The sequence below is a fragment of the Psittacula echo genome (genome assembly GCF_963264785.1).
Source record: "Psittacula echo genome assembly, chromosome: Z".
In the NCBI taxonomy this organism is placed as follows: Eukaryota; Metazoa; Chordata; class Aves; order Psittaciformes; family Psittacidae; genus Psittacula; species Psittacula echo.
The window spans coordinates 19,084,173-19,372,530 of NC_137742.1; the positions used below are offsets into that span (position 1 = coordinate 19,084,173).

Consider the following 288,358-nt stretch of genomic DNA (forward strand, 5'->3'; position numbering starts at 1 on the left):
AGGGTGAGGAAAAAAGAACTTATCATCTCTGACACTCAGCCTCTGGTACAGGAGAGCTATCTCTTCTGCTTGGAAGGGGTCTAAAACTGAATACCGTGTGCTGGATGCAGTTTAACAGATGCCAAGTGGAATGACTATTAATATAATGGAGAATTTAATAAATTAAACCACTGAGGATATGGTACTTCAAGTTACAACCACAAGGTAGCAGAATAACTTTAATTTGAGCTATTTATGTGATGTAATGGATGACTGAACAGATAACGAAAGCATATATTAGAAAAAAAGAAACCACCACACATAGCTCTCTCCTCCCACCCTTAAAAAACAACCCCCAGACATTCCTTACTGACATAAATGGTAACATTCAGCTGTGCCTAGGAAGTTCAGTGATGGGAAAATCTGGGTAATGTGTAACACAATCTCATTAATGACAAAGATGTAAAATTTATATTTCACAACCCCTGAACTACAGTTCTTTTTTGCTTTTTAAAACTTTAAGAGGGAAACAAAGATTTTGGAGATGAATATCATTATCAATCAATTCTGCTCCAGACTTCTAAGGAATACTAGCTGCCTTACAGTCTATGCTTGTGCATAGAGTGAAAAATACTTCTGTTTGACTTTTTTTTTCTGTTTTAGCTTGTACTTCACCTCATGTTACTTTTGCACTTCAAAGTTAGGTTTCTTCAAGGGTCTAAGCTCTGAGGAACATTAGATCTTAGGAATCACCTTCTATAAGTATTTAGAAACAGATTTTAGCTGCCATACAGAGCACTTTAAAATCCTTCACTTTCATGGACAGTGGACAGTTCCACAACAGATCTCTTACAATCATAACAGTTGATACAGGATTCTGAACTTTTAACTTGTAAACTTGTTAAACATTTTTTTCCGTATTTTACTAATTTCTTGGAGTCTTCCCCAGTTCCCATGATCTGGAAGTGAACAGGCAATTAGCTTCAGTCTGGTATCAATCTGCATAGGGTCACACAAAACCTTCACCTACAGGAAGCAAGAATTGCTAAGATTATATTACTGATTATTTCTTATCTTCAAATCGTGGACATAGCCAGATGGGCCCATCCAATCTGATCCTTGGGGTGATGATACTTTATATGCATTATATTTAGCATAAAAATCCTTCCATAGTATTTGGGCATGATGGCAAGCAAAGACAGGGGAAGCAGAAGGGCAACAGAATGTAGTTACAAATCTCATGTGAGATTAGCTCAATGAAAAATAATAGGGAATTAATTTTTAATTTATTAACTGCCTAATATAAATTAAACCTGCTGCAGATTTTCATGCAAGAGGTCATTTGAAAAGATATTTTATCCATCTTTGCTTTCAGTATAACCAAACTCATTCATGTCTGGTGCCGGATTACAAAAACAAACACACACAAAAAAAAAAAGGGCAGAAAATTAGGTTTCTACTTTCTAAAGAATTACCTGCATTTGAATGTGATTGACAAATGTTTTTATGGCTATAAACCTTATGCAGGAAAAGGAAGGCTTCTTTTCTTTAAAAAGAGGGGGAAATCTTCTTTCAACTTTATGTAGTTAAATTGTTGTTTCCTCATGTGATTTCCCTTGAACATGAACATGAATTGTTCTTGATCCACTGCTTACATGGAAGAGCAGATTAAACACTTTTGTCCAGAGCAGGGAAGGGAATACTCAAGGCTGAGGATTCCTTAACACAAATTCGTGAGTCGTGATACATGGTAAATGTAATTGATATGCTAGAAACCAGGAAAAGAGTTATTTTTTCACCTTTAATTACAGTAAATTGAAATGAATACTTGAACTTAAATTTAAATGTAGGTAATTATTTAAACTTTTTCATCCTATTCTGTGTTCTTGAGTCACTCCTGCATGGTACTGTACTAAAACTTCAGAAAGAGTGAGTTGGAAAGTTTTGTCATTTACTGTACTTTTGTTATCATTTCTTTACAGAAAATGAGATATCTAAGTTTTATCAAGGCTAGCAAAACAAAACAAAACAAACCCAAAAAAAAAAAAAAATACAAAAAACAAACCAGGAGAAAGTAAGACACCCTTCTTTTATTGCCTGGTTGCCAGGGAAGAGAAGAGAAGTGGTGAAGTGTTACACTAAGCAGTCTAGGAAATGGGGAAATAACTTCTGATTAAATGCAGATGTTGAACTAAAAGTTGCTGCTAATCACACCCATTGGATCCTGTTTAAAGAAGGAAAGAGTAAAGACATGACCTCCATCCACTCACCATTTACTTTTACCATTTACTGCCACATAATTCCTCATGCATAAATACTTCAGTGAAATAACTTCAGTCTTCTACAAATGTTTCTACACATAAGCAGGGTATTATAAGGAAAAAATAGAATGTCTATTTGTAAGAGGAGCATAAATCACAAACAGAGGAATTAGGGTCATGAAGCAGCAGAACTCTAGTAGACATTAGAGATGAATAATTGAAAAAAGGATAAAACGAATCCATTTAAACATGCAGAATGCAGAATAAGCATTAAAATGAAATATATTTTTAAGATATCAATATAATACTAAGTGAAGGGTTGAATAGAAAGTTTTGTGCTATTATAGCCTGACTGTAAAAGAATCTGCCTTTGTTTTGTGATGACCAAAAGACTGATCCAATGTCAACAAAAATCAAGTAAAAGTTCTCCTTAATTTCAAGGAATTTGGACCAAGCTTCAGAAAATAATCAGGTACTGCATTATTTTTTTCTTGTAAATTTTAAATATTAAGACTTGATTTTGTAATGTTTCAGTAAAACAAACCAAAGCGAAGGATACAAGAGCTTTTCTAGAATTTGTTCTTTCATATACTAAATGAACAATTACACATTGCTCCTTTGAAATGCTCATAAATCAAAGAGTTCTCACTTCATAACGCAAGCACTGTTTATCATATCAAGGAAGAAAAACTGCTAAAGGGGTTATGGGATGCTATCAGAAAGGCATCCAAAATTATATATCACTGGCCACGTTTCATGTTTGTGAAACCTTCAGCGTGTTACACCTGGAGCTGGCAGGGTTATATATTTGGAATCCAGTTTCACAGCTGAGTGGGCTGTTTGGTTGGACCCTTTGCCTGCACTGATTTGCACTGTAACACACTTGGGGTTTATCCATATGTATTTCATTTTAGACTGAATAAATGTTTTCTTTTAGAAAAAGCATACATCATGTCACCAAAATTCTCTAATGCTTTTGTTTTAAATATCCCAGTGAAGACATCTGGTATTAAGAGAACTCTGATTGCCTACTCTGGGTAAATGAAACCACTACAAAACAGCACATTCAAATTCCTATACTAAAATCTTACTTCTAAGCACCTTCAGTTTAAGCTTTTATGTGAATTAAATTGTGGTCCACAGGGAGACAGACAGTGATACAATGAAGATCACTATTATTTCATGTAATATTACATCAGAATAAAATTAAAGACTATGCATATTTGTGGTGTAAATTTCTTTTTCAGGTATGGAGTATTTTATGTATTTATATTTTATATATATAATGTATGGTAAATGAAAATTACTTACTGTATTCAATAAATATTAAACTTTGATTCCTAAAACATAAGAACATTCAGAAGCCATCGTGGATGACAGCAAAAGTCTGTCAAGAACAGGGCCTGGTCTCTGTTAGGGATCACAGGCAGATGCGTAAGCATGAATAAAAACAAGGCAAGGATATACATTGTGTCTCCCTAAAACCTTCCAGCCTTCAAGTATTTTCAGTTCTTCATGAGCTAGAAATGGTTTCTGCACATTTAGTAATCTTCAGTAAATTTCTATTTCATTAAATTTTCCATTTTCCTCTTAAACCTATGTAGATTTTTAATATCTGCAACATCCTTGCAGGAAGTTGTATTAATCAGCTACTTATTGCATGAAGAACTACCTCTTTTACTTGTTTTGAAACTGATTCCAACTGGTTTTCACTTGATCTTCTCTCCCTCCTTCCATCATTCCCCCCATATCCTACAGTATTATACAAAATGAATCAATAATACATAACATAGCTGCAGCACAGTATCTTATTACACGTCAGCTGCTAAGGACTGATTGCCCTCATCTTTCAAAAGTAGAAAACAGGATAGTTAAACTTTATGCCAATGTAAATATATGAGTACTATAACAATCTCTAAAATTGGCTGCTTCTTAATTTATGAGTATATACCAATTGGTAAGGTCTCTAATGAAGAAATTACACATCCTCTTTGTCAGTAAACCTTCCAACTCTTTGTCACTTATTTCAACAGAAATACAAGTGAAAATACTAAGAATTCATTCTGCAAAAATAAAAAAAGCATAGGTTCTGTGAATTATTATCTTACTCCTCCACCTCAATCATTCCTATCAATAGCACTACAGCAAACGGAAGCTTGAGAAACGTGAAGTGCAAAAATCTCCAAACCCAAATTACAGAGCTTGATAGCTGTTGCGAAGGTTGGGTTCTACAAACAGTAGGACACTGCCCCAAAGTGTACCAGCATCTACGACCATCTGATTTGCTTACTCATAATTTTGTGTAGCTACTTGAATCAAGGTTTTACAGTATTGTACAACAAATAAATGACCTGAGGCCATTTCAACTACAATATGTGTCGAATATATAATCTTCCTAATGTATGGAAATATTCTCTGTGGTTTTGAAGGCAAACAAGCCCAGGGGATGTTTTTTATAAAGAGAAGAGAACAGCATTAACTATAAGTGGGGAAACGATAACGTTATAGACAAGAACTGAACGGGAAGCAACAAAAAGGACACACCACAAGAGTGAAGAGCTCCTCCCTGTTTGACTGCATTAAAATTCCCCACCTTCAGCCAACAGAAATCAATTTTTATTAACATCTGCTAAAGTGCTATTTTGAAAAACAGCAAGATAGGATTTGAGTCTAGAACTACTTTGGATTGATCCTATTTCACTCTGGTTTTGTCTCTGTTTTACTATATCTTGCTACTTAAAACAGTTTGCCTTGTTCTAGCACATCAAGCTTAGAAATCTCTTAGTTTGAAAGCATTTTTAACAACTGAAATTGCTTGATCTGGCAGTGCTAGAAAACTTATTTTAAAAAACAGCAAAGATGAGTTAGTCTGCTATTACATATATTATAATTATATATAAACATTTATATGTGTGTGTTTATTAGGGGCTACCTTGTTACACATAGCCTGTTCCAGCCCTCCATCTGGAGTCTATGGGAAACTTTCTAATTGCTTTGGCTGAAGATAGATAAGTTTTTCTCTTGAGCAATTCATCAGCTTGGGAATCTGTGTCTAAATATGGAGATCATGATAAGAATGCTTCTGAAGCTGAAATCTGACCAAATTCTCCCCACAGATAGAAACACACAATTCTCAGAAGTTATAAAAAGGCTTCATTTCTGAGACAGAATTACTGTCATTCAAAAGTTTTTGTATTTCTGATGATTGCTTCTGCTACTTTTTCATTAGCACGTAGCAACTTTCACAAAGAGAGTTTTTTCTTGACCTACCCAAACCCACTAAAGCTAATGAAACAAACACCCAAGTTCTCCCTAAAATTCACATTTCACTTTTTAGTTACTTTTGCATTACTAAATTTACTGTATTATTCAGGCTTATATAGTTCTTTCTATTGTCTTGTGGAAACATTTCATTTTGTTTGCTATCTTCATTTATTGCTGAGCAATTTTGAAAATTGTTCTGTGAAAATAATAAATGTGAAGCCACTGCAACAGTGATACCCATTTTCACAATGCATCTATTTCTTTTATAAATGGAAGTCACCCCTCAATTAGTTAGCAGAAATGTTAATGTATCTCCAGAAACTCTCATCTCCAATATAACTTCTACATGTTCCCTGACACACCACAGATCCTTAACCTAAACAGTTTTCAATAAATCATCTTATTACTCATATTCACCTTCTGCATTTGTTTGTCTCCAGCATGCTGTTTTTTCATTTACTTATTTTGCTTTTTCACTAACTGTAGCTGTTCCAACTTCCCTTGCAGAAAACTAATCATAAACTACCATGTGTCATCTCAGTGATACTAATTGTAACAAGTTTTTCTTTATCATCTGCCTTCTGTTGCTTCCTCCAGGATCTTCTGTCTTCTTCAATAATTCATCACACTCAGATGCCACAGTTTTGTTATCCCAAAATGTAATACAATTAGATTATTAACCTCTGCTTTAAGACTACTCTACAGCTCCAAATAATCATATTATTCAAAAAAGAAGGGGCCAACTCAGCCTCAGGCCTATTTGTCTCCTGGCTAATGTTAATTGGGTTGTGTCCCAGCTATAACTGAGGGAAGAATTTGTCCCTTTGCAAATGTACAAATTACCCTGGCTTTATATCTCTATTTTCTTTGTATTTGTAAACATTTTTTCATGTACAATTGACCATGCTAAAGCTTCAGTTGAGCTTTTCAGCTGCAAAATTCAGGGTAAGGGAGCAAAACTCTTTGAAGTATATCCTCCACAGCTGTTTCATAAAGAAAGCAAGAATAGGCACTACACGGTAGACCACAGGAACACTTCACAAACTATATATACTTATTGCGGTCCTATCAGTATTGTGCCACACAAAGTGCACCTTCCACATAATAAGCCCGCTGGATTCACTCCCACTTCTTGACAGCCCTTTGTCACAAAATGACTATTCAAAGGTTTCATAAAAAAAACCACAAAACAAACCACAAAACCAGCCAGGAGTATTCTACAAGGATCTTCTCAAAGCTACTGAAGGAAATAAGAGGAATCCCTATTGGGACTGTTCATTGCCTAATTCTTCCTAAGGGTATCCAGGAAAAAGCAGCTGGCCTTTCAATTACTTGGTCAGAAAAGAGAACTACACATTTAAATTCTCTGAAAAATGTTTATTTAAAGGTTGGCTGAGTCATGAAATAAAATTTTAAAAAAATACAACAAAAACAAAACAGCAACAACAAGCAAATAATAAAAACAAAGTCAGGAAAGATTGAGAGTAAAGGAGAAGCATTATTATGTTAGCGAATAAATGAAAGCTGTATCTATATACAAAAACTATTACTCAGTGCTTGCTTTAGTTAGAATATTCCTGAACTACATGTCTTTGGTGCCCAGATGGAGAAATCTGGGTTATATGGGTCATGGCCTTGACGGAGAGTATCAGTGCTGTCGTAACCATCCCATTACATACTAAATTAAGATCCCCCACAGAAATGCTTGAACAAATCTCAAATAAATGTTTCAAAGGAGGGCATTTGAATAACTGCAGCTTAATACATGTGCCCACAAATTGGATAGTTTTAGAACTTGAAAAATAGCCCTCATGCAACAGTTCCTACTTGTTCAGTGTGCTTTAGCTCTCACCAATACTTTACCATCTTTATATCTTTTAAATTATGTGCTGAAAATGGTTTTCCAGATTACAACACTGTAAAACATTACCAGTTTGCTTCTTTTATTTTCAATATTAAGTTACAGTAATAATGGTTTAAATTTTGGGGGTTTCTGCTTTTTTTTTTTTTTTTGCAAACTCCTTTGACCATTTTGTTAAAAGAAAAAAAAAAAAAAAAGCCTACTCACTTTTTAAGTGACTGTTAAAGTACTCCATGTTCAATTTATTTAATTTTGCAGGTTTTCTTTTGAAAGACATCCATCAGCATCAAACTTATTTTCAAATATTGATGCTCTTAATTGCCTAATACTTGTTTCTACTTTCTGATTGTTCTTAACAGAATCATAGAATCATAGAATGGTTAAGGTGTGAAAGGACCTTAAGATTATCTGGCTCCAACCCCCCTGCCGTAGGCAAGGGCACTTCACACTAGACCATGCTGCCCCAGGGCCTGTCCAACCTGGCCTTGAAAACTGACAGGGATGGCACATTTACCACTTCTCTGGGCAACCTGTGCCAGTGTCTCTCCACCCTCACGGAAGTAAAGAACTCAGAAGTAAAGAACTTCTTCTTTATATATAACATGAATCTTCCCTCTTGAAGTTTAAACCCATTACCCTTTATCCTACTGCTACAGTCCCTAAAAAAAAAAAAAAAAATAAATCAAAACTCATCTTTTTTTCTTTCCTCCTAGATATTTCTGTTTCACTACTTAATATAATTTTCTTTCTGTCAATCATTTGCTTACTTTAGTGAATTCTTCCTTCCTGTATTCACCCATTGTATACATATTACCCCCTTGTGTCTTCACTTTCTTTCCCATTTCATTAAAGACTACCTGCACAAATTCCACCTACAAGTACAAAAAACACAATTTCCATTTAGCTATTTCCCTCAAAATAATTCAAGCAACTCCTGTGATATCAAGTTAGCCATAAATCCTTTAAGTGCAGGTCTTTTGATGTTCTCGTATCGATAGAGCCATTCACTTCATTAAAAAAAAGAAATAAATAAAAGTTAAGAAAAATATTTACTGTGTTCTCCATTAAACATATAGTCATCAACAAAAGTATTTCTACCACAGGCTTTATTTTGTTGTTGCTTGGTGCTGTTGCTGTTTACCAGTGCTCTTAACAGCCCTGCTGGAGTCCCAGATCTATGTTATTTACAAACATAACAGAAAATTATGATCCTGGCTGAAAAATTCTTGCAGTCTACAAAAATCAACAGATGGAAAGAGCCAGATGAAGCAGTACAGCCATCAAAGATACTGTCTTATCATCCTAAGCAACCATCTGCATGTCAGTAATATAACAATTGCAGAAGATTTTGAAGGCATTATCGGGATAAAACATAAGAAGGATTTGGCTGGAAATAGAGGCCTTCCAAACATAAATGGCAGAATTGGGAAAGCTCTAACAGGCTTGTTTGGAAAGTCAACAACAATAGCAGCTGAAATCCTGGGCCAACTTAAGGCAGTGAAAAGCACGGCAACTGCAATACATAAAACAAACGATAAATTGCTGTAATTTACCTTTTTCTTCTTTTTTTTAGTATTTGTAAATTTCCAAATAATTGCTGTGTTGTAGCTGGATCAGTCTACCATTCTAACAGCAGAAATCCAAATACTTATATTTCTATTTTTTTTTTTCTGGAGTATAAAAGTGGTAGCTAAATAAAAAAAGGTAATAATTAGACAGGCTATTGACAGTTCATGTTTCGGATCAACACATTCAAAATTAACAGTCTCACGGCATATACGACAACTTGAAGAACTCAGTTGTCTATAAACAATGTATACATCAGAAAGGCAGAAACAATACTGGCAAATAACACTGGGTTTGGTTTATCACATCTCAAAGCTGCATATTATGAAATGACAAGTCTTCACATTGCAGCCAGCCTTTCCTTTATTCACTTTCACTTGTTGCGCACAGTGTTTGCATGTTTCTCAGGTCTACCCTTTTCAAGCATTTTTATGTTTCCTCTTTCTTTTTGAACTGCCTGCCACGCTGCAGCATTTTTTATTTCATTCTAAACAAAGACATCCAATTTCACCCTGCTAGAGACACACTGTGGTGGGTTGACCCTGGATGGCAGATGTCCATCAAAGCCACTCCATCACTCCTCTCCAAAGCTTTATAGTGGAGAGAAAATACAATGAAAGGCTTGTGGGTCAAGATAAAGACAGGCAGAGATCATTCATAATTACTGTTATGGCCAAACCAGACTCAATTTGGAAACTAGTTTAATTCATTACCAATCAAGTCAGAGAAGGATAATTCTTAGGGAAAAAAATAATTAGGGAAATCAACCTTAAATTTTAAAACACCTTTCTCCCACCCCTCCCTTCTTCCTGGGTTCAACTTTGCTCCCACTTTTCTCTACCTCCTCACCCACAGCAGTGCAAGAAGACAGTGAATGGAGGCTGTGTTCAGTTCATCATATGTTGTCTCTGCCACTTCTTCCAGCTCTGGGGAGGGCTTCTCACACGCTTCCCATTTTCCAGAGTGGAGATCCTCCCACAGGAGACAGTTCTCCATGAAATTCTCCAATGTAAGTCCTTCCCACAGGCTGCAGTTCTTCATGAACTGCTCCAGTGTGGGTCCCTTCCATGGGGTGCAGCCCTTCAGGAACAGACTGCTCCAGTGTGGGTCCCTTCCATGGGGTGCAGCCCTTCAGGAACAGACTGCTTCAGTGTGGGTCCCTTCCATGGGTGCAGCCCTTCAGGAACTGGCTGCTCCACTGCAGGCTCCTTCATGCAGTGCAGTTCTTCAGGAACAGACTGCTCCAGTGTGGGCATCCCCCTGGTCTGCTGTGGGGTTCTCAACATGCTGCAGGTGAATATCCACTCTACCATGGACCTCCATGGGCTGCAGGCAGGTATCTGCTCCACTGTGGACCTCCATGGGCTGCAGGGGCACAGCCTGCCTCACCATGATCTTCACCACAGGCTGAAGGGGAATCTGCTCCAGTGTCTGGAGCACCTCTGCCCCTCCTTCATTGACCATGGTGCTTCTGTCACATACTCTCACTTCTCTCTTCTCACTGCTGCTGCCAGTGTTGCACAGGGGTTTTTCCCTGTCTGAAATGCGTTCTCCCAGAGGTGTTACCACCATCACTGATGGGCTCAGCCACTGCCAGCAGTGGGTCCATCTTGTAGCCAGCACACATTGGCTTTATTAGACATGGGGGAAGCTTCCAGCAGCTTCTCACAGAAGCCACTCCTGTAGCCTATGTGCTACCAAAACTTTGCCATGCAAACCCAATATACACACACCAAACCATAACTGGTTAGGAATACCATGAGTACTCTTCACTCTTGGGAAACCGTGAAGTATTCTCAGTGTAGAGGCATCATATGTACCTGAAACTCTAACAGGTCTCAGGAATATACACACCTCTCATAGTCGAATGCAGAAAAGAAGTTATATTTTTGTGACGCATAGTTCCACAGAGTTCAGTTCATTTGCTCAGTTTTCTGCCTGCAAGCCTATGGTGCTCTTGTCATAGCAATTTTTTTATTTCCCTTCCTCATGTCCCCTGCATAGGCAGTTAGACAGCAGCTTGCTGTGTGTGCAGGTCATTGTCCAGTGAACTGGATCATACAGTTTCTCAGACAGATGTCCTTTAGAATGTTTGAACTGGCAACATTTTTCTGATATTCTAACAATAAGAAACAATTTCCCTGATGATCTGTTTTGTTTTTATTTTGGGAGGGCCTTGATGTCATTTAACCTTTAAAGCTTACAAGGGACTTCTTTTGTAATAGGATTTTGTGTGTGATTACTCCTGAGGCTTCTCCCCAGGGATTATGTTTTGTGCAAGTTTGTTAGATACATCCATGTCTGAATGGTTTTGCTCTACAATTGATTGCCTGGTCTCACTCTGATGTCACACTGTAGCTGGTACCCATAGGAATTTGCTGTGTCCCTTTACAGTAAAACAAAACGTGCCTCCTCACCGTTTAGAACGACTGACAAGAACCCTCTATTAGAGTTTGCAGAGATTTCCTTGCTCACTATGCTGCACTGCAGGTTTTCATGTAGGAGGGGTATTCACACTCACTTCTCTCTGGTTTTAGTCAAACCATCTGTAACAATACAAGAAAGTTGATTAAAAAGATGGGAGTGGGGAATGACTGCTGTTTGTTTAGCTTTCCAGCCTGTCTCAGTATTTCCTGTACAACATTAATCTTGTGTTTTCAAGATGCAGAATACACAGAGCAGCATGATCATGTAAGCACAAATGGTTTTCCCACAAGATGTTCAGCTGGTATCTTCAAAAGGTCCAGTCTGCATGCTTTCAACTTTTGCTCTGTTTGGTTGCAGCTGAAAGAATTCAGCACCTTCTAATTCTGGCCTCTAAAATCTCAAATACAGTAGAGAAAGTATTAAACAAAAATAACCTTGAACCTCACACCAGCTGCTGTTAGGTCTTAGAAATATATATGAGATGGCCATATGGCAGCCGCAAACTAGAACTTATTTGTCTGACCCATAACTGTAAAAGACAGATACACCACAATCCCAAACTCAAGAGGCTCCATTTCATTCATTCCCGCACGTTTATCTGAAGTACAGCCATACCATCCACAAATGTAAATGAAGCTTCTGAGCCTCTCTTTACTTCCTGTGGATTGGGACCTAAAATATAACCTACCATTAAGCCAATACTGGGAATGTCTTTTCTACCACTGTCCACACTTTCAAATCCATCCAACAAATTTAGGTGCTTCACATGGTCTCAGAGCTTTGTTTTCTTGTAAAGTTGTTACCTAAATAGTAAGGTCTTTGGTATCATGTACAGAAGAATGAGAAAGAACATTTCTTTCATTTGCCTTCCCTTTTCCCTGAGATCTCTTATGGCCCACACAGTGGAGCATTCTAGACTAAGAAGTACTTTTCTTTTGAGATTAATTTCATTTCTAACACACTTTTTTCCCATCTTTGTCTTATGACACAGACTTATTAATATTGATCCCTACCCTTACTACAGTAGTTGATGCACTATCAAGAAGAAAAGAGCTGTTGGGCAGCCATGACAAAAATCAATCTCAGTTTTTAAGCCACATTCATTGTCCCAAGTTCTGAAGTTCAAAGAAAATGGCTAGACTAGATTCATGTAAAATCATGATCATAAAGTCTATAGCACAGCCTATGAAGGACAGTATTGTGCCTCCTTATTTTGAAGTAATCACTTTATACTGCCTGCAGAGTTATCTGAAGAACTATTTTGGAGCACCATCTCTTGATGTATTACTACAATAAAATATTTGTTTAGTTTATGAAGTAATACCATTTGTTAGGTTTAGCAGTGTCACACAATCTAAATACAGAGAACTCACAGCATTTCTTAATTTGCCAGGTGCAGTTTGGAAGGAATCTTCTCATGAAAATGAAAGCTGCTTTCATTAAAGTCCTGATTACTAAGATGGGCTGAAATTTTCCTTCAGCAACGTGAAGTATGTGGAGCACACTGACATCTCTACTGAGAAAATAGCTGAGCCAGTTGGAGGCATGTCCTCACTCGCAAAGGTCAGCCAATGTGAAGTGTAACAGCTATTATTTTAGGCTTTCAAAGACTGGGAAGTCTGTACACTGTTTTTTCCCTTCTCTCCCTAGAGAAAGGATAAATACCAAATGGGTTCAGCTGAGATCTGTAAACTTCACAGCTAGAGATGGGGAATAAATGAGCTCAGATCAGTGGTCACCACAGATTTTTGCTTCAAGATTAATTTAAGGGCACCTCTTCATGTGGGCCTGTTTTCCTTTCTCCTTTTCCCCTCAGGAATATTCAGCTATGGGATTGTTTGTGGCCTCTTGCCCTGCATTTGATATCATCTTGCTTTCTTAATTTTTATCAGAGAAGTAGCTCTAAATTCTTTTTATATCTCCATTGCAGCCTTATTTGTAGAAACTTTCTACCTATTATACTGAATTAACACATGTCCTATCCCAGCCAAGCCCAGAATCTGGCCCCAGTCTGGGTTGGTAGCTGTAACTGTTCTTAAGACTTAATGCACATCAGAACACAAGAAGTGAAGTCTTAGACTCACATTGTACTTAATCCCAAAATATGTTGAGCCTTCAAGTGCTCCTGTCATCAAACAAATCTTGAAAGTTATAGTAGAGGCTTTAATTATCCCCTTGGTATTCAAGCAAAATGCTACAGTAGATGGTCCTGAATCATCATTTTGTCATGCCTTGATGCAGATATTCTCATAATGCTTGCAGCAGTAGTTTATTATGGAGTCATTATTTTAGCTGTATGTTTGCTTATAAACTCAGGCAAATATGTGTAATGTTGAAGCAGGTTTGCAGGCAGAGTGGAGAGGTTTTGTGCTTTCTCTATTCAGTAAACAATCCAGATGCAGAAGGTTTAATTTTGTGTCATTACTTAGACACAACTTCCAACAAAATGAACAAGAAATTAAGAGTTTGCTGTATAAACTACACCTGTAAGATCCAACAAAGTGCTCTGAAGAAAAAAAATCAAACTATTCTGTCCAGGTAAGCAAGGTAGCAAGGAATATTCAGTCTAAGAGAATGAGCACATTAATGAGTTTAGCCTGCTGCCAATAGTCCTGTTTAGTTGTGTTCAGAATGCTCCAAATGGGAAACTGACTTGCAGCACTGCTTTCTTTTGTTGAATACCTTTGTTTTGTTCAATACCAACCTTCTTAAGGTCTGACTTTCAAACTTGTCCCTTTGCCAGTACGGAGCTAAATAAAAAACATTTCAAGGAAGGTATTTCCAGGAGAGAAAGAAAATTCATGTTTCAGTCTATAGTGGAAAAAGTGTTACTGATTCAGTGGCTGAACACTATGGTTTTCATTCCATTATTCAGCATTTTGCCTGTATAGCAATACCTGCTTGTGACCTTTAACTGAAAAGTTCTTGTATGACATGAAGATCATTGTTGACTTGGTAGAATTACCAGCAATACTTAACATTAATTCTATCACTGCTGTTTTCGGCAGGGACCTTAATATCTTAGGACTTCAAGACAAGCTTTCAACCAGAAGCCCATAGTAAGAGGTAACCAAAGGCTTAACTGCTACTTGCCTATGATATGGTGTTTCTACCCTATGTCACCACCAAGCTGGTATTTCATTCCATTTCTTTAGGTTTTGCCACGTAGGCCAGTTGGTAACTTTTATTTTCTATGACCTAGAAGAATAAAAGACATTTATTCTGGGAATGTCATCTTATGAAGGGAGCAGATGTTACTGATGGTAGCACAGATAGCTTCCAAAAGAGCAGGAAAGAAAGACAGCTGTGGTTTCCAAGTCCCTCACAACCATCTCTAAAACGGTTTGACATGTTGAGGGAAATAGCACGAACTTTTCAAAGGTACAGAGACACATACTGCAGCAGTGGAAAATTTCTCCCTGCACAGATAGTCATTATGAAGCTAAATACTCACAACAGCTTCATAAAACAATTACATTGTGTACTGTTACCAAATGACTTCAAGGATTGCAAAGAAGAATGAAAAAACTTTACTCAAATGCAAGCCAAATCACTTTTTATACAGAAAGCACCCTCAGGAAGAACACAATTTATATTCATATGTATTTTTTACCTGTCACTCCTTCAGCTTGATGGATGTCAAAATATCACATTTTTAGTAGACTTGCAAATGCTGGAGAACTTAAATACACCCTGTGATTATATGTCGCAGAGCCGACAGCTGAAATGCCAAGTGGCCATTACAATGCTCCTGGAAACACTATTCTTCCTTTGTGGCAAAAATTCAGGTGTTTGTCTTCAGCTGCAATTAGCATTTTATGTTCAGAATAGGTTTTGGTTTCTCTCCCTCACTCCTTCTTTTGCTCTCTTTTTAGGCCTATTGATACAGTCAGAACACTGAATAAGTTATAATTTCAGCCAGGTCAGAAAGCAGGTGTCCTAGTACATTATTTCATGTTATGGAATTTCTAATCCCTTTTCTGTTAAGAAAGGGCATGGTAAACTTTTCAAACTCATAACCTTATAAAGATATTTAGGAAGTACTGGTAATGTATCAATAAGAGAGAATGAAATTAATATTTAATTGAGTAGCGGGGCATCATTATAATTACTGATAATAGAGTGACTAAAATGTTGCAAAATCTTTTAGCCCAGATTAAGCATATATTATAGATAAAAATTATAGATATAGTAAAAGTGACAACTGTTTTCTACTTATGTTTGAAAATTATTACATAGAAAATGCACAGAAAAAACAATTTTTTTTGTTTGTTTCTCATAAGTGAAAAGAGAGCCAGTAGATGGCAAAATAAGGATCTGTATTATCTGTAGCTTTGTCTGTGGAGATATTACATGGACCTTGATGTCTGAAAAAATAAACAATCTTAATTTTATCTTTTAAATCAACTCTCTGGAGATATACTAATTACTGCCAGTCTAGGAAGATCTGACATGCCATTTCAGGGTGACCAAAAATGCCAACTGCAGTTCTGCTACATAAGGTGTTTTGTACTACAGTGGTGTATATATATAACAAGCTATACAATGTACGTGGATTTTAGAGGTGTTCAGTTACCATTTAGGTAGGCACTAACTCTAGAAGTTCCACTTAAAATGTTGTACATCTTCTTGGAAGTTTTGTATCACGCATCAACGTACTCAAACTTTAACAAAATCAATGATGTATCTAATTGTTTGTAAGTCACCTAAAGCACTTTAGCTAGATGACATTTGACTGTAACCAGGAAAGAATATGTCTAATCAGAAACTCAGCACTGTGTTTTATTGTTGACAGGTCTGACAGCATAGTTTAGAATATTTTACTGTTCCTGAGAGTACCCATACTTGATAACTAATGATTTCCTAAGTCTAAGCAAAACACCATAAACTTAATACCATCTTGAGTTCTTCATCACTTCAATTCTCACTTTATTTTTAATGGCTCACATTTTGGAAAAGCTGAAGTAAGAAACCAGTGCTTTATAGAGAGCAAGTGTTTGAAATACAGCTGACAGATGTAAATTAGTTTTAAGTTGTGATCAGACCTAAACAAGAAGATGAGGACAGATTTAATCACCAAACTTCTGTAGGTTTTATGTATCCTACTCTGAATCATTCGGTTTTGGTTAGAGATCAGACAATGACACGGATTCAGTGGAGCAATAGTCTGATTTAGCTTGATGGTTCCTACATCCATTTTCCTGGTTTATTGAAAGGCTGAGAATAAAAATTGTGATAGTTCCTTGGGATCTGTATAAAAGCAAACACAACGATGTATGACATGACAAATCAGAGCCTCCTCTCACATCTCAAAAATAATTGCATTATTGTCATTTCTCTTGCCAAATTGATTCTTGTGTAAAATACAAGAGATCTGACAGAATCTAAGCAATATTAGGGTATTTTTAAAGAAATAATTTTTTAAAAAAGAAAAAAGAAACAATACAGTAATAATAATGGTCTAGCATTGGTATTGGATCAGTAAGAGGTTTTCTGTTACATTCTAAAACTTTCATCAAAAAAAAAAAAAAATCCCTGTTGAAACTGATATCAGTATGAATAAGAACTACTGCAAGGTCACTAGTGATAGTTCTGCTATATTTAGTCTTTTAGATATATACTGTGTATCAGTATGAAACCTAGATATAGTCAATAGTTGCCAAGAGTATTTCTATTCATTTATTATTTCTATTTCCTGTTCAAAGTTGCAAGTATCTAGACAATCATGTAAAGTTTGCTTTGCTCGGTCTGGCTTTTAAGTCTACAACTCAAAAAGTTTCTTGCAAAAGGTAAAGAAGAGGAAGCACAAACTACTGTAACTGCAGGCAGCTTCTCTGATGTAAAATGCGAAAGAAAAGTTAAGAATAAGCATACTGCTGAACATTTTTCTGCTGTAGATTGTAGAGGAACTGACATGAAAAACTAACTGGCTGGCTACTTACAATATAGCTCTCCGTCTTCATATTACACTTTAATACATACTTTCTCAAGCAGATACATTTTCACGTGGCTACAGTGAGGAGAACGTCAAATAATTCCATGAATTTCCAGTTATTTTGATAAGATTTAGAACAGTTACCAAGAACATAGGAGTGATGACAGACTATTGCTTAAAACAAACACACATCATCCCAGACAAACTTTAGACATGTTGCTTTGATTTAGCATCGTGATGCCTGTTAGCACAGCAAAATTAATTGACCTTTTCACATGCAGAATTTTTTTAATTCAGATTGTATATTATTTCCTGCCAACACAGACTTCTGAGAATCAAACTGTTACCTTACCATCAGTCAAGATTCTAGGAAACAATATTATTCAATAGTACTAAGGACAGACAAAATGACTCAGTTTCTCTGGACTAGGGTCATAGCTGAGTCTGTTTCTGAAACAGGACAAATTTACATGCACTAAAACCATAAAACCAATATATTTTCATTAAATATAGGCAAAATATTAATTCAAGTAATTTGAACAGCCTGTTGTTTTCTTCCTCCTCAAATAGAAATGCCCATTAGAATGATGTTCTCTGTTAGCCGACACTTCTCTTCCATTCTTCTTCATGCTGAAGTTCATTCATAGCTCATTATAAGTGACTGGCACAATCCTAAACTTCCATAGCATGCATTGCCTCCCTTATAGTGTTATATTTCTGTCCTTGCTTTCCTTGCCATTTTTTTAAAATGGAAGTGAATAGTCTTTGGATCCATCATGGTGAAAAATTCAGCTTTTGCATCCATCTGTTGAACACTTCAAAGCCCAGATAATACCAAACAATTGTGCCCATATAGACTTCAATAATATAATACATCATGCATTTCAAAAGATAATGGAAGACACTAAATATCTTTGTTTGTCTTGTCTACTTTGGCTGATGTGCAAAGGTGATCGTGTGTGTCAAAGCTGATCATACTTATTTTGGAGTGGTTAGCAGACCATGACTAAATGTTAGGAGCAATCCTGACCTTTTCATGTTAAAATAAAAGTTCTCAATAAACTATTTAAAATAACACCAGCAGCTCAGCAATAAGAATTTGTATTTTGAAGTTCATGCGTACACCACTATTGTAGGTTCATCATAGTTCAAAATGACAATGTAGGAATAGCATGATATGAAGTTCTGGAAATTACATAGGCTAGGATTTTATGTCAGTGTTTTAACATTATCCTTAATTCTAAAATCTGTGGTAACATGCCCTACCTCTCAATTAGCAGGGTATTATGGGTGGAGGAATATATGAAGGACTGATCTCACTCACCACAGAAACACAGCAAACTCTGCTTTTAGCAGCTTTTAAATGACACAGAGGAACACTGTACTATATTGCCTCTTTCAGTTTTTTTCATCTATTCATCTTTTGTAAATGGAAAAGGTTTGCTTTATCCACTGTCAGGGTATAATCTCATGTATGGTTAATATCCAAGCAAGATCTAGTTTTTCAGTCACTCATTTACTGTACTTTTTAGGTTAGGGAGACAACAGAAATAGGAGATGCTGCTGGAGTGTTTTCACATATCTAGAAATATTTTACTCAATACTCTAAATCTGTTTAATTTTTACAATGTTTCATACAACTTTTTAGTTTTAAAACACCTATTCTGCCTGTGCTTCATTATCTCACCTTCTGTTCTTTTATCTTGTTCTCATGCTGGTTTAAATGAAGCCTTTACTATTCCTCTCCTGATCTATCAATCTATTTGACAGTTTAATATTTGGATAACTTTATTAACTACAAATAAAAAATGGCTGAATTTATTACTGGTATGTATCTTGAAGACAGAGAATTTGTATCTTGAAAAAAGAAATAAAATTTCTCTATTAAGGCCAATATTTATATATGTGCTCAAAAGACTTTACTGTCCAGCTGATGAATAGTTTCTGATCACCATTATATTTCTTCCTCTTTTGCCATTCTCTACTGGGTGCAAATGGTTGTCTTCTAAAGAAATTCCATTAGTGTTCTCATATCTGTATTACTACTGCAGTGAGCCAGCGTTCAGCTTGACACAGCACATAACAGAGCCTCAAGGGCTCTCTGACAACCACTATTCTTCCACATAAAGAAGACTGCTCAACTTCTACATTAAAAGAATGCAGTTACTGCAGTTACTTTATGTAGTCATGTCAGGGACTGGAAATCTGACCCAAGTGACTGCTTCTTAAGAAAAGTATTTTGAAGGTTGTATTGCTGGGGTATTGACTTCTATTCCTTAGAATGATTCTGGCTATGAATCCTAAGTCATGCATGGAGTTAAAATATTTAAGTTAAGGAGTCTTTACTGGTGCAGAGAAATGTATATGTTCCATTGGACACTAAAACAAATTCTATTTTTTAGATTTGAGGTATGCCAGTAGCTGTTGTAACTCCTTACAGAATTCCCTTGTCTTGCGCTTTCTAGTTAATGGAAGTCAGACAGCACTTGTAAAAACTGTAGCTTTTCCTGCAGTCTGTGAACTGTTACTGAATCCAAGCTTTACACTGTAGTATACTGCTGTTCAAACCATAGTAATGGTCTACCCTGAACAAAGCCAGTCTCCTTCTCAGCAGCACAGTATTTTTGTACAAGTAGCTGGGAGGGGTCCAGGAAGTTCTGGAGGTGGGAAGGAGCCTGGGAAATGTCAGTGAGAGTTTTAGCTGGTTGCAATAGTTCAGTGGAGGTCAGGATAAAGAAAAGGGCTGGGAAAGCTTGAGGGAGCTTCTAGGTGCTCAAGACACTGACAGAAAAGTAGTCTTTCCGAATGTGCCCCCTGGAAGGATGGGAAAAAGCAGAAAAAAGTGACTTGGAGTTTCAGAGAAAAAAGGGGGCTTTGTTAGGGGTTTCAAAGCATACTGCAGGTATTTTTCATTGTTCAGCACTACTCACCTGTGCTTCAGCCTGTCCTTCAGAGGGACAAAAGGTGTGAATTACGTAAAACATTACTATGAACAATAATGCACTAAAACTAATACTGGTGTTTACAATATATCCTGATTTTTTTGTTGGTTGTACTTGCATTGAACATTATCTGGCAAATGAGCATAGAAACTCACAGATTTTATAATTAAGGCTAAAGGAAAAGAAGCTGTATGTGACAATGAAGACAATTAATGAAAAACATCTTTGTTTATAAAAACCAACTCTCCTGCTAGCAACCTAAACAAGAGTTAGTACAACTCAGCAGGTACTCACAGTTACATTGTATTCCTCTCCTAAGTTTCTCTTACATCCAAAAGCCAGCTGAGGAGGTGGGGGAGAGGAAAGGAACAGATTCTCTATATGTCAGCAATCTTTGTCTCAAGCCTCCTATATTGTATAATTTTTCTGGAAAAATCCTACTGACAACAGAGAGTGAAGAAGAAATACTGAAAGAAAAAGAAGTTTGGCTACTGCGTTGGTTTACCTGAAGATATACTCATATTTTCATATATAGCCCCCATTAATGTTACTGATTATTAAAGCTGTCTGAGAACCTGGTCTAAGAATCTGAGTACACCTAGAAGTGTCAAAAATATGTGACTTGCTATAGACACCATTTTCATTCTAACAGTAATGATAATAGAGCCATTTCCCTCAATTAATTTAATGGATTTTTGTCCCTTAATTCTCTGATTCCTTGGCATCTAAATTTTAAATTACAGTATGTATTATTACACTCAAGTGGTATATATATGTTTTAAACCAGCTAAAAATAAATAGATACTTCTATTGAAGACAAAAACAAAAGCCCAGCATTCAGTACTAAATCCTGATACTCCAGCCTATGTGAGCTGTCATTACTCTTATTAGCATCAGTGGTCCTGCACAGGTTAAAAGATCTTGTCCTTCTGACAGCTTAAAGCAGTTGCTACATTTCTCCTGCTGCACGTTTCACACGTTGGCTTTATTTCCCCTCCTTTTTCTTTCCTGGGCCCAGAAGGAAGCATTACTGTTTTTCCTAGCAGTCTGGCACATGTGCCTTCACAGAGCAGGCACTCCACAGCCCTCAGTCAGTGCTTGCCTCCCCAGTCAGCTGAAACATGCCCTTCATCATGAAGTTCACTATGTTAGCTCTTTGCACTTAGAATGTAATGAGAAGGTGCATAAGGTAAGTATAGAACAAACTTTGTTTAGGATTTTAAAACAAAAGTATATTTATATATCATTTACATTAAATTCACATTTTAAAAATCTCACAGTAACATATTTCTCTGCATTCCACAGCATGCTAAAAACCATCTCCCCAGAAGTCTGCTGGGTCCCCCCTCTTTCTCTCTCTCTCCTCTCACCTTCCCACCCCACCCTTTCCTTTCCCTGTTTCTCATTCCTCATCTCTCCATCTGTCAAACAGGAACTTCTGCACATTTACATCATATAACATCCCCACCTCTTCCTGACCTAAGCATGTACTAGCAATCACTGTCATTGCTGACCCAAACAGTCTCAGGTTCAGAAAGTCTTACATCAGCCCTTTTTGCCTGACTTGGGGATTTTCCATGCTGTAAAACTGCAAAATTGTCTTTGGAGAGAAACATGGTTGGCCTAGTTCACCAAATCTGTAGCCATCTATTGTCCCAAGGCATTTCCTTTAGATTACACAATTATAAGGCTTAATGATTGATTTTTGTAGGCACATATAATAGCCTTGTCATTTCATCGTACATTTAGGCATTGAGGCACTTCTTACTATCTCTGTGTCATAATATCAAATAGAAATTCATGACACAGTTGTTGAACTGTAACAGGTTACTTTAGGCTATAGGACAAAGAACAGAACCACTATTCATCTCTGAGCTGCAGGAGAGACAAGGAAAGGGCACAAACAGCCTTTCTGATAGCTACCCAGAAGTATGGTAAAAATTCTGCAACACAAACTCCACTCAAACCTGGACCTGCACTTCCACCACTATTGATACAACGGCTGTCCTCAGGCTTGGTACCTGTGCAGTTCCTCATGTGAGACAAAACACTCTCTCCTTTATTCAGAATAGTATTTCCTTGACAGATATTTGGCAAAGAAAAGAAGTAGACTAGCTTTAAATTTTTATTTTCTGTTAGAGTTAGCTAAACTAGAAACAGCCTGGTTGTCCTTAAGCTCCTGATCTGTTTCCTTGGCAGATAATTCCTAGATTTATGATTTCTTCTCATTAAAATGACCCTCTGTGTTTTATCAGCATTATCTAGAGCTGTGTATCCAGATCTGAAAAGTTTTACAGTTCTATGAGAAAGCGATTAGGAAGACATGAATTACTACTTTATTTCAAGATACTGCACAGCCTTGGGAAGTAAATATAAATGGCACATGCGATATTTCTTGATTTAATACATGTCTTCTTCAGTAAGATGATGCTGCCTGCCCTTGCAGTGAATTTCAGAAATATTTTTAATTACAGCTGCCATCATTCCAGCTGCTGCTGTTTCTGCCAGTGTCTTGTCAGAAATAAAATTGAGTGTTAAAGCAGCAAACAGCATTACCAACGAAGCAAATCACTCTCAAAAACACCCTAGCAAGTATATTACTCTCAGAATAAACAAAGAGAAATCAGCATCCTGCATTACAAAGCTGTCACATACAGAGAACTCCAACAAGCTTATTTTCTCTATTCTTCTTCCAGCAACCAATTTTTAAACTCAAATTCAAGTTTCATGCAGTTTTGTGGTATGTATCCCTCATGTGGATTTTGTGGTGAACCTGGCTCAGGCAACAATTGTTGTATCAGTTCTGTCCATTACTAGATCATATGTCTATACAAATTTGGTTAGAATTGCACAGCTAGCAAAATCCACCAGTCCTGTCTCTTAGAGGAGTCACTATCTCTCCTGCTACTTAGACAACTCCTTGTTCACAGTGCCTACACCAAGAAGTAGAGCTAAAGGTTCGGAATTGATCTCCCAAATGAAATACCTGCTTCCATTATCTCATCCCTCGCTCTCTAGCTTCTCTGTATACCTGCATCAGGACTAATATATACTTGCCTACATCTTGTACTTGCAGAAGGCAAGGTTTTGGTGGAATTGGAGTAGTCTTATAGCGGTTTACTCTTACTCCATGTCCACAAGCTACTCCAGGTCTGTCTGTGTCTGACAAAGGCTTCACTCAGAGAGAAATTCTGCTTTGTATTAGCCAGGAACATCTGTGCTTCCACTTGCTTCCTCTAACTTGCTACTGTGTGACCTGGACATTATAGCAGAGGTGACTAGGGAGCTCCAGGAAGCAAAATGCAAGAAAATGACTGGCAAAGATCAGCTTCCAAGGAACACAGACTGGAAGTACACTCCCATCAAAAAAGTTTTGTACAAAAAAAAATAGAAGAATGTCCTATTTTACTATATCAGTGTCAGAAAAATCTTTCCACAGCTATACAAGAATGAAAACTGAAGACAATATTGCAATTTTTTCATGTTAAATGAGGAAATTCAAAGAATCACAGAACGGTTTTGGTTGGAAAGGTCCCTAAATTCCATCCAGTTCCAACCCCCTGCCACAGGCAGAGACACCTACCACTAGAGCAGGCTGCTCAAAACCCTGTCCAACCTGGTCTTGAACACTTCCAAGGATGGGGCAGCCAGAGCTTCTCTGGGCAATCTGTTCCAGTGTCTCACCACCCTCACAGTAAAGAATTTCTTCCTAACATCTAATCTGTATCTACCCTCTTTCAATTTAAAACCATTATCCTTTGTTCTATTTCTTTTATTCCAGTTCAGATCTCCTGCTCAGCTGCTTGAAAATCTCTCAGACTCCTATAGTACACCATTCTAGGGCAGTCCAGTTTCTAACCACCCATGGATTAAATTATAGCTGCAGGCAAACCCTTAGCAGATACACTTTTTATGTTGCCTCATCTTTAGTCTATTCGCCCAGCTAAAAACCTGACAGTAAATAAGAACTCTGTTTTTATTTTAGAAATCACTGCAACTCTCCTCCTGGAAGACAAACAGTGAAATGCCTTTTTGCATCCCTAAACATTGAAGCATCTGGGAAAAGGTGTAAAATATTTTTATTCTGAATGCTCAAATATGGAGTTATTCACACAGTGCTTTTTTAAAAGTTAACAGCATGTATTGTATCATTTCAAGAACTTACCACAGTGTTTATTTTGGATGCAGCTTCACTCTCATTGTCTTAAAATCATGTTAGTTTATTCAAGATCTGGCATTGTTTAGCTACTTTCACTTCCAATTTAATTAACTTGAACAAAAAAGAAACACACCCAAACTCATAAACAATTTCCAAGAAAACATCTATCAAATTTTGATACTGAAAAAAGGATTTAATGAGTGAAAAAAAGAAGTACTCCAAAGCTAGGGAACTAGAGGAGGAGGAGACAACGTCCATACATATCAAATCGTGGTCTAGCTGATACTAATGGATATCTTCCTAATAATAACAATGGTAACACCTTCATACTAATGTAGGCATAGAAAGATAAGAGAAGGTAGGCTTCAATTCCCCTAGCTTTAACCATTTCAATATAATACTCTTAGCCTAAAACGGCAGGTAGGCTCCCTCTAGAGTTGATGGAGAAAAGAAGGTACAGGAGAGATACAGTAGCTGCTGGGAAAAGTAGACTAGATATGGCTAGGGGGGTACTTCATTTCACTGACTGTGAAATGAGCCTTGACAAATGGTTTAGATCAGACAGACATATTTTAAATGCAAAAGAGATATCTTACCACAAAATGCAGTGGCATGACTTAGTAAAGAATCCTCTCCAATACCAAATTTCAGGGTCATGGCTGTTTAGAAATGTAAGAGAAATGAAGATCCAAAACCCCTGTATCAGATATATGCTGTACTGGCATTAGATTTCATCCAAGTGTGAATGTAATATATTTGTGACTGGCTTTCAGATTTAATGCCCCTTTTCCAGAATTCAAAGGACCATATTTTAATTTCACTTGTTTGCATATGAGACTTCTGATTTTTGTCCTATAATTTTATCATGTCAAAGCAATTTAACATAGATGCAACTTTATAACATTTGTGCACATTTAGAGATAATTTATTCTTTACAGGTAAAGGATTACTTAAATGTTCAGTAGAATGAGGGTTTTTAAAAGCTAAACTTTCATTTTGAGAAAAAAAAAGATAAAAAATGTTGTCTGACTCAGTAAAAAAGAGATCTGGGGGAAAATCTTTAAACTGATTTTATCTCTTAATTCAGAGAATTTTCACATTCCAAACAGCATGAAAAGCTTAAACTATCCACAATATGAGGAGCTTAAGATGCAAATACAATCATTCAGTGGTCAAAAATTCAAATTCCACCAAACTTCAATGCACTCTCTCCCTTTACATATTCTTTTTAGTCCACCTATCTTTCATGTAAAATTCCTCAGTAATTTTTATTTAAACAAAAAAGACTAAACTTTGACCCTCCATTTGTCTAAGATAACTAAAACCCTTGTAAGTGTTAGACCTGGGATAAAGAACTGTGGTTTCAGAGATATCATACAATGCACTGCCAGGAAAAGGTGTGGACAGCTCACATACGAAATTTCCTGAAAACTATGTTTACAAGGAATTTGCTTTGTTAGAAAGCTTTTAAATCCATTCCACTTCCTACTCCACACTGTTCTTTTGGGAAGATACATCTGCCAGTAGTTTTGCTTCCTATGGCAAAATGCAGTATATGGTTTTCCCTCAGGTAGTTCTGTTCTAGGTAGAACTTAAGCTGGTATGAAAATCTGCATTGCCTTTCACAGGTGGGAAAATATAATCCATTAATTATTACACCATCTGCTTTTATTCTGACCTCTGTAACAGGAAATAGCACAAGTGACCCAATAAAGTTGATGATAAAAAAATATAAATAGCATCTTGCTTTATTGCTATTGTGTTGCCTTTTCTGCAGCTCTGAATTGCCTGTGTCACAATATAACTCGTATAGTCCCACTGCAGAAAGACACTGGAGGAAATCTGTGTGGTTATGTGTAAGTTGCTGAAAAAAAAAAGCTGTTAAGCTGGACCTGAAAATTAACTTCACAAAACTACTTCATCAGCCTGTTTCGGTAAGAAAACAGTACTCAAATATTTTTAGAAATACGATAAAACCCTTCACACTATATGCAACTATGTGACTCTCAACAAAAAATACATATTACAGTTATGCTTCTAATTATAGATGTGGTGCTTCAATAGTAAAAAAATACTTTGAATTCAAATTATGTAAGTATTAAAAAATCCCATACTGTAATCATACTATTGAAGTTATCCTAGTCTTTTAATTCTAGATTCTGCCTTGCATTTTTTTACTTCATATTGTTTCACTCTCATGGTGAAAAGCACCCCACCAACAGACAAAGTGAGAAAAAAAATCGTATCTCATACATCAATTAATGACTGTTATTTCAAAATAGTATCTTTAATTGAGCATTAAAATTAGCAGATTTTTCTTCAGTATCATATGTGTAAAGAACAGGATGCCAATATTTCTTAAAAATTTTACAATATATTCTCGTTTTCCACAATAGTGACTGGAAAGTCACAACACCTTTTTTTCATCAGTCTACCAAACTATTTGGCAACTTTGAACAGATAGCTGTGCCAAATCAATTCACAGATGTTGCCCCAGAATTCCAGAAAATTTATCACAAGTTTCAGTCTTTTAATTTGGTTTCTTGTCAAGGGAACAAAATTCTTTGAGTTTCAATATCTAACTGAAAGTTGATTTAAGCCCAAAAGAGTTTACTAGTTTTGGACTAAATTTTTAAATACAAATCAGGTGAATAATTTGTAATCTAAATAAATAAATAAATAAATAAATAAATCTATGAATAACATAAAGAAAAATAGCTATTTTTTTGTAGGTGTGTCTTGTAAATCTCTTCTCCTATCATGACTACCTCAATTTCTGCTTCCTTCCATTTGCCCACATCTCCCTTTTCCAAGCATGAGACAACCATGATGTTGCTACACTGAACAATTCAGCATCTAAACTAGCTATCTGGTATAATACATACTGCTTGATGAGGCTGTAAGTTACCCCTACTTATGTGACTAATGCCCACACTTTCCCAGACTTATGAGACTATATTCAGTCCTTTGCTTCTCCCTCAAATGGAATCAGCTGAAACTGACTGCTAGGTTCAGAGATTACTCAGGAAAATGGCACGTATGCAATTGAACTGACAGCATAATTGCACAATCTTCAACTCTAGAATGGTGATTAAAATCAGCAAATAAAAAGCTGAAAAAGGAATATGTTTGTCATCTTTTGAAAATACCATTTTCTTGACCAAATGGGGTCGCCGCAGTTACTAAAGATTATTCTCTTGCATTTTAGCAGGGCCCTTGTAAGGAAAAAGAAATGAAAATTAAGAAAATTTTCTTTAAGTGACACAACAAAAGATTAGTTATTATGACCATGAATTCTGTCTGCCATGTATTTCTTCTACCAATACAGACAAATAAACATGTAAGAGAAGCTGAAAGGAAACTCTAATGGATTTCCAATGCCTTTCTTTTCCATGTCTTGACACACTTTATTCCTTTTAATTCCTTTTTTTTTTTTTTTTTTCTCTCTTTCCCTAACAGGAGAGCTCACTGTAAAACATTTAAACACTTAGCCAATACCCATGTATTCCAAACAATGAACACTGATGCTATCAACCATCACAAAGATATGTGAAAACAGTAGTTTTTGTAATTTATCTTGAAGCAAGTGGATTTTTTTTTTCCTCTTTCCTTAATTATGGTGACAATTCTTCCTTTGTCATCAAAATATGCAGGAAAGATTGGTAACTACTATAAATACACATCGAGCACACTTTTAAATTATCTCTCTGAATACGCCCACTGGCATTTTTTGAATAAATCATGTCAGAAGTGGTTTCTCTTTCTTTTCACTACTCTTTAACAAGGAAATCTCCATGCATTTATTGTGTGGGCCACAAAGTAATAGAAAGATTTTATCGCTAGCAATGAATGTATAATGAACATTTGGCAGTTGCATCAATTGTGTGGGTGGAAAATTAGAAGTAGAAAACCAGTCTTTGTAATCCTAGCTATCTTTCATATATGTGTATGCCCCTTTCAGAACGCATGTTGACATTCTCTCCTTAATGAAGGCATCAAAATTTTTGTCATCAATATTTCTAAACATATGATTTCATTCCTAGAATATTCACCTCTTTAGTCTATATGTCTACAGTGCATTCTACATCTCAGCTATCCACCACAGAGCCTTACAGACAGTAAAGAGAAAAAGGGTGTTTCTGATTATAGGCTATCTAATCTTTTTTAGATATCTTAAATGTTACATCTTTCACACACTGTGAAGGCCTGTTTCTCTTCACTGATTATAAGAAAACCTAAATTACTAGTTCAGGTAAAGATACCTCCATGTGCTCAGCTAAATATTACTCACAGGACTTAGTTCAGCTATAAGCAAAGATAGTACTACAAAGTTCTTCATGAACTACAAGTAGCATATATCAATGTAAAGTGTATACTTCTTTGTAACTGGCTTTCCCTTCTTTAGGTAAAATGGTCACAGTTTTCCTCATCACATCTTTTTAACTGTCAATCCTAAGTAAACTTTGTAATTCAAGCAAACCAATAAAAAGAAAAAATAAATGGAATTCTAGTTCACAGGCAATAAGAGGGATCCTTTCTGTTGGATGCCATGACTTTGTCAATGTTCACATTCCATTTTTTAGGAACTCATTTTGAGAAACCATAATAGGAGAAATTGTCAGAACTATTCACTGTCTGTTAGATTCATGTCTGCTAATCTATTTCCTCTGCTGCTTTAATAGAATTCTTTTGCATGTGGAACTGATTAACTCAGGTTAAGTTATTGCTTACAGTTGTGGTTTGTTTTATTTTTTATACTGACAAGTCAATAGAAAACAGTTTGACAACAGGAAACTAGGTTGAGTTCATAATAAACACAGGACTAATGTTGTTACTATTTATAGCTTAACTCTTTACATCCTGCTATGTCAAAGTATATTGCTTTGCTCTTTTTTTTCCACAATAATTCTTATATTTTTAAGATATTCTGAAACTCATCCTTTAAACCCTTCTCAGCTTCCCCCTTGAAATTCCTAGGACCTACTCCAGTCCAATCAATTTACACTTGTAGTCCAAAATATATCGTCTATCCATTATTTCTGTAAATTCTGATTTTGCATCACACCTCATAAAACCAGTCAAAATACAGTCATAACTGAACTCAGTTGTTAATAATAGCATGAAACATGATGAGGTAATTTATGGACTGATTGTAATATTTTCATGCAAAAAGCTGCATTTCAACAAGAACATACCATGTCTTGTTGTACTTTTAAGCACATATTTGCTTTCATAAACTGGCTGCTTGCCTTCTGAAGACCATGAAGAAGTTGCAAAATAGACCTAAATCAAGCTTACCCACTGCTTCCTTAGACAAAGTTTTTGCCAATGTTCAGAGCAAGGATTTTAATGAACGGATAACAGCTCTAATTCTGTTTCTTTGCTGGTTCTCTAACTCTTCTTCAATCCTCCTGGATTGACTTGAAGCCCCATCTGAAAATTCTCAGCTTTGTTGCAAAAAGGAACAGTTACTGAGTTGGGTAGATCTAAGATGAAAGAATTAATTTTTTTTTTATTAAATTGGTACAATTGTATTTTGTCTAATCATACATAAATATATTTAATAATTTTATCTCACCTAAAGGGAATATTAAGCCAGCACTCTATGCTCTACAGTAGGTCATACTAAACAATCACAATAATAACCTTAGCCTTAGGTTCTGTTCACTGGAAAATATATTTTTGGCCATCCACTAGAAATGCAGGTATGATAGGTGTGTCCACTGTGACAGGTTTTCTTATGCATTTTTCAGGCCTACAGATTTGGACAAAGTCCATAAAATATATCTAGAAACATGTACAGTAAATTACTCATGTAATGTAAAATAACAGCATCTCGTGCCTGCAGATAATATGATACGCAAAATATCAAATAAAACTGACTGAATAGCTTGAATCCTCACACAAGTGAAAGAGGAGCCAACAAGGACAGATGCCATTCTGGACCTTGTGCTCACTGATGGGGAGGGGTTGGTGGGGAATGAGATGCTCCAAGGCAGCCTTGGCTGTAGCTATCATGAGATGGTAGAGTTTGAGATTCTCAGGGCAGTGAGAAGGGCACTCAGGAAGCTCACTGCCCGGGACTTCAACAGATCAGACTTGGGCCTCTTCAGGAATTATAGAATCATAGAATAGTTAGGGTTGGAAAGGACATCAAGATCATCAAGTTCCAACCCCCCTGCCATGGGCAGGGACACCTCACACTAAACCATGTCACCCGAGGCTCTGTTCAACCTGGACTTGAACACCGTCAGGGATGGAGCATCCACAGCTTCCCTGGGCAACCCATTCCAGTGCCTCACTGCCCTTACAGTAAAGAATTTCTTCCTTATATCTAATCTAAACTTCCTTTGTTTAAGTTTGAACCCGTTACCCCTTGTCCTATCACTACAGTCCCTGATGAAGAGTCCCTCCCCAGCATCCCTATAGCCCCCCTCCAGATACAGGAAGGCTGCTATGAGGTCTCCACACAGCCTTCTCTTCTCCAGGCTGAACAGTCCCAACTTTCTCAGCCTGTCTTCATACGGGAGGTGCTCCAGTCCCCTGATCATCCTCGTGGCCCTCCTCTGAACTTGTTCCAACAGTTCCATGTCCTTTTTATGTTGAGGACACCAGAATTGTATACAATACTCCAAGTTAGGTCTCATGAGAGCAGAGCAGAGGGGCAGGATCACCTCCTTCGACCTGCTGGTCACGCTCCTTTTGATGCAGCCCAGGATATGGTTGGCTTTCTGGGCTGCCAGCACACACTGCGCACACTGCCGGCTCATGTTCAGTACCTCTTCAGGAACCTGTTCAGCAGGGTCCCGTAGGATACAGCATTAGAGGGCAGGGGTGCTGAGACTGCTGGTTGATATTCAAGAATCACCTCTTCCAAGCTCAGGAGTGTTGTGTCCCAGCAAGAAGAAAATGGAGCAAAAATGCCAAGAGGCCTCCATGGATGGACAAGGAGCTGCTAACAAAATTCAGAGGGGAAAAAAAAGCTTGCAGAAGGTGGAATCAGGGACAAGCTGCCTGGGAGGAATAAAGAGGTATTGTTTGGGAAGCTAAGGATGAGGTCAGGAAAGCTAAGGCCTAGCTAGAATTGAGCCTGGCCAGGGATGTCAAGAACAACAGGAAAGGCTGCTAGAGGTATGGTGGCACTAAACTGAACATTTGCCTGAATTTTAAATCTTTCTTTTTTCCATCAAAATAGTCTCTGAAATCCAAACAGAACTAAAAAAATGTAAAGATTTAATCTAATATAATGTATTGATAAGGGTTAAATCAAATTATAAGAAGCCAGTCTTATTAAATAATGTTATCATTACAGTGCTTGTATCATTATACATCTTACATCATTATACTATTGCTCTAATTTTAATTCAACTAAATGCATAAATTTACTATCAATCTGATTCATAAAACAATCCCTTGCCAATTTGTCAATCAATCTCTGTATACAGACGAATTTTGGAAAAGTCAGTAACAAAAAAGAAAAAACAACCCAAAACAAAGAAAAAAAAAATCACAAAGTTCAGAATGTTCTTGACATTAATTCATGGCTTTATTGGTTCACAAAAAAGAACATACACCTGTACCATGTACAAAATTTCAAACAGCAAACAGGGTTTCATTAACTGGAAAACTCATGCTTTTCAGAAAATCTCCCTGTGTACCTATACTACTACTATGTACTCAGGTGCGTAAAACCATTCGGCATTGTACGTATGACTAATAACAGTAACAAAAAAATTTGATCTCAGAGTTTCTTTTTCTTTTAGTTTGAGCAACTTTGTTCCGACAGCTAGAAATTCTGTGAGTTTTCAAGGCCCTCTTCTCCACAGCTTTGCTATTTCCCACGTGAAACACAGTGCTGAATCAGCATTGTAATCCCTACTCTGAATTTTGTTGCCATAGCTGCAGCTAAGTTGGCCATTTAATGTTAGATATTTTGACTACAAGGCACAGCAGCATGGTGATCACTGTGATCTAAATTGTCGTCTTTCTGTACTCCTTTCTTTAGCTTACCTTTCAGGAGGGTTTCCATGCTGCTCTAAGTACTAGCTGGCTACACAGCTCAAACGCACCAATATACCTAGTTTAAATGCTGTAAAATGATTCCATGTGCTACATGAGTTACACAAATTGTTACAGTATAGACATGCAATCCACTTATCCTGTATAATTTGTTTTTGTTAAAATTCACCACCCAGATCTTATAGTCCTCCATGAAGCTACGTTGTTCAAGAAATTATAAACCTGGAAACTGGAATATACAAAATACAGCTCCTGAAGCTTTGTGATGGCTGGCTCCAAATCAGCTTACAAAGCAGGTTGGACAATCTGGTGAGATACCAACTTTGGCCTGTTTCTGGAAAAAAGTCATTTGCAGAATACTTCAAAGTCTCAGCAAAGATCTACCAAAAATATTTTTCTCTTAGCCTTTTCAATCAGCTTCATAGCAACCATGACTTAGCTGACAGCTGAGGCAACAGATTCCCAGAAGAAATAAAGTTTTTACATCTGTAAAACGTGACATCTGTTCTGCAATGGCTGAGTAAAATACTTTCATGAAAGGCCATGAGACTTTAAACGGGAAAAGAAATGGGAATGAGAACAAACATGGTCAAGGATATAACCATTCGTGTCACTTTATGAGAGTACTCATCTCTTTAATAAGAGCACTCATCAAAGCAAACAAATGCTGTTCTTGCAGTCAAAACTATAGTATGTCCTGGTGACACAAGACCTTACACTAGAGTCATAGACAATTTCCATAGGTAGTAAATGCAAATTAATCTAGGCATAACACTCATATCCACTGACTCACCAATAAGCATACTATTGTTAATAAAATTAACCTGGCCTCAGGCAGATATGTTATCTATTTTAACAACCCCACTGTGATCACTTGATGCTTGGACTCTGCTTTAATAAACTATCTTTGATGAAAGTGACAAAATTTCTTTAAATAGAAAGCATATTCCATAGTATGGAGAAACAGATTGATTTTTTCATGGTTGTTACACTGGAGAATATCTTTAAGAAAAATTATTTTCCTTACACCTTGCAAACGTGTATGAAATAAGATATTAATTTTTAGTTTCATCTATGTACAAAAGCCAGGTCCCACTGAAGCTGCATCTATTAACGTTGTATCATCTGAGTCAACACTAACCTGAAGCAGAACATCTGTCCATGGGATTCCTGGTTTATGACAGTTGTAACCATCCGTTCTGAAAATTTCCACCTAAGAGATAATTTTCCTCTTACCCTTTATGTTTTGAGTTAGTTCTCATCTCTAAAACCTGTTACAGTTTCCTGCAAGCTAGAGGAAATATTTGCATCTTTCTTTTTTTCAGATTATACTTTTACAGCAAACAGAAAATATTTGGATATCACAAATGACATAACAACAGTGCATGTATAGTATAACTTCTATTAACCTCTACCTCTGTTGCTGGTAAGCTACAAAGGGGAACAAGATAGCATGAGCAGCTTTGCTGTATTTCAAAGATGAGTTTTCAGACTAAGAAAAACCTACTCGTCACAAACTCCTATTGTCAAAACAGAACTTCCTCTTTCATTTTGACTATATAAAAAATTTCTAGGAAGTTCTAAAGTTACATTGGTTATACCCATGGATCATTTTACAGAAATGAAACACAGCTTCTTAATGTTTGTATCACCAAATACTGCTACCATTTGATTAAAATATTGTAATAAATCTCTGTTTTTAAATGAAACCCAAAGATATGCTTGCTCCATGACCTAGATCAACTAGTACTAGTGAAGAAAATCCTAAATTAAACTGGGTACTTAAATCCAAAATTCTGATATGAAAATTCTCCTTTCACCTCTTCTTTATATTTGTCCATAGCTACTCTGCTTGAGTGCTAACATGTTTCAGTCCATAACGTTCTCCAGATACTTAGCATTTCGGTCCCAGTTCTTGAGCAGTTTGACAAGATGGCTAAGTTGTCATCATGGTGATAAGACAGTTCCTTGTCCTAGGACCACATGCATTTTCTATGATGCTCAGAACTCTACTATGTAAGTGAACTAACCTAAAATGACTGAGTGGATCCAGAGCACCAGAGCAATTCAGTCACACCTAAAGGCCTCCTTCTGCCTACCTGAAGACTGTTTGGATGTGGTAACAACCTGAGTAGGCAGCATATTAAATGGACTCTAGCCTGCAGATGGCTAGAGATGCCTATATCTGTGTCTTAGACTAAAATACCTAGGATTGAAAATGAGGCTGGATTTCAGACTCATGTATGTTTTATAATCATCTTACTTCTGGAAAACCCAATATGGGATAATAAAACTAATATGGGATTCATATAGAAGGACTGTCTTCTTACCAGAGTGACCTAACCACTCAGATAAAACCATCAAAGGGTTTGAAACCACAAAACCAAATTATCCACATTGACAGGCAGGTGGAGCAGTGGGATCTAGAGTACAGGCTTTAGTAGATAAAAATTACCATAGCACCCCTGAAACAAAAGAGTTATAGTAATCTACAGAAGCTGGAATCCCAGCAGAAGTCTGGTTTGCAACATTCACTAAAAAAGTAGCAATGTGCAGTTTGAGGTTTTTGGGGGGTTGGCTTGGTTTGTTGGGTTTGGGTGTTTTTTTTTTTGTTGTTGCTTTTGTACTAACTGAGCAAAATAATAGAAATGGAAGAGGAATGTGTGCATGCATCAAGGAAAAATGGGAGAGTTAACATTTTTATCTATGTAGAAGAGAAAAAAAAAATAGAATAGACTGAGAGTTTTCACCATGGTTATTGCAGTCACAACTACCTTTTTTCTGTAACCAAACAGCAATAAGTAATTATACTATGCAGACAAGCTGTGAAGGCAATGAATGCAGCACAATGCGATACAATGTAAAACTCCACAGACTATGTAATTATTTTGAGAAATTATTGTCATATACTAGTCTCCCTCCACAGCACGCTCATAGTAAGTTATTCTTTTATACAGTTTCATAGTTTAAATCTATCTGAACAATAAATAATATTGGTTATGCAACATACCAGAAGAAGCATGTTTAAAAAAAGACACTTAATTGTTAAGAAGCTGTAATAAAAAGAAGTGTGGGTGGAGTGCAGAAAGCCCAAGGTAATAATAAGAATCTATGAATCCTCCACCCCTAAATTCTCACTTCATTTAAAATAATTTCAGTTCTATAATGCAGTGGAGCTAATGCATGGACCAATATCCCAAGCTGGGATGTTACGTGTACCTTTAGTCAAAAAGCTTATAAACAGATTTCGATTTCCAGTTTAGCCCTTTGATTTTGTACAATAAAATATTAATTTATTTCTTTCATCTCCCACACTTGCAGTTACTAGTTCCATTCTCCTTAGACTCAATGCCATAGCTCCAACGACTTCAGTGCCGGAGCTATGAAATACTGAAAAAAAAGGCTGAAATACTCAGGACAGAGAGATCAGTATCTCATTCAGGGTGAATAGACTCTGTTTTTTCTAGCCTTATTTATAGCATATACTCTGAAGAAATATATGTTAATGTTAAAGTATGGAAATATACTACAGGGCTCAAAGATGTATTGTTGACATAGCAAATAGACAAACAGGCAAGTAAATAAGCAAGTACACAATCTCCTCATGTTGCAGGAGAAAACTGTTAATCAGGATGTAAATTGCAAGGAGCTGACTCAAATAAATAGAAAGAGCCTAAAAAAATTATTAAAAGAGTAGAGGTATCATCTGCAGGAATCTTAAATTCTATTCTAATATAAAATTCCTTCTACATGAGTATAAAGCAACAATTATAAAATAAAGAGGTTGGTGGAAGAGTTATAACGTAAATTATGCCATACAAATTAATCTCTTCGAGGTCTTCCTGTATTTTTGTGATACAGCTGGTTTTGATCTCTACCAATTTAGGACAAATACTGAAAAAAATGCATTCGGAGAAAATGAGGAAAGAAAAGCAGCATGACTGAGGATGTGAGATACTTGAAATCTGTTAAGAAGGAAAATCAGACTATTTTATTTCAGTAAGAACACAGACTTTATCTTAATTTGGTTCATAACTGCTTTACAATAGTCGGCACATAATCCAAAAAAGACCAACAAAGAAGACACAAAAGATATTGGAGAGAACAAATTTAACACAGAACATAAAGGGCATTTTCCATAACATCTCCTACTAACATTAATTAAATTAACACAGGCTGCAAAACAAATTTTTTATGAAGATTCCATTGTATAGTAAAGAGGATTTTTGGCACATTTGTACCACTGGTTAATACAGATGGAGCAGAAACATGGGCATTCTCCAAGAATATCAAGTATCAGCTAAAAGCTGAGCTGTAAAACATGAAAAGATTTATGCATAGAGTATTACTGGAATCATACCAAATCCTGCTAGGTCTTAGTTCTGGTACTTAAAGAAGGAGCCCTTGAGTATCTCAGACATAATAAAAATAAGACTACAGCCCCACAAGTTCTGCCAAATGAATTCTAGCATGGTGCTAGAATCAGATAGGAAAAAATGGAGACTATGAAAATGAGCAACAGAGTAATCAAGGTGAAAGACATCTTGGAGACTGTGAATAAGCAAGTGTAAGAAAAAATGTAAATTATCACTAATCTACAGTGCAATGTGAACCACCAAAGATGAAAATAAGAGCTTTCACTGATAAATCTTCACTTAGAAGATATATGAACAAACTCTGCAGTATTTTCCATGCAGTGCATAATACAGCGTAATAACAATGAACATTGCAGAAACATGTTATGTCTTTCTTACAATTATTGTTGTCATACTATTCCTTTAATGGAAGTAAGTTAAGCATGCTTCTGGCTATTTGAAGTCAAAGTCTTGCATTACTCATTGCTCTTTTGTACTACAGGTTGGAGAACCTTTTTACCTCACAATCGAATCAAAATTGCTCATATCCTCCATAAGAATAGAGGAAGAATTTCCATGGAAAATGAGTTCTACGTACATTATAGTCATATTATTTAGAAGACTGCCTGTCATTGAAACTACTCACAAAGCTCTGGTTCCTATTCCTTCACCTTCACCTTTGGGACAGAATACATTCCCACAGTTTTTTGTGGCAATCATGCCCTTTGAAGAGAGAACTGGGTCTTCGTGCTATCTTAAATTTTTGTTGTCTTTTCAAAGTCTAATCTTCCAAAGTCTTTAACTTAATCTTTAACCACAAATAGTTCTATCAGATTCCACGGAATTACTAGCGTACTTATTCTACAACGTGTTTTCATCAGTGCCTCACTGAAACTGAATTGGGACGCAAAGTTCAAAATGACAAATCATGTTTAATTTATAGCACTAAGACTTTAACTAATCTGACCTTTTTGTTTTATTTTTCATTATTGCTCATGAGCAGCAAGTCCAGGGGAGGGCTTCAGAGATGAAGACAGGTTGAGAGAGCCTGGAGAGGAGAAGGCTCCAGGGCAGACCTTACACGATCTTGCAATTCCTAAACAGGGACTACAAGGAATCTAGAGAGGGACTTTTTACAAAGGCATATAGGGATAGGGCAAGGGGTAGTGGATTTAAACAGAAAGAGGGCAGATTCTGATTAGGTATCAGGAAGGAATTCTTTACTGTGAGGGTGGTGAGGCACTGGCACAGGTTGCCCAAAGAAGCTGTCCATGGCAGGGGGTTTGGAACTAGGTGAGATTTAAGGTCCATTACAACCCTAACCATTCTAATCATTCTATGATTCAGTGATTTTCTATACTACTACAATCCACTGAAACTAATAATATTTTTTATGTAGATACTGAAATTACCTAACATCTACTTGTGGGCCTAAGATCACCTCATCTAGGGATTCCTGCTTAATATTCACAGGTTCCTTACTACTAATGTATAAAACTTCAAACTTTGAGAAGAGCATTTAGCCATATGTTAGGAATAGTTGCCTGAATGAATGCACACAGAGCAGCAAAGACTTTGAAAAGATGCAGCAGCTATTCTACAAGCAATAGCAGTTGGTTTTTTTCTGAATTAGTTTGGCATTCCAAAATAAATAATGGCCTGTCAGTCTATAACGTATTTTACTTTTCTGAATGTGTGCAAACTAATAAGAAATGCTAGCTCAGTTCAGCAGTTCATCTTTTCTCATGTCTACCATTTGGCACTGCCTGATGCAGGATGCGAAGGACACCATCACAAACAAACAAAAAAGCACAAAAAACCCACAGCAAAACCAAAAAACAAAACACAAACAAACACCACAAAAATCAAAGAAGAACAAAACAAACAAAAACCCAAACAAAAACAATGCACCACAAGAATAATTTGGAAGACATTACAAATAACCCTACATTAGAAATGTTTCTCTTATTCTCAAAAAGTCTTATTCTTCAACACGATGTACATTCTCCACATATGTACTATATATCACATATACTTCAAGCATGTTGGAACTGATTATTTTAATCCATGTGAAAAGTCCTTAGCTTCTGTGTAAAAACTAGTAGGAGTAATACACTCACAAAAAAAAAAAAAAAAAAAAAAAAAAAAAAAAAAAGAAAATACAGCTTTTTCCATAATCTCAGTCTTCTTTTAGTTTGAACACCATTTTGATTTCCTTTCATTTCATGCATAAAATCTTTAACTGGAAAAATGTGTCTAGTCTTTTAAAATGGTACCTCATTCAGGAAAGGTTACACATGTGCTTAATTTCACCAACTTCAGGTAGTCCCAGTGTGGTAATTAAATGTAATTTATAAAGGCAAGCATATATGCATAATTATTATTGAATAAGGACCTTTGCTCTTAAACCTGGCTTTGAAATGTGCACTGTTTTCCAAAATTTCCACAGATCTACAAGTAAAGGTGTACCCAGAATGTTCTCATAAAATTAAGACATAAGTTGGAAGATGTATTGAACTATTATAGTGATGATTAACAGCCGTAGTTTATTAGCCTCAGAGGAATTTACAAAAATTCCACTAACTTCCACTTATTCACCAAATTTTTAGCTCCAATTCAAAGAAAAAATAGGGATTTTCCCAGTAGCACCAAGATCTCCAAATCCTTATATTTTGGCTTCTTTTTAACTTGTTTGATGGACTGTGGGTTCTCTTGTTTTATGAACAACAAAACGATATTTCATTGGTTCAGTGCAAGACCTCATACATTGCTGAAGGGAAGTCACTTCACCTTGAGCATCACTTTGCTAAACACAAAAGGTCCCGCAAGCTGCTCTTTTCCTGGGTGTAATGAATGCTGAAAATCCCTGCTCACAGGCCTGAATCTGGCTGATTATTACCCTTGTGATTTATTCGGTTATTTATTAGTGAAGTCATTCAGGGGCAGCGAAAGAGGGGGGAGAGATGCTATGCAAATGTTCAGTAGATGAGGGCAAAGGCTGGCATTTCCTCTACGCAGCAAAAAACAGGGAGACTCAAAGACGTGAGAAAATCGTCCACTGTCTGAACAGTTACTGCATCCCCAGACCCGTAGAGAATGGGGAGGGGGTGGCTGGCTTCCTCTTGCAGGCAAATGACCGGCCGTAGAGTGCATTTTTAAGGGGTGATGTAAGAGAAATTAAACCTGACCAGCCAAACACGCTCCCTACCTCAACGCTGTGTTTCTTCTGCCGAGAAGGGCGAGAGAGGTAGCCGTGGAGCACGCCCAGCTTTCTCTTGCCCTACTGGGAGTGGGGCTGGGCGGCGGGAAACACGTATTAATTAATTATGAGGAGGCAGATGTCCCTTTAAGGTCTGCTGTGTTCGCCGAGGGTTGCAGCCGGAGGTTGAGGGGAGAGATTTAACTTTATTTGTACATCTTAGCGCTAGGCTAATTCTACGGGGAGGTTTCCAAAGCTCAGAGGTCTTTGGGGGGCGGGTGGGAGGAAGCTAAATTCTTCTTGAAGAGAAGAAGCAACGTAAAGACTTGAATAACAAACAGGAAATGCCTGACTCGGCCGTGAGGCGGGCGGGAGAGCAGAACACTGAAGTCTACTCGCAGCGAGCACCGCCGAGCGCGCAGGCGGCAGGACCGCTCCCGCCACTCCTGCCGGAGCCTCTGGCCGCGGCGCGGGCCCGCAGGAGCCCAGGCATGGCCGTCTCCTACTGGATGCTGACAGGTGAGGAAAGCCCCCTTTCTGTCTTGAAGACTCAGGTCCCAAGAGCGGCTCTGCTCCCTGAGGGAGGGGGGTGAAGCTGTTGGGGGCCGGTATCCGCGGGACCGCGACCACCCTCCCCAGTCCCTCCACCTTCACCTGCCAGGGAATGCACTCCTCGGAGCTGCCTTGCCGCCGGAGCCCGGGAGGGGCTTCGTCGGTTTGCTTCCCTCCGGAAACCTCAATTCCTAAAGCAACCCTAGAACCCATGGGGTAGCGGGAAGGCTGCCAGATGAGGATGAATGGGTGAGAAGAAAAACCGCAGTTGAATCTGGCTTGGGAAAAGAAACTTCTTCTAAACTAAGGTACCTCTTCTGTTTCGCTCCATTCGGCTTTCAGATATACTGAGTGGTAAAAGGAGAAGTGAGGAAGCAGTTAACTGCACCCAAGTAACTTCAGAAAGATGAGTTCATCCGGACTTGCAATATGTAATATTTCCTTTTAGGGTTTCATTTATTGTTAAGGACTTGCTGTTCGGTAAAACAAATACAGTAAATAACAATCCCCCTGGCTAGTCAATCTGCAGTAACAGTTTGGATCTGAAATCAGAGGAATCTGAGAAGTGGGAAAGAGGCTAATGCAATGCTGGGATTCATGTGCTTGAAAACTTGGACACAGGGCCCTCCAGCAGCTCTTGCACTGGCAACTGGGACACAGAGAACCTAAGGCAGTACAGAGGAAGAAATCAGTTTCATAAGAATCGTCAAAATACGGGCGACAGCAAGTGGGGAAAAGGCAAAAGTAGGGTTTTTGTCTCTTCACTCTGTGCTTATTGTGCAAGAAAGAACAAATTCAGGAAAATGTGAAAATCTGAATGTAGTACTTGGTGTGCCACACTTAGCCGTTTTTCACAGATTACTTTATTACTGTTACTACACTGTGATATTCTCCAAAATATGCTTTTGTTTCTGTTCCTCATAAAAGGAGGCTTTGTAAAGTGGCAGCAACTTAGTGTACCACAACTTCCCCTCAGAGTTGCAAAGTTGCCACTGGTACTGCTGACAGATAACTTCATCAGTACTGACAAAAAGGTTTACTATCGGATAGAAAAATGTCTGAAGGGTGGGTTCCATCCAGATCTGTCAGGAGCTTACTAGCTTTTTTGGGTTTTTTTTGTTTGCATACATGTTTTTTTCTTTTTTAAAAAGTTGTTGTGAAATATAATACATTAAGAAGTATGAGGAGGCATTACAGACACCAGGAATAGGATTCAAATTGTCTCAGATAAATAAGAGAAACAGTCCTGCATAAACAAGTCAAAATGTCATAAAAATTACGAGTTTTAGAATTACTATGGAAAAATAAATAAATGTGAATTAATTACATGCTCCTCTTTCTTAAAAAGAAAAAAGGGCAAATAATCTGGCATGTACTAGCAGACAAAAGCAATCTAGAATAAAGGAGGTGCATACAGGTGTATGTTTGTGTATTTATAGAGTTGCGCATTTTTTTAATTCAACTTGGTGAGACCTCTAAGAATCTTGAGTATAGGACGTCTGACAGATGCAGACAAACAGGCAGCCGTGCACAGAGAAGTGACAAGCCTGATAAGGGCTGGTGAAAATGATGTATGAAGAAAGACTGAATGAGTTAGGCTTCTTTATCTACAAGAGAAAAAACTAAGGGCAAAATGTTGAGAATTTAAAATGCACATTTTTACCACAGTATTATTAGTGAGAATATTCTTCCAGTGTCGTTTTCTTTGTTTTGTGAAAGCACTTGATTGTGACTTTTTCTATCGCATATATTAGTTTATGAAGAGATTGATGAATAGTTGGCTCTCCACGTCCAACAAAGGACAAGAGAAAATGCAACTCACTGTGGGGGTAAAAAAAAAAAAAAAAAAAAGGCTAATATTTAGAAGAACTTTATTACTCTTCAGGTCATGAACTGCTAGAACAGGCTACCAAAAAAATCCATCCCTGCATAATCTCCTTCACTGAAAGTTTTGATGAAGTTGGATAAACACCTATGAGGGATGGCTCAGGTTTACTTCACCTGGCCTCAGTGTAAGTGGTTTGACTAGGGATCCAGCCCTCTGTTTCAACAGAAAAGGAAGGAAGAAACCAGTCCAAAGGGTTCCATTAGTTTTTAATGTTTCTTTACTTTTAGTTTTACACATAGCCTGTCCCCTCCTGGAATTTTTTCTTCATTGGTGATGATCACATTGTTGGTACTAATTAAGAGTACTTGTCTTCATAACAGAAAAGACTAGTAATCACAGAAACAGAACTGTATGCAGAAAATGAAGTGGTCTTTGTCCAGAGTCTGCAAAGGCAGAAAAGACGCATAAAGTGATAAAGGGGAAAACCACATTTTCACCAGTTTCTCTCCCCATCTTTATCTCATCTTTTGCTCTTGCAACATTATGCCCAACATTTCTCAGCAAATTTCCACCTATATTTGAGATTCTTTCCCACTAGTCTTTCTGCCTAGGACTTCAGGGTGTTTGCATGAATTCTACCTAAATTGGTTACAATGTGGGGGAGAGAGGGTTTCCTATGAACATGACCTCTCCTTGTTTAAAATCTGTACACAACCCATCTTCATAAAGAAGCTGATTAAGACTGGGAGATGTATGGCAGTCTGTCTCACATGTTTTCAAAATAATCTCACAAAACCAGTGCGGCTCCAAAATCCCTGTGAATGTATGCTATTACCATTTTTGTCTTCTACTGTGCTTAAGAAGGTCAGAAAATGAATGCCAAATTGCTGCAATAATTATACCTATAACACTGTTTTTAAAAAGTGATATATGGCAAGATATCACACATTTAAGACTATGGCACTTAGTCTTAAACTTTTACCAAGACTGGAACAGACAATGCAATTTTGAATTGTCACATTAAAACTATATGTAGAGTTAAAAGTATCCGGTTGTTTTGGCTCTACTGGGGTCAAATTCATCTCTCTTCCTGACTTTAGCAAAATTAGTAGAAACTTACAAACAGTTACATGGTTATTGAAATGTTCTTTTTTGTCTACTGCTCATTCTTTGACATAATCAAAAAAGTACAATATCCACTACTTACTTTTTACCAGAGCAGGCAAAGTATCATCACTAGTAAATGCTTTCCTTTGTAAGTTGACAATGGTCTCGCTAATTGTGGATACATTGTTGAAGTTCACAGTTGCCACTAAATACTTGTGGATCACTGTTCATAACTGGATAAAATCTCATGGTGATTTGTTGGAGAAGGAACTTCTCAAACAAAGCCCAGAAAGCCATCTCAAACTGTCTCCTTCTGTAACAGTCAATATGTTAAGTGGCAACTTGGTTGCAAGGTGGTGGCTCTTTGTTCTGGGTTGCTTTTTTTTTTTTTTTTTTTTTTTTTTTATGGGTGAGTGGTTATTTTTGTAATGCAGCAAGTCACCTGCTTTTATGAACTGAATGTTTATTTCCTACTGGATAGTACTGGATGCCAACTTGCAACCTTTATCTTAAGCATACAGCTTCTTCAGGGTTGTGAGGCTGCTTGTAAAAATTTGACTGGAACCAGCAAGCACAGAACAGTTTGCAAATACATAGCAGCAAAAGGAGCAGGGGGGAGAATAACATGGAAGGTAAATATGCACTACAGCTAATTTTTCTTGAAAGAATAGCATGAGGTCAGCCTTTGTAATAATATATTTGCAAATAAGAAAATTCACCGTAAATTCACCATGCAACATTTACATAGATAAGTGAAAGGAAGTCTTAAAGAAAAGCTGAATGCATGCTCTCTGCCTAAGCCACATGGTACTAATACAAAATTATAAGTATACAAATTAAACAAACAGTTATTTATACATGTGCTTATGTTATATCCCCTTGGGTGGTCCAGCTTCCTTCTGTGAAACTATTCATGCTAACAGAGTTAAGCATGTGTACTCACAGGAAGAAAGTCTGAGGTCTGATATGTAATCCTATTATGTAATATCTGATAAAATTGTTTTTACATCAGTATCAAGCTTAGAAACAAGGAACACACATTACAGTGCCAGATCTGAGTTCAATGTCCTGTCACAAGTGACTAGTGCTACATACATACATTTTTATGTATGCCATAATGGGAAATATGATTTTTGCTCACAATAGCCTTGTATCTCATTAAATCCTTGACTCTGAAGGCTTTCCAATTCAGCAAATTCCATAATCCACAGTGGGGTATTTTTGGTTTTGTTTTGTGGGTTTTGATTTTTTGTTGTTTTTTGTTGGGGTTTCTTTTGGGGTGATGGTTTATTTTTCAGAAAAAAAAGAGAAATAACTAGAAGAAACCAGAAACTTCCTTTTAACAACTCTAAATTTGCCACTTTCTCATCTCTGAGAGGATTTCCTCTTGCTTTTTGGTTATCATACAGTAAGTTTGGAATGTCTACATACTCAGTATCTGTTCCAGTTGCCTTGATAGAGTCAGTCATCACGGCATGTTAGTTTGCCTACTTTCTCAATTTATTTATTTTGTTGTTGTTTTGAATCATTCCTTATTTTTTCTTCCATTCTCCATTATCTTCCTCATTCTTTCTGAATTTGCAACATTCATTCTGAAATGGTGCTTTCAGTGTCATACACAGCTTCAAAATAAGATGCACTATTTGCACAGCGATGTTACATTTATTATTCCTAGGTTGTTAAATTTGTCTAGGCTGTAAATTGAGCTGTGTAGTTATTGGTCACGTTTCTTTTTTGTGCAAGTATCACTGAACTAATCTGTGTGGTTTTTTAAGGCATACTACTTACATTTGTCATCACCAAACTTTGTTTGAAATGTGCCTATCTGCCCCCGAAGCTTCTCAAACTGTCTCATTCTAAGTAACTAGTAGACACAGGAAGCAGGTGAAGTTTCAGTACAGGCTAAAGTGTAACTTGGAAGTTTAACCGGAAACTTTTAAGCCTAAATTCAGTTCAAGAGTAATGTCAAAGTAATAGCTCAGGCGGTGGCTTTGCTCTCCTCGCTGGTCACGCACCAGCCACTGTTCGGTACCACTCCAGCCCTGCCCGGCTCTGAGGCACCACGGCATGCACTGCCGCGCCCTCTTACCTGTCCCGTCGTTCCCGATCTATAACCATGACCTTCCATAACTACTTAGCTTTGGGGATTTTCCTCTCTTCTTCAACGTGAGCGGACGGTGTTGGGAGCCTCTGAACGTCTGAATCGGTGACGTATCACTGCAGGCTCCGACACACCCCCTACCCCCGCCTCCCTCACGGGAGGCCACACCAATGCACAACCCGCCCCGCAACAAACGGGAGCATCTCGACTGCTTATAGTCCCTCCTGCACAAAGTTTCGCGGGGAGCTTGCTGAGCCTGCGCGACCCCGGCTTGCGGCATCCCCCACTTCAGTACGACACAACCGCCTCAGGCCCCACTCCTACTCACAGGAACGAGGGGGAATAGCAGTGCGCATGCGTGCCGAGCGCGAAGGGTATGAGGCTGGGCCGGTACGCGAGCAGCCGGCGCCTGTGAAGACCGACTGTGCGCATGCGCCGTGGGATGGCGACGTGCTGCGCACGCGCGCCGGGAAGCCGCCGGCTGTTCTTGTTCTGGGGGGCCGCTGCATCTCAGGGTCTGGGTAGGCTTTGCGGCGTATGTGTGTCAGGCGGGTGTACCTCGCGGGTTGAGGTAGGCCGGCCGGCCGGGCGTCCGTCCGCCCGCCCGCCAGCCAGCCAGCCAGCCAGCCAGCCAGCCAGCTAGCTAGCGGGAGCGTGCGGCTACGCCAGGTCCCGCCGCCACTCTTCCCGGGACAGGACCGCTGGCCGCTGCCGCTGAGGGAAAGTCGTGGGGACGTGTCGGCGCAAGGAACCGCCAGGATGAAGCTGGTGAGGAAGGACCTGGAAAAGGACAATGCGGGGCAGGTGACGCTGATCCCCGAGGAGCCCGAGGACATGTGGCACACCTACAACCTGCTGCAGGTGGGTGACAGCCTACGGGCCTCCACCATCCGGAAGGTGCAGACCGAGTCGTCAACGGGCAGCGTGGGCAGCAACCGCATCCGCACCACCCTTACGCTCCGTGTGGAGGCTATCGACTTTGACTCTCAGGCCTGCCAGCTGCGGGTCAAAGGCACTAACATCCAAGAGAATGAGTATGTCAAGATGGGGGCCTACCACACCATCGAGCTGGAGCCCAACCGGCAGTTCACTTTGGCGAAGAAGCAGTGGGACAGTGTGGTGCTGGAGCGCATCGAGCAGGCCTGCGACCCAGCGTGGAGCGCTGATGTGGCAGCTGTGGTCATGCAGGAGGGGTTGGCTAACGTCTGCCTGGTCACTCCAAGTATGACGCTTACCCGTGCCAAGGTGGAGGTGAACATCCCTCGCAAGCGGAAAGGGAACTGCAGTCAGCACGACCGAGCCCTGGAGAGGTTTTATGAGCAGGTGGTGCAAGCCATCCAGCGGCATATCAACTTTGAGGTGGTGAAGTGCGTACTGGTAGCTAGCCCAGGCTTCGTGCGGGAGCAGTTTTGTGACTACATGTTCCAGCAGGCAGTCAAGACTGACAACAAGCTTCTGCTGGAGAACAGGTCCAAATTCTTACAGGTAAGGAGCTAAACAGTCTTCAGAGTGGGTAGAAATTAAGAGCTGTCTTTGATAATAGGAGATCATTACAAGGGTGATGGGAAATAATAAACTTGAGAAAATAAATTTATGTCTGAGCATCATAAGGAAATTATTCTCATGCCTCCCAAACTATAAGGTAGTTATGCAAGATACAGGGATGGTTCTAGGATACCTTAGGATATCTTAATGTGAAGTAGAGAAAGTATTAAATATTTTACACGCTGTATAAAGGCATATTTAATTTTCAATTAAGAGTGAAATAAAAGTTGGGAAACAGTTTAACTGTGGTGTTAAACTGTCATACTGTATATCATACATATTTTTTGCTTTTTGACAAAGCAAAATGACAGCTTTTTTTAAAGCTTTTTCTTTAAAAAGTACATGAATGTGGTATAGTTTGGTAGTTCTGTTGTTACTTTAGTATTGCATGGTTAAATGTTCTGCGGACCATAGCAGTTCTTCCTGTTCCTTAGTCATCTCATTGGTTGAGTGGGTTTTTTTGCATTTCACTGGAATAGGCAAACTTGGAGCCTAAAATAAGTTTTCTTTTTCATAAGGATACTTGAATAATTTTTTGAGTTGGCTTGTAATTTACACTTGCAAAAGGCTGGCAGGGGAGCCTGGAGTGAGATGTATCGCAGTGCTCAATGGTTACAGTATGTAGGAGACACATTGCACCAAGAAGCCTCCTTTTGCATTTGTAGCAAAGTGATAATAGTAAGTGTGAAAAGTTTTAATGTACTTCACAGCTTTGCAAGCATAGTAGCTATGCAATTTTGCAAGACTTGATGCTTTTGTACTTTTGCCAGTAGTTAAGAGGTCTTCTCTTGAATGCTTTAAAAAGGAGGTCCTTCAGTCTTAATTTCATAGTAGTTTCAAGTAGCTTGGGGACTGCCTGCAATAGCTTGCATATTTAACCCAGTTTTTGAATAAGAGAAGCAGCTTCCCTGCACTTCTTAAAATATGTTTTAAGGGATTAGACATATGCTTTGGGTTGCAGGAAAGATCCTTTAAGAAAAGAATCAGGTAGGTTTCAAGAAAGAGATATATGGAAGTTGTTGATGATTGGCTAATAAAAATAAATGGTTGTTTATATTAAAAAAAAAGAAAAAACTCAATAAAACAAAACCAAACAACCAAACCTTTGACTTTTTTTTACCTTAGGTCCATTCTTCCTCAGGACACAAATACTCATTGAAGGAAGCCCTCTGCGACCCAGCTGTAACTAGCCGTCTGTCTGACACTAAGGCAGCTGGTGAGGTCAAAGCCTTAGATGACTTCTATAAAATGCTGCAGCATGAGCCTGACCGGGCTTTTTATGGTCTAAAACAAGTGGAGAAGGCCAATGAAGCTATGGCCATCGATACCTTGCTGATCAGTGATGAGCTTTTTCGACACCAGGATGTGGCTACACGTGCTCGATACGTTAAATTGGTAGATAGCGTACGGGAAAACATGGGCACAGTACGCATTTTCTCCAGCCTTCATGTGTCTGGAGAGCAGCTTGGCCAGCTGACAGGGGTGGCAGCCATCCTGCGCTTCCCTGTTGCTGAGCTCTCTGACCAGGAAGATGAATCTAGCTCTGAAGAGGATTGATAACTGTGACTTCATTTCCAAGTCATGTTGAAATGACATTAAAGGCCCTCCCTTCCTAAATATGGTGTGCAGATATGTAATGACATGTAATATAAGTTTTTGATGGTATTTTGTACAGTATGTAGCTCTGCTCAACACACTAGTGGGTAATTATTATTGGTTCTATGGTAATGATTATTGGTATACTGTGCATTAGAGCTGACTATTTTTGCAAGCTACACCTTGGACCTCCAGCAGTACAAGAAACTGATTTGACTCCTCAGAGTTGCTCATTCTGTATGTTGTGGCAGATTGGCAGCTTAATGTTTTGGAATGTGTATGAAAAGATAATAAACTAAGAGGAAGAAAATATGTCAGACTGTCTATTTCTATTCAAGTGCTTGAAAAGAGTATTGCAAAACAAATATATACTTCATTCAAGACCTAGCAAAGCTATGCTTGATCTTCTTGAGAATTCACCATTCTTCCTAAGATGTGGCAAAGGAATGGGATCAACAAAATCTGTAGGGGTTTTGTGGTGTTATGAGTCTAACCACTTAAATATTTCTGTGAAACACTTGAAACAATCTTTCACAAACCAGACCCTTTAAATTAACCACTTCGTTCCTGATACCATAGTAGATGCAAGACAAACTGTGAAGCTCAGTGCACCCATTTTGATTATCTTTCTGAATGTTGTTACCTTTGGAGGTTGTCTTGGAGGCTAGCAAGGTATGGTGTATCTTGTAATTGACTGTATTCTCATAAATTCTCTTCATCAGGGACTGTAGTGACAGGACAAGGGGTAACGGGTTCAAACTTAAACGGGAAGTTTAGATTGGATATAAGGAAGAAATTCTTTACTGAGAGGGTGGTGAGGCACTGGAATGGGTTGCCCAGGGAGGTTGTGAATGCTCCATCCTTGGCGGTGTTCAAGGCCAGGTTGGATGAGGCCTTGGGTGACATGGTTTAGTGTGAGGTGTCCCTACCCATGCAGGGGGGTTGGAACTAGATGATCTCAAGGTACTTTCCAACCCTGACTATTCTATGATTCTATGAAATTTGTATTTTATCACCTAGTTCTGACAAGGTGTATGCAAAGGCTTACAAAATCAGGGCCCTAGTTTACATGAGGAATCTTCTGATAGCAAATAGTTCATAATCTGATATTTTTCTATTTGCGTACCTCTTTAAAAACATACATAAACTGTGATGCAGAGGTAAAGGTTTATACGTTTAACTTCAGCTTAAGGTAATGAGAACTGGAAAAATCAAAATTACTTTTCCAGTTATTTGATCTGCTCAAAGTACTGAGCTACTGTGAGTTCTGTTTCTTTACTGAAGCATAAATTTTAGCCTGAGGAAGCATAATCTACTTTCAGATTCTGAAATATCTTCAGCTTAAACCAATGTTTTATGATGTAGGTTGTGTGTGTGAAAGAAACATCTTTCATATGCTAGCTGAAACATCTGCCTACACTCCTTTGTAGAGAAGTACTTTCTAGTTAAAAGCTGTCGTCCTTTTCCCCATCATACAGAGAGTCTGTAAGGAATGCATGAACAGAACTTAAATTAGAGCTGGACTTTATTACCACTTTGATTCTTCTCTCACCAGAGACAAGCCCACTAAGATGGTTGTTTAGAATCAGCTTGTGCGGATAAATTATATTATTTAGCTTTATGGTTTTTTGTATTGAATGGTGTTGAATGCCAGAAGTCATAAAGTGCTCAGGTAGGCTTCCTTCAGCAGTTAGGACTGGTTAATTTTTTTTTTTTTTTTTTTTTAATTCACCTAAGTAGATTTGCAGCTAGAAATTCCTGATTCCTGCTATGTACAGAGTTAAATGTAAAAAACATGAAACAGGTAAAATCATATGACCTTCAATAAATGCTACTTAGGTGCAGCAAATCATGGCTTCAGTCAGACTCATAATGTTTAAACTATGGGTTTAATTTCTTTAAAATAGACTGGTATGCTAGTATTTCCCTTCTTTTAAGTAATGCACATTTGTTGCAATTGCACACAAATCATACTTACATTCAAAATTGTAGTAAACCAGGAGATTCTTGGTTTTAATCCTCAGTAAACTGAGAGACAAATTGAACTGTTCCTTGGTTGTAGAATGTTTTGCTATTTTATTAGATGATAATTCCAATTTAAACAAAAAATTCTGAAGAGTTTTTGCTGTGCACTATGATAAGGTTACAATGGAAATTCTGCAAGTCTTGTTTTGTACTGGTGGTAGTATCTCTAAGGAAAAAAAGCAGCCATTTTGCTGCTTTTTGGGTTTGATTTATTAAATTTTTTTAGGTGTAATAGCAAACATCTGGAAAAAACTACATTCACAGTGATTCTTTGAATTATTACACTAAGAATTAAAATCCTGCACTGAGTTTACAATTTATTAATTTTCATTTTTTTTTTTTTTTTTTTTAGCTATTGCCACCATGGCATGAAGCTTTTAAAATTAAAAAAACATTTAGTTGCCCATAGTATGGAAGGGTGGGATTTTCTTTTTTGGTAAGCATTTTTGTAGCAAAATAAATACAAAGTCACTAGGTAGACAAATGCTTCCTGTTTCAGGAAAAAGCTTAGAGGCTTGATATTGAAAGTAGGCTGTGTTCAGTAGTTGCCGATGCTTGACCTGGCAAAGTTCCAGGGTTGCTGGTATCTTTTACATTTAAAGGAATTTTGAATAGTTAAGAGAAGTCCATATTGACAAAAATGCTTGCTTAAGACAGCACTTAATATCTGTGTGTAGATAACACCTACACAGAAGATGGATGTTATCTGCAGATTAAATGAGGAAGTACTGAAGCCATGGGAAATTTTTTGTGTGTCTTTGGAAGTAAACATACATGAACTAAAAGCTGTCCACAGTATGAAAATTGTTCACTTGCACCATGAAGTATTTAGTAATTCTGGACAATGTCTCAACATATTTTCTGATTACGTTCTGACAAATTTTGTGAATTAGTGGCATGGTTTACCTTTCAATTTTTCATTTTTCGAAGTAAATTAATACTTCCTGAAGGAAGAAAGTTATGAAATCAGCCTGATCCTCAACCCTGCTGTGCTCTTCAAAGATTCAAATAAATTTATTAATTTAGGTCATAAAGCTCCTCTTGCGAACTCATACTTTGGAGCAGGCCCCAATTGGTTAGTTTTGTCATCTTTTTGATGTAAGTTCAATTACTATATAGTATTTTTGGTGGTTGTTTACCAACTTCATTGCAAAACACGAGGTCAGCTTCAGCAAGAGACCAAAATAATCCTACTAGTTACAAAGCAAAACTAAAAAACCTTTCAGTAAAACTGTGAAGCATTTAACAGTATCTAACGTAGGGAATTCCTCATCTCCCTCCTCCTGTCTTCACCCTCTTACTGGTAATAAATAATTTTTTGGCCACTACCTGGCCACCAGTGTAACAACAGCCCATAGCTCTTCAGCTTAATTGATAGGTAACTAGCATGATGTTTTTGTCTCAAAGGTTAAGTAGCCCTGAGTATTAAACCTGTTTTTCTTGCCCTTTTTAAATTTCTCAGTTTAACTTCTGAGCTGCTGACCTTGGTTTTCTGTTTTCTGTGAAGGTGTGTTATAGCAACATTCTCATTTGATTTGTAGCTTAAACGTCTCTAATTTCTTCTGAGGGTGCCTTATCCATCCAGCAAACGTGCCCAGTTTCGTAAAGACAAAGTGGGAATAAATGGTGCGCTCATGCATGTTATTTTTTCTAGTCACCCAGTCCAGTAATTTTTTTCTCAGATTTTCGTCTCTCTAACTTTGTAAAGAAAACAAGCCTGTTTCGCAAAGGAATAGATGTCTAGTTTTGCAGGAAGCAGCGTTCTTGGAATGTTTACGCTATTGTTTTACTTGAAGCCACATTTGTGCCGTGTGTGGTCCATTGCTTCTATGAAAAATCTAAGAATGCAATTTTTAAAATGTGAAACTGCAATTAGGAATCCTTGTTTATAACTCAAAATTGGAATTCCTGCAAGACACATAATAGCAAAGAAATGAAGGAGGAACTTCAGAAAACTACTTATCTATGTCCTTTTTAGATATGGCAAAACTTCAGACTTGATTTTTTTTTTTCTTGCTCTCTGATATGCCAGTTGCTTTTATCAGCTCCCTTTTTTATTTAAAGGTAAGTTAAAACGTTTATCTTAGAATGAAGTTCTTAAAATGTAGAGGTAGGTGCAACTGAGGTGGTTCAGATTGATGACTATTAAATGTTTCTTCTTCAAGCTGTGCTAATGTGGGTAATGATACAGATCTGGGGTTCTCAGTTGTTCAATATGTTATTATATACTGAACAAGTGAATTATTAAAGTTTGGATGCAGTTAGAGCTTAGGATTTCTCAGTTTTGATTTAGTAGATGGTGGGAACAAAAGAGACATGGGATTATACTAGATTATTTTGTAGTGTTTCTCATATAATGGCCACAACTTGCTGTCAGAGACTGTTGTATTCAGGTTTTGTATAGGAAAATAGTATTTTCAAACTCATTATTTTGCCAGTTTAGAGTTAAGAAAATACGTAACCATTGTTCGAATTCTTAATTTAGGGTCTGACATGGATTGAGCCTGGTCTTTTTCAGAAGTGGAAAGAGTAAACATAGGCTGTGGAGCTTCTTGTGTTACAGTTACCCAAAGACTTGCTTAATAAGTGTAATGTTTAGTCCTGCCACATTTTTTATGCTTGACTCAAGCAGGGCCTTGACACCAATTTGAGGATGAATGCTTGCATGGTGCAGAATATGAAGGAAATAAATGTCTCCAGTCTAAGAATCAAATTCTAGTGCATATTCTCTGTGAACTTCTGAACTTGACTGGTTTATAAATGCCATATAGCTTTTCTGTGAAAAAAGTCTCCTAAGGTGTCTCAGCCTAAAATAGTGTGAGGAAAAGGTCTCTGAAATCATATTTGTTTATTCTGTTGTCTGAAAAGAATTCTTCCTCTTGTCCTACTTGAGGGCTGTACAAGAAACAGAGAAGGGACTGATACCAGAGCAGTTCTTGCTTCCAAGTCAGTGTCTTCTGGGACATGCAACATGAAACAGCAGCTTTCACGCTCTGCCAGGTCTTGTCAAATTTTGCTATATCGATCTCTAATTTATTGCTCTCTTTTTGGGAAATGCTGTGTTCACAGCTAATGTAACTACTGTCATGTTGCTCTAATAATGACTTAGAAGTCAGATTAGAGCTGATCATGAATCCTCTGACAAAATAGTTGTTCCATTACAGAATGTTAAATTAGTTGAAACCAATCCTCCTTTTTAGGAATGTACATACCAGACTTGATGGGAAATTTTTTCTCTGATCCAAAGTGGAATTTCTAATCAAAGCCAAGCCTAGAATAGTGAAAAAAGTCTAGGAGTTTAAGGAGTCATATGGGAGAGAAGATAAAAAGCTTAAGACTATTTTCTGTTTCATTGTTAATACTAGGCTAAAGTTGCTTGCTTTCTGTCAGTGTCTTTGGTAAGTGCAATTCCACATTATATAAGGAAATATATTTGTATTTTGGCTGAGATAGGTAAGCAGCAAATGACTCAGATATGATGTCTCTTGGGATGTGAGAGAGAACTTTCAGATTTCTGATCTGAATGGGACAGCACAGTGATTGAAAGCTGGGACTGTTCCTACCTAACACACTCCAGCTGTATTCTTCATGTTTCAGAAGAAAGCCCTTGAGTAGGGTTCCATGATTCAAAAAGATTTTGGGCCTGGTGGCAGCCAAGCTAATCTACTTCTGAAGAAAGGCAGATTATTTCCCATACAGCCTTAATACAAACCCTTAAGACTTTTACTTTACTTAGAATAAATGTTTTTAGCTGATTTTTTACTGGAAGGACTTCAGAACAAAGAAATTAAACACAAGATGTCTGTAAAGATATATGTGTGTGTGTGTTTGTGTGCGTGTGTGTGTATAAAGGTGCAGTATCCTCAAAGAATATATATTCATGTGAAAAGAAAAAGCTAATTTAACTCCTCTTGTAACTTCTTTGGTAGTTGAGGGAATGACTCAGGATTCAAGCTTATAGGTGTCTTCAGGCCTCAAAAAGGAGGGTCTTGGTAGCAAGTACTACATGTAGGATGCCTAATAGTTGGTTGTTGGATGCTCATGAGAGTCATCTTTAGTGGTTTCTGATAGCTCTAGTAGGTTTCGCAGAAGAGAACTGCCTTTTTGTTGACCTGCAGTGTTCTGCCTGGTGACTTCAAGTCAGCAGGTGTAGGTGACCTATATATAATGGTATAGGTATTTCAGTTCTGGTGTGAGATAAATTAATTAATTGCATTTGTTTATCTTGCCAGAGTAGTTGTCATGAGACCCCTTCCACTCCCTTTGGTAAAGAGTACTGGTTTATTGCATATAATTTATTCCTTTCCTGAATGGAAATCACTGTTCTGTGACAGGGTGCAAAGAGATGCTGAAATGGACTTTCTTCAGATGTGGTGCTGGGAGAACATTAGCTGTCTGCCAGAACAGCCATGCCTCCTGAGGCACCAGCTTTCCTTCCTGGAAGGCTGTACCTAGGAGCAGCTGGGATGGCAGTGATGAGAGGCAGAAAAGGAGCAGCTGCCTTGTGAAGGAGCTTTTCCAAGTTCCAGAGCCATGAGGACAGATGAAAAGCTATGGTTCAATGGAAAACATGAGATGATGTGCTGGGCATGTGACTTTCCACAATAAGAGCTGTGGTGGATGTTTGAAGTATCTGTACTCAGTTCTAACAATTCATCTTCAGTTGAGGGTAAGATGCCAGCTGATGTGATTAAGCTGGTATCCGAGAGGGGGGAGCCCTGAGGCTGTGGCTTGAAATTGAGATACTGAAATCTTGCTAATCTTGTCAATATGGAGAAACTAATTTCTGACAGGCCTGCTACACAAGTGTCGCATGTGGAGTCACTGGTGTGCCTTGAGGCTTGAGAAAGACAATCTTCCTTTTATACCTGTCTGAAAGCTGCCTTATTTTTCAAAAGTATGAAACAAACACCTTGATGTGCTGGGTTGCAGTTAGTGTGATAAGCAAAGGAAAAATTTCTAGTCAGACATTAAAAAAATAAACCCACCAAAACCAACAGAAGCTGTTAGAAATAAACCTTCCAGGTTTTGAGGGGATGTTTGTTAAGAAGAAACAGTAAGAGAAAGCCAGAAAATATTATGTTAAAAGGTTTTGGGGGGGTTTAAGTGTTTCAGATTGTTTCAACTAAAGCATTTTAGGTTGTTTCAACTAAAGCATTGTTTTTTAATATAATCAGATTAGTAAAACAAGTCAGTCACATGGCAAGTTTTTAGACTTTCTCTTGAAGGTCTCAGAAATTGGTTATTAAAACTGATTTCTATTAATACAAATTAATTTTTTGATTTATAATACACAGTCAAGCATTGTGATCATGGTAAGGAAGGTTGATTTATGGTTGCTTAAACAATTGCAAGCCGTCTGCATATGTTTTATCCAAGTCTACTTGCACAGTCCTGTGTACTTTTGTTGTGAGACAAAAGTCCTTTGAAGTGTTCAGGAAGAACAAAATTAATGTTGACAATTAGTACTGACAACTCTAAGTTTAACCTTTCCTAATCTTGAAGACTTGTCTTTCTAGCCTATGCAAATTTATCAGGGGTTTTTTTGTATATGTGGATATGTGTGTGTGTTTTGTTTTGTTTGTTTGTTTGCTTTTGTGCCTGGGGGAGTACTGTAATTGTCACTGAAAAAATGTTTAGGGTTTTAGGCAGTAGTATTGTGAAAATGAAGTTTTCACTTTTACGTCTAGAACACTTTAAAAACTACTTTTCTCTAGCTTAACCACTTTTATTTTGACATAAGAACTGGCACGAAATAAATGTATGTTGGAGAGCAGAAAGTTCCTACTCCTGGAAAAATGAGAAGTTGGAACACACTGCTAGTCAGAAAAATCAGAGCAAAAGGTCGCTTTTATATGGAATTTGTTAACCCTGAGAAATATTATGTAGTTGCCAGCAATATATAGGAATCAATTCAGCAGTCCTGTACCCTGTGCTCTGAACAGAAGCAGAGCGCTTAATGCTCCTACTCTAGTGAAGCATTGTGTTGTCCTATTTATATCAGTCCAATTCTTAGTACATACACTTCTGCCACATCTCCACAGGCACACCAGATTGCACTACAGTACTGACTTTATGTCAAACAGGGATTAGCCAGTGCAGGGGTGCTTAGATTAGGTACCTGATATGGGTTTAACTAATACTTTTCCTTCATTCTCTGCAAGTTTGATATCTTAAAATCATGAGTGTACTTCATATGCTGTGGGTGGGGAATGTTAAGTTATTAGCGTCAGTAATTCATGTAGAAGGCCTTATCTTAAACTGCATCTAAAAAACAGGATGTTTTCCTACCTCTAGAGCCCAGCTTAAATTTGGGGGGGGGAGGAACGACACACCTTCCTTTTATGCTCTTCATGGCTACTTCCAAATTTCCCTGAATTGTTTATTGACCAGTAGGAAAGAACAGTTATAGTAAAAAGACTTGGGATTAATTCCATACTGCTTTCAAGTGATTTACCAGTAAAATCCTTACACTAATGGTGCAGCGAAAGAGGTGCTTATGCTTTTACTGGTACTTAAGTGTCAGGCTTTAAAAATTAGTAGATATGGTTGATGATGCGTATTATTATTATGCTTAAGTTTTCAGTACATTTGTATTCAATATTATAGAATCATAGAATCATAGAATAGTTAGGGTTGGAAAGGACCTTAAGATCATCTAGTTCCAACCCCCCTGTCATGGGTAGGGACACCTCACTCTAAACCATCTCACCCAAGGCTTTGTCAAACCTGGCCTTGAACACCGCCACGGATGGAGCGTTCACAACTTCATTGGGCAACCCATTCCAGTGCCTCACCACCCTAACAATAAAGAATTTCTTCTTTCCCTGCTTAAGTTTTAACCCATTACCCCTTGTCCTATCACTACAGCCCCTAATGGAGAGTCCCTCCCCAGCATCATTATAACCTCCCTTCAGATGTTGGAAGGTTGCTATGAGGTCTCCACACAGCCTTCTCTTCTCCAGGCTGAACAGCCCCAACTCTCTCAGCCTATCTTCATGCGGGAGGTGCTCCAGTCCCCTGATCATCCTCGTGGCCCTCCTCTGAACTTGTTCCAACAGTTCCATGTCCTTTTTATGTTGAGGACACCAGAACTGCACACAATACTCCAAGTGAGGTCTCATGAGAGCAGAGTAGAGGGGCAGGATCACCTCCTTCGACCTGCTGGTCATGCTGCTTTTGATGCAGCCCAGGATATGGTTGGTTTTCTGGGCTGCCAGCACACACTGCTGGCTCATATTACGTTTCTCATTGACCAACACCCCCAAGTCCTTCTCGGCAGGGCTGCTCTGAATCTCTTCTCTGCCCAACCTGTAGCTGTGCCTGGGATTGCTCCGTCCCAAGTGTAGGACCTTGCAGTTGGCATGGTTAAACTTCATGAGGTTGGCATCAGCCCACCTCACAAGTGTGGCAAGGTCCCTCTGGATGGCATCCCTTCCCTCCAGTGTATGAACGGAACCACACAGCTTGGTGTCATTGGCAGACTTGCTGAGGGCACACTCAATCCCACTGTCCATGTCACCAACAAAGATGTTGAACAAGATCGGTCCCACTGAGGGACACCACTCATTATTGGTCTCCAGCTGGACATTGAGAATTGACCACAATTCTTTGTGTGCGGCCATCCAGCCAGTTCTTTATCCACCGAGTGGTCCATCTATCAAACTGGTGTCTCGCCAACTTAGAGACAAGGATGTCATGCGGGACAGTGTTGAACGCTGTTGTCATGGTTTAAGCCAGTTGGGAAGTCAGCCATGCGGTTTCTACTCCCCCACCCCCCCCACCCCGAGGGATGGGGAGGAGAATCGAAAGAATGTAACTCCCACGGGTTGAGATAAGAACAGTCCAGTAACTAAGGTATAACACAAATCACTACTGCTACCACCAATAATAATAATGATAAGAGAAATAACAAGGGAAGAGAATACAATACCACCCGCCGAACAAGCCCAACCAAGCAGAGAGTGCCCTTCTGGGTAACTCCCAGTTACATTCCCGAGCATGACGTGCTGTGATATGGAATACCTCTTTGGTCAGTTTGGGTCAGGTGTCCTGTCCCTGCTTCCTCCTGGCTTCTCCTCCTCCCTGGCAGAGCATGAGACTCACAAAGTCCTTGGTCAGACTAAACATTCTGGCCAGCAACTGAAAACGTCGGTTTTATCAGTACTGTCCCCAGGCCGAAAGTCAAAAACACAGCGCTGCACCAGCTACTAAGAAGGAGAAAAACTGACTGCTGCTGCTGAACCCAGGACAGCTGTGCAGAAGTCCATGTAGATGATGTCAACTGCTCTACCACTGTCCCATTAGTGAAGCCATGCTGGCTGTCACCAAGCACCTTGTTGTTTTTCATGTGCCTTAGCATGCCTTCCAGGAGAATCTGCTCCAAGATTTTTCCAGGCACAGAGGTGAGACTGACTGGTCTGTAGTTCCCTGGGTCATCCATTTTCCCTTTCTTGAAAATGAGGCTTATATTTCCCTTTTTTTTTTTTTTCATATATTGATAATTCATGGTGATATGGCTTTTGGATAATTTATTAATTTTTTTATTAATTTTTTTGATTGAAGAAAAAAACTTTATTATGAAAATATGCAACATAGAAGAAGAATATTAAATCCCCATAAAATTGTACTGCAATTTTAAAAATCAGCTTATTTTCCAAACTGCACTGTCAAATGACAATGGTAGATCATATTCCATATGAAATGCAACACATCTGATTATTTCATGGGTTAAGGTTCTAACATACACTAGAGGGTTATGTTTCATTCTCATTTCAACTGAGTGATGCTGGTGTGAAGCTGGCATTTTAGCTTTGCCAGTTTTTCTGATGATCTTAGGTGAACACTGTCACTTCCTGACTTACTGGTACAGGAGTGCATTTGCAGGAAGTTCAGTTTTAATTGTTGCCTGTAAATTATGTTCACCTCACAGCTAGACTGGAGTTTACCTACTAACGTATAAAATGGCAAGCCTGTGAACGTCCCTGTGATTTTCTTAGACAGTGAAATGAGTAAAGCTGATTAAAGTAAATCAATGCGCATATCAGCAGTCTATGAATTGCCTAGTGCAATATCAGTTGTTCTTGTGGGGTTTTGTTTTCCAAATGAACAAACTTTTGTGTTCCTAATCTCTAGTTTTTCTTCAAGTGCAGTGTCTTTTATGATGTGGATGTGGTGGTAGGTTTTGTAGCCCTTCCTGGTTTAGGCAGCTATTTTATGGTTGTTTATGTTCATGGAAGATTGGATTTAATGACCACTGTGGTCATTTTCAGTCCCTTTCACATTTTTGTCTGCTTGGGTTTCTCAGTTAAGAATGTAAAATATATGTTATCACAAAACTATATTTAAATATTTATTTACTTATATTTAAACTGTCCAGTGCAATAAAACCCCAGATTTCTTAACCACAGTTAACAATTCATCAGTAGAGATGAGTAAGGAGACACGCCAGCTGAGGATTATCTTCTCTTTTAGCAGTGACCACTCATAAATTTCAAACCAGAAAAGCTATGTGTGTCTTGGTAGAGAGCTGATACCATGATTACCCATGCTGGTACATACATGCTTGAGGTTCAGGGTTTTGCTAGTGTGCAGGTCAGAGCTGATCTGTACAAACAAGCAATGTCAGCTCCCCGGTGCTATTGCAGGACAGAGCTGGTGTTCCCTGCAGGCATTTTGCTGCTGTGCAGTTGGGGACGAAGATGCACTTCCTTCTGACCTTGTAGTGTGAGAGCGCTAGCATCTGGGGGCCATTCATGGTGGAATTCGAGCATTTCAACAAATATGTGACTTATTTTCCATTACTGCCTGTGGCAATCTCTTATCAACTATATTCTCATGGGAGGCATATTTCTAGTTACTGGTAGGAGAAAAAAATTTTAAAAACATCTTGAAAAGTATTGTTGGCAATACAATTGATTCATTGCAAAAAATAAACATATGCAGTAGGAAAGAGGAATTGTTAGGACAGTGGTTCTTTTTTTTTTTTTTCAGTCTAAACTCAAGCATTTTTAAACCATTCAAAATTTGCTTTTAACAACAGTAGGTTTCATCCCTTATTCTCCAGTTCTGCTGTCAGAAAACTGCCAGTTTAAACTTTACTAGGATACTTACGTTTGTGAAAGTGTTTTCTATCTTAGACTATTGTAGCATGTCCCTGCGTCATTTAAATGGAGTTCAGTTTTGTAAATATCCTGATTTATATTTTACTGGAACCTGTTAGATTTATATAATGAGTTTGTCTGAAAAATAATGTAGTCTTTGTGCTAAGAAGCAGTTCAAATTTTAAGAGTTTTCAAGTCCCTGCTGCAGTACAGGAGCGCATATTGTAAACAGGGAAATATGGAGTTCTTTATGTAGCCATGACATAAGAAGCTGGAGCAAAATAGTGGTTCCTTTTTTACTCTTCTAAAAGATGGCTCAAGTACAGAAAATAGATGTTCTATTGTGTTCCAGTGAAAATTATCATAGATGCTTGTTTGTTTTGTTTTGTTTTGTTTTTTCCCAAATCACTGGATAGCTGAGTTTGTTTGGGATTAAAGGACAAGCTAGATATTTGTAAGCTTCCATCTTTCCTCTTCTACTGCACTTACTACAGTTTCTTGGATCACAGCTGAATTTATATGCCCGCATTTTATGGACATAAAATATGAGCTATTGGCTTTTAGCATGCATGTTGACTGCATATGTTTTTGATGTGCTACATAAAAACTGGCTCGGATTTAAATTCTGTGGTGTTCTGGCTAGCTGGGTGTGAGAGGGTCATATCAGGATATTTGCACTTCCTTTTGGAGGATTTCATCTCTTCCTGAAGCCTTAAATGGTTCGGTTGAGAGTGAGCCAATGATTATGCTCAGCATAAGGTGATGAAAGACAGCAGTTTATAGCCATTGTGAAGTAAAGAAATGGAAAAAGTTGCTGCTTTTCAGAAAGCCTTTATTGCCACCAAAGCATTTCCACTCTGATACTAGCCTTAAGACTGCTGACCTTTGAGAAAATTGCCCAACAATCCCTGAAAACAATTGGGGGGAAAATTAGTGAACAATGATACCAAGTCAGGAAGGCAAAAAAAAAAAAAAAGTTGTCCTTCATCCTTGTAGGGATATAATAACATGAGTTTTCAGCTGGGCATTTTTTGCATCAGTTCTCAGGTTACTGCATTTCCCAGAATATTCAGGAGTTTCTGTCCTGGGGTGTTTTATAGCTTGTTGATTTTAGTTTTGCTGGGGTAGAGTGAGAAGTCTCAACAGATCAGATAGTCTATTTATTGCTATCAATAGGTTATTGGTGCTATGCTTCACATTCTCTTTAAAGAACCTAGACTATTTTATGTGTAAATAGCAGTATAGTGGCAATATGCCCCCTCAGAAGTACGTTAATTTGCAGTGTTTGGCAGTTTTCTCTGATTTTTAGACAGAATATTTTTATTTTATTCTTTGAAGATAGCTTGTTAGCTGACCAGGAGAAGACAAAGTGCAAAGCATGGATTTAAAAGAAACTTAAAATTATGTAGACAGTGGCATTTGCAATTTATGTTTGAATACTGACAGGTAGTAACTTCCTCCCACTCCCAGGATTTGCCAAAGTGATGAGTATTCGGTGCTTTCTTCTTCCTTAATCCTATATTATTATAGTGAAATTATGAAAGTGTAGGCCATGTTCCATAATGACAAAAGTCACCAGTCTCCCTTTTCTCAAAATAAACCTCCTTTGAATGGAAAGTAGGCATTATACTTACTATTGAACATTACTACATCTCTGCCTCAAAATCTCAGAGCGATTTGTACAAGATTTCACATGCGTTTATCATGAGCTTCAACTCTGATATTGTAAAATACATCTCTGCTTCAAAGATGCATTTAAGTTAACTGATTATTAACCCTGATAGGGTGGCTCTACGTAACAATGGTCATGCCATTTTTTTAAACCAGATATTATTATTGATGGGCTGACCTTTTTAACCAGTTCTACTCCCTATTGCACTATCCAGCTGTTTCTTTGGATTGAACTGTAGGCATAAGGTTAAAGGAACTGTTGCTTGAAGTAGTTTATGTTGGTTACATGTTCTAGAAAAAGTATGGGAGCTACCTGGAACTGTTAAGGAACTGTTAAAGGAACTGTTGCTTGAAGTGGTTTATGTTGGTTACATGTACTAGAAAAAGTATGGGAGCTACTTGCTTAAGAGTTAAAAAATGATTGAGTTTTCTTCCTCCCATTAAGCAAGCGATACATAATTTAATTACTTAGGAAATCTGAAAAGAATACTTAGAAATATTTAGGAATTAATTTGGATTATAAGAATGATAATGCTTTGGATACTCAGCTTCATACTTGTTTAAAAGAAATTGTAAGATTCTTATGGGATCTACTTGGCCTTTCACTTAGCCTAAGAGAAACAAAATTAATTGGAATATGTAAAGTAGGTTAATTAGCATAAGAAAAGCAGTCCAGTTAACAATGTGAAGTCAAATGAAAAATCGGTACTAAAGAAATGGCTTTGGGGCTTTCTAAGGGTTTTAGGGTTTTGATAGGTACAGAGTAGCTGTACAGCTGTACCTGGCTTCCCATGCTGGTTTCACTAAGTCTGTATAGTGGAAAGCTTACAGCGGCAGGATGTCAGCCTGCAAAACTGGCATCCAGTGTATTTGAATAAGTAGAAAACAACTGAAACATACCTGACTTTTCTTATCAACCTAGAGGAATTTTGTGCAGAGTTAAACCTACAGGTCCATGAGCAGTTTTGGAGGGAATTGTGAGGAACTTATTTTTCTTTAGGTTGAAGAGTCCTTGTTTATTCACTTTTTGTGTTAAATTAATCTTGCTCCTTCTTAAGCTTCTGGCTTTTATTTAAGAAAATAACGTACAGGTTCATTTTACCAATGCTTTCTTTGTGGAATCTGAGTTAATTATAGATGACTATAAATATCTTCTGTCTCAAAAAAAAGGTCAAGAGGTGAAACATCCTGGGGGCTTATAGATAAGGCTAGATGGTAGGAAACAACAGTTACAGTGGGATGTTAAGGAGGAAATGGTCTTGGATAGCAAAGGAAGGTGGGCCTAGATGGGAACACAAAGATTGTAGGGACTTGACTGGAGTTAAGTGTTGATGAAAGAACTACATCCAAAATGTGGACTGGAGATCCCTGAAGGCAAGCTGAAACATTTTCTAGGAGTTGTTTCACTTCCATCAAGCTGCTAAATTTGCTAAGCCTCTGTATATCTGTACAAATCAAGTAGCTGACCTCACAGTTTTCTGTATGTGACTGAATATTTCTAAGGCTTTTCTCCCTTCTGTGAGAAACTGCAGAGTGCTAAGAATTGTGCTGATGAGAGGACTACTTTCCAAACTTTGAACAAAATAGTTATATTCTGATGGCTGTGAACTGAAAGGGGCACATATTCTTGGTCTCTGCTATTGTATTTCCAAGTTTGCCTATTGCATTGTGTTACTCATTTGGAACCACATTACAAAGCATTGATTCAGTATATTTTCAGGCTTGACACCGCATTAGAAAGCTATTTTCCAGTACAAATGATTTAGTACAAAACCAGCAAAGAAAGCTTTCTTTAATAGGCTGTACAAAGCACTTAATTGGTTTTGAAAAGCATGCGGCTACTGAATCTGGAACATATTTCTTGGTCTTTTGGGGATATTTATCTACTTTTAATAAGAAGTCTTTTTTTTCCATAGTTATTTGGTCTTGTGCCAGAAAGTCAATCTTTTGCTCTTCAAAGGTTAAAGATTAAGGAAAAAATGCTGGAGGGAAAATTACACAAAGGTTCTTTAGTAGCCCTGAAAAATAAAAGGCTTGATTTAAGTAGTAATGTTTCAGAAGTTGAAACTTTTTTTAATATACAGCTTAACTTCAGATACGCTGATATTTAGCCAAGCAGGACTGAATGCAGTAGCAAACTCCTATCACAGGCTCCATGGCCTTCCACAATAAGGCCAGAGCACTGTGGCCCCCAAGCTCGCAGACGGCAATTGTACCATGCTGTTGTATTTTCTTCCACTGGAGATGTCTTGTGACTAAATCTCTTTCTCGTAAGACAAGACTGTATGATTCTGCAATGACATTATAGCAAATGAAGCAAAAAATAAAATGTGAAGAGAATCCACTTTCACGTGTTTCAGCTGTGATTTCATAAATACCATTTTTAAAGGTACATCTTTGCAACCAAATGCATGTTTAATCTTCCGTTGCTACCATCCAGATGCAGTCCTGAACCTAAATCCATGGTGTTGTGCTGATGCAGCTAAACGATCCGCTTTTCAGGAGGTTTTATTTGCTGAGGCTCAGTGCTGCAATTGGTGGAGGATGTAGTTTGTTCTCTGGTGCAGGCTTGATTCCAACTAGCTGAGAGTAGCAGCAGAGGCTTGCAAGGGCCAGCATGCAGTGGTATCAATTTCCTGAAGTGAAAGAGTTTTCTGATTGGTGAGGATGATACTGTTTGTCACCGCTTTGAAAATACATTTTTGTGGGAAACCAAGCCAATGCTCCCATTCCTGCTCCCCTCAATGAGTAACTGTCACTAGCATCCCAATTGCTTACATTCATGCTGTTTGCTTCCTTCTAGGATCACAACAGAGACAGGTAGTCTTTTACAATATAAATATAAAAGACTTTTAAAGGCAATCAATTATTGCCTTTTAAACTAGGACATCCTTCCCAGTACCACGTAGCTTTCAGTACATTTTGATGAGATTCACTGCTCCATGTTGCTGTATTGCACTCCTTTGTCATTTGCACGTCTTTAAAATATCCTTACAGCATCATTAGTTGTAATATGTGCTGTACAAGACATTTTTTAAAACCTATTTTTGCAAGAGGTCCAGCTATATGGGAACTCCATTTAATAGTTTTATCTTATATTAATCTTCAGCTTCAGTTTCTCTATCCTCTTTTATTTTCCAGGATACAAGCAGGTTTTTTAGAGTTTTCCAATGTTTTCCAGTTGTGCATACTTTTGCAAAACATTTCTGCTTGGTTTGTTGTACTCCTTGATTGCACTTAGCTTCCTTTGTTTCTGTCTCTGTCTTGCAAAATGCAGAGGAAATTGGTAAGGGCACCTGAAATGCTAGAGCAGTAAGTGTGAAATGGAACAAAAAATACCACTTTGACCACATGCTGGTGGGTAAAAGTGGGATGCAGCCAGCACGTGAGCCCTGTTCAATACAAAGTGCAAATTTGTCCTTTCACATTTTTTGCAAAAAACAGCTGTATTTTCAGGATAACCACGATTTGTAAAGTATGCAATTGTTATCTGCTACGGACCATGTACAGATAAAATATCCTAGCTGAATTTACCCTCTTCTCTTGGCTAAATCAATCTTCATGATGTCATTTATTGTCGTGATTTGCAGTGATAAATTTTTAACAGAATCACAGAATATTAGGAATTGGAAGGGACCTCAAAAGATCATCCAGTCCAATCCCCCTGCTGGAGCAGGAACACCTAGATAAGGTTACACAGGAATGTGTCCAGGCGAGTTTTGAATGTCTCCAGAGAAGGAGACTCCACAACCCCCCTGGGCAGCCTGTTCCAGTGTTCTGTTACCAATTTTCCGTCAGTAAAGAGCCAGGTGTTCAGCTTTGTTCTCCATTTTGGGTTATGTTTATACCCGTCTGTTTTAGGAAAGTGAGGGAGTCTATTCTGCAGTTCTCTGTTTGCAAATGTTACAGTAGCCAGGCAATTCACATGGTTGAGTCCCAGGGAAATCTAGTTTTGCATGAAGAATAACAAGGCAGACAGCACGAACGTTTTTTTAAAAGATTTCATTAAATAAAACAGAAAAAAATTTATTGGTGGCTACTGGACAAGTATGAACTACTACTCTGAGTTTGTAATAGAAATATTTGGGTTGTTGTCTTGGTGACTGAGTGTCAACCTTTGACGTATATAGGTACAAACTGTGCTCAACAAAGAGTGCCACATGCGTTATCAGCTAGTGTTCTCCTCAGTTTAAATTGGTAGTGAGAGGGACATTGTCCCAGGTTTTCTACAGTGCCTTGTTTCTTGTATAACATGAAGTTAAAAGCTGGAACTTCAGTTTTATCCTTTATTAAATATATTCTGCGTTTTTGATATGAATTTCAATCACTCTGTTCGTTTTAGTCATTCATGTCTGAAAAAATAGTGTTAATTTATCTACATTAACTGTGATTAAGTATATAGTCAAATACTATGTACCTTACAAAAACCAAAAAAAATAAAAAGTTTTTTTTCTCCTTAATCCCCATAACTCTCAATAGAAACTTCTCTAACTACCTTGTAGTTCTTCTTTTTCCACTGCTTTTGCCAATAGTCTTTAATTCGTATACACAAATTTCCTAGACACATGAGAATGCGTGCATTTTCGGAAGTGGAAGTTTGGAAGAGTGTAAGCTAGATATTGTTATTAATACAAAGTATCATTTTCACAGTCACAAACAGTGATCTTTTTAAATGTTCTAAATCATCAGCTTATGTGTACAGTGTGCTTTGGTGCTGAAGAATGAAACAAAATGTAAAAGCCAGGTTTGCCATAAGCCAGTAAATTATTTTTAGTTACCAGTGTAACGTGCATCACTGTAAACTCCACTCACTCCATTTACCACCTGCAGATCTAAATTTGCAGATTTGACTAGTAACATTTCCTTTTACAGAATCTGTGGAAAATGTAGTATGATACCTTGAAATCTACTACTTGCAAGAAATTGATCTTACACTGCTTATCATGGCCTTTACTTTTATTCAAAAACTTTATGTTCATAATGTTTCATACCACATGGAAGCTATAGAAGGTCATCTAGAAGCTATAAAAAGGTCATTTTCTTATTAAAATATGCCCCACAGTTTGTGTATGAAGTCAAACTTCAAAGCATCTGATTTCCAGCTAAGATAGAATGAGAAGATGAGACAGCAAAAGGATAGCCATACTGGATCAAATCAAAGCTGTTTTTTGTTCAGTATCATGTCTGCAGAAGTACATGTAAGCTGATACCTAGAGACAAAAAATAACTAAGCAAGCATATATAATATTCCTTTCCCAGCTTCCAAATAATTCCAGCTGAGGGGATTTCCTGAACCAGATGTGTGCTCTGCATAGTTTGTAACCTGCAGTGGTTTTGTCTTCCACTAACTTACTCAGTTATCCACTGAATATGTGACATTTAGCATCCAAAACGACCTTGTTGACGAAGGATGTTGACAAGTAGACCTGGTCAACAAGGTCTACTGGTGTGTTCCTTACTGTATGGAGTCACCTCTTCCTTATTTCTGACTAGTCTGGTCCATCTAGCTTCTTTTGATTCCTCTAGCTTTATTTTTTATTACATGTGTTATTATTGCTGGTTCTAATTTGACCTACCTCAGAAGCACAAGGATTTGGGTGGCCAGTAGCAAAGAACTGGCATTTTTTATTTCTCTTCTAGTTTGCTCGTTTTAGCATTTCATATTTTCAAACTTTATTTTATAACTATGAGGATTATCTTTTCAATTTTAATGAAGTGTAGTCATTAAATGGCAAGATTCTAGTATATTGCATAACAGATTAAGGAAACTTCGAGACCATTTAGCGTAGTCAACACCCATGCAAATCACAAGAGTTGTCAATATTGCATCATTGTGACAAAACTTCTTGTCTATGAACAGATGGTGGAATGATGATGAAGGTTATTGTGCTGAAGTGTACAAAACACTAAGTGCATGTCTAACCTTCTGTGGCTTTATGGGAAAATAAATTGAACAGATGAGCTGGAATCTGTGGCCTGTAATATTTCATTTCATAATAATTTACAAATATCATTGTAAGGTGAGAAAAGGGGAAAAATTTGAACCAATGATGAGTGAATTTTTTAAAATTTATTGTATTGATTTTAATTATGCTTTGATGACCAAGAGTAGGGGATGAAAACACCTATTGCAAATGAACAGGGATAGCAGAATTTCTTTAAACATAAATGTTTAAGGAAGACAGAAGATGCATGGATTACTTTTCTGGCAAATTATTTCACATCACACTAACAGCCATGATTTTTTTCTTATCACTTGCAATGAATCTTTTCCGAAGAATAAAAATAAACTCTGTTTTAGTTTGTTCACTTCTTTATATTTCCTGACTCTGTCTGGAGGAAGAAAATCTCCATTTACGTTATTTTTAACACAAAGGAAACTTTTCCTTTTTTGCTGTCCAGTGAAACTGGAAATGCCTACTGAGTGATAAATAGTCTTCTGTGATAATTTTGCTGCATTAAGCAGGAAGTAAGATGCTGAGAGAGACGGATTAGCATTGACCACTTGGGAGCTTAATTATAGTAACAAGCTTTCTGTGAGAATATCATCTCAGTGGTGAATAACACAGATGTATTTTAGTAACTGGACATTATTTAGGGTCTTTGACATGCAGCAAGTACTATGGATTTGGCTATTTTTATGTAACTTTTAAATGTCAGCCAATTATCATAAAATGCTTCTTTGAAATGAAATGGAAGTTGTGTATAATTGTGTTTTTAAGTAGTCTTGGTGTTCTACAAATTTAAATAATTTTTGGCTCTTGTGAATTAAATACAGAGCTCTGCAGCAGCAGTCAGTGGTTGCTTTTGAAACTGACTTCAACAAGACAAAGATGGAAGAGATCACTGTAAGAAAAAAAATAAAGATGATTAGCCTTGTTTTTATGCATAAATAGTAATTTTGGCCTCTTAAGGAGCCTCACAGTGGGTTATGATTATCACTTCAAACTGAAGTTTTCACACCAGATACCTCATTTTCTCTGAAACTTGCTATACAGCCATATTTTTACAGTATTTTCCCTGATGATGGTCACTGAGCTTTAGAGTATGGGAAATCAGTCTGAAGAAGCAACCGCTCTCATGACTGATCTCATCATAGTCCAACACCACTGTTGCAGAGCAACTTTTCGTAAGAGGGTGAATGTTGGATTTATGCAAATAGTCATATACAGGTGTATTTGAGATAACAATATCTGGTTGCTTTAAAAAAATATTCTAATCTTTTCCAAATATGAAAGGTCTACAAGTACTCTAGAATAGAATAAAGAGAAAACTGTATCTTTTTTTTTTGTCCAATATCGATTAAAATTAAATACATCTGAAAGCTTTTCCACATTGTTTTCCTGTGTATGTCTTCTGCAAACAGTTGAAAATTAGTTAATTCTCAAATTCATTAAAATTTGAGAACTATTACCTTGAATGAGGGAAGGAACATTTTGTATATAATTCTTACATTAGAAATGTGTGGAGCTAAAAGGAGTAAAAGTAACAAAAAAAAAAAAAATTACTATTAAAGGTAATAATGTTTTACTTAATATTATCTGAATTGTGATATACAAATGAGTGGTGGACTTTGCAAAATAGGCTTTATGTACAGAAGTCCAGTTGCTAACATTTCTGAATTTAGCTGCATATATATGTATATGCCACTTTCAACCCCTGTCTTGTACCCTCACTTAAGTTATAACTGAACACTGATTTCTGTAAAGTCTGGGGTTTTATGTGTGTTGCTACGTATTACTTTTTTTTTTTTTTTAAAGCTCTCTTTCACCTCGTTGGCTCTTCCAATGTTGATGTGAAAAATGCAATGACCTTCAGTGGGCCTCTGGAAGACATGTTCGGGTACACAGTCCAACAGTATGAAAATGAGGAAGGGAAATGGTAAGCTGTTTTACTTTTCTTAAATGGAAACTCCAAATTATCAGGTATTCACTGACTCAAACATTATATTATTATTTATAAGTATGCCTGACACAAAGGGTCAGATTCTGACAGTCATATTTCTTAAATACACAGTCATAAGGAGGCATAAAAACATTGGGAGGCTGAAAGATCCAAATTTATATCTACATTTATTTCCTGAAAGACATAAATGAGTTCACAAAATGGGTAAATTCCCTCCTTGATGGAGCTGAGAAAGTTCTGTGTTTTGCCTGAGCCCTCTTTTTTCCATTTCCCAAATAAAATCATTATCTTTTCCTTGTGTTAATGTATTGGCAGTGAAATTGCCTTTCTGTTTTACCTAACTAATTCTTCTGTTTTGCCTAACTAATCTGTATGATGTACTTTTTTTTGAAGTTTTCTGTTAGAGGTTGTCTGAACTGAAATTTTAACTGGTGGGAAGATTTCGCTGTCAAAATATTTATTACTACAGTAGTCTACCCTTCATTTTGGAGAGCTAATTATATCTTGCAATTAATAATACATTCATATTTGGGACTTGGAGCCTTCTTAACCTGTCTTTTCCTTCTTCTTGTTCTCCTGAACTATAAGTTACATTTTGGCATGCTTACTAGTATCATTTCTTCTTGGCCTTCTGATAAATACCTGCTTATGCTTTTCTCTTGTAAAAATAAACTTCGCAGGCTAACCACTGGGCTGGAGGACTGAAGTAACAATTTCATGGTGAAAGGTTTGGGAATCCTGAGATCCCCATGGTTATTTGAAGATTGCTCCGTTTTTCACAGAGCTTTGCCAGTAATATGATATTCTTGGTAAATCCAAGGACTCCCATGGGCAGCCTGGGATGACAGGCACTTTGCTGTGTGGCAGCCAGGTTGGACTGTTCTTCAGCACCTGAGCAATTCCTCACACAAGTGCAGGAGCTGCCTGACGCCAAGAGTCTGGCCACGAATGTGACACAGTGTTAACCATTAGCCATAAGGGATGTTCATAGAATTGAAACTGCAGAGCCTGCTTTTGAAAATACTAGCTCTTGTTTGCATCCTTGTTGTAGGATGAGGGTCATGGGAGCATAATAATGACCTTCTTTGAGCTAATTTAGACCTTCAGGAAATGGTATCTGTCCTAGCAGCTGGGATTTTGCAGAATTAGCTATATTGTTGTTAACTGTCCTGAAACTGTTCAAGACCGAAAAATAACATGAGCTGGAAATGGAGCTCTTCCAGTAGCTGAAGGAAGACAGGAATCTAAACTAGTGTACTAGATCTGAACATCTCTGAAATTAACTCCAGAGCTGCTGTTAAATTGTCAGGCTTCCAAGTTGCTTTCAGCATAGCAACATCCAGAGCAGGAAATCTGAAGGTTGATGGTTTAATATGCAAACCAGCTTTGTGGTGCTTTGTGGTGCTGCTGTAATGCTACCTAGATACCACAGATAGGGCTTTTCAGCAACAGAAGTTCTGTGAACATGGCTGCGGTTGTTTCTGTATGTAACTGTGGTCCTCTAAAAAAATGCCCACTGCAAAACGTCAGAATGGCCTTTCAGATCTCTTCTGTCTTTTCATGGCACCCTTTTCTTCTGAGAAAGGAACAGCACAGGGACATGATCCTGTTCAGCACTGACCAACTCTAGTAGGATGTCAAGCTCACTCAGCTTCTCTGCACTTAAATGGAAGGCTGTGGTGCCCAGTTCTAAGTTTGGTGTAAAAAATGAGCACATTACAGCATATAGTTGAAAAAGTAGTAAGATCTAGTATTTACTCAGAGTATGTAATTTTTCTTTAGGGTTAGTAAATTTAGTGTTAGTGAAAAAATCTTAAAGGATCACAATGAACTATTCTGGTATAATTTTTTTAAACCTGGATTGTGTACTGGCTTAAAATTGTCCTGTCTTTCTTTCTATTTTTTTTTCTTTTTTTTTTTTTTTTTTTTTTTTAGGCTACATTTTACATATTATGTCATTCAATTCGAGTATCTTCTGTCTGGACTCATTAATTTATGATTAAATGTTGAAATGGTTCTCTCAATAACTCTTCACCCTTAGGACACTTATGTCCAGGAGCAAAACTTAACCCAACTACTGCTCCTAAAGTACACACTCTTTTCTGTGTATGCTGTGATTTCTAATTTAATCCAAGTTCTTCCTTACACATTTAATGGAGCCAGTTGTTATCTGCTGGGTAATGCTGGACTATTTAGTGTAGCTAATGAAGATTTGGGAACAAAACCAGTGTCCACCTCTAAACAGTGTTTCCTGCTGAAAACTGGATTTAAGAGTGGATGCTAATTTGTGTTGCTTACAAAGTACTATATGAGAATAGTGATGTTTGATCACACCAAATTTTGAAAAAAAATGCACAGGATAAAATTCCTTACCATTTTTAAAAATCGAAATTTCTTTCAATAACACTTTTAATATCATTATTTTTTATTAAGGAGAGTAAAACCAATGTATTTTACTCTCCTGGCTCACCTTACTTTAGACTGAATTCTTCTGGATGCTTGTGAGCCTCTCCTTTTGCATTTGGTTGCTCAGCATTGAAAATACAATTTCTTCTAAAATATATTAAAGATCAAGGAGCTATTAAATGAAAAAGCTCTTTCTTTTTGTATTACTTTTAATACTTGTCATCCACTCACCAATATTGCATTCATTTTCCAGTGGAATTTTTAAAATTGTTACTCTATTATGTAATTTGTTTTATAGACACATTTCTTTCTGTGTCCTAATTAAAGAGAAGAATGTCTGCTTTTGCTTGTATCTGAAGTAACATAATAGATACTTTTCTTGCTTTCCGTCCTGTACTCCTAGTACAGCAGCTTGCTGCAGCTGTGCTCTCTAAGTTTTATTTTCTGACTTTCATGCCTTTCTTAAGAAATAAGAAATTTCAGGTAACTTATTTCATTTCCAGGGTACTTATTGGTTCACCGTTAGTTGGCCAGCCTGAAAAAAGAACAGGAGATGTATACAAATGTCCTGTAGGAAGGGACAACCAATCACCCTGCACAAAACTAAACTTACCAGGTATGAAAAAAAATGAAGCTGTGTTGTGTGGAGGAATAATAGGGGTCAAACCGCAGGGCAACAAAGATGATCGCAGGGCGACAAAGATGATTAAGGGAGTGGAGCATCTCCCTTATCAGGAAAGGCTGAGGGAGCTGGGTCTCTATAGTTTGGAGAAGAGGAGACTGCGGGGGGACCTTATTAGTGTATATAAATATATAAAGGGGGAGTGTCATGAGGATGGAGCCAGGCTCTTCTCAATGGCTAACAATGATAAGACAAGGGGTAATGGGTATAAACTGGAACACAAGAGGTTCCACTTAAACTTGAGAAGAAACTTCTTCTCAGTGAGGGTGACAGAACACTGGAACAGGCTGCCCAGGGAGGTTGTGGAGTCTCCTTCTCTGGAGACATTCAAAACCCGCCTGGACACATTCCTGTGTAACCTTATCTAGGTGTTCCTGCTCTGGCAGGGGGATTGGACTAGATGATCTTTTGAGGTTCCTTCCAATCTCTAACGTACTGTGATACTGTGAAATCTTAGGAGATTTTTAGCTAGTAAATATGCATTAGAATTGTTTCTACAGAGAAAATTTACTTAGGACTCCAGAGCTAAATGTGAAGGAAGTTGTGTTTGCAACATCAAAAATAAATTGTAAAGCTTCTTATTGTCCTATGGAAAACATGGTCATAATTTTAGAATGGGCATTTGGTTGTGGTTTTAAAATTTTATTATGACCAGCATTAATTTACTGTGGTTGGTAGTCCTGGCCATGGAGCCAGAAAGGCCATGGAGCGTAGACTCATGGGTTAACCTTTTCCAAAGAGCCTACGTAATGCTGTCAGTAAGCTTTTAACACGACGCAACCAGGCTGGTGCATCTTACTACGATGCAAGTAAATAGTAATCATTTTCTTGCTCATGTCAAGAGATACACGATGTAGACAGGAATATGCCTAACTAATATGAATTTCACTAACTGTACCTGTTGTGGTATTTTTTGTCTCCTCTTTTCCCTTGAAAGCCTAAATGTCAATAATGTAACATAGCAGTAACAAATATAAAGCTGTTAAATCATTTATAGCAGGACAGGGTAAAAAATGAATGTTTGTTTTCTAATTAACAAAACTGTGGTAACAGTAATCTCTTGCTTTCATTGTGCTGTTATTTTAACTTCTCTCTTTTTTGCAGTTCAAGAAAACTATTTGAGACAGCAACCCAGACAAATTTTCTGGGATAAAAGCCAGAATCAGAATTTTTTCTTGATTGTTGTAATTGAAGAAGGAGGAGGAAGGGTGCTAAAATATTTGATGAAACCAGTGTCAGTCTGGGTTTTATTTTAGAAGCTAGAAGCTCCATGCTAGGGGATATATACTTTAATATTTTGTTTTCATGTTCCCAAATACTTAACATTTTAATCTATTTATAGCTGCTACTTCGGTTCCTAACGTCGTGGAAGTAAAAGAAAACATGACACTTGGAACAACCTTAGTGACTAACCCAAGAGGAGGCTTTCTGGTAAGAAAGGACTTTTTGCCAACTTTAAAAGAAGTCTGTTTTTTCCTCAGGTACCATAACAAAAACCTTTCACCCTTTTTTATCTTTTAAAGGCATGTGGACCACTTTATGCTTACAAATGTGGGCGTCTGCATTACACAACTGGAGTTTGCTCTAATGTCAGTTCAACTTTTGAAACCATAAAAGCAATTGCTCCATCTGTGCAAGGTATGCATGCCGCAGGAATTCTTTTGTGTATCCAGAAATATGAAGTGCCAAACCAGACAAATGTATACACATAGGCATACCAAAAAATATGAACTGTTTAACTTAGCTACCAGCATTACCAAGTTAAGTAAATGTTTTCATTGTCCGTATATAACCTAAATTCTTGCTACTTTTGGAATTTATCTCAGTATAAACAATCATTAGAGCACTGTGTAACATCCAAACACAATTGCTAAAAATAGTTGCTTATGCTTTTTACTTATGGCCAAAGATCTTTTTAAATAATGACAGCATGTTAAGATCTCATACAATCCCAATTTAGTAGTATAGATAAAAAGCTTAAAGACCTGGTCCTTTGGAAAAATCTAAGAGGAACAGATTGATGTTGAAGAAGTTAGGGATCACTGGTGAGTACTTCACTTATGTGATCTTCTAATCCCATTCTTAAATTTCTGCTTACAAGGAAGTGCCTTGCTGGCAAGGGGAACACAAAACATGTAAGTTCAGCCCAGCTGAGAAGGACATGCATTTGTTACTGATCACAAAAGTAACTGAAGCTGTGAGATATAATTGATCTTTGTTAGTATAAATTCTTACATGGCAATTTGCATTGCAGAGTGTAAAAACCAGTTGGACATTGTCATCGTCCTTGATGGGTCCAATAGCATTTATCCATGGGAGAGTGTCACAGCCTTCCTCAACAGCCTCCTGAAAAACATGGATATAGGTCCTCAGCAAACACAGGTACCACTGTAGATATTTTATGGTTGTTTAATTTGCATATTAAAAGGGATATGCATGAAATGGGATGAGAGCATCCTCTATGGAACTCTTCAATTCCAAGAATTTACAGCAATGGGGTCCTAAAACAAAATAGCTGAAACCACAACAAGGTCAGTGTCTGTGGCCAGGTAGCAATGTCAGGGAGGCTCTCCCTCCCCCCACTGTTCAGGCAATCTGGAGAAGCAGACTTTCTAACCTAAAGCCAGAAGTTAAGTACGTTAAGTGAGGCCATTTGAATGCTGTCCTTTCCCACTTCCTTCCTCTCCACAACCACTTCTTGTCTCCTTTTGTACTTCACAGCACAAAGGTCATTTCTGCTCCTCCAAGGCACACATGTATGGTTCAGACAGCCTTTGACTTTAGGCTTTTTGGATTCAATATTTTGTACTGTGGAACATTGAGCATACACCTTTTAAACATTTGAAATCATACTTAATGAGTGGCTGTTAAACCACATGTTGTTAACGGCAGAAGCTGCACTTATATAATGTGGAGAGGGCCAAATTCCCAGCTGCTATAAATCAGCGTGGTTCCACCAGAATTAACGGAGCTACAATCAATTACCGCAGCTGAGGATCTGAGATACGTTTCACAGTCTGCTAAACAAAGTATGTAAATAGCAACATCAGCAGAACTCAGGGAAGTGCGAAACGTGGATGCTGGGATGCGTTTTAACACAGAAAGCTGTATTAACAGCATCAGAAGAAACCAGGTCTTCCTTTCACTTTTCCCTTTTCACCCTTTCAAAATCAAGGATTTTATGGGATCCTGTATAGTATTTGATATGCTACAGGCCAATACTTAGAGGGTTTGCTACTTCAAGTTCCTCACATTCAGTTACTGCATTGACAAAGGAGACTGTGAGAAGGTGTAAAGGATACCTTTGTTTGCAGAAAGTATTCCTGTCATTTCCCAAGTTAATTGGGATTTGTTAGTTAACTACCCAGCTTCCCTGTTGGCTGTACTGAGCAGTGGCTGATAAAATTATTTTTTATAAACTGTCAACTTTACAATCATGTCCTGTTATTTTGAACATGCTGTTCTTCCAGATATTGTGAGGAAGAAGCAAAAACACTTTGTCAAATTTAATAGAAAAGAAAAAAAAATTCTTTCTGGTCCCTCAAGCTGGTCATTACTCAAACGTGCCATCTTGGGAAAATACTGAAACCTGAACTTCCCAGTACAGAGCAATGGCTGCATAGAAATCATCACTGCCTTCTACCCACAGGGCTTCTTGGGAATAGTACACAGGGCAATCAACTGCACTACACCCTCACCCCTCTTTCTCACCCTGCAATTCCTAAATTTTTACCTTGCCACACCTCTGTTAGGTTTGGTTTTGGAATCCTGTCTCATGTGTGGGACTCAGCTTGTGCACAAAAGGTCCCTTGCTGGCTTGCACTCCAGCAGCCTCCCATCTCCACCTACAAAATCTATTCTACCCACAGTTTGGCATAGCTGCCCCTCGTCTCACACGTACACTTATTCATTTGAGAACGTCAGCTTTGGCATCTGATTGCTACAGAACAAAAACACTTCAGAGGGAGATAAGAATGAGATAAGGGGGAGAGAAGCTGAAAAACTGGAAATGGGAGGCAAAAAACTAGGTGGAATTTTCTTGGTTCCTCTTTCCTTCCCCATTTTCTTAGAACACATCCCATTGCTCTCCTCTCCTCTCCTCCAAGCCCTTTGCTTGGGAGCCCTGGCACAGCCCAAGGTAGTAATGAGTTTCTACCGTCTCCTCCACCCACACTGTCTTGTTTCTCAGACACTGTGTTTAAGTGACTGTTGAATGGGGAAGAGGAGAAAGGACAGAATAGGCATATTTCTCCCCTCTCCTCTGGGAGCACAGAAAAGAAATATAGGAAATGCTGTTTTCTTTCTATCTGTTTAAACTGATTTTTCCATGTTCATCTTTTGGGGATTGTCAAGCACGTAGAAATGGGTGGATTTTCACTGACTTCAGATTGTTTTCCTCTTGCACGGGAAAGGACTGAGGTTATTACAGAATAACTCCTTAGCAGCTTGGGTGTGACTTGTTTAAAACCATGTTTTGATTAGAGGCTTGTAAGATTTTTTTTCCCCACTTACCTCTTCCATGAACAATGGTCATTAGATTTGTGGTAAGTCAAGAGTGAAATTTCTCAGTGTCCCATATTTGACAAATTTGAAAGTGAAAGCCAGGAGATTCAAATGCAAACAACCAAAGTTTGTGGTATATTTTTTTCAGTATTTCCTTCCCTTCCTTTTTCCGTTCTCCACAAAATCTCAACACCATACTCATAGTTAAGCTGCATACCCTGAGCTTAAGAATAAAAGAAGTAAACAGAAAGTGATGATAGGAAAGTAGAAATGGAAGAAGGAATTAAATGGAGGGGGGGGAAGTATAAGTGGAAACAAAATATTTCTGCTGGCCTTATTCCACATTTTAATGTAGCTGCATAGAAGATTGGTTTTTTCCTCTTTTTTTTTTTAACATTTGTAGAGGTAATTGTCTTTTTAATACAAGAGTATGGTTTCTGATTCTCTATGAACAACATTCTGTGGTAGGAGAATATCAAAAGAGCAGAATGCTTTCAAATATGTTCAATTCCAGCTCTAAAGCTATGTTGGAATGGCCTTCAGAAATTTTCAGACAGGTTTTATTTTTCCATTAATATAGGACATACGCAGTTATAGGTGTTTGGTCTGTACCTTACTTTATCTCCAAAGGGACTGCATGAGTGGATGAATAAGTCATGCCATGTCATATCTCATGATCAGTTTTATCTTCAGAAGAATAGAAGAGTATTAAAAAGGTATTAAAAATATTCGGGGTTTAGAAAGATGTTTGCAATAGTTTACAAGTGATTTCTGTCGGAGTCCTTGCAAGGAAACAAACTGTAGCAGAATTAATTCAATTTTGCTTTGATTCATGTATCTTTAGCACGGTCTCTGTATGATAAAATGCATTATCCACCAGTGCTTCCCAAGGCATCTATGCTTTTTTCTTAAATACAGCCAAAAATATTTCTTATTTTCCTCCACATCCCAGTGGTGAAAATCCTAGCATATCATTTCCGTGTACTAAATGGTTTTCCTTTTTTTTTTTTTTTTTTTTTTGTGTGTGGTGATGTTTTTTTTTTACCAAGTAGACCAGCTTAGTAATTTATTAAGAAAGCCAGAATGTACTTTCCAAATAAGAGGCAGTATTCACTTATAGAACAAGAATAAATAATTGCCCTCAGAAATGTTTTGTCCAAAGTAGAACAGCCCTTCACTTGCCTGTTCTCTTGTACAACACTTTTTCACAGGAACTGAGGACAATTAAAGAATTATTCCCTTGTGTAATATAAAAGCCATGGAATGCTAGGGAAGGGAACATTAGTTTAGGCATTACAAAGATGTTCAATAGATTATGGTCACAAATGCTGGGAAACATACTGGGTTTTCTGGAGTAGAGCAGAATTATGTCCTTCTGTACAGTACTATTGCATTTTTAAGGTTTAATATAAACAAGCAAATCAAAGCATACAAAGCCTGTAAGCATCACTCTTACAGGCTTGCTGAAGTTACATAGTATGAAGAGGTTTATTGTCCCATAAAAGCACATTTGCATCATGTAGATGCATCATTTATAGTTTTCTATTAGATTAAAAGGCTGCGAAAGCATAGAACTTCATTGCTATCTGATAGAATATAGTTCTAATTTCACAAGGTGGACTTGATTCTGTGATCCTGTAGGAGACTGGAACATGCAGCCTAGTAGTATTTTATCAATTCTGGGAAGTTTTTCATTCTGATTTTTGAGGAATGGCTTATCTTTGATGCCATGAAATATGTAGAACATGATGAGCAGTGTTTTCAAAACTAGTACTAAGGAAGGGTCCCTAAGAACAACAATTGTATCCCATAAGATAACCACATGCCCCTCTTCCTTCCTGATTTACAAGCTATGCAACACAGTGCAGTTTTCCAGACTCAGATGTTCTTCCCATTCACTTCCTGAGAAGGAAATGCTCAAAATGTTTACTTACTGTGATCATGGACAATGTTTCCTTTCAAATAGGAAATGATACAACTCAATATCAGCCTGTAATCTTTTTTAAGATAAAGACAACACCAACATGGGTCTCTAGAATCATGAAAGACTGGCAGGTACTTTTCACACTGGTAGCAGTTAATAGTTGATTTAATCCTTGATACCAATAAAATTCTCTTAGCTGTAGGTAAGGAGTCCAGGAATCCACAGCAGTGGGCTCCCTGGTGTACAATAGTTTATGGCCACACTTGTACATGGTCCTGGAATACTAAGGCACTCCTCCTGCACCAGAAAGTCAAAAATAATGAAAATCCCTTGTTTATCACCAGTTAATGGCAGTCTTTTTAAAGGACTAGCAACATCCTGTTCAGGTTATGCTGTATGTCACTTTTGATGCATGCCACAGAATCATTGCCTTGGAGGGAACGAGTTAAAAATGTCACCTTCAGCTTGTGGTTTAGTCAGTGCCACATGACTGCTCTGAGTGGTAATAAGCATGTGCCCCAGCCTGTTGTGTAAATATTGTGCAGGGCTGATAGGCTGCTGCCTGCGAGAACATGCAGTATCTGGATGCTCTCAGCTGCAGGTGGAAGAGGGCATGCCTTCGAAAGAGAATTAAAATATCTTAAAGGGAGCAACTTGTCATAGCTTTGAACTTAAAGGTACAGAAATTGAGTGGGATAGATTTTGCTGCCGCATACCATTGTGATTATAGTCCCACATTCTTATGTAACTAGCTCTTCATAATGATTGTCATATCGATGTTTAGTATCAAATATTTATTCAACTCTAACCCTTCTAGTACAAGTGAAAAAACATTGTGCAGACTCTGAGGGGCTACGAAAGTAACTGAAAACACACCAATAAAGCAATTGCAAAGCCACTTCTAAAATAATATAATAGCATAAACATCCCAGAGGTTGTATTGATCTCCAGTACCTAAATGCTAGAGTGCTTTTAATAATAGATGAATGAGACATAAATGCCACATAATGCTGCATTATCCTAAATAACACCTATAAATTGCCATGTGTAACATAAAATTGAAATATGCTAATGGAACATTGTGTGGATTCTTCCCAGTAAAAGCTGTCAGGAACCATCCAAAACATTAAAACTGACAGATGAATGAGAGAAATTAATTAATATTTAAGAATATTGCTCATCTTTTTATTTCACACGTGCTTTTGCAGCAGGTACCTTCAGGCATTTGTGGTTGGGTTTCAATCCCATGCATCGATATTTTTCACAAAGACTTGTATTGCTGAGGTCGTCTAAAGTCTTCACATCATCCTACCCCATTCCAAAAACCACAATTTTATTCATTTTCCCCTCTGGCACTTGTCTTACTTTGGCTCTCCTCCTGCTGGGAGAACAGCTGTGTCTTAGATTGCCCTGCTCTCTTCATCAAGAGAAGGATACTTGAGTCTTCCTCTCACCCTAGGGCCTGAATTTGTCATTGCAGTGCTATTTCTAGGCTAGGTTTATGGTAAATAAACTATCAGCTATAGGAATAGTATATTTGGAGGGAATGAAGAGAGTTGTGAGTGAACCATGGCCCCGTAAGCTATAAGGAAAATTATTTTGAGAAGTTGTGGCTGGTGGTTAGGGTATTGGTCTGCCTTGGCCTAGAGTTGAGCAGAGCTGCAGCACAGATTACTTAAATCAGGAAAAGCAAGGAGGTGGGCCTGCTTTTGTCTTTGCTCCTACATTTAATAAAACAATTTAGAGACTTCAAAATGTTCCATGAGATTCAGTTTTCAAGCCAGACTTTGTCAAATGCTTACAGGTGTTTCATACTGAGGAAAACATGCAAATTTAAATTCTTTTGTAGGTACAGAGGAACATTTACCCCAGTGCAGGAGATACAAATGTTTTCTCTAAGGGTAGCTGATTTTTAATATGAACTGTATATTTCAGGTTGGAGTTGTTCAGTATGGACAGACTGTAGTCCATGAATTTTTCCTGAATACATACTCATCAACAGAAGATGTGATGGCTGCAGCCACAAGAATACGCCAGCGGGGTGGTACACAAACTATGACAGCCCTGGGGATAGATACGGCAAGGTACGCTTACAAAATGTTGTCCTGCATATGGCAGAAACAAACATAAGTAGATATGGTGACAATTCTGATTTTATAAATTAAAAATATGATGTGGCTGACATCTGACTTCATTTTAGTTAAGCAAACAAAATTTAAGAGGAGGGTGGATAAACAGACCCTGTGTGGCATCTAGAGCAGTTTTATATGGCACCCTGGAAGGGCAGCTGTTTTTTGAATGGAAGAAATTGAGAAGAAAAGAGACATGGAGCAAGGTTGTAGTCCTAAGCAAAAAGCTCTGACAATCTTTGATGTCCACACAGAACAGGTAGGAACTATATGTGTAGAAGGATGAAGGAAATAAAGTTTTCAGAGAAAATGCGAAAAAATAAAACTTTTTAATGTTGAGTTGTCTTCATTCTAAAGTTAAGATTAGTACAGGCTTTGAGCACTTTTCAGAAAGCCAATAAATTTTATATCTGAAGTCTTTGAAGCTTCTGGATCACTGGCAGTTTGAAGATCTGTTGTAGCAATAGCATTATTTAGAAATGCTTCCTTTATGAGAAAAATTAAGGCTGAATTATGTAAAACAGACAGTAAATGCAAAATCTCTAACACTTTCAAACTGTACAGTGTTGTATATTTTTTGTTTTCTACTGTTTTTTTCTGGCACCACAGCTTTACTTCTGTAAAAGATTGCATTAGCCTTTTCTAAACAACCATTTACTGAAATATGCAGCACCTTTTTCATAAACTATTTGATTATCTGATTATCTGAGTAAAGTTTTGTTGAGATGATGTCTGAAATCCAGTGAAATTCTTACATATTCACCAGTAATGATTTCTATAGAAGCAAGTAGAAGCTTGAGGGAGTCTGAAAAAGTTTGTGAAAACAGAGCCAGTTGAGGATCACCAAATACTCAGAAACCACATGTGGTTCAGAAAGTCCCTGTGCACCACAAACTGCTGCACACTTCTATATACAGAAACTATCAGGAAAAGCTTCTTCTGTTCTTGCCGTCTCTCTATGCATCCACTTTTGGCTATCTTCAGTGAGACATCTCAGCTTTCACTCATTTGGCCAGTCTGATAGTTCTGTGGTACTTTACTAAAAAGAGGAAGGCCTGCTTCCTTCCTTCTCTTCCAGACCCCTAATCCACCCTTGCCTTTTTGGGCCCCTTGCAGAGTCTGGGGACTCAGCAGCTGCCCAAAACTTCAGTGTCTGCTCATCTGAAGCCGTAGAATTCAACCAGTCATCCCAACTTGCCAATGCTCACCTGCAACCTACTTCTACGAACAATGAGTTTTATTGTAAATGTGAAGAGGTGTGCTGGTAGCTGAGTAAATACTTTGACCACCTGAAGTGCTGCTGTAGGGTGGAAATAGGTCTGGGATGAGGGTGTATGTGGAGTTTAAGATGGGGGATCTTCGTTGGGTCTTTTTTTTAAGCTAGCAAAAGCTGGTTTAAGGTGCCAGAAATTTTTTGGAGAAGGGAAGCATTTTTTAGTCCCACATTGTATTTTCTGCTTTCAAACAAATGAATAATGAATGAATGATTGGAAAACTCTTTGGCTGTGAACTGTCCTCTAAGTTCCAACTGTTTGTATTTGTTCATGGTAAACATTAATCTCCTTTTTCTGCTCCTTAATTAATATAGAATGCTTTAGTTAATGATTGACTATGCAAATATGATGCATGTGCTAAATGCTGACATTGCTTTTCCCCAAACGTTTTATGCTCCCTTTAGAAAAGAGGCTTTTACTGAAGCTCATGGCGCAAGAAGAGGAGTACAAAAAGTAATGGTTATTGTGACTGATGGGGAATCACATGACAACTACAGATTAAAAGAAGTGATTGATGATTGTGAAGATGAAAACATTCAGAGATTTGCTATTGCTGTAAGTGAAATTTAATGGGAAAATGCAGAATCTTAAAAGTATGTTTCATCTTCCAAATATAATTTCTGTTTGGAAAGTTCATTTCATAGAATCTTTATGGAAATACAGTCATTTTAGAGAGGAAGAAAAGAGGCTGAAAAAAGAAAAAAGACATTAAAAATTTGCTTTCTGATTTTATAGCACATAAGAAAAAGCAATCTATCTGTCTTCCTGGTGACGACAGGTCTGTATGTGTGTGAAGAAATGCAGAGAGAGTTTGAGGGGCACTATAAAATCAAATCTTTTTTGTTAAGAGCAATACTGAACAGAATGTATTAGTTCAAATCTTCTGAGCAATTTCTAGGAACACTTTACCTACTTTAAAAGAAAAAAGGCAAATGTAAACCATCAACAAAGACTAGGTTTATTACAGCTGTTCTGTGTGCTGGCATTCTGAAGTTGTCATTCCCATGTTGAGCAAATTTAGTAGCTGAATGAGAGGAACATGTCAAAGCTGTTCAGCCTGGAGAAGAGAAGGCTGCGTGGAGACCTCATAGCAGCCTTCAAACATCTGAAGGGGCCTACAAGGATCCTGGAGAGGGACTTTTCATCAGAGATTGTAGTGATATGACAAGGGGTAATGGGTTTAATCTTACACAGGGGAAGTTTAGATTGGACATAAGGAAGAAGTTCTTTACTGTGAGGGTGGTGAGGCACTGGAATGGGTTGCCCAAAGAAGTGATAAATGCTCCGTTCCTGGCAGTGTTCAAGGCCAGGTTAGACGGAGTCTTGGGTGACATGGTTTAGTGTGAGGCGTCCCTGCCCATGACAGGGGGTTGGAACTAGATGACCTTAAGGTCCTTTCCAAACCAAATTATTCTATGATTCAGTGTAAACCCTACATACCCTTCATGCTGTATTTGAGTATTCTATTCTCAATCTGTTTTCTCTAGTTAATTTTGAAGATGTTTGGGATTGTTGCTTCTCTGTTCCTCTCTTTCATTGTTTTGATACAATGAGATGGTGTGAAACCACGCAAATTCAAGAAGATACTGTCTTGAATTTAAGAAAAGACGTAAATAAAAAGTTTAATCCAGCAGCACTCAGATTTCCAATTATTTCCTCCATAAAGCTAGATATCTTTAAATAAAATTGTCCTTGAAACTGCAGTAATTTTTAGCAATAAAAGCCCTGTTTAGAACCAAATTTGAATTGCTCTAGTGTCCAGTTGGACAGCTGTCTAGCTCCAAACATGAGAGGGTTTTTTCTTTTTTTTCCTCTAGGTAACTTAAGTGTGTAGAGTACTTTTTCCTCTTAACAGTACTTCTTGGTCTGGGAATTGAAGAAGTGAGTCATTTTGTTCTGAGGCATCCTGAATTTTTACAGCAGTGGTGTTAAAACTGCAAATCAAATGTAAAGTCTTGTAGTGTGATGGTGTTATTAATACTGAACACAACTGTTACATAGTATTCATAGGAAAAATCTGCGCACCAAAAAAGAATTATTCTGTACCTTATTAACTTGTCATTAGTTGCTTATATACCAAGTTGTGAGAAGAACTGGTGGTATTTATACAGAAGCTAGTGCAGTTGTGTTCAGTTGTGTTTTGTTTTGGGGATTGTTGCGTTGTTTTTTCTAAATTAAGGCCTGCTTCAACAAATTATAGAATTGTAAAATAAATCATTTTAATTTTGTGAAGAACGGAAGGACAGTTGAAAATTGCAGATGTTATACAGTTGGTTTGTTTGCTATTGAGTGTATTTTCAGAAAAACAGCTTAGCCCTCATACAGTTGTGTTCTTATTTTAAAAGAATGGTTTGAAATCAATTTAAGGGAGGTTTTAACAGAGCAAATTAAGATTAGATATGATTTCCCAGTATTCTCTGACAACCTGCCTCAAAGGCATTTACTTTTTAAAAGAGGTTAAAACAGGTTATAAAATATTTCCTTGACTACTTTTTTTATTTTTAATTCTCTTTAGATTCTTGGCAGCTACAGCAGAGGAAATTTAAGTACTGAGAAATTTGTAGAGGAAATAAAATCTATTGCCAGTAAGCCTACAGAAAAGCATTTCTTCAATGTTTCAGATGAATTAGCTCTTGTAACTATTGTTGAAGCACTTGGAGAGAGAATATTTGCCCTAGAAGGTATGCTATTATTTAGAATTTTTACTTCATGGCAGCATTATAACTGCAGCATATAGAAGACCATCTGCTTTTTTCTTCCTTTGCAATGTATTGTGCTGTATAAAAATGTGTTGTGCAGTATCTTTTTCATGCTGATCATAAGCATATTTTACAATTAACATCAACACCATAGATAATGATGTAAAATATATTCAGATGGGTTAAAGCCTATGGAGACAATAGCTTAAAAGGGTAACTAAGCGTCGCTGGTTTTGCTGGGGTAAACATGCTGTTCCCATCTCTTAGATAAAAAAACATTGCCAAACGATATCCTGATTGTAGGTTCATCTGCCTGTACTTTCAGGTTGTCTTTTTGGTTAGTTGTTAGTTACAGCATATTACTTTGCTATATAAACTCATATGGACTTGGTATATATAGCTGATAAGATATATTTTTCTTTTGGAAATATTCATGACACTCAGACTTTAGCACAGCAAAGTCATTCTCTCATAATGTCTACTTACATTCTCCACTGAAATTAGGCAATGCTTTCCAAATCTCTGTTTGATTCAATAGCTCTTTTGGCTATCTCTGAAGGGATTCATAGCATGCAAAGAAGACACCCATCAATTTGGACTTTTTTTTTCAACATCTCAACTCTCCAAGTAGCTGGAATAGTGTAGTTTACAGGTGGAATAAAAAATAACGTTGGCTTAAATTTGAAGAGGTAGTACAAATATGAGAGAGTATTTTGAAGTGTTTTGTTTTTCATTTTTATTGGAGCTATATTTCTCAGACATATTTAGTTATTTTTTTAGTGTATCATTTAGCTTGATCAACTATTACTATTTTCAGCAGATTAGTGCTAGGTATTTCTTTCAGTTTATATGTTTTTGTCTTTTTATTTCTGAAAGGTTTTGTTTCCTCACTTATGAAATAAATTAATTTGAGGAGAATTTAGTATCTCTAAAGCCCAAAGTTTAGCCTACTTAAATTCACTGAGTACTTCAAAGGTCATTGACTAGGGGACTTTTCTGTTAAGTCTTTGTTTACTTCCAGTGGAAAAACAGATGTTCAAACAGAAATCGAAAACTTAGTCTTCAATTCATGCTTTGTACTTCCAGAAAAGTGAAAAAAAAACCATTGTCTTTAATTAGTAAAATAAAATGTTGGTTACACCTATTAAATATAAAGCATATAGAATAGAAAATTAACCAACTGCTAGTCATGACAGCTGAGGAAGTATGTAAGACCTAGCATGACAGTTTATGGACATCTATGTGCCCAAAGTCAAGGTTTCATGCCATAGCTCAACCGTTTGAACACCTGGATGCCAGTGGAAAAAATGGTCTCACTTTGTCAGAATCCACCTTGTCCCTTTTAGCAATCAGTAACCATTAGGTAGAGCCTGCCTGTCACACAAAACCCTAGCCTCCAAATAGTGGAGTAAGTTGTGCTGGTTTGAAATCCCTGGTGGAGGGGAATGCTTTATATCATGACCTCTGATCATTCCATTGACTTTAGTCATTGATTCCTTTAATCATATGAAAAAATTACAAAACCTTTGAACATTAAAGAAGTTCTGAAGCTTAATAAAATATACAAACAAATGTAGTTATGTTGATGGTGGCAAAACTAATGTTAATTGTATAAATGTTTAAGTTGTATGAATGTTATCTGTTTGTATGATAGTCCACTCTTGAGATGACTAATCCTCATCATCACATCCTTCAGTGTTTTGGTACTTTAAGCATATTGTACCTCTTCAAGTATCAACCAGTTTTGCAGTGCTCTCTGAATTCAGCTTCCATTTTCTGCAAAAGATGCGGTAATAAATAGTACTTCTTGGATATTCTAATTTTTTAAAATAAACCTATTATAAACTGGATACTTGCACCTTTATATATTTTACTTATTTTCAATTTTTATTTAATACAGACTTGTTTGTATTACAAAAATTGTATATTTGAAATGAAAAATTTGGAAAATTATTGTTATCCACACTGTAAGAGACAAGCTAGGGAATTTCACCACTCCCAAAAGGCTTCTTGATTTCCAGATTTTCAGTAGGAACTCAGAGATGTGCTAAGATTTCTGTATAAAGACACCTGTGATGTAAGACAAGAAATGTTGCCTCCTCCACCTGTAAAAGTAATCACGTAATCTGGCTGCAAGGGAATCAGAATAGAAATTGAAAATGGAATCTTAGCTTTTTGTCAAAGCACAGCACGTTTGAGTTACTCAAGTTTCTCCTTGATTGCTCCATCTCGATTTCCAAGGTTGAAATGCTAAGTCAATTTCTGGCATGGTTTCCTGTCCCCTCTCTAAGCATTGCGGGAGCTATTCTAGACTGTGTTCATGGATGCATTTTTGTGACAGAGGAGAAAAGCAGATTAGTTGTTACACCCAGCTTCTGGTGACAATCCAGTTTATTGAATGTGTGCCATGTGGGAAAGATTAGCTAAACTCCATACATTGTAGCTGAATTAACTTATGTGCATAACATGGTGATCATAGGAACCTTGATTTTTTAAATTCTGTGTCTAAGTCTGTTTAAATTCTCAATGTAAATAGCTTCCTGCTAATATAGTAGTACATTTGGAATTTTTTCTTGGATTTCTTGTTTTCTTTTTGGTTTTGGCATTTAAAAAATTGCAAAGTAAAATCTAGAGAGAATTGAAAAATTAAATCCAACGAAAACCCATACTTGACAGCCAGTGAATTTTTACACATTAGCTTTCCAATATGCCTCTGTGTTTCATGGCATGGACTTCTGGGTTTAACAGTGTTTTATGTTTTAACCAACCCGTAGGCAGGCACAAATGTTTTTTCACAAAATATCCTTTGTAGGATGCTTGGCAGTTTGAAACTCAATGGAAAGTTAGACTGAGGACCACTATCTAAGCAGCATTCAAAGCTGCACACACCAACAATACTGGCATTGTCCTCTGCCTTAGACTGTGAGAGTCCTGTCTTTCTCAGCTCACTGAGGAACATCCTTTACTGTATGAAAATATTGCTTATCAGCAAATGTGAAACTTAAGAGTTTTATGGTTAAAAGGGACTTTTTCAGACCTTGCAAAGCAACTATGTCTTGTGAAACATGATGGCCCATATTTGTGTGTAAAACATTTTGTGTCTGAGATCATGTCTCCTTCCCATGACTGGCTATAAATCGCAGCAATTAGCAAAGACCAGGGAGCAACCTCTGTGGTTTAGTTGCTGAGTGTCAAAAGTTCAGTGTTATTTAATAGTTCAGATGCCTGAAATTCATGCAGCCATGGTTCTCTATGCCTCAGTTTCATTCACACAATTAGAGGTTCGTCTCAGCATTTACCTGGTAGCAAATTGTGAACTCTTCCTGTACCGTACAGCCTGTTGCCACATCTGGTTCACAAGGAGGAATCAATATGCAGAATATAGTTACCTTACTTGGCCACTTAAAGTGGCAATATAGCGTCCTTGAGTACTGCTTTAAGTAGAGGAAGGGGCAGACCTTTCTCTTTCCTGATGATACTTCAGTGTACCTGGGAGCAAAGCAGCCCATCAGAGTTTAATAACTAGCATGTGAGTAGCTGACAAGACACAAATTGGCACTAAATCAGCTGATAACCCTTTTTATTCAAAGTCTTCAAGAGAATCAGGAAGATTTTCATGTAACTTTCTGTTCAGGATTATAGTTCCCAAGCCATTTCCTGAGCCTTATAAATCTGGAACAGCTGAGATTTTCCTATGTTATTTTTGTGAAGGTTCATACAAACATCAAGTGTTTTTCATTTAAAGTTCCTCCAGCTGCCTACAAATTTTTGGTTGCTTGAATACAAGGCCAGAGCTACATGGCTGTTGTTTTATTGTTCACTTAGCTCAAGTGGAAAATGGCTTAACCATATTAATGAAACATTCCAAATATGTTTGCCATCAGCCTGAGGTCAAATCTGTTCAGTTTTAGCTTAGAAATATTTGTTGGACTAGCTCTGAGACATGATCTTGAAATGGAAACCTTTGTACTTAATGGTAGCAGTTAACACATCTAAATTTTTGTATTTGTTATAAAAATTTATGGCAAACTATATTCACCAAATATTCTAGTTAATTATGCCATCCTTTACCACCATATAAGCATATTTATTACACTATTTAGATACTTTTTCAGATTGAAATGAATTTATTTTTGAAACTTATTTTTTCTGTTTTATAGCAACAACAGACCAGCAAGCCTCCTCTTTTGAAATGGAGATGTCTCAAGCTGGTTTCAGTGCTCATTACTCTCAGGTAAACAAACTGTTTGAAAATACAAGTTCTTTTGCAAATTAGATTTTTGTTGGTGATAGCATGAATTTTGATGAGTGTTTCAGAATTCTTTTTGCAGTCCTGTTTGCTGTTTACCTCATTTCTTAGGGCATAAATATTTATTAAACTGGGATGCAAAAAAAACCTTGGAATTTGTATTAGCAGAAAATCACTTCCTATTTTATTTATTCTTGAAAATCAAAAAGTATCCATTGATACTGATGATCTACTCAGTGTACATGAATGAAATTAAAATTTGCATGAGATGAAAAAAACTGGGAAGATTTAAGCTTTAAAGCACAAAAAAGCACTGACAGTGGAGAAGAGCACAGAAGGAGAATAACTGAACGGACCTGAATAAATGCTAAGAAATCTGAGATAAACTGACATATATATTCAACATGGCTTTGTATAGAGCTCAACTTATCACTGGGAAAAAGAAAGAATGAAATACCTTGGTGTGATTTAATATAAATACATTATTGCAGAAGTACTGTTAATTTTTACTCTCCGCAATACATTACACATAATGCTCCAAATGGTGTATCATACCTTAGAAACATGTATTATCGTGTTAGGGAGTATGAGGATTATTTGTAAGGTTATCTGTTTGGTAGAGCATATTCTTAAAGTTCACAAACAACTGATCTGCTCTCATTAGAAGCTCACTTCAGAACCTCTCTTCGGTCCTTGGTGTCTTGACAGACATGAGGTCAGTGAAGTTTGTCTTATCTAGAAGACTACATTCATGCCTTTAGGCAAGAAAGGTCAGCAAACCATTTCTCATGGACAAAAGGCTCCTGCATAATATGCAAGATTCAGAGATTCAACAGAGTTCAAGCTTCTGAAAATTTGTTTGGAAACGTATTCTCTCCTTAGCTTTGCTAAATCCCTTTGCCTTTCTGTTTGTCCTGGAATGGTGGGATGAAGTTGAAGGAGCTGCATTTCTTTCTGCTGCTTTTCCTGAATGTCCTGAATGACCCTTTTAAGTTGGGTGCATTTTTAACAAAAATTAGAAGACATACTATGATTGTAGTAGCCATACTATAATAGAAAAAACAGGGCAAAATAAGCGAGTATAAAAGAAGCATTACCCAAATATAAGCATCATGATCAACAAATGTCTTAAAGATAGGTCACATAGCTTTTTGGTTTTTTCTGCATAAGGATTGGATCATGCTTGGAGCAGTTGGAGCATATGACTGGAATGGCACAGTGATCATGGTGAAGGACAGCGATATTTCAATGCCAACTAATGACACTTTTCGTGACAGGCATTCAGAAAAAAATGAACCCCTTGCAGCCTATCTAGGTGAGAGAAATAGCCTATCTTATAACACTTTTCAACAAATGCTACAAGACCTGTCCCAAATCTCATTCAGAAAGAGTCTTACAGAATAATATCTTAGATTCTAGGAGTCCGGGAAAATTTCTAATATATCAACATGTCTCCTGTATGATTTTCTTGTTCTTAAAAAAAAAAATTGCTCCTTCTACAATAAAAAAATAGCCCAAACACTTACATACCTATGTATATCTATACTTTCCCCAATAGATATGTCTAATCTGTTCAGAGATTTCACAGATTCCTCTAGTATTCTTATAAAGTTTTTCTATGCCTAGATATTTTAAAAAATGTATACAATATTAAGTCTAAATCTTTGTTTAAAATTAAGCTAATTTCTGACACTCAATGGGCAAGAACAACAATTTACCATCATCTTTTTTTTAACAAGCTTTTGTTTTCCTCTCAGCCTTTTCTACGAAAAAGCACTGTGGCCCTGCTCTCTCCTGTAGGGCTTGCTTTCTACATTTCATGGTTCTCTTCACTCTGCTATCTCATTTAGGTCACATTTTCACTGATGAAGAGTCAACACTAGAATTAATTTATTTTTTGTTTTTTTATCCCAAGCACTCTGTTTTTCTTCTTTGCAGAGTGCGATTAGCTGGGGGTTTTTATATCTCAAATTCGGTAAAGTAATTTTAAATTTAGATCCTATCCTCCGTAATACTTGCAACCCTGACACCGTTTTGATTGATACACAATTATTTTAAGTCTTTCTTCACCCAAGTTATTAAATTGTAGTTAATATTAAACAGAGCTAGGTTCAAAATGCCCTCAGAATCACATCTGGATGACACCATTAGTTTGACAGTGAGACGATGTCAGCTGTTCTTTGAAAGTAGCTTGTCAATCAGCTATTCACGAGTTATTTATCAGTACCATTATGTTCTTAACACTGTGTGAGGATGGCAAAATGAACATGACTCACCAGTCTGCGAACAGGTTTAGTAACAGTTGTGCTCATGACTGAGACTGTAGGTAAATGCATATCCAGCCCCTTTGACAAACTCTGCTATTACTCTCTAGAATATTTAGGGTTAAACATCTAGTTGTACAATAACCCTTAAATTATTAATCAGAAGTTATTTCTGATACATACATTTTGTGTGTACTGCATCTTGAATTCTGCTTCCTAGGATATACTGTGAATTCAGCACTGACACCTGGAGGCGTGCTGTACATAGCAGGACAGCCACGATACAATCACACTGGCCAAGTTATCATTTATAAAATGGAAGGAAGAGAGGTACGAGTACTTCAGAGGTTAAATGGAGAACAGGTAAGTATGTATTCATGATTAACTACCAGTGGAATATGGCATGAGAAATAGGTACTATGATTTCAAATGAGAACTCTGCATCAGGAGGGTAATTGAAACTGTGAGTTGCAAGCAAGATTGGAAGGAAAGGTTAGGTAGTTGGTCTGGTATAATAAATAACGGAAAGTGGACTATATATAGTAATCAAAGGCTGTTGGAACTTTTCCCATTGAAGGGAGAAGTCCTACTCCCCTTAGCAGGTAGAAGGCACCATTTGTACCTTCTAAACTCAAGAGAGTTGAAAGTTGAATGGACCATTCTTAAATTACAAAATCTGACAACAAAACCTTAAACAGAAAACAAGCTTCAACAGCAAACAGACCAAAAAGATCTTCTAAGTGACAAAGAAGATTTCTGCTGAATGGTTTTAGTTTGGCACAGTTGTAAGCAATTGTAGAACAGATCTCTGAATAGGCAATGTTGCATGATGTTACTGACTCTGATTTATAACTTATATTTTCTCACAGATTGGGTCATACTTTGGGGGTGTTCTTACCACAATTGACATCAACAGAGACTCATTTACAGACCTTCTTCTTGTTGGAGCTCCTATGTATATGGGAACTGAGAAAGAGGAGCAAGGGAAAGTATATGTTTATAGTCTGAACAAGGTAAGGATGCTCCTTATTGTCTCATATCATTATTTTAAAGATATATATCATTTAAGCTGGGGAAGATGAGCTGTTGAAACCAGCAAAACATGATTTTGTCAATTGAAAGTATTACACAGATCAATTTTGAAACCTTCCTTCTCAAAGTCTTGTTTTCTCACCTTTTTTTTTTCTAATAGACTGTATACATAGATAAGCCTGTAACATATAACTATATACAGCATATATATATGTAAATATATATAGTTACATACATATATAATATATAATACTATATATAATATATAGATATATATAAAATACATATATATACATATATATAACATATAACAACATAACTATATACATAGATAAGACATCCTGTAAGCTGCAATACTGTGTAGACAGAAATTTATAGGACTAGTTTTCTATCATATTTTCTTTTTGCTTTCACAGATTAGTGAACAGTAGGGCTCATCTATCCTAAAAGTGTGTGCTTCAGTATCCTTGTGACTTGCTTACCAACCTAGAAATAACCATACATCCAACAGCTTTTAAGCATGTCACAACTAGACTGAGGAATACGTCAACTACACCAAGCTTCTTCATTTGATAAGTCTCGCTTCCAATACATACTTTTTCTTCTTTTTTCTTCTTTTAAATTGGTACCATTGTATATTGTTATAACAGTTATCAAAATATGGCCTAGCAATGGTGGTCTCCTAAAATGCTATTGCAATAAAACAACCTGAAGAGACCGGATCTATTTGACAAGGAGCTCTTCCAGTTTCTACATGCATGTTGCTAACAACAAATTGCTGGTGAATAGGGTTGGCAAGAAAACAAGAATTCCATGTCCTCCAGTAATGTGAGGTTTGAAATTTGTTTTTCCTGTGTTTCCTTTTATCCATCTCCAAATAAAGAAGATGCAGCAACTGCTTGCTGCTGCTAATCTCTTAACATGGAACTCATGGGACTCATCTCTTGGGAAGACTGGTTACATAGCATACTGTCTATATCGTTTTAGTCTAGTGTGCACATGAGACCAGAAGGATATATAAGTTAGGCCATGGAGTATGTGTCTACTGAGGACAGAATTCAGTCTATATAAGAAAAATGCTGAGTTTTGGTCTGGAATAACAGTATTGCCATCTGTGTTTCATCGGAAACTTGGCTAACTTCTCAGATTAAGAGAATGCCTTTAGAAAAACTATTTACGCTGTCTTGAAATGAAGTGGTCTACTTGCAATAACAACCAAATACTGTTATGATACTCTGCTTTCCTGTGAACCACTAACTTCAAGAAGTACATAGAAGCACCTAGATGCAGAGAGCAAGACTGTCTTTCCCACTTGCTTCTCAGAAAGAATATTTGAATTATATTTACAGAATCACAGTTTCCACAGTGCACTCAATCACTAGAAATAGGATGTAATTGTTTCATTTAATTCATCAATTTGTCTTCCAGACAGGATCTCTTAAAAAAACCTGCATTGCTAAAATATTGGTGGAAATCCACAAACTTTAAATCTGCTCTTTCACAGACAAAGTTTGAATACCAGATGAGTCTTGAACCTGTAAAGCAAACATGCTGTTCACCACTAAAACAGGACACCTGCAAAGTTCTTAAGAACGAGCCTTGTGGTGCTCGCTTCGGGACTGCAATTGCTGCAGTGAAGGATCTCAATCTTGATGGATATAACGACATTGTAATAGGTTCTCCCTTAGAGGATGATCATCGGGGAGCTGTTTATATTTATCATGGCAGTGGCAACACAATCAGTAAAAAATATTCACAGGTATGAAATCAAACTTTAGATTGGCAGCTGCTGTAACATAAATCCTGTTTTCCTATGCCTTCCCAACATAGTGCCAAACTATGACTTGACCAGTCATAACAGCTTGTTTTTTGAAAAGCTCTGTACTTCTGAACTATCACTGATTTAACTGAATTTCAGTCTAATATGTTAGAAAATATATTTGCTTGTTTTTATTAGAAACCTTATGAAATGTTCCATACAGACAGAAAAGTAAATATTTTGCAATTCTTAAAATTTACAGTGTTTTCGTCACCATGGTAACTGTTTTAGGGGTATTGCAATGAAAATGTAACATATTTTAAGAATATAAAAGCCATCGAACTGCCAACAAGTGCATCTTTAATGTTCTTATAAAATTCCTCAATATACACTGCATAAACCTCTTAATGCTTTTCACAGCGTATTGCATCAGGTGGAGATGGGGAAAAAGTTAAATTTTTTGGCCAGTCTGTGCATGGAGAAATGGATTTAAACGATGATGGACTGATTGATGTTACTATTGGAGGCCTTGGTGGGGCTGCCCTCTTCTGGTACGGATACTCACAGCAGCTGTCAGGCCAGAAAATAACCATTTGTCTTGGGATATCTGTGTAACTTGCATGCACTACTGTTTGGACTGTTATGAGGGTACTGGTTTCATCCCATGTTTTGACACTGGCTGTGAATCTTTGTCTTTTCATGTGTCTCTGGAGGAAAAAGTATAAAACTTAATGAATAACTGTAATACAGGAATGTTTTGAAATCTTGTTACCCTAGTATGACCTTGTTCTACTAGGCCATATTCAAAATAGAAACTGATTCCACTTGTAGCACCAACTAAAAGAAGTAAAACCCAAGTTTTTTCTTTTTCATGCTATATTGCATATTATCTTATTAGCAATATCAAGGACAGGTTCAAAGACTTGGCAGTATTGACTGACAAGAAGTTCAACATGACCTAGCAATGTGCCCTCATAGCCCCAGAAGCCAGCCATATCCTGGGCTGCATCAAAATGAGCATGACCAGCAGGTCAAGGGAGGTGATTCTCCCCCTCTACTCTGCTCTCCTGGTGCAGGAAGTAGGAAAATAGAAAGATATTTTGCCAGCTAAGTTTTCTGTTGGTTTAGAACCCTGGCACCCCAAAAGAGCGAAATGTATAGAGTGTATAGTTAATTGCTTGTCTAGACCATCAAATATGTGTATTTTAATATTGAACGTTGCATATTTTGTAAGTTCATTCTCAAAGTAAAAAAAAAAGGTGCTGCTATTATTTCCAAAGCACTTTCTCTGTGGGTTTGGTTTTTTTTTCAGGTCTCGTGATGTGGCTGAAGTAAATGTTTCCATGCAATTTACACCCAAAAGCATCAATATTCAACAACAAAATTGTCAGATAAATAAAAGAAAAACAATATGCATAAATGCCACAATTTGTTTTAAGACCAGACTAAAGTCAAAGGAATATACATTTGAATCCAGTAAGTAGATAAGTGCTAAGCCTGGAATCTTTATGCTATAAAACTGCTGTGCTTGCTTTTGTGTATTTCTGCAGAAATGGAATGCGACCTCTTCTAAATTCACCATTCAAAGTGCATTTAAGATACGTTAGGAAAAAAAGAATGTGTAAAGGCAAACTGCTCCATAATATTGATCTCAACTTCCTTTGCAGGTCTGCAGTATTGGATTATTCTTGACTCACAAAGACAAATATCTCGAAGCTTGTTCACAGAAAGCCATGAGAGGAAAATGCAAAAAAATATAACTATCAAAGGGTCAGAATGTATTAAACATAACTTCTACATGTTGGCAAGTAAATCATTTAAAGTGTTTGACATTATATAAGCCAAAAAATATACCATTAATTGTAAATTGGGTAACAATATCTGCAGCCAGAATTAATCTTAAGAAGTGTCCATAAAATCTGTTTACTACTTGAGAATTTGTATATTTGTATATGTATAGAGATGTAAGCTATTTACTTAAATGTACAGTCTGTTTACCTTTGCCACTTTCTTTGTGTCTGTCTTAAGAAAGAGCATAACACACCTAGTGGAACAAGCAGCTATCCTGGTTAGTAGTTTAGGTGGCGTTCAAAACCCAGCAGGAGCATGTGAGCTGGAAGTCTAATTTGCATATTGGTGCAATTCCTCCTACTGAAATATAGTAGAAAAACATGCAAATTACGTTTGAGATAGAGAATACTTACTCACTGCAAAACAGAAACATAATTAACAACTGTGAGCATGAAATTGCCTAGATTGTAAGTAATATGCAGAGTGAATGGACATGTACCCACATTTAAGATGTTTAATGACTTCTCAGTTGTACCATAATGAAAATGAATGATAAATGGTGCCCAAAATTTGCTTGAATATGCAATACATCTACTAACAGGCCTCAGCTGACTTAACACAAGGTGATACTGCTGCTGTTGCTACCTTGACACAAGGTGAAACTGATCCTTTAAGCATGACTAAAAAAGGAAAGTCTCAGAGTAGGATGTTCTGAGACATTTTTAAATGTAACTGTGTTGGATATGCTCAGGCTATGTGATATTTTATGGTGAGATAAGACACACAAAAATATTAATGAATATTTATATGGATTGGCTTGCACATTAAATGCTTTATCATCGATTGCAAGCATTCAATTGCTTCTCTAGCAAGGACGGCAACAGTGTGACTGAAAAATATTCTGTCTCAGCATTGTTTGGGATTTTTTAACCTACTTAGATATTACAGTGCATGTCCATAACTGCAATTTTGTTTTCTTTATGTTCTAGGATAAGCCTGATTTTCAGGACTCTGTAAAGGTTTTGCTGGAGTTCAATTTTTCTGATCCAGAGAGTGGACCTGTTCTCGATAGCAACCTGCCAAGCACAATATCTGAATATGTAAGTCAGCAAGACTGTATTAATAACTGAAGTTTTTAAGGTAAAATTCATAGCACACACAAGATCTGACAATATTGACAGCAAATTGGCTAAAGAGGGAGGGTCCTTGAGCTTGTCCAGAAGATGTTTCCTCTAAATGGGTGACATGGTTTAGTGTGGGGTGTCCCTGCCCATGGCAGGGGGTTGGAACTAGATGATCTTAAGGTCCTTTCCAACCCTAACTATTCTATGATTCTATGATTCTAAAGGAGTCTTCAGGAGTGAAGAGCTTGATTCAGTGTGCTTGGGAAACAGCCTGGGGTTTTAAAGTGTGAAGAGTTAACTGAAGATAGAGCACAAGCAATTTTATTATTTATGTTTATTTATTTTATTTTTTTAATGTAGATAGAGTAGAGGAATGCTAGTCATTTACTTTGATGGCGTTTGGCATCATTCATGCTTCTGCTATTGCCTCTTTTTCTAGTCTAGATGAATCACTTAGAAGGGAATAGGTAGAAAGCTTACACTTTGTCTGCGCATTTTACAGGATATTGGCATAATTAACTGATTAATATTAATATTAAGGAAGATTGGTTGTCAAACAGAAGACCTTATATAAAATCAGATAATGAATTTAAATGCAAGTATTTAATTTTAATAATAATTATGATAAAATTGAGAATAAAAATACTATTGTTGCAGATTCCTTTCACAAAAGATTGTGGAGCCAAAAATAAATGCATTTCAGATCTTGTTCTGAATGTAAAAGCAAGCATAGCTGGAGACAGGTAACTACACTGGGTTTATTGTATCCATTGATATCTGTATAAAATTTCTCTCTAAATTACATATTCTCTGATCTAATAAGATAATGCTGTGGCATAATTTCCAAATCAGAAACAATATAGTCTGGACACTGAAAGAAGTTCCTCTTTATGTCAAAACGGGTTAAAAAATCAAGGTGTCTGTCCAACGTTCTTACTTTATTTTACAGCTCTTCTCCATTCATTGTAAAGTCACGCAATGATAAGTTCACCATCCAGCTCTCTGTGAAGAACAAAAAAGACAGTGCCTATAATACCAGAGTTTTGGTTCAGTATTCTCCAAATATTATTTTTGCTGGCATTGAGGTATGAGTTTTTCACGTTATCACATTTATCATAACCTATACTGCTGGACAGATCTGAGGAAATCTTTTTGTTACACCCAAATTCCACTACTCTGTAACCATCAGTTGTTTGGAAAAATGCTGTGCTTGCATATCTTTCAAAAAGAGTGTATTTATTTTGACCTGAGTGGACTTTTGCTTCATCTCTGTTAACTACAAACACAAGTTTCACAATGCCACTTAGACAGTAAGTGCTTGCATCTTAGATGAACGTCAGCACCAGAACCATCTGTACATCTGCAGAGCCAGAAATGCTGTTTTATTTGTCAGTACAGCTCCTGAGCCCCTAGAATTCTTGCATGTGCACAGAAAAAGCTGTGTCTTGGTAAAGCAGCATAGAGCAGTGCCTTCCTCGTCCCTATCTCAGACAGCATTTCCAAAGTATTCCATTTCTGCCTGCCTCAGCTATGCTATACATGCACCTTATTGCAGGTAGGAAACATAAAAGAAGTTAGTTTTTCTATCAACAGTCTTGATGTTGCACATTAGGAAAAGTCAGGGATCCACAGCACCATTGCTGACTCTGTTGCAGTAACTTACAGAGAAAGAGTGTCACTATTATTGCCAAGTTAGAAACACATTTACAAAATTACTTGTAAAAACTGTAGTAATGCATATGTTGATCTGCTAGACCCTATGACTAATTTGCATGGTGTCCAGTTTGCGTATAACTGTTAATGTTCCTAACAATTTCACTGGAAGGAAATAATGGCTACTAATTTATGTAGATTTCTATAGGTGGAAATTATTTTCCAGAAGTTGCAGCTTCTTATTCCCATTCAAGTTCAATTAAGGCTATGACTCTTTAAGATGTGATGATGAAAAGCAGCAATGGTACATGTGTTCAAGAGGTCCTTGATGCCTAGTGAAGATTTAAAAAGAGTCTGCAAAAGACCGTGATTTCACTTTCTTTTTTTCTATAGGATATACAGAAAGATAGCTGTGAATCTAATCACAACATCACCTGTAAAGTGGGATATCCATTTCTAAAAACTGCAGAAGAGGTAAAAAGTCCCCCTGCATTCTCCTTCCTCAGTGTTGTTCTAAGGCTAGGGCAGTCCCTATCAATTTTGAATTTCTTTTCTCTTGTGTTCACTCCAAACCCTCCATGTATGTTTCCTAATCTACTGTTGACATGAACTGCACAGATAGGAAAATATCAAATCTGGCCAGAAGGGTCTGACTCCAGGTATACGGAATATTGGTTAGGATATGCTGGTAAGATCCTAGATACTGTGGCTTTCAACAGGTTGGAGCCTATGGCTTTAGTTACTTTGTGTATAAAACTTACTTGGTTGAAAAGAGAGTAAGCTGGTGCATGGAAATGCTAAACGGGATCTGCCGCAGACAGGTATCAAGAGTTCATCTCTGTTTAGTGGGGAGTGAGAGACGTTTCCAGCAAGCAGTCCACTTAAAGTCAAGCTCCAGCTTCAACAGCTCCAGCAGTAAGTCTGTATCTCCTGCTGGAATAGAGAGGGGGCTTTAGCTAAACTAAGCCTTTGAAAATATGCATCTAAACCTAACTTTAATAGTTCTGGTATTGAACTGGAAAAGGTCATATTGCATGCAGATGAGACCAACTGTCTTTTCTTGCAGTTTCTTGTCTATTCCTCTGGCATATGAGGTCTGTGTTGCAGATGCAAAACAGGAGAGTTGTTCTCTTACATTGCCTTCTGCATACACCTTCCAGCTTGCGTCTTGGACTTGTAGGAATTAAGTGAGCTGTTAACTTTGTTGCAGCCAAATAAGCATAATACCCAAGGCCGGTGCCCACAGTGCTCCATTCACAGCTTTACTGGATTTTTCACATTTTCCTTTCATGCTTTGTTGGTTAGTTTATCTGTAGCTATAGATCTCCAAATTTAGAAATGCTATATTCTTATTTGCATTCAGAAATCAATCAATATCTGATTCACTGATAAATTCTTTTATAAGCCACTCCTGGCTCTTTTTGCTGTTTTATTAATGTGAAGAAATATGTAAGACAACTTTCCCACTTTGTAGGAAAGATTTGTTAATATTAAAGAAAAAATGAAACTCTGAGCAGAAAAATCCATTACAGTAACAAATAGTGAAGCTTTTACTTCATATAAAATTATCCTTAAGTGTCAGCATATGAAGGACACGTTTAGGACAGTGTTCCCAGATTTTGTATACTGCCAAATTGTGGTAAATTTGTCCTAGTTATAATGAATAGGGAATTTTTTGAGATCTAGTAATCATTTATTTGCATTGTGAACATTTCTGTTTGGTATTCCTAGTGTTTATATATTAATTGAGATTCCAGTAGCCTTCTATAGAAAGCTCATCTTCACTGTAATGGTCAGGTGCTTAAGCTTTGTTTCTTCCTTGTTAAAGAAGGGGAGAAAAAAAAAAATCATTTTTTTTTGATATATTGCTTGTAAGACCAGTTGGTTTCTATTAAGAATTATTTAGCCATGGATTTCTAATATTCTATAGAATAAGTTTTACTGAGGCTTCTTAGCTCTAAAAATTTGAGGATTCCTTTATAGAAAACTTAAAATGTGAATACAGACTCTATAGATAAAAGTAGCAAAAGTATGCCCATTTGTCATCAGATCAAACCATATCTGTGTGCTTTTTTTTTTCTCTCTTCTTTTAAAATGTGTAATGTATTTCCCTAAACAGATTTCTTTCAAAATATCGTTCCAATTCAATGCATCGTATCTCCTGGAAAATGCTACCATTCATTTATACACAACAAGGTCAGTTGCAATCCTCACTAGTTCACCTTCTGATATTTTTTTTACTTTTTTTTTTTTTTCTGGTCTTAGAATGCTCCACAGCTTTGTATTTCATTTCATTATAAAGCAAGGATGAGTTTTCTGAACTCAGAAGTAGAGTTAGTACCTTTATAGAAGTACTCAGTCCAGCAGTGGAGTAGTGGAGTAAATAAATAACGGTTTGTTTCTAGAGACTAAGAGTCACAAATAAGGCATAATTTCCAATATGTTTACCTTCAGAAAAGGTTTATTCTCTTAAAAAATTACTACCTACTTTAGCATGAATCACAATTCCTGCTAAACAAAAAGATCTGGCCTTCAAAGGGGAAGAGCATTGCAGAAGTTGTCTGTGATAAAGGAATGCGCTTGCCCTCAGTGTTTATTTCCCCTGAAAAATCCAGGGATGGTGTGAGATTAGTGGCCCTTTCTTGGCCCATTTTCAATCAGCCAACTGCAGTCTGTAATTTTAACGAAGAGCTGGGGCTGATGCAGGATTTACCTTTTCAGTTACTGGAAATATTATTTTGAATTTATTGTTAGGAGATACTAATTAACTGGAAAGGAGTAGTGTGGGTTTATACCTAGAAATGTAGGTATTTGTTTATTAAGATCCCTTCACACTCAGTAGTCATTTTGTGTCTGCATAGTCTGATCTCAGTGGCATGTATTGTTTTTTTAGTGACAGTGAAGAACCACCTGAGACCTTGAGTGACAACAGAGGACACATAACAATTCCTATAAAATATGAAGTAGGATTAATATTTGTAAGGTATGCTTCTGTGTGCTTTATTTGCTACCACAGTAAGTAGCAGATGTTCAAAGAGAATATAGGATTGTTGTTGAGCTGTGCTGAATATCTACAGATGACAGCTTCTGGTCTCTTGAACTGGAATCACACACTACATTGAAAAGAGCAGTTACATAAAATAATGGAGCAGTTACTGTCCCTATATTGCTGCATCTCCATTTTATCTATTTAGATTCGATCTGCTATTTGCAACTACAACAGCAGCTTCTGTTGATTCTTGTACTTTGCTCTCTTCTTTCAAAGGCGTTTCAGGCATGTAAGAAAGCAAATACTTGCAACTTCCTGATGGCCATGAGTTCGTGTCACTATAATATTGCGTGGTTTGGTGTTTGATTTCCAGCTTCAAAAGTTACCTTTAATTTTAGATTCTCAGGAGCTCATTTTTATCAATTCAGACATAAACTTTAATGCACATCTTGTAATACCCTTTATTTTCAGAAATATCTAGAATGCAGTTAAATTCCATCCCAGGAAAACATTATTAATGTTATCAGTAGACTACACTGCATGGTGCACAGGTGTAAATAATTAAGTCAGATTAATTTTGGATGCATTTCATGGTTCAAATCTAGACTTCTTTTGTCCTGTAGGGAATAAGGTTGAATTTAGAAACTGGTTTTGTTCTCTTTTTATTTGGTTCTCTCTTTCTTAGGACCCTCTCTATTTCACATGGCAATACTCAGGATAAGGGATTGCACGGCTAGAATAACAACAGCAAAATTGAGCCCTGTATATTCTTAGGAACAGTATTTGCCTATTTTATAGTTTCATCAGAACACAACATTTAAATGTGCATAATAAAAAGTTAATGCTATTCAAAAAATGGGGGGATTAAACTCCAGTGGAAGTAGTAGTGCACTTTTAATTGCGAGAGTAGTCCGAGGGGGGTCATTAAATAATGAAAATATCTATATTATTAAGTGCTGCAATTTTTATGGAGTTTGTGTGCTTACTGGGTTTTTTGGTTTTGTTGTTTGTTTTTTTTTAATCCACAGTGTTTTCAAAGAGCACCATGTTATAATTGCAGCTAATGATACTGTCCCTACTGCTATTAACACAACAGAGCAGATTGGAGATGAAGTTACTCTACATTATAAGGTAAGAAACCATTAAAACCGCAAAGATTAGTTTGCATTGCTTAATGTGATAGCCTATTACTTAAATAGAAGATGTGTAGTATGTTAAACCTTCTGCATGGGTATTTTGTGTTCAACACCTTTTTTTGTTTTTGCTTGCTTTGGAATAAGGTGAGTCAGAGGTTTTCAAAGTGGTCCATCCCTGTAGAGTAGTTCTAGTGGGGTTTAGAGCTGCTACCCTCAGGAGGAGAAAGACAACATGCCCTGGTAAATGAGAACTTGACCTATGTACATTGCAGTTTAGAAAAGGTATTTTCAAAATTCAGTCAGCTTTGAAAAAGGCAAATGCCATGCTTGAAGAATGTTGTCTTCTCAATGGAATGAATACTGCAAACTAAAATTAGTTGTGAAAGACACTTAATGGATTAGAAGCCCAGCCTCAAGTTGAAATAGGATTGAATTCAATTATCTTCAGAGCTGCCAGCAGCTTATCACAAATGATACTGGATGAAAGAGGTTCTTTATCTTTACTGAGCTCATCCTCTTCGGAGTCAGGATCACCAGTTACCCCTGCCAGCAATTCCACCTAGGAGTTTTGTCCACCTTTGGCCACAGCAGCCTGTTCAAAAGGAGCAACAGCCTACAGATATATCCCATGATCTTCTCAGGGAAAACAGGAGTGAGGAGCAGGTGAGCAGGAGGGCTGCTGTCTAAGCACACCTGAGGAGTAACTGACAGGAGCTTTCACTGGTACAGTGACTCCTATCCCATCTTAAAGCATTTTGGGTCTTTATTAAAAATTAAAATGAAATTGCCTTAGGTAGAAATCCCAGATGATAAAGAGGATGCAGTAAGCAAGATAACAAGAAGGAATTTATTTCAAAATTGCCTCTTTCATCCTGTTCCTTTGATTTTCTTCAACAATGCATTTTATTACAAAGACCACGGAAGAATATGTTTGCTAATTCACAATAAGCTATTCTCAGGGAAAAGACTTCATCACACCACGTTTTGCATAACTGACTACGGGAACGTTAAAAAAAAAAAAAAAAAATCACAAAAGAAAAGGAAAATCAGGAAAGGAAAAAAAATTACAATCAAATACATCAAAATAAGAAAAGTACTAATCAAAGCCTTTTTTTTTTTTTAATAGGTTGAAAAAGGTGAACATTTTCCAATGCCAAACCTCACACTGCAGATCTTATTTCCCAATGTAACTGCAGCCAAGAACACTCTTCTCTATCTTACTGCATTGTCATATTCCCAAGTAAGCTAGGAATTTGTATTTTTATAATTAATTTAAATTTGAATTTTTTCTTGTAAGGAATTGCATAATGCAAACATTTGAGGTTATGCCTTGCTTCAAGGTAGATACAGCTCTTAGTCTAAAAGACAAGATAGTGGTGTTTTAAGCATAGGTACAGATATGTATAAGACAGAAATATCTTTAAAAGAAGCAAGTGATTTTAAAATGATGTTGAACAATAACTGCACTATAGCAAGGTTAATCTGATATATTGCCAAGTGATTAAAAGTTCAGACTGAGATAAGAGAGACAGGAGTTTCTTTCTTAGTGTTGCCTATTGAGCCTCAGATTATTGCAATCAGTGCTTATTGCAGTGCTTATTGCTTATTGCTGCTGTGTACATCTAGAGCTCAATCTCCTGTTCAGTCCTCTTCTTTCTGTTACTGAAATTAGCCTTCTTGCACGTCTCCTCTCCAGCACTAGCAGTCCTCTGGCTTCTTCCTCCTCTGAGGCATTGAGACATCTTGAAGGGGATGGTAGGTCATGTCTTTCAAATGCTCTTCACTGCAGCCCTCATTTGAGTTTTTCCATTTCACTCCTCCAGAGCAACTGAAGGAGACCCCAATTCCAGCAAGTCACATAATTTCAGTTCTGTATATATTAAAACTAGAGCTATATGAGAAACTGGATGGCTGAAGAACCCAAATATCACTAAGTGATGACATAAATCTCTTTTTTTAAAAATCTTTCCCTCAGAAACACATGCACACATGTGCCTCTCTCCAAATATTTAATTTAGTTTTGAGATGTTGCACCACTGAAAATTAAATCACATGATCTAAATGAAAGTTCAAGCTTCATTTTAAAACAAAAAAATCCCTCAACCCCAAAATATTTCATGTTTAAAATACAAAAAATTGTGTCCATTCTTAAATTCCTTTCCCATTAGTTTTGTTGCTACAAAATCACACATTTGACCCATGTTTGCACACAAACTCAACAAATCTGTACTTTTCCTGTGGGTATAATTCATCTACCACTAGCTACACTGTAGTGATAGTAGTTTGCCAAAGTGCTCTGCAGGGGTTTGCAGTCCTCTTCATGGTAGCAATTGGAAAGTGAATGACCTGACTAAGAAAACAAATTCCCCTATTCCAAAGACACCAAAGGATTTTCCAGCTGCCATGGAGGTCTAGCAGTGCTCCAGGACCTGCTCTCCCTCCAAGGAGGCTCCTGAATCTTGCACTTAACCTGCCTGTCTGCTTGCTAAGGCAGAACCTCTGTGGATTCCTATGCAAAAGGTATTTAGTTTTTGTAATAGCTAGTTCTTGCTGGTTCATGTAGCAGTCATCTTACAGGAAGCTCTGGTTTGCTTCTACATATGTCTAGGTAGCTGGGTAGAGTTTAAATTAAATTATCTCATAAAAAGCTCTTTTGTTGTTTGAACAATGATACTTTAGTACCTACACCATCCGAGTTCCTATTTCACAATCTTGCAATAAATTACATTTAACAATTTGTAAATATTATTGATATTATTAAATATTATTAATGTTGTCCTTTTTGCAGCATATTTTTTGTAATAGATAGTATATTCAGACAATAAGAATAATGTTTGTATTTCTACTGACAGAATACCATCTGCCATGCTAGTTACCCTGTAGATCCCTTAAGGATCAGCACTGGGAAATCATTTGTGGTGCCGAAAATAAAAGAACCTACAAAGGATACAATTATGGTAAGCCTACATATAGTATACATATTCATTCCAGATATTAACGCAGATCTTGGAGCTGATTACTTGTGGAATAAATATATAAAAGCTTCTCTCAAACTGTATACTACAGAAATATTTTGTCTCAATGACGTAAAAAGCTATTTTTATGCAGACTAGCTGTAGATTTTACTCTGCTACAGAACTGTATGTGGAACTGAATTGTTTTGTGGTCTTGGTTTTTTTTTAATTTAGCAAATGTGTAAACAACGGTAGCACATTTGGCAGCTGAATAAATCTCCACCTTCTATATTCCCATGGTAATTACTAAATAGTAATATTTTAAAATCTTCTCATCTCACTTGCAATATTTTTAGATATTTAGTTGAAAATATTTTCAAATGGTGGCACTTTGATCTGACAGATTTCCTGTGCAACTGGTAAAAATATAATGAATGATCTCATCTGGAAAAGATTAGCCTTTCACATTTAAATGGAAGAATTGAAAAGTAATTTTGCTGCCAGAATTGTGTTGGCATGTCAGGGGGAAACCTTCATACTACCTCCTCAACATAGAGGTACAAGTTGAATTTCTTATGTAAATGAAACCATGCCATAAGAAGAATATTTTGCCAGCTTATCATAGTCCTTTACAGTGGTGATAGAAGTCTAGGCTGTGCAAATGTTTCCAAGTGTTGAACATAATTCTGCTGCCCTCCCAGCTAGCGATACTGGGAAGTAAAGATACTTAAATTTTCACTCACATATCCTTCCCTGCTTGAAAGATTCATGTGTAACATAATTTGAAAGGATCAAGAAATACTGAAGAGAAGCCATAAGTGTGTTAGCAGAAAAACATAGGCTGTTATAAACTGTGCCTTCTTTAGGAACCTTGTTGTTGCCTTTCGCTATGTACATACAGTAACAAAGCTTTCTCAAGGCTAAGCAAGCCTGCCATAGCTGAGTGTATTCTACCACAGCACGAATATCTTAACTCAATTTATATATTATATACTACAGTGTCATTTTTACATTAAAATTTTTACATAAAATTTTTTACACAAGAATTTTTACATATAATTCATATCAGGTTAGTACTGGTGTCATAGCACATCTATGAGCTGTATATATTCTTTTCTGTGAGGATGCTGAGGCACTGATACAAGTAAACCAGAGAAGCTGTGGATGCTCCATTCCCAGAAGTGTTCAAGGCTGGATGGGGCTTTGAGCAACCTGGTGGAAGGTGTCCCTGCCTGTGGCATGGAGTTGGAACGAGATTTTCTCTAAGGTCGCTTTTAACCCAAACCATTCTCTGATTCTATGATATATAGTAGTTTACTTGTTTTTGTTTTAGTAACGTGAAATGTCTCTTGCTATTGATTCTTGCTGGTGCTTTTTAAACAGGACTGTGATACATACAGCTGTGCATCTATTAATTGTGCCCTGGTCCCGTCTGACATATATCAAGTGAATGTTTCATTAAGAGTTTGGAAACCTACCATCATAAAAGTAAGTAAATCCTATTTGTATTCAGAATACTCATGGGTTTAAGAAACTTGAGCCGATGTTTCTGATGTCTAATAAAATTATATATTTCATTTTCTTAAGTCTCCACAGTCCCCTTGAAATAATTTCTTTGCTATTTTAAGATTTCCTCAAATCTGAGTTACATGTATTTTGCTATCCTTAAAGAAAGTACTTAGAACCTAGCAGGAATTTCAAAACATGGTAAGAAGGCATCTTATTCTGTATTAATGGTACTTGTTAAAATAACTATTTAGACACCCACAAATTCTAATTCAGCAGATATAAGGAGGGGTATATGGAAGAATATAATTTTAAAATAATTTCTAATCTGGAAATATTTCTCAAGTCTTAAAAATATTTTTTCATCAAACAGAGCAGGGGAGAGAAAGTGCACTACAGAGCACAGCTCAGTACTGTCTTGATGATTACAACAGTGACCAGGCTGTGGTCCATTTTGTTCAGTGATACTGAGCTCCTGGTTTGTGTCTTTTTCTCTGGAAAGGACAGGAGGGGAGATACAGCAGAATTTTTATAAAGCCCAAATCTGCCCCTGTGGACAATGTAGTATTCCAGGATTACTTAGTATTTATTTGAAATCTCTGTGATCTACTCTTTCAAATCTTCATCTCTGTCTTGTAAACAGTGGTGTATGTGCTGAGGGTGACACACATAAGCAGCTTCATTGGCTTTCACATTTTTCAGCATATACCAAAATGCAGTATAAAGTTTTGCTTTCACCCTTCTCTTCTCTACTTCAAAATACCTAATTATAAGCCATAGCCATTTCTTACTTTTTCCAGGCCAGTATTCACAGTTTAACCCTTGTTGTGAAAGCATTACTTAGGAGTGAGAACTCATCACTGATTCTGAGAAATGACCATCAAAAACTAGAGGTAATGGGTTTTCATTCATTACTAATGAGCTGATTGTTACCTGTTTTATTGTGTTATCCCAGTCTGAATAGAGGGGTGTTTTCATTATTATCATAGAAATGTCAGAATTAGTCAGATAATGATACCAAAATCCCATTACCCATCAATATACATGGGGGAGAAGTACTATCTGAAGTATTTCTGCCTGCTGCAGTATAAATGCTTCCTGCTATGTAAATTAAAAGCAATTCAAATTCTTTTAAGAAATCAATAGTATTTCAGAAGTTGTCCTGGGTCATTTGAGACTGATCTTACTTTGTGCGTGTTTTCTTTATTATTTCTTTGTTTGTTATTACTTTCTACTTCAGCACCCTGGTTATATATTTGAAACAGGATCTTTTATTTTTTGGAAGTTCACTGTCATTTTCTTAGAAAAGAAAACATTAGAGTAGTGGTGTCAGGTATAAAGAGAAACATCTTTAATTTTGTTGGATTTGTTATTTATCCTTTAATACTTGTTATTCCAAGACATTTATAGTGATTAATGCATTGCTTTTCTGCAATAACTTATACATGCAGTGGCCTATTTACTAAAATGTACGTTTTTAAGCAAACGACTTATTATGTTAATACCCCAAAATGTAGAGCAAAGTAAGAATGTGAATTACATGTTGTGCAAAATATTTTCAAAAATACAAATATCACAGGTCAACTAATAGCTGATATTATATTCGAGCATTTCTTTTAAGCAATAAAGTTCAATTGAGGAGTGAAGCACAGCTGAGAGACCTGTAGCTCATGAGACTTGCGTTTACACACCAAGGAATTTCAGAATTAACTTTTTTAAGACATAATTTCAAGTTGAATGTTTAGTGTGCAACTCTTCAACTTTTTTGAACTCTTTTGAACTCCTAAGTTGTGTCTCTAATAAATTCTTAAAGTAATTCAAACTCATATATGGTCACATTTATTTAAATGTGAATATTCCTTATTTCAGTTCAGTTTGCACCAGATGTGCCTTGTTTAAAATCAAATTAGTATCTACACTGCCTTCTACACTTATTTTGTTTAATTGGTTTAGAAGGTTGTTGATCACTGCCACCTTTTAGGGAGGCTGGCAGTGAGGGATCAAGAATATCCTAAAGAAAATCCTCAACATACACATCATGTATTCATTCTTTTGCCCTGTATCCTTTATAACAATGATTACTGACTTATAGCAGGGCTGGCCCTCATGAAATGCATGCTCTTAAAAAGTGCAAGATACTATGTAAATACAGGGTTTTGTGTTGCAGATTATTTTCCCAATTCCCTCCTACAAATTTCTGTACTTAAAATGAAGTATCCATGAAAATCACTGCATGCTGCTAAAAGTCATGCTGCTTTTTTGATATTTTAGAAGGAAAAGTTATTTACTGCTTATATTCTGAACAATTTGCAGACCATGATTAAGATTTCTAAAGAGCTTCCACCAGGTACAGTCCCTTTATGGGTTATCCTCCTGAGTATCTTCGCTGGACTCCTGATTCTTGCACTGCTTATATTTGCTTTGTGGAAGGTGAGCCACATGTTCTTGTCTTCATGAAAATAAAAAAATATACTTAAATTTTCTGCTCACAGATACCACTTGAAACCTAATTGCCAATACGTTATGAAAAGAAAAATAAAAAGATATTTTAGTATGATTAAGGGTTTATTAAGGGCAGTTTTTATTAGCTTTGGCTGTGGCCTTTGATAACCAGGTTTTTAGTTTGGGCAAGATATGCTAGGCCTGTGGTGTAAGTGTTGCCACAAGTGGGCACTCCAAGCTAAACATTTAGCATAGGAAGGTTACAGTTTATAAATTTCAACGTGCATAACCTCTTGAAAAATTTGACAAGTATAAAATAAAGTATTATTTAGTCAAGTGAGTATCAAATATTATTAAGCATTTTAGCTTTTGACATTATGTGAGCAATCACTCGCTGTATATTAACTGTTTCCTTTTGTCTGCTTTTGCTACATGTCACTTTAGTTTTACCATTCCAGGAAAAGCAATGCTGTATTAAAGTGACAAAATATTTAATGACTTTTTAACTGTACTGAAAGTATTAAAAAAGTATTAAGAACCAGCTCATGAATGCTACCAATATGGGTTGTATGCTTGAGCATTTTTTAGTCACTTTTTTTTCTTTCCTTCAGGCTGGATTTTTCAAAAGACCACTAAAGAAGAAAATGGAGAAATGAATTAAAAACAAAAAAAGCAGAAATTTTTGCTCAGGTCTGCCTCTAAAATGTTACTGTAAAATTATAAACTTAGATGCAGTGGTCAAAATTTTCTAAACTCTAAACAAGAAGCAGAACAAGAAGCAAATCAAGCACACATGTGCAAAGGAATGATGCGAAGAAAGAATAAACACCCTTATGTCATTTTGTGATACTCAAGGACGTGCTTTAAGTGTTACTCGTTTTTGGAGAGTAACTGAGTTCAAAGATTCTAATATTTTTTAATATGAAAAATGCATAATCATATTTTTATATACCAATGTATATAGAACAATTTTTCACTCTAAATTATGCAAAAAAGACAGCTTTTATGTAGCAATCCCAGGTTTTTTTATCAACTTACAATTTTCGAAGGAAAAAGCATCATTTTTCAAATTTCCTCATCAGTTCTGTGAAAGCAGACTGTTAGTTCACAAAGCCAAACATACCAACTTTGAGAATTCACCAAATACTGTATTGTAACTGATGTAATAATAATTGAGAAGATAGAAGCACATGCAGAATTTTGGATGAAAATTACTGAAATACCTTGGCTTTCTTTTTCTGCTTGTTTTAGCGTGTCCAGCTGAACCCAGGATACTTCAAAAAAGAGATTTTTGTGGTCAAGTGGGCCATAAAGGATTTATCCATTAAATTATATAACTGTTTGAACTTGAAAGAGATTTTTGGCAGGCCTAAAAATGTATGCACAAAACATTCAAACCCATCCGATTGCACACTGTACTCAAATAAGCAGGGCACAATTGTATCTGCAAATTGAAATATCAATATTTATGCAGAAAATGTTTAGAGGTACCCTGAAAATTTGACTCTTGCTGTATATCTTGGAGTAGCCAGGAGGGTGCTTCATAAACTGTCACTGTAAATTTATCATGTAGCTATTTAATCCAATGAGTTTAACGTGTACAAAATTATAATTAACAAAAGAGCACAGATAGGAAATTCAGCACTGGCAAGCTTCTAGTAAATTAAGTCACACCTCATCTTTGTTACTTATGAGTTTAAGAAGTAGTGAAGAATTTGCATACTAAATAAGCACTTAACAAATGATGTTTATTTTGTGTCTAAGATTAAAAGTTTATATGAGACCACACTGAAATGTAGATAGCAAAAGATTTCTTTAAGAAATGTTTTCTTTCTATTTAGACTATTCAGTTTTCTCCTTTCTTTCACACACTTATCTTCCATCAGGATCTCTCACCAGGGCTCTGTCTATACCTTGTCCTTAATAGCTTCCTATATTACTTATAGCCACACAAAATTTACAGAAGAAAATGGAAGCATGCTGGCAAAGTGCAGTGTTGCCTCAGCCTGAGATGGCTTGCTATTGATTGCCAATAGGTCAGAAAATGTTGAGGAGACATCCTAAGTTTTATAAGACATACTGGTTTGTAGAAGAGCTTTGCCTTGCCAAGGAAGCCAGGAAAAATTGTTCGTTCTCTTGATACAAATGTCACTGAAATGAAGCCAAAATCATTGTAGGTTTCCAAAAGGTTTTAACTTAGCACTGATTTTATAGCTTAAAAAGCAGTAATATATTTTATAAAGAGGTTTGGGGTTTTTTTTTCTGTAAGAAGAGATCATAGATTGATCTGAACATACTGGCAAGTACAACTCTGGAAGTGTGCCATAAGGTGCTTTACTGTTTGAAAGATGCTGTCACTCTTAAGTTTCTTCTGTTTAGTTCTTAGAGAGAGTAGTTCTTTTTGAGAAGTAGTTCTTTTTAAGGAAAAGGCTGAGACTATGTGAACGCAGCAAGTAGGATTAAGTTTGAAAGTGTTTGCAGTTTCTCTTTGTGTCTGTGGGAAAGGTGGTTATTTCCAACAACAGTCTGATGAAGGTAGCAGCATGACTCAGAGGAGACGGCAAGGCCCTCTGTGGGAACACTGTGGGTGGCTGCGCTTTGCGGAGCCTGCGAGAGCCACTGAGTCGGCAGACTCTCTGACTGTGCTCATCTGGGCTCCTGGAAGTGCTCCCTATCTGGAGAGGCATGAGGTGAGTTGTCCTGATTCTGAGCACAGAAGGAAGACTTGAATGGAAGAAAAAGATGACATAAAGGAGTTGTGTATAGAATCCTTATTTCATTCCTTGTTTAACTGTCCCTAAAGAAAAGCAAAAATCCATTTGTCGAACAGTGAAGATAAATTAATATTCACGGAGGTGTTTTCAGTTCCATGTGAGATGCAGGTTTATTTTAAGTAAATGTATGATTTTTCCAATTTGGTTTAAAGACTTAAATGGCATTTATCACTGTAGCATCTGAATGCCTCAGAACTGTAGATGTTTTTTCCTTACAGTATCTCTGTAAAGGCATAAAAGTGCTGTTACCCTATTATGGTTTGTAAAGGAACAGAATTATGAAGGAATTGTGACTCACCTATGCACACATAGAAAGCCTGTGGTAGCAGAGGAAATACTTATATTTATTATTATTCAGCCAGTTTGTTAACATGAGGTCATTTTTCCTGGCTTCATAAACTTACTCACAGGTTGTGCAAGCCATATATCATTTTTATGCAGCATACTTTTAGGTTAAGTATTTTACTTTTCAGTTATGATAAGCTGTTAACCAGAGCTTTTTACTTTTCTGATGACACTTCATGTCTTATTTTAAAGCATCAGCCTGAAAAAATATGTCAATAAGACAATCTTTTCCCCTAAATAAAGGCTACACAAAAATACGTATTTTATCAATGCAGAATATATTTGAGATCAGTGTTCCATTCTTTTTAGACTTGCTTTGCACTGTAAAAACAGTAATAAGCTTCATATAACCACACTATTTCCCTCTTTGTCATGATGCTTTCTCCCTTTTCACATTTGTCCTATTATCAGATTTTCATTTATAATATCTATTTAAAATGTAATTATCTAAAGGGGATAGCACTATAGCACATTATTCTTACACACGCTAAATTAGTAAAATTGGGGATATCACTATAGCATGTTATTCTTACACAGGCTAAATTAGTAAAATTGCTACTTTTATTCATAAGAGCCTTTCTACAGAGCACTGCAAGAGGAGTATTTTACTACTTTTCACTATATCCAACAGAAAAGTCTATCGAAAGCAATATTGCAAACATCAGGAACATCTCACTGAAATTTGGCAGGCACAAAATATATCAGAACAGCGTGTAATCTATTTTGTTGCTATAAAAGGACACGTTAGGGTTGCAATATGATTCTAATAACTAACAAGGTAAACATTTTTTTCATTCAAATTAAAGGCTATAATATATATATATATTATATATATTTTATATATATATATATATAGGGTTTATAGTCAGAGCTTAAGCAATGGAGGGACTCTGGCCCAGCTCAATTCCTAATTTCAGCACTGAAGTAGCTAATCTTAGAGGGAATGGACAAGCTACATTTCTATGGCATAGAACTTCTCTGCAAAGGAGCAAAAGCTTTAAACCATCACTCCTGCTTCAATTTGAAACAGTTCTAGAGGCTGTTGATCCCTTACGTAATTTTGGAAGGCTTAGGAAACAGCATGTACATTAGAGCAGTCTCCCTGGGCAGCTGCTTATGTTCCTGTGCTTGTCTGGTGTCACTCTAAGTCTGTATTATGAGCCCTTGCTGCAGATGCAACCCACCTATCCTGATAGCTTACCTGAGCCTTTTACTACATCTGTTCTGAGTCATTTTGAGCATGGTGATCCTCTTCTGCAGAGCTTGAGTCAGGGGAATCTACCTTAAACTGGAGCCAAGGGTTTTCAGCTCACTTGGAACCCAGAGGCTGGAGTTAGGGTCGTACTCGTGTAATGAATTCCACATAATCTGATTGTTTTAATTCTTGAAGTAACTATTTTATAGATCATGAGCCATTCAAAAGTTAAAGCAGAGCAAGAGAATCAGACTGTACCATCATTAATTATACTGCTTAATGGTAATATAAGGGAATTTGCATCTTATTTAAGAAAATCACAACTTCTGCACAGCCATTTCTTTTTCATGTAAAATTATTCCATGTGTTTTACTGGTTAAAAAAAAATAAAAAATTAAGAGTTCCTGTAAAATTATTCCATGTGTTTTATTGATTAAAAAAATATATATAATTAAAAAGTCTAGCAAGCCTCCTTTGTAGTTTGTTTGCTTCCCTTGATATAAGAATAATATAAAGGCATCTCAGTACCTAAAACTGAATCCATGTACCTGCCTATTGTAGAAATCAGCATTCTTGCACAGGATAACATCAAGGAAAGCTTAAATGTGGTCAGGCTGTCAGAAATACATTGCCATTAATTGTATGGGTTCTGTACTTATAGCCACATTTGAAAGCTTTTCAGAGGACCATACGACTTCCTGACATTACATAAAAAAAAGCTGAAGACACATTTATTCATCTGACCATTCCTCCTATCCAGTGATTTTTATGTACAACTTATTCCTGTGACCCAGAATCCATTGTCCAGTATAGTTGTAAATGAGTGACATTTTCTTAAAGGCTAGTAAACATTTGTATCAAAACTTCCTAGAAGACAAAGATTACACCTCTTATATCACAATTAACTTTTAGAAAACATTGCAAACCGTGTAATTACCTAAAACTGTTACCTCATCAGAGACTACTTTGATGGTGAATCACAATTCTCTAAGAGCAACATCCTGTTTAGTCATAGGGGAGTGCTCACCAAAAGTCCTGCTCTGTATATATCTGAGTTTGCTGGACATTTTCCATGGAACTGTTCCAACAAAAATCAGAAAAAAAGCCAATTCTATTTTTTGTTTCTTTTAATTGCTTTTCAGTTAAATTTACAAAAAAAAAAAAAAAAAAAAAAAAAAAGATTTTTTTCTTATGGCAAGGAGTGTAATATGTGTCATTTTTACAAAACTGGATTATAATTCATTGCATTCAGCAGAAGCAGCCCTAACACTTTAAAAGCAATAGCAGTTTGTGCAATGAGTGTGGTTTGAGCCCTGTAAGAATGAAGATTCATAAAGATTAAAGCACTGATGAAGTTTTAGTAACAACTGACTGATACCACAGTTTAGACAGCACAGCTGAATTCTGTTTAAAGAAGCAGATGATAAGCTGAGCTGTCTTCAATGTAATCATGTTTTAATGACAAAGACTGAGGACTGACACCCCAGAGATACTGGATCTTGCTCATTCAGTCAAAAAAGAAAGGGTGAGTAAATGACCCTCAGATTTTACTTCTGACTCTAGTACAGTGGGGCATAGTGCTCCTTTACTGCTTTTCCTCTCTAATGCACTTACCCTCCTGCTCTTCTTTTCTCAGTGTTCTGTCTTCTCAGAAAAGACAGACATTCCTCAAGGGCTCACTGAATGTTGCACCCTCTACGGATTGTCATAGATAGGAGAAGAGAAGCAGAAGTATTCAAAGTGGATTGCACATTTAGATCTAGCAGGCCACTTGTCTTGGCATGCTTTGTCCAAACCCTTTGCACACTCTGTTTCACTTCAGCAGTGGCCATGGTGAAATCTCACTTTTCAGTCATGGTTCAACTTGATTTGGTACAGAAAGTTAATATTTATTGTAAAGTTTCACATATCTGGTTCAGATACGGTCCTTAAGGTTTATTCATATTTATTCACTTGTTCTCCCTTCTAGAGTACAGAAAAAGGATCTCTCTCTCTAGTGAAAGTTTCTTCATACCATCTTCCATTACAGAGCTGTTCCATTTTATCAGAGAGGATAAGACAAAAATCAGAGGATCTCTTCAATTTTCCCTCAAAAGCATTTGCAGTTTTGCAATTTTGTGACAGTAGACATAGTCTGAGAAAAGTAATGCATATTCTTTCCTTCTGGGGAATTGTATACACAAACCTTGCTGAGTATTCTCATCTCATGGCCCAAACTAATAGCCATTAATAGCTCACTGTCTTGTTTGCCACCTCCTAAAATCTCACTGACAAGAACCTCTGTCATTTTTACACTATGCTGCAACAGACGCTGTTACATCTCAGAACTTCTGGGATTCAGCTGAAACTTTGCAGGACCCTGTTAGCCAGACAAAAAAAGTTCTGGTGGTATTGCTATTATAGATTTTGAGACTAATGAGTTGCTAATTCACAGTCTCTGACCTCCTTTATGTCATGATTTTCCAGTATTTGAAAGATGCCTATAGCTCTCAGCAAAAAGCCATTGGCAAGTATATTTAGAGAGCAATATGTCTTATAAGATACTGCTGCAACATAAGTCATACTTTCATGTAAAGAACTTTCAGGTTTCATTCCACTTACTGAGATCTGGCCTGTTTGCTCCCTCAAGAGAATTTTTCTTATAGAATAAGATTTCTGCAACCTGATAAGGAACACTTTTGTACCTCCAGTCAACTAGATGATACTTGATCCCGTACCACATTTTATCCCGTACTCATCTGCCTCATATTTCATTTGTAACTCAAGGTTTAGTAGCTACTGGTAAATATTGTAGCAAATGATCAGTTGAGAATAGGTCAAATTCAGCAGCTATGTATATTCAGTATTATTTTTCATTAGCTTATTACATTTAGGTTGCAAACAATATGAGAAAATTAAAAAAAAAGGCAATGCATTAAGACAAATTTCTCTCACATAATTAATTTAAAATTCAGTGTGATTCAGTGAGAATTGTGAAGGGAGTTAGGTTTGCTAAAAAAATGCCTACCAAATGATTGAGCAACTTTTTGTTACAGGCAAATAACAAGGAAGAATGGATAGGTCTTAAATCCATGAACCAGAAAACAAGCACTATGTTTTCAAAATACAAATGATCAAAAATATAAATAAAGGCGTATTTTGAGAAGATGAAGTTTCTCGTCTTCTCATTTTGTACTTACAACTCCTATCTGAGAAATATTTTCAAGATGATACCCACTGTTTTTCCGAGTTTAAGTGATTACTGGTGCTTTATCAAGACTAATGCTTTGATAAAAGGGCTGAAGTTGCTGGGGTAGCACATCGGCAGCTCTAGAGGGCATGAAATTACATAGGCTGCATTATCAGGCTCCCCTATAAGGCCTCACATTTGGGGATCGGAGATGAGTGGAAACATTTCTTCACTGGCTGCCTTATTTCCTATTAATATAATTTCCCCAAGACAGCCACAAGCTTTGTTCACCCAGAAAAAAAGAATCCATAGAAACATGTGTATACTCTGTGGTAGGTAGGACATAGTTCAGTGAAAATAGCGTGAAATAGCTGAATGTGTTCTGGTACATCTAGAGTACGAAGCAATGCTGTGCATCAGGAGTAAGACTGGAGAGTGATACAGCTATTGCTGAGGACATGACACCCACACTATATGCCTTTTGAAGGTTTTACTTTGAACCCTGTCTTGGATTTCAGTTTCATATTTATTTATCAGAGGAAGTGAGGACATGAGTATTATTCCTGCAGGACTGCTCTTCAGGTCAGAACAGTGGCATATTTGTTTTCACCTGTAGTGAAAAAGAACATTAAACTGCATTTGGCTGCTGTGTTTTCTCCCTGAAATCTTAACTTCTTAAATGTTTGATCCCATTTAGTCCCTCAGAAGTTCATATTACCTGGTTAAGAAACAGAGTGCGTGCTGACCCAGATGAACTTTCAAATGTTTTGCCATGGTTTAGGTTGAATATCATTTCTACCAGCCCTTTTCTGTTCATTTTTAAGTCTTCGTGGAAAACAGGTTACTTGCTTTAAAAATTGTATGCTAAGATGTAACAAGCTAGGTTACTTTTGATCACCATGTGAGAAAAGGAGCTTCCCAAAGTGAATTTAAGTTCTCAGAGGAAGCACGAGGAGGTAACGGAGGCAACTCCACAGCTTTTAAACTGATCTTCTTTTGTCTGCTTTTGTAACCCATCTGCAATTTTCTTTGTGTCTGCCTGCATGTGTGTTAGTTTTTAGCCACAGTGCCCCAATTGCCTCCTTACTCCCTTGTGCAAGTGCTAGTGCAACCACAAAAGCTGGAGTTGGGAATGCACATGCACAGCCAGGCAAAGAGGAGGCTGAGTCCTTTGGCTTAAAAGCACAGCCAAGGAGTAAGACAGAAAGAATACATCAGCTACGGAAGGTCCATCCAGTAACTGCTGTTTCTTGTTAACTTCAACCATGAACACTAAGCTTGAGAACAGGCACTAAATGTGGGGCTCAGTTTGCCTCACAATGGGAGTGTATGTGCATGTGTGTGCGCGCCTGGGAAAGGAGCTCAACATACTGCTTTACATACTACTCCATGTATTACACACTACTTCGGTTGTCTGATATGCCAAGCCTTCTGAACTACATGACTACTTTTGCCTTCAAGTCAGCAGTATAGATATTTCTGAAACTTACACATAAGGGTTCTTTCTGCCTGTGTTAGCTGTCCACCCTTTGCATGCAGAGGCTTTCAAAGGGCAGCGAGACTACAGAGTATTTTCAGGTGTCACTGATATCTTCTCCCTCAATGCAGATTCCCAGTAGGGGAAAGCATCTCTCTTGTTAATAATAGTGTTAAGACTACATAAATATAAAGTCAAATCAGAAACCATATTCTCAATAATGCCTTTGAATTAAATCATAGAATGATCTAACTACTAAAAATAACCAATCCTTACAAGCTAAGTCTGTCCTCCTGATTATTTGCTATAATTAAATCAATTGAATAGAAAACTAAAAATTGGTCCAATAACAGAAACAAATAAGAGAACCAATACTGTGTCAGACATGCAGTTCCAAGTCCTGTGTCATGTCAGCCAAAGCAGAAACATAAAACATAAGATTAAGGCACAGAGGTGACCAGCATCCCACAAGAACTCTTCAAGTCTCCTGCCTTTTGGCAGCTCAAGATCTTCCTCAGCTGGGAAGACTCAATGTGTTTAGTAATCGTAGGTGGATTTCTCTTCCCTGACCTTGATGGGGAATCCAGGTTAGCTTTAAACATCCACCACCCTACAGCACTGCAATCTTCACCTGCATGCTCTTTGGGAGAAGAATCTTCTCCTGTTTGTGCTGACCTGGCTATGTGGTAGCTTCATCAGACATCCCTTTCTCCCTTAGTGTAAAGACAAGAGTACAACTGACACCATCAGCCTGACTCATGCCCCTTCTAGTATGTATTTACTATGTCCTTTTAGAGGCATCTCTTTTTGAGAGAAAAGATTACTGATCTAATTGATTAGTCTTGGTATCGAAGCCATACTCCACCTTCCTTACTTTGTCTTAACTCTTTCTAGTTCTACTGTAGTATTTCAAGATGATTGAACCAAAATTGTACAAAGTGATAAAAAAGAGTGGTGTGGACAGAAGCATACAGAAGTGCTCTTTTATTCTCTACTTACTGCCTAAATAATTCCTAAAATCTCATTTGTGTATTATTTTTGATCTTTTCCAGCTTCGTACAAAACTGAATTATTACTAATGTCTAAACTACATCCTCACAGTTAATTTTAACATTTCCTTTTTAGATTTTTTTTTTTTTTTTTTTTGTAGCTTACTCCTTTTTCCTTCAGTGCAGCTCTTAACATAACATTTTTGTTACAGACATCATGCATCTGCCAAAAATAATAACTGATACTTGGTAGCCTTTCCCTCCAAAATCTTCAGACAAATCATGTCAAATGAATGGCCTGGAACCATGCACCTTGGCCTTCTGTGTGTAAATTACATCACCTTCACAAAACCTCCTCCCAGAAATACACTAACGAAAAACTCCCCAGTTTTGCATGCCACAAAAACTCTGATTCTGGGGCCACTCCTCACAAAAATATAAATACCTGAATATACTTCCGATGAAGTTGGCATTAATTGCACATTGTATCATCACATTAAAAAGCTAGGATAACACACATTGGTTGTAAAAATTCCACAATAAAATTGATTATTAATTATGAGTTCACCAGAATATCTGTTCAAAATTTGCTCAGTATCTTCCGTCTGCTACTTGTTAGTTTTTCTTGAAAATTCAAAAATTATCTTTTTTGTAATAGAACTGACCAAGCAACTTGCTTCCCACAGTCCTTGCTGTGAAGAAGAATGTTTGTTTGGCTCTTGCCAACAAAACAGTTTCTTCTGATGTGCAAGTTATCTATATTTGCATAGAACCGAGCCTGAAACTTTGTAAACCAGTTCAGGCAGACATGGCGTTTTTGGCAAGTGTCCCTGTGATCACTAACAAGCAGACACAACAGGGTGCTGTAAAAAAACATGATAGACAACAAAGACATGTAGACCAAAGGGTGTGTATCAAGGCCTCATTTTAAATTGTAAAGATAAAGAGCACTAATCAAACTGTTCCCTGAGCTCCCTCACTATTTTTTAATCAGTGTAGGTGAATTATAATAAAGAATAATTTTTCTGAATAAATGTAATACTTATAGCTGAAGAGAGTAAAATGATGAAATACTGCATAATACAGAAAATCTTGTTTTCTATAATATACAGTAACAGTTCAAGATTATATGAGAGAGTAGTTATCAAATGCCTTATAATCTGTTTGAAACAGAAGTACTCATCTAAAGGAATATTGTTAAAGAACACAATAATTCTCACAGTATTTATTCTTCTCTGACCCATTCTTTGTAGGTACAGACAAATGTTGGTCTGAGAAGCAATACCCTGGGAGACAGCCTTTGTGTGTGAGAAACTATTTTTCAACATTGTGTCTGGATGAGGAAGAAAGTTTCGTATCCTCAGGGTATATTTATAATTAGAATGATGTAACTGAATCAAAGACATTGTTTCTTAGGAAACTGCGACATCTTAGTCTGCGGAGGCTATTTTAGGGTGTGGCACAGGGAGGTTCTAGTTTATTTCAACTATCAAGAAACCATTTTTCTCTATGCTGTGGATTTTTGTTGTTGTTGTTATTGTCCCTTCATTAGTATCAATTAATTAGGGTTCTTCTTCCTCCTTATGGAGGCACAGCTTTTCCTCCTTGTCCCAGAGTGGCACACATATTTGGACACAGTGCAGATGGGAAAAGAAGTGGCTAGAGCTGCTCTGCCGATCACAAATTGCCTACTGGTCACTGGATCACAGTTGGTACTGAAGCTGACATTTCTGCCTTAGGAAGCTGCTCCTTGAAATGTCTGTTTACAGGGCTTCTGTGACATCCTGAACAGGAAACTCAGTGATTGCTCTGACAGACACATCAGTCATTTCTGGTAGTGCTTGACCAAGAACTTCAGAGTCCAGCACTGACAGTGTCTTGGGAAATGCTCATAAGTGCAAGTTCATATGTTAGTGTGAGTAACATATCCATATGTCTTAAAAGAGTAAAGACATGAAAGAAATCAACGTGAGTTCTACTGGGACAGCTCCCTGCTGTACTTCTATCAATGGTTTTAATGTCCTAGAGGAACTTGAACTATATGATGTCCATAAAGAACCAATGTCCAAATAAATATCTGTTAAACAATCCCACCTATTGAAAGGCTTCTTCATTTTAACTTACAATTTTGATTCAGAATGTTAAAAAGAAATAAGGAACAGAGCACACATGTACTTTTACAGGACTCCTGAAATAAAAGGTACAGTCCATCTCACACCTAAAGGACCATGACCTAAATGCTGAGAAGGGGGAAGTATTTCTATTTCAATTTTCCAGGCAAACTGTCTTTTTCATTACGTAGTCTTAATGCCAAGAAGCTAAGAATTATTCAGCATAAATCATTGCTACAAAATAGAATACATTCTGTATGAAAAAGTAGTGTCACGTATTTTGATGTTTACCAGAACTGTGGGATGGAGAAAATGAACGATTCTCAAATCAATATACAACATTCAGACAGTGCTGACAAGACTGGATAGGCTGGAAGTTGCACAGCACACAGGTACCCTGCACTTTGCACTTCTTCCAGATTTCTTAGCAAGTTGAAATCTTCAGTTTTTACTGGCTTTGATTCACATTGTCTCTCTGGATATTGGCATGACACCTCAGCCAATGTAGGCAGCTACTCTGCAGAGGCAATACATCCTCCTCACCGCTGCCAACTTTGGATCAGTTTTGCGGCATGACTCCTGGATCCTGTTGCACTCCTGCATAGCTGAGGACATATTCTGCAGGAATTCCATTTAAAGGGGAAGATACAACGTCATTAAATGTGCAATTTAATAATGGAGGAAGACAGAGACTTTATGATGTTACATAAGCCCACATCTTACCGTGGTTCTTCATTTTCCTGACTTCAAAACTCGGACAGAAGCATCCCCACCCCTCCAAAGCACTGTCTCAGGACACCCTGGCCCGGCTCCCTCGCCCCGGAGCCCTTCTTCCAGCGCGGCGCAGAGCAGTGAGCGAGCAGCCCTGCTCTGTGCAGCCACAGCGGGGAGACCGCGAGTGTCTCCTCTAGGGACTGAGACTGGGGAGAGCCGAGGGGCACAACCCGCAGCGGAGCCTGCAAGGTACCGCCGGGATCCCGCCGCCCATCGCCCAGGGCTAGGGGGGAGAGCGGGGGATAGGGGGGGAAAGAGAGGGAGCTGCCTCCGGCTGCAGGGGGCGTGGAGGGGAGGAGAAGGAAGAGGAGGAGGAGGAGGAGAAGTAGGAGGGGTATTTCGGGGCGGCAGGAGCAGGTGGCGCTCAGTGCCGCTCTGGGAAACGGCCGCTCGGAAGCGGCAAGAGCCTGAATTTCGCTCCGCATCTCTCCCCGCCGCAGCGCGCCATGGGCTCCGCGGGCGCGGCGCTTCCGCCGCTGCTCCTTGCTCTGGGTAGGTCGGTCTCCCCGCCACGGGAAGGTCGGTGTCCCCGCGAGCGCGGGGCGGCAGCCGCGCCCAGAGCGGAGCGGAGCGGGGGTCTTGTGGGACTGGATCCGGCTGCGGCCGCCGCCTCTCACCGCGGTGTAGGGAATGGAGTAAAGCCCGGGTGGTGGGTACCCGGCTGCCAGGGCCTCTGGGGTTTCTGGGCCGGAGGCGTGTGTGGCTGTGGCTGCGCGTGGAGTGCGATGCGTTGGCGGCGTTTTTAAAGCGGATTAAACTCCGAAACTCCTGGAGAGGCGCAGAGTTCGCCTTCCTGTGAGATGGAGCGTGTGTGTGCTGGGGTGGAGGGAATGGGTGCAGTCCGATGTGTGAATTTTCGGCTGTATGGTGGTTATGCCTCGTTAGAAAGGAAGATGGTGTTCTCATGGTGAGCGATGTTCCTCGTTTGCAAGAGTCCTCTAGTTCTGTTCCCACCCCGTTGGGCAAATGTCACTCCTTGGAAGAGAACAGGGAAACTTCAACCATCTGCTCTCTTGGCTGACTAAATTACCATTACATATGTTTTCCTGGGAACTATAAGCCATCATATTCACTTGCCATGAGCAAATTCCCAAGTACTTTCAGAGTTTTAATATTACTGTATACTCTCACAAACCCTTAATTACCAAGTCACTGAAGAAGCTGCATGAAAATGAGTTTCACTCATGATGAGCTGTTCTAACTTGTTCTTTTGGTAAGTATAGCGAGCGCGGCAGTGGAATGTGCAGCTGCAGGGTATGAAATCGAATACAAAAATATTAACCTGTGATGAGATATACAGTATACAAACAAGGTGGTAATTTGGTTTAGAAGAAAAATTCTTCAAAGTATCAATGGGCAAAACATTCACTCTGCATTTTGCTTAATCAGTCGTTTATTCTCCTGGTTGCAGTCACACCAAGACCATTAACATGCCCTGTAATTTATGGGATCTTAGGATTTGCAAAGGTCTGTAGAGTGGTGCTGAAAGCAGAAGATAAGGACTGATTATGAGAGGAGGATTCCCCTGGCAATGAGACTGACAGATGTGGGATAGGTCTGCTTTGTTCAGGCATTACCCATGATTTGTTTTCGTTTTTACAGTTGAAAGCTGTCATGAATTTGATTTCAGATGTGTTGTGACATTTGATGTTAGTGGATGTAATTGCTTAGTTAATACCGGCCTTTTTGATCTTAAAGTAGCAGTAGGGAAAAGAAGGTTTCAGGACAGAAGAGTTTTCCATGCATGACTTAAGAGTCCTGCTGTAGTGGTGCTGTTATAGCTTTCCCATAATAATTTTCAAATTGATTGAATTCTAATGGACTGGTTTACTTTCAAAGACAGTATTCTTGAATTTAACTGGACTAACTTGGCTGAATTAGTCAGGACTTCAATTTTAAACTTTTTAATTTTAAAAATTTTAAACAGGACTTATTTTAAATTTGATTTTATGTCAGTATATTTACTTTTGAATTATCAGCTGTATTAAGTGGACCACATGGAGTATTGTTCTATTGTGTCTCCAAATTCAACTAAAAGTAATGCAATGATTAGTAAAGGTCTGGGTTACTCGTTGTTGTTGTGTACTTTTGTATTTGGAAAGTCATTCAAACTTTGTAGATGCTACAAGAAGAAAGGAATAGAAATGCAATAGAACTACCATTTTGATAATATGACTTTGCTACCAGCCTTGTTACTTGTTGACCAAAAAGTATATAGCATACAGAACTAGATTATATTACGAGGAATAACAATAAGAGAAGGACTTAACAACCTATACAACTAAGCCTGATGCTTCTGTTGTAACACACTGCTTATAGCTGCTTGTAGGTTTGCTATATCTAGTTCTTTAATTACATTTTAAGCATACAGTTTTTTCCTTAGACTGTTGTTAAAAATCAGAGCCAAAATAGCCCAGCTCTTTCTGAGAGTGAAGCCAGTGGAAAATACAGTAGCTTTCCTGGGCTCAATTCTGGTTAACATTTTCTTTGGAAAGCCCTCATGCTTCAGAAGAGATACTTGAAATTTGGCAGGAAGGTGCTATTTGCATTGTCTTGAATATCTACCAAAATTTGGCCAAGTAACAAATCTTTGGAAAACTGAATGTCTCTAGAAAGAAACATATTTTTATCAGCTTGATTCTAATGTACATTCTGTCCATCCTTGGTGCGGAGCTTGGTCAGACTGTTGGTGTTGTAGTGGGATGGAGCTGTTTCTGTGTGAGGCCTATGTCTGCACCTGCAAACATAAAATCTCTCTCTCTTGTGTTCTCATGCTATTTGGTGTTTTTACAGCAATCTCCAATGTTGTTTGAGACACTCTACTTTCTGGTTTGCTTCTGGATCCTGGTCTGCTGATTGTTCGTTCTAGTTAGCTGATTCCTGGGCTCTGGGTCAATCTGCTTGTTCTCCAGTTTATGAGAATAATTCACTTCAGGGTCAATTCTCAAGTGGTAGTGTTGGAGGATCATGCCTAATGAAGGAAATTGAATTCAAGCCCTTCAAGCCACCACGCACCTTCCTTCCATAACCCAGGAAATGAATAACTCTGATATGTTCTTAAAATCCCCACTCTGTGAAGCATGCATCCCTCATACTATTTAACTCTGAAGTGAAAAATCACTTCTAAATAAGGGTTATGCATTTTGGGTCACAGGTATGCCACCTGAGGACCACAAGTCCTCAAGCCTCCCTGTGGGATGCTGGCACCCTAAAGGAGAAAGCAGCTCTATCTTAAATTGGGAGAGGAATCTTTCTGAAACTTTGGCTAGAATCCGGAATTTCTGTTTGGTATGTATCTGACCTTTGCTAATGAAAAACAACGTGTTGTCCTCAGTACCATCTTTGCAATGGACTGTAGAACTTTACAGAGGATTAGGAGAGGACCTCACTAACATTCTTTTTCTTAAGATCATTTTTGTTAAAACTGGGATGAAAGTTGTGATAAAAGAACAGAGTTTAATGTGCAAACAGTAGGAAATGCCCGACATAAGTTAACAGCCATTTGTTAGGATTTGTCTCTTCTGCACACCAGTGGATCATGCTATTGCTGCCTGTGGACAGGGTAAGGTAGCATGATCAGAGAAGTCTGAAACTCCTGCCTTGCTTAGTTTTGAAATTAGAAGGTGCTCTTTGCACAAGAAAGGTGCGATGAAGAGAGAGGAATATTTTGCCCCCCTTGCAAAATTGGATTCTTTCTCTCCATTTTTGTCACAAAAGCTGAGTAGGATTTCAGGCGAGTCATTTAAATCAGATCTTTGACACGTGGTTGGACCTATTGTGCTCTTCTCTTTCTCTTTGCTCAGCCAGGGGTTCTCAAAACTGAAGCTGCGTTTTCACGATCTGTTTAAGCTGACCTGAATGTGGGGCTGACGATGCAAGGACATTTCGTCCATTCCTGATAGTATGTTCCCACCAGCTTCCTGTGCTACCACTGGAGCTTGATCTGGGGAAGAGGTCAGGGACCCATTTGCCCAAATAATTTTTTCCCTTTTTTGGGCCAGGTAATGGAGACGAGCTAAACTGATCCTGTTCTTTTGAACGAGTTATTTGTTAGCGCTGGTACAGGAGACAGTCAGAACTCCTGGCCAGAGGAGGGAGGAAAGCTGGAAAAGTCCCTTTCACTGGATTGAGCTGGTTGTGGAAGTGCATCTTGGCATTCAAAGCTGTTGTGTATTCACAGCTGTGAGTGAAGTGAATGGAAATTGCATTTTGAATGTGCTAAGTATTCTGAAAAAATAAGGTTTTAGCTGTGTGACTAGATAGCCAAAAGCGGTAAATACTTTTGACCTTTTTTTTTTTTTTTTATACTGACTAAAATGCTGGAATTATTTTCTCTAACATTTGCAAATACTTACATGTTCATGGTCAAGATATATAGAGGTGAATCCACAAGGAAGCTGCTAATTCAGTAGGTTGAAATAGCATATGTAAAAAGTGCAAGGCCATGTACCGAGCACCAAGCACTAAACTTATAACTGAACAGCAAGTGAAAATTGCACATTTGGTGCAATAAATGAAACCAGAAGTCCAGGTGAATGCAGTGTATGATTTAACACAAATGCACACACATCAACTTAAAGTTGTACAACCCATCTTAATTTTTTTTCTTTCTCCATAGTTGTGGTCATCTTATGTTACCTTGCTGGTTAATTATTGTCTTTGTGTGTAGTGTTAATATTAAAAATTAATTATAAAATCTGAAGATTGTTTGAAGGCAGGACTCTAAAATGTGAACTCTTCTTAAACTAAAACTTTCTCTAGTTTTCCCTACTCTTAAGAGAGTTTGTCAGCTAGTAGGGGTGATATTATATATTATTTTTGGAATTTTGCCTTCCACAGCATTGCACTTTGAAGTAAGGCTTCATTCATACCGTATTACAGGACTAGTATTTTACAAGTGATGTTTATTTTAGAAAGCATGCAGGGTATTACCATCACACTCCTAAACACATTAACAGTTAATATTTATTTGTGCATAATTTAGGCAAAGTCAATATTAGACCTTAGCAACAAGTTTTAACTGTGTGCTGTCTGGCTCTGGAACAGTTTTTGAATTGTGCTTTGCTTTTTTGATTCAGTGACAAAAGAATTTTCATGTAAGAAGATGAAGTAAAAGGACTAATACTACTTGTTTTTATTGTGTTTCTTACCCACAATATAAATGTTATTCATTGTGGTCTTTCTTCACTATTGTTAATTTTGAATGAGTGAAAGTGGGGTTTGCATATGCTTCATGTAATGTATTTTTATGAGGTCTTATAACTGAGATTGCCAATGGCTTAACATCAGAACAGCTAAATGTGAACAAAAATACTCTTTCTTAGGGTTAATGCAGGTAAAAGGGAGTTTCTGCATCTTCAGACAAGTAAAGCAAGTAGTTTTCCCCAGCAGGAATCTTGGGCAGTCTCTATCCAGTGTTGTTATTTTCATTTGAAGGTTCCCTTTGTTAGGCTCTGTGCAGGCCAGTTCCCATTTCCATGGTGACCATGCCGAAATGCAGACGGGACACAGGCTGGATTCTCATCGGTATAGCCGTGCACTTGCATACCAACACATGTTATCTGCTTGGCTTAGGACATTTCCATTAGCAGTTTTAATGTTTAGGACTTCTTTTTCACATAGTGATCTCTGGCCCTTTGATACTGTGCCGTGTTAGGATTTCAGACCCTGCACAGTGAGGGAAAGCAAGTTGATAAGTTTAGTTCTGTGTAAATAAATTGGCTGTACTGTTCCCATTGAAATTAAACAAGGACATCAGAGAACTGTCTCAGCCTTAGTTTCCATTTCTGTAGAAAAAGATAATGGAGAAGGATTTTTATTTATAAACTATTAGGTGAAAGACTGACGTATCTGTGCTAAACAGTTATATGAACATACCCTCTTCTCTAGGCACTGACAAAAAGATAGTAAAAATAAATTAATGTGAATTACACAGGATAAATGATACCTTCCGCCTATATTAGCTGAGTGTAAGTGTGTATCCCTATAAAGCAATATGTGATAACGGTCTTCCTGCTCATGCTGCACTCATTTTCTGAAGGTGAAGAATACTAAAGACATCTAGTGGAGTCAACATAAGCTGTGTGAGCCTTTCCATTGCTTCTAAATCAGGCTGGGAGTTCTGAATTACCAAATAACTCAATATTCTGAGTGCTCATAATTGTTACTTTGAATTAGTTCCTGAACAGCATTACAGGACCTTCAGAGCACTAAGTTAGTTTATTTTTTCCTGGAGAGGCAGATTTTATTTTTTTTTTTAATCTAAGAACACTCACATAGTATTCAGGACTTAAAAGAGGAATTATACAGGCAAAGAAGTAAGATCAACACAGGCTCTTTGAATGCAGGACGAGCAAAGACATCTTGTGTATAACCAAATGACATCTGCATGGTTGAATGTCACACATGATGAATGTAACGGATTCTTTTGTCCTTTTCACATTACTGGTAGACACGATGAAGGGCTTGGAAGTTATGCACAGCCCTGGTGGAACTCTCTTGCCTTATTCCTGATCTATTTTCCCTTTGTATCCTGCTTCCCAGTTCATCATCCTTCCTTTATTTCATACAGGATATTTTTTAATCATGCAAATTTCCGTGGCTAATACTATTGGTTATTTCTGAAGAACAGATAAAAAAGAAATCTTGAGGAAAATTACTGTTAACAGACGCTTTGGAAAGGAGCATATTGCACAGTGGAAATACCACAGGAAATAATGGTGTTTGAGGATGGTGGTGGAGAAAGTTTGCATTATGTTTTTACCTTTTATCTATTTACCAGTCTAATTGTCTGCTTCTCTAGAAATCCATTCAAATATAAATATATAAACAAATAAGTATTAAAAAATTAAGATTAAAAATAAAAATAGATAAATATAAAAGAAAAATTAATAAAACAAATAAAACTATAATATAAAAACAAGGAAGCTGGCAGCAGTTGGTGCTGTGTTAAGGCTGCAACACAAAGCTGTATGCAGTAATAAGACTGCAGATGCCCAGGCTGTCTTACCTATTAGATTATCCAGAAAATAACTACCTCAACTGATGGCAAGATCAGGTTTTTATCTGAATGAGGAATAGCCGACTCACGCTTGGCTCACATGAGCTTACTGCAGCAATGGTTGCCATTACTAGAAGTAGTGAACTTTTTTGGGGAAGTGTTTGTGTCATGCTTTATGCTGCCAGGAGTAAGGCAGCTGCCCACAGGTAAGACAGCTGGATTAGCTAACAGCCTATGTACCTTTTACACATACACAGCAGTCACTTCTCATAACTTCTCAGTTCTTGTAATTGTTGCGTTTATGTCTCCCTTCAACTGCAAAAGCACACCGAGTAAAAAAAATTCTACTTCATTGCATAATTTGCTAAAACAACATATCAGGAAATTCCTTGATTTTAAGCCTAAATTTACTCTTGGCTGGCCCTGTTCTGATAGTTAGGTGAACATCTATGTAGGTGTCCAAATCAAGGCAACCTGTGTCAAGAGTTACTGGCCTCATTTCTTAATAGCAACTTGCTACAATAAGGAAGGTAAACCACAGAAGAACCACCTCTCTGGACAGAAGCAAATGGGGTATCTTGTCCCATGGCAGCTAGTGTGACCTAGATGGTTATTATTGCAATGGAGGGTGTGTGACTCAAAAGTTTCTGTGCTTTTATCCTTATTTGTATTTTCTATTTGAGGAGAACAGTAGTTGCTAACCGAAGAAAGGCACAACCTTTTCTTAAATAGTTTTTCATTGATTCTATTTTCTTAGCTGTAAAAGACAAGACAATAAGAGTAGAGCTCTAATAATGTACATGAGAGCAATTTAATCCAGTATGCCTACTGTGTAGCGTAAAATTCAATTATCTTTATATGCAGTACTTCAAATGCACATAGAACTGATTGGATTGATAGATATTAAACTCAGATTTAGCTGCAATTCCTCAAATGAAAATTTCCTAAGTGGAAGAAAAGTTTAAGTGTCCTGACATGAAGTATGTCCACCACATAGCGTTCCCATTTAAATATGCCTGAAATACATATAGGCCAAATTTAGAACAGTAAAAATTACTGAAAATAAAGTAACTCTTTTATTAAGATGGGCAAAACAATAAACAGAAAAAAGGACAAGCAGCACTGCTTATATAGTAATCCTTTAGTAGCTCTGCTAATAATAGTTGCTCATTTGACTGTAGCAGAATATCCTTTCATTTCACTGTCATTACTCGCTCTTTTTTTTTCTTTTCCAAACTGCCCAAAGCCAGTTCATCATATTGAACAGTAAAAAAGCCCAACAAACTTTATGAGTCTCTGGAGTTGTCTTTCTGAGAAGTTGACAGGTACAATAAGCTTTGCTTCTCTGAAGACAAAAAGCAACTGTTCTGCTTTTGTGGAAGCAAGCATTATCTCCAGAAAGCTCTTCTTAAGTGTACCCAGGTCCTTTTCTCTGACCTGAAAATGTACAATGACTGCATTTTACAAAAAAGAGATAACTTTTTCCATATCCTGATTAGAGATAGCTGGTCACTCACCTGACCACAGGCATGCAGTGTCTAGTGAGCAGGCTGAGGACTGTGAGAGTGCATGCTGCGGCCACACTGCACCTGAAACCTCATTCCCCTGCCCCACAGTGCAGAGTTGGGTGCCTTGGATGCAGCAGAGACATTCAGATGCTTTTAAAGTACATGAAAAACATTTGCTTGCAAAGCAGGAAGGCTCATGCAGTTAAACAGTGGGTCGGGGGGGGGGGGCATTTGAACTCGATCCATCTCAGGCACCTGCATGAGGTGCCTCCTTCCCCTGAGGTCAAGGGTGGGGAAGAATTCTGGGTGGTAGGTGTCTAGTTCAGCTTTTTCAGGAAGTAGCTGCCTTATAACTGATGGTAATAGTCACCTGGGAAACATGGGCTTAGTTCTCCCTTAAGGCTCATGGCAGTGGACCCTCACTTCCCAGTCTTTCCCAGACGTGTCTTTGCTACAAGGCAATGAAGTAGTCAAGAGAAGCACTCTAATATTGAAACCAGGTCTCGACTCCTCCTGGGATGCGCATTTATGTTTCCAGACAGAGAAGCAAAAACAAATCTTGCCTGTGGCCTAATGTCTGAGGCACTTAGCTGGGAGGATAGGAGTTCTGAGTTGGCCCTTTTGGACTGCTAATGCAATTCACATTTGTTAAGTAGGCAGTGCATAAAAAGAAGTTATTTAGCTATTCAGTTAAATCACTTAGAGGAGAAATTATTTAATTGGGAAGCATTCATTACCTCTGGCCAGAGGAAGGAATGCTTCTACCAGAGTGAGTCTACAGGAGGGTGGGATACCTTGCTCTTAGACAGGGGTGCTTCTACAACTGTATCATATTCTAAATTTTTATGCAACTTTTTGCTATGTAACCTATGTGTCAGATAATTTTAAATTCATTCTGGTTTAGGCAGCTACTGAAACCTGTGTTTCTTGGATTATTTTCCTCATTTTATTGAGCCTAAATTCTGCCTATGCCCTACCTGATGCCAGAATTGATCATTTTCAGATCATCTACCTACCATTCAGGCTGCCATGCCAAGGGCTCCCATTACAATCAGGGGGGAGGAATAGTTGTTAAGTTGTTAAGTCTGCTATAGGAAAACAAAAGTTCTGATAATTATAGCTCTTCCAACTATTGTATTATATATCCTGTAGAGGTTTTCTTGTTGCAGGAAGCTGATGTAGGAAACTTTTTACAGCTGAGACTGTTCATGTTTCTGGGGTTGTCTGGCTAGCCCTTGAGGAGCTGTGAGGGAGGAACAGGGTCCGAAACACCATGTCCTAAATGGTGTGATGGTAGTGTCAATCTCAAGCTACTGCGGTCTTCAAGCTGCAGGCTACGATTCTGGAGCGGCAGAGAGGGCAATGGTGATGGCAGGTCCCTCAGCCTCTTTCTAATTTAGCTTTTCCAGGCCACATTTAACAGTGATATAATATAATACAATATACTAATATGGTGTAATACAGTGAAATTTTCAAAAAGCCTAGAGTGTGATATGGGTAGGGAAATACAGACACCTTTAGTTGCCTTCCGTCTTCTTGAGACTTGTGTGGAGTATGCATTTTTGTCTGTGTACAAACATGATTTCATAGAAATTGAGATGAGCAAATGTGGCAAATTAAGTATAGAGATAGCTGTCACATTGGTTTCTGTGTGATGACATGCATTTCCTCCCTTACAGTTGTAACATGGTGTATGATTCTCTGTGACTATATTTGGAAATAATGGTGGTTTAAAAGGGTCAACAACTGATACTGTGGACACAAGGGAAGAGAATTTGCTGGAGTGAAATGCCAGTTGAAAAGTCAGCTTTTATCATGGGGAATCATGCAAAGTTCTTTAATCATCATTACATGTGAAGTTAGTGATGCAACTGTGTATATAACATGTGTGTGTACAGATTGTTAGCCTCACGTACTTCTAATCTCTTTGTGATACTGTTGAGAACAAATTGTGGTACTCTAAGGACATAGTTGAAATAATCCTGTTTGTTGTACCAAGATAAAAGAAAAGAAAAACTGCAGGTCATGTTAAAAAAAACTCACATGCCATTTATGTGAGTTTTCTGTAAAAGAAAGTTTTCCCCACTGAAATTAATGATGGAAACATGCCAGGACAATAAACTTGAGTGGGCTTGAATACTTGCTATCTATATTAAAAACATACAGGAAGTTGTCAGTCCTGCAGGAACTGCTCTTAAGCATTTCTTTGGAGTCAGTCCTTATATGTACAGTAGGTTGTTGAGATTTCTTAACTCCAGATGAAGAGCAGTTTATTTGTCTGCCCTAAGGACAGCAATGTGTGGGCTACAAATAGGGAGTTATCAGCAAAAAGACAAGTCTTTTGGAGTAACTAATGCCGTCATGGGTAAATTTAATTAGATCTCTTACTCTGCAGCAGTGCCAGAACAGTAAAATAGACAGTACCTAGTCATGTTATCCCAGTCTCTCCAACTTTTCATTCACAATTTATGTGTCATATCATGTTTGGGTTGCTTTTATAGCAGGTTATTGGTAACACTTCAGTGCAGCTTCTTGGATCATAAACAGTTGTAATTGAAAGGCAGTGACTCAGGCTCTCACATGCTTGGAGGTTTTCAGCCTGGAAGCTGACCTACTTCCAGGAAGAAGAAGTTGGCCAACTAAGCCAAGAAAACTTGATGGAGGGAAGGGAGTGGAGGAAGAGGGGCAGGAGGGGGTATTGTTACTAAATGAGGCATTGTTTTTCCTTTCTTCTGGGTATGCGGAATGGGTTTGGTTTTGGGTTTGTTTTTGTTTGTTTGTTTTGGTTTGGGTTTTGTGGCATATAATTTATTTCTACACTGAACATTATAATCTCTGTTAATTATTAAATAGCTTGAGATACTATTGCTGATGTGAAGAAAGTGTCGGCCTTAAGATAAAGAAAGTAAAACAAATAGGTGAAGCAGTAAAAGGAAGACTTGCCTTTTAATGCTTCTGTAAACATAATGAAATATCAACAAAGTAACTGAAGTGAGGGGTTGTAAGAAACTCAGAGTTCTAGTACGGAAAGTCCAGAGTCTTGCCAGTTACATTCTCTGCTTCTTCTGATTCCTGTCAGAGGTTCCTATTGTCTTTATTTAGAAGGTTGTTCTCATATAAGAAAGCTGTTTGATTTAAAATAAAAACAGATTAACTGTGATTGTAAAACTTCTATTTTATAGAATCATAGAATCACAGAATAGTCAGGGTTGGAAAGGACCTTAAGATCATCTAGTTCCAACCCCCCTGCCATGAGCAGGGACACCCCACACTAAACCATGTCACCCAAGGCCTCATCCAACCTGGCCTTGAACACCGCCAAGGATGGAGCATTCACATTATTTGGAGGAAGAAATCTTTGAGATCAAGGGGAAATTTTTCATTGTGGAACTTGTAGTGGCTCTCTTGGAGCATACTAATGTAAAGGGTAAAGTAATGATATCCTTTTCTGGAAAGAATAGCTACTTTAAAAACACTAGACTGGGCAATTAAGGCAATATAGGCTGTACACATTTTACTGGCTGCTAATCTAGGAAACTGCTTCAGGAAGCTGATAATAATCCAGTCAGATTTTCTTGACACACTCCTCACACCCCTGTCTCTTCCAAACCATTCATGGACTAAAAAATCCTGTGCAAGGATGTGTGTAATACTATCTTGGCTTTACCCTAATGCCAGGTCATGATCTTGCTCTTCTGTAGTGACTACATGTTTTCCCCTTCCACCCTCAAATCCCCCAGCATGCTGATGACTTTGGCTTTGTCAGGATCTGCTGTCCTGTTAGAGATGGCACAAGGGGCAGTGGTTGTACCTGTGGCTGTGATACTGAGCTGAGGGGAGCTGACAACAGAGGCTCTTTCTTTTCCATCTGCTGTCATCATTAGTGGTGTTGAATGCTCACTCATAAAGACAAATGGTTGCTTTGCTGCATTATATAACAATTTTTTTCTGTTCTATTGCTAATACTTGTTGAAAGAAGCGAACACCATACCTTTAGGGAAAAAAGGTGATGATGTTCCTTTCATTGTAAAGTTTCCTACTGGCAAAGTTAATACTAGATAAATTTAAAAATAATGTGTAGCATGAGGTGGATCCTTAGAGACTCAGTGGTCAGATTTCATTGTGTCTTCTTTTTTCTTTATACTGTGATTGCTAGACTTATTTGATGCCAGCTATAAATAACAGCAGCAGTGAATGCCTCTATTTGACCGGATGTTTTCATGAGAGATGAGATGTGGCATAACTGGGTCTGTATGATTATGGGATGCTGTCATATATTGCCATCTGAAATTGGAGCATCACCTTTGCAACGTAGTATAAAGTGATAGAAAAGTCGATTTTACTATTTAGACTGCAAACAAAATGATGTGTTCATTGTGAGACTTACGACACAAAATGCAAACTAATAAAATTCTTACCATATTTTATTAAACTTTTATGAACTCATTTTGCAAACCAAATAATTAAACACACAAAATCTGATTTCATTTTTTCTCATCCAATTCGATTAATCAGTATGACAAAAAACTTCTTTGAATAAGAGGTTACAATCAGATAATTATTATAATCATGACATTAAATGATTGATTACCCAATAGACATTTTCTGCTTGCTCACTTTAAGCTGTGAGCTTTGCTTACAAAATCAAACCAATTAGGAACTGGGTGTACCTAATACGAACTATTACTTCAATAAACTTGCTTCAGCTTGTACTTCAATGGCAGCGAACAGGAGGCATTAGAGCCATCATTAGACATTTATAGTTACAGAAGAATTCCCACACGTTCAGGCTTAAAGGTGCACAGTCAGAACATGTATTGTTTTTTGTCCTACTAGGAGCAATACAATGGTGGTGCAGAAGTATATAAGCAGCTATACTCCTACATTGTAGGTATACCCTCCTATATTGCAGGTATACACTGCAATAATGCAGTTGCTGAAACATGGGAATTCCCAGAAATAAAACACAATGCAAAGAGATAATGGAGTTTATTGGAAAGGTTACAGATCCTTTTATCTCTCCCATTGATGATTTTTTCCTAACTTTTCATGTCTGAAGGTTGTTAGGAGCTATTCTGCTTGATGAAGGTGTCCTCTTTAACCCAAAGCACCCAAGCCCCCTACCCAGTCAGCGGAGGGAAACTGCTGCTTTTGAAGTCTTCAGAGGAGCCTTCAAAAGCTTTAGGCTTGTTTCTGGCTTCATTTCTTCCACTCAGTCTGTTTATGTGACTGTAAATAAAGTGCCATTTACAGACAAAAGTTAGGAAGTGGATTTTTACTTGTCCGACTAATCTTATCATGATTGTTAGGTCACATAGAAGTCCGTCACCAAAAGCTATTAAAATCCAGATAGTGAATTAGTTTTCTTTATTTCAGGATTCTAAATTATCAAAGTTCATTGCCTGAAGGCAGCAACAGATACTGAATATTTCCAGCCTAGAATATACAGCACTTTGAATCTACATGCTTCAACGATTGGCACTCTTTAAGGCATAAGAGACTCTCTTATTCTGGCTCAGGCTTAAAATAGGTCTCAAGGAAACTTAGCATTTTCTCTTTTTTTAGCTACAAATGCTTGAATTTCTTGTTCTGAATACTGTATTTAGATAAATGTACAAAATGAATAAAAGATTTCCTTATAGTGTAAGCACTATATAAGACTGAGGAAAATGGCAAGAAAATGCCTAGTGTGTTACAGGAAGTATACACTAGCTAGGCCCAAACTAAGTAAGATTTTTGTGGAGTAGATCTAAATATTTAAAACCTGCTAATGATTATAAAAATGTGGAATATAAACCAACTGTGACTGAAATATGCTGAAAATATGGTTTATCTTAAAATGTTCTTGGTGGGTCAGTGTATTTTCCAGCTTTTATGCTTTGATTTTGCAAAGCTGTCATGAGCAAGAGCCAAAGCTGATCCATAAGAATATTGTCAATGACCTCATGTCTTCAGAAGTGTGTTTTCCTGGTTGCTTTTTAGCTCTTTTCTTTTTGCTGTCTTTGACTAGCTGGCTGGCCAGCAAGTGAGCATGATAGAGGAAGTTTTGAGAAGAGACCTGCCCAGCGGACACTTTTCCAATTATCCTAGGTAGAAATTCTTGCCCTCAAAGAGCAGTTCTCTGACGCTGCGGTAGTGCAAATTGTTAAAAAGAATACAGTCAAGCCCCAGTGTAAATTGGAAAGATGGATGGAATGGTTCAGTGAGGAGACAGGATGAGAAGCTGGGGAATAAAAAAGAACATTGCTCCCCTAAGCCATAATGCAGTCCTGAGGAGCTGCAAGGAGCTGAAGCATCCCCAGTCTGGGCCAGGCATTATCTTTGCTCCTTGGAATCAGCCCCCATCTTGGAGAAAGCAGGACCAGAAGAGTGTCCCTGGAAGTCCCAGGGAGGGTTGCTGCAGTGCTTGCAGGAGGACAAGTGGGGAAGGGCGACAGGCAACCCATAGGCCAGCATGTGTTGTGTTGGCCCTGTCTGACCTGTGACAGCACCCTAAGGAATTTGAACCAGCAAGGGAGCTTCCTTTTAGGCCGTTGGTTGTGATATCTGTCTCTATAGTTTTATCCAGTTCTGGAAATTTCTGCCCTGGCTGTAGTGTTTAAAAACCCCTCACCCCTGACACAATTTTACAGATCTTCCGTGCATTTGCACTGAGGTTGCCCCATGCCTTTAGACAGAAGACTTGTAGCAGTTACCACTTGGCTAGCAGTGTGATTTGCTACTGACTGTAACAGTCCAGAGATTCAAGAGTTTTTCTCTAGATGCCATTGGATTTGAGGTCAACCTAGAAATGTTTATCATTCTTGGATACTTTAGGCTTTTCATTCAAAAGTCAGCATTTATTTCCATGTGCACCATATAACTTGCAGAGTTAATCTTTTTCTTTATTTGCATGTGGGATGGCATTGCAGTGTATTTTCCTGTAGCCTCTGAGAATGGGGCACTGGTAAAGTATGCTTGATTTCTGACTGAAGATAATACAATTTGAAAGCATCAGACCCAAAAATAAACCTAGGCTATCACATAAGCAAAATCTTTTGATAAAATGCAAGTATATTAGATCACAAAACTCTTCCCTCCACCCAAAATCCAGACACAAACTATGAATATATGTGGTTGTGTTTAATGTCTAAAGTATTGCAAAACACAGGATGGTATGTCTGCACACATTCTCTTCCCCAGTCTTAAATAACATGACTCAGGAAATGTATTTATCTCTAAGGATGTTTCTCAAGGAACCATACTTTTAACAAAGGGTGATTTCTTGCTTTCCAGAGGCTAGCTGCAGATAGTGGTTGTTTGAAATAGCTAATATGATTTCCTGTTATGAGTTTGTGGTAAAAAAATGGTAACTGAGTGAGTTGTATTTAGTCTTCTGCTAGTAATGTTTGTGTTTTCTATTCTATGGGAAAAGGTACAGAATTCATGGAAATTTTTACATGTTGTGAACTTTCCCTCAAAATTGCAGTTATGATTTTAATGTTCTCACTATTGTGATATGTGATGTTATTATTGTCATTACTATTACAGCTAAACTACTTAATGGGCTGTTTTATGCTGATATAATCCCATTTAACTTCTCTTCCAAAGCTGATGTTGGGATGTGGAAGAGAGTTATGCCAATAACGTCTTCTCTGCCCAGCAAAGTTAGAGAAATGCTTCAAATTTAAGCTCATGTTTTAGAGATGCCAAAGATCATAGAATCGTAGAATAGTTTGGTTTGGAAAGGACCTTAAGATTATCTAGTTGCAACCCCCTGCCATGGGCAGGGACATCTCACACTAAACCATGTCACCCAAGACTCCATCTAACCTGGCCTTGAACACTTCCAGGGATATAGCACTTACCACTTCTTTGGGCAATCCATTCCAGTGCCTCACCACCTGCACAGTAAAGAACTTCTTCCTTACATCTAACCTGAACTTCCCTTGTTTAAGTTTGAACCCGTTACCCCTTGTCCTGTCACTACCGTCCCTAATGGAGAGTCCCTCCCCAGCATCCCTGTATGCCCCCTTCAGATACTGGAAGGCTGCTATGAGGTCTCCAAGCAGACTGGCACGTTTCCTTAAAGGGTCTCTGTTATAGGAATTGTCATAAAGGCTGCCACTTCACTACAAAATGACTTGGACTAAATAACTATGGTGAGGCATATTTTGTGTATAAACTCATTGTGACTGGGCACACAGGAAGGGAGGGGAAACAGAGGATGTTGTCTAACCAATGAGTAACAGTGTGAACCTGCCTCACCTGTGAACCTTGGGCAGTAACTGCACAATGCACAGGTCATGTTTTCTTCCACTGCTGACATTTTTGGGGGTTTTTCAGGAGCCCTGAGATGTTCCTCAGCTGGGCTTTGGCTTGTTCCTGGGATCCCACCATTGTCTCAGTCCTGGTACCTCCAAGCTGAGGGAGGACTTATCTACTCCTGGCTTGTAGGGGACAGACTTTTTTTCCTGCAGTTTCTGTAGTGGACATTCTCCTAGATGTTCACCTACAGCTCTTGATCAGAAAGAAATCAGGCCCTGCAAACTCATGATATTTAGGACCTTGTCCCTAGCCTGCACTTTCAGTATGACTTCCAGAATGACATGAAGTGGCATACCCTTATTCCCAGGCACACAAGTGCCCAATTAAAAAAAGAGTTAATGCCATGACAACAGCAAAGTGGAATTTCAGTGTTAAGTGTCATGATTTATTACTGCAGTTATATCTTGCATATTTGTATTTCTAAGTTTTCCTGTTTAGACAACTGTTCATACTGTTTGGACTGAAAACAAAGGCTTCTGGAGTGATAATAAAATGACTCAAAAGTGTAGGTTATCTGATGCAGTAGAAAATCTGGTTTTTGTTCCAGTCTTTCAAACATTAAGTTGAAGATAGACACTAGAATACAAAAATTATTAGCAGTTACAGCCAGTGCATTTTCATTTTAACGAAAACTAGCTGGATGTCCAGCCCCAAAAAGTTATGGTGAATGGAGTTAAATCCAGTTGGCAGCTGGTCACAAGTGGTCTTCCCCAGGGCTCAGTACTGGGGCCAGTTCTGTTTAATGTCTTTATCAGTGACCTGGATGAGGGGATCAAGTGCACCCACAGTGAGTTTGCAGATGACATCAAGTTGGGCAGAAATATTGACCAGATGGAGAATAGGAAGGCTCTGCAGAGGAATCTGGACAGGCTGGATCAATAGGCTGTGGCCAATGGTATGAGGTTCAACAAGGCACAGTGCTGGGTCCTGGATATGGGCCACACAACCCCATGCAACGCTACAGGACTGGGGCAGAGTGGCTGGAAAGCTGCTCATGGAAAAGGACCTGCGGGTGCTGATTAATGGAGCTGAACATGATCCAGCTTGTGCTCAGAGACAAGAGGCCAGCAGCATCCTGGCCTGTATCAGCAATAGTGTGGCCAGCAGGGCCAGGGCAGTGATCATCCCCCTGCACTGGGCACTGGTGAGGCTGCACCTCAAATCTTGTGTTCAGTTCTGGGCCCCTCACTACAAGAGAGACATTGAGGTGCTGAAGTGGGTCCAGAGAAGGGCAATGAAGCTGGTGCAGGGTCTGGGGCACAAGTATGATGAGGAATGGCTGAGGGACCTGGGATTGTTTAGTCTGGAGAAGGGAAGGCTCAGGGGGGACCTTATCACTCTATACAACTGCCTGAAAGGAGGATGAAGCAAGATGGGTGTTGGATTCTTCTCCCAAGTAGCATGTGATAGGACAATATAGAGCAGCTTGAAGTTGTTCCAGGGGAGTTTTAGATTGGTTACTGGGAAAAATTTCTTCACAGAAAGTGTTGTCAAGCATTGGAACAGGCTTCCCAGGGAAGTGGTTTAGTCACCGTCCCTGGAGGTATTTAAAAGACATATAGATGTGGCACTTAGGGATGTGGTTTAGTGGTTGACTTGGCAGTTCTAGGTTAATGTTGGACTCAATGGTCTTAAAGGTCTTTTTGCAATTTATGACTCTTTGTACCTCTAATGTACCTCAGCAGGCTGATGATGTGTTTGCTGTGCCATAAGCGTAACTTATGCCTTAAGGTAAAAGAGGATAACAGACCTCTGAATCATATTTCTTGCCTCTCTTCAGCTAAACATTCCCATTCATAGTGCTGCAACTTTTGTTAAGGCAAACGATGAACGAGTCATTGATCTCTACCCACAATATTATAATACGTGTAAAGAGTGCTAGACAAACATTATGCATGGGCAGATGAGTGCTGTAGGAAAAAGGGCTGTGTTTTTTCTTGCATGTGTCAAAACCTATGTTTTATTTTCTTGCACTGGGGGAGCTGGCACAGATGAAGAGCCTTTTTCACTGGGATCAAAATTCTTCTTTAATTGCTTCTGTGATAATCATAATGTTTCTGTTAACAGGCATTCTTTGTAACTGCTGTGAAGCCTACAATGTTGGGATACTAGAAGCAAAAATATTTTCTGGTCCATCAAGAGAACAGTTTGGATATACAGTTCAACAGATGATAAATGAACAAGGCAAATGGTAAGCTTGAACAGTTTGTTGTATGTCCAGTTAAAGGTTAAGGAAAAAACTGTTGCAACTTATTTTTCTTTTATTATTCTTAATTTCATTTAAATGTGTTCTGGTTAACTCATTTTCATATTAGAATAAATACTTAGATTATTAAAACAAAAGTTGAAATATTTTAAAGACGGGTGCATTTGAAGGTTCAGGCTTTTTCCCCTTTACACTGTGCAATCTGAGGTCTTCTGTTAATCTTTTACTTTCATGTCCAATACACCAGTTTCCTCAGAATCACAATTTCTGTAAAATTTTAACTCATTTCATTCCTTCCTGTTTTGTTACACATTACGTATACACAGGATATTTTTCCATTTTAACATTGTTGAGGTAAAACAAATTATTAGGGCTGAGAAGTTCTAATTAACGTTAATATTAATATTAAAATAAGTGAACTTATATCATTTTGTGTATGATACAGCATTAAATGTTTGCTTCTCAAGGGATGGAGTGTTTGGTTGTATGTGATATGTAATAACAAAATCCTAGTAAAGGCCTTGTAGTCTGCTGCATCTCTTCAGCCATAAAATTTGATGTGAAATCCACTGTTGTCACAACATTGGGCTTAATGAACAATTAGTAAAATATTTTTAATAGTAATGTTGGTTTCAAAAAGACCTTGAAAATACTAACCCAGAGTAAGCCCATTTAGTGGAAAACACATTGTTTCATCCTCTGCAGTCTCAGCAACCACAAAACTTAATGTGTCTTTCATGGCAAGGACTGCATTACTATAAATAGTTCAGTGGTACTTAACTACTTTGAGTGGTTATTTGTGTATGCACGGTATTAAGTCTATAGCGGAAAGTTGCACAAGTTATGTATATTATCATAAGCCAAGACAATATTTTGATATATCATTCTCTGTAGTTTGAAACAGTGTCAGAACCAAAATAGCCACAAAGTGGCATGTTTGCTCAAGTGATGATGGGAGGATAGTAAGTAGCTGAACTTCTTTCAGTAAAGAGAAAGTAAGATGTCAAAATCTGAAATTCATGGAAATGCATTTGAAAATGTATTTTACAGTTAAAGTTTGCAAAAGACCATACAAAAATATTGAGCTATTTATGCCTAGCCATGCACAGAAATGCTGTGCAGTTGCAATTGATTGCATATGCAAAGATGTAAGACTACCTAGATGTCACTGCATCTCCGGCATTAATGTTTAACACCAGTGACCAGGAGGAATAGTAAAAGGAGAGCAGAGCTGTGTCCTCTGAACTGAGAACTCATTGAGTAGGCTCTCAGCCTACCCCCACTCCTTGACTGATGTTGTAGCAGCTTCTCACTGTGTTTCTGCCTGCTTTAATAATGTGTTTAGTCACCCATAGATCAGAGCTCTCTTCCTTTGAAACTTCTTTGTAAAGCCATTGAAGGAGCCCAGGAATGTTTGCTGAAGTGAATTGAATGCTTTGGCTCATAGGTGGGGAAATTATGTCCTGTGGTTTAGCCTTCTTGTATGTTTATCTACAAGCTTGCAACAGGAGAAATAGGTTCCAGGATTAATCTGGAACCTCGTTCTGTTTAGTATTTCCCTGTTTAATTTTTATTTCTAATAAAACCCCTCCACTACCACTTTCCCAGATCATGTGTGATAGAGTTCAGGAAAGCAAGTAACTTTTGGTTAGCCTTTCCTATCATACAGAATTATAGAATCATTTAGGTTGGAAAAGACCTTTAAGATCATTGAATCCAACCAATCTCTTCCCAAGCATGAAAATATTATGAATCTGGAAAACTTTTCTGTAGACAGGCACTTCATCATTTGTTCATTCACTGCACGGTGTCTGATCATAGCTCCAAAAATCAGGGAAATTCTAGCAGCTCTTGTTTGAGTAACCATGGCTTGTTAGAGACTCTTCAGTGAAGAAAAGGTCTTTTCAGTCTCCCTCTCAAGAAATCACTGAACAACCTTAAAAAAAAGTCAGTCATGGTTTACTCTCTTGTTCTCTTCATTTCTAAGCTATTCTCTTTTTTTTTTTTTTTTTTTTTTTTTTTTTGTGGGCAGTAGAGCTTTTTCTTGTGTGCAGTATTTAAATTTAAAAAGCCCAGCACCACTCAGGCTGTTCAGCAGAGCTGGTTTCTCCTACAAGCAATGCAAGAGACTTGCAAGATGCAAGGTCTGTGTGCAAAGACCTTGTTGACATGGCTGAATAGGAGTGAGATAAACAGTCTGAGCTTTGCATAAGAACGGGATGCTGCTTTCTGTTACAGGAGAGTGCTTATCACTGTATGCTTTTACAGTGACCATCATTGTGCACCAAGAATGTGATGCACTTGAAAATGTTGCTCAGGCACAGTGGGACTGCTCACAACATCAAATGTTGCTGGGGTGGCATCTTCCTTCAAGGGAGAGGTTATTCAGAATCTGAGATCTGCCAGAAATTTCATCACTTACTAGACCTCGCTTCTGTTAATAAAATCACATGCTGCTATATCAAATACAGCTTTAAAAGTCCTCCTGTACTCTCTCAAAGATTACAAAGGAGAGATACAGAAAAAAACAACAGATGCTAATTACATTATTTGGCTGTATTTCTGGGAGGTACATCTCCTGAGGCAATAAGAGCTATAGAAGATGATAAAGAGAGGAAAATCTTTGCAGAAGTTGGACTTCAGACAGTGCTATGTTATCACTTTTGCTTGAAGATGAGTTCAGAGAGAGAGGGAAGACAGCTAAACCAGCAGCACAGGTCTATAAAGGGGGCTTGTACGTGTTGGAAAGGCATGACACAAATCAGCAAGGGAGCCCTTTTTGTTTAGAGTCAGATGATCCAGAATAATTGGACACTGAACTGCTGTGCACTCATGGGCATTGATGGCATGTGAGGCTCATAAATAAGGACAAACTTGCAAGTCAAGCACAGCTCAAGCTTTTCACGGTGTCTGCTGGGATTTTCTGAACAGAAGCTCTTTAATGAACTCAAGGAAAATTGTGAACACCGAAGAAACTCATCAGTGAGAAAAGTTTAGGCAGCCCATCACACAAGTGATTACAGAAACAGAAACATCATTCAGTTTACACTCTCTCCCTGTCATGAGATCACCTGTATTTGAGCCTTAAATGGAGATCAAATTCTGTCATTTTATAAACACAATATTTTAGAAAGGCGGATTGTACCCTGTCAAGTTTGTCTTGAACATGCATGCCCAGAACAGAAGCTGATACTACATTCTGCAAAGATAGCAGTACTTACTTCATGCTCATACTTGGTCTTATATCTGTCCCAGGTGAGAAAGATTGGATAACAGTATATAACTATTAAAATGCATTGTTCTGCACATATGTGTCTTCAGTCTGTGGGTACATCCCACAACAGTGCTAAAATCTCAAGAGTGCTGCTGAGGAACTGGTTGGTACCAAGTTGCAGTCACCCTGCTCTGTTGTGTCTGTGTGCTTAGGATTTGGATTTTTAAATTTTGGTTTGGAATTTTTAATGGGATTTTTCTGAAGTATCTTGTTTCATTCCATATCATGTCAGTAACGACACTTTACACTGTTCTTACTGATGTATCACATAATCACTGCACTGCTAAATAGTTTTAAAAATCACCGCATGCTTCCCACTAGTCCTCACAGCCCAACAGCCTTTCTCCTGAGGTGGTGTGCTGCCTCTTCAGACAAATGAGATATTTTTGCTGAAAAGACACATTGTGTAGCAACTGTTGTTGAAATCAATACATTTTTAAGCCTTATAATTTTAATGAGGAGGGTAATTTCTGCCAACTTTTTTTTTTTTTTTTTTTTCTTTAAGAAAAAGCTGCTATTGTTACAGCTCTGTCTTTTCAGTGCCGGGACCACTGCTAACACTGAGTTCTTCACCCAGTTTTTGCTTAGTCTGATTGCATGCCTTACAGTTTGCCTTTTCACTGCTTGGAGCAGCTCTACCTTCTGTCTTCTAGACCTTTTAAGTTTGTCAATTAACCTCTCTTGCCATAGCTCACTGTAGTTTTTGAAGTTTTGAGTATTTTGTTCAAAAGATTGGAAGTTTTAGATGGTGAAAAGTGGTTTAGGGTGTGCAGAGAAGCATGTATGAGAGTGAAGAGTTTTCTGGTTTTCATATCTATTCATCACTTCCTGTAATTGTAGAGGAAAGGGCCAGACAATTTAAGAGGTCCTTTCTACTTCTGTTTTCCTATTTCCTATTAGCCATCTTTGTGTTTAGAAAACACGTGAAAGAGCAAATGCATGAAAAAAAAAATTAAAAAAAAAGGAAACGAGAAAATATAAAACTTGCTCTGACAACAGCTGGGAATTCAGCACTTCACCATGAATTCTGATTTTCTTTTCTGCTACATCACACTTTGCCAGTTACTAGCTTTGTCATGGTGTAATTTCCCAGAAATAATTCCTGTTGCACTTTGATCTGCCACTCCTGCAGGCTGTGTGGTATGGCATTGCTGCTGAACTTTATTTGACTTCATGTAGTTCCATTGCTTTGTGTACAGTGTTGGAGACTTATTAAAGAGCTGAATAGTAAAAACAGTGGCAGTGTTACACACTAATCACTATAGTATTGTTTTAAGACAGTCTACAAGGGCATGTAAGAAAGTTTTGTAAAAATAAATATTTAACTCATGGCTGAAAATGACCTTTAATACACCATACATTATACAGTTTATTTGGAAACAAGCATTTTCAAGTATTTTAATGTTCATTTCTTACATTCTTTCCCGATCCATTCTGTTTCATTCTGCTTTATGTGCATCCTGTTTAATCACAGTGAAAAATACTTTGTAGTTAGCAGGATGCAGCCAGATACTCTTCTGCTTTCCTCACTTCTGATGTTTCAGAAAGATACTCATGCATTTTCCCAGAGCAGTATTGTGTAACTCTCTACTGTAATAGTTTATGTTAATTTTCAAAGGCAAGAAGAATTTGCTGATTTCTAATATAGATTAAGGCTAGTATTAAGCTTAAGTAAGGCTCAGAATATGAAAGAAATAATAATTAAGGTACTTCCTAGGACCTTTGACAGTTAATTAATACCAAATATATAGAGCTAGGCTTTGCAAAACTTGGTTAGTAACTTTTTCTCAGGAGCATATTGATGGCAGGACAGGCTAATAACTGTTCATTTCTGAAAATCACAGTGCCAGTAATAGTTTTAAGTGTTAAATTCTGTGTACAGGGTGGCATTTTTTGGCTTACAGTATAGTTATAGCTTTGAGATTTCTTCATGCTACAAATCTACAAAGAAAGCCAATACAGCAAAGGGGAATACAGTATAACAACTTGTGGTAAAGTATGAGAAGTGCAAGCTAAATGAAAGACAAAATTAAGATTGCTTTGGACACAGTTGGCATAGATTTAGATTTGGGTTTAAGATTAGAAGAGTTTGCCTTGTTTGGCTTACATTTTTCTGTCTGTACCATACAACAGCGACAAGGGTAGTTCTAACAAAAGTAAACTTGTTGTGAATATTGAGTCCTAGAAGTGGATTTGGTATAAAGAGTGATAATTCCTTGTTTTAAAAAGATGTTTAGGTTGGAATTAATGTTAGGTTGGGGGAAACATGAGTTTCAGAGTTCCCATTACTGCTGAACAGCTTAAGGCCCACAGAGTGATCATTAGTATGCATGCTGAAAGGGAGAGAATTGCTTTTTCTAAACGCTGTGGATGGTGTTTGTCTCCAGACAGAGTGGTGCATGGGAGTGGTGCATGGGTATTTCCAAGATCTGTTAAGGTCATTCTTTGAACAGTAGCTGTCCTCAGGCAAGGACTCTGAAATACATTTGCCTTCTGGGAAACTTAGAAAAAACATACAAGTATTTATAAATGTACAGTGCAATGTTCAGCTTGACAGTTAATGAGAAAAAACTGTTCCAGTTTCAGATATTACACATGCAGTGCTGCCATCCTTTTTGAAACTCTTTTGTGTTTCCATGAAAACGATCAGCCCAGTTAGTGTTTTATAACAGTAATTAACTCTATAGTCCCTAAGAAGGGGGAAGACTGTATAGCATGTTTTCCTCCTGACAATCACTACTGACCACATCCAGTCCTCTGTGTCACTGTAGGTGCTTGCTGGTTGCATCACCTGTTGGTATATGACTGATGGAATAGTTTCTCATGAACCCTGGTTACTGGGTCCTCAGCTATGATGGTTCCGGTTTCCACTGTGCAGAAAAAACTGTACACCTCAGAAAGTAGCAAGAATGCGAGAAGCTACCTCACAGCTAGTGTAACATACAGTGCTTTTATATAGAGAGTTATTTATAGGAACATGAATGGCATGTTTAGAGATGCTAGAAGTACACAAAATCCTGTTCCTGCTGCCTGTGTAATCACTGTTTTTCAACAAAGTGATTGAGAAGGCAGTAGATATTTTTAAAATATTCCGATACACATGAAATAGAATCTGAAGTTATTCCAAGCAAGGCTTTAAGTGAAGTAGTGGCCTTGGCAGTCCTGGGGTGGCAGTTGGACATTATAATCTTAAAGGTCTTTTCCAATCCAGCTGGTTCTATGAAGTAAGCTAAAAAATGCAGCTAGCAGTATTTTCTTAGAGAAAGCTAAGAAGGATGCAAACTCTTACTTGTGCCTCTAAAACTATGTGTTTTTATCAAAGCTGTATTATCCAAACTAATTTTAAAGTTGCAGCATTAAAATCAGAGGACTTTTGAAAAGTTTGTATGATATATAGCAATTGCTTTGAAACATAACAATTTGTTCTTTTAATAGTGCAAGGTTCTTGCATTGGAATTATAGAATCACAGAATGGTTTAGGTTGGAATGGACTTTAAAGCTCATCCAGTTCCAACCCCCTTCCATGGGCAGGGACACCTTCCACAAGACCAGGCTGCTCAAAGCCCCATCCAGCCTGACATTGAACACTGCCAGGGATGGGGCAGTCACAGCTTCTCCGAGCAAGCAGTTCCAGCACCTCACCACCTTTACAGAAAAAAATTTCTTTCTAATACCTAATCTAAATCTACCCTCTCCCAGTTTAAAGCCATTCCACCTTGTCCTGTCACCACCTGTCCCTGTAAAAAGTCCCCCTCCAGCTTTCTTGGCTTGTTATCTTGTCGCTACTTAACAAAATTTCAGAGAACAACAATTTTGGTTTTAGCAACCTGTTGACCTACTAAAAAAGATGTTTTCTTGTGATACTCCATATTCTGTGCTGGAATCCCGTTGCTTGTCCTCTTATTGTCCCATAAATGAATTAAGTATAACCGTAGACTACTCTGTATGAAAGGGAAGCCATATTGCTGCTGGAGCAAAAACCCAGTCTCTGCTTTCTAATGAACTGTTTCCGTGTATCTTGACATCATCTTCTTATGATGCTTTTCCTTACCCTTATTTCACTGGACATTAAACTGTAAAATGAACTGGTTTTGCCAGCCCTTTGTGGCCCTATACTGTCTGTTGGTTTTACTCTCTCGTAGACTTATGCTGAAAAATAGGTATTCAAACAGTATTCCCAGCTTTGTGAAGGCTTTCAGGTAAAATTGAAGTGGTCTTGAGGAATAGATATTGGAGGGAAAACCTCATGGCAGACATAGAAAGGAGTCTGAGAAAATGAATCACTTTGTATTGTAGACACAAATTACCATAAATCTTAACTTTCTTGTTCAGGAATAAATACTTCATGCAGCAGACTGTTACCACCTGCAGTGTTTTCTTTCTGACTCAGTGTGGTCAAGGTGTGGTAGTGCTCAAGCTCAGACATAAGCATTTGACTGTTGCTGAGCAGATCCTGCAGGAAATGCTTCTGATCAGCTAAAATAATAAAAGGAAGAAGTTAACCATTAACTGCCAAGACAATAATTTTTTTTGTCTCAATCTCCAATGTATATATTTCAAAATTTGTATGCATCTGTATGTATTAATATCTCTGCTGTATTTCTTCTGACACTGTGACAAACTGTCACAGAAACAACAGTACATGCGTTTGAGGCAGCCTAACCCCAGAGGCTGCTCCACCAAAGTTGTACCTGCTGAATCCACTGTATTTACATCAAGTGAAGCTTCTGAGCAGCTCTGGAGAGGACTCTTGAGTGCTTTAGGTGCTACATCTGGTAAAAGCCTTTTTATCTGTTAGCCTGAAGTGTGCTATGCAGTAGTGCTACTGGACTTTTCCAGTGTTGTTAAAGGCCTAACGAAGTTCCTGTTACTTTAGGTTGTTGGTTGGTTCACCCTGGAGTGGCTATCCGTCTAACAGAACTGGGGATATCTATGCATGTCCTGTTGGTACATCCAAAACCACATGTAAAAAACTGAATTTACAAGGTAAGTTGTAACAAATAATACCTTGCTACAGTTGTTCAGTTTTTCCTTGGTTTTATACCAGGCCTATCTATCTTGTTAAAACTTTTCTTTACTATCTCTCTGTTTGTATGTGTGTGTGAATGCTTCAAGGACTCAGTGCCAGCTGAGGTGAGACCTGTGTGTATGTGCGCCAAAATTGATATGCCAGCTGCTGGAGTGAGGCTGGGCTATGCGTGTCCTGACCTCTGGTCTCAGTGCCAGATACTGCAGCAGCTGGGGTCTTCAACCTCGAGCTATGGGCTAGGAACAATGTGTGTCCCAAAACCAGGTGATGGCAGGAGGACCAGGGCTCTGTGTCATGGAGGGACCCACGCTGGCAGCTGAAGCAGAACCGTGGGTCACAGCCCAAGGGACTAGTGGGGGTGCTGGGGCAGCAAGTGTCTGCATCTTCCCCAAACCTGGCATCTGTGTGTATGTGCACTAGCAAACTGCTCAGCTGGACCAGCCAACTGAGGTTGGTCCAGGTACATGCAGATGCGAGATCCATGCTGGGATGCCCAGGAGGACTTGCCAATGTGGAGTGCATGAGGGCAAGTGTGTGAGTGCACAGGAAGCCTTTTCTGCCTCTGTGTGTTTGCAAACTGAGTATAAAATGGGATTCACTTTTGGATACAGTGAAAATATAGGGCAGCAGTGTGTGCTGAGATGCCTGCTTTATGTTTATTTGTGGTGCGGATCATTTCTGTTGTCCACCACTCCTTCCATGTTTTTGTCTAAAGCTTGATACTGCATCAGAGGAGTCTGGTGTCCTGAGGAATGTAAAAGTAGCTGCTCAGCTGCAGCAACTCAGCTAGTCAAAAATACACAAAAATACCATTTCTTCCTCCCTGTTGCCCTTAGCTCTCTCAAGTGCAGGTCCTCTAAATGGGTATACTGAATTCATGTCTATAGTTAACGATTAGTAAATTTTTGATGAAGATTAGCTTTTGTTCCTTTTGTCTTAGAATCATAGGCAGCCATTTGGAAAAGAAATCTTAGATCCTGAGAAATCAAGATTTTGAAAATGAATTCTAACTTACTAAATTGCTTCTATATCTTATTTACTATGCTGACATTACTTAATCTTTTTTTTCTTTCAGCCCTAATAAACATTCCAAATGTGACGGAGATAAAGGAAGTCATGAACCTTGGGTTGACTCTGATACAGAACTCAAAAACAGGAGGATTTTTGGTATGTATCAAGGACATATTCAATACACACAGAAATTCCTGAGGACAATGAAAGACTAGAATTTTCCACTTTTCTTTTTTTTTTCAATAAGTGCAAGCTGAAAATATTTTATTATGCAGCATAGATTAGTACATATTTTGCATATCTTAAAATATTCCATCCGACTGTCATTACTTGTTCAAAAGTCAGGAAAATTATGGAATCTTCCCATCATTTGTATAAATACCCTGTGGAAGGCCCCATAATTAAAGACTCTGTAATGAGTCAGACAACATACACAAGAATATTTTCACCATGGGCATCTCTAAGACAATCTTGTATAGTTCTGGTTACACTTTCAAGAGACAGCATGGAGTCTGCCTCCCTCCATATGCACTTGCACAGAGGCTGTTACCCTGAGATATTAGCATTTCTAGTTCCACAAATCTGCAATATGTTTTATTTGGTCAGTAAGCTGGAGGATATACACAAAATATGTGTATGTTTTGCAAACCACTCTCCTTGAGGCCTGTAAAACAGATTGCATGACTGAAAGGAGGTTGATGCCTTCTTAATAGGCTTTTTTACAATCTTAACCATAAGCATGAAAACTGTTGCAGTGTAAGTGTATTCCAGTTTGATGCGTCATTGTAGGCATGTGCAGTAATTAAGTGAAACAACAAACTGCAGGCAGAAGAGCTTTGAGATTCACTTTAAGCTTCACATTTTTGTGTTGCATCTTCCTAATAATTGCAAAAAATATTCAAATATTTATTATATTGATTACCACCTAGCTCAGTTCACTGAAGTACTTAAGTCTAATTCCAACCTTTCCATCAGCATTCTTGGAGTTAGTAAAGTTAATCAGAATTTCAAAATACAGCACAGTTTTCTTCTTGATGGTTGTTTTGAAAAGACACTGCTTAAAAAAGTCTTACTCCATCTCTTGGATAATACCTTTGGTTGCTGTCAATGAAACCTTCCCATGCATACCCACATTTAACCAGTAATTGCACTGATTTTAGATCGTATCTCATGCAAGAAAACTTGTATTTTCTAATAACACTTGAACTTCTCTGAGTTAAAAAGAATTTCCTGATCCATACATTATTGATTGAGTTTTCTTAAATTTCATAAAGTAACAAAAAAAATACGTTGAATGGTAAGACCTGAATAGTTAGCCATGTCTTTGGCAACAGGAGCTCTTTTTGACATGGAAAACGGGGTGCTAGACAGGTGCTTATCTGTGACTCAGCCTCAACAAATATCAAAAGCCTCAGGACTTGTCTAATTCTTGCCACAACTAAGAGGAAACCATCTGATTGTCGTTGCAGGCTGCTGTCAGCCACGCCTTCTCTCTGAGACATAGTCTCTGGCAGCTAGCCTCTGTGATGGACTCTGGGTTAGCTCAGGGCTTCCTCCCCCACAGCCTACTGTGTTCCTTCCTTCTGTGGCTGCTTCTCAGCCTCCATCTCAGCTTGCACCCGTCTATGCTGGATCCCTGCACTGCTTGGCTGGAGTGTGACCCAGCCTGGCATGTCTGTGCTATAGCTCGTGAGTCCTGCTGGTTCAGCTGATTTGATGCCATGTGATTGCTTCCCACAGGTATCCTAAGTACAGGGCAGCAATTTCCACATGCTCATTACATTTTTCTGAGGCATGCTTAGTCCTGTTGGAAAGGTGCTTAAGAATTTCACTGTTGGTTAACAACTTCTTTCCAGATTTCTGATCTGTGTTTCTGTCAGTTTGGTTTTGGGGAAGTACTTTGCATTTAGTTGAAAGGAACAGCTCCTATCTCTACATGTAAAATCTCCTTTCTGTATTTAACACCCCACAATTGCTCTTGTTTTTTTCCTTTGATTTGCTAAATAAATACATATTTTTGCTGTATTCCACATGAGTGTTTCTAAGGCACTATATAGTGTATTTTCAATTTCCCTGTCTCAGCTGCAGGTGCTTCTTTTCATATATCTTTAGGCCATACTTGATTTGCATGCTGGCTGAAAGCTCATGGTCACTCTGCAATCAACCAGCGCCTGATCAGTCTGCTGTTCACTTTTCCACTCAATGAGCAACTAGTTTATATCACATTTCTTAACATTAGTCCTTAAGGGCAAGTCTTTGCCCCTTTCTACTATTCCGCTTTCCAACTTTATCGGTTCCTCATATGTGATCTCCCAGTTTTCCTCTGCATTAATGTTGCATAAAATGCAACTAATATTGCATCTTCCCCTGCATTAATGTTGCATTCCCCTGAATAATGTTGCATTAAAGCAACACTAGAACATTTGAACATGTCATTATTTTTTTAAGAACAGCAAAGTTTATTAGAACATTTTAGAACATTTCTAGTTTTTCTTCAAGATTAACATAATAATTTTGAGTTGCCATTAATACAGAAGGAAACTAGAAAATAGGCAAATGAGATTAATCTAAAAAGAACTTTAAATTAAAAAACTTTAAGATTAGTAACACACTTCCAGCTTCACAGTTACCAATATAGATGTTTTATGTTGCCAATGTTACAAGTATAGATATCTTGCACCTCTCACCTCTCTAAATACCTGTCTTTTCCAGTAAAACTAATCATGCCCCATGTAGCAGCTAAAACGAGCGCTTATCTCAAGATCAGATTATGTAGATGTATTTCCTTTCTCTTGTATAGAAAATCTGCCATCTTGTCAAATATGTTAAGGTAGTTTGATGTGGTCCACCACTGGGAAACCAGTATGTGATTTTCCATTTACTTCTGCCTTTAACTGTCTTTTTTCAATATTCTTGAGAAAATGGTAATAGTGCCTTTCACTCTCTCTTCTCTTCCTAAATAGAGATGGTGCATTTTCTGTTCCTAACATGTTTTTTATTCAAAAAGAAAATCCTTTCTGGTCCCTCAAATAACCTCATTACAAAATACTGTCTCAGTGTCTGTCTTTTTATCTAGGTACTTTCTACCTATCTTTCTAATTTCAGAGGTGTGGCTGTCATGCAACCAGCTGGTTGATTGAGCTGAAAACGTTTCTTTTTACAGAGATTATTTTTAGCAAAGAAGCAAGATTATTCTCCCTGAAAGGCAGTGAAATATGTAGCTGAGGGCTAAATAGGACAGTGCTGCACCTATTAAGCTAAATAGAACGTGAGGCTGCACCTTCCCTTGAGATGATGAAAAAGTTTAGGTTGTAACTATTTTCACAAGTGAATTTCCCTTGGGAACAAGGCTTCTCAGACTCATAAATGTGTGTTCGCACTGATCACTAAACTCTTCAGTCTGCTCACACTGTTGGAGGTAATCGGATTTACCGCAAGAAAAGGTCTTGCATCTACGCAGCGTCCTGCATGCTCGTGGCTCTGGTGCCACCACCTGGTTAGTAGAAGAACTTCTCTGCAAATGCGCGAATAACCAACCCAAGATTTGCACTTAGTAGTAGAGCAGGTGGCTTAAAGCAGCGCAGGTTGCCTGCAGACCAAGTCACACTCCCTAGTTGTTACAGTTGTGCATAGTCTGGAGGGGTCAGCTTGCTGAAGGAGGCACTAAGATGATCATGAATAGAAAATCCATTCAGTGAGAAAGCCTGTGAGAGGTGTTACACTGTGATTGCGAGGGATTTTGCTTGATTACCCAAGAGGGCTCCTCTGATCCTATATGCCTGTAGTTCTGCTTATTGTGCTTTTGTGTATGGATAAAATAAGACAAATATTTGTCATTTTTATAGTTTCTTTTTGTTGTTACTTTTAAGACTTGTGGTCCTTTGTGGGCACAGCAGTGTGGAAGCCAATACTATGCAACAGGAGTCTGTTCTGAAATCAATCCAAGTTTCCAGCTCCTACGAAGCTTTACTCCTGCTATTCAAAGTAAGACAACATGTGCAAAACAGATTCTATTAAGAAAGCATATCATACGAGATCAAGATATGTTCTGTCGGGGACTACTAATTAGAAAATTTTTTATTTTTTTTTTTAAATATATATGCAAGTAGCAAAGTCCTGTGATTCACACGTAAGGAATCACAAATCATGACCCAATGCCGCTATAAATATGGACTCACTCCTCTGAATTAAGAGGCACAGCACCAGGGCAAGCTCAAAATCTGCATATGCTTCTTTTGAGTCCTCATTCTGGCAAAAGCTTCCTGATCTGAAGTGGTGTCTGTGTGAGCCCTAAATGTGCACCTTTGAATTTACCCAAAGAATTGTATTGAGACTGAAAGGTTATTTAATGTCCACTTTTATTTTTTAGAGTGTTCCTCCCTTATAGACATTGTGGTGGTTTGTGACGAGTCAAACAGCATTTATCCCTGGGATGCAGTGCGGGCATTTTTGAAAAAGTTTGTACAAGGCTTAGACATAGGCCTTAACAAAACCCAGGTAAGTCACAGGCCTCTTAGAGAGAGACTGAAAAACAAAGACAATGGGTTTTGCTAGCAAATGTAAAGGAAACCAAATGTACTACAGTACTCCCCCAAAGCCACAGGTTATGCTGTTGTCCTGTACCTTTCAGTATTGTCTTTTATTTCACAGCTAACCTGTTTCAAAAGGGATTAGTAGCTTGATTCAAACATAAACCAACTTAAATAAAAGTCTAGGTTATAGCTAGGGGAATCAGATCTCTTTCATGCCTTCTGTGTAAAAGTAATTAAAATACAGTCTGTGGGCATGTGGTAAAAGTAGAATAGATTTTTTACGGGTTTTTCATGTGGGTCTTACTTTCAACTGCTACATCTTTAAAATAGTTTTTCCTGCTTGGTTACTCTCTGATCTTTGTGTTCTTTTTTCCTTTTAATTTGATGATGGTAAGGAAAATTTTACCGCTTGCTTTTTTTTTTTTTTAAAAAAAAAACCCATTTTCTGTCTTTGCAGTTGTCCATTTTCCATAAACAGTTCTGGGAACAAAGACTGGGGCACTGGAAATCTCTCTCCCAAAGGCTGCCTTCTTCCTTGGGCTAGTTTGGAAGTGAGGTGCTTAAAAGCTAGGCTTCCTGCTCAGTCCCTTCTGAACCTCACCTTTAGCATCGTCTCTTTTTTTTCTTTCATATTAAATGTACTTAGCTTCTGTCTTCAGCTTCACCTCTATTAAAAATAAATAAGGTTTGCAGTGCTGTCAAGTAACTAACCTTTAGGATTTTCTTATTAGAGATCAGATTGAGGTGCTGTCAGCTTGTAGAATTTTTGCTGTTTTCTCATTTTTCCCAGAGCCCTTCATACTGTCACTATCCATCAGCTCTTCCAGAAGTAACCAAGCAAATATTTAATGCCTACTATTTCAGATTGTTTGCAATAACATAATGCAGTCCATAATAAATGACATAAGGTGCAAGAGCATTATAGCTTTCTTTGCTTTCCAAACCTGTTAATATTAATTGGTTTTATATGTTGGAAGAAAATTATAACCCCATCCCATGTGCTCTGCAGATCTTTTACTCCAACATGATAAATAAGTAAGTGTCATGATTATATGTAAATGTCATGCATGATGATCTAACATAATTTCTTTATTGCATAGGTGGGTTTAATTCAGTATGCTAATAATCCCCGTGTAGTGTTCAACTTGAGTACGTATGAAACAAAGGATCAGGTTGTTAAAGCAATGGCGAGAACATATCAGAAGGGAGGAGATCTCACTAATACTTTCAAAGCCATTGACTATGCAAGGTAAAACACACTGATTACTGTGCAACTGTTGTAATTTATCTTACAAGACAATGAGCACATCCTGAATTTCATTCCCACTGGGACTGCATATGCTTGGAGCCTCTGAGGAGGTTCTCAGTACCAGGCAGAATCATTCAGGTACATTTAGAGTGCCCTATGCAGAACAGTAGAAGGATACGTAAACTAAATTTGCTCAAAACTATTGGGATAAACCCTACAGCAAAGTAGTTCTGGTACTCAACAGAATTGTTTAAGCTGTCACGGATGTCTAAATATGATAGTTCATTGAACACTGTGGACTTTTAGCTTTTAGGAAAGATACAAAACCATTGAAAGAAATAAAAACTTTATCCAGGGATTCAGTGGGACCAGTAACATTGGTGTTCTGTTGTCAGTTTGTTATTGCAGCACCAGCAGCTTGCAAAATGCGCTGTGACAGAATATATATACAAGCCAGGTCTGTTTCTCAGTAGGAAGATGCTATTTTGCAGGACAGAACTCCAGGCCAAAATACATAATGAATCAAATGGCCTTGAAAAATTTGTTTAGGAACATACTCAGTCTTCAGTGGAGTTGATATTTGCAGTAGTATTGAGGAACCTTTTATTAATACTCTTCTTATATTTGAACTTGGTGGACCCAATTCCTGGCTACTCTGATGTTATAAAACATTAATAGCTCTGACAAAAAAACCCTCCCTTTTTATTTAGAAGCACTTGTACAGAAAAAATATTGCTTTCCCTGGCATGTACATTTCTATCAGAAATAATGCCCAGTCCTAGTTGGATTTTTCTCTACTTCCTTGATTACATTTCTGATGGCTCTTTAGGCTGTGCTTTGAGAAGAAGCTGTCAGGAGCATAACTGAAATTGTTATTGCAGATTGTTAATTTACGAATTAAAAAGTCAGTGATGGACATATTCATTACGGTATATATACTGAATTCTATCCATTATAAATTGATGTGATAAATCCAATATTTTATAACAGACAGCATGCCTTCTCACCTGAATCAGGAGGACGTCCAACAGCCACAAAAGTAATGGTTGTTGTGACCGATGGTGAATCACATGATGGCTCCAACTTGGAAACAGTGATAGGTAAATGCAATGAAGACAACATAACCAGATTTGGCATTGCTGTAAGTAATACTCTAACTATATATATTATTGCAGTTTTTGAAAGATCATCTTGTTGTATATGTATGAAAGTTGCATATAATGCATGCATTATTGCACTGGTGAGACTGAAACTAAGGTAACATCAATTTCCATGAACTAGCAAAATATTGGTTGTCTTCAACTGATGAAAAAGTAAAAAAAAATTACTTGAGCAACTTCACTGGTTTTCTCCTTTGCCTTGGTTTATGTATTTTTTCCTGTCTGAATGGTCCCTTGTATAGGAATACAGTCTGATAAACAATTCAGTAATATGAATGGAGGTAATCGAATTGAATTGAATGGAGTTAACACCATGATTTCCTTCACTCTTCTTTCTGTGTTTCTTTTTTTACCCAAGGTTTTGGGATACTTAATCAGGCATGAGCTTGATACTAAAAACTTAATTAAAGAAATCAAAGGAATTGCTAGTTATCCAACAGACAAGTATTTCTTTAATGTGTCATCAGAGGCTGCACTACTGGAAGAAGCAGGAACACTTGGAGAGCGCATTTTTAGTATAGAAGGTAAATACTTCTTAATATCTCTGAAAAATTAGATCAGATTTTCCCAACTGATGAGTAAAGATTTTACTTAGCTTCACCTTAGTGTAGTACTGTGAAAGCAAGGGACAGCTGGAACTGTAGGCTGATCCCTGCTCCCCAGGAGGGCTCTGGTTTTCACAGGTGTTCCCCCAGCTATCCCACCCCTAATAAGCTTGAGCTTCAAGTTAGTTTCTGCAGTTTGTGGAAAATACTCTGCAGTTGCTGAAAACTTCAGTCAAGTCATGGGCTTCAGGGATCCACTCGAGGCTTGTCCATATGGGTCCAAATGTAGTCAGAGCTATTACCACTGGAGGAGTAAAGGTAACTTTATGCCTGTCAAATTGACCTGTGTGAATTAAAGCAAGTGTAAATTTAAAACACAAATCAGAAGACTAGGTGTACTGTTTGGAGGAAGGTGCTATAGAAGTGACTCAGAGACACTTTGTCACCCCTAAACTCAAGTTCTTTAATGTCAAATTTAGCCTTTCATTGAGAGGCTTGTGACCTGCTTTCAGTCTTCCCTAAGGAGCTTTTCCTGGCTGTGACCTTCCTGTGCTCAGGATAAAATCTTCACTTCTTTCACTTCTGTCCTTTACCAGGCTCATGATGCAAATCAAGTCAAAGGGATTGGTTAAGCTCCTCCTCTTGAGTTTTGCTGAGTACTTCCATTGAATTCCCTTTACTTGAGGCTCATCTATCTGGTTTAGGAAATATTCCCGGATATCACAGTATTTTTCAAGACAATTACAACAGGTTTTTATAAGTTCTATATGACAATAATAATTCATACTCTGTTTGAAAGTCATGAATATACCAGTTATTAAAGCTGCTAATTTCAGTGTATTATCAGTGCTTCCTAGGAAACAGAGAGGTTCTCTACAGTGACAAGACTGTCCAAGCAGATTCAAGGCATCTTCATCATGGTCTTCCGCCTTTTTTGGGAGGGACTCATAGCATTGTGGTTCTATCTTATCCATTTGCCATTAAATCCTCCGACTGTTCTACAGTTTATCAGCTCTCACATTTCCGTTGTTTGTAAGCATTGGAAATATTTTATCAAAATTGGTGGATTTGGAAAAAAATAATGTACAGCACTATGTAGCTATACTCAGAGGCAGCAAGATTGGTTCTCTTGTCTGGTTCCATAGGGTTAATGATGCATGAATATCTGTTTTACCAGGTACAGATCAAGGTGATACATTCCAAATGGAAATGTCACAGGTGGGCTTCAGTGCATATTACTCACAAAAACAGGTATGTGATTTTAATTATTTAATGATAAAATGTGATGTAATTATCTAGACATGAATGTTTAGAAGTGCAACAAAATAAGACACAAAACCCACATTGACCAATTTTTTTTACAAGCAGAGGAATGTCAAATTATGGTCTTTTTTTTTTTTTTCTTTTACTTGAATACCACAAAAATTACTTCTAGTAGCTTGTGTATATCTCTAAAATAAAAAAAAATACTTTAACATGTCAACTTGAGTAAGTTTCTTTTATGTAATGATTTTGAGAAGTGTTAATCCAATGATTTCAGTGATTTCTGAGTTCATGTAGTATCAAAAATTCAATTTCCCCAAGTTAATATTTCGCAGTTGAGTAACTCATAGAAATTGAAACCATATTTTAAAGCTGGTATATTTCTAGGCAGTCACCAAGATATAGATAAATCAAGTCTGAAAAGAATTTGCCTAATATTTATAAAGTTAATAATAGTTTTTAAAAGAATATTTTACTTAGAATAGTAAAGCAGATATATTTTTCATGCTAATAAATTTTAAGATTATCTTCACCAAATAGGTCTTCTTGGTAAAATTCTAGTGTGGTTCAAGCAGCTTTCAACTGCAAATACAGGGAGGTTGTTTCTTTCTTTTGTCTCTGTATTTGCACAAATTGAAGTTTTAATTTACCAAGCATTTGATGCTAGGAAATGGCAAAAATTAAGGCAGATTTGGGAGTTTCTTCAGAAAAATTATATGTCCTATTTTCATTGCAGCTTGCTATAGCGACCTCTCAGTTCAGTGAAGAATTTTAATAATGTGAATAATCTAAATTATGTTTCTTTTCCATGTACAAGTCTAAGTGTTTCTCTATTAAGTATTCTGAATAAGAAGCCATAGTAATTTGAATTTTATCTTTAACCATTCTCTCAAGGACATCTCCTTACTTAAGGAATTAAATTTTGTATCTTTTTCCATCAGCTTTTGTGTCCTGTCATTGACACTTTTGTTGGCAAAAAGGGGGGTTTGCTTTTTCTTACAGTTTTGGTTTTGTGATCCTCAGTCTCCTGAGGATCATGAGTGCATAAAAGCATAGGTTTAGCAAGATCAGCATCAAGGTGGACATGCTTAGGAAATTATCAGTGTTTAAATAAACCCATTTCATCTTGAGTTGCAGTGACATGGGAGCTAAAGCAGTCACTTACCTTCTTGCAGTAGAGGGGTGATAATCCCTCTTAACAGGGCAGTAAACTCATGCATGTAAGTTGTAACAATAAGCAGCTCCAGTAACCTTCTTGTATTAGATGGTAAATCACTGCCTTAAACACGGCTATGTACGAAATTATGCATAATGACTTCAGCTTTGCTAAAACTTTTTCTAAAATAGGTATCTCTAAAATGTTGATTTTTATTTTTTAAAGGATGTTCTGCTGCTGGGTGCTGTTGGGGCCTATGACTGGAGTGGAACAGTAGTACAGGAGTCTTCAGAGATAGTCACCACCTTTCCAAGCCATGTGTTTGAGAAGATCCTACAGGACAGAAATCATAGTTCTTACCTAGGTAAGGAGCTGAAATACAAATCTGGACACGTATCAAACCTTCATTAAGATTCTGAATAACTTAGAAAATTCTGCTCTAGCCAGATTCCTGTTAAGAACTGATTTGAGAATTGACTGAACTGAATTGACTTGCTGTTGTTTCATCTGTTCTCACTCTTTTCTTGGCCTTATCCAATTCAGTTTATAGTTTCAGGAGTATTGCTGTAGATTAACAGAGGTCTCACTTATAAGGCCCATATATTTTCTGACGTGTTTTTGTGACCCAATAAGGACAGTCAGTTTGTCTTCTCAGATCATTGAAATGTTTTCTGCAAACCTACAATATGCCTGCTCTGATGATTCATCCCTGAATAATGCTGCTACATTACGCACATATGACTAACTTATCCCTCAAGTTATTTAATGAGATGCTATTCTTGCAAATAACATGCTGTTTTCCCTATGGCTTAGCATTACTTGCATCCAGCATAAAGAATAAATCTAAATGTAACCTAATGAGCAGTTGCTCTTCTGCCTGTCTGATCTCTTCAGAATTTCTATTCCTCCCTTTTTCTGGAATAATTTTTAAAAGATGAGGTCATTTCCTTTCATCACATCTCCACAAGGAACTTTAGAATACTGGTCTTAATCTTTTTGGAGCAAACAATGCTGTTGTCTTTTCTATCTCTTAATTTTCTTTCCATTTCCTTCTATCCCCCACCAAGAGCTCTCCATAGTAGGTCTCTCTCATGAGCCTGCGGAAGCCCATTCTAAATCATAGAATCATAGAATGATTTGGGCTGGAAGGGATCTTAAGAGATCATCTAGTTGCAACCCCTGTGCCATGAGCAGGGACAGCTTCCACTAGGGGAGCTAGCATATCACAGCTTGCTAGGTTAGACCCTGTTCTGCACTGAACCCTCTCACTTGAAATGGCTGTATGCTGTCTTAATTAGGAGCATGTGGCCTTATCTTTCAGAATAAAATCTTGGCCTGTTATTGCTTGTTGAACTTCAAGTCTCCAGTGGTGTTCTCTCACTAGAAAACAGTGTCTGAACACACACCTGAATTAGACTGGTATATATAATGATGAAAACATAATCCTTTTAGACTGTGCTTCTCACATTGTCTAGTAGCTTACTAAAGACCTGCGCATTCTGCCCAATTACTGGGATTTTGTTATTCAGTTTAACTATAGTCTTCATAAAGGATGACTTTGTTTTCTTCTGTTAAAATAAATTTGCTGTAATTAAACCACAGAAATGTAAAATATGTACTAATACTAGATTTATAGTGCTAATACATGTTTAAAATATTTGCAGGTATTAGAAGTTTCCTGAAAGCAAATAATGTTAGAATAATGGGAATGAGGATTAAAATGTTCAAAGAAGTTCAATCAAACTAAGCCCTTCAGCTGACAAGTACTAATATAGCCTGTTCTATTCAGCCAAAGCACTAGGCTGTGGTTTGGTGAACTGTGGGAAAATGCACTGCAAGCTTTGCAGAAGCTAGGAGTTCCTCCCTACTTTGAAGGCTGGCCCAAATGTTCATCTCATGTTTCTCCTTTTTTCTTCATTCTTTGCACTCTTTTTCCTACCTCCTTCACAAGCATGACATTTTTGTGGTCTATGTAGGCTAAACTATTGTCCATGCTATTCTGCAAACCTGTTTCAACTTGATCTGTGTGTCATTGTTCTCTTCAGAAGACTACTGCAAACTTTACGCATATGTGACAGCTTCACTTCTTGTCTGGAAGCATCAGTCTCTCTCTGACTTAACATACCAGACTGACTCATCCTCTGCACCTTTATGTATAATCAACTGACAACTTGTAGCTAATGGTCTCCCACCATGTTAAATGTTGGCTTCTTTCCCTAGGTTATTCTGTTGCTGTTCTCTCAACTCAGAGCTCTGCCTATTTTGTTGCTGGTGCACCAAGATCCAACTACACTGGCAGAATAGTGATTTATGATGTTGACAGTGATGGTAATATCGTAATTGTGCAGTCCCAGAGAGGCGAGCAGGCAAGTATATTTTGGTCATGAATGAGGATTTTGCCAGGCATCTGTTTTTATTGACACAGCAGTAAATTTTAGTTCCTTTCTTGCAATGCATTTAGAATCCACTTGAACTTTTCTCTGCCTCTAGACTATTTCAATGAAGTTAACTGTAATTCTCAAACAGTATTTTAGGAAGTCATCCAATTAGTGGTAACAGATAATGTACAAAGCTACTTAATGTCTTATTTGTCAACACTTCTGATTGGGAGAGGCTCAGTGAGCTCCACTTGGCCCAAGAAGTTGTGAAATAGATGACATCAAAAGAGAGATTTAGAAACTCATTCTCTTTTTCTCCATCTGGAAAATAGCAGTAATTTTATATTATTTTGGTTTTGTCTGTTTGTAAGACAACCAGAAATCAGGTAGTTTCCTGTGCACAGTTTAATATAAAAAAAACATACTTCCCATAGCTTGTTCTCTGTTTGCATTCTTATTGCCAAGTAGTAAAGCCATAGCAGCCGCTACTGGGCCGAAACAGTGGACACATTCTAAGGATATGGTTCTTCAGACACTGAAGTATGTTATATAGTAATTTCATTCCAATGGGCAGTTTCATTCATTAGTATTGGGCTATTTCTGAGTGTAAATTTTCTGAGTCAGGTGTTAAAACATTATGCTTTTCAAAATCTCTTACTACTGATTTCAGATTGGATCCTACTTTGGCAGTGTGGTGTGTTCAGTGGACGTTAACAGGGATTCTGTGACAGATGTGCTGCTTGTGGGTGCACCAATGTTTATGAATGACCTGAAGAAAGAGGAAGGGAGAGTATACATGTTTTCCATCACAAAGGTAAGAATGGCACTGTAGCAAAGCTGGCATAAGCATCTTGCTTCTCCATCCATAAGTGCTGATATTTTCATTTGCAGCTGGAGGGATTTACTGCTTTTCCCTGGACTACAGTTTTATCAAGGAAAAAGCAGTCCAAATTGCAACAGTACTTAGTGGCAATATCTATTCTGTTAAACCAGAGCATGAGCGGAAGAGTGATCTACACCACAGTTACATGTTGCAGAAGACTGGCTCAAGCTGGCATTGCTTCGAACTAGCTTCTTTCAAAGCAGACTGGCCACCTGCATGCTAAAAAGCCTCTTCAGGGCCTAAGTCTATTTAGTGTATCTTTTTCAAAGCATTAGAAATACTGTGAGTGGTAGTTTTGTAACAAGAAAGCAGCATGTGCTTTTCCCAGGCTGTGGCACAAGGGCAGGGGTAAATTGTGCCAAGCCTGCCTGGTTAGAGGACTGTGGATGGAGCCCTTCCAGTGAGATCTTGCCTATTCTGCTTTCAGGAGCAGCTGCAGACTTTCCCCAGAACTGCTTGTGCACATAATCTGGGAACAAACCAGCTGGCACAGGCCAAAATGGAGTCAATAAGCAAGTTAGTAGCTAAGCACTAGTAGTGACCAGGGGGCTGCTGTTCTAGGTAGCTTCCTGGTCCTGATTTTAGGTGCTGTGCTAGGCACTGTACACAAACACAAGCTTGACCATTTCTCTGAAAAACTTAGCTCAAGCTTTCTGCTAATTAATCATTTTCCATTTGACTTTGGCAAATCTGTTTAACACCTAACAGTATTCCCCAAACAGTTCTAATAAATGCTCTTTTGCCAGCTTCTGTATTGTTTGTAGACTTTCACACTGGATGGTTGCTATTACTCATGTTGTCTCCTTTGTTCAGTGTTATTCGTCTGATGCTTGACTGACTGTATTTTTTATTCAGACCTGTAGTAATTGTTTTCAGAGTATCTGCACTAATAGTCCTAAAGCCTCTGATACTTTTAAACAGTCTTTCAAGCAATCACTGGACATCTGGATATAAAAGTAAATTAATACCCGTCATCCATCAGAGAAAACGGAACACAGTCTTTTTAACTAGGTAGATCATAATCAAATAGATAGAGAAGGACCATCCTCTTCAGCAGCATCTCACAGTCAGAGCCACAGAAAACTGTATACGATAGATGGAGGTGCTTGGAAGTGGCACTGCTGGCAGTTGATGTTGGTCTTTGACTGTGGAATTAAGACACAAAATAGGGGATAAAGATGAAAGGATTTTTTTCCATGTTTTGAAACTGAATAAATGGGAAGACTATCCTTACAACTTTCAGTCTTTGTCAAACATAAGGTTTAAGATTATTTAAAAGTATAATGAAAAAAATATTTTTTTATTATTTTTAAGGAACCTGGTTTTGTGCAACTTGTCTGTATTGCGCAAATAATAATTTTCTGGTCATTTTTTGAAATAACTTGGCCTGTAGTTCTAAAATTTTAAGCACAGTATGATAACTGAGGTTAAAGATGAGAATGATACTTGCCAGAGAGCTGAATTTAAGCTAGTGTAAATGTGATTATTTAACTATAAAGATCTCCAATCTTTCTTTCTTCATTTTTACTGGAGAGGTCAGGAGTTTAGCATTTGGACACATGTTTTTTGCATTAGTTTAGTTAGGAAATTCCATTTCTGTTTCAAAGAATTATGTCCAGTTACATAATTTCTATTCCCTCTGCATAAAAACTGGTAATCCAAAACTGGAAACTGTATTTTTCAATGTATTGTGAAACTTTCAGAACAGTCAGATGAGGACAGTGAGAGCATTTAAGCTTCATGCATATGGTTATATTTGCTGTTAGTGCTTTGCAGATCATGCTTTGATTTTGCTGTGTAATGCTTGCCAAGATTCTGGGATATAATGCAAACTGAATGGACAATACAATGGGGAAGGAATTCAGGGTTGAGCAGTCCAGGGGGAATGTACTGGAAGATAGGAACAAGAAACAATGCACATAGATACTACTCCTTTGTCTAATCTGGTGCAATGATAGTGATTTTGCTGTTCCTTGTTTTTCCTTTTTTAAAGGGAGTTTTGGATCAACAAGAACTCTTGGAAGGTCCACAGGGGTCAGAAAATGCTCGCTTTGGATCAGCAATCACAACACTTGCAGATATTGATTTGGATGGCTTTAACGATATTGTAATAGGTGCACCACTGGAAAACCAAAACTCTGGAGCAATTTACATTTACAATGGATTTCAAAAGACTATACGTACCAAATATTCTCAGGTAAATAACTTTGTTGCATAATGCTGTACTCAGTGCCTTTAGATCTCCTAGAGGCAAACAGGATTCTGTTAGTTGGCTATTGCTTCCTCCTCTTAAAGGACTAGTGTTATTTTCATGGTTTATTTCAAGTTTCGTGCCTCAGCCCATTCTGGTTGATGTTGTGGTGCTTATAACTGAAGCATATAGAGGAAAAGGACTTGCAAGATGCTCCATCTGAGCCTCTTACCACTTTTGGTGCCTGTGTATGAAGTAACCTGATTTCTGATGCAGTTTTGGACATCCATTATTCAGATTTTTAGAGCTGATTTACAGCGATGAAGATTAAATAAATCCCAGCTCTGTAAATTATAAATATGTAGTATTAAATGAAAATACTTTCAAGAGTCTTTGCATATCCTATATGCTAATATAATGGCAATTTTAATGTCACTTTCCATGCAGACTTTCTAGTTGCAGAAAGCATTTGTTAGAAGTTCTGTTAAGCTTCCTATTCCTTGAGTTGCTCAATGTAAGATGAAAAAGTTTCCAATAAGTACTAGCTGGCATACAGCAGTCAGTTAGTTGATCTACTCCCAAGACAGAAAAATCCAGTCCATTGTCTGCTCCAACAAGGGAGGAAAAAGTGCTTAAAAGCATTGGAGAAAACATCCACAAAAGCACTTCGTTTAAACAATACATTGTATATACAGGGAGTATGAGTGAAAATCTGTTGCTTAGGCTACTATCTACAGACTTAAGAATGCTTGTGGCAAACTCAGTAACCAAGCTTTCTTTCCTAGAAAATTTTAGGATCGGATTCTGCTTTTGGACAACGGCTCCAATTCTTCGGAAGATCAGTAGATGGCCATAGAGACTTAGATGACAATGACATTACTGACTTATCAGTTGGTGCTGATGGAAATGTGATTCTGCTATGGTTGGTAAACTTTTTTAGAAAGGAAGTGCTTAATGATTCAGATGCAAGTTGAGCATTTGGTTAATTAAACAGCAAAACAAACAAACAAAAAGCTCTTTTATTCTATGTGTTCAGAGCTAACACACTTACTGCCTCACCAGTGCTGTCATAGCTAGCTGAAAACCACCATTAGACTAAACCTCTTTTAAGCTTGTATCATCAAACCATTGAAAGCCAACGCAGCATGTGGAAGCAGAGCTAGGGCATTCAGGGAAAGCTAGATGGTAGAGATTGCCAGGAGTGTCCTGGGCCCAGATGAGGAGGAGACACCCCTACCTGCTGCTGCTGCTGCTGTGCAGACACATGGTCCATAGCAAAGGGGCAGCAGCAGGGAATGGGGCTTGCTTCAGAGTTATCTGTGGATTATTTCTGGGTAAGGAACTGGCTGTATGGTCCCACTCAGAGTTGTGGTCAATGGCTCAGTGTTCAGATGGAGACAAGAAATGAGTGGTGTCTCTCAGGAGTCAGTGTTGGGACTGATCCTGTTCAACATTTTTGTCAGCAACATGGACAGTGGGATTGATGTCTCCTCGGCAAGTCTGTTGACAGCCTTAAGATGTGTGGTGCGGTTGACACACTGCAAGAGATGCCATCCAGAGGGACCTTGACAGGCTCAAGATGTGGGCCAGTGCCAACCTTCAGTAAGGCCAAGTGCAAGGTCCTGCACAAATAGAGGCTGGTCAGAGAATGGATTGAGAGCAGCCCTAAGAAGAAGGACTTGGTGTTTTTTGATGAAAAGCTGAACATGAGCCAGCAGTGTGAGCTCAGAGCCCAGAAAGCCAGCCATATGCTCGGCTGTATCAAAAGGAATATGCGCAGCAGGTTGAAGGAGGTGATCCTGCCTCTGTGGTCTGCTCTCATGAGATCTCACCTGCAGTCCTGCATCCAGCTGTGGAGCCTCCAACACAAGGGGAACCTTGTGGCCCAGGGCCAACGTGGACCTGTTGGAGTGAGTCCAGAGGAGGGCCACAAAGATGACCAGAGAAGGCTGTAGCACCTCTCCTAGTAAGACCAGCTGAAGGAGTTGGGCTTGTTCAGGCTGAAGAAGAGGAGGCTTCAGAGAGACCTTACAACAGTCTCCCAGTACATAAAGGGCCTACAAGAAATCTGGAGAGGGAACTTTTTACAAGGGCATGTGGTGCCAGGGAAAGGGTAGATTTAGACTGGGTATTAGGAAGTTCTTCCTGTGAGGGTGGTGCAGCACTGGCAGAGGTTGCCTAGAGAAGCTGTGGCTGCCCCATCCCTAGCAGTGTTCAAGGACAGGTTGGACGGGGCTTGGAGCAACCTGGTCTAGTGGAAGGTATCCCTGCCCATGGCAGGGGGTTGAAACCAGATGGTCTTTACAGTCCATTCCAACCCAAACCATGCTGTGATTCCTTGTAACAGCAGGTTGTACTTCAGTAGCCATAGTGGTTTTGGTAGCCGAGCCTGAGACAGGTGATACCACTTTCCAAACAACCTTCATGACCTTTACCGGCTGGTAGGCTGATACGAGGGAGAGACTTACCCTGTAGGGTAAGGACAGAAAGCAGTGAAAGAGTTGCCACTTATTTCTGGCGAGAAGCCCATCTTTTCTGGCATGTGGCCTTTGCCAGAGCAATCTGAATGCTTTCAGAAAACAAAGAAAGGCTTCACAGAACCCAAATCTTCTGCCTCCCTAAGTACTGTGTGTTTCCTATTACTTGCTTGAGAAGCTAAATTAAAATACAGCTTGCTTTCCTGTCACCTCTCTTTTCACCTGAGACTCTCCACTGTAAGAAGAAAAACATCACTGAATTGCTACTTATTTCATAATGAAACAAGATTATTAAAAATGAATGGTCAGTTTGGACCTTCAGTCCACAATAAAGTACTGCTGGTGGGCATTTCATTAAATAAAATGGTGCTCCTTGAAGTACCAGAATTTTTTTTTAGATTTGATTAATGAAGATGCTAATTTTTCTTTCACACTAGCATTTGGTCTGATTAATGCATTTCACTTTTAATTAAAGTGTTTGTTTTTTACACGCAGGGTTCCCTTGAAACTGTTTTTCAAAATCTTGGTTACATGAAAGTTGTTTTCCTGAAAAATTCAATTATTAATTAAACTAAAGAATTACCTTATTACCCTTCTTCACCCTCCCAGAAGAGGTCAGTAACTTCCCTAAAGGAGCAGAAGAAGATTGCTTGTTGGGAAAACAGGACAAGGGTTCTGTTCTTTGTTATCTTCAGGGAAGGATTAGAACATCAGGATAAACACATTGATTATCCATTAATTTCACATAATGAAGTATTTATTGTCATTACTGAAAGCTACTTTATTAAAAAAAATCACTTATATGCAAAGAAAAATAATTCTACCAGTGCCATTAAAAAATGCTTATATTGGGAACCAAAAAATACTTACATTTACAGATTGCAACAGACAACAGCTTCTACATTACCCAGTGCTCTTGGAAATGACATGCAACCTTTTAAAAATATATTTCAGGTCACGAAGCATTGCAAATGTGTCCATAATTGCATCGTTTAAACCTGAGAAAATCAGTCTGCTGAACCAGAACACAGAAATAACTGTCAAAATATGTTTTCAGGCTACATTTAGACCTGCTAAGAGAAATAATCAAGTGGGTAAGAGTATTTCAATGACTTGGCTTATTTTTTCAAAAGTCCATTATTCAAATGAGTAGTGGAAATTCTAAAGATATATTTGAATGTCAAGAAAGGGAAAATCAGTATGAAATGTTAGAGAAAGTGTTTTTAAGGTCTACTTTCATCACTGGCTCCATAATCTTTGAAAAGTGAGGAATTAGAAGTATAAAGTAGAGATGTATGTTCAACAAACCCCAGAACAGGTCATTAGTGAGAAGCTGATTTTTTTTCAACCTGCAGACTTTTCCTCTCTCTTTGGTAAAAGGAAAAAAAAAAAAGTAAAAAATCCATAGGCTTAGTGCAGATGTCAGTGAGGAGAAGCTCTTCTTTTCAGAGGACAGGAGAGCATCAAGTATTTCTGATACCAACACTGGCGTCTTATGAAGCTATTTAGTTAAACATCTTGGATAACACCAGTTGGACTGCTTTGGTGCTATGTATAGTGCCTTTAGGAACTTATGATTTGAGCTGTAAAATAACGGTGAACTTCCACAGCATATTAGTCATAATATGAGCAGAAGACGACAAATTATTATGTGATTGAAGAGACGATGCAGATTCTTTACAGTCTCCTCAGAGTTCAGGGATATTGTTGCAAGTCCCCTTTATCTAGCATAATCCTGGCCCTGCTGCCTGGCTTCTTGCCTGAGCTGCAGACTCAGACATCTGCACTGGAAACTGGATTGATTGTCATTTAATGTGCTCTCTGTCGATGAGAAGGATTTAAACCTGGTTGACTGCTTTGGAAAGCACAAGAAAGTAAAATATTTAGTGTGGTTTGGAAAGCCTGGTGACTCCGTAGCATTAAGCGTAGTAACGAGATCATGGGCAGTCATACTTAGCAAAGAACGTACTGTTGTTCTTCTTGTAGCTATAAAGTACAATGCAACACTGGATGCAGATCTCCAGTCCGCTAGAGTGTCTTCTAGAGGATTGTTCAAAGAAAATAATGAAAGGTACATGCAAAGAGATCTTGTGGTACGTCATGAGACTTGTGTTCATGACATCTTCAATGTACAGGTAAGTGCGATTGTGACAAGAATGATCAGAGGAAGATGACGATGAATTTTTTGTCTGTAAGATGAATTTCATGTATGGCGTACTCAATGATTTACATTTCTGAACCCCCCCGCAACTAAAAAATACTTAGCAAGATTTTGATTTCAAAGAAATTAATAACTGTCAAATTCAGCACAGCTTCTTAGGATAGAAAAGGCACTTCTTAATTATGTAGTTCAGCTCTGACGTAACACAGAGCCCGTCATCCATAGTTTCAATAAGATTTTACTTTCCTTCTGTGGAGTGAATTCTGCTGTAAGAACTAAGACATACATGCAAATGTTTTCTCTCAAACTAACAACTTTTCAGGTAGACTTCTGGTGAGTGCTAGCTTCATGCATATATCTAGGGAAAAAATAGAAATAAGCAAGTCTTCATCTTTCTCTAGAACCAAAGACTGAACACAACCCTGAAAGTTGCTTTAAGCCCTTTCCTTTAATGCTAGGTCCAGTAGAGGACTTCGATTCCTGCTCTTCTTTGCAATGCAAATATCTTCAACTTTATCATATTTAGTGCTGTTGTGGAGCCATAGGACTAGGCAAGTATTCATTCAGTATTAAGAAACAGCAAAGACGAGATATATTGTGTTTTAGTGTTGCTCAGGCCCAGCTGCTCTCTATGATAAGGCAGAATGGAATAGGAATTTGACTTCTGCAGCCAGGTGAGAATGGAATTGAGCTGGTCATGGCTTTTGAGGACCAGCTTCTGCAGCAGAGAGTCTACATGTTCCTTAGTTCTAAAAGTGACTGTGCTGAATAGAGCCTCCACGGATGATGCTAGAAAAATGAATTCTATCATAGAAGTGGCACTAAAAGCAGTTTAACAAGACGAGCCCACACTTGGCAATCTCAGAAAATTATTTCAGTCAAGAAATGAAGCTTTGTATTGTTACATTTTGTTTAGAGCAAATATTTTACTGTGCATTCTCAATTTACAGTAAAATTACCAATTTTACTCTGTTTGCTGTGCTGACAGCTATCATTTGAACTGTATGTTTTACAGGAACCTTCTGATGCAGTGAATTCACTTAGTTTGCGCATTGACATTGGCCTTGCAAATCCTGTGTCCAGCCCTGTCCTTGATATATATTCTCCTGCATCTGTGGCCTATAGTGTAAGTATGCAATGTTACTATCAAAAAAATGCATGGCTGTATATGTCAATAATGTGTGGGCCCCATAAACACCCAAGAGGTATATGTAAGTGAAACCTGGTGTTCTAGTTAAGTCAGTGGTCTGATAACAGGCACCTGAGGGTGTTTCCTGGTTCATTTTGTACCTTTGTCTATATTGCTTTAGCTTGCTCACACACACATCAGCCACCATGGCTGATCAGCCACAAGCATGTTGGTTGAGCCATGTCACTCTTGATGTGCACTTCCAGTTGAAGGCAAAGATGAACTATTTTAGCTTATCCTACAGTAAAGGAATACATAAAAGAGGGATGAAATCCCTTTGATTACATCCTGTTTGTCATAGGTTAACTGTTTTTATGGATCGGTTGAGATGTAATAACATGTTAGTGTTAACTTGTTCTTATGTCAGTATTTAATGCCCTTCAGAGGGATTTTCTTATCTGCAAACCAAGAATGCGCTTCACCTCGAAAGCGTTTGCACTCTACTCTCTGCACATAATTTTGAGAGTTGAGCCCTGTCACTCAGGAAATGTTTTGTTTTTCATAGATTCCTTTTATTAAAGACTGTGGTGAAGATGAACTTTGTATCTGTGATCTTGTTCTGAATGTTCAGCGGAAGGCAGATGATGGGTAAGAGCTGAATCAGTGGAATTGTGTCAGGTGTTAAGTTTCCATCAGCTGGTGTTCCTATAGGCTCTTGATGAATTTCTAGATGAGAATGTCTTTCTAGTTCAACATCTACTTAGAAATGGCAGAGATAATAAAGCATTTCTGTCTGAATATCTAATCAAGGAAAAAGAGGTATGGTAGGAACACAGATACAGGAGCAGGATTCTTGTCAGCTTAGATAAATCCAAATTTTGCTGCCTTAGGTATGAGGACACAGTGAGCATTCAGAAGATTCATGGCTGGCTGGCTGCTGCTGGAACAGGGAGCACATTGGGAGAGCAGCAGTGATTGCTGCAGGAATCTTGGTCCCTTCTGTGGGGAGCAGAGAGGATCCTGCAGCAGGCTGTGCCACTGGGGAGCTGAGGTCAGCCATTCAGTTAGCACATTTTCCAAGTCCATATGCAGATACATGTGTACATGTGCAGCATGCAGAAAGACAGGGCTGGCTTTTCCTGGAGCTGCCAGCCTAGTCTGACACTCTCTCTCTAGCCACTTTCCCATGAGGGCAGAGCCCTTGAAAATTCAGCAAAGTGATTTTGACCATACGTAGTCAAGGTCCTGCACTTTGAGAAGACATGACTTCTATTTGGTTTTAAGAAACACCATCACAGAGTCTCTTATGTCAACGGGTTTAGAAAGCAGAGTGTTTAACTGCGTAGAATGGAGGAAATGCCCTGTTGTGCTTGTTATTTGTTGTTGGCTACAGGCAACACATTTTTCATGATCCACAGCTGTTCTAGTATCTCTGTTTACAACAATGGACTTTATTTTCCAACAGCAAACAGCGGTTTGTTGTCAGCAGCAAAAACAGAAGGCTAACGTTCAGTGTAAAATTGAGAAATAAAAAGGAAAATGCATATAACACCAGAATCCAGGCTACATTTTCAGACAACTTGTTTTTCGCTTCATCGTCTTTACCGGTACGTGACACCCAACCTCACTGTTTCTGCTATTTACACTAATTTTTGAGATTCTCAGAGAATTATTTCTTTTTTATTTCTAGTAGTGCCTATCCCAGGAAGGAATGTGTGTGCAAACCTCTCTCCCAATTTATTTTCTTGGATACAGAATTGTTCCCTTCAGCATATCAGTTTATTTAGGTCAAGGAGACACACTGCCAACTCAGCATGAAAGCTGGCAACTTGTTTAGTTTGACCTCACCTCAGTATTTCAGTCATCTTTTCCTCACTTCAGGCCTTGGCACCCACATCTTCTACTTGACTCCCAATAACATGCCTGAATGCAGTTGCTGTGCCACAGGGAATTTGTATTTGATAAATCAAATATGCAGCATCGATGATGCAGCCTTAAAGCACATACTTTGGATCTAGAAATAGTGTTACTGCCAAGGCCACATGTTCCAGCCATACAGTTAATCATATTGAAATGATTACTGTACCAGAAGCTCTTCTTCTGATGAATTTTGTCTTAGAAAAGGGAAGGGAAAGGCATTATACATACTATTTTGTGGAATGCGGTAAATCTATAATCTCAGCTGTTGCTTCCAAACAGTTAATGAAGGATGAGGTCTGGACTTCAGTCCTTGGTTTAATCTATAATCTCAACTGTTGCTTCCAAACAATTAATGAAGGATGAAGTCTGGACTTCAGTCCTTGGTTTATGTGGTCAGGCCACTACTGGAGGAGTGCGTGATAATCCTAGGGGTGAAATCCAGCGCTGTCCCTATAGTAAAGAGAGAGGAGGGACAGGAGCATTCATCACTGCCCCAGAGCAGCATTCTCCTGAACAATGAACTGGCAGAAGTACTCCATGCAGCACTGAGGGTGCCCCTCTATCTTCCCATCCTGTTATGCAGCAATATTGCTTGTTTCACTCATGCCAAAAGACCACACTGGAGCTAGGATTTTCTTTTGCTTTAAAATCACTTTTTTTTTAGAAGTATTTCAGCCTGCAAGTGAGGACCAGAAATGTGCCTGCTTCAGAGCAGGAATAAAAGCATAAACTGCGAATGTATGGGTAGGTTTTGGGTTTGCTGGTTTTGGGGGTTGGTTTTTTGTTTGCTTGGTGTTCGGATTTTTGTTTTGTGTTGTTTTTTGTAGTGTCATTCATGAATGGTAAATGTCTGCTAGGGATGCTCCTAACAAAAGACAGTGCATTTTAATGAATTAGTTTTAAAGTGATGATAGCTGGTCAGGTCTACAAGTTTGCCTTTGATGTAGGATGATGACCCGCTAAACATTCTGCAAAGTAGTAAATAAATTTTTATGTATTGCAGATTTCCCTGCAAAAGGTATGATAGGGTCCCCCTTTGCACACTAACTTCTACAGTGAGAGTACTTAACTAGCTCTCAGGTTGTGTAAATATGTCTGCAAAAGTTCTGGAAAAATGCTGTAAAAAACCATGGTAAGAGTTAATGCTAGAGTTGACTTGTACTCTCTAGCCAGTACTCCTTCTTCCAAGCCCAGCACAAAAGTCTAAGAGCTCATAAGAAACCACATAGGACTAGCCCCACCTTTCTCCAGCCTCTCTCTTAGTACTGCCTATGCCCAACCCACCTGCTGCATCTCAGGAATTACTGCCATAATACCTATTCAAACTGCTACTACTTAGCATCATACATGCACTGTTGGAAACAGAGACTGGCAACTTCCTCTCTGCTTTATCAAAACCTGATACTAGGATGACTTCTCTGTCTGTTTCCTCTGCAGAACGATGGGACTGAAGTTTCGTGTCAGACAGGACCAGCACAAAGTACAGTCATTTGCCAAATAAGCTATCCTGTTTTCAGAACAGGACAACAGGTACATCTAGCATGTTTAAATAACCTTGAATGATACCAAAAGCTTTTTTGTTGTTTTCCCCTAAATCTGCATTTACTGCTGGTGAGGCTTTCTTAGATATGGCAACAGTTAACTTCCATTTGGGTTTCAGAGGCATTAAAAGAAGCAAAGCAAGGGCTAAGCTTTTGTGACTCCCTGCCAGACCAAAGGAAAAAGCACTCCTGAAGCACATTTGTCACTGCCCACAGCTTTCAAATACTACTGTAGCTTTGTAACTCTTGAAAGGTGAGGGCTGAGGGCAAAAACAGAGAGCATCATGAGTAGCTGCCTGATCATTCCCATCAAACCCGTTCTGTTGCACAAACCTGGGGTAACTCCTTCTGCTCTATGAATCTCATCTCTTCAAGAAGGCAGTATACTTTGACAGGAGATGGGTGGCTTACACAGCAGAAAATTCAAATACAGATGATAGAATTCTAGATTGTTGCGCATACAAATAATTATGCTGCTATTGGGGAGTCCTTTGAATGATGTACCACCAACTCACTTACCATGTGTTCCTTGCCTCTTCCATAGGTATCCTTTGATATTAGTTTTGATTTTAACCTGAAAAATCTTCGGAATGTGACAGTTCTAAGTTTTCACACATTGAGGTAAAGTATATAACCATATGAAAGCAAGTTAGGTATTAATATCTCTTTTGTATAAAATAGTATTATAAAACCTGACTTTAAATGTGTTTTGATGAACAGTGAAAGTAAGGAAGAGCAAGAAGTGGACAACCGGATTAGCTTATCAATTCCTTTGCGATATGATGCAGAAATTCACTTCACAAGGTATGCTGAATAATGCAGAATCACTGTCATTTTTGCTAAGGCATTTGAATAAAGTAACAGTATTGAAAGGCCACTAAAAAGATAGTAAAACTTTGTTTTCATTTTGAAATTCATAAGCAATTCCCAAGTCATCAACAGTAGTAGAATTTTATGTTCTTCCAATAAACTTACATGTCAAAAAAATGGAATGCATAATAAGAAATCACAGAACCATGTTTATCTCTGCACAACTGTTATAATGTTTATGCAAGTAGAAGTGGTATAAAACCCAAACAGTACTTGTAGTTTTGATAATATAATTAGTATAAACTACATAATAAGGTTGGGCCTCTGGGCTCAAATGTAGTGACATCAGATCAAACCTGGAGTTAAAATGATCAAAAGAAACAAAAGAACAACTGCAAAAAGAAAAAAATGCCCTGGGGAAAAAAAGAAGAATAATGCCCTTGAAACCTCTTATCTTCAGCCCTGGAAATCCCTGGTGATTTGGGATGCACTGAAACAGTAATTAGCCTGTTACTGTTCCAAACAAGAATGATTTCAGTTACAGTTAAATCAGAACTGAAACAAAAAATACACTGGTTTGACTGTCAGATCAAGAGAAAATATTTTACTTTTCATCAAAGAAAAGACGTGTTTCTCCTTCTCAGTTACTGAATTTCTAGGATAAACTACACATAGTTACATTTGATACACTTGGTCACCAATTCTTGGTGAAAAATTGCTTTACATTCCAAAATTTGTAACCATAAACTGATAGAAAATAAATAGTAATTATTCAAAGAATGACAAAATTGAAAAAGAGAAAGCTGCTCAAAAATGTACAGCAACAATAAATTCAGGAAATTAATATTCAAAGATCACCATAACTACAAAAACTGTTGGCTGCATAGGATGACCTGAGCTGGAATAGGGACCATAGTACAGATTAGTTTAATAACCTGCTTTGCAGCAGCAATTTCAGAATATTCAAGGCCCAGCATTCACCACAGCTAGGTACACCAATTCTGGAGTCATGCAGACTTTCTCAGATTATTTTACTTGCAGAGAAGCATTTGTGTCAGCAATGCAAATTATTTCAGCTCCATGAGAAAGTTGCACAGAACTTCAGGAGAAAGAGAGTGTTTGTTACAGAAGTTCACGGCAGCACAAGAGAATACAATACACATCATCTGTATAGGGGAATAGCACAGCAACTTAAGCAGCCTCCTAGGAAACTGAGGTGGTGCAAACTCGAATCAGCAAATTTAATTAGCTGAGAAATATGAACAGAAACTCAAGGCTTCAGAAAAGGCCAGGCATGGAATTTATAAAAGAGTTACTCAAAGAAAAACAGGGGTTTGAATTTGAGTGTATCTCCTGAGTAGGAGAAAATGCAATTTCATATGCAAGTCAAGGCATGAAGGAATTCTTACTGCCAGAAAAGGATTGTTATTCTTGGAGATGAACCAATTTAGAAGAATTAAAGGAAATACACATTAACCCAAGGTATAATTTTAAATTCTTCCCTTAGAGTTAGCTCATTTTTACACTCTCCCACTAGGATATACCTATCTGTAGATAGTTCCTTCTTAAGGCACGTAATGTAGCCAAAGACCAATCTCTTAAAATACATGGGTTGAGAAAAAAGTGCTGTCTTGCTGAAGTGAAGCTCTTCTAGGGAAAATTTCCTAACCTGAGTTTCCAGTACAAGGGTAGGAATCAGTCTTACCAGTGACTCCTGCAAGGACAAGGAAGCTGATACTGTGCAGTCCTGAAAGGACTGGAGATTTGAGCCATAAGGAGGCCTTGTGCAAGGCCTTTCAAGGAAAAGAGCCCTTGGAGGAAGTATGGAGGATTGAAAAGGATCCACAGTGGAGTATGGAGGAGCACATTAGATGGGGAAGTACATCTGAGACTGCACACGTGTTAATTTGGGATTGTACGCAGAGATGTTACCCAGGTTAAACAGGGGGAGCAGCACTGGTAAAGAATATGGATGTGCACCTTGTGCTACAGGAAGAGCCCATGTAGTAATCATGATAGCCCCTGCTCCTTATTAACTCACTCCCCAGCTTGCTTTTTGATTGATCAAATAAGCCTCCTAATGAAAGCTAATGATGAAGAGCTGGCACAGTTCTGGGATGGTCCAGTGGAAAAGCTGCTCACAGGTAGCAAGTACATGGGTCAGATGCATTACACAGGGATGCTTTCATTGTCATTGAGAATGATGCCAGCTGGCTGAGTCCCTCAAGCATCCACCGGCCCTCACACACTTGCAATTTCATGCTGTGGTGGGCTGCAACCACCCTCATGTTACTTTGGAAATTGTGTATTTTGAAACCCATAAATACTATAGAAAGTGGCCGAAAGGAGACCAAGGGCTACGGAATGTGTACCATGCACATAAGCAGGGTGCTGTATGTTTGTTCATATCCAGGCAGTGTGGAAACAAGCATTAGAGCCCAGGGTCTCCCTCAGAATCTGTAGGTATTTGCTGTTACCGAATGTACCAAGGGGGACAGTCACGAGGCCCCTTCTGATGAGGGAGGCTACTGCAAGAGTGAAAGTCAGAGTGTGTGCCAGGGTTTGCCGTATGGCACTGAAACACTACAGGATGCAGGAAGCAGACCCTACGTCTCACACAAACCTCCTGTCTTACCTTCACATGCCTCCTCCAACTCCAGGCTTCAGTACACCATGTAATTTCTCACCCAACTTTGTAAAATTCAAACAGCAGTACAAGTGACTGATTTTTCCTCTGACTGTACTTCTAACCTGTTTCATGAAGGCACATCCAGTAACATATGTTTTCAAAGCAGCTGCCAAACTGAAATGTATTGTTTTATGGTTGTTAACTAGGCTTGCCAACATCAACTTTTACGAAGTATACTCTGGTCATAACATTCCTTCTACTGTGAATAATTTTGAAGATATTGGCCCCACGTTCAACTTCTCAGTTAAGGTTAGTAAATGTTTCTGGTTCACGAAGCTGTCTTACCTTCTCCTGTAGCCTGCTCCAAACATGTAATTGAATGCAACTGAAAAAACTTTCATGATTTCCTGATTTCATTGCCTGATTTTGATGTTTTTTAATCAGTTAAAGCAAAAAAAAAAAATATAAATAGCTAGGGGATAAATGCTTACAGTCTTTATGAGGTTAAGGATGAAATCTGCACTTACTGCACAAGTAGCATGGAGGAGGGATTGGTTCTGCACTGTTTACATACTTAGGAGATGGTTAATGATTAACTTTAAGCCAACTTGGACTGTTTTTTTCATAGAGTGTATTTGTCTTCTGCCAACTTCATAAGGAAAAGCAAGTCTTCTCAGGCTTGGACTTTGAAACTTTGGAAGTTTAGCAAGGGTTAAGTGCTCAAAGCAGATAGAGGAACTAGCCAGATCACAGCTTTTATTACATAAGTCAGGAAAACTTAGATCTGCCACGTGGAAGAAACTTAAATTATGTTCCATTTACATTCCTGTAACTGCTACTCTAAAGGACTAAATAACAGGTTTGTTGGCTGTGGCAGAGTATTTGCTTTTCAAAACATATTTCATGCCATTAATACAAACTCTGTATTAAGGAAATGGTCAGGGACCTGAAGCTATACAATATACTTTCTGCTTTACTGTTGCCATAATGTAATTACTACCCTAGTAAGTGTCATAGTACGAAAAACATTGATGTGCAAAAGAAGTCCAGTTCTTCCATACTCATCCATGATTTCTGATTTTCTTGCTACATCAAGTAATTTATGCATATGCAAGTATAGCTATCTGAATTAACTGTGAGTTATTTGCTTTGCAGGTAACAACAGGAAGTATCCCAGTAAAGATGGCATCTATAAATATCTACCTTCCAGAATTCACCAGCAAAGACAATCCACTGATGTACATAACTGCAGTCACCACTGATGAAGTAAAGAAATTAATTACATAAACTGCTGTGTTTTGGGGTTTAATCAGTACCATGAACATCAGTTATTTCCCTCATGGTGTGGCTGAGCTCCAGAAAATCTTTGTTCCTTCCTCATAAAGGGAAGGGGGAGGACCACAGTGTCAGCAGTATACTAATCTATTACGTGGATTGTCTTTACAGTCCACAGCTGACTTTTCATTTTACTCTGGAACTCTTCAGCTAAGTCCTTTTCCCAGTTCCTGGAAATGTTATAGTAAAAATGGAATTTTTAGATTGAGACAAATCCTACAGGTCAGCCTACGGGGAGAAAAAATTACTGTAAGAGCCATTTAATTCTGTCCAAACCCACATACAGTCTCCTAGTTTCCTCATGTATCCAGTGTTATATAATTCATAATCTAGCCTTTCACAGCTACCATCTCATTCCATAAATGTATATGATGACTACAAACTCCTGAGTACGATGTCATCCAATTCAACTCCTGATGTCTTTCCTAGGAAAGAAGCATTACTTGTCAAGCTCAGAAAAATCCACTGCAGATAGGAAAAAGACCTTACTCTGCATCCTTCACAAAAGAGAACTTCAGAACTTCCAAAGAACTGGTGAGTAAGACTAAGCGCTGCAGAACCACAGGTCAGGGGCATATAGCCAATCCTTAAGAGCCTGCTGCGGTACCTGTGGGTACAGCTGTGGTGGGGGGTGGCCTTCCTCGTTCACACTGCAGGAGTGCAGCCTATGGGTGGTCTCACACATACTGCATCTGCCTTAGATAGAAAAGAAGGTGCATGTTCTTCACATCCAAGCACTTTGTATGCAGCACAGAACAGCAAAGGCAAGTGCAAAAGATATTAACAGAACATTTGTTAAAGTGTATTTTTAACGCATGCTCTCCTTGCTGTTTCCCCTGGAAGAACTGTAAGAATGTGAAGTGCAGTACCATCACATGCAAACTTGAAGATGTTATGCTGAAGGGAGAGTACTTTGTGAACGTGTCCACCAGAATCTGGAATGGAACATTTGCTGCTGTAAGTATTACCTGCATCTTCATGAAGGATCCAATACTCAAATATTTCCTAACACCTGATATTTTTCAAAGTGCAATAAAGAGACCTTTCAATCTAGAAAGACCCTCTTTTACTTTACTTGTTGTGTGTGTCCTTCCAGATTGAAGACTTGAATCTTAAAGTAAGTATTGAGGCTGCATAATGGAGCATATGGACCTTCAGTCCAGCATAAAACCTAAGAAAATACTGTGAGAATGCAATCTTAACAGCTGAAAAAAACATTCTCTGCATCTGCTAAATTCATTCAAGGGCAACTGCAGTTTCCACAAAACTCAACGTAGGACAGCAGAGTACAGTATCATAGCCTGGAAAATAATGTTGCTTTTAGCTTTTGAACATCACAGCCTACATAGTGATCATTTTAAGTCATATCAAAATACCAAAAGCCGTTAGTGTGGCTAGTTATATCTGTAAGAAAAGGTGTGGGGATTTTTTTTAATTGATTTTTTGGTTTTATTAGAGTTGCCGTCAAGTAAACAGTCCTTGCTTAAAGACTTACTTGCTTAAAAATATCCATCAATAATATCTTGAGTTTCCCAATTCAAATTACCGTGTGTCCTCCAGCGTATAACTCACCATGAATTACCAGACTTTTGAAAGAGACCATGTTTGCTTCTTAGCTAGGCAACCAACCAAACTGTCTTGGAGTTTTGGGTTTGCCTAGAGCATCAGGAACATGACACAGTCTCCTTAGTTTGTCTGGCAAGTCTTATGGCAGGTATTGACATTTAACAGCAGGGCTGTTGTCAGCTTTAGTGTTCAGCTCTTAAAAGGAAAAGGTCAGATTGATAATGTAATACACTTATGCAAGAGTGTGAAAGAAAGCATCTGCCTTCAGAATTCATAGTTTTCAAATTAGCTGGGTCAAGACTACTTGTTAGTGCTGTCAGGTACACAGAAGGTGGAGACCTGAACAAAAGGTTGCTAACCTCACAGAAAGGTGAGTGGAAACTCTGTTTACCACTGGGAGGCTGGAAGAGAACATCATGCACAGTTTTCCTCTCATCTTACATTTTCTTGGTTTCTATTTGATGGCCAATACGCAGTGCAAATAATAATGCAAGCACTCTAAAATGCATGTAATCATCCTTTTTATTTAATGTCAATTGGTCATTGTCCAAGAAGAGGATAGCAGGCTTGCTGGTACCAGCTAAGCAAAGCAGAGAAAGATGTGTTTAGGAATTAATGAGGTGCTTTAAATAGCGCTCGGGCAGGTTTCTAAACATTTAGGAGTGCAGAACAGACCACTTGGGCAGATGGCCACAGTGCAGGACGATCTATTCAGTCAGTGTGCATTGGCTCCTGCAGACCCACTGTTGTGCACATCCTTTGTGTCAAGCCCACTATACCTAGTCCTGCCACAGAGAAATGGCTGAGGAGACAAAATGACTGATCAGGCACTGCATTTGGTATGGCTGGTGAGTGCTGCTGGACTCCCACAAACCTGAGGCTATTCCTGTTGATGTAGGAAATGGGGCTCTCCATGCCTGCTGCATGGGGAGAAGAGCATGACTGGGCTGGCAGTGTGCACAGCCGTGCTTCCCTCCTCTTGACACATGCACAGAGGGCAGTGGGATCTGGCACAAGGTCCCTTTTCAAATGGGAATAAGATGGCTTAAGATTTTTGTCATCATCTTTGTTTAAGCTGAGGGAGTGATGTCAGAATTTGGGCAGTGGAGAGGAACAGACAGTGATAGGAAAAAATAAATGGGGAAAAACAGAAGCATTGGATGGGTGAGTTGGGGGGGAGGAGGAAGGGAAAGAACATTTAGTTTCCATTTCAAAGGCCAGAGATATATCCCCATCTGTCTTTTGTTGCTGAGCTCTTTCTCCCTTCTCCCTGTTACTTCACCCCCTATCTCTTCTGAGCTATCAGCAGTGACAGCCTTGAAAAAACTATGAAAATGGATATAGAATCAAATCCTCCTATTTTGCATGAACTACGTGTTAAAGAAGAAATGCCATTTCCCTAGTTTCATTGCAAGTAAGAACAGCAAAATTAAACCTGGATTACCGATACACTATTACTTTCATTGACATGTTAGCTTGGGACCAATAAAAAGACCATTTTAGTTTTCTTCATACTGTGATTTTTTTTTTCCTGATTATGAAGTCTCCACTTGAAGGTAGAGAATTATTTTAGGATGTCTACATTCTAGTTGATTTGCCCTGTAATACAGCTTTACATTTTTTTTAATTTTCTCTTTCAGTTAACTTTCCAGACATTACAACTCTCTGCAGAGGCAACAATCAATACACATAACCCTGACTTATTTGTAATTGGAGAGAATACTCTAACTGTAAGTGATAGATAAGTATATTTTTTCAAGTTCTCTGTATTTTACTGTTTTAAAGTGATAATATTTAATTTTCAGTGTCCTTTAGGAGTACATGGCAAATTACAGACTCTGATGACATTTGATTACATTGAAGTAATGTATCCTTTTGTCTATAAAAAACCTCCCTTAAGTTACTAAAATATTTTATATATAGCCAACTGCTATATAAACCAGACTTAGAATCTGCAGATTTCAGATAGATTGTAGAGCTATCAGCAAAATTCAGAAACTTCTGAAATTCATTTAGCTTCCTGTTCATGGAAAGATCAAAATTTGGACTTCTTTCTGAAACAGAATTAATTGTTGTACATAAGTGAGTTCTGGGAAACATTTTCACAAATCTGATTTGCAGTCTTACTTCTGTAAGTGCATTTAGTTTGACATTTGTAGACAGATGTTTGGCACAGGTCTCCAGCAAATATCCTTAACCTCATTTGTAAAAGAATGTGGACTATTTTTTTGCATTTGGAATGGCTGTCATATGGACACAGCTAATCTCAAAAATGTCTCCTAACAAGTGCTTTATTAGTGTAGAATTCTTCTTCCAAGGTTTCCATCTACCATATACAAACATAAACAATACGTGAAGAATACATTAGTGCTATGGTGCTGTTGTAATATAAAGATACGTGGTTCTCTTGGCCTATCTAGGAAGGAGTGTTCTAGAGGAACATTATTCCATTTGCAATGTGGAGTTTAGATTTATTTTTACAGGATTTACCAACCTGCTTTATCCATACAGATAACCAAGGCCACTGAAGACCAAAATGCAAGTTAGTGAGTCAAATCTGTGAGAATGTGGAGCAATTCATAGGCAATGGAAAAATCAGTTAAATATATACACAGGCAGTTATTGATTGATCTAGTTTAATGCAGAAATAAGAAATTGTTCAGTACTATTTTTTGACATTGTTTCCTCATGGATCACACAATTTCTTGTGAAGAACCTCTCAACAGACCTATTTGTATTCAGGGAAACATCCAATGCCTGAAGAAGAAAAGAGAATATGTGTGTAGCTCTGGAAATAATGCCATGGTTTTTGCAGAAAAATTATATGCCTGCATTTGAAGTGTCCTGAGTGTCTCAGATTTGTGGCATGGTATTATTCTGCTAAAGGATGAAACTTATTAATACACAATGCACAATACACAGTTAATATTCCAATTAATTGCACAGGATGTTTGGGTCATAAACTATGTATTACTAGGTATTTTTTCACACTTGATGCTGCCAAATTTACATTACCAGCAGCTCTGTTAGTGATTTCAGGGAAACCAAAATTTAATTATTCAAATGACCGTTGATTAATTCACTTGACAAATAAAAGGCAATTCCTCAGCCAGCCATTGAAACATCTGCACTTGGGACTTTTAGAGCTCTGAGCTGAACAGATCCTGAAATTTATCCACAGGGCTCTTAAGAAACACAGTGGCTTCTGGTGAGTTTTACAGCCTGATTCTTACTCAAATGCTTCTTGCCATTGATAAGTCTTGGAAAATGTGCCAGCTGGTGGAGTTACGCTCTTCCTAGGGCAGACAGTTCACTTTGACACTGCATTAATGGAGTCAGTACCCAGCACTGCATATAATTCTTGTGACAAGACACCAGTGACACCCAGTCTTTGCCCTTCACACTTTCTTGGGAATAGGACAGTGCAGAAGCAATCTGAGTTTATTTCCCTCCTTACACTGTTATTTCAGACCAGGGTGGTAGGATTCATTAAAGTTAGAATCTACATTAGTCATCCACATCAGAGTTAGCCCTTCCATAAACCCTAATCTGTAGAAATAATAGGTATTTCGGAGATGCAGTTCCTCTTATCCTAAAGACAATTTTGAAAAGAGTGAGTAGGGTGAATTAGGCCCTAAAAAAGCATATCCTTCTCCATTGGAAGCTAAGGAACCATACTGTGTACATATATATATATGTATATAACAGTAGATGAGGTAAATTGCACCCTTGATGTCTTACTGACCACAGTTTAACTTCACAGAAGATACTTGTTCTTGCGCATTGACTTACCTCTCCAATAGTGCCACTTCACTATTAATCTAATGGAGAAAGTATTACTAGGCAAACTGTACACACATATGACATTGGCTGTCTAGTTTGGATGAGTTGGGTTGCTGTGTAGCCAAATGAATTAATATTGCCTTGTTATGCTATGTGGGGAAGCTGTTGAGCTATCTTTGAGTAAAAACTTTCAGATTTTTTCCAAGTTGGAAAGGACTGCCAGCTGGAGGACAGAACGTTAACCTGCTATAATCATCATTATGGCCATTCGGTTAGGAAACACACAAAGCCATCCTGCCTCAGTGAAATGAATACACATAGCCACGCCTAGCACAACACTGGAGCCTTCCAGCAGAAATGACTTAAATCACTGAGATGTCAGTCCAGTGCAAGTTTCCCAGAAAGCTTAAGATTAAATTACAGCAGACAAATGCACTGAGCAAGCAACCCTGAGAAAGTAAACCAGTGTGACTTCTTTTATCATGTTTCAGGAAGGAAAAAACCTTCATGCTAAATGCATGTTATTCCAAGATTAAATCCAAAGATTTGACAGTTCATAAATATTACAGCAATGTGTCCCTGAGCAACTACATTATACGTAACTATGTAGTTGGTCATACTCAATACAACTAAATAGGGTATCACCTGAAAACTAACTTCCAGACACCATATGCTGTCCTGGGAGCTCTCTGGTATTGCTTGTTCAGGAAGCATATGTGTGCTAGAAACACTCCTGACTTGTTTCACTCATACATCTTAACAGAAAATTCATGCAGTTGTCTCAGGAGAACACAGATTAACATGAGAAGACCTAACAAGTTGTTAGTGGCTACCCAGAAAGTAGGAATAGCAGGCAAAGGAGACACTTGCCCAGCAGGACGGGAGAAATTTCAGCAGTTGCAGTGAGTGTATGATGGTGTGTGGCCTCCATGATTAGTGTTGCCTTCTACAGCTGCTCACCACAGGTAATAGGCTCTGACAATGCTCCACTGGAAGTAGGTCTTCTCCACCTCATGCAGGAGAAGTCTGTTTCGAGCAGATAGGGTTTTACACCAGTCTATTCCCCACCTGCATGTAAGCCTGTCTGGCTTACCTCGTGATGGTGTGCCTGGGTACTATAGAAACATCTCTGAAAGACCTCCCATTACTGAAGAGGCAGAAAGCTTGTAGGAAGACCTTGCTTCTTTGCCTGTTGTTTATGGCCAGGAGTGATGAGGGCCCCTAATCCTTAACTGGCACTGCCATGTGCCATGGTGGTGCAACCAGGTACCTGCAGACACCAGTGAAAGGGCTGTAACTGCTTGTTGTGTTCCAGTCATTGATTCTGGAATGTGTGCAGTCCAGCTATTCTTGATTAATGAAGTATTTGGTTTACAAATCCTACTTTAGATGCAGTTAGCATTAACCCCTAATGCACAATCTCTCTGATTTCAGATCCCAGTTACAATAATGAAGCCAGATGAGAAAGCTGACATACCAGTTGGTGTTGTTATTGGCAGTATATTGGCTGGACTCCTTCTGCTGTTAGCATTGGTTGCCGTTTTATGGAAAGTAAGTAGGTGTTTATATTATTAAAAAGAAAGGCAGAGAGGGACAAACACATTTGGGCTATTTTCTTTGGAAACTGGTGCTGGAACAAAACTGCAAATGCAGTTTGGTGGTATGAATAATACTGCATTGGCATCACACCCTTGCTGGGAGCATTTAAAAGGGCTTTAAACATCAAAATTCTGAATTGGGTCCCCATAGAAATTGGCAACGTGAAGGTGATAGATGATTTTTCAATAGCTCAAAACAGGGGCTGTGGCATTGTTTTTTCTTTTTGACACTGCCTGCCTCCTTCCATAAGTCCTCAGCTGGGGTCTGAACTCCCATGATATTCCCAGTGGGCAAGGCTGGGGAACAGAAGCAAGGAAGAAGAGGATATACACTGAGCAGAGGAAAAAGAGAACAAAGAAGGGTGAGGACAAAAGGTCACTTACAAAGGATACCAAGATTAGGAGGAGAGAGAAGTTCTTGTATGTGCCAGGGCATTGGTGTTTGAAGGGCTCCTTGGTGCTCCAGGGAAATGCTGGCATCTTGGCAGGGAGTCAACTGGCTAATCAGCACTGCTGCTTTGACATTTAGTTTCACCAGGCAGGAGTTTAAGGGAGTTTAAGGCCAGCTCCTTTTATTTTAGGGTTAGGAATTGTCTACAAATCAAACACTGTATGTGTGTGCATGTACACATATGCATTTCTACCACCACAGTGTTTAACTTAGCTGAGTAAAGTAACTGTTAATGACTTACAGTGATGTGGTGTTATTTTAATACTTCTCACAGCTTGGCTTCTTCAAGAGACAGTATGAGAAGATGACACAGGATATAGAAGATGTCGATGAAATTACAGAACTAACAAAGGACAAAGACTGAAGAAGATGAGTTACATGGATAAAGAGATCTGAGCCACCAACATTAATTGTGATCCAGTTGGTTCTTCAGCTGGAGTGCCTTAAAGCTTAGTAACATTTAAACATTTTTAATGAAAAGTGTCTTTTTATAGATGAAAATATTTTACAAATTCTACTCTATTATAAGAGTAACTGCAGGACAGTTTGTTGGTTGTTTTTTGGTTGTTGTTTTTTTTTTCTCTTTCTTCCCCCAAAATGATTTATAGTGCCTTTTCTTGGAAATTTTTGCCTTTTAAACAAACTTAGCCCTTAGAACTGGCAGGTCCGGAGTTTACAGTAACATACTGTGCCAGCAATCCTTCTCCTGATCCACTGCAGAGTGAAACAGCAATTTATTTCAGATTATTGTGGAATGGCATCAGTTCGTAATTCAGTTGACAAGTACCATATGTGTAAAGGACATTTTCTATTAAGTTGATGATGAATGTGTGGTGAATACTGCTTCCAGACTGGGAGAAGAAAAGTCAGTTTTTTCATTGACTAGCTCCATCCTTATTGTCTTAAGAGAAATAATTTGCACCAGCAACCCTTTGTTTTAACTAATCTATAAAGTGGGAACTGCACATGAAGATGCCTGTCTGGGTGCTACAGGACAACTGGATGGGCAATCTCTTCCAAAAGTTCATCATATTCCTTGCACTAAGGTCACAACTAAATTACTGAAGTATATTGTTTGGGGGAAATATTGCCAAATAGTAGGCATAGCTGCCTTCTGCATACTTTCTCTCTGAGAAAAAAATATGAATTTCATGATCACAGCATGTTTTCTGAATGTTGTGACTGTTTTTCAGACTTAAGCTTAAGAAGCACTACCACTACTGTTACACTGGGCTTTAAGCTCACAGTCCCTCTGACGTGAGTTTGGTTAGGTATACGTAAATAGGGAAGACAGTCAAGATCTTGCGTTTCAATTCTGTAATGAAAGATTCTGCAGGACTTGACTTAAAGCATGGAGTGAATTAAAGGGGATGATCACGGAGGAAGTACGTGCATTAGGACAGGGGATATTGAAGATCTAAGCTCTGTAAATTGTTTACTGCATTTGTTTCTTTAGCATCTCAGTGCCCTCCAGAAGACCAAAGTTCAGTATGATCTTCTTACCTGTCACATTTTATTTGGTCCCTCATGTTCATGCCATGATGAAGTTAACTTATGTTTTGTACATTAAAGTACTGTAGTGCTCTGGAAAGAGCTCTGAATACACCACTTGGGTGACTGTGTTGGTTACACACCTCAAGTTTATCAGATGCCATTAATGCTGCCTGGTTTTCATGAAAGCTCAGTCTTAAAAAGGCACATGCTGTAAGACTGGTAACAGTCAGGGGAATTGGCATTTTGGCTGCCTGTCTCTCTCATGGCTGGCAGTTATGCTTATAATTGATTGTGAGAGAAGATGTGTGTTTTGCCTTTATGTACACTGCCATGCAAGTGAGATTGCTTCTAAATTACTTGAAAACATTTAAATGTGCCTGAATCAGAATCCAAAGTCATGTTTTCTTTCCCCCAAAGCTAGATATGTAATTATGTAATTTATGTAAAAATGCTAGATGTAATTAGGCACCGTTCAGATTATTTTCTGAGGGACTCTTCAAAAACTAGTCTTGAGATTGTTTCTAAGTTTTACGCAGTTTCTTTTGATCGGTAATCAGTTGGGAGCCAACCATCTCTTTGGCAAATAATAGCTTCATTTGCAGTGACAGCTGGATTGTGATCAGTGTACTTTTTATGAGTTTAGAATTTGTGTTCTAGCTATGAAATGTTATGTTTTGGGGTGTTTTGTTGTTTGGGGTTTTTTTTAACATTTTGAAAAACAAGCCAGATTCTAATCTTGACTGTCAAGCAAGACTGTTGCCATCAGCTGAGTTTATGCCCAAAACAATTATTTTAAAAGTAAAAAAAAAAAAAAAAAGCATGTAGCAATTTCATAAAGCTAAAAAATAAGCTCCTGACTTTATAATTATAAACCCTGAGGGCAGATGCTCTGAAAGAAAACATAAAAAATTGTCTGCCTCAGTTCTTGTATAAACTTGTGTGGAAGAAAACACCCTACACCCATATGTGTGGGAAGCTCCTACATAACCAGGGTCATGCACTGCAGGCCCAGAGGGGGAATTTCACAATGCAGCAGATGGCAGCATCCTTCATTTCTGGTGCTGTCTACAAGGGAATGGAGGCAGATTTCCTTCTTCCACCTTCAGTGGGAGGTATAGGTCAGTATCTGACATCCAGCTTTTTTGGGGATTTTACAGTTTATTAGGTAGCAATGATGCAATTCACCAGTCTTCACTGGGTTTTGCTTTGTCCCAGACACGATTTTCCCCCCAGCCTGAACACAGTACTTTTCCCAAAATAAAGGGAAGGCATAGAAATAGGTAAGGTTTTTGTATCCTAACCACTTCAAGTTACTAGTTTATTTTTCTTTTACAATTAATACTTAAATGGCTAGTTCAGTTTATGTAATGGGTGAGTTTATTGCACTTTTAACTTGGCACAGCCACAAATAATGCTGGAAATATTATGTATATTTTGTATTATGTGCAAGGGGTTGGTTGTTGGAATTTTTTTCTTTAGGTCTACTTTTCTAAATTAGCATTTTACAGGTGAAAAAATATTCTAAAATGCTGAGCTTTGGCATGTGCTTCCATTTGTGCTTGCAGCAAGAAAAGTCAGGAATACCTTCAGCAAACTCAAGTTGGATCTGATTCTGGTCTTGAAATCTAGTTGCTGACTTCTTGAAGTACTAATCAAGTCCAAATCAGACTTAGTTCCATATGAGCCCAGGTACAAATTTGGGATGTACAACAGAGTTTGTAGTCAACTGACTTCTGAAGGCTAGCATGTAAGCTCTATGGGAGCAGGGACTGTATCACTGTGGTGCCTACCTGAGGGCCCAACAGTGTTACTACAATAAAAACAAGAATACTGCTTAACACAGACTCATTTATTTTTCAAACAGCACCCTAAAGAGAAGCACTGCATAAAATGGGGCCAAATATGTCTTTGTTCCAGTAGCACATAATGAAAACCCTAAGGGGATGACTCTGCTAGATATACAAAGAAGCTGCACTTCATGCCTTGATTGTTATAGTCATGAGTATAACACTGCTGGTCAGCTATACTGTAGTCTAAGTCAGTTCACAGTAGTGCAAACTATCTATATTTGAATAGGTCTGGTTGAATAGTTGGTGTTAAAACTTTACCATGATCAGGTCTTCCTATATACGTGGGGTTATCATCACTGGCACCTAAAATGACACTGTATTTTGCCACTCTTATGCCCTGCACTTTATACTATGTACAGAATTGGTCAGCAGTAGCATGTCCTGACACCAGCTCTAGCTACTCCCCACCATATGATGGAAAAGATGAATGCAACATTTCAACAGGAGTATGGTGGGAAAGGAAGATAGGAAGACAACAGTAAAAGAATCATAGCAGTAACCATGACCTGAAAACTACCCACTTTCACAGAGCTTTCCTTTTTCTTCCCCCACAACTCCTCCATGCTTTTAACTGTGGTACATAAACACTGAGGCTACCAACACTTCTATAATACAGAACCAGACTACCCTAATCTTAAGGCACAAAACTCCCATCTTTCACCAGCTGTCACTGTTCTGCAGAACTCAAATTCAGAGTGTATGTGCTGGTTTTGGCTGGGGTAGAGCTAATCTTCTTCACAGTAGATGGTGTGGGGTTGTGTTTTGGATTTGTGCTGGAAACAGTGTTGGTAACACACGGATGTTTTAATTACTGCTGAGCAGTACTTACACAGAGTCAAGGCCTTTTCTGCTTCTCACACCAACCCACCAGCAAGCAGGCTGAGGGTGCACAAGGAGCTGGGAGGGGACACAGCCAGGACAGCTGACCCCCACTGACTCAAGGGATATCTCACACCATATGACATCATGCTCAGTATATAAAACTGAGGGAAAAGAAAGGAAGCGGAGACATTTGGAGTGATGGTATTTGTCTTCCCAAATAACTGTTATGCATGACAGAGTCCTACTTTCCTGGAGATGGCTGAACATCTGTCCAACTATGGGAAGCAGTGAATGAACACACTGGTTTGCTTTGTGTGTGTGGCTTTTGCTTTATCCATTAAACTGTCTTTATCTCAACCCAAGGTTTCTTGCTTTTACTAGACCAGTTCCCTTCCTCATCCCACTGGGGGGGGACTGAGTGAGCAGCTGTGTGGGGCTTCATTGCTGGCTGGTGTTAAACCACAACAATGTAGTACCCTTTATATCCAAAACTGAGGTACAACAAAAACTTTAAAATCAAAGACTAAAAAAAATGAAGTATGAAAATGAATCTCAAAATCTGTAGCTAATTGCCACAACTTTTTATTGCCTTTAGAGGTAATAAAGTGTACATAATTTTAACAGCCTCAGAATAGCCAAGTTCTATCTTGTAAGTCAACATTTCTGCCCTCACTTATGATCAGTTACTAATATGCAATCACAGGCTTTGCTGTGCTAACAGTCTTTAAAATGTATTTGTCTCTTTCTCTTAGTCAAAATAAAAGTTTTAAAACAGACCTGCTATAAAGATACATTAGGATGCTAACTTTTGTACCACTTGGTAAGATGAAATTGTATGGTTGGTTTGATTAGTTTGTTTTAAAGACAGGCCTTAGGTACTCAAAGAAAATTCTGATTTATAGTCAGCAACCTAGTCTTAACTCTCCCTCGTTAAGGACCTCCACAGGACACTTAGTGGAAGCGCTCCAGTGAGTTTCCAGAGCTTTTTAAGAGGCAAGGGGTTGCACTTTCCGCTTTCACAGACAGTATCACTTTGTTAATAATTAGTTCTAGCAGTTTTTTCCTTTAATGTTTTTGATGGAGCAAATGAATGCATTAGTTTATAAAAGTACAGATTCCTTGAACGGCTGTGGGAAAAGCGAGGTGAGGGAAGAGCCGAAAATCTCCTTTGAAGCTGAGCAACATAAAGGCTTCATTCCTGAGTGCGACAGTGGCACTTCGATGAGTGACAGCCGAAGCCAACGCCTGTATTTCCCAGCAGAGCCAGCACCTGGGCAGGCTGGGAGCGGCTCCCTCCGCACAGCCGTCTCTCGGCTGCCATCTCCTGGGTAGGCTCCTCATAACACAACCCCGCGCCGTCCCGTCCCATCCCGTCCCCCCCCCGTTTATTTCCTGACAATCCATCAGTAACTGTTTTCATACTATGCATCAGGTTGAGCTTCTCTTGAGAACAAAGCAGAATAAAACCTCAAAATCAGGAAAGGCAATTCTTAAAATTAAGCAATGTTGGTATGGACGTTCTCCCAGACAAAGGGATGGATCAGTGCAGTCATATTTTGCCAGCAAAGACCAAGACATCTCTTCAGAAGGAAAAATTCTCACTCTGAAGACATGTTCTTCCTTTCCACAAACATCCCTCATCTGGGAGATCTCTACAGGAATCACAGGAAGACCCTCTGGTCTTAAGCATCTGGTCTCGGGAACATCTGTCTGCACCTGGAGCCACCACCTCTGCAGCACACTGTGACATGGCTGGGAGAGCCCCAGAGGAGTTGGGATTACCCCTGCCCACCCCCATAGCCAAGGCAGAGAAACAGTTCTCATCCCAGAAAGCCAGGACTGCACTCATTATATATGGATTTGCAGCTGCCTATCATCCCACTTGTGAATCTCACCAGAACACAAGGTAGCCCTCATCCGCAGCCTAGTCCTGCATGTGTGGAAACGAGGACATGTGCAGCTGCATCTTTCGCTGACACGCAGTCAGACACAGCTGGGATTCATCCCCTGGCCTGGAAATTTGGAAGAACTTCTGGGTCGCTCCAGACACAGCCTTAGGCAGCTATCTTAGAGTAATTTGCTGTCTTACAATAATACCCTAGCAGACAGGGTAGCCCTACAGAGGGAGCCAGAACACTGAGCTCAGGGCATGGACTTAAAATTTCAGTGAGATACATTTTACTTCTGAGTATGCACATCATCCCTCCTAATGCACATCATCCCTCCTAAGGGTATTTCCATTTCGCTTTTAGATGCCAGCTGACGAACCCAAAGTTACACAAGACTGATACATCATTGTTCCAGAACAAAGCAGTACTTGCCTCATGCACAGCTAGGGACACAAAATGACATTTCATTGTTTTGACCATGGCAGTGTACACACATTGTAACACTCAGCTGTGATTCAGTACAACATGTCTTCCATTCATTGTTGCTGGTCACTGTGGGGAAGTACACAATTATTCTTTCCCTTCTTTTCTGCACCCTCTTTCCCAGCTGCATTGCTGATGGCGAAGGTGCACATAAGGTCACCCTGGAGAAATACTCCAGGAGACTGCAGCAGTAGAGAGACACTAGTGCAACACAAGAACTGCCCTTGGTCACAGGAGCCTGAGTACAATTTAACTGTTTTAATACCACTATTTTTCTGTATAAGAGCACAGCACCAGAATGCAAGCACTGCATAGGTTTTAGTTCATTCATAAACTGTCCGCTACAAGCCAAGCTAGCCATTTATTTTTGTGAAGTTTGTATGCTAATTAGTTGCATGGTAATAACAAACATGAACATGGGAAAATGAAAACCAAAAATGGAAAAGTTTGTGTATTTCTTTCTTTTCTAAAACCAGAAAGAATTACTTGCTAGTCATGTCCTGAAACCAGGACATACAAGAACTGATGTGTATTCAGGATTCTGTACAAATGTCATTCAAATAGCAGAGGGCTCCTCTCCAGTCTCCAAAGCAAAGGAAAATTCAACTTTGAATTTGCTCAGCTATGCTTAGATAATAGGGCCCACACTGTCTGGAGGCTGCACATGTGTAAGCACGCAAGGAGTAGCTGCTGTCCTGCAGAAGAAAGACTCTCTCACTTCACTGAGGAAAGTGCATCAATAAGTTAATAAGCACTTTTAACCATGCTTCTGCCTGAAGTTGTATGTTTCATTGGGGTTTACTTGTTTAATTCAGATACAGTAACCATCACTATTAAGACTGATTGAAATCACTGGGGAGAAAAAAAGATCATCACCTATTTTTCTCATTTTTTTCTGTATAGCTAGCAGCTGTTTGTAGATTTTTACTGCAGACAAAATTAAATGGGTTACACAGCTGAGATTTAAGTGTTGTGTGATGTAATCATATATAAACTTGAGCAGATAATTTTACTTTACCTCATTTCCCTCGCTTTGTATCTATATTGTCTACACTGATAATGATGACTAGATGAAACTGTCTCTCAACATTAGTAAAAATGACACACAATGTGACTTTGAACTCTCAGCACTGAAACACTATCATGGCACATTAAAATAATGTACAATCCTGAGTAATGCGCTCTAGGTGACCCTGCTTGAGCAGCAAGGCTGGACTAGATGGCCTCCAGAGGTCCCTTCCAACTACAACCATTCTGTCATTTTGTGAATAATGTAAATAAAATTCTCTTACTCAGATGAGCAGCCCATTGTTTCCAGTGGAAGCACAGGCATATTATGTCAGTCTCTTTATTTTTAACTAAGTTTCAAAACCATAAGAAGAGGAAAACTGTATTAAAATCCTAAATGTGAATATAAATGCATATATAAACTGCAAGAAGCTCAGTAGACTTCCTTTCCTTTGAAAAACTAATTCACTTTGATGACTTTGAATCCTAACATGTCTAAAGTTGAGCTACTACGACTAATTAAACTTATAGTTATCTATTTATTGTAATAGCTGGGGCGGGTTTATTTCTGCAGCACCATACAATTACACAGCCAAAAAAGCTCCTTCAAAATTAATCATGTCTAGACATCATTAAGTAGTTACAGGTTTGCATGTTATTGCTAATGCAAGTTTGCTGCTGGTAGAATATTTGATCTAACTTTGAATCAAGGTCTATCCATATTTTTTTAATGCAATGGACTTGTAGCATCAGCTGCACAGTAAAAATGCTTCCATGAGACAGAGCTACTGGAATGCAACCACTACTGAAAAGTTAATAACTCTTGAGAATAGTTTGTATTTGCTTCTCTGTACCAAAATGTTTCATCTCCTTCAAGTAGCTTTCATGTTACAAGAATGTCAAAACAGCATAGAGCTTGCAAAATGACTCTATAGTCATAGAAAATTAAGCTACTAGTGAAGTTCTTTAAGATTAAAAAAAAAACACGACTGTCCTGTTTTTACCTCCAATACAGTCAGTGAACAAAGACTACCAATGTAAACCCATTAAAGTAGTATGTATCACAGAAGACAAAACAATTCACAACCAGGAATTTTAGGTAAATTCTGTTAAAAAATTACTCCATGATGATTTCAAAGGAGAGTTAAGAACACCTAATTATTACTCATTTATTTCACTTAGTCCTAATCAAATTACTGATTGAAATGTCTAGTACACCTGTTTAAAAATATATAGATTCTTTGTAAAAACAACTCAAAGCTAAACCATTATGCTCATTAGAAACAGTAACACTTTATTTTTAAGAGTTCAGCTATTTTCCTGAATTTGCCCAAAAGCATTCCTTGTTCTCTTTCCAAGAATATTCGTCCTCATAAATCTCCTGCAAATATAAACAAAGAATGGGAAATATTGTGGAGTCTGCTACATACAGCCACAAGCCAGGCCAAACAACTCAACAGCCATCCTGCTATTATTTACTGATCGCAACAGGACTATACAGCACTTGGATAGCAAACAGAAAAGAGAGCAGTACCTTTAGAACATACTGACTTACATGTGAGCAGATTATGACCCTCAGGCTGAGCCCTATTAAATTTAGAAGGGCTCACCAATACCGAAATCAATTCAAGAAAGAGATCTAGAAGAAATCATATGAAAGCTGTAGAGTCCACAGCACTTATATCTGAAACTGCCCTTTCTGCATGTTGCCATGTTACTGTACCATCACTTATAGGGATCATTTAAGTCTATAGAAGATGTCAGTATTAAAAAAAATAAAAATTACAATACACAAAATACAGTGAGTGTTTAACCTCCAGGACTACCCAGCAGCAGTCCAGTCCTACTCAGCAAATTCAGCAGGGCTCTGAGCCCCTGCTTATTCTTTCTGGGACCACAGAACTCCCAGTCTCCTGAAAGAACTGTCAGAAAAGTCGAGTAATGAGAAGAACATCACACTTACCACATGGCAAATTCTGCCTGGGAGAGAAGGCGGAGGTAAGACTCATAATTTGCATGGAACACTGTGGTTATACAAGGAGGCTTTTCTAGACCCAGGCTGGTCTCTTCACACATTGTTGTGTGCCCATACTAGCTTTGGGACCTTTGCTCATCCCTTCATTATGTGCTGTTGCTTAATGCTTTGTGCTTTCTCAAAGCCACAGGGATGAGGAGAAAACAGAAATACAAGAAAGCCACTTTTACTTGCAAACTACAATGCTGTCCAAAGCAAATCTGACTCAAAGCTCTTCCGCAAGCCTGTGCAGAACTGTGTTCTGCCACTCAGAAAAGCTCAGGGCTCCTTCTCTTTGATCCCAGGATGGCGTTAAAGGAAGATGAGCTGGATGGTACAGGCAAGTGAGGGCCTTCTAGATGCCCTACCTGCCACAGGTGCACCTGACTGCATTAGAGGAAAAATCCACTGGTGCTAGACATTCAGCATCCATCAGGAGCAACTTCTGCCCAACAATACTTCAGCAGATGCCCTTAAGAGCAGCAGCAGCTTTCAGCCCAACTGTCCAAGACTCTGGCACAGGCCTAAAATCAAGCTTGTCCCCAGACATACCTTTTTCCATATTGGGACAGATGTTTTTAGGGTATTGATGCAGTACATTACAGCTTCAAGGGATTCTGCTCTATGTGGAGAGGAGACTGCAATAATTACACTTGCTTCAGTTATTGGAACCACACTAGGGAGAGAAGAGGAACAACAGCAGCTTTAGCTAATGCTTAACATCAAGAGCACTCAAAAGTTGTGGCCATGTCACGTCAGTATTCTGGCCACACACTCTCCTGACTCATTCATACTGAGCAAGTGTTAAGCCATGTTCAAGATTATACACTTTTTAAAAGAAAGAAAACCACAACCAAAATCAGTACCAGATGTGAGAATTCCACAATTCAGAATAAATAAACCCACCAGACACAGGCTTTTTTTCTCCCATTCTTTCTTTTTTTTTTTTTTTTTTATAATAAAACTTATGGAATTAAAAGGGGAAAATCATTAACTTGCAACAGGACATAGAAAACTCAGTGGATACTGGCTTAATAATGAACCATAACAAGTTAGGAACAGCCAGTTCTTATCTGAAAACCTAAGAAATCATCTCAGTTTGCACAAGAATTTGTGAAAGAAGAAATTAAGTGCTTCAAACTATGCACATTTTGCAATGAAAACTTTTTGACAAATTTGAGTTTCAAATTATGAAGTTTTTCCTGTTTGGTGCATTATTAACAGAAGTAGCACAAGGTTTTGTTTTGTGCCTCACAAGAATAATATCCCCAAGAGTTGCCTATCAACCATCCCTTTATAGTAATACTCCTTTGGCAAAGAGGTCATATGAAAATCTAAGTTTAAATGCTTTCAGCCCTCAAGAGAATCACTCCCTCTATTGCCTATAGAGGAAATCTAAGTAAACTACCCCTCAGAGCTAATATTACCCCTTATTATCACCTCCTAAAGTTCCTTCTGCTGAGAGAAAAGGAAACAAGTGCTTGCAACATACTCTGCACCCTGCTAGTTTCAGTGAGAAATCTGACGAACCATGAAGGTTCAAGACTATGTCTGACACTAGCATTACCTGTTTTGAACCCAAGAGAAAATGCTTATTCAAGACTCAAGGAACAACAGGAGACTTTCCAGCAAACATGGCTGGCAATTACCACGCCTCTCCCCTCCCCACAGTCTTAACCTTTCCCTATGGCATAATTTAACTTAAATCTGACAATAAAAACATTCTGTGGTACCTCAATGGAAAAGAGGAAAAAAGAAGTGCTGCCAACTTCACATTTTTAAAAAAATAAACAAATAAACCAACAGCCTCCCCTTTCCTAGAATGAAATCTGTCCCTTCTCCCCACTTGCAAACTATCACACCAGCATCAAGGATCCTGCTGGCTAAATGTGTATATAGGTAGCGTTTGCTGGAGTCCACGTCTTTGAAAAGACAGTTTCTGAAACTTAGCTCCACAGTGCAAGCTTGATTCTACAGCCAGCTTTGCTGCATCATAGTTTATAAAAGGCTCCTGCACATCCTGCAACTACGTAAGCACAGCCATGCACCAGACAAGGATTAATATTCCACATGCAAAAGGATGGGGTCTGGCCATACATACCCAAGTCTATGGTGCACTGCAATATGTTTGACTGATGGCCATTTCTGTCTAACATCTCTGCAGATTTTCTTTATTTCGGTCTCTGCCATTGACATATATGCTTCATATTCTAAGTGAATCACTTTTTTCCCTTCAAAATTATTTCTTGTAGTACCTAAAATGATTTATCAACCAAAAGTACTAAGTAAATAAATATATATGTTTATAATACATTACATTACACATTTATTATATAATAATATGTTACATTACACATTTATTATATAATAATATATTACATATAACTACAAAAAAAACCCCGGATCTTCTGTTACAGTCAAGGTCAGCACTGTGCAAGTACAAAAAACCTCCCCTAATCATGGCTTTGTAAACGGATTCTTTGAACAAGAGAAATCTTTAATAGACAAGGAAGAATTTAGTTTATACAAGTCTGCAGCACATAATGCCCAAGGCCAGGACATCTCCTGTGGTAACAGCTAAAGTGCTATTACTACATTTGCCCATGTAACATTTAAGCGCTTAGTAGTTAGAAGACCAGTAGCACTATGGTTTAAACACAAAAGGGTTTCTAGATGAGTACCATGTACATTAAGCAACAGGACAGAGCTATCACCAAAGCTTAACCTTCACCTGCCCATGAGTAAAACAGTACTTTACATTCAACCAAGACCTGAGTTGCAGGAGCTTTCATACAGGCGTGGACTTGTGATTTGCTTAGCCACAACATCCCACTTCACACCTTGAACAAGTTATGGCCAAGGGTGTGGGGAAAACAGCTCCCAGGCAATCCTGTAGTCCAGAGCCGTTGTTCTGTTCAGCCCTAGGACAGCTGAAACAGCAAGGAAGCTTTGTCTCAGTGCAACTGTTCAAGAGCTGCCATGGTCTGTTCTAAATAATTCAGAACGTGTTTTCTAAACATCCTGGGTTTGGTCCAGCAATTTATTTATTTGAGAAGCACGAGTTTGGGGTGTGCACAATTAGGCTATTTACACATCCAAAGATCCAGCTCAGAAATATTAAACTCACCAATGAACAGAGACACTGCCCCACAGCATGGTGAAATGACCAGTTCTGACACTTCATCTACAGAGAGCTTTTCAGACTTGAGCTTGATAAAATCTTTTGGCACATCTTCGCTTTCATCCATAGCTCACTAGAAAAGCTGAAACCAGACAAACTCTGTTGTTGGTTTTGGCAATACTAGCACTGGCCAACTGCTTTATATTCAGTGCTGATGCCTCAATTTGTACAGAAAATATGCACCATCTACTTCCTTGCCTCAAGAGACCATGGCAAATTTACTTCTCAGCAGCCTTGCCTCAACTGCAAATATCAAGTAATGACCTGGTTTTAAGGCAAAGAGGTTTCCTTCCTGGTAAGAAAGCCTGTTCCAGTAGAACAAAACTAGACCTAGTCTGAGGCCACAGTTTATCAGTACAATCAACCAGCATGGACCACTGTGCTAGTAAATTTACAGCAAGACTATCAGCCCCTCCTCTCTATCTTATCCAGAAATCAAACAAAACTTAAAATAGAGATTTCTGATAAACACGAATTCAACTTCTAATCCTCTCCGGGACATTTATGACCTCAGTCTGCTCCAGTGACACAGGAGACACTTCTAATTTCTCTGAGCAGAAACCAGTCATCAGTTCATGTAAGAATGAGAAGGACACAAAGTATTCTGAGCAGCAGGAAAGGAACAAGCTGCAGGAAATCACAGACTGTTAGGGTTAGAAGGGACTTCAAAAATACATGGACTGCCACTTCAACGCATGGAAAGAAATTAAGCAATTCTAAGGACACCTGTTCCTTTGACAGCAAATTCTCAAAAAAAAAAAAAAAAAAAAAAAAAAAAAAAAAAGCAGTCACTTCTTTTTCTGTATCATCTCTACTGTTAAAAAAGTGGCATACGGTTTTTCATTATTATCTTACTTGGCAAGCTGCATATCCACTGGCAGACAGAAACAATTACGAAAGAATAACAAGACCTAAAACCCAAATTCAAAACAACGACTGATCTCTCTGGCAATTTTCTTTCATTTACCGTTTATGCGTTAATCATTTACTGGTGCACTAACTTGTATTTTCTGGTCAATGTTCTCTCCAGCAGGAAAAACAAGTTATGTTCTCTCAAAAGAGTATCAATATGGAGGGAGAGAACTGCAATCACATCTCTGGAGCTAAACAAAAATAAAAAATAAATAAATTACTGCAATGTTACACAGAATCCATGAAATATTTTAGCACAGGATGACACTCCATAGGAAACTAAGCAAGAAGTGATACTTACCTAACAGAACTTGGGTAGATTCATCCTCCACTAATTGGTGGGATGATGGCAACTTCGTCTCCAGGCTGCAGGACCAGGAGCTGATCTCCAAGAAGCACGTACTCCTGCCGAACAGCAAAAACTACTTGATCCCGGATGACAGCAAGCCTGAAGGGAATTGGCAGGAGCACAAATAGATTTCTAAATAGACTGTTTGCATTTAAACATGAGGTTTCATTAAACAGCAAAGTGCTGCACTATCTAGCGCAGCTGAGGTAAACAGCATTGAGACTTACGCAACCCTGCCTTGCAATACACTCTCAAAAATACAACCACCTCCTACTCAGGTTCTCTTGTGGTGGCTATGCAGAAACCAACTCAGTGTAACTGTCACAAGTCAAGAATTGCAACTGTCATAGGCCTGAATCAGAATGAACCAATGCATACCAACCCCACTTTAGCACTTTAGCAGCTTCTAACAAAGTAGCTAACGCAAGAGGTAGCAACCATCCAATCTGCGATTAGAAGGAAATATTCCCCTGATTCAGCCTGGCTGGACTACCACAATTTTCCTACATGGCAGGAGGCATTATGGGATGCTGTTTGTGAGATCTCACGAAGATTCACTAGTCAGACAGTTGCTCTTGTATAACATCACAGTTTATGAGGCTTTAGGTCCTTTGTACTTACAGGTTTGAAATTTACTATTAATAAGGAGTGGCTACAGAACTAAGAAGGCAGATATGGTGTGTTTTCTGGCAGATCTTCTACATAATTTTGGATTTCACATCTGTGAAACCTTGCTGTGAGAGTCCACAGCTCTGGATACCATGAGACAGGGACTCACTTTCATGACTAAGTGCAATCAAAAGGTGAATATGAGGGCAAAACCAGTAACACACCACAAAAAGAATGCAAACATTTTTCTTTAGAAGGTGCAGGTGTGGTAACTGCTACTGTCTGAGACTCCAAAATCTGGCACTGACAGCAGAGAGCTGTATCGCCTAGAAACAAGTAGGCATGCTAAAAGGGTACAAGCAAAAATTATCTTATTTCCTACCAGCTAGATAGACAAAAGTAGGCAAGGCACAGGCTGCACAAAACACAGTAGCACTGTCTCAGAGGGCAGGGTGAAGGGTAGGACTGTAGGGAAGTAAAGCAAGCCACTGAGGAACTGAGCACAGCTATGAAACTGAAGTGCCCATTAGAAGGGATGGGCTCTAATTAATGTCATTTGTGAGTTAATTCACTGGGGAAAATGGGTGGAACAGAAGAGCATTGCCAAGTATGCTCAAGCTGCAGTCTGAATTAGCAATGTGAATAGAAGTCTGTGGTCAATGCCCTACAGTTAAGTTGAGGTTTTCCAGAAAAGCTAGAAGCAGAAGCATTTTCCAAGAAGGCCACTGTGAAGTATATGCACATGCAAAATGTACTGCCCCAAGTCATCATTCATAAAAGGACAAAGTTGACAAACTATGGCAAACTGACAAACGGTGCTGCTGCAGCTTCTGACACAAAGTAAAATACACGGGATGCAAAGTAAAATACATACACTCCCTACTGCCTCCTCCCCAAAAACACGCTTAGACTCAGTTCTTTGTAAGAAAAAGGTCCCTGGTCCAACATTTGGTTAAAGCATGACACTTGAAAACAGATGGCATTGATAAATAGTTAATTTTATTCATTGCCTTTGGCAGCAGGCCAAATAAAAAATGGTGGTGCCTAAAGGAAGACCGTGGCACGTAAATCCAAAGTTTTGGAAATTCAGGGCATTAAGCACTAAATCCTGAGGACCTCAACCTCTGTTATACCATACCTTTATTGGTTTTTTTACTCCACCTCCCAGAACAGTGTTGCACCTTCGTCCCTTTGTCTATCACACTCATTCTTGACAGGACTCAGCACCTTCTCTCAGCCTTAACCTGAGGGGGAATTTCTGCTGACACCTGCAGAGAGCAGCAGTGCTACATGGGTCCTTAGAGTGCACACCTGTGCGCCCTCAGGACCAGACTCCCTATGAAATGCCACCAGCAGTGAGTTTTTGTGGGTTTTTTTCAAAGCAGAGGAGACAGGAAGTGGCCAAGACTATTTACTGTGTAAGTGGCTGAGTGGCTGAAAACCTGTGGCAGAGGTTCAGCTCCTTTCCTGACCTGCCTTCTAGAGCATGCCATAAACTCAGACCAATGGCTAACAGTACCATTAAATACAAGTGATCAAAAACACCTGCTTGTTATTATTAATTTCTTATTTATTACCCTGGCTATGTTTGATTCCTCCTTGAGGCATCTCACCTTCTCCACAGGTTAATAACAGCTCAGTTCTCACATGCAGCATGTTTACCACACTGTGGCCCTCCTAGACAACAGGCCGTATGTCTCCAGGTACCCCCCAGGCTTAACTTTCGTGTACATTTATTGGACCTAGTCTTTCCCTGTTTACACCTAAAGCTACAGCACTTCCAACAGGCCAAAACACAGAACACTTGCTGCAGGTTACGAGAACAAGGTAATGCTGGGTTTATGGTGCCTAAGTACTGATATGTGTTCCAGCTCAACTCCAAACGCTGAACCTGTGTTTACCAAAAAAGCCCCGGTGCCGCTGAACTTTGTGTGCCGCGGCAGCAGCCCTGCCGAGTACCTCGGATGGACCTTGACGATCTCCTCCCAGAGCTGCAGCGCGGTGATCTGCCGTGGCACTGAAAGGGTCTCACTCCGCAGCCCTGCCAGCTCCGCGCTCCGGGCGAAATACAGCACCGAGACCTGCCCGGGAACAAACGGCGTCAGGGGAGCGAGGCCTACCGAAGGAAAACAACGCTGCTGCACGTTAACTTCTCCGATAATACCAAAACAAACAACCGAAACCAAACAGGAGTGAGGAAAAGCTTTCCCTGGGTTTGGTTTTGTGGGTTGTCGTTGCTTTTCTTTTAATGCCGATAAAGCTCTGTGGCGTTCCCCCGGCTGCCAGGGGAGCAGGGAAAGTGGCCGAGGGGGGGTGTCTGTCAGCGCGGATCCGTGTACTGCTCCCTCCGCCCAGGCCTTGACCGCGCGGCGCCTCTGCTCGCTGAAGAGCGGGGCTGAGGGCGCCCCGCCGTCCCCCTCCCCCGGCACCCGCCTCGCCTGCAGCCGGAGCCCGCTCCTCAGAGGCACCGGCCGGCTGCACGTACCTGGCAGCGCATGGAGCCCCGCTGCCGGGCGGGTAGCCCTCCGCTGCGGGCTCACGGTGGCGCCTGCGCCCGGCCTAGAGGAGTTGCGCCCGGACCGCCCCTTGCGGCCTAGCCTGGCAGCGCGGCGGCTCTTCGCTGCGTTAGGGTCGGGCCGGGCTAGGCCGGGATCAGTTGCGTGGGGCAGGTCGTGATCGCGCCCCTTTCCCTGCACCGGCGATAATGGAGGTGTGGGACGGCGGTTGGAGATGGTGGGAGAACAGAAGGTGAGAGGCTGTGCATGTATCGCCCAAACGCAGCCTCTAATTTTTACTTAAAGACGGGTTATCACATCGGCTCAGTCTGCAGGGTGCATAGGGTTTGCAAGTGGTTTCAAACGTGTCCACTGCCCTGCACATATTATACATCCACTATACAGGCACTTAATAGGTATACATAACATGTAAAAGCTAAAGACCCACCAAAATGCTGATACACGATTCTGGGTTAAGCTCTGTTTCAGTGTGGAAGTTGTGGCATCTGTCTGTCCATGGCCAACCACACACCATCAGGAGCTCCCTGCGTGGAAAGATGTGGTGGAAGAACCAGGGCCAATCTCCCGCTGTTGTGCACTGGGCAGGAGGAGAACACAGCATGGGGTATGTGGCACATGCTGTGGCCAGGCCCGCAGCAGTTGTACCCTGAAACTGCATTTTTGTGGGTGGCCAGGGTTATTTCTGTGCTTGCCTGCTAACACCTGTAACCCTACAACAGTAAAAGAAAAGCTGCTCCTGCCAGGTCAGCCAGGAAAACTCTTGTGTTTTTTATCAGTGACATGGAGTTTGTCTTTGGTAACTGTGATTCAGACAGATGGAAGACATCTGTGCTAGATGGATGCAATAATGTCAGAAAAAAAAAGGGGGGGGGGGCAAAAAAAGCACCTTCAAATACAGGATTACTATCCAGTCATTTTAAAAAATGGCTGAGAAAAGAAACAGACTTTTCTATGTAACAGTTTATGCCTCTGAAGTACAAAGGCAGCGAAAGTTACAGTGATAAATTTTTCCAGAAAAATATGCAATAGAAATACTGTTATTTCCATGGAGTTTGTACACCATGTGCTAATCCTCTGCTGTGTGGAACAAATAAGTGATTTAAACTGTATTCTTTTTTTGTAAATGATTTACTACTATTACAAATTGAACTCTCCCCAAGACAGCATGTGTCAAGTGAGTAAAATGATTGCTTGCTTTCTTCTCTGGGCTGTTTAATTTTGGATCTATACATCTAAAAATAAATAAATTACTTTGAAAAGGTACACGTGACTCAGTTAGCAAGTGGCTGACATGTTTTTCCTGTGCTAAAGATGTGCCACAGTTGTCTGTCCTTAAAGTGAGGTGACTGAGTACTGGGCTCACCTGGAGCAAATGAGCCTCTAAGCCTAGAAAACAGTGAGTTTTGAAAGATTTATCCTTACATTTAGGGTTGAATTTAGAGTTAGGTCCACTATGAAATAAGGATAGAGGAGCTACTGGCAGTGAATTTCTGGGGTTTTTTTTATTTGAGCTCCAATTAGTGACTCACCTAAGCTAATGCTTTATTTTTCAGAGGATGGCTCAATCTTCAGCCCTTAGTTAAAGGCGGAATTTGTGCCTAGAAAGGACGGCAGTAGAGTAGGATAATCTATTAGCTATGTTCTAGAACATATACAAAGAAATTAAATGTTCTTAAACAACAGCATGAATTAAGCTGAGGTGTAAAATGAATGTGTAAACCAAAACTCTTCCTAAATACCTCTTCATTCTGGAGGTCTCTTCTTGCAGGAATACCAGCCTCACTGAGAGGTGTAACTACTACATTCCTCAGTTCGCAAGACTGGATTTTGGTTCATATTGATTTCCTTTATTTGTGTGGGTTTTTTGAGGAATAGAGACACCTGCATAAGACAAAATGGAAGCTGTTTCTATAGTTCTGGAGGAGATATGTTAGCTCTTTAAAGACTGGGCTTTCAAAACCATCTCTTCTCTATGATTTCTATAGGCTAGCTCCACATGATTTTCTCTTAAAATATTTTCTGGTTTGGATCCTTCTTTCAGACACCATTTTGTTCCTGCAACTCTTGGTGTAATTGTGAGTACCTACAATGTATATCATCTAGTTCTAAGTGTTATTTACTGAGTCTTATATTTTGAATTAAATCTTGTCCTGAGCCATGGGGCCTTTGCTTTATCTAACAGATGTGTATGCATTCTCCCACACCACTATATGTGTTAGCCTCTCAGAATGCTGAGATGAAGCTGTGATGAAGCCCTCCAAAGCAGACATTTCCTATTCTGCTTTTCAACCTTCCTTTATTTTAATAATGTTTAATACTGAAAAAGTGCAAATCTGACTGTATGTCACCCAAATAGACTATGACTTAAAGAAATTCAATTCTGATAATACTAAATAGAGTCAAATGGTTAGGATTCCTATTAACTTATTTTTTACTTACCAGCAGCAAACTTTGAACTCTACTATCTAGCTGGAGTATACCGCGTACTGTTGAATGGATAGAACCACACCAAAGTCAACAAAACTTGTTAGGTGCACTAGTCTGCAAGTCCTAAGCTGTTTTTAAAATAACTTATTACAAAAAATGGTATAAAACATGACTGTATGTAATGGAAAAAAAAAAAAAAAAAAGAGAGAGAGAGAAATGAACTGGAGACATACTGTTAATCTTTTTTTTCCTTTTTACCAATGATTTACTTAATGTCAGTGCAGCAAAAGTGACTCTCTGGGACTGCAAAAGATTGTGATTGTCTAACCTCTAGTAGATTTTCTGTTTCCTTTTGTTTTCATTTTAGACTTTTTCTCAGGACTGTTTGGTATAAATCATAAGTTACTGCTCTAATGTTCAGATTTATGCTTAAGAAGTCTTAAGAGAACTTCTTTTACTTCAGTTTTACTGTTGTGAAGAATTTAAGTTATGTTGGTGGTAGACATGCATCTTTGTTATACACCCGAGATGTAGATATTGATGCATAACAGTGTTTAGAAGACAGACACCATTTCTTTACTTCCAGCTTCCTGAAATAACCAGGAAAAATAAAATAAAAATTACCATGATCTGGAATAACACTTCATTACCTCTTCCACCTTTTATTTATCTTGGGCAACCAGCCAGATCTGCAGTCAGTTTAGCATTATTCTTCTGCTAGTGATTTCATTAAGAAAAAAAAAAATAAAATAAAAGAAAGAAAGGAAAACCAAAGCTGTTTAGAGTAATCTGCCACATCCAAAAGTGTGGCATGTATAAGAGATATGTCACCTTGGATTCCAGTCATTCCACTGAATTCAGGTCTGAATTTGGCCTCATCTTATGTCAACGCTGGTAATAATCTGGAAGACATCTCCTTCCTATTTTGGGAGGAAGGAGAGCTGTTCCTTTCGTTTCCATGGTGCAACAATGGAGAGAAAAATGTGAAAATATGAATCTGTCTGAGGCATTATGACCTTTAGGATTCCTGTGTGCGAGGTATATGTGGCCATTTGACCAATGATTTTAACATTCCCCTTGGCACTCTTTGAAATTGTCTATTACAAAACAGATGGTGCAGTAGTTACTTTTTGAAGGGCTAGAAGAGCATGACCACATCTGGAATTAATCGTTAGCTCCCTAAGCCAATAGATCACCCAGTTTAAGAGGGCCTTCCAGTACCAATTCATTGCAAAAGTACAGAGAAAGAATACAGAGTATAAGCAGTCTGAAACTATAATTCATAGGCACACAACTCTTTCTGTTCAACTGTCTCATTTATGGGCAAGTCTTTCCTACAAGAATTTCTTTTTATTTTCATTGTGCAACAGCAGTAAGTGAAATATGTAACTTCTTAAATAAGGTTTTTAAAAATCCATAAATTTTCAGGTTTTGCTTAAAGTATTTTCTGTTTCTGTTGACAGCTACATTATTACTAAAGAGATGACCTCTTTTCATTTCCATACGGTCCTTTACCCCAAAGGATAGCTAAAGGTTATATTAAACCAACATGCACACCAGCATCATTCAAATAAAGCTACCTGTGGGGGGTTGGATGATCATTAAGCATACTCTGAAGAATGCAGGGAAATGGCATTAGGGCATTCAAAAATGGTGCTATGGTAAAAACTATTTCTGCAACATTCAATGCCAAAGGAAAACACAAGTTTTAACACATAGAATCTCATATTTTAAAGTGCCTTTTACTGATCTACTCAGCTGTCATTTGATCTGGATATTCCAAATATTTAAAATATCAAATGTGTTATCTGTCATTATAAAGAAAAAGATTGTAATTCCAAAAGTTCATTATTAACTACAAAAGCCCCAAATTCATGTAACAAAGTAGTTGCAAAGGCAAAGAATTTTGAATGTTACCCAATCTACAAGTCATGTCTCTGATACTACACTTAAAAAGATGAAATTTCTTGTCTGTAGTATTTCGCTTGGCTTCTATGCTCTTCTGTGCTCCTTTTACAAGGCACCTAGCACTGGGAGACATGAAATGCCTGCAGATAAGAAGTACAGTTTTAGTTTATATTCCCAGATTAAATTGTTGGCCTTTTAATTATCATGATATGTAAGGATTTGAAACATTGCACAAGGTAAGAAGCATTTCATAATATGAATTTGCTGAAGCCGATGAAATTCCACAGGAGTTACCTGATCGATGGGTGGCTGATGAAAATAAAACCAGCCTCTTTACTCACCGGTTCAGAATTTGGGTTTTATCATACCAGATTACAGATTGTGGGTACATACCCTCCTTATGAGTTTTTTATAATCGTTGTAGTTGCTTCGCTCAACTTGAAAATGGAACTTTTGTTGAAACTTTAACAGTATTTCATATACTGGGAGCACACACAGCATAATTGTGATAGGATATTCTGCAAATGGTAGTCTACCTTAGATTTAGGTTCTGATTGTATTACCTGCTGAATTCTTTTGATATATGTTAAAGTGTTCTAGGTGGTTTGTCTTCAATCTTTTTGTGATTCTGTAGAATACTGGGCTTCTATTTAAACATGCTAATTAATTCTACACTTAAACTTTAGCATTCTTGATAATAGAGTGAAAAATGCATACACTTTTGTAAGCACTCCAAAGAGACAGTGGTACAAGAGATACTAGGAGAAGATTGCACTGACTCTACCTCAGGGATTGGCTGCAGTTTGCCTCATGCTGTGTTCCCATGCCTCCCATACCTCTCATACCTACTTTCTATGTAGTAGCCTTGCTGACGGTCTGCAGATGTTAATCGTCATATAGTCAATGTGTTGAGCTGACTGAATTAGTCATTACAAACTGAATTAGTATTCCTATTGGACATGTTTTATGCTCTTCACTCACCTGTTCCACACATTGCCAGAAAAACATGGCTAGATCTTGGCTTACAATGTCTTCCACTAAGGTTGATCAAACAAAAATTATTTCCATCAGCCTGTGTGGCCTGTGCTTATTCAGTTCTTCTGTGTTGCTTTATTACTGGAATGCTTTCTTTGTAAGTAAGAAAGACATATTATTTTTTTTTTTTAAGAAAGATTTTAGTCTGTTGAATTTTTTTCAAGACCCTGGAAAAAGAATATTGTGTGATTAGTTCTGAAAGCCAGTCACCTGATAACTTTTGCTTTTTAATATGAATCAATAGTTCTTGTGGGGGAGATAGGTTGTGACTGCACAGTTAAGACTGAATTCAGTTTTGTACTTCATATTTATGTTAAAAGCCATGCTACAATCTGCCATCCAACTAGGGAATTCTGCTTACAACTAAGAAATACAGGATAGACAGCATTGCTAGCAAATAGAGAAAGCATATCTTAATCAAACCATCCAAATTCTATGTGCGAAACTGAGATCCTAGTTTCCATGGCATTGTTTTGACTAAAAGTTTCATTTTCTATTATATATAACAGCACACATATCCACATGAGGGCACCAGCTGACATCTCATTTTCAGACCAATATGTAATCTATTTCTGAAATGAACATGTCAATAAATGGTCACTCTGTCATTATATTTACAGAGCTAGAGTAAAGAGTAAACTGTTCAGTGTTATAGTTCTCAAATTATGTCTTATTCTTTTTCTATCCTTAGGGCAAAAATATTTTTACTTTCTCTAAACTCTGCATTCAACAGAAATATTGAAATGAATGCTAATCACATAGAGATCTGGGATGTTAAGATTTCAAAAGAAAATATATTCTTAACCTGTCTGCGTAATGGAATGTAAGTGAACTCTCGTTAAAGTTGGTGAAGTTTATTATTATTTCTTAGCTTTGAAAGGAGAAAAAAAATCCCAAGTTTTTATCCTCATTTTTATTAAATACACAAAAATATGCAGTCAACACCCATTCCATTTGTAGAAGTTATACAATATTTTTTAAAAAGCAAAGAGTGCTGTACTGTGGGTTAAGCTGAGGGTTCAGGACGAAGGTTGTCCACTTCCTTTCCCTGCTGAGCTCCAAGAACATTGACCAACGTAAATACAGTACAGGAGTAATGATCAACTGAAAAGCCTAATGTCTTGGAAACACTGGAAGATATCTTAAGGGTTCTGGCTAAGCGATTTTAACATAGGGCAGACCTCAATTTGGCTCAGTGTAGCCGATAACATAGGAGAAAAGAAAATTTCCATGTCCTGAGAGGTGGCAAAGCTAATGATGCATAACAGGGAACATGAGACTCCAGCATGCACACTGAGACAACAGAAATAATGCAGAAAATGTAGCTTTGTTGCTGAATAAAACCCTGAGAGGTACTCTAAGTGCTATAGGTGTGTGAATACCTGAGAGGAATTGTGAAGCTGTTGACAGTCTGCGTGCCAGGATCCATTCGGTGCATTTGAGTCGTAGTCTCTTTAAGTCTAAGTGGTACTGACAACTCAGAGGAGATTTCAACGTCATCACAGGAACTACAAGAACTAAGATAAAGATGAAAAATAAAAGATTAAACTGGAGCTTTACTGGAGAGCAGTGGCAAAGCTGCTACAGTAGCAGCTGTTTCTGTGAGAAGGTTCTGAGCTGAGGTCTGTCAGAAAGGATGGAAGTACTTTGACCTAACTTTAGCTGTCCGGGGGTTATTTAATGAGTCCTAATTTATTGGCTAGGCATCTCCTATAGCTAATGAAGAGGTAGAGACATCTTTAGAAAGCAGATTAGGTCTAACACCAGCCTAGTTTTGATACTTATCCCAAGATAACTGCTGTCTAGAGGCAGCTGTAGATCTTCACTGACCATAGGGGAATCATCTGGGACTAGATTAGACACCTAAATCTTATCAAAACTTAACTGAAATTGTCCTATCAATTTGTAGGTGTATTGTGCATTTGCTGCTCATGTCTGAATAATGATCACTTCTGCATATTATATAAACTCTAAGTAAGAAAGTTTTAACAGTTGAACTCTTTCTAATATTTAGTACATGGAGACCTGGGTACTAAAAACAACACTGAAATAGTGACACCAGTGTGGCGCACAGGAGAAAGCAGTGATGTAGACAGTCAGTCCAGACATATGGTCGTGCATGTGTGAACAGAATGCAGGCTTTGAATACACAAGAGTCCTTGTACTGGGAAGTGGCAACTCCGGAAACAATTTAGAACTACAGAGGTCATGTGTGGTATTTTCCTCATCAACTTTCTCTTGCTAATAGATATTCAGTGAGAGCATGGATTTTAAAAGACTTTGTTTTCCTTAGCCCTTCAGTACATATATAGAGTAAATTGGTTCAAATGGACGATTTCACAAACTGAATCTGAATGTGTTAATAACATGAAAGTTGTGTGATATAAGCCTTAAAGTCTTCTAAAAGGCTTCTGCTTTTCCACTACTGTATTTGGAATAAGGCTATTCAATAATTAAAATGAAAATTAACAGAACAGTATAATCCTTCCATGAGCAGAAGCACTAACATGTTTCCGTGGATTAACTCAGATGACTTACCAGGTATCGCTACCATGGAGATTGAGTAGTGGTATGCTTGGTAAAGATATTAGGGAAAACTGCAGTTGTGGCAAGTTTTTTCCAACTATCAGCTAAAGACAAACATTTACTAGTACAAATCCTATTTGAGGAGAATTATGGTGTTACCCTTTTTTTTTTTTTTTTTTTTTTTTTTTCTTCTGTTAAGTTCAGGGCATATCCCAGTTGTTTTACCCCAGCACATTTCAGCCTCAAGATTGCCCTCTGACCTCCTCCTCTTCCTTAGTCAGGATTTCTCCTATCCTCGACTTTTTATTTTGAATAAGAATTGTTTATTTTTAAAATTTTATTTAATAAATATACATACCCGCAGCCAGGGATCTGCAACCTCTTTTTCCAGGCAGCAGTGGAACCTCTTTTTCCAGGCAGCAGCAGGACCTGCACATACTCGCTCCTGGTTGGTGTTTGCTCTGAAGGACAGACATCAGCAGCCCTTCTTTTCCTCACCTTTGCAATGAGTCTAGATACACTGTAGAATGCCTCCAGAGTGTGCGGTAAATGTGCTGCCCGTAGCAGCTTGAGAGAAGCATATTCTGTACCGATGTACAGCAGCTTCGTAGGGCTCTGGGAACTGCAAACCTTGGTCTTTTTTAGAGAGCTTATGTCCCTTACTCAAATTCTGCAGGATTCATACAAATGGAAATTGAATATTAATTAAAATAAAGGTATGTCCTTTGCCTTTCTGTTTTAGATGGAGGGGTAAAACCACTACTGAAATTCAGGTTTTCCTGGCTGGCCAGAATATATAGCTAATCCTAAAAATAATCTTGTCAGTTCCTCTTAAACCTCTATATCTAGACAGTGAGAAGTAATAATAGCTGGAAAGTTTGAAGCATACCATGTCTACTTAACACATGCGGTGTGGTATCTGCAAGCTTGAGTTTCATGCAGCTGTATGTGCATTCTGCAGTAAGGACATTTGCAGTCCCTTTTGAAGAATTTACACTTACAGGTCTTGCAATAATTCATAATGCCCTTAAAGTATTGCAGATAATGAATTATCAATTACTTCTTTTTATTCATAATGAAACAATAAATAAACTTCAATAAACCTGATCCTAATGATTACTGGCCTTGTATTAAAAGGCTAACAAAAGCATTTGTTGCCATAGTATGTACATGTGTAACATTTTTAATTCTGCAAGCGCTTTCAGCTAGTGTAGCCAGCCTTGCCATCAAATGTGGTAACTGTTGAAAGCTGTCTAGCAGCAGCCAAAAAAAACTTTACAAAAAAAGTGTATCGGTTCACCATGCAGCTGCACCAACATTGATGCCAGCTCAGGAGAGAAGGTGCTAGTGGGAGCAAGCAGTGGGAAAGTGGAATCATCTATTTCAGAAGCAGTGTGGGGTTTATGCCAAAATAAACTGCTCATGGGTCTACTAACTAAGGGTTGACAATATAACAATGATATGTAAGTAGAAACTCAGATTGATCAAGTCTTTTGTTAGTCATTCATAAATTTAAGAACAGTCAAGTGAACCCAGATTTCCGAAGAACTTCAGGTGTCCAATTACAGAGTGTAATTGTTCTCTCAATATAAAAATAAAAAAGAAAGTTTTAAAAATTGTGCATAAAGATGGGCAATTTTGTCAAAGAAATGAAGGTACAAGTTAATGAAGTTGTGGATTTCATGTGCTGTCCATGTACATCATCAGCTGACCTATATAGCTGGGGTCAGGTGCTGGTACCTCCATACACAGACCATGATTGTGGGTAGACCTAGAGGTGGTTCCTAGGAAGTAGAATTGTCCTGTACTTTGAGAATAAGTCTAGACCCTGTGATTAGTTTATCAAATTAAAAACTCACAAGTGATTAGTTGGACTAAAGAAGTGGTATTTGAAGTTATGAAAAGAAATCTCTTGAATATCCAGTAACCTCCTACCATGAACTGAGGGCCTATGGATTACTCAAATAATCTGGAATAAAACTTTCCCTGTAAAAGTAAAATCTCCAAAGTAGAAATTGATATGGAATTTCCTTTGGGCTCAGTACTCAGGTCTCAGACCTGGGAAATTAATGTGATCTATAACAAACCTAATAGGGGCTCAAATGCTACACAGCCTCCTCCAGTGACCCCAAGGTAATCATTCTTTTCTTCAGTGCTTCTGTAGCTACTTTTCCTTTGGTAAAAGCATCTTGGGAATGCTTCTCAGGACTGAGGGAAATGCCTGTTTTCAGACCTCTCTTTCTGAACTCCCATCTCAGTTTCACACAGCTCCCACATCCGTCCCTTCAAAACTGGTTATGTCCAGTTTTACCCTGTTTATTATGAAGATTGAATGATGCACATACTCATCTGCACAGAAATAAATGGGGTTAGTGGGAGCCTGTATCTTACAAGCCTGTAGTAGATCTGAGCTTTTGCTTTGGATGTTTTCCTTGGATTTGAACAAAGAGAAAATGGAGCAATCTGTGATAACTTTTTCCAAAAGTTGTTGTTTAATCTAGGAATGCTTTTTCTACGCAGCAAGATGCATAGGAGTTGTTAGTTAAGAGTTATTTTTACAACCCAGCATATGTATGAAAAGGAGTATAGTGTACATGAGGAACTCTGGTTTGGGAATCACTTCTACTGTCTTGTCCATTTTGTGCTGTCTTGATATCACAGTATCACAGTATGCTAGAGATTGGAAGGGACCTCAAAAGATCATCTAGTCCAATCCCCCTGCCGGAGCAGGAACACCTAAATAAGGTTACATAGGAATGTGTCCAGGCGGGTTTTGAATGTCTCCAGAGAAGGAGGCTCCACAACCCCCCTGGGCAGCCTGTTCCAGTGTTCCGTCACCCTCACTGAGAAGAAGTTTCTTCTCAAGTTTAAGTGGAACCTCTTGTGTTCCAGTTTGTACCCATTACCCCTTGTCCTATCATAGTTTGCCACTGAGAAGAGCCTGGCTCCATCCTTGTGACACTTCCCCTTCATATATTTATACACACTAATAAGGTCACCCCTCAGTCTCCTCCAAACTATAGAGACCCGGCTCCCTCAGTCTTTCCTCATAAGGGAGATGCTCCACTCCCTTAATCATCTTAGTTGCCCTGAGCTGGACTCTCTCCAGCAGGACCCTGTCCTTCTTGAACTGAGGGGCCCAGAACTGGACACAATATTCCAGATGCGGTCTCACCAGGTCACCAGGCAGAGTAGAGAGGAAGGAGGACCTCTCTCGACCTACTGACCACCCGTCTTCTAATACACCCCAGGATGCCATTGGCCTTCTTGGCCACAAGGGCACAGTGTTGGCTCATGGTCATCCTGCCGTCCACTAGGACCCCCAGGTCCCTCTCCCCTACACTGCTCTCTAACAGGTTGTTCCCCAACCTATACTGGAACCTGGGGTTGTTCCTGCCCAGATGCAGGACTCTACACTTTCCCTTGTTATATTTCATCAAGTTATTCCCTGCCCAACTCTCCAGCCTGTCCAGGCCTTGCTGGATGGCAGCACAGCCTTCTGGCGTGTCAGCCACTCCTCCCAGCTTAGTGTCATCAGCAAACTTGCTGACAGTACACTCAATTCCCTCATCTAAATCGTTGATGAATATATTAAATAATACTGGTCCCAGTACTGACCCTTGAGACACTCCACTAGATACAGGCCTCCAACTGGACTCCACCCCATAGACTACAACTCTCTGGCTTCTGTCCTTCAGCCAGTTCGCAGTCCACCTCACTACCTGATCATCCAGACCACACTTCCTCATTTTAGCTATAAGGATGCTGTGGGAGACTGTGTCAAATGCTTTGCTGAAGCCAAGGTAGGCCACATCCACCACTCTGCCATCATCCATCCACCGTGTTATTTCCTCATAAAAGGCTATGAGGTTGGTCAAGCATGACTTCCCCTTGGTAAAGCCATGTTGACTGCCCCTCATAACCCTCTTATCCTTGATATGCTTTAAGATGACACCAAAGATAAGGTGTTCCATCACTTTCCCAGGGATGGAGGTGAGGCTGACTGGTCTATAGTTACCCGGGTCCTCCTTCTTGCCCTTTTTGAAGACTGGAGTGACGTTTGCTTTCCTCCAGTCCTCAGGCACCTCTCCCGTTCCCAAGACTTGGTAAAGATGATGGAAAGTGGTCTAGCAATGACTTCCGCCAGTTTCCTCAGCACCTGCGGGTGCATCCCATCTGGACCCATGGATTTATGGATGTCCAGATTGCTCAACTGGTCTCTAACCCATTCCTCATCGACTAAGGCAAACTGCTCCGTTGACCTGACTTCATTTGAGGTCACAGGGGTACAGGGCTCTTCAGGACTGCCTCCGGCAGAGTAGACAGAGACAAAGAAGGCATTCAATAACTCTGCCATCTCTGAATAATCCTAGTTTGCACACTCTCTTGGGATCTCAGAGATTGTGAAACTGAAGGTAACAGGGCCAGAATTAACTTCAAGTAATTACTGACCAGTCTCAACCTAATTTTTACCTCATGTACCTGTTTTACCTTTTCACAGTTCTCTTTGACCCAGCAGAGATAAAGAAAATGTAATGCTTGATGCAAATTACAGCACCACTTTAGCTACACATGCAAGCTGTGAAGACTTCTCATCTTTGGCATTGCCTTGTATGTGGCTGAGCAGAGATGTGAGATTTTGCCTCTTGCAACTATGGATTATTATTCTTTTTTTTTTTTTGTCTCTTCAGAAGGCTACCGCAAATTGTAGCACACTGCTTTTAGCAGCCCTGACAGAAAAGTCATGTACTCACATTCAAAGACTGGTATTTGAAAGGACTGCATATAGATCTGCCACTCATAACCAGCACATGAATGAGACAGAGCAACACTTTCAAAAAGCAGGACCTGGTAGGGAAAGCAGAATATCCTTCAAAGACTGCATTACCACTGGTTCTACATACTCATCTTGGAACATCTTCAGTTCTGTCTTGACCACTGTCAAAATGTTTTATTGTTGAAGTCAGACTACTGAGGTTTCAGAGACATTGCTATGGTTTAGTAAATGTGGGGCAAGGTATCTCAGCTTTAACTATTAGAATATAAAGGGAAAAAGTTATGTAAATTTTCAAGAACAGATTGTATTTCTAGTCTGAGGAACTGGTACTTCAAATAGAGTAACAATATTTTAAACTATGTATTTCCTAGCTTATGAGAGCTTTCAGAGTACTCTGAAACCCAAAGAAGAAACTTTAAATATGGTTAGAATACATAAAATTACTCTAGGAAGTATTCTTTTTAAGACCAGTTTATATAATTTCATCCCCACGCAGACTAAAGTGTACTAGATCACCATAACCTTAAGGCTTAAAAACACATCAAGGTGGAAAGAGGGCATGGAAGGCAAAAGTCCCAGGCAACAGAGCCACTTAGCATTCTTGAAGGGTGTGGTTCTGGGAGGTATTCTAAAGGAATAGAAATCACTCAGATGCCTTTGGCCACCCTATTAAGAACAGCATCTATATTTTTGCAGAAGAAACATAATACCACTCTGTCTGTAGGTGAGAAATCTGGATGGACTGGTGTGTGCCTGTCACTGACATCTGCTGCAGAACTCTCCCAGAGTTTGCCTGCCTTGGTCATTGATGTGCTGGGAATTCACTATATGTCTCTTGACTTTTCATGTTCTAATTCCAATACACAATGCTGAGTGTAAAACATAAAATTATAGGTTACTCTGCAACAGATTTGTCCAAACCCCCCCAAAATATTGGTAGTTCCATTATCTGCCCCTTTAATTTGAATTTTGCTCTGGTATCTATAGAGTTTCCAGCTACACCAGTTTCCAGAGAGACTGCTCTTCCACGAACAACTTTCACAAGGGGTAAAAAGAAGAAGGCTAATATTGTAGCATTTTTTAAAAATGTTTCCAGAAAAAAATACTACTTTTTTCATCTCTTCCAAAGAAAGGCTTAGGCAAGACTTGATTTTCTTTTAATTCTCTATTTTTTTATTATTTTTTTTTTTTAATCTGAGGAGCAAGCACTCTACCTCTGAATCAGTTCAAGATAATTGGACACCTGCTGTGGGTGCTATGAAAAATATTTTCAGAATGGGATCAAGCAAGTACTGGAACAGGTTGCCCAGAAAGGATATGGAATCTCCATTCAAAACTTACCAGGGCACTGAGCAGCCTTACCTGACATTAGAAGTAATGCTTCTCTGAGCAAGTGCTCAGACTGTGTGATGTCTTGAGCTCCCTTCCAGTATCAATTCCTCTATGAGTCTATTATTTTGAAAGGAAGTGTAATTCTTCAACACTTCAGTTCTCAACATATCCCTGTGCTCAAGACCACACATTTATTGCCTATCCGAACTTGTCAGCCGATAAATGGTCCCTCATTAATCAGTAAAATAAAATAACTGACTGTGGAAGAGAAAATGACAGAGCCAGAGGATTTTTATGTATTAAATGGGTATTTAAAAATGGGACACTTTAATAGGAAATTAAGTAAGACCTGAATAATCTTGGTACCAATAATAGAAGGTGAATTTCTTTTCAGGAAAACTACCCTTATAGCAGCCTAACACCATTTTCTTCAATGGGGTTAACACTAATCTACATATTCGTGAGATCAGAACCAGGTCATTGTTTCTTAATGGTCTGGATACCAAAACACTTCACTGTTCTGAGTGCAGCAGTATTAAATGTTTTCAATCAGCCCTGAAAAAACCCATCAAGTTCATGTTTTTCTCCAGCTGAGGCATGATCTGTTTTTTTTCCTTTCTTTCCTTTCTTTTTACCTTTCCTTAGGTGTTGGGTTTGGAACACAAAATGCTGATCCATAGCTGGAACTAGCCCAATGTTCAGGGCTCTTCCTATCTGGATTTTTTTTTTCAAACCACTAGGTTGCAAATTGCTCATATGCAGAAAATTTCTTTATTTGTGTATGTTCCTTGAAGAGCAGGAGACCTGGTTCCACTATTTGATCCATTTTAGTGGGTTTCTTTCAGACATCTCAACATTTGTTTCTTGCTGGCTGAGTCTCTGGGGATGTAAGAAACAAAGACCGGCACGTTTCTTGCCTGTAGCACTGAGCTGAGCTGTGGCTTCTCTGATTACCATATGTCCCAACAAGCAAATGCATGGTGCCAGCTCATGCAACAGCATGCACTATGTTACTGGCTGAATAAAAGCATCACATAAGATTCAGCTGCATCACTTTCTTGTCTGTAGGTCTATACTTTTACGTCTCATTCTTCCTCAGTTTTATGGATGTAGACTTAAGGTCTGTGTGGCATAAGCTGAATGTGAAGGTCTGATTTACCCAGTTTATCTGAGGGACTTAAATTAGGAGCATATTTGCCATAGGCTACCTTAATGGTCTATTAAGAGAGACATTTTTGAATGGGGTAGAGGGATGGGGGTCGCTAGAGCTCAGGGTGAGCTGAATAATGCTCTGGAAAGATTTTCTCTTCTTTTTCAAGAGGGAGTTAAAAATTAATACATTCCTGATTAAGGTACCCGGCCAGCTCCCAGGTTTTAGGTGAGGTGAAACCAGCCAGAATGCAAATGCTAGCAAGGCTAATCGCAGACAGGCCAAGCAATAATTTTAGTTTCCTATCAGCCCTTCAGACCTGGTTTGTTTATTTAATTATCATAGCCAAAGCAATATGTGGGCTTTTACCTCACAATAATTCTTTCCTCTTTTATAAATAGGTTGGCAACAGCAAGCTACCTGGCATGTCCCAGGGTCCAAGCTGCCTGCAAACAGGTGCCACAGACCAGAGACATGGTGCAAAGCAGGTGCAGATGCATGGAGCAGATTAGGGAGGCAGAAGAGTAGTGGAAAGAGGGGAGAGAAAATGAGGTACTGAGCTGAGGATGTGAAAAACAGGAAGATGAAGAGAGGAAGATGAAGGAATGGTAGGAAGTCTTGGGTTAGGACAATATGCATCTTTAGTGGAGAATGTAGAACCCCTAAATCCTGGCAGGGGCCGGAGCTGTGGGAGGTCTCCCTTGGTGGAAACAATTGCTCTGCGCATCACCCTGTGTTCCAGTCCTTCCAACCTCTTACAAAATGGGGTCCAGCAGTAGCTCAAAAATGATACATGAAATTTAGATCTTGATTTGGATTTGATCCCACCACCCTCAAACACAGAGCAATAAACCAGAAGTACAAAAAAGGTGAAATATGAAAAACCGAAAAAGGGAGAGGTGCAAAGTTGACTAAAGAGGAAAGGGGAATTACAGCTGATGTGCCCTGGATTCTGTATGAATTTCTTTTTCCTCTCTTGGTTAAATACTTCCAGATCATATACCTAGCTATCTTTTTGCCAGCATTTAATAATTGTCCACTAGTCAATACCAAGTGTATCTTGCTAACCTCCCATGCTTTTGGGGTCAAAGAGAGCTTTCTGTAGCTCCTGTCAGCTTTAACAGGTGTTGCCCAATTTTTTTCTAGGAAAAGACTTCAATCTGCTGAAAACAAGTCCTGCAGTGGCTTGGGACTCTCTCTGTCCCACTGAAGTTTGTGTGCATAAATAAGCGCAGTGCATCTGGTGCACTTATAACTGCTGAGCCCACATTCAGGGCCATCTTTTATCTCATTAGAGACAAACAGAATCTTTTAGCATTTAAAATTTCAGTGTTTTCTAAAAGACTTTTTGCTCCATCCATAAAATGCAATGAAATTAATATCCTGGCTTTATGTGCCAGACTGCCTTATAGAAGAGGGAACAGGGTCTAGCAATACTGTTCCAGCAATTAGAGGGTTCCTAGCTTTTCGTTGATCATCTATTTTCCCTATGATTATTCCACTATTAGTCTTGTTATGATACCGGATTAATTTTATAAATATGAAGCTAGAGGTGACCCATCCCGCCAGAACATTTGTGTGTACGTTTGTGTGTTTATCTTTGCCTCTGTGTGTGAGGCATTTCCAAGGAATCCAAACCTGGATCCAAATCTAAAGTCCTCAGATGATTCCTGTCACTGCAGAAGGCTAAAACAAAACAGCTGAGCACAACTTTGAAGACATTTAGATTCTAAATCCCGATCCAAATGATTTGAATTCCTCTCCTTCTAGCATCCCTTTAATCTAGGTTAAAGATAAGATCTTGGGAGCAAGGGAAAAACAACAGAGAATATCAACAGTTGATATTAATTGCCCTCTATCAATCCCTGAAGAGTTCTCAAATATTAGGCAATCTGATATAACAACATTAATAAACAAAATGTGAGAAACAAAAAAAGCTGTAATTACAGCAGAGTTTGAACATCACATCTGATAAGTAACAAAGACCTCTAAATATAACAGATAAAAAAGATAAAACAGAAAGCATAGTAAAGAAAAAAAATCAAAGCATTGTCCTCAATGCTATAGAGGTCACATGAATTAAATAACTCAAATATCTTTCCAGAAAGAAAACATCATTAAAAGCCTGGAAGAACTGAGTTCTGAATTAATTCTTTATCAACATTCAAAGCACTTCCCCTTCTCTTCCATCCAGCATTTTTTCTAAGGCCTCCTGCTTGACCCATAATAACTATGTAATTGTCATAAACAAAAAATAAACTTCTGACCATTAGTGGGACATTAAAATTTTGTAAGAAGTAGTGGGGATTAACCAAGCCATAAACTAAGACTACATTCAAGGTCTGAAAGAAGCCCTATAAATATGAATATATCGAATTTATTGATTTAATTATTACCATTATACACTGTGTTTGCTAGTCAGTTATATTTATTGTCAGTAACTAACAGATTTATTTGCTTTAAAGTAAAATAATTGTTAATTCTTTGTGACAGTTCTACAGAGTAGTGAAACCCAAATTATTACTAGCAAGAACACAGTGCAATTTGCAAAAGCTTAACCCAGCTTTTCAAAAGATAAAGTTCACCATACTTGATTAGTCTCTTACTGGTCTTGAACGGACAGGTGTCTTAAAACCACCTTTATTCTGTCCATACAGGGCATTGGGGCCACACAAGGCACTGGGGCAAGTAGCTGTTCAACATCCTCTGCCCAGCACTCCTCCCTCCCGCTGGAACTTCCTCACCTTCTTTCTTATTGTGTTACATCTGTTGATCTTCTTCTCTTTCATCAGTCATTTCTAACAAAATGAATAAGCGGAGTTTAATATACTTCACTCTAGGGTAGCAAGTATGTTTTTTCTGGTTTTGCTTGAATTTACTTATAAGAAGCTATATTTCAGTACAACCCTACAAGATTTTCATTAAGATGAAACACTGGGGGCATTTCCATTGAGATGAAGGATATGCCACAAAGACTGTTTCTCATGTGGTTCTTCAGTGACATATATTTTTTCCTGTAAAAAAATGAAGACTAAAAAGAAAAACAAAAACCCAAACCACAACTCAACAAAGGGAATTGGCCTGGGGAAAATGCCACTGAGATACTGTTAAGAAGGCTGACTTAAAGCCAAATGGCATAGGCAGAGCAAATGCCTCAGTCCACCCATTGTGCTTACAGCCACAGGGGGCTGAGAATAATGCCCAATAAGATTTTAGCAAAAGTGTGGTAAAAATATTCTGGTATAGCTGCCTTTGTTTCTGAAATCAGAAACCTTAGTTTTTAATTTAACTTATACTATCCTGCTGTAACACAGATTTTTATTTCTATGTTAACACTGCGTTATTATGCATTTAAAGAAGAGCTGTGAAGAGAGTGCAGCCTGCCCCGTAGTGTACAGCAACAATAGCTTTAACCCAGGTACCACTCTTATTCCAATGACTGTGATGAGCTGCTGATAAGGAGTTCACAGCTGCAGAGGTTGTGGCCATGGTGCGTTTGCTAGCTAGCTCCTCCCCCAGAAAGCAGTCTAGGAAAAGTTATTTCAGTCTAGTCTAATTTCGAGCAATTTTTTGACTTTTGGAAAGTGAGAAATTCTGCTTTTCAGGCAGACTTACCCCAGGACTGCCAAGATCACCGCTAAACCACCGCCGTCATCTATACAGTTTTTGAACACTTCCAGGGACAGTGATTCCACCCCTTTCCTGGGAAGCCTATTCCAATGCCTGACCACCCATTCAATGAAGAAATTCTTCCTAATATCCAATCTAAATCTCTCCTGGGTCAGGTTGAGGTCATTTCCTCTTTTCCTATCACTTGTTCCTTGGGAGAAGACAGCGGCCACCCTCTACCTCCATCCTCCTTTCACGTAGTTATAGAGAAAGATAAGGTCCTCCCTGAGCCTTCCCTTCTCCAGACTAAACTCTGCCAGGTCCCTCAGCTGTTCCCCATCACATTTGTGCTCCAGACCCTGCACCAGCTCTGTTGCCCTTCTGTGACCTGCTCCAGCACCTCAATGTATCTCTTGTAGTGAAGGGCCCAGAACTGAACATAGGATTTGAGGAGCAGCCTCACCAGTGCCCAGTACAGGGGAACGATCACTGCTCTGGCCCTGCTGGCCACACTATTGCCGATACAGGCCAGGATGCTGTTGGCTTTCTTGGCTGCCTATGTACAAGCTGGCCCACGTTCAGCACTCTCAGGTCCTTTTCCAGCAAGCAGCTTTCTAGCCACTCTTCCCCAAGCGTGGAGCATTGCATAGGGTTGGTGTGGCCCGTAAGCAGGACCTGGCACTCTGCCTTGTTGAACCTCGTTCCATTGGCCACATCTCATCAATACACCGTGTCCAGATCCCTCTTTAAAGCCTTACTACCCTCAAGCAGATCAACAGTTCTGCCCAAAGAAGAATCACCTTTGTTAAGTTTTGACTACCCTGTGCCCAGAACAGCGTGATTTGCAAACCAATCTGATCCATCTCTGACAGGTTTGCTTTTCCTTTCAGTTAAGATAAGAAAAGTAATTTAGAACCATCTAATAGCTTGGAAGTGTGAAAAGTGCAAAGAAAAGAGGAGAGAGCATGCTGTGCTGGCCAGTCTTCCACAGAACACACCCTTTAAGGGGCAGAGAGCTGGTGTAATCACTGCCTCCTCACATCATCGAGGTGGCCAAAGCAGAAAGTGGTTTCCAAAATTGCAAGCACATCCCTGGTCTTTGCTAGTTGTAGTGCAGCAATGCACTGCCCTTTTCTTAGGGCGTGGAACAAATCTTCAGTTCAGCCTTAAGGAAAGGAAAGTTTGTTAGATGGACTATTAGCTACAACCTTCAAAACAGAACTTGTTATTATATTGTCACAGAATGCCTGTAGATTTATGAGGCCTTGCAAATACAATAAATTAATCACAGTAGTACTTGTTTGTTTGTGTAAGGATTTGTAAAACCAGTAATAAAGCGTTGATGTGAGTTGTTTTTTTTTACTTGAAAATCCATTAGATCGGTTCTGGGTCTAGCTTCCTTCTTTAAAACGACCTGTTCTGGAATACATTCAAGAAGCTAGGAGTTGGTTAAACATGATTAGGACTTTAGGAGTCACAGTCACAAGTGTTATCAAAAATCATTCAGATACTAAGTTTGACCTTCACTGTATTTGTTCTTTAGCTGCAATGGTCTTCCGTAATTTTTACAAGAACTCCATGATAAAATTTATGGCATTAGAGAGAACTAGCTAGGGGAAAAAAATAAGATTATTAAAGGAAAAAGGCACTGATTTTCCAGTAAAATAAATGAAAATAACAAATGGTTTTATTTTATCTCTTAAAGTAATGAAAAATTGAATAGAAGCTTTCCATTTAGGAAGACTCAGATGTTTTCTATTAGAGCTGCAAAAAAGCTTAAACAACTGTTTCAGAACTTGCCAAATGACATCCATCTGCATAAACTAATGAAATATAAATGATCACTTCCAGTAGTTCGAAAGAGGTATTAATTCAAAAGTTGACATATTAAGCATTCTTCACAATCAGTTCTTATCCTTCATACTTCACAATTCAGTTGATATCCTTCATCTCACTGTACGTTATAACACACAGTGTTTCACACCTAGCGCACGCTGAAACCACAGATGTCCCTACATGCTCTGGCAATGCCAGCCTGAACTCCTGGGGAGTTCCATGCTACCTGCATGCTACATTGCCTCTTGAAGGAGTCTGTTTTCTCAATTGATGAAATTGCACAGCTTTTTTTTTTTTTTTTTTTTGGCAAGGCTTTTTCAGTAGAGTGACATGATGTGAAATAGAATAACCTGATGAAATACAATAAGTTAATAATAGTGTTGTACACAGAGCACTTTCATCATGACAGATCCCAAAGAGCTTTACAGACTGTACATATAAAAATCATTCTTCACCCACCATTGAAGTGCAGTTACTGCTGGAGAAGAATAGGGTAGCTGTACCATGCCAGGAATAACAGCTTTTTTGACTAAGGGAAGTTAAGAAAAATGTCTTCATCTGAAACAATAATGGGAATATTTAGGAAGGCCAAATATAATTACTAGCATTTGCATTTGGGCAACATGTTTAAAGGATTTCTTGTAAATACATGAATCAGTAATAGGGGTATGGGTGTCCATAATTATTTCATTTGCCACAAGTTCTTATGGCTGCATTTTGCCTTTTCTCAGAAACAACACCTTAACCAGTAAAAAAGAAAAAAAAATATTTCAGGATTATTTCAAAATTTATTCAAAGGATGGCATTCTCTCCATTTAATCACTAAAGCCTGTCTTCAAAATGGTCATTTTTTGCTCCATAATACTCAACAATTCTAGCTTTTCCATTAGTGTAATTCAAACAAAAACATATTTTGAATAAGTCCAGGTAGAATGATGTCACATCAAAATCTGAATCAGTTTCACTCAGTGCAGTACAACTCAGAGGCAAGACTGGTGTTTTATTTGCTCTCAGTGGTCCATGATAAATATGCATATGTCATATGTATCAGAATATCAGAGACAGTGGAACTGTGCGTTATAAGCATTTACAGTACAGATCTATCACTCTTGATTTCAAAAATACAATTAAATTGGCATAAGTCATCCAAGCCATGGCAATTGACTATATGTATTCTCTAAGCCTTTACTAGTTGCAAAATCATTGAAAAGAACTTAAACTTTTTCCTCTGTAGATATAAGTGTATTTGCTGTGGGCTAATAGCACTTACCATCAATGAGTTCATTTGATGTGATGCACACTTCGCAGCCTGAGCATGTGCTCTTGCATCCCATGCTTGCATCATCACATATCATTCATGTGCAAAGAATTACTGAAAAATAAAAACAGTCCTATCAGGATAGTTAAGGAGAGATAGAATAGCATCCTGTGTTTATTGGTACTGACTGCAGTAAATCTAGCCATATGAGAGAGGAATTTGTTCATTTCTTCTAGAAAACTTGGAAAATTTTTGTAAACTGACTGGGAAGTAAATAAGCACGATTGGTGCATTCATTACCTGAAGGGTTATAAATGAAGAGTAACAGTTACTGGCAGTAGGTTAAACTGTATGGAATTATCCATACACAGGGATTATCCCACTGCTTATCAATACTGATTCAATGGAAAAGGACAGTAAACCTACAGTAACTAGGCTTATGAAGTGAGTGTGAAGGAGGCCAGATGTAATAATAAGAAAGTCCACACTGAGAGCTAAGGAATATGGGTTGGAATTGCTAAACCGATTCAGTCTGAAAAAAATGCAACCTAATATGAGTAGAGAATCTAGAATTTCTGGAAATTAGCAAATCTGAAAGGTAATAACTATGCGCAGTGGTTTAGATACATGTAATGTGATCTAGTACCTAAATAAAAAGCACGTTTCAGGCCTAGATACTGGTAGAAGAACAGAAAACAATAAGGGACAACAGGGGCTGAATTAAAAATCAAACTGAAAAACTAAACTGACCTGCAGCTCATACAGGAGAGCTGACTGTGCTGGGTAATAGCCACATAGTGCTATTCAGTTTGATACAATCTGAAAAGTGAAGAGCATCACTCCTGTGGATTTTTTTTTCCCATTGCTATAAGGAAATTCTCCCATCCCGTACCTTCTTGAGGCCTCGTTTCAATTCCTATCTTACTGATATCATGGAAGTTATCTTCACGCTGTGGTTATAAACCTATTCCTCTTGTATCAAATTTCACTCTCCAGCACCTTCCAGTCTTCCAGTCTGCAAAAAAGCCCTATAGACTGTGAAAAAGGAAATAAATCTTTTTCATAGCATTTTTGCCAACTCTGCAGAATTTCCCAGCTTGAAAAAGCTCCCAGCAAAGACAGTACTTGGAGGGAAACATGCAGTAATTAAGGCTTTAGTCTATGATCATGAAAGCTTCAATTCGTACCTTACTTAAGCTCAGATCACCTGCTTGATCCCATCATTGTTCTGGCTCTCATTCCTCATCCTTAAGTTGGATTTAATAGTCCCTCTTTACATCACAGAGGTCTTGTGAGAATAAGTATGCTACAGATGGTAAAGTACTCAGACATTAGAGTCCTGAGGGCCAGAGGAAATCAAAAGTTATATCCATATGTCTGTCTTTGAAATAATTTGAAATTGAATGGACAAAGCTTTCAGAGAACACGCTGGAGACAATTGCCTAACAGCACATATTTTAGTCAATTAATTTTAATCCCCATTATGCTTATGAATTGTTCATGAGTGGTTTAGGAACACAAGAATTCCCACCCTATAGGAGTGTTTAGTAGAAGGCAGCCATTGTGGCACTGCAGCAGGGAACAGCAGTTCAGTGCACAGCCTCCCCAGTGTCAACCTCCCAGCTCTTCCCTGTCCATGCAAGGCTGCCTTCCACAGCTAGTGGGTTTTGCGTGTATACATTGTTCAGTTAATCGCATATGAAGCTTAATCTGAAATGTAATTTTTCTGGACCGTTTTCCCTTTTTTGGATGTCTCCAGGTATGCCCTGGGACTTACTAGAGGGTTGAAGATCCCAAAGGGAAGGATGGGATGTTTTTCTCAGAAGAGAAACCAAAATGAGCCCATTACCATAAAGCTGTTGCAAACATGGATAGAATTAATGAGTATGTCATCCCACAGGAAGTATCTCACCATCAGCCTGCCCATCTAATGTATTTTAGCAGTGATGCTCTGTGTCTGATAGTGCTTATCCATATGTTAGCTAGTACATTTATACACTCAACCTATTTTCTAAGACTAGACAGTATCTGTGTTTGAGTGGATTGGGGTTTGGTACAAATATTTATAAATATTTACAAAGAGGGGCTTGCTTTCTTCCAGTGAATACTATGTCTGCGTTTCTGATCTGGAGCTTCTTTTTTCAGTAATAGACTTTCTATTTGTCAACACTCTGGTTTGACAAAAAGGCATTTTTTTCTTGATTAAATCTGTTCTCTTTAAACTAGCTTTTCATCAGGAAAAGACTCATTCATGCTCAAGATCACTTTCTCGATACAAAACTGCTAGTTGACCTTATCAACACGCTTCTTGTTGTTAATTAATTCTTACAACAAGCTTTGAGATCATTATCCTCTTACTGAGCAGCTAAGATGTGGAAGCAAGGGCAGACAGAATATATGATACTCACAGAAATCCACTAGCAGAAGGCAGATTAAAATCCAGATTCCTTGTCACATATTTAGATTATGCCTTTTCCTTGCTGATTTACCCTATTGTTTAGAGCACTAATGCAGTACAGTGTTTCTCACAGCACTTGAGTTTTGGTTCAGCATTTTAGAGGAACCTAACAACTATAATAATTATGACTGAACCTTCTTGGGTTTTGTGCAGAGGCCAAGAGAAGAACTAAAGAGATGGATAAAGCACAGCCCTGTGAGCAGTGCATGGTTTTGATCCTCAGTAAGGTTAAGGTGCCCAAACAGATCACGAGGCAGTAACTAACTAAGCTTAAACCTGTCTTATTTTACAGAAATAATCTGAAATTATCCCCCTTTAATTTGAATGCTGGTTTTTTGTTTTGTTTTTTTTTTTTTTTTTCTAGGAGAAATGGGGATGGCTTCTGCAGAGAGTTATCTGCAAAACTCTACAATGTGGTATAGAAACCTTTTTTTTATTATTCTTTATGGGAAAAAAAAAAAAACAAACAACTTTTAGTCTTGGCTACTTTTTTCTATTAAATATGTCTTGGCACTTGCCTAGATTATGGAGTAATCACTTGTACAACATCATCCTTTAAATAAGTCAGCCAGAACTCTATATCCAAATACACTCTAAGCATTGCTCAGATCTCAAGAGTTTTACAGTTGGGTTCTGTCTCTCTAATGGTCTGAATCAAAACGCTGGATACATCCAAATACCCTGAAGCAAGGGTATTGCAAATGCAGATCTAGTCTATCTGGCACAAGTGTTTCATTTTCAGCTAAGGCTTCTTTCTTCTCATTTTTTTCCCTCTTCAACTAAAGCAAAAGCACATTGTTATTTCATGAATTCTAGAAGAGTTTATTTTCCAGGATAGTCATACATGGGTGATACTCGTATGTGAAAAATGATAAAGTGATTAACTTGCAATGCACCTTGAGTGAAACCAACAGAGAAGAGCAAAGCATGGAGATTAAGCACTTGTGTTTTGTGAAGAAAACCCATTTTCTTCTCTGCGTGGTTTTATTTCCCCAGGTTTTTTAGGTAATGCTTCGCTGGCGCAAAAATCAATGCCGACAAGGTCTAAGTGCTCAAGCCTGTTTTATGACCTACAGTTACAGAAGGTTCTTATGTGTAAAAGGATGAGCACCAAGGGTTTGAAAGAGACCTCTCAGGAAGTTACAGTAGTTGTGACTCTTTGAGGTTATCACATTATGTACAATGCTTATTGTTTTGTTGTGACTGATATTTGGCTTTCTATCTTGAAAACAGAGTCAGAACTCTAATTAACCCTGAACCATCACAGTGATAAATTTTCCAGAGGATATGCGAAGTGAGAATAATTTTTCCATAGTTTTTTAAAGTCTCTCGTTTACTTAATTTCTTTTTTAACTCTGTGTTATTGCCACAGACAAGTATAGGATAAGATCTCAATATTTGTTGCGTCTTGCCCTCCAGGATATAATTTTTTGTAACTATCTTTAATTGAATGAAATTAACTTTCCCTTATAAGTCTACAAAATATAAGGTGTGCTTGGATGCCTAAGTATGTACACTAACATTTGTGTTAACCCAGGTCTAGTTTTGTGACTGAGCTGTCTGGAACAGCCTACCTGAGCTTGGTTTTGGCATACTGGAATCTGTCTTCTGGCCGCAGGTATTTATATTCTGGCATTTCCTTTCATGAAAAAAATTAACCTCATATTTACAAATTATTCTGTGTGTAATGACAAAAAGGATTTATAGATACTTTCTTCTTCTATTGTTATCGTTTTAATTGTCTGTTGAGCACTTAAATTTGCTCTTTTTGCATTGCTCTCTCCCTCTACTGTTCCTGCAGTGACAGCTGGGGTGTCCTATTGACCTCACAAATACAGTGTTTCACGTTGCCACAGATCTCAGCTTCACCTTTTTCTCCACTGTGCCTTGGTCCATCCTCACCACTGTGTCTGCCAGGCTAACAAACCTAGGCTGGAGTGACAGCTTTACTTCTGTGAAGAGTGGTGCCAGGAAATAAAAAATATATTTTCCAGCCTGGTCACATGTCTTCTCTAACAACCAGCAATCTCAGTGCTTTATCTCGCTCTCTATCTTCTCTTTTCACCACTTCTGCTTTCCCGTTTTTTCTCATCCCATCCAAACTCACAGAGCGAGGGGTTCATGCCAAAAGCAGCTTTCTGCGCTTTAGCTCTAGCACACCTGTGGGTGTTGATAAATAAATCCTGTTCAGGCAGATAGGAAAGCATGGTGCTGCCCAGAGGACTGCACTGGCTGAGGGTTTTAACTGTTTTGCTGTCTGTGGCAGGCTGGCAGAGTGCTGCTTTTCCCCACAGCTGAGCACTGCCTCCCATGTCTTGGACAGAAGTCTCTCAAGCAAGGCTTGACCTTTCCATCTGATTTCATTGGTGTCAGAGGTAGCAGTTTTGTACTGGGGTAATGCCTGCAGTTCCCTCTGAGCTCCTGTGCACTAAGTACGCTACCTAAATTTAGATGGCAGATTTAGATTAGGTATCAGGAAGACGTTCTTTCCTGTGAGAGTGACACTGCAACAGGTTGCCCAGAGAAGTTGTGCCTGGCAGTATTCAAGGCCAGGGTGGATGGGGCTTGGGGCAACCTGGTCTAGTGGAAGGTGTCCCTGCCCTTGGCAGGGGTTTGGAAATGGAAGATCTTTAAGGTTCATTCCAACCCAAACCAGTCTGTGATTCTATTATTCTATGAAGCACTGTACAAAAGTATCTCTCACCCAAATAAATCAATCTTTGTTACTATGTGCTTTTTTTATTTTAGCCGAAATATCAAAAAAATTAGTACAGGCTATGCATGAGACCATGAGAAAGGAGATACACTTCTTACACTCTCATGCTGCAAACACCAAAATCTGACCATAAGTTTTGCTGCTTTTTTTTAAGTCCTAGTTGTTATTGGCATGATTCATTTTTTGTTTTGTAATAGTACCCAGATGTCCCAATCAGGGTCCTGCTGTGCTTAACACCATACAAGCATATAAGAAGAAACAGGCTTTGCTCAGCAGCACTAAAAATTTAATTTAGGAAGCAAATGTGGGATCTTTAATAAGGTGAGATGAGCATCAGGATGACTGGTTACTGTAGGCTGACACTGTTTACCGAAGAACAGAGGTAAATAATGCAGTGGGACTGCTATGATACAGGAGAGCATCGGTCAGTGCCCACTGTAGCTCTGTCATCGGCCATCAGGTTGATGTACCAGGAGTAAGTCCTGAACCAGAACTTGAACTTGGTAAGATTAATTCAGTAGACAAAGCCATGCAGACTGAATTGGAGGCATATAACTTGATTAGGTTTCTTTTGTCTAGGGCCATAATGAAGGGACAAAGTAATGTTGATAGACGTGAGGAACAAAAGCTGTAGAAAAGTATTAAAAGGGAAAAAAAAGCTTCCTGGTGCAGCAATCAAGGGGTAAATCCTAATTCAGACAGGAGATATTCAGCTTTCAGTGAAGACATAGTAATAAAGACTAGAACTTCATTCTAGAAAGAATGAAAGAGAGGAATGGGGTTTCAAAAGCTTAGGCATTTTTATTTAATCCAATAATAATTCCCCTTTGGATCTGAAACACCTAATTTCCTATTTTCTGTTCATGAAACACTAAGTACTGTATCAAGTTTATTATTTTATTAATAAAAACATCTTCTTCTAACAGACCACGTAAGTAATTTCTGGGAACACATCGTTTTGACTAGTATATGGGGGAAAGTGGTGCTTTTCATTTAATTGACCATTTGGTGGCAGTACACGTTAGCAGCACTCTCTCCTTTTTGGGACGATACCATGTTATTCATTATGGTTTTATCTCAACTTTGTTCCTCTCAAATGTATCAAATGCTGGAGCCAAATCTTGGTATACAAACTTTTCTTCTAAGGGATCAATGCCTATTCTTAAAGCACACTAAGAGAAACAGGTAAATGGGACATCCATGTGAAGAAAATGCATGCTGAAATGTTCGTTAACATTTCATAGTACACTTTCAGCTGCAATGAAGACAGTTCAGTTTTGCTTCCTACCATTGTTCCTTCAAAGGGACTGTGACATATTTTCATAGGAACTGTGCTTATCATAAAGAATCAACAGTATGCCTGAATTGCTTTTTAATTTACATACAGAAAAAAAAAAAAAAAAAAGAAAAAAAAAAAAAAAGAAAAAAGAGAGCAAATTAAATAAAATTAAGGCATGCACACAAAGAATAAAGTCCACCTAGATAGAAAAAGCCATGGCCAGGATTTCTTCCGGGGCTCCCTGCTGTCCCTGATGAGAGTGTCTGTTGCCACACTCCTGCAGCACAAGGTACACTACACCCTGAGTGAACAGTTTTATCTGGTACAGTTTAGAGAGACGCACAATATCCTGTTTTTAATGCAGCACAGGTGTTGGCAGATCGAGTTACTGAGTCTCATTAAATCATATGTATATAGTCATGAAATCAATTTTCGATTTCTTACACTTGCATACTAGATCAAATTGTTAAAATTAAGAGGAGGGAGGTGAAAAGGGGCCAGCTATGGTGCTTGCAGGGATTGATACGTCCTAATCTCTGTTTTGATCCAAGCAATATTTCATTTGACTGTTTATTTTTACTAAAATGCTTTTTGAACTTATTTATTGAGCTATGGTACTTCTTGGGAAGTGTTTCTGGCTGTGGACAAATACCATCTGCACTGAAGTAAACTTGTATATAAAAAAGCTCATTAGTACAAACTGAAACCAGGAAAGGATCCTAGAAAGGGCCTGAGGAGGGAACCTGTAAGAGTAATGGCGGGATGGAAGGGCAGAAGGACACTGAGCTTCAGGATTTTTACAACAGTCCAGCTTCAAACTAAACAACATGAAGTCAGTTTTTATTAACATTACTGTGTGCTCTGAAGCAAGCTGCAGCCACCTGCATATTATTCCTGGAAGCAAGAGAATCTCTGTCACACAGACATGAAGGAGCAGAATGCACAAATCATGTATCACATACATATGATATATGTAAATATATATGCACAGTAATACCTATATATGTATAAATATATATATATAAAAGGAGAATATAAGCTTTGCATTTTCAAGTCTGTATGAATTTTAAAAATTTAATTCAATATATGAGCATCCAAGTTAACAGTCTTGGGTTCAGAAGTCTCTCACTTTTCACCAAGAGCTACAGGTGCGCACTGGTTTGCAGTAGCTGTTGGCGTAGCTAAGTGCTTGAATAAAGAACTGGTTGTTTAATTTGGTCGTCTCTAGTTTGACAGTCTGGCTTCCTGTATTTTATAGTGTTTACATTTTCTTAGTACAGAGTATTTATAAAACCTCACACCACCACTCTGTGGTAGACAAGTGTTACCACTCCTGGGTTTTGGGTTCTAGAAGTGAAAGAATTAAGCTATTAAAAATACTGCAATACCATACAATGGTCAGAAATCTCGAAACAGCCACAGTTGTGGGGTGGGACGCTACAGTAATTTCTGAGTCACATCATCAATATCCTTCTTACTTTTACATCCAGTTAGTATATTATACTGAGAACACCATCTGATTTGGTTCAGATTCTAGTCATTAATTTAAAGCATAGTTTTTTTCAGTAACAACACAATTCAAACTACTTGATATCCTTGAAAGTTGATCAGTATTTTCTGAAGAGGTTTGGACAATCTTGGCTTTATTAGCAGTAGTTGTGGTGTTTGAGTACTACCTGCAAATACTTGTTACTACCATTGGGAATATCCAAGTTACTGTAAGTCAGAGAAGGCTTTTGGAGTTTTCACTGAAGATTTCAACTACGGAACACGTGGAGCTGCTACCTTCTCCTCAGCCTCAGCAGCTGTAAAAGAGCTCTCCTTTGTCTCTTAAACTGAAAATATTTCACTAGCTAAGGAAAGGTTGTTAAAGATTACAGTTTCAACAGTTAAAAGTGAGATAAGCAATCTAGCAGGCACTAATTTAATTTGAGCTGCTGTTTGTAACAGATGGTGCCTGATTTCTTAATATGCATGTACTTCCATCAAAAGAGTGATTTGTGATGTAAACAGGGAGGTCACCCTGGAAGACAGATAGACCCATTGCACATTTACGCAATTGTTTTGTCTTCATAAGAAAGAAGGTGAGTTCCCTGAGCTGGCCTATGCCAGGACTTTGTCACATGAACTCATTATAACAGAGCCGTGTATTAACTTGGCTGCTCTGTACTTGTTCCTTGCACACCATACTCTCTAAGTACAAACTTCTGCTCCATGAAGGAATGAATTTCCTGAAGAGCAGGCACTAGGATAATCATGAGCAGCCCTGTACCCACACCATGCTTGCAGTGGCTTGATCATGTGCCAAGAACCAGAATAAACTTAAAATCCTGCTGAAGACAACCCAGCTTCTGTTTCTAGCATGAGGTGGCTTACCTTAGATTTTTCTGCTGTCTGCACAACCTACCAAAATATATGAAAACTATAAGCTGCTTTATCTTCACTAAGATTTTGTATTGTGGTAGTCGTAATGGTTAAGATCAAATCAGTTTTCCTAGTAAAGAAGCACTTTATATCTGTTTTTCACCTTTACAATGATATAAACCAAAGAGTTTCATACATATTTTTGTTATTTTCACACTGCTGAAATACTGTAAATAATCATAGGGTTTGTGTGGGCTTTCCCAGCGTTATCCCCCAGTTTTCCAAATTAGTGAGTCTGTCTATGAGAATTTGTAGTTCTAACATGTATATACTATTTGGTGAGTTGGGGCACAGGTATCTTTAAGTAACATGATTCTTGGTCAAGAGATAGAGAAACCACAAACTTTTACATTGGAGGAGTCCTGGTGAGCAAAATTTTTTTATGTTTTAAATAAATCTGTCTTCTCACCTATAGTAACCTCATAAGCTCACACTGCTTGTGCTTTGCTCTTGCTCATGGTTATAATATTGTTGGGATCAATGCTGTAAAGATCAATTCCTACCACTGTCTCAGCAGTGAAAACATGTGTTGGCTACTGCTGTTTCTGCTTTAAACCATCCACATCACATTGCTTTGATACGTGGCTACGTTGCTGTGATGAAATACATCTTCCTTTTGACTATGGAGGTCTCTTAAAGGCGGTGTTAAGGACTTCAGTTAATGATCAATGACAGAATGAAGTCAGTAGCACAGTCCTATGAGCTGTTATGCTGGTCTGAGCTTTTTCTGATGAATCAGAAAACAGCCTGAAATAATGACTCGGCTGGACAAGAAGAGCATGCATGCAAAGGCATTGAGTTAAGCTCCTATATTCTTTCCTTGTGGAGAGACACTGTCCTTGTATACAGCAGGAGGGAAAGTGACCACCATGCGCTCAACTTTCAGCCTGAGCAAGCAGTTACATCCAGTCACCAATGGGAGTATTGCATTGGGGAGTATACCACCCCATTTATGTCTATGTGGGAAAAGAAACACAAGCGCTATGATCTTCGCTTCTGCTACTGTTTTGTTTAACCTTGAAGTAGGGTGTTGGGCCTCAGTTCAGGGATGATACCAGTGAGCAGAGCCAGAAAGTGCTCTGAATAACCCCATTTTATGATCAGTAATTAGATAGTTTTGACACTTCTGTTGGACCTTTGTTTGGCTTGACACGAAACAGAAAAAGAGGTTGTAATCCAATCTCTCTGCATGTACGTTTTAATCCTTTTCATTACTGTAAAGGGCATGCAGTACATCTGTCTCTCTACCCCTTCGCTACTCAGCCAGGTGGGAGTGAAGGGCTTTTCTGGTGACTCTGGTGACTCAGAACCCATCCGAAAGTGTTGCTGCTGTCTGTACACTTACAAGATTTGTGTAAGTCTCTAAGGTATCAAAAACTTTGGCTCTGCAGCAGCCAATGCAAGTGCCCAGTGAGGTGGGGACATGCTTTCTCTGTGTGGCATCATTGTGGAAGCATTGTGTTTTAATCAACAGGAAGGGTAAACACAAATGAGGAGAGAGGAAAGTGGAGTTGCCTCTGCTGACATGATCTCCACTGCTTTCACTGAGTGGGAGGAGAGAGGTGAATATGAAAATGAAGGAAAAAATACTGGGACAGAGACCAAGGGACTTGTCCTGAAGGCCATTCATGCCTACATTTTCCCTCTCACTGGCCCATGGCATGACACGAAAAGGAAAGGCTGGAGAGTCCAGGAAAGGGGAGAAACTTCTTACATACTGTAGTATGTAGTACTTACATACTGTAGGCTTAATCCATTTTAGATAATGGGTTTTCAAAACCTTTCAGATGTCTTACCTCAGTGAGATCTGCTATCCCAGCATGAAAACCAGAACCCTGAATTAGTTGTCTATTAATTGTCCATGCAAATTTAGGCGTCTTGGAGTGACAGCAAAAAGCTAAGAGTAAGCTAAGCCAGGAGCTACCTTGTGTCAGTCAGTATACAGCTGCAGGAGTCAGCCAAAAATGAAACCCCAAGGATATCGTGTATCTTAGATCTTGCCCTTTACTCAGGGCTGCAAGAAATTGCTTTTATGTACTTGATACATACAGCTAGGACCCTCTCTGAAAGGTATATGTCTCTAAAGAACAGGACAGGGCTTATTTGCTCCTTCTAAAATGTACCAGAGCTTGTTCTGTGCCCTTCAAAAGTAGTGAGAGAGCTCGGGGAAACAGTGTCAATTCTTTCCTCTTTTTAAAATACTTCCATTCCTCTTATCCCACTTTACAGAAGATGGAGATCACCAGGAGTTTATCTAATCCTGATAGGCTGATGTGGGGTGTAGAAACAGACTCATCTCACTTCATTGGGAAAATGGGGTTTTGTGCAGAAAATATGAAAGATTAACTCTATAGTCTAGTGGTTAGGCTTAGAGCTAGGGAGCATAGCTATGGTGCCTGTTTCCGTGATTGTTCCTGTATTTTATCTATTTCATCTACACAGACACTGTTTGGGGAGAAATAAACAGAACTCCAAACTTTTTATACTGAGCTGAGCCACTTAATCACTTAATTACTGAGTCGCGTTTGGCCCCACAGACCTTGAGGTCTTGTCAGTGCAGTGACACGGTGTTGGATCATGTGTCTGCCCAGTCCAGTTTATAGTCTGGTGTCAGGACATTTCCCTCTAAAGGACGACTTATAGCCCTGAATCATCTCATAAAGAAGAGGGAACTAAACTTGATTGTCCATGTCAAGATGGGTCAATGTAGATAGAAAAACTGAGCAATTTTGGAGAAAAAATTAAATTGAAAAAAGTCAACTGCCTTTGAAGCTCAGGCTCCAGGTTAACCTACGTCTCCAGGGCTACGCAGGTATTTTCAGTGTCATGTTCTAAGCTCCTAGATCCCAAATAAAGTGCCTAAGTCCTCTTTTGGATCTGGCCCAAAGTCATGGTTAGATCTGAACATAGCATTTACGTTAAAAGTCACTGCTTTCTCACCTTAGTTTTGGGTGCAGAGTTCACCGAGTTCATGAACATAAGCCAATGATCATGAAAGTTTGGCACACACAAGCCAAGGTGGTTCAGAGAGCTGTGAATCTGGCATACCTACAATGCTCAGTTTCTACAGTTCACACATCCTCAAAGCAAGAGAGGTTATATTTTCCCCCCCCAGGCATCAGCCTGAGCACAGCTCCATGCAGAGAGCTGCGAGGAAAGTGAAAGATGGAGCTCACTGGTAACAGTGAGCCTGTAAATGCTCACCGTAAGATTGAAGATCTGCCTGCTAGCACTGCGTAAACCTCTGTGCACATGGAGCTGCACTTTAACCAACCTGCGAGATATTTGTGAGCACAGCATGTAATATCCTGGCACTGCAGGTGATGGCTTACAGGTGGTAAAGGAGACCGTAACATACACGTCGAAAGCACCTTTGCACAATATTAGCCACTGCGGCACACAGTGCGGACAGGTGACAGAAATGCACCTGCAGTTCTTACTTACATGTCTGTATGTATTTACAAGGAAGCTGCCAGGGTGAATGATAGAAACAGCAGCTGGAAGGGTTCCCTAGAGATCATCCAGTCACACCTCCCACCTGAAGCTTGAAACTGTGGGGTTCTCTCCAGTGCCTCACTCTTAATGCTCCTTGCACACTGACAGACTCAGACATGCGGAGTACCATTTGGGCTGCGTGGTGCAAAAGCCAAATAAATGCCTAAACAAAAAAAAAAAAAAAAAGAATAGAGAAGTCAGGAAAGAGCCTCCAGTTTTAAAATGCATGCCAAGGTTCTCAGGTAGTCTTGCTGTGACTGGAGTATGTGGAGCTTTTTAGCTATTAACCTCAAGATGAATGGCTTGTTTTAAAGACAGTAAAAATGCCACATTGTGCAGGTGCCTGTATGTGTGGCTAGATTTCTCAGGAGGACGTCAAGGGCTGTAGCCACAGCGCTGATGCTCCTTGGTGCTCTGCGCTGTCTGCGGCGTGTGAGGAGGAAGCAGCTGCAGTGCTGTTCAGCCCTTTCCGCAGGTCCTCCTTCCCATTGCTGCCCTGTTCACCTCCAGACCTCTGTACCTGAAACTGCAAACTGGAGGTTTTTAAACAAAATGTCAACTGAATAGAGCAGAAGCTAGTAAATGAGCAATAAAGGAATCTGAACACCAGAGGGCAATTAGAAAAGAAGCTGAAATGGCAATAATTAGATAATATAATTCCACAGGAATGGTTGATCTTAGTTAATGCAATTGACTGTTTATGATAAACAGAACAAATGGCTTGTCAAAGTACTGCTTGTTTTTCTACAGTTTGATAGATCAAGGTTAGTTACTGTTAGAACCACAACATTATGCTTTGTTTCCAACTGATGAAGGAATAAGATTGATTCGAAACATATGGTGAAAAATACTGCAGCTCTTTGTTTGCATCTGTTATACTTTTACTTGTTAGTAATTGGTTCACAAGTTGCTTTTCTATTTTTTGCTGTATTTTTTTAAATATATTAAGTGAAAACAGAGACTTTTTAGCAGATGCGCAAATGAGAGGATAAACATCTCAGAAAGCTTTGAAGCTGTGTTATGTTTTTTTCTCCAGTTTGTTTTTTATCTCTTGGACTACACAGGATTTTCTGCTGGTGAACATGGGCGTAAAGCCTTTTTATTGGGTCACCTGGACCTGGTGAGATCTGACATCCTGCAATAGCATTTTTCAGAGAAATAAGCTTTTCAGAGACCCATAAGTAGTAGCAACTTTTCTGTGGCATGTCTGTATTTTCAGAAGGGTTTGAAGAAAGTCCCAGAGTGTTCGTTTAGTTAAAGCCAAGGCACTGTCACATGATTAGTCCTCTTAAAGCGCCTTCTAACTGTGAGAAGCCCAACACTTGAAGGCAATTCTTCAGGATGCAATGCCGTGTATTCACAACATTTTCACGTCTTTATTCTCTCATTAGGTCATGAAGAGCAGCTAATCACAACCCCATAATCTGTGAGTGTATACCACAGCAAGCCTAAAAGGCAGTGGAAATTGCAATGTGTGTGCTTCAGTACAATCAATTTTGTTTGTTATTTTAGAGGCATGATTCCTGTTTACAGCAATCAAGCCATCATGTTACACAGAGTAAATCAATAGGGTGATAATGTAGATGTTTACTGTACTTAGAGACTTGCCTGTGACCATGTCTAGGACACACCATATCCTACAATGCAATGCTCTTCATTTTTATTCCCCTTTGGATCAAGGTTGACATAACTCACGGGTACTAGCAAATCCCACCATGCTACAAAATGCAACATTCTTAAGAGATACATCTGGTATATATTTATGGTGAGCAGAATAAGGACTTGTTTCAATTATGCATGTGATTAGCTCTTTGAAGAAAAAAAAAAAAAAATAGGTGCTACCTCATGCCCATATATATCCAGTGGTAAAATGTGCCTAAACCAAAACCCCCTTTACGTGCTGTTACTTGTACATGGACATTAACGTGTTTCAAGCACAGTTCTGATCAAGACACATAGACATATGTTGCTATGAATCTTGGAGAACACACTGTGCTTACATTTTTTAAGCTATACAACAATTCCTGTGACAGATTTATGTTGTGCCAGAAAGGGACAATATATGGATATCCTGTGGACACAGAACAATATGTTTTCATCAAACACATAAAGGTAGACAAGCAAGTTACTATTGGCTAACTTAGAATCGTAGAATAGAATCACAGAATCATAGAAGAGAATCAGCTTTAAGAGCTTTAAGATCATCAAGTCCAACTTTTACCCCAGGACTGCCAAGACCACCACTAAACCATGTCACTGAGGGCTTTAACTATCAGTTTTTGAACACTTCTAGGGATGGTGATTCCACCACTCCCCTGGGCAGCCTGTTCCAATGCCTGAACACCCTCTTTGTGAAGACATTTTTTCTAATATTCAATCGGTATCTCTCCTGGGGCAGCTTGAGGCTATTTCCCCTTCTTCTATTGCTTATTCCTTTGGAGTAGAGAGCAGCCACCTCTTGTCTCCATACTCCTTGCAGTAGTTGCGGAGAGCAATAAGGTCCCCCCGAGCCTTCTCTTCTCCAGACTAAACCCCGCCAGGTCCCTCAGCCGTTCCCCATCACATTTGTGCCCCAGACCCTGCACCAGCTCCCCTCTCTGGACCCACTCCAGCACCTCAATGTCTCTGTTGTAGTCAGGGGCCCAGAACTGAACATAGGATTTGAGGTGGAGCCTCACCAGTGCCCAGTGCAGGGGGATGATCACTGCCCTGGCCCTGCTGGCCACACTATTGCTGATACAGGCCAGGATGCTGTTGGCCTTCTTGTCTGCCTGGGCACAAGCTGAATCGAGTTCAGCTCCATCAATCAGCACCCGCAGGTCCTTTTCCACTGAGCAATTTTCCAACCACTCTTCCCCAAGCCTGTAGCATTACATGGGGTTGTGTGGCCCGTATGCAGGACTCAGCATGCATCCTTGTTGAACCTCATTCCACTGACCACAGCCCATCAATCCAGCCTGTTCAGATCCCTCTGCAGAGCCTTCCTATCCTTCAGCAGATCAACACTACCACCCAATTTGGTGTCATCTGCAAATTTACTGGGGCTGCACTCAGTCTCATTCAGATCATCAGTGAAAATATTAAACAACACTAGCCCTAACACCAAGCTCTGAGGGACATCATTAGTGATTGTGCCAAGTAGATGTGACACCATTCACCACCACTCTTTGGGCACACCCATCCAGCCAGTTTCCACCGTGGTAATGAATACACCTATTCAGGCCATGAGAGCCAGTTTGACCAGGAGAACACTGCGAGAAACAGTGTCAAATGCTTTACTAATGTCCAAATACACAACGCCCACAGCCTTTCCCTCATCATCCAGGTTGGTCACCTTGTCATAGAAGATCAGGTTGGTCAAGCAGGACCTGTCCTTCATGAACCTGTGCTGACAGGGCCTGATCCCTCCATTTTCCTGCACATGCTTTGTGATCTCACTTAAGATCATCCACTCCACAAACTTCCCTGTCACCAAGGTCAGGCTGACAGATTCTGCGGTTCCTTACGGCCCTTTTTTCTTGAGAGGGATCACATTAGACAACCTCTAATCATCTCAGAGCTGCCCACTAGACCAGGGCTGCTGATAGATTATGGGGAGTGGCTTGGTAAGCTTCTTTGCCAGCTCCTTCAGCACTCCTGGGTGCAACTCATCCAGCCCCATAGACTTTTGTACGTCTGACTGGAGCAGAAGGCCTCTAACCTTTACTTCCTGAATTATGGGGACTTCAATCAGCTTCCATCTCTGCCATCCAATTCAGGGAGCTGAGTACCCTGGGGATGGCTGGTGTGAATATTGAAGACTGAGGCAAAGGTAGCATTAAGTACCTCAGCCTTTTCCTCATCCTCAATCACTAGGTTTCCCCTAGTATCCAGCAGAGGATAGCAGTTCCCCTTGGCTCTCCTTTTATTGCTTGTATATTTCTGAAAGTACTTTTTATTATCTTTTATGGCAGTGGCCAGATTTAGTTCCATCTGTGCCTTCACCTTTCTAACTCTCCCTCTGCTACAATTCTTGTAGCAAAAACCCCAGAACTGGACACAGGATTTAAGGTGCAGCCTCACGGTGCCATGTACAGGGGGATAATCACTGCCATAGTCCTGTGCTGGACTGTAGTTCTGATACAGTCTAGGAAGTAAAGTTGCAGTGTTTTAGATGTTTACAGCAGCATCCCATGCACACACTGTTACTATTTACTTACTGCATCTCGCAGTGTACCCGGGGCATCCTGTCAGTCTTTCACTGAGATGTAAACAACATCATCTCTTGTATAGGACACTGCAGAATCACGATCCATTGTAACAGAGTAAATGCTTTGCTACATATTTACTCTGCAGCAGCCAGCTTATTAGAGAAAAATTAACAACAGTAAAATTGGGTCATCTTACTGCTACTAAAAGTTTGTGGATGTCCATTCTATTGAATGGAAATTGTGGACTGTGGCCCCATATCCCTATTCTGGGAGATACAGTGGGATCAGGGAGAAGGAGGAAGAGGAGGTAATCTTGCAGAATAACCTCCATGCAGAATATAATTTCCTAGTTTACAAAATTTAGCAGATAATGGCATTGCTACTGACTCAGATTTTCTTTTTTTTTTGGGGGGGGGAGGTTATCTGCAGCCACTTTCTAATCCACTTTGTGTCTGAAAGAAGGAAAAAAAAAAGCACAGTAAAAACCAGCATTACTTTTCCACAAGATGGGGGCAAAATGGAGATTAATGATGACAAAATTTCTGCTTCCTTTGTCTGTAACTAAGTTACATTTTCTAGGGAAATGGAGGAGGAGGGGAAATCTTGAAGAATCCTCTGTGTTATTTGGGGCATGAGCTTTTTTGGAAGTTAGTGACACTGATTGTCTCTTCCTGAATCTCTCTTATATCAATTATTTCTAGAGTGCAGAACTGCTGCCTCCACAGTGTGCCCATGGAAAGAATCTGAAGTGTGTCATGGTCTGAAAACTTTACATTCCCCAGAGTATGCTAGGTTCAGGCCTTCTCCCTCTGTCTTCCACAAACTTCCAAATCTACCCTTGAGGGAAGCATTCTTTGGCAATTCCTCAAGTAAACCTTGCTTTGTTTCTTGGGGTTTCTCTCTCCCTTCCTCAGGTTTTGCTCTATGTGAATGAATTATAGTTTTGAGACTCTTGGCAGATGATTGCCCATTCCTACAGATTCCTGAAAGGTCTCTTTCAGAGTCTAGATCATACCAGGTAGCAATATTTTCTTTTAGTTTTGTGATAGCTTTTCCATAATAACTTTGCATAATAAGTATTTGTAAAATCAGATTTATGTGTTTAATAAAATAAATGCAATTTTTTTTCAGAAGATTTGACATTTTATGGAATTCCATCTATTTGTGTTTCAATTAGCTTTGTTAACAATGGCAAAGTTAGTAATGATGTTTGGCAATCAAAACACATTATGAAGTATTTGAACAATACAAGGTTAGTTAAGTTAAAGGAGATGTTGTGCAGAGCATTTCAAATTGAATTTGGATAGTGGCAAGCATCTGTGTGTTTGGAAATCTCTAAGTTTCTGCCTGAAGGGTAAATTGAAGCTTATATAAACAAGAACTTGTGATCTAATGTTTGGGCTTTTACTGACACAGACACAAAGACACACACAGATGCACACACATAAACCTCTATGGGAGGTTACAAAAGATATGAAAAAAAAAAAAAAAAACCCAAAAAGAAGCTAGAAGAGGTAGAGGAAGAGATGAGACATGTTAGCTGTCTATTTAATGTTTTTCGCTCATGTAATACAGTCTGGCAAGCCTTTTTCCACAGTTCCACTAAGCCAGACCTGTAAAAGCAATTATCTGTCATCATAACATGAATCAAGCTTGCAACTGCTGTGGTTCTGAAAAGCGTGACAAAGTTAATTGAAATTTAGGCAGGGAATAGTTTTCACTTCCTGAGATAAGGTGTGTTTTCAGGGGAAGTTTGTTGCTATGTTGGCTTTAGTTAACTATTCTTAAGTCTCTTGTTCAAGGATTTGTGTTATTTCTGTGGGTGGATCATAGTCTCATCCAATTATGACTTCAGTAGAGCCAAACTTTGTGTCATATGCTTTACTAGCCCATACTGGTTTGCACGTTCCTCTCGCTTCACAAGAAGATTAGGAAAAAAAAAAAAAAAAAGAGGCAAAAAAATTTCTCTCTCAAGTGATTGCAAGCAGTACTTTGGAAGTATCAAATTTTACTGAAAGTTCATTTCACTCCAAAAATATCATTTTGGTGGCTTAGTGGTGTATTGTTTTAGTAGCTACAATAAAATTGTTTGAAATCTGGCAGAAAATATTAATTCTCAGCCCAGAAGCTAAATGTGAAATATTCCTAGGTTTCCTTGGCTAGTTATCTTCTAATCTTGATTGTAAAGCATCATGCATTTGCTTTCACCTGGTTTTACACCCTTTTTAAAGTGATGTCACTATTAACATAGCTTACTGTTAACAATTGAAATTCTGAAGGAATTCATGGCCTTGGTACTAGTGCAAGTAATGTAAGACTATGCAGAGGAAACTGGAACTTTCTGAGTCTCCAGGGTATATTACATGCCTGATTCTCTTTTTTAGCCCAGTTTTGCTCTAATATCATTCCATTGACTTGCAGTGGAGTTGTTCCAGAGCATCTTGTAAGATGCTCAGCATCCTTAACCCTGACTGAAAGACTGCACAAAAAAAAAAAAAATCTTTCCATTTTGGATGAGGGTGTGCGGAATGGGTAGTGAAGAGGAGGCATTTGGAACTTTTTGGTGCCAAATCAGGGGAAATATCAAAAATAACATTTTATTTTGGGGGGAGTTTTTTTTAGAACTGATTGTTTTCATACATTTGAAAATTTTGTTCTAATGTTGGCTCCTGCTCTTGAGGTCATTTATTTCTCATAACATAGAGAAATTGTGCGTCACTTTAAAGGAAGAAAAACAAAAAAGTTTGAAAAACTGATGCAACATTCCTAAGAAATCTGTTTTATAAAAGTAGAATTATTATTTCAGTGAATGTTTCCAGGCAAGGCATACTAGTAACACAGATAGGATCTGTGACTCTAAAGACATTTGCACAGTTAAGCCCTAAATAAGAGGAGAAGGAAGCCTTAGTCTTCCTGTCAAACTCCATGTAACATAAAATGCCAAGATGGCATTAAATAACAGTTCTAGGAATATTTTCTCTCTGGAAGACTAAGCCTATTTATGGCAGCCTGCTGCAGCTCCCATTTCTACTTCACTTTGGCCTCCAGCATTCCCCAAATGTCTCTGAGGCAAGACAGAAACCAAGAGTGAGGATGCAAGGGAGGGTCACTGCAGAATCTAATCTAGAAATCTGGAGCAGTTATGACACTCCCAAGAATAGTGCAAGACCTGGCATCCCTACAAGAGGCTTAAATTTAATCTCACTGAAGTCATTAGGGTCCAAAACGATGCCATGGAAGTCAATCTAGCTTTTAGGGACAGCAGAAGGGTTTAGACTGTGCAGAACAGGCCTCCATGACCTAATAATTTATCCAGAACATGTTCCTGGATTTTCATTCTCTTTATTTTTTTCTTTTAGATGAGTCTGTAGAAGACCTGCATGCCTCAGATCTACTTGAACTTCTTGGACATCTGGGACTAATGCTGCATCCCCAAATTAATTCTGAGCCTAAGAAACCATTGGAATTACACGTGAAGAAAAGTAAAGTCTAGCATTTGAGCAAGTACATTGAATACGATGAGCAAATATGAGAATGCAGCTAACCCTGCAAGAATAGCATTCTCCTCTCTCACTGCTCTGCCAAATGCACGTATTTGATTATAACAATTCTAATTAGGCTCATCATAATGCAATGCAAATTTCCCAGGACAGTCTTCATTGCTAGAAATAAGCTAAATGAACCTTACTGGAAATGTTCTGTCCCTGTAAACTGGATAGATTGTCCTCTCTTTTGCTTCTGGTAAAAGCTCTAATTTTGGACATACAAACAGGTTTACCATTTTCCTCCATCTTCTTTACCTTCTCCAAACCGTTGCATTTTTGAAGACTGAAGCACACACATCATTTAAGTATTACATTACTCCTATCTGGCCTGCAGCCATGCCCTCTTAGGTGATGAGCTCACTGGATCTCATAAGCCGCAGCAGGGTTATGCTAGGTCAGCAAGTATTGAAGGGGATCTCCAAGAAGAAGCTGGGTGCTGTGGGAATCACAGGTGGTGGTTCAGTAGGTGGCACCCTTTCTTTTGAAGTTCACCCAAAACACCACTGCCGGCTGCCAGATGAATCCACATGTCCTCTTTCTTTCCCAGGGTAGACACTGTGGCTGTTGAGTTCCATGTGGGCACCACTGGTAGCATGTTCGTCATCAAGATGCCTTCCCTCTGTGGGAGGTATAACATGTAGGCTTAGGGATGGCCAGGTCCATATGCTCTACTGACTGATACACCCACCTGCCAAACAAAACGTCTTGAGGAGCGAGGAAGAAAAAATGCAGGGAAGCTCTCCCTCAGGGATATTAGGATCTCACAGGAGATGGGAGGCATGGAGCCAAGATTAAATATGGCCTAAGTAATGAGATCCGACTGCCCAAAGTCTCCCTTAAGTGTCAGGCGGATAGAGCTTGCATGGCTTCCAACTCCCTTTGCAACTCTTTGGTCATGTTGCTCTGCATCATCTACAGCTCTGTTTTGTCTTCCCTTGCAAGGGCTTAAAACTTTCTGACTGCCTTAGACACTGAGAATGTAAACTAGTGTTCAAAACCCAACTGTTAGCATTTTTTTCCCACAAAAATTAAAGGGCTCCACAACCCAATGGCTTCCCAGGTTTTTTTGCACAACAAGAAAAGTATCGCCTTCTGAAGCACTTGGTTCCCTTCCCCAAGATCTGTTGGGTATGATGTAGCTCCCAAAATGTTTAATTCCCCAGACCACCTGGGAGAACCCTGCAAACCACTGGTGGTCCATAGACCACAGTCTCTGAGTGCCACTGTGTTAGGCTACTGGTTAAAGAAAAGGAAATTAAACACAGAAAGCTGTTAAAATGACATTGCATGAGAGTCATGGCTCCACATTAAGTAATGCTCTTACAGAGCACTTGTCTTGTCCCCCTGAATGAAAGCTTCCCACCTTCTGTCTCTAGTCTCTACCTCTTAGTAATAAATACCATGTTTTATTATTACAGAAGTGAAAGAAATGCTAATGCTTTGTCTGAGAAACAATGAAATGTTAGAAATAGAAATATAATGAAAGGTGTATGACTGAATATGGTGTACGACTGAATATGGTGTACAACTGAATACCGTATTCGTATTTCTGCTACCGACATGTGATGAATTCTTTAAATTTCCACTGAAGCTCATTTAAATGAAAGTTGTCAAAGAATACTTCTTTTTCACATTGTCTTTTTTCAAAGCACACCCTAGTGCAACCAGACTCTGTCTCTTTGTTCATTTAATATTGGGCTGTAACAAGCTTGCTTCAACCCTGCCTGCTAGCTGGTGGGGTCATGCAGAGAAAGGGTCTAGCAGCCACAGGTTTGTGCAGTTCCCCGTCTGATCTTTAAGCCATTTTTAATGAGCTAATTTTTATGATTGCAGATTCACTTAGGCTTGAAAAAAATGGATTCAGACCTGGGGAAAGGCTGCCATGCAACAGTGGTCCATTACAATTGCAGTCTTATCATTATTGTTATTCATTTTTCATCATCAGATTACAAATGTTGTCCCCTCAAACCCCAGCTCTGAAGGTGCACAACACAGAATACAACCCTATAGATGATAGCAGAATGTGGCTTTTTTCCTTACCATCTTCCCACTTTCAGGTTTTGGACCCAGCAGATACATCTAATTTGCAGGGCTCTTTGTGACATGGGCACACCCGTATTTGGACTTTGATGGTTCAACCCCTGCCTGATGATGTGCATAGAGCATGCAGAGCTCTGGATTTAGCTGATTCCTCTGGAGAAGCAATGAGGCCAAGGTCTGGATCTGTCATGCTTAGGACTTGCTCCTCATGCTGGATGGCATGATCTTGTGCAATTCACGGCAAAGGTGAAGGGGTCAGGACAATAAGTGTCTGCCAGCAGGGATATAAAAAAAACGAAGTGTCAGAAATATGGGTAGTGATGCACACAGAATTGCAGTCAGCCTTTTGAAGTGGTAAAGCCCAAACCTTGTATTTTCAGATCAGCACCTCATCCCTAAGGCTATTGGTTACCCTCTCTCAATATTGCACTGGAGGTGCGGATAGACAACGCAGGGATGCCAAATCCCTCATTTGCACAAGGCACACAGAGCTTGGCAGGCTGGCAGGCAGCCTGGCAAGCAGCTGGCTATGCTATCGCAGCAGTGGGACGATGATCCCTGCCCTTCCCACACCAGGGCTGGGATCTTAGCAGCTGCCTGCTAACAGAAAGGCAAGTTTTCTAACTCCTGTGTGTCCACATATCTTCACATGAGCTGCTGCTTTTGTCTTATTTTGTGACAGCGTGACTTGGTTCACTTTTATGGTTTAGAAAAGAAGACTTGTTTTTAAAGCATCCCCTAGCAAATTGACTACAATGGCAACATTTCAGCAAGACCTGGAAGCATACATCTGGACAGAAAGGGAGGAATGATGTAGGCAGAACTCTCAGGGAAAGCTCCTGGTAGGAGTGACTGACACCTGAATGGTCCATCTGATATTTGTCGCCCATCTCTCCAGCAAAGGTTACACAGCATCCAGTTGACCTCATGTTGGAGACCACCAAGACAGATCCTCTGTGGTGTGTGTACAAAAGGAGGAAACTGGGGAATTTGAGGGAATTTCCAGAAGCGTGTTGGCCACTTCTGAATTCTGGTATTGGATGGTAGGCCCATGATATCAGCTGTCAACAATAACATATTGCATTAACAGTAATAACAGGAATATTTGGTGATAATAATACTAAGGAATAGTTTGGGGTTTTTTACCAGAATTTTCAGAATCACTTTTCAGTATGCAGATACAGAAAATTTCACTATGCCTCCAGCAAAGTGAATAGGATATATCTTAACCCTTCAGCATTAATGCTAGAATATTTTTGGTAGTACCAAATACACATTTTCTTTGGTTACTTTCAGCAGATTTTTGTATTGGTGTAATTCAAATGGAATGTCAAACTGCTGTTCTCCACCAGTTTACTATTTACACTTGAAGAAAAGATTCAGAAAGTAAGTAATCCTGCATTTCTAATTTTTACATTGATTAAGCACTTGAAGTATCTTAGTAATGCTGAGGTAATAAATAGAAAATTAATTAAGAAAACATTGAAAAACCACTTCCAGAGCTTCTGGCATAAGGAGTGGGACTTGTTTCCCTGTCAGGTAGGACAAAGCATAGTCTTTTCACACAAAGCTGGCTTCTGGATATGGTTGGCTTCCACATGGAACATCAGCATTTGATAGAGCATGTGAAGTACCTGAGGGAGGTCATCTGTAAAAAGACAGAGATCTGGCCAGAGCTGCATAGAGTACACAGAACATCCTTTCACCACAACTGCTGCCCAAATTGAAACTACAGGTGAGGCTGAAAGGACAGGGATGGAGATCCAGAACCTTTGCACATCCCTGTGATCCAGCAACACGTGCAGAGCAAGAGCAGGAGATGTTACTGGTTGGAATTTTACGCCTGGTAACTTTTATGTCCATAGGGACATTCAAGAATGTCAGAACTTGGGTAACAGCCAGACCCTTGGGGAAGCCAAATAGCTTAACACAATGGGGATCAAGCTCCAGAAAAGAAATTTTATGCTAGTTGGAGACATTGTAGTGTAAGCAGAGACACTATTAAATAATTCTGGAGTTTGAGAATGGGTTACAAACTGCGTATGGATATAGCCCACAGCAAAACTATTTGATGGACATTTAGCACTTTCTAAGTTAGTTCCATCATCTTCCCTATCTTAGTACTTGAAACTCTTTGAGGCTGGATGGTCTGGATTATTGTGTGAGTTAAATAAACCTTTAACCATAATAAATATGGAATGGCGCAGTATTCCCTTGTTTATTTCATGGAAAACAAGGCATGATAGCACTTACGACTTCCTTGCTTTTTTATATGGCTCTGTTCACTCTACGCACCTGGTGCCTTTTGATGATTCATTTTAATGTGTTCAACACATGCTCGTACACAGACTGAGATCACGACAGAGAAGCGCTGCAGTGTGAGTATCCAGGAATCTATGCCCAATCAGTTGTTGACAGTGACAGAGTGACAAATGCTGTCAATATTGTAAGATGTGAAAAAACCTACCGGAAAATTCAGTCCTGGAAAATTCTGAAGAACACAGTTTTTCCAAGGGGTTGGTGATATAAGCAAAAAGTCCCCCAAGCACATATTTCCCTTGAAGAATGTAGATGGTTTCAGTACTTGAAGTCAAGCACACGCATATGTTCTGTAGTGATCAGATGAAAGCTGTTACCACTGAATGTGTATGACTTTATCTCAATTCCCTTTCTCCTATGATAACTTATGTCAGTTTTATGATTTACTGTAGATTTATGACATACACCAGACTGTCATTATTCATAACTAGATAAGTGAAGTAACCTCCAAAATATTTAGCATCATACCTAGAATGTGCATTGATGGTACTCAGTAAGTTCTGCTCAAATTTATGTAATTCCTTCTAAGAGTATCCAGTACCCAACACTGAGGAGGTACCCAGGGATGAAAAACAGTATTTCCCATTATTCCAAATTACTAAAAGCTGGGTTTGGAGTGCATTTTCAGTCTTATTTCTTTTCTTTTAAGAGCACAGATTACTTTTATTAGATAAGCAGACAGACAGACAGATAGATAGTTGTGGCTAAAAGTACCACAACAGAAAAACAATGTTTTTCATTTAAATTGTTTTGCTTTTCAGTCAGCTTGTCTTACTCAAAAGCAACAGAAGACCCTTGACTTCATTTATATTTCAAAGCATAGTCACTCTTAGACATCTGTTTTGGTGGAAGTTTAAACTACTTTGCTGACTTTGTTACTTTATATAAATGTTTAAAGACAATTCAATAAAGTGCAATTTCTTTGAGACAGGTACTATCATGTCAGTTCGAGGTAATCATGGCCATGCCTGCTTACATGTTTCTAATGCCATTTGATAGGTGTCACTGACTTTTATGAAAATCTTTGAGGCACTTCCTTATAGACTGTGTTTGGAATTACTGTACATATCTCTTTCCTGGCCTCTGGCTTAATCTTACAATGTAAATAGGTTCATATGGCTGGCACAGAGAGGGATAAGGTGTGTATTACTAGAGCCAATACTTCAAAGGGGTATGCATGGTTTCAACCAAAATTAAGAACAGGAGAGCCCTGTGTAGACACTTTCTTTTTTTCTTTCCCTTTTTCCCTCATTCCCTCTTTAAATGAAGAATGTCTGGGGTGAAGCTTTCAAAAAACATTTTAAATAATTTAAATAAAGTTATATGTTATCCTACTTGGGCTTTTATTATTTTTATGCTTGAAATTGTTGGTATTGAAACATAACAGCTTAGCAAACAAAATAGGGATGTTGAAACTTACCGATATATCTATTATAACGTTATTAGCATGTGAGCCAAGAAAAGACAAATGCCAGTACTTGTTATTAACAAGGATATAAAATGCTTTAAAAATAGGACTACCAGTGAAAAATATCAACTATACAAATGCTTTTAAAACACTGAGAAGCTGTATACGGTAAAAAGCCAAACTTGTCACATGTAACCATGCTACTGAAGCAACCTGTATTCGTTAGTATCTTATTCCCATTTAGAGGTAAGAACTGCAACTAAATTCATGACATGGAGTTCGTGTAGCATATAATATGAATTTATACACTCTTAATGTCATTAGAAGAGTGAAAAGAAGTATTCTGTTGTTTCATTTCAGGCTGGGAATGAAAACTGTGCAACAGCAAATATTTCTTAAAATGCTTTCACTGCAGCTAAGGAGACACAACTGTTTGAAATGAATTGCTCTTGATCTCAGTAACACTGAATTTGGCTTATGATCACCAGTATAATGGATGTGCTAAGTGCTATTAAAGTTATTTTGCATTGCAATCATAAATAGCATCTTTGACTTAGGCAAGGTGAGAAAAAATTATCTCAAGTTAGGAGTGGGTAGACCTCAGGCTAGAAGAGAGTACCATGCTGTCATGTAGAAATGACAGGAATTACAGAATGTTTAAAAACTTTCTTCCACATTTCACACTAAGTTATTTGATGTCAAATGTGTATGCATCTGGGTTTTGGCTAAAGCTCTCCATTTAATAGCTTTTTCCTTCTCTTTCCTTCCTCCAGCATGTAATTTGGGTACTAATTCTGGGGTTATTGTTGCAACACCAACTTACACTTTAAAGGAAAAAAAGGATTTTAGTTCTGAAGCCCTAGCGGTTATGAGGAATAAGCCCAGATATAACCAGTTTAAGAGCGTCTGTTCGGATGGAGAACAGCAACCCCACAACATCTTTCGTTCTGTAATACAGACAGTATGTGGGCAATCCTAATTCCCTGCGTGAATGCCTGCAACATTTTCTAAGACCACTCAATTTCAGCTAAAACACCACAGCAGATGAAGAATACACACTACCATTCAGACAGTAACACCTCTTGTCTAAAGGCAATTTGTTGGACACAAATATTGCAACACTTTTTTTATCTCACAGATAATACATCATATTATTCTTACTACATGTAAACAAAACAAAAAAGCATCAAACTCATTTTCCTTAATAGAATTATATGTAAGATGCGAAACCAAGTGAATAATAATTATGAAGTGACAAGAAAAATAATGATGTTATGCTTATATTTATAGAAGGTGAAAATCCTAAAATACCATCTGCACGTTGTGCTTTATGCGGCATCTGATAGCTTTGTGTTTTTCTCTGAATATTAAGAAAATATGGTTGCACCAGCTGAAAGCAAATGCTGACTTAATGTTCCGTATGCTGTTGAAGAGAAATCGTCTTTGGTTGCAGCCTGTAGATATGATCTATAGCCTATTGAAGTCTATAGAAATCGTTATATTATTTCAGTGAAAAGCTGCATCAGGCCCAAAAGCAGATATTTCAGAAGAGCAGTAAAGATAGGGTTTGATGGCACATTTAAGTCAGAAAGTCATGAGAACTAGACTTAAAGCATAGTAAAGAAAAATAAGTCTTCCTAATGGTAGGAATAAATAACGAATGTCTGTCAAGGCGAATTGGAAAGATGCTATTATACACACACTGGGCAACATAATATACCTGAATAAATTGTGTAGAGGACCACTCACACTAAAATCAGATGCTGAACATAAGTCTGAGTATTTTTGAATCATTAGAAATTGTTTTTAAAAGAAACTCACAAATGAGATCACTTAAGTAAAATGTAAATTTTTTTTTTTTTAATTGGAGAAAGTAAATCTATAATACTGTAAATCATTGTTTGTCATTTAAGAAAACACTAGTGGCCCTTACAATTTGCTACATTAGATTCTGTTCTAGACAGTTATATGAAAATTTTACTTGCAATACACACAACCTGGAAATTAGGAAGGCCCAGAACAATTAACGTTATTGTGTTTTCTATCTCTTAGTGTGCTAATTACACCATGGGTTTGTTTAACTAAATTTTGACCTTTTAACTGTATGCATCAGTGTTCTCATTAGCTCTCAATACTCCTATGTTCTTTCGTTAGTCAGTAACAAAGCAGTTTACTGTTATTCTGAATTAAATCTTGAATTGTATTTTGTGTTCCCCGAGTTGACATTTTCCTTGATAAACATCCACAAAAAAATTCTTCTCCACCATAAGCCCTCTTTCTAATTCATTTTGTGCTGGGAGACTAATGACTTTCTTTTTTCCAACAGCCTAATGAATTCTTCATGTAATTTATGTCCAGCTATCTGTGAAGATGCAGGATTGCATCCAGGGTGGCTTAAATCTGAAGGTCCTGCATAGCTGGAATGCTTCCTTGTTGGGCTGGGAGTGCTAGACATTGCACTTTCATAGTCCAGAACTGAATTTTTTTTGAGTCATCGCCTGCCCTTTGAAGAGGTCTCTTTCCAAATGACTATGCATCCTGCTCAATTTAACGCACCAGTACAAGATCAGTAAGACTTCCCTGATGTTTAATTGTTTCTACTACTTAATTTAGTTACTTTAATTTACTTTAGTCTTAATTAAGAACATCACTAACCACTTGCACTCAAACCACTGCAAAATCTTGACATGAATGAACTATCCTTATCCAAACCCAGCCTCCTCTTATGGGTATACAGAAGCAAGCTGCAAATGCACCAGTCCGAGGCACCTTCCCTTTGCATGGATCTTGCTGGTGCCAGACACTGCCCTGAGCTCTGTGGTTCTGTGAAGCAGTCCCAGCTGCAGGTCGAATTTTGTTGTTTTTCCATAGCCTGTGGACCTTCCCCCATTACCAAAAACACTGCAGCCCCCACTGAAGCTTTCTGAAGTCCCCTGTCAGTTGTATGCATTGCCTCTGATCTCAGTGTGAATGTTGCAACTTAAAAAGATAAATCCTGTCAAGAATCACTGTGGAAGAATTACTCAGTGTTTATCATCGTCCTTATTCTTACAAGAGCACTGGACCATTTTAGCCAGACATATTGAAGAGAGAGAAAAAAAATAATTATTTTTTTTTTTTATAACAATTTAGAAGTGGAAGAGACTGAATATTGACCCAAGAGTAGATTCCCACCTTGTTTAGTATGCTTCAGTACAACAAACAGAACATGTAAGACCATAATTCAATAGACAGATATTCAACATTCACTTCTGATTGTTGGCTTTCAGGGACATATAACTGACTTTTCTGTCACACATTTTTGTTTTCCAGCACTTAGCATCCCAGAAAAATTACTTGTTAAGTGACTATGTAGCTAAAATACCATTTTCACATTTATTAATAAACATGGTAGTGAGGTCCTTTGGCCAGCTGTCTTTTATAAGGTTTCTAAAAATGTACAGCACAATACTGTATTAGATTGGATTAGTTTCTTTTCTTTTCATACTTGAAGAAGTGCGTAATAAGAACTATATATAGGAATTCTTTACTGTATGTAACCCACTAAAATTAGCTGAATTCCCACCCTAGTCAGAGCACGTCAATAATTGCAGCATTCGCTTTGGCACTATGAAGAAGACGTGCAAGAGTTTTTTTTAAGAAATTATTCTTTGACAAGTGTTTCTTATGCTAACATTAAGAGTTGTTTCCATCATGCTTCTGTGTAATAGATAGATGTCCCTGGACTTTGTTCCTAGACCCAGACCTTTTAACCTCTGCATTCTGGAATGCAGAGATTTTTCTTATATTTCAAGTGACTGGGTATCTTATGTCACAATTACAGAGGTGCAGGTTGACATATGTATTTCAGCTTAGTTCCCATAGGGTATTGTTGATGTCATGGGGAAAAGGCAGGTGTTGTGCACTCTTTTACTGAAACCGCTCTTAGTAGATTGGTCCAGTTACAAATGTTCTTTAATGTCTCTTTTGTTAATACTGAGGATGCACTACTGAGTGTAATTTGAAGGTTTGTGTTGACTGCACGTATGAGAAAAATCCCAGGCAACATAATTTGGTCTTTAAGTTTTCTTTGATAAGTTTCCTGACTTCTTCACTGCAATAAATTAGCAAACATCAGTTTGCCTTCCAGTTCTTCCTAGGTCTCTGTTTTGCACTCTGTTTTGAACATTAGAGTTCATCTCTCTAAATTGCCACCTCGGGGTACAACTTGCTTTCTTATTTTGGGGGCCAGAGAAATGTGTGTACATAATAATTCCCACTCCCAGCCAATGTGAACTGCAGTAATATAAAAGAAACCTATATCACACAGATCTGTTCATCTTGGATTTGAGAAGTTATGTCAGTGATTCAGTGCTGGATTGGTGTCTTATAGCACTCACACAGTTGCATGCTGGAGGCACCATATCTCATCTGGACAAGACGCAACACAGAGGTCTGATCTACTTTGAAGTCAATGAAGATCAGACTTTGAAAGAAAATCAAATGTTGGGCATTAAGCCTAATGTCTCAGTTAACTCCTAACTGTGGTACTTCCAGATGCACTCACACATGCATACACATACACACTTTTAGTGTTCACATATAAAAGCTTCTTTAAAAACAAGCAGAACACCCTAATTCCTACATCTGGTTATTACTGTGATTAATATAAAAAGCTGGCATTCTTCCAGATAAAAAGTTTATACATTAATGTAAAATTTTCCACTTTTTTCTTTCATAGGACTTGGGCCAAAGGGGACCATTAGATCATCTAGGTTCATTCTCTTTCTGTCACAGGCTGTTAAATTTCCGTAAGTTACCCTTGTATTAAGCCCACTAATTTGTATCTGAGTAAATCACAACTCATATATGGCTCCAACTAGGCACTTCCATCTGGCTGGTGTGGCAAATCCCTTCCTGAGTCCCCCATGAGCCCATGCTTCCTGTAGAAGTCTTTTTGCTGCCTGTAAGTTTGTCTCCACAGTTATTATTCTATAGAAGAGAAACATTGGCTCGTAGACTAAACCCAGACCTGACATCAGTTGCCCGCCCCAATATTTTTATTTGAGTTTGTCTCTTTTACATATTCTGGTCCTATGTCCAGGTGTTTAACCTCTACTCATGACAAACGTGTATTTGCCATAGTCTTTGAACCAAAGTATGCTTCAAGGTAATTTTACAGTGACCTCCTTTTCTCTGACCTCTTTTCTGAACTATTCATTGAATATTTGTCTTTGTGGCTTTGAGATATGTAGGGCAGCATAGGCAGCAGACACCCGTGTGCTTCATGTCTGTGAAAACAAATCCTTGGTAATTAGTGGTTTAGTATTGAGCTGGTAATCCAGTGAAATCCATATTGCAGCATTTGTTAGGCCTCTGCTGACAGTATTTGGGTTACTGAACCAATGGACTCACTGCTCACTGTCAGGTGCGGAGATGATAGGTGACCCCTGTGTTGCATCATGCTCACTTTTGCTTTCTACTTCCTGTTGCATGAGCTCCTTCTTGCAATGTCTGCCCATTACTTTATTATCTTAGAAGGAGCATCATAATTAAAAGCTTCCTGTACTGAAATCATAAAAAGATATCCCCCACAGACAAGCCAAAGATTGATGACGTGGCTGGATCAGCTGTTGTTGTTGATGATTGCAGCACCTTGTGTACCTATCTGTCAAAGAGCCATCTAAAAACAGTGAGTATTTCCCTTGTTATCATTAGTTGATAATTACACCTACATGTGTAAAGCACCCTGAAGCCACACTCCAAAATCAATTTAAAGCAAACACAATTTAGAAAGCTAAATGAGATTTTCAGGGTCCGCTTTTAGCATTTAAGGGAATGATAGGTCAAATTCGGTTATCTGCTTTCCAGATGATAATTTCCATTTTACTAAATACGTCTCTATTAAGGCTGGCTAAAGCTTCTCTATTAGTGGGTAAGGAACGGAAGAGAGAAAAGCAAGAGTAGCTGGGAGGTGTGACCTTGTCTCACCTTTTCTGACAGAAGCAAGTAGCATTGCTAGATTGGAAACAGGATCCTGCAGGCCACCAGACACTCTTTCCTGAGATGAGATGCAGCTTTTTTTGTTCAGAACAACTCTCACTTTTAATGATTTTTTTTTTTTTTTACCTTGAAAAAGCTCTCAGCTCTCATAGTTACTTCAGAGGTGGAGAAACTTCATGTTCACTGTTTCACAAAGAGTATAAGGTCGCCTGCTTCTTCTAAATAAGAACCTATGCTGAAGAGCAGCTGTAAACAAAACTGCAAAGAGGAGCTCCATATGACTGGTGCTACATCTGCACATAGGGCGGGGGAGCAATCATACCAACACAGCATAGCCTAGCAAAGTTAGATTTTTGCCTGCACAAAGTGATAGACCATGCTAAAACCTTGTGTGATCGCCCTGAAGACTTGGTCCTAGCCTAGGTTAAATTATTGCTGTTCCCATTTGTGTGCTTCCCTAGCTTATTGCCAGCTCATATAGTGCTAACAAAATAACTGCATCAGATGTAGGTTTTAAATAATTAATATGTAAATGTTGCTTATGGAAAGACAAAACCTCCGTGGAAAGATGCGGATCTCCATGATATTCGGTATCCACAAAGTAGCTGCCAGTGATGCCTCATACCCTTTTCCTCTTTTAAAGACAGAGGGGTGATTTTCAGTTGTCACCACTCATCAACTTCTCATGGCAATGAGAAGATAAATGGATCCAATATTAGGAGCCAATTGTCAAAATGGTAGCTTGTTGCCTATGGTAAAATGGTCAGCTATGAAATCACAACCCTCAAATATCTGCATTTGCTGCAGACTTCAGCACACACGTGCTCAGCAGTTGTTTCATAAGATTTTTCTCTTACTAGAGGGAGGCAGTTGTTTTAAACAAATCCACAAATGATACTTCATAAGCCTGTGACAATTTAAAGAACGCTATAATTACGTTACAATTTATATCACCTTGGAATTACTGGAAACATATTTATACCACCTGTTTCAATGCAGACAGACACATTTTTTTATTCCTAACAGCACTATAAGTTCCTCTCATCATATTACCTGTGCAAAATACTCAGGGTATCATTGCTGATCAAAGCAATAAATAGGATTGACCAGTAAAATTTTAAAGGCAATTTATTGTGTTGTCTTTCTCTAATTACTGCCAAGAATCCTTTACATTAAAAAAAAGGAAAAAAGGAATGAAAAGCAAAACTTTTCTGTTCTTTTTGGCACTTCTGCCACTGAGTGCCAGCCAGCATCAGTATCTGGCAGAGTGCTCTTGAACCATTCTCCAAAATAAATATAGCAGATGCCAGTCAGGTGTTTTTCTACCCATGTCAAACCACTTGCCAAGAGATACAGTTTTATTTCAGGCCCATATCCTAATAATCTAATTAATTTAATTAAAAAAAATGTCCTATCTAAATAAGGGAATCATGAAATACTTGCCTTCAATATCTGATTTGTTAGATCTGACTCTGTATCAGCTCTCTGTATTCTGGCCAAGTCCAGTCAGTCCTTACCTTCTCTTACTGAAACAACGTATTCTCTAAACTCCATTTAGTGATTAAGTTCCAGCATGTGCCATATCAGACCCATCATTCTCCAACACTTGTGAAGCCCAGTCTGCATGGCAGCACCACCTTACCCTTGCAGAGCTCAGGGGGGTTTGATGGTGTCAGCCCATGGGATGCATCTACCCCATCCATCTGCAGCTGACCAGCCTCCTCCCTGGCGATTACAGTGTGCAACCTCCAGTGAAGGTGAGCAGAGTGTTCTCACACAAATCTTTGGCTGCAATTCAAAACAATGTGTTAATCTGCTTGTGTTGCTGCTTTCCTAGAGTGATCAAAATGTTAATTCATACACATAAAAGCACCAGAGATGGAAATAAGAGATCCTAATGAATTATACTTACGGATTGCCCTACATGGTTCGTATATACACCAAATGGAGGTTTTACCTACTGTGATGGAGCTATTGTTGCATGCTTTTTGCAAAAAGTAGGCTCAATCACTGCAGTTAAATTTACTGCTGTCACAAGTTTCTCACTGTGAAAATGTAGCTGATTCAGCACTACAAGCCAGACCTCTCCCATTTTTAACAGATGTATGATGACCTGCTTTTCCCAGCCACTGCATGCTTTGCATACTTTCTTATCTTTGCATGTTGCACTGTGTACCAACAAACTATTATATGCTAATTTTCCACAGCCTTTACACAAAGATATACATTGTTCAATCAGGTTGCACAACATTTCAACATTACATTCTTCAGTTTCTTAATACATGTTTTTTACTACATCTTTTGCACTAAGGGGGATACTATTTCCATGGCAAGTTTCACTTTATTTATTAGCCAGCATTGCTGAAATGCTGGTTGTATGACCCTGAGACACAGAGTCCTGAGAAACATTTGGATCAGGGCTGTCTTATTGTACCCTCTGCGACTCACTTCTTGACCCACAGGAGTTCCATCCACAGTCATGCCTAGGAGCCTTCCAGGCACCAAAGCCAGCTGCCACTAAGTGGATCAAGACTATGCCTTTCCCTCCAAAACAGGCTGAGTGCAGGAAGACTGTCTCTTGGAAAGAGTCCCTGGATCACTGAACTCCCAAACCATGCCTAGGAATTGCTCAGAAAAGCATGAGGTAGATAGGCCAGGTTCATGACTGGGACTGCTGTGTCCACATCCTGCTGTCTGGGAATGTTTTGAAGCTTGCACATGTTTACCAGCTTAGGCATAGCCACAGGGTCTGGCTTCAACAGTGCTCCTGAAGCAACTTGCTCTTGCCATTTAGGTCACCTGTAGTTTGATCTGATGTGTGTAAAAGTCAATGGTTAGATATTCATTGACCCTAATGGACTTTGGCCCAAACATGCCGTTCTCTGGGATTTCAGATGTCTCTGATTTTCAGGTTCATGCAGGGTGGCAAATATCAAAAGGTGACATTTGCTCCTGACAGAAACCATTAAAAAAAGAAAACTGCTGCAATGTATGCTATTTACTCATCTACATGTTTGATATGCCAGCCCAGCATGGTAGTTAAACATTCAAAGGAAACATATTTGTGGCATAACTTATTTTAGTATAATTTTGCTTTTACTTCAGTGACTTAGTTCTGTAATTTACAGGTACAAGTCAAAAGGATGAGTTTTCAAAACATAGCCCTAGAGTTTTATATTTTGTTTTTACTGTATTTTAAATGCCAAATCAAAATTATCGTGTTTAATTTACTTTATTCTCAGTGGTTTTGCTTAGATTTATGAATTACCTTGGATTAATTGCTATATAACATTTTGGTTTTATAGTGTAATTGGGTGTGTCTAAGTGCATTCCATTTTATGACTTGCTTTAGGGTATATTTTGGATGAACTGTATAATATAAAATACATTTGGTGTTATGTTTTATATAATGCCAGAGAAAGCACAAAAAGTGCATTTAAGTTCCTGGGTTTATGGGTTCCATGTCTGGAAAACTTTGGAGGACAAATCTGCTCATTTTCAGTTTTTCTCAAATTGTTCTGAGTCTTTTCCATTTCAGTTTTTCACAATAACCTTTGAATTATTGAACCTTTGTGTCAATAATTATTTTCAGTCAGGACAAAATAAACAGTCTACTCTGAATGATAATATAAATAATGGTAATCATACATTCTAACACTCCCATAGAAAAAGTCAAATCAGAGCAAGATCTAACTAAAGCAAAACAAATATTCTCCACTCTTTTGTACAAACCACAGGTGACTAGCACCTGTGTTAGAACTTTCTGCTTTCTGGTCTTTGGAGGAATCAGAGTGAAATGCTTTGCATTAGCTGGCACACTGTAATTGTTAACATCTGGAACTCCTGATTAGTAAAGTCCAAATTGTAAATCAGAGGCTTCTGTATGGACTGCCGTGAAAAGCCATTGACTGCGTTTAGTACTTTTGATATGACTGCATTTAGTACTTTTGATATGTTTACCCCAAAACTACATATCCATGTAAATCTTATGGTATGTTCCCTGAATCCTTTTGAGCCATTTAAGTCAATGAGGGCCTCTCTTTTGCTGCATTTGTGCTGTTATGTGTCTCGCTTCCTCTACTCTGCACAGACAGAAAGAGAAGCAGCTTTGTGCTGTTGGAGTGAAGAAGACTAAACCAAAAGACCGCTCAAGGTTTGAAACTAGCACCTTCTTTTTATTATCTTTGTGACTCCCTGACCTGCCTTTGTTGCCATTACAGCTTCTATGTTTTAATAAATTTGTGAATGTGTAGTCAAAGTGCTACTTCAATGAACCCCTTTGCAGGCATATAAATAAAAAGCTGCTTCCCTAAAGCTGCTGAGCCCCCTCATCTGCCCCATTTTCAAATGTTTCAGTAAATGGTGGGTTTCCTTTCAACATAATGTTGGACATTCATGTTAGAATATAGCAACCATCGTCTGCAAAGACAGAAAGCAATTTAGAGAAACCAAATTATGAGGTGAGAACACCATTCATGAATCCCTGACAAACCTAAAACTGAAAAGACAAATCAGTCACTAATGTTATGTTAAATGAAAACTGGAGTGTACTGAACTTTAGAGCTACTGTACCAACAAAGAACAGAAGTTTTTCCTATGAATGTCACAAGATTGGCTTCAGCATCAGAAATCTGACTAATGAATCACTAATGTGATGTAATAGTGGTTGGTACCTTGTCTTGTAACAAAGTGCTAGAGAAGTATTTGTTTCTCAGAATTGATTCAAAGTAAATATGAATCACAGACTAAAGATCCAAAATTTGATTAATTAAAGAACATGTGAAACAACTCAAGGTATATTTTATAGGCCAAAGGCAGACCTAACTAACGAGTTTCCTCATTTGTTTTGGAAACTGAAATCATTGTAATACCACTCTACAACTTGATGCAGATACTATAGTCTCTTAGTAATGCACTTTAGATTAACAGGATCTATGTTTAGTGTTAACTAAATACAATAATCATGCAGTGTATTTTCTATACTACTCTCTCCTTTTTCCTTTTGAGCATCTAAAAAGTTTCACTGGCAATAATGAACTGAATCTCACAATATATGAAGGTACATGATGAAACTGGCTGCCAGGGCAGAGAGCTGGACTGAGTATTTATGTGACTCTCAGCCTAGTATCACTAGGGACATACCCTAGTACGTTGCTAGTATCTCCACATGCTGGCTGATACTGGTGTCCCCAGGAGCACAGGCAGACTGAGTCAGATAGTCTAAGGGATGGCAAATACATGAAGATGATTGTGCAGCCTAATAGGTCTCAGTATCCAAGAGAAGTTAGATCCTAAGCTGCCTCTGGACCTTTTGAAAATCTAGTTAGATGCTGGTTTGCATTGGAAGTATCTAAAAGCCTTTCAAAATTCTATTTTAAGCAATTTGACCATACTCATCAACAAACTTGTAACAGGATCTGGACATGCACAAACAGCAGAAATAGCATCTCTAAAGGATATGGAGATCAGCAACTTCAACTAGTTAAGTTGAAAAGAAATCTATAAAACAGTAACATTATAAAAAAATTAAATATCTTTGAGATTCCAGAATACTTGAATATAAAAAATGGAAGCATCTGCCTTTACACTCCCAGTGATCTCTGCAAGCCTAAGACATTTCCATTTAAATTCGTAAGGTGTCAGTTGTTATCAAAATACAATCTTCATCATACAATCTTTAAGTAGACATTTGGTCTGAAATGCTGCATGTCCGTTGGTCATATATCCACAAAATAAGTAAAAATGAACATCTGTATAAAGGCTGTGAGGCAATGAAGATTAAATGCTAACTTTATCTGTGAGCTTTTCGTAACTCCTACCAAATCAGCTGCCCACAAACCACAGGAGTTTACCGCATAAGCAGATAGAAATGTTGTTTGGAAAGAACAGGATGATGATTTCCAGTTCATGAGATATTTATCCCAAGACACATTCATTCATCTGTTGCACATTTAAATGTCTGCTTTTAGCCACTTGCTAAAGCAATACTGAATCAAAAGAGCATCTCTTTCTAATAACAGCTTCATTCCATACTGACTTACAAGCAGTCACTGTATAATCTAAAGCAGTAGAAACAAAGTGTGAGTTCAGGAAGTCTGAGCCACAAGGAAGGAGATTCTGCACCAAAGATGCAGCTACATGGGGATGATTAATGGGGGTGCAGAGCCCAAATCCTGCAGGAGGAAAGGAAAATAAAAGGCCAACTAAGGTTCTCTTTTTTGCAAGGAGTGACTGTGTGCAAACCTGCCTGCCTGATAGTTGTTGAGGGCTATGTTCATATGTTTCCTTAGCACGTCACCAGACAGCCTTCATCAAGGCTTGGGATGTAATCCTGGACTGGTCCAACGATAAATGAGTTTTGGTTGTTTTAAAGAAGAAAATTAACAGGAAGAATATGAAGTAGCTTTGTAAGGTTTGTGAACAGATTCAGCTAATGCAGCATGAGATATCTTTATAACAATTACAAAATTAATTATATTTAATTACAATTTTTGAAATTATCTGGGCATTTAAGTCAAAGTATACTTGGAAATCATTTATCTCAGTTTGAATGCTTTCAAACTGCTTTTAGGCATTTATTAGCTACCAATAGCCTTCATTTTTAAACATTACGTATAGTCATGCATAAACAATTGCATCCTGCAGTCTTTCATTTGATGAAATTTATTCACAGACATCCTTCCTAGGATGGAACATGTTTCTGGAACAGGTTACGGTTTGATCTTAACACCGTCAGTTTGGGTTCAGATTGATCACTTCCAGTAAAGAGTTCAGTAACAAGTTCCTGAAATGAGAATTCTTCACCCTCAGAGACCACTATTCCAACTCAGTGCTTTGTGCTGCAGCCTCTGTGAAGGATGATGTGACTGTTTAATTGCATTGTGATGGATGCTTCAGAGACTGCAAGACTGCAAGACTGATTTATTAGGAGTTTTGCAGGCTAGTCCACAGCTATGTGTTTTGTTTTGACCTGAATATTCATATGTTTCTAAAACAATTTTTGTGTTGACCGTAACATTTACTCCTGACTGATGCTCTTGATGTCAGTGTTTCTGCTCAGCAGTCTCATTAAGCCCTGGACAGACCATAAACTGCCTTTGACTAAGATGCAAAGAAGAAAAGAAATCCTTTACCTAGTAGTAGCAGGTCAATAAAGTATTAATATTTTACATACCCCTGAGAAGCTCATTTTTCTATTTCTTACTCTGTGAGTTGCCTATCTTTTGGTTGTCGGTTTGTTGGGTTTTCTTAGATGCATCTTGTCTTAGCATATAAGACTAAAGCAGTACTGTAAAAATTACTCTGGTGATATTTTCTCTCTAATGATCGGTGATATTGACCTTTAAACTAGAGAAATTTTGCAGTATTTTAAGGGCTTTACCTGTGTTTCTCTGCTAATGCTTTTATATGAATTTTGCTAATGTGTGGTGCCAAGTACTAAGCTAAACTGGCAGGGCTCATTCGGGAAAATCTTATATTCCCTGGAGAGAAAAAAATCCAGCCCCAGATGATAGTCACAGTCCCATATGATTTCCTTATGCAAGATTATATGAAACATATACTTTCTATTGTCTTAGCTGCCAAAATCATTGTCATATGTACCACTTCGGTAGTCTGGAATAAGCATTAACTGCAGCTAGGCATATTGCTAATTCCCCCCTGTGAAATCAATGTAAGATCTTTGCCAAGACGTAGTATCCCATAAAGGTGGCTTTGATATATTTTCACTATTACCAGGAAGTTCTGATTGCCTCATTAGAATGTTTTGGCCACCAGAAGGACATTTTGTCAAGTGCCTCTGTACCTTCCTGTCACGTGTGTAGGTAGGTTGGTATGTCATCTACCTTTACATCACAACCTATGCACTGTTGGTGCAGTGCTCCCAAGCAGTGGAAACAGATTGCTCTAATCCTTTTGTGTGGTGAGATTCCTGTCATCTTCTATTTTCCTATGTAATATTTTAATTGTTTTAGAAAAGTTGCTACAGCTCCCACCCGTGATCAAGGCCCATTAGGTTAGGGACTGCTTAAAATCTAAACTTCTGACTCCCTCCTCAATGCCTGAAATTTGGTATTTTTCTTCTTTGTCTGTAGTCTGGGCTTCCTTCCTTCAGCTGGCATGTGTACTGAGATACTCTACTTGCCAGACGTTTCTTATACACATAGCTAAATCCACTAGTTTTTCAAGAATTTACAGTGAAATATATATGTCTGCATGAGGAAGTTTGGCTTTAAGTCTTTAAAAGCATGTCACTTCAGTTTTCATATTTTCTACCAGCTCATTCTGGAAAGAAAAGTATTAATTCTGCAAATAATTGCTTTCAGTGTCAGGAATATGGATTTCACTTACCATTCTTTAAGTCATTATCATAAAAAACATTAGTTAGAACAAAAGCCCTCCCAAATGAGCCTTTGAAGACCCCTTTCTTTCCAAATGCAAAGGATCAATTTTCCTTTTCAATGATCTCAAAAAAAAAAAAAAAACTCACAAACCCTCTTCTCAGGGCCTCTTGCTTACCTGCTATCTTCCAGCTACATATTTTGCTTCTAAAGAACCTGGCTAAAATAATCTCATCTTTATTTCCAGAGGTTTTCTTATGTCTCCCAGAATCTTGATCTGACATATGTTGTTTAAACTGGCTAGGGCCAAATGTGTGAAATGATTTTTAACAAAAATTTATCATCCAATGCTAACTCTATTGCTCTGTGAGTCTGTGTTTTGTTTGGCAAAGAAACTGTAATGGAGATCAGAATGATAAATACAGAAGATTATTAAGAACCTCTTAGATTTCCAAAGAAACAAAACTGGGCTCAATATCTTGGGGAGCACAAACTGGTTCTTGGGAGTAACTATAGGTTTTACACCAGATACCTTTATTGATAGTCCGGAAGAGATTCCATCTCCAGGCAGACCTCCAGGAGCAGATGTGCCACAAAAGGGTAGGAGCCTTTCTGCCTTCAAAGCATGCGTTGGTACAGTTCTTATCTGTACTTTCTTCCAAATAAAGATTAAAACTCATCCCACGGTAGGTTCTCATTGCCAAGACAATTTCAACACATGGACTCAAAAGCTGCATAATGTACAATGCTGGAAATCCATGTTTACCTTCATCTAGTGCCCTCCACCTCCCTACCCCCCCGAGAGCACACTGGCAAAAGGCAACAGAAATATTTCTGCCTCTTTTCTGAGTTTTTTCACCTTTCAAATCTAAGGCCCAATCTGCTTTCATTGGGAAGTTAGTCATATAGACTTTAATATACGTTATTTTGGAAAAACTCATAAACTGCCAAAATAGAAACAGCCTACCTTTTTTTATCCAAAACAGCAGAAACTGAGGCATCACTCCTGCGTACCAGGATAGGTATTTTAAGCAGGGAGGAAAATAAGGGTGTTGATCTGCAAAGCTACCACCTTCCCTGTCCTGATCCCTTCCTGCACACTGTGTGTCCCTCTGTTCTAATAGGAGGTTATCAGTAAATAATAACAGGTTCTACAAGCTCCCTGCTGCCCTTTCTGTAATGATGCTTAACTTATCCTTACTCTGTCTCATCATGTTGTCTTGATTATGACTGCCTTGGGGCCAGGTCTGTGTGTGGTTGTATGTTTAGAAAGGCCCAAGCACACAACAAGTGCTACCAGAAACCAACTGTTGTATTCATTTTTATTGTTTGTGATCAGCTTTGTAGGCTGGGATACATCAGGACATTCTATATTTGGCTGGAAGTTCAGGAAAGAATAGGCTGGGAAACTGCAGGTGGTCCCCAAACCTTACCTTCTCCTCAGAGTCTGAGCCCTCAGCCTGGCATCGGTGGGACCAGAATGGCTCTGTTTTGACTGTTGTACTGTTGGAAATATATAGAAAATGTCTGCTCAAAGCCAAGCTAGGGTTTGGGGATTTTCAAAAAATGTCATGATATTTCACCTTGAAATGATGTGTTTTACTCAGTTTTGCAGAACCGTCTTGAGCATTGTTACTGGTATTTTTTCAGTTTACCTATGGATCTTCATTTGTGTCCTCCAGGAAAGTCTGGGAACAGATGCCCTGACAGGTGAATACTCCTGGAAATTTTGCCTGGGTATGTGTTACTTGACTTTATTTGGTGTTTTAAACTATTGAGTACTGTATTGCTGCTGTACTCCTGAATAGCTGCTACCTTCTAGTCAAAATAAAGATGTATGAAAGGCCTTGTAAGTAATTTCGAAAGGGATGGGCTGAGGATCTGAAATTATATTGACGGTCTTAGGGTACATATCCTGTGGCTAAGGCTCACTCTTGCTTCAATCAAAGTAACGCTCACCAGGGATATTAGGACTTGGTTGCCTTTAGTCTCAGGGTGACTGTGGATTCAGCAGGCAGAAAGGGCCCTTCTCATCTGAGGATCTTAAGAAGGTCATGGCTAAATTCCTGTCCAGCAGTAACAGAAACAGCAACTTGTGAACGGTAATTACATCTTTAAGATATATAGTGTGTTAGGAATAAATGTGTGCTGTCAGATTGCAAGAAGAAGCATCCAGTCCTGTGAGGGTTTCTTCTCATCCTACACTCAGTCCACCCACTACCTCAGAGGCAGAATGAAATCCCCAAAAGGGTACAAGGGCAGAGCAAGGCAGCCTGGAGCAGGACAGGGACAAAGGAGGAATGAGAATGGGTTGCCTGCCTGTCCAGGAAACCTTGAGCTTCAGTTAAGCACCATTTATCCAAGTGTGTCCCTTCTTCAGAAGCTGTGTTCAATATGGACTGTGCCTTATGTGGACATATACTTCATATTTCATACTGATCTCATTCTGATTTATTTTCCTATTCTTCTTCCTATTCTTATGCATTTAAACTGCTGATATGAAAACTTAGCATTTGTTTAGGAACATTCTCTGGGGACAATAAATAGATATACACCAAGATTTCGCTTTTCTAAAAAAAAAAAAAAAAGGGAAAAAACCCACAGAAATGTCCTAGACCATATTTCAGTTTCTCTTAACTTTTTCCATGCTGTTACATTCCTAGAGCTTAAATCTCTAAAATAGAGACTGCTTATAATAGTACTAGTGCTAGTGTGATTTCTGACTACACACAACAGCTTACACCAATTCTGCATTTATCGTTATTCCCTCCTAGTGAAGAAAATTTTAATTTACAGATAGTTGTGTGCCCATCCCTGCTTTACAAAAGGAAAGACAGGGAAAATTTTCAGTGTAAAGGTTCATTTTAGGGGGAAAAAAGTCAGTTCTTAGACTTTGAAAAGCAGCATTGTTATGTCTCTACAGAAAAGTAGGAAAAGAACCAAAAGTGCACAATGTGCCATGAAGATTATCTGTAACAAGAGATTTTAAATTGTATTGTGCTCTGTATGCTGCTCTTGATGCCCAAATGAAGCAGGACCCATACGGTGCAATGCAGGCACACGGTGGTTGACTGCACTGGCACCCAGCCAGCTCACCATAGAACACCAGCCTGCACTGAACTGCAGACAGTGCTTAGTCCAGCTTTTCTTCCAGCTTGCAACTCCGCAAAGCTCAGAGGTTTCTCACCACTTCAGTTTATCATCAGAAAGATCCAGCAGGTTTTGGCTGCTGCAACTTTGAGCAATCATAAAAACTGTAATGAAAATCAGGAAACGAGAAAGAAAAGTTTATGTCAAACTCCAGCAAACCAAAACATGGCAATCTTCAGCAACTGTGTCTGTGAAATCATTGCTGAGAACACAATATCCGTTAAAAACATGGTGAATCTTTTACAACTTATTTGTATGTACCTGATTCACAGTTGCCTTGTAGATATGTACAGAAGCCTAATTCCTACACAACAGTAATACCTTGGCTATTATATTTCTGGCTTATATCTTTATACCCAGCAGAAGGACAAAAACAGTCGTTTGCAAGGAAGGTAATCTTCTTCAATAACAAGCAGAAGAGAAATATTTCAGTCTGACCTACATTTCTCTGGGCCCTTGCATGGCTGGGGTTTTCCTGCACACCACACGGTTTAGTTTAGTGAAACCAACTTTTCAGGAAATATCATGTTTTCTATATCCAAGCACAGAGAGTGTTGTGAAATGCTGTATTTACCATGTTCAAGCGTACTGGGACTGTCCAGGCTTCAGCAAATATACATTGTGGTTAAAAACAAGACAATTAATGTAGGCAGAAAAACAACTTGTGAAAGTGCAAGAAAGAAATAGTTTGAGGCAAAGAGGACAGCACAAGTGAGGCTAAAATGCATTGTGTGTACACACAGTTCCCAAACTTCCACAAGTAACCCTGTGTTGCTGTGTTCAGTCACTTTTTGCCTTTTATCACTGCACTCTTCACTGGTTTGCAGTGTTGAAGAGCAAAAGGCAGAAGAAAAATGACGCAAACATGCAAGTTTCGAGAAACTTGCATCAGGCTTCAGTGAGGGTAGTTCACACAATGTACTGGAGCCTTTAATTCTCAGTTGGTTTTACTTCTTCACAGTGGTTCTGGGCTCTATTAAACTTGCTTTCACTTTGGACTTTGAAACAAAGCTGAGAAAGAGGGGTAGCAGTTATAGTAAGTCTAAGACATTTTAGACCTCCCATGGTCTCTGGGACTGTCAGGGCAGGTTTATTACTTGGTGTAACTTTGGGCCTTTCTGAGTGCTGCTGTTTTCCAACCAGCTTTTTATGCTATCTGCAGATCACTGGGGTGCAGTGTTCCCCAGACACAACCTGTCATGCCCTGGCTGGCTGACAGACTGTGTGTTACTTGAACCAATAGCAGTGAAATCATTGCATCATTAACTTCAGGATGTGATGTTACCCACTAAAGTAAGCACAGAAGATCCCAGACAGGTTTGCATAGCCTAAACTGAAGTCTGTGTCAGCACATCTTCATAGCTTACCAGATTAATTTAGATTTGGTTCCATATGTATATTTACAGCTTCCACATTGTAACTGTAATACAGGCCTACTCATAAGTCAAGAAAGACTGATTTTGTCTGCTTGCCATCTCCCATAACCTAGGAGGACCTTGTGTTATCTCTAATCTAACCGGTCTATCTAATCTAAACAAGTTTTTCCCCATCCACCTCAAACAATCATTAGAAGAAATAACGTAACATATATGTGAAGGGGAAACATGCCATCACAATTTAGATTTAGCCAACTGTTTATATTTGTTAATATTCAGAGTAGGGATACATAAAACTTCCCGTTTGTGCTTTGAAACAGCCTCCCAGACTTTTGTATCAGACATACAACAATTCATGCTTGGCCTTGCAGCTGCTCAGACTGACAACATGGATCTACCATCTGTGTTCAGGTCTTAATGACCATCCCATACTATGACGATACCAAATCTGGAACATACTTTACTTAGTGAACAGTAGCCCAAAGCTACTGGGAAATTTCCTGCTTAAAAGCAAGTTTTAAGTTCTTCATAAATATTTTCTACTTTCTATTTTTTACTTTTATTCTACTGTCTGCCTGGGACATGAGTAACTCTTGAGTGGACTACTTCTGTCTCTAGATATGAGGAAGTTGTATAAATGCTTATTTTCAGCATATCTGTGTTCTTTGCTAATCTTTGCATGTTTCTTTTTTCAAGTAAATATGGGGGTTTTTTAAATAATATTATTCCAGAGATGGTGCTTTATTGCTTATTGGCTTTTTTTCCCTTGTTGTTGTTACCACTGCTTCTATCGTTACTATCATTATTATCAGCCCTGCTATTATCACTATATTGTCATTATTACTTATTATAGTATAATAATAACACACCGAGACAAAGACTGAGTCACTGTGGAGAGATGCCTCTTGCAGAGATCCCATTTTTGGTTGGTAGGGAAGTGTCTGACAATTAATTCATAAGAAAGCTGTCATCGATTGTAAGAAGAAATCAGGGGATAAAAGGTGCAACACTTATTTAGCCTGTGTGGGGAGGCAATTAAAGGAAACACGGCAAAATTCTCTGGTCAGAAGAAGAATTTGTTGATCACTAGTTACCATTACATTTACAGTTATCTTTATCTGTAAAGGAAGATGTCAAGAAAAATCTTTTTGAAGAGTCTTGCAATGGCCAGGCAGTGACATTGTTCAGGATCTCCATTTGCTACCTTCAAGCAAGCTCAGGTGGGTTTTAATTTTGGTGAAACAGTGCACCCTAGGCAAGGTCTTAAGGCAACCATTGCTGTTTGTTTGACAGAGGGCTTGAATCAGAGGCCAGTATTCAAGTTCTTGAGATTAAGATTATTGCACAGGTCAACCAGCGGGTGAGTCTGAAGCTGTGTATGAGCACCTAAATCATACATGGACCCTACTGAAAAGAGAATAGCAAGATTACTCTCTTGACATGGGAATAACTGAGAAAGGTTAAGAAAGATACCTGCCCTAAGTGGAAAGAGTGTTTATAATGTCCATTGGGCATAGCCTACTCTTATATATGTTATATATACATTTTATGATTATATATATAAACCTTCATACATATGTATACGTATATACAAATACATAGCTGTGAGTAGCTCCTTAGAAGTCAATAAAATTAGTAAAAATTAAAGACAGTCAAGAGCTAAAGTATTTTGATAAATCATATCCTCAGTCTGATCTGTATAATCAAATACATGGGCCAGAAATATTTACTGCTGAAGTGCTGCTGGAGCAGAAAGTTTTGATTTTTCTAGCTATTTATCTTGTATACACTTTTTTTCTGGAGCTTGAACCTTCCAATGGAAACACAATAATAATGAAGATATTTACAGTCATTTATATTTTTATTTCCTAGGAGGCCGTATGTTCCATATATATGTTTTTATTTGTGTAGAAAAATATACTATCTATACATGTGGAAGAGAAAATGAGATGACACTGAAGCTAAGCATGAACATGCTTCATGACAACTTAGATATGAAGTTCTGTAGATACATTTTTATGGGAATAAACTTATGATATCCTCCATCTTTGTTTATTACACTCTGTGTTACCAGAATAGCAGGCTGCCAGGCAATGTTTTCTAGTGTCCTGAGATAACATGAATTTATAAGAATGGTCTATATTGAAGTGCCTCTAAGTATTTAACAGTCAGTTTAGATGGTCATTCAGGTTGTCCTCAAAGGTTACACTGGAACTATAAACAGAAGGTAGTAGCAATAAATAAAGCTAAAAAACCAAAATGGTGAAAAGACTTGTGTACTCCCTGTGTAAACAGAATACTATGCATACTCCTGCAGAATTAACAGCATTCAGAAACATCATTTTACAGATCTTTTACCACTACAAAAATACTTTGTGACCACCAGCCATTTTAGGTGATTCCCATAATGGTGGAGTTTTCAAATCATGTAATCCCAACCGACATTTCTGAAAGGCCTATTTGTTTCTTCAGGCAACAAAATACCTTTAAAAATCTGACTTTGAGGAGTTAACTTTAGAAAAAAAAAAATACTTTGAAAACTTCCCACCAGGTTAGTCACTGAAGTATAATATGCAGGTATCACAGGAAGCTTCAAAATCCCAGGGCAGGTGCCGAATGACATGCTAGTGGGTCTATGCCCAGGTGTAAAACTTCTGATATGCCTGAGCTACCTGAACCCTGCTTCAACCTAGCGATAGAATGTTCTCTCTTCTTTCCTTTATGCAGGGCCTAGATGACAGGTATGTTCAGAGCACACAGGTGGGACCAGTCCTGACACAAAAGGCAATCAGAAGCCAGACTTTCTGCCTGGCTGGTATGGTTGAACACCTTAATGTAGTTTACCAGTGGGCTGTGCTATGAATATGGAAGACTGATTTTTAAATCCGTTCTTCTTGATTTAGGAAACAGGGCTTGAATACGACTCCCAGGGAAGTATCTAATACTCTGCTACAGTAAGTCTTCATTTCACTTCCTGCTCTTTATAAAGCTCAGTATAGTATTGTCTTACCCCAACAAACACTTTAAGCTTCCTTCTTAGTGCTTGGTTTATGTCCCGTGTGGGAATACAGCCCAGACAGGTTGCGTTCCAGGGGACCGGCACAGCAGGGGTGCAGGGGCCAGACACAGTACAGGCAGGAGGCACCAAGCATGTACGTGCCTGTCCCCCCGCACCACATCCAGGAGCATACCTCAAAGAGCCCATACCGATTAAGAGAAAGCCAAAGTATTAGAAACAGGGTTTACAGAGGATACTCTGCTGAGGTTGGGTGTGCCAGCAGGACATGGTAAATACTTTTCCCTGTGGCTAGGGCATCACTATTCACATTTCAACCATCTTCTTCAGAATTCTTTTCCCAGACAGGTGCTTTCCTCCAGTCTCTCAAGGTGCTGGTGATGGCAACCATATTTGCACAATACTTTAGTCACTAGATCTAAACCGCAAATCCCCTGGAAGGAAATTATTGTCTTTACAAAGCTGTTGTCATTAAGCAGACTTAGAAGGGGTCTAAGACTAACTTAGCCAAAGAGGTAGAGCACAAGAGAAAGCATGTTTCTGCAGCCCAGTGCCTGGGAGAAACTCACAGATTTTGACCTCTGCTCCTAGGACTGTTTCTGTACTTGCCATTAAACGATCATTAGGTTTGGTGCCGATGGGGAAAGAGTTAAGTGCTGAGTGAAAGCAGACACAGCTGACAAGGGTAGAAATAGGAAGAACAAAACAATGTAGGGCTCGCCTATGCATGTGCTGGTGTGCGTAGTGGAGATCATTACCTGTGCTGAAACTGGTGTGGTACAATAGTACTTGGAAACGCAAGGCAGAACAGAGGGGTTCTGCATCTTTGAACAGGGGCTTGATAGGGAGAATTGGCTGTGCAGTGCAAATTAAATTAAAACGTAGGTTGTTTGGGTTGTTTTTTTTTCCTAATAACAACTTGGTGAGTTGTTAGGTGGACAACTAGTGGGGAAGAAGGAGAGAGGGAGGCCGGGAAGGGTAATGCGTGACTTTACAGACCTAGAAATACATCCTGTTGTGTGGAGCTAAAAAAAATCACATATGCCTCTTACTCAAAATGTGAACTGCAGACCAGATCAGATCAGGGAATGTTAGACACATCCAGTGCAAAATATGTTTTGATTTGTTTGGTTTCTTTTAACACAGAGAGAGGGAGCATAAGTTCAGGGAGGTAAGTGAAAGTTCAGTGAGATTTCTCCACATTCATGAAACCTGAGTTCATAGTCAAGTTATTGAGTCACATACAGATGAGGATCTTGTTTGGTCAGTTGAAAAAAAGTCAGCAAGAAAAAAAAGAAAGAAAAAAAGAAAGAAACCCCCAACCCCTTTCCCCTGTAAGTTCCTTGATGTTCCGTAGGTGTGGTTGGGTGAAGAAAAGCCAGACCCATACCAACAGCTGCATGGAATTTTTCCACGGCTGAAAGGTGAATAATTAACTCTCTTATAACTGCAGCCCCTCAGGGGGAGATGAGTCACTAGCCCAATTTAGAGCTATGTTATCTTGTAATGAACAATAAGAGGGAAATCTATATGTGTTCTGACAGCTCTAGTGAGACACTGATGATCTGTGCCCCAAAAACCTTGGGAAGGGAGTTGGTCTAAATGCACCTCTAAGAAAATAACTGATTTTGTGCATACAGTGCTTCTGTATGATCAGAAGCATCAGTGCTTCAGAATGATAATTTTTTTCTAGGCATATGAAATTTCCTGAGTCTTATGCTGAGACTTAGGCAAGAAGGAAGAGAACATGTCAGTTTTAGCTGACAGCATTATAGAATCATAGAATCATAGAATAGTTAGGGTTGGAAAGGACTTTAAAATCATCTAGTTCCAAACCCAGTATCTAAAATCAAATACAGTCAAGGTGGGAATTAACTTTTTGCTACATCCAGTCATGCTCATACCGTTGCCTCTGGTCTCTTGGGATGGAGGGAGGGGTCCAAAAAAGAAAAATATGAAAAATAAGCCCGCTGCTAGGTGACCTAAAAAACTACTGGTAGATTTTTTTTATGAAGGGTTTGAATGTCCACTGGAAATCTCCAGCAGTCTGCAAATCCAGAAAGCTTAAAGGCTGGTCTAAACTTGACAAATCTTTGCATATATTAACTGCACCTGTGTGAAAAGGCAGTATAAATCACTCTTCCTCATACACAGAGAAAAGATACTGGAGTCCTTGGCTCCTGCGCAAGGCACAAAGAACTGCCTTTGCTGCTTCTTCTGGGACTGCAGATTTTTAGGGCTCTGCAGATGATTCAAGTTCAAAAAGTGGCTTATAGGCAATACCCATGGATCATTCTTTACTAAACCCTGCAAAAGACAAGTGACTCTGTGCCTTCTCCTCCCTCCAATTAAAATGTTGATAGATCTGATATTACTGTTCCCATCTGGGGGGTTCAGGGCTAATTAGCTCCACAGCATGACAGGCATGGAGGGACATCAGCTTCATGTGTCATGTCAATGTATCATACAGTCATGTTTTGATAAAACGAGCACCTCTTGGGTTTTTTCTTTCCTCCAGCCAGTTCAGAAGTATTGAGTGACTCACTAGGGAGCTGTGTTTGTGTGTTCTCAGTGAGAAATGAAGCCAACTCCCTGTGCAAGGGGAAGCAAATGACCTGAGTAAGTGAATGAGGAGTTTCTTAGAGTTTGGGGAGGGGCTAAAAGAAGAATAAAACTTGCGAAGACTGTTTAAAAACTTGCAAAGATTGGTTGAAATTGTGCTGAATTCCAAGGAGCCATGCCTCCTCCATTATCTCTGCAGAGAGAGTTTGTAATCAGTACACAATGAAATATATCATTCGATAGGAAAAAGAAAAAGAGGAAATAAAAGAACATAAACAGTCCGATTCAAAGCTGCTCATCAGATCTTAACCCTCATTAGAAGGTATTAATTTTGATTACTGCATTGCTGAATAATTAGTGACAATAAAAGAAAAAACAACTCCAGATTTCCACGTGCTTTTCCCAGGGTAAACAGCTTGTCATTGGGCATGTTTTAATTATTGCTTTGTCGTCATTACATCTTCAGTTCATTACTGCAGATGATCTAGATCTGCTGCAGAAATCCAGTGACCACTTGTGATATTTGGGGTTTTTTCACTGAAATTAGAAAAGGCAGTGTTTAGCAAAGAAAGAAAGGATGATGATGGAAGGAAGAAGGGAAGAAGGGAAGAAGGGAAGGAAGGAAGGAGGGAAGGAAGGAGGGAGGGAGGGAGGGATGGAGACAGTCAGGAAGGCAGGAAGGCAGGAAGGCAGGAAGGCAGGAAGGCAGGAAGGAAGGAAGGAAGGAAGGAAGGAAGGAAGGAAGGAAGGAAGGAAGAGGGGAGGAGGGAGGGAGGGAGGGAGGGACGACACAGCACAGCAAAGTCAAGCCAAGTCCCAACTTTGTATATAATTAAGCTCTTATCTATGATAATATATTTTGTTCTATTTGATCATGAACATTCAGTGAGAAGCAACACAGATCTGAAGGCTCTATAGTGGAACATAATAATGATTTCAGCTTGTTCACTCCAATAATACCTCTAAAATGGGACATTCAAGCAAGGTCTTTGTTTAGAATTGCCCCAGTTACTTATCCAAGCTGGAGCTTGACTCCTGCGGAAGTCTTGCCATGCTGATTGTAACGCGCTCTTACTTCAACTGATATTTCAGTGACTTGTTTTCTCTCCGCAGCTCAGACAGTATTTTTTTTAGCCTTGACAGAATGGCTAGACTAGGTAATCCACGCAAACAGCTGCTGCGTGCAATGTGATCTTTTCCCCAAACCTTTTTAACAAATACTTCTGAACTGTTCCTTAGTTTTGAATATGTTGGAAATATCCAGAAGCTAAAATCTCTCAATATGAATGTAATTGACATATTAACTGTCTGACTATACTGCTTTTAGCTTGAGAAGTGTCCCAAGAAGATTAACAAGAGCTACATGTTCACAAAACCACTCCCTAATCATAAAGCATTTGTCAGAAAAATACCTCTGCTTCAAACTACTTTCATAGAGGAATTTCTTCTTGAATATTAGTGTTCTTTTTTTTAGTGAGAAAATGCTACTAATTTATGTAGTGTGAGCTTTGTAAACTTTCAAATTTCATCAAGGATAATAATTGGGATTTTTCATTGTGATTAAATTTATAACTTAAAATAACTTTGTTCTTTGCTGATCATAGGCATTCTGTCTAACAGAACCCATATATGAGCCCAAGTAATATTAAAGTAAGTGTTACAAATATTGAAGATATAAAATAACATTAATGGATCCAGAGAGATTTGAAAAATGAACAGGAGAAAAGAAATAAAGGGTCAGTCTTTAAAAAGGCCCATGAATATAAGGGAAAACACATTCAGAGGAAGAGAGGAATTTGGAAAACAATCATTTTAAAGAAGTCAAGAGGTGACAGTGGACAGAAAGTTAGACATGCATTACAAACATATAGCATCCAAAAGCGTATTGCAGCTGTGAAATGCATAGGCAAGAGTAACATCCTCTTTGAGAAGGATGGCAAAGTCCTTTTCTGAACATTGTGGGTATTATTCCATTAACAACACTCCACTACATTTTAGGAAGTTATGTACTGAAAAAAGAAATCAGTGTATTGGAAAGCATTAAGGGAACAATAAAATGAGCATGGGTGTGCAAAATTGATTTTAATAGGTAAGATTAAGTACTAAATCTGTCAAATTTGGTTAGCTGGAAAAAAAAAGGCCACATGGATAAATATTTAAAAGGTGTCTAATGGGAAAGGAAATATTTTAGGACAACCAAAATTCTAGGAATAGGAAAGGAGGATGAATGTGAGAATGAGGTGTATCAGACTGTGAAATGGTCCCCTGCGGGATGAGAGAAAAACCATTCTCCTAGTGAGAACGACTTTAAACGAGATTGGATATTATCTTAGTGACCAAAGGGGCAGGTGGGAATATCAACTATTTTTGAGATTTTGTAGGCAAGGATCCAAACAAAATAATTTTATGAAGGCCTTATTTTCTGCTGAGCCACACACCCTTTCTTTTTCTCAACAAGATCTGTTGGCTAGTTGAGTCTCTTTCAGTACTCTGCTATTGCTGGCCACACTGTGAGTTAGTTAGGAAGAAGGTATATTGCTGAACACTTTGCCCCTAAATCTCTGCCTGCCCAGCATCCCTAAACAAAAATAATGACGCTGTTACATAGCAATAGCATTGCTTTGTACTATGTATTTTCACATCCTGTGATCTCCCAGGCAGTCTGCCTACTGCAAGTTCACCCCCTCAGGAAACTGGAGAGTCAGAACAACCTAGGTAATGCCAGTAAACTAAACCTTTAGGCATTTCTTTGCTTTGATCCAGAGAAATGCATGTGCTGTGCTGTTTGTACCCTCAGAACAAATGGCAGTCTTGGGAACTAGCATGGATATTGAGAGATGGTATTTAAATAACATTACTTGGGAAATTCCCACTGCTTAAGAAAAGACCAACTAAAACAGGAGTTTTCTTTCCCAAGAGACTGAGACAGGTATAATGAGGATTAGCAGGCATAATTGATATCATTTCTGTATCCCAGAGGATCGTCTGAGTCATCTTCCTAGTCACGTCCTCCCTGTTCTTAGTACTGACAGTGAAAACGTTGCTGGGAAGTGTAAAGAGGCAATATAAACATACTGTGTGATACAAGCAACAGATTGCAAACAAATAACTTCATTAAGCCATGTCCATAATAATTCCTTACTTTCATAGAGAGCTTTTCATCTGCAGATCTCTAAGTGCTGTGCAGATGGAAAAACTCAGGAGGTAAAGTGACTTGCTTGAGGTCATTCAGGTAGACAATGGCAGCCCTGGGAATAAACCATGCCGCAGTGCCTCACTTTGCATTATAAATGCCCCTCTTGCGCAGGCCTGGAAAGGATCACGGAGCAAGCCTTTGGAGAGGTAGAGTGTGTAGCTGGAGCTGAAATAAGCCTGAGTCTGATCATAAGACCACTGTGAATTAGAATGGCCAAATTCCACCCTAATGTGCAATCTCTCTTAAAATGAACTGGAGCTTTATATTTAAGTATTTCCAAGGTTTTCCTTCCCATGGTGTCTGAGTACCAGCAAAATTACATCACACTAAAACAACCTCTGAGGATGACTCCTTACTACTTTTTCCTATCAGCCCCAAGAGCCATTATAGATTGTTTTAGTTTTGTCACTTTTTTTTAATTGCACATAAACACTGGTTCTAATTCACTAATCATAGTGAAAAATGGAGGAAAGGATTATTTACAACCTAAAACTACAGTAGTGCAGTGATGACTCAGGCCTCATAAACACAAAAACCAGCAAGAAAATGTTTCGGTCTTGACTATGTATATAATAAAAAAAGTGCAGAAAAAAAAATAAATCTGCAGGCATCCAGCATCCCCAGTTCATTATAAGAGAAGCTATCCACAAACACTTCTTGTGATTAAAAAAGAAAAAAAGGCAGAATATGAGAGGAATCAAAGCACAATATATCATAAATTCCAAGACTATAAATCCCATTATGCCTGAAATTTGGAAGGTAGAATCCTACAGATTCCTGGAAGGGAAGAAAAGGTGCTGGTCCTGAAGCCACAAGTCTAGAGTTCCTTGCTGGCTCAGCTGCAGGCTCCCTCTGTAATCTTGGGCATATTGCTTTACTTCTGTTTCCTCTCCCACATTGTGGGTGTGCCTACATTGCAGTCAAAGTGGGATATTAAAGCTTGTCAGCCCAACTGAAATGGCTTTAACCGAGTTAGGTTATGTACTGCTAGCACTGCAGCCCTAGTGCGGAGCTGGGTACAGACTGAATTCTTAAGGGTGGATAAGGAAATTTGGGAAGAACAAAATCTGAACACTATCTGAGAATCCCATTCATCTAGATTTCATATTATTATTTATGTTCTGGAAGGACACTTTTAAGAAATAGAAAAACCATAATTTCTGATTAACAAAGGAGCTGAGCCAGAGTTAAAAAAATTTAAAAAATTAAAAAAAAGATGGTGGTTGAAGTTTTCAGAGTCATTCAAGGGATTTAGCCACATGCTTCACATTAATGTGAGAGTGCTGCTTTGGGATACAGATCTTAAGAATGGGAATCTGTTCCTGAACTCCTTCCAAATCATATTGTAACTAGGGTATGAAATGAGATGAGTTAGTCTTCCACAGGGGTAAGACCAGCTGAGAAAAAGTGTGTGTTCAAAACTGTAAGACATTTTAAAGGAAAGTTGCTTATTTTTATGTCAAATTGGCCAACTGGTAAATATAATTGTATCAGTCTGTAATGATACACATTTTAAGAAAACATTCACGTATTGTGGAGAAAAAAATTATCTGCTTTTTTTAATGAAAGCATAATAGCAATATGACTTAAAGCTGTAGATCAGTGTCAAAAGTAATAAAATAATCTGGTATGGCGCTTCCCCCCACCCAGCTAAATGATTCTTATGTACTCTTAAAAACAGCTTGATAGTTAAGATACAAATAATGGGTATTATATGGAAGTGACAGTTGGAAAGTACAAACACATGTAAGAGAGTTCCTTTAGAAAATACAGTGAGAGACAGGGTAAGAGGAAAAACTTTATTAATGTCAGAAAGATACAGTGAAATATTTACTGCACACATGTTTGGGATAAGAGTTGAGATGAGGAGCCAGATGCTCAGCTGGTGAATGTTGATGCAGGTCTGTTTAAATCAGTGCGACTATGCTGATTTACATCATCTACAGATTTTGCAGCTGGTTTCGGTATGCATACAAACTTTGAAAGTTATGCAGACCTACCTGCCCTCCAGTCTCTGGAAACAAGGCTGGAAGTCTGGTGGAATAAGGATTCTCAAGGAGACATCTTGTGTTTCTGTGGGCTAGAAACATGGTGAAGACAAGTATTATTGTGGTTAGAACAGTATTTCTACATTTTCCTAGCCCCATGAGAAATCAAAATGCACATTAAAAGTGAATAATTAACCTAACTTTGTAAACCTTCAGGAAGCATCCATTCTTGTATGATTCAAGCCGCATTTCATATGAATCAGTGTTCCCCTCCCTACTTAAATGTAGACACTTTATTTCTGTGGTCTGGAAGCAGAGATCAGATTTCACCATAATGATTTTAGCTGCCACACAGCTCATCAAAATCGCAATTATAAATACCAGTGTTTTTCTTTTTCTGGAATGTAGACTGCATCATACAAGGTCCTGCCAAAAAATGCAAAATTAGCACTGAGACGGATATACTTGTGTAACCTCCAGGGAAGGACAATTAGGGAATGAGGAATAAGAGGAGAGAAGGAGTTGTCACTACCCAAACGGCCAAAAGTCTTAATCATCTTTATATCTATCATCTCCTGCACTGAGAGCTTTTGATTCTGAGAAACCTTTGCACAGCAAAACCATGCATCAACCTTAAAGGAGTGCTATCAGTTGACAGGTAGCAAATTTTGAGGTGATTAACAATTGCCCAGTAATGTTCATTGGTATAATGAGCACCGTGACAAAACAACCAGATTTTGATTCTCTCTTTTTCTTTCTTCCTTAAACAGCACATTGCTAGTGTGTCACTGAAAAACCTCTGCACCAAGTGGATCAGGCTAGAGTTAAGACAGCTGTCCAAATTCACTTGGGAGACTGTCTGTCAAGAAGAAGCAGTTGTAATGTTTCTCTCCTGTTTACATTCTACCTGTACTGGCTTGTATTAGAATTAAATCTCCATTGAATCTATGACAGGTGTAGCAAGCATACTGTAAATAATACCAGACTCCTTAGCACTCTCACTACAGATGGTGGAGAGATAGGAGAAGCACAAGCGGATCAGATAGACATACCTGGAAGTGCAGTGCTATTGATCCTGCCTCCAGCTTAGGGCTGGTCCTGGGATGGCTCAGTTCCTCATTCCATTCCATGTGGAAATCAAATATACATTTCCCATCTGTTCCTTTTGAAGCAGTAGCTTTACTTTGACAGTGCTTTGAACCGTCTCCCAATCTGCATGAAAAATTCCTCAGTGCTCTCTGTTTAATCATGCTCAGAGATTTTTGGGAAATAGCTCTGATTAGGTCCAATATCATTAAGAAAGGTAGAGCTATGCTTTTATATGTAGAATATATAACTTTTCCATATGCACAGACTTTTATGCAATGACCAACTACAACATTAGTAGGGAAGGCAAAAGAATGGGGAAGAATGTTTACAAAGATTTTAACCTCTAGAAAAATAAAGATGTCTGTGAGTCCTCAACTCAGCTGCTCAGCTCCCAGGCCAGATTTGAGATAGACTTACAGGACACGGTTCCGGAAAGTTTTAGCCCTAGCTGAAAGGCTATTAGAACTTTGATTTACTCACACTGTAGCTAATGGAAATTAGAGGCATGGGACACAGTTTGTTGCATTTCAGGAAGACCAAGTCTGAACTAGCATTTGTCTGAAGACTTCAGATTCTCACTAAAAATATTTGTGTAATGTCTGGCTAGTCAAGTAGTTTCAGATGTTAATTGAATTCAGCAGCTCTATTAATGCAATCAGACGGTAACAGTACAGATTCAAGGGTTCAAGTATATTGTATAATCTCAGTAAACCAGAGGACTCATGTTATTACATATGAAATAAAGTCGCTACAATTTTACTTCTTGCTTCTTGTACCAGCCAGACTGTGGAAATCAAACCAGCAGTTCCATTATCCGGATTTTGTCTACACCGCAAAGGGTTGTGTTTGGTTTGTCTTTTTTTTTTTTTGTTGTTTTGTTTTAAATAATTGGATGCTATTAAGTTGGTTGTAGAAAGAATAGTAATTTGTCTATTAAGACACTGAGCATTTTTTCCCTCCAAATCCAAGTAATTATAGGAAAAATGTGAATTTTTTGTGTGTCTGTCTGCTTTCCGTTCATAAGCAATTGTTTAAAACATAGAAGCTCTATTTGGTAGTTCTGGAAGACATTTGATATGCTGCTACATAACTTGTGATTCAGAAAAGAAGGAAGTGTGGCCTACACAGATTAAAATGGATTGACTGATAAGTATTAACCTGCAAGTGTAATCAGAGAATCACTGTTCCTTCTGAACAGGAGGATTCTCTGTCACTCTACAGTCTCTTTGCTGTTTCTCTCATTAGACATCTTCTGTCATTAACTTGAAGTGAAACATAAAACTCTACCTTTAAAATTTACAGCCCATGCAAATATTGGAGCAGAGATAAATGCCAGAAACAGAGAAGTCATTGATGCAAATAAATTCTTTATTATTTGGTGCTGCATGGGCTAGAAAACTGTATGTATACAGCCAAATACAAAATCATGCATGCTTAAGAAGAGAACATAGGCCACATTTAAATGACATGGAGACTCCATTCTGATTTGCAACAACTGAAAAAGATACTGTGTGATCATGGAATAAAATCAGCTGTTGGGGTAGACAGCAGCATCCAAGTTATTGCCAGCATATATTCACTTTTTGTGAATGACAGAAAAGAACTGCTACTACAGCAGCCTTACCTGCCAAACGGACAGGACGAGCAGGCACAAGCACAGCAAGTAGGCTGAGACAAGCAGACACAAGAATGTGGAGATCTGGGGGAGCACTGGGCAGCTGCGCACACAGCGCAGGAGGCACTTCCACCCAGTGGCATTGAGCTTCTGCGCCCCAGGTGGCTCCCTGGCTAAGCTCTGTTTGTGTGCCTTGTGCCAAATGGCTGACTGGCTTCAAGGCCACCTGGGGAGGTGGCACTGGGGAACACACTACCCTCCTCCCAGTGTAACTTGCCCAGCCTGCCATTAGCTCTGAAGTTGCTCCAGAGAAAGCACTGGAAGGCCACAAACAGAAGTTATCCCCCCAAGGCTGAAAACACCCCACAAGACATGGGCTGAGCTCTCCTGCAATACTAAAAGTCGTAACTTAATCCTTGAATGTATTGCTAAAGGAATCGCCAGCAGGAAGTTGTTTTATTTATTGTGAAATGAGTGTGCCCGTTTTTTGGACTATTTAATAGGATTTATACCATGTAACTTAGATCATCCACATAGAATTACTCACCTCGGATTTCCTTACAGTAACAAGTGAGAAATAGGCACTTTTATGGTGTGATTCATGTAAGGCAGTCTTCTGAAATCTATCAGATTAATTCCATGCTGAAAGTAACGTGTCTCTCTACAGTGAAATACAGATGCTTGAGTGAGTAGTCCACATTTGGTCAGTTTGTTCCCACTTACCAGGTCTTTCCCAGTGTACACGGTTCTGTAAAGAAGACAGATATTTCCCAGAATATTGCAGAAAGAACCATGAGGATTAATAGATAATTGAAAAATTTACTTTATATTGAGGGAGTGTAGGAGCACATGCTGTTTCTCTTAACCAAAAGAAAATTAAGAGTCAGTTTGATCATATTCCGTAAATCCACAACATACCAACAACCATTAACTCTTCAGCTTAATAGACACCAGTGTAAGAGACTGCATTAGAAGACAGAAGAAACTCAGAGTAGAAATAAGTAAGACTCTTTTAACAGTGAAGCTAATTAAAATGGCAGCAGCTTATGAAAATTAATCAAATATTAACATCGTGACTTTCTGCATCACATAAAACAAGGAAGACAACAGGAGAAAACACAAATTAAATAAGAATTAAGTGCTAGGCAGGGAAAAATGATGCTGTTGTATATCACCACCTGGGAAATTCTAAGTCAAATCTTGATGAGCTCAGTTTACAGGTTTTGGAAGTTTACTTACTGGACTTCTTTTCTAATACTGAAAGAGCAACTTTACTGTTCTGGAAAGAAAAACCTTGTCTAGAGGTGTGAGCCCAAGTCAATGAGCCAGAAACACTTTATGTCTAATCCAGTTTTATCTCTAACTCTGTTGCCTTGGGCAAGTCACTTAAACTCTAAGCTAAGAACAGTTAAAATCTATATATTCATATTCATGCAAAGTATTTTTATTTTCAAAAGCCTAATCTGTCAAAAGCCATCAGTACAAACAGTACAGAGAAGAAGTCCAGCCTTGCAAAACTTGTAAGGAATTTTGGGAAGTCACAAGCAATGGCAAAGCCAGACTACATGAATTGGAAAAGGGGGTTTTGAATCAGTCTAAGCAAGCTGGGACTTATACTTTAACTCATTAAGTTTTACTCACCTGATACAAGATCAGATATTTGCTCAGCAGAGTACATAGTGAAGGTTTGTGTAATGAGGAGAAAAATCCTACAGCATGTGGTTGTCATTCCAATTGGATGAAACATAAAAACTATAAACCTGCCATAGGTACACCAAAAAGATAGAACAAAGACTGACTCTTGAAAACTTTAATATCCTCCCACCAGGAAAGAATTAGAAAGAGTCGAGCTAGATTAACCATAATAATCTAAATTCTGCTCCTGATTACACGCATGTAAATCTGAAGCAACATAACTTAAAGACTTATTTGGGACTTAAATTGGTGTCTCTGTAAGCCTGAATTTTGGCCATCTTTTATTTCAGCTGGGAAGAAGAAAACATGTTTATAAAATCTGAACAGCCTACAGTTTTTTTGCCTTTAAAAAGACACACACTGTGTGCAAGCCAGTAACAGACTTCCAGCCATACCGAGATGCTGAATTGTACTGAATAACGTATATTGGCAACAGCATATAGTCTGCTAGCTGGAGAACAGCTTATTATGTTCTCCTGTTTCTGTATCAGTGCCAATTCAAAGGTGTCTGGGCAAGCTAATAATGTGTACAGATTGTGCTGAGCTTTATGAAAGGACATATTTCTCTCTGAAAGCAGCTAGCAGAAGCAGCTAGGTTAGCAATAGAGAACTAAGAGGGTGCACTGTTTTCATGCATCTTGTCTGATCA

General features: G+C 38.6%; 5 protein-coding genes across 7 annotated transcripts; 3 read left to right on the forward strand and 2 right to left on the reverse strand.

Annotated features, from left to right (window-relative positions):
• Positions 1-40,311: 40,311 nt before the first annotated feature.
• On the forward strand, positions 40,312-111,592 carry ITGA1 (integrin subunit alpha 1; the record flags this gene model as incomplete). The annotated part of the gene is given in 32 exon segments (XM_080638031.1): positions 40,312-40,369; positions 40,372-40,417; positions 40,419-40,486; positions 70,256-70,376; positions 73,310-73,422; positions 74,831-74,919; positions 75,012-75,126; positions 75,743-75,870; positions 81,851-81,999; positions 83,723-83,873; positions 85,834-85,999; positions 90,178-90,251; positions 91,437-91,581; positions 92,751-92,893; positions 93,400-93,543; positions 95,067-95,321; positions 95,742-95,872; positions 96,634-96,797; positions 96,989-97,125; positions 98,102-98,212; positions 98,894-98,979; positions 99,186-99,321; positions 100,283-100,363; positions 102,009-102,085; positions 102,783-102,872; positions 103,907-104,009; positions 105,141-105,254; positions 106,867-106,971; positions 108,352-108,456; positions 109,275-109,367; positions 110,788-110,904; positions 111,528-111,592. Coding segments are annotated over 32 exon segments (3,660 nt in total). The 3' UTR covers positions 111,573-111,592.
• Positions 46,025-48,910, forward strand: PELO (pelota mRNA surveillance and ribosome rescue factor). The gene is made up of 2 exons (XM_080637233.1): positions 46,025-47,040; positions 48,226-48,910. The coding sequence occupies exons 1-2, from the start codon at positions 46,315-46,317 to the stop codon at positions 48,655-48,657; spliced, it is 1,158 nt and encodes a 385-aa protein (XP_080493359.1). The 5' UTR covers positions 46,025-46,314; the 3' UTR covers positions 48,658-48,910.
• Positions 111,593-124,196: 12,604 nt separating the features above from the next.
• Positions 124,197-190,037, forward strand: ITGA2 (integrin subunit alpha 2; the record flags this gene model as incomplete). The annotated part of the gene is made up of 30 exons (XM_080637263.1): positions 124,197-124,242; positions 142,633-142,756; positions 150,922-151,031; positions 152,150-152,241; positions 155,955-156,069; positions 156,455-156,582; positions 157,718-157,866; positions 158,857-159,007; positions 159,385-159,550; positions 160,749-160,822; positions 162,216-162,354; positions 164,211-164,356; positions 165,039-165,182; positions 167,245-167,448; positions 168,228-168,364; positions 170,874-171,013; positions 171,906-172,054; positions 173,096-173,206; positions 173,775-173,857; positions 174,675-174,816; positions 176,567-176,659; positions 177,215-177,291; positions 177,391-177,474; positions 180,316-180,418; positions 181,265-181,375; positions 181,874-181,978; positions 182,288-182,401; positions 184,651-184,740; positions 188,228-188,344; positions 189,117-190,037. The coding sequence occupies 30 exons, from the start codon at positions 124,197-124,199 to the stop codon at positions 189,204-189,206; spliced, it is 3,534 nt and encodes a 1,177-aa protein (XP_080493389.1). The 3' UTR covers positions 189,207-190,037.
• A 7,625-nt stretch (positions 190,038-197,662) lies between these two features.
• LOC308231625 (molybdopterin synthase catalytic subunit) lies at positions 197,663-202,686 on the reverse strand. The gene is made up of 5 exons (XM_080637264.1): positions 202,551-202,686; positions 201,530-201,665; positions 200,504-200,657; positions 198,955-199,078; positions 197,663-197,769 (listed from the first exon to the last, which is right to left on the reverse strand). Exons 2-5 carry the CDS (start codon positions 201,648-201,650, stop codon positions 197,701-197,703), a joined length of 468 nt encoding a protein of 155 aa, XP_080493390.1. The 5' UTR covers positions 201,651-201,665; positions 202,551-202,686; the 3' UTR covers positions 197,663-197,700.
• Positions 197,663-206,038, reverse strand: LOC308231626 (molybdopterin synthase sulfur carrier subunit-like). 3 transcript variants are annotated; one of them, XR_013958711.1, is made up of 6 exons: positions 205,939-206,038; positions 205,413-205,534; positions 202,797-202,943; positions 202,585-202,686; positions 198,955-199,078; positions 197,663-197,769 (listed from the first exon to the last, which is right to left on the reverse strand). XR_013958711.1 is itself a non-coding variant. In XM_080637265.1 (4 exons), exons 1-3 carry the CDS (start codon positions 205,948-205,950, stop codon positions 202,817-202,819), a joined length of 261 nt encoding a protein of 86 aa, XP_080493391.1. In that variant the 5' UTR covers positions 205,951-206,038; the 3' UTR covers positions 198,956-199,078; positions 202,797-202,816. The 3 variants fall into 3 exon arrangements, 1 of the variants encoding a protein (XP_080493391.1); XR_013958712.1 differs by having other exon boundaries at positions 202,551-202,686; XM_080637265.1 differs by lacking the exons at positions 197,663-197,769; positions 202,585-202,686 and having other exon boundaries at positions 198,956-199,078.
• Positions 206,039-288,358: the final 82,320 nt, after the last annotated feature.

What these genes read in the sequence shown, in the direction of transcription:
- PELO (XM_080637233.1), top strand. Translation starts at nt 46,315, where the DNA reads ATGAAGCTGGTGAGGAAGGACCTGGAAAAGGACAATGCGGGGCAGGTG. An exon ending in ACAGGTCCAAATTCTTACAG is followed by an intron (nt 47,041 to 48,225) that starts GTAAGGAGCTAA and finishes TTTTTACCTTAG; the next exon opens with GTCCATTCTTCCTCAGGACA.
- LOC308231625 (XM_080637264.1), bottom strand. Translation starts at nt 201,650, where the DNA reads ATGGATGAAAGCGAAGATGTGCCAAAAGATTTTATCAAGCTCAAGTCT. An exon ending in GCAGTGCACCATAGACTTGG is followed by an intron (nt 199,079 to 200,503) that starts GTATGTATGGCC and finishes TTCTCTCCCTAG; the next exon opens with TGTGGTTCCAATAACTGAAG. An exon ending in CTGTCCCAATATGGAAAAAG is followed by an intron (nt 197,770 to 198,954) that starts GTATGTCTGGGG and finishes TTATATTTGCAG; the next exon opens with GAGATTTATGAGGACGAATA.
- LOC308231626 (XM_080637265.1), bottom strand. An exon ending in ATCGTCAAGGTCCATCCGAG is followed by an intron (nt 202,944 to 205,412) that starts GTACTCGGCAGG and finishes AATTCCCTTCAG; the next exon opens with GCTTGCTGTCATCCGGGATC.